At 44.1% G+C, this 263066-nt stretch overlaps 6 protein-coding genes and 1 long non-coding RNA gene across 12 annotated transcripts; 3 read left to right on the forward strand and 4 right to left on the reverse strand.

The window, feature by feature from the left end:
- Positions 1-1973: 1973 nt before the first annotated feature.
- On the reverse strand, positions 1974-13880 carry Gins1 (GINS complex subunit 1). The gene is made up of 7 exons (XM_048348680.1): positions 13673-13880; positions 11647-11711; positions 10965-11063; positions 10064-10154; positions 8191-8307; positions 3950-4024; positions 1974-2562 (listed from the first exon to the last, which is right to left on the reverse strand). The coding sequence occupies exons 1-7, from the start codon at positions 13745-13747 to the stop codon at positions 2494-2496; spliced, it is 591 nt and encodes a 196-aa protein (XP_048204637.1). The 5' UTR covers positions 13748-13880; the 3' UTR covers positions 1974-2493.
- A 4696-nt stretch (positions 13881-18576) lies between these two features.
- Positions 18577-100752, forward strand: Abhd12 (abhydrolase domain containing 12, lysophospholipase). Its single transcript, XM_048348683.1, has 13 exons — positions 18577-18921; positions 71521-71645; positions 80146-80251; positions 82578-82697; positions 86249-86279; positions 88621-88666; positions 91216-91345; positions 92349-92386; positions 92706-92785; positions 94207-94289; positions 97161-97239; positions 98221-98348; positions 100085-100752. Exons 1-13 carry the CDS (start codon positions 18728-18730, stop codon positions 100122-100124), a joined length of 1200 nt encoding a protein of 399 aa, XP_048204640.1. The 5' UTR covers positions 18577-18727; the 3' UTR covers positions 100125-100752.
- A 1381-nt stretch (positions 100753-102133) lies between these two features.
- Positions 102134-149158, reverse strand: Pygb (glycogen phosphorylase B). The gene is made up of 20 exons (XM_048348682.1): positions 148817-149158; positions 131955-132056; positions 127029-127107; positions 124403-124506; positions 123117-123248; positions 122599-122710; positions 122050-122132; positions 120844-120987; positions 120272-120364; positions 119052-119198; positions 117514-117677; positions 116903-117017; positions 115893-115994; positions 115074-115221; positions 113526-113584; positions 110210-110351; positions 107590-107797; positions 105977-106111; positions 104095-104161; positions 102134-103525 (listed from the first exon to the last, which is right to left on the reverse strand). The coding sequence occupies exons 1-20, from the start codon at positions 149057-149059 to the stop codon at positions 103373-103375; spliced, it is 2532 nt and encodes an 843-aa protein (XP_048204639.1). The 5' UTR covers positions 149060-149158; the 3' UTR covers positions 102134-103372.
- A 25214-nt stretch (positions 149159-174372) lies between these two features.
- On the reverse strand, positions 174373-195637 carry LOC125353181. The gene is made up of 3 exons (XR_007211285.1): positions 195612-195637; positions 194436-194438; positions 174373-174573 (listed from the first exon to the last, which is right to left on the reverse strand). It is a non-coding gene; the product is annotated as an uncharacterized LOC125353181 (long non-coding RNA).
- Entpd6 (ectonucleoside triphosphate diphosphohydrolase 6) lies at positions 175683-202568 on the reverse strand. 6 transcript variants are annotated; one of them, XM_048348684.1, is made up of 16 exons: positions 202421-202568; positions 199418-199505; positions 199084-199110; positions 192353-192680; positions 191264-191340; positions 189287-189430; positions 186248-186323; positions 185590-185625; positions 184652-184740; positions 183715-183794; positions 182899-182963; positions 180912-181013; positions 179247-179384; positions 177608-177664; positions 177105-177217; positions 175683-176878 (listed from the first exon to the last, which is right to left on the reverse strand). In XM_048348684.1, the coding sequence occupies exons 4-16, from the start codon at positions 192642-192644 to the stop codon at positions 176780-176782; spliced, it is 1368 nt and encodes a 455-aa protein (XP_048204641.1). In that variant the 5' UTR covers positions 192645-192680; positions 199084-199110; positions 199418-199505; positions 202421-202568; the 3' UTR covers positions 175683-176779. The 6 variants fall into 6 exon arrangements, with proteins under 6 accessions (XP_048204641.1, XP_048204642.1, XP_048204645.1 ...); XM_048348685.1 differs by lacking the exon at positions 199084-199110; XM_048348688.1 differs by lacking the exons at positions 199084-199110; positions 199418-199505.
- An 8896-nt stretch (positions 202569-211464) lies between these two features.
- On the forward strand, positions 211465-211895 carry LOC125352304 (cytochrome c oxidase subunit 8A, mitochondrial-like). Its single transcript, XM_048347404.1, has one exon. It carries the CDS (start codon positions 211470-211472, stop codon positions 211677-211679), a length of 210 nt encoding a protein of 69 aa, XP_048203361.1. The 5' UTR covers positions 211465-211469; the 3' UTR covers positions 211680-211895.
- A 29623-nt stretch (positions 211896-241518) lies between these two features.
- Vsx1 (visual system homeobox 1) lies at positions 241519-249492 on the forward strand. Its single transcript, XM_048348691.1, has 5 exons — positions 241519-241942; positions 244692-244770; positions 245336-245459; positions 247249-247429; positions 249203-249492. The coding sequence occupies exons 1-5, from the start codon at positions 241519-241521 to the stop codon at positions 249490-249492; spliced, it is 1098 nt and encodes a 365-aa protein (XP_048204648.1).
- Positions 249493-263066: the final 13574 nt, after the last annotated feature.

Below are 263066 nucleotides of genomic sequence, written 5' to 3' on the forward strand. Positions count from 1 at the left end.
GAATTGGACAAGAGAGTTCTAAAGCTTATAGTTGCACTAGACAAGTAAATGAAGGAATCAGGAAAACTCTGAGAGAAAAAGCAATGAATGGGGGATTAGGCCTACTTCAAGAACACTTCCAAAATGTCCTAATTTTCACTAGGCCTGACCTCTTTTTTTTTTTTTTGCCAGTCCTGGGGCTTGGACTCAGGGCTTGAGCACTGTCCCTGGCTTCTTTTTGCTCAAGGCTAGCGGCTAGCACTCTGCCACTTTAGCCACAGCGCCACTTCTGGCCATTTTCTGTATATGTGGTGCTGGGGAATCGAACCCAGGGCCTCATGAATATGAGGCAGGCACTCTAGCCACTAGGCCATATCCCCAGCCCTAGGCCTAACCTCTTAAAAATGCCTTTACCGGGGCTGGGAATATGGTCTAGTGGTAGAATGCCTGCCTTGCATACATGAAGCCCTGGGTTCAATTCCTCAGCACACAGAGTGGTGCTGTGGCTCAGTGGTAGAGTGCTGGCCTTGAGCAAAAAGAAGCCAGGGACAGTGCTCAGGCCCTGAGTTAAAGCCCAGGACTGGCAAAAAAAAAAGTGCCTTTAACAGTACTGCCTAGCTGAGTTGACTAAGCCTATTAACACTTGGGCTTTGGGGACATTCGAGACCCCAACTGTAACAATGGAGAAATTAGAAAATAGTTTGAGCTGAATGGAAATGAAATATATTAAAATTTGGAACAGAGTCAAACCATTATTTAGGGGAAAATTCATAACACAAATATTTAATACTAGAAATGTCTCAAATCCATGTCCACAAGCCTCTCCTATTACTAGTACTCATTACTCTGTGTGTGTGTGTGTACACCAGGGCTTGAACTGAAAGTGATGTTCACTCAGCTTTTTTGCTCACAGTTGGCAGTCTACCACTTGAGCCATGACTTGAGCCTGGCATTCTGCTGGTTAATTAGAGATGGAACCTTGCAGACTTCTCTGCTTGGACTGGCTTCAGATCTCAATCTGCCAGATCTAAGCCTCCTGAGTAGCTAGGATCAGCCTCTACCTTTAACAATTTGAAAAACAGCAAGTGAAGTACATAGAAATAGGCTCAGCAAGTGAAGTACATAGTAATAGGCTAAGGTCATGCCCAAGGGAGGGATGGGGAGAAAGAAGTTACATTGATTGACTGATCATTGTAATTACAAAAGGATAAGTAATGACACTTGCAGAAGAAACCAAGGTTATAATAGGGGTTGGCAACAATATACTGCAGCTTGAGTCCACCCAACCCTATATAGCATGGCCTTACACCTAGTCTGATTGGAACCACCACATTACCTACCTACCATCTACATTTGTTTTTGTGCTATAACAACAGCAGTGAGCAGCTATAACTGAGACTATGGGGCCTACCTACTCCAAAATAGAGAAAAAAATTGCTGTTGAAATAGAAAACAGAAAAAGAATTTTTTTAAAAAAAATATTGAAACCAAAGGCTGGTCTTTCATAAGGTTAATCTACAAACATCTAATTAGATATATAAGGATAATAGAGAAATAACTTATTATCAAAAATGAAAGTGATGGGGCTGGGGATATGGCTAGTGGCAAGAGAGCTTGCCTCGTATACATGAGGCCCTGGGTTCGATTCCCCAGCACCACATATACAGAAAATGGCCAGAAGTGGTGCTGTGGCTCAAGTGGCAGAGTGCTAGCCTTGAGCAAAAGGAAGCCAGGGACAGTGCTCAGGCCCTGAGTCCAAGGCCCAGGACTGGCCAAAAAAAAAAAAAAAAAAAAAAAAAAATGAAAGTGACATATCTACAGAGATGCAAGCCTACAGGAAAATGGTACAAAGTTCCTTCTTTCATCTCAATTTGTTCCCAGCCAAAGGATGAGACTGATGCTCACACACGTTTACAGGAAGCTACGAGCCAGACCATTTCCCACTGCTGAAAACAGACAAAATCCACTGCCCTTCCTTCATCTTTGCCCAGTAGCACATTACACATACAGAAATACTTAAAATCATCTTTCTCTAGAAACATGCATTTCAGAAACTTGGCCCCCTGGAACAGAGTGATCACAAGAAAATAAGCAAGATACAAGGATCTGACATCTGCTTGTACAGTGGGTGATTCCCATTATTTTAAAAAGAGATTCAAGCTTAAGTATGTTTATTTTTATTTAGAAAAGGTCAATGCCCCAGTAAAGGCAATGTTATGATTATAGATATTGCTTAAAAAATAGCAGGCAGAATGGTGTACCATACAGAAAAACAGAAGTCCGGAATTCCAAGTTAGCAAATTTTACTCCTTGCCAACTATTCCTGGCTTTTGTTATTACTTGCAGGGCTGTGGAACTCAGGACTTAGTGAATGCTGAAAACTTATCTAAATTTAATATCAAAGAAGTGGTGGAGAGAGGTGGAAGGTTGAAGTGCAGACATTTCTGTGAGTTGTGTTCAGCTTTACACCCGGACAGGGCCTGGAAGTTCCTCATGTGTGTTCAGCCTGGACAGTCAAGACAGGACGTGCTCCAGAACTCCTTGTCTGATCAACTGTTCACATTTCCACCGAGGCAAAAAGTGCTGAGGGCAGAAGGGGTAGTGGAGATAGTGAGACATGATTGAGATATTTTTAAGAATTATGGTTTGTCAAACTGACTAAAGGATGATATAACTCCTCTGAACAACTAATGAACTGTTTAACAAACTAAATAACAGGAACAGAGACATGTTTGGGGGGAAAGCTCATGAATGGAGGAAGGGTGAGCAAATGCCATCATTATATGCAATGTACTTTATGTAAAAATGGAACTACGTAACTTGATGGTAGGATGGGAGGGAGAAAATAGGGGAGAACAATGGGAAAGGATGACACTGATCAAGATGCATTGTACTCATAACCTGACTCATGGAATTGAAATCTCTTTGTACAACTGCTTAATAAAAAAAAATGAGTTTAATGCTGGGTGCCAGTGGCTCATGCCTGTAATCCTAGGTACTCAAGAGGCTGAGATCTGAGGATCGTGGTTCAAAGCCAGCCAGGGTAGCAAAGTCTCTGTGACTCTTATCTCCAATTAACCACCAGAAATCTGGAAGTGGCGCTGTGGCTCAAAGTGGTAGAGCACTAGCCTTGAGCTGAAGAGCTCAGGTACAGCAGACAGCTTTTTCTGAGTAGTTGATTGGTGATAAGAATCTCACAGACTTTCCTGCCTGGGTTGGCTTCCACTCATGATCCTCAGATCTCAGCTTCTTGAGTAGCTAGGATTATAGGCATGAGCCATGGGTGCCCTGCTTGCTGAGGAACTTTTTTTTTTTGCCAGTCCTGGGCCTTGGACTCAGGGCCTGAGCACTGTCCCTGGCTTCTTCCCACTCAAAGCTAGCACTCTGCCACTTGAGCCACAGCGCCGCTTCTGGCCGTTTTCTGTATATGTGGTGCTGGGGAATCGAACCTAGGGCCTCGTGTATCCGAGGCAGGCACTCTGTTGAGGAACTTTTTAAAGTATAAATTATAATTCAAAAACAAGAGCTAAATCCATCAGTTTAATAGTCTATAAAGCATTATCTATTACTTTACTGAACGAGTAATAATTTCCCTAGAAATGCTCAATATAAGCAGTATCCTACTTAATTAACCATTTTGTACTATATCAAACATTTGTTGCAAGTACTCATATTTAGAAAATGAACAGAAAAGGTTTTTTTGGGGGGGGGGCAGTCCTGGGGCTTGAACTTGGGCTTTCGCACTATCCCTAAGCTTCTTTTGCTCAAGGCTAGCCCAGTGCCACTTCCAGCTTTTTGCTTTTTTGTGCCTGAGGAATGGAACCTAGGGCTTCATGTGTGCTAGGCAAGCACTCTACCACTAAGCCACATTCTGATATACATCACAAGGTGGTACTTATTTGGCTACCGAGTCCAACATTTCCACATTCAGTGCTCTTATAAATTTAAAGTATCAGATAATAAGAAATACCTGGCTATTTTTTTTTAATAGGACTGAAGTGCCATCATCCACTTCGAATTCTCCATAGTCTTTTAGACACCGCACCTGAAAAGAAAAGCTGACACTTAACAAAATTTCTTTAAGTTACCATTTTTCTTTTAAAATTAGTGTATATTAATTGCTCAAGTGTTTCACTGGGATATTTCATACATGAATATATTGTACTTTGAGTTGACTAACCTCCTTTCTTTCACTGCTCTCCCCTCCAATTTTAGTTTTTAGTGGATTTCACTGTTATATTAATACACAGACACAATGAACTCCAATATTACCCACTATATTTTCTTTCCCTCTCCCCTGCTTAGTTCCTCCAAACAGTTCCTCATTTACATTCATTTTATATATGTGTTCGTGTATATAAAATATGAAGTCTAGGGCTGGGAATGTGGCTCAGTGGTAGAGTGCTTGCCTAGCATGCGTGAAGCCCTAGGTTCAATTCCTTAGCTTCACATAAACAGAAAAAGCTGGAAGTGGCGCTGTAGCTTAAGAGGTAGAGTGCTAGCCTTGAGCGAAAAGAAGCCAGGGACAGTGTTCAGTCCCAAACCCCTAAACTTGGAGCCAGTGGCTTGTGCCTGTAATCCTAGCTATTCAGAAGGCCAAGATCTGAGGATGGCAGTTCCAAGCCAATCTAGGGAGGAAAGGCCCTGAGCCTCTTATCTCTACCAAAAAGAAGCCTGAAGTGGAGCTGTGGCTCAAAGTGGTAGAGCAGAAAATTTGAGCAAAAAAATTCAGGTATAGCACCCAGGCTCTGAGTTCAAGTTCCAGGACGAGCACACACACACAAAATGAAGTCTAGATTGTATGAGAGAAAATATGTGACATTTATCTTTCTTAACCTTGTCTTATTTCATTTAACATAAGAATCTCTAGTTTCATCCATTTTTTAGCCAACAATATTTTGTTCTTCTTTATGAGTAGTACTGTTTTGTATACCACATAGTCTTTCTCATCTGCTGAAGGTGCAGCACCTAGGCTGATACATTTCTTTCTCTTTTTTTTTTTTTTTTTGAGACACAGGCTGCTTTTTGCTTAAGTAAGTTCTCCTGGGCTGAAGTTATTTTTCCACTCTACCTCCTGAGTAGTGGAGGCACCATGCCTGGACTAAGTTACTTAATATGTAATAACCAAAAAGGAACACAGGATTTCCTGAGTATCTACACATTAAAAGTGCTATAATTCCTAGATTCTAAGGTGATAGTCTGATATACAGCACCAGGAATCTATTTCCTTTCTTAGACAATAATTGCACTGGCAAATTCTGTGTATTTGGAATTCAATTCTATGGAAACTTCCAACTTCCAGGAAGGTTCACAGGGTAAACAGAGATTCATTTGGTCAGTTTGGACTTTTAGTAGTTGCAGTGACCAGTCCATCCCCTCCTTTTTCTTACCGTCCCTCTTTTTATTTTTTTTTTGGCCAGTCCTGGGGCTTGGACTCAGGGCCTGAGCACTGTCCCTGGCTTCTTTTTGCTCAAGGCTAGCACTCTGCCACTTGAGCCACAGCGCCACTTCTGGCCGTTTTCTGTATATGTGATGCTGGGGAATTGAAGCACTCTTGCCACTAGGCCATATGCCCAGCCACTTATTGGCCCTCTTATAAGTCAAACATTACAGGCTGAGATAGACAAAAGCAACTGCATATACAAAGGAAATAACCATGTATGCTGACAAAGGAACAGAGATAATATAAAGAAACAATGGCTGGAATTTCTCTAAATTTAATTAAAGACAATGAATATAAATACTGAAGGTCAAAAAATTCCAAGTGGGCTGGGAATATGGCCTAGTGGCAAGAGTGCTTGCCTCGGTATACATGAAGCCCTGGGTTCGATTCCCCAGCACCACATATATAAAAAAAGCCAGAAGTGGCGCTGTGGCTCAAGTGGCAGTATGCTAGCCTTGAGCAAAAAGAAGCCAAGGACAGTACTCAGGCCCTGAGTTCAAGCCCAGGACTGGCAAAAAACAAACAAACAAAAAAAATTCCAAGTAAAGCCAGGTGCCAGTGGCTCATGCCTATAATCTTAGCTACTTAGGAGGTTGAGATCAGCACGGGCAGGAAAGTTCCTGAGACTTCTTATCTCCAATTAACCACCAGAAAACTGGAAGTGGTGCTGTGGCTCAGTGGTAGAGGGTTAACCTTGAGCTGAAGAGCACAGGGACAGGGCCCAGGCCCAGAGTTCAAGCCCCATTACCGAGAAAAAAAAAAAATCCCAAGTAAGATTAACTCAAAAAAGAGCTAAAATGGTCAAACTTTGAAAAGACAAAGAGAGAAACTTGGAAGAAACTCCCTTTTTGTGTGTGTACTGGGCCTGGGGCTTGAACTCAGGGCCTGGGCACTGTCCTTGAGATTCTTTTTCTCAAGGCTAGTGCTCTACAACTTGAGCCACTGCACCACTTTCAGCTTTTTCTGCGTAAGCTGCGCACAGATGGCTCATGACTGACTGTAATCCTAGCTACTCAGGATGCTGAGATGTGAGATGGTGGTTTGAAGTCAGCCAGGGCAGGGAAGTCAGTGAGACTTATCTCCAATTAATCACACACAAAACAAACTGGAAGTAGAGCTATGGCTCAAGTAGTAGAGCACTAGCCTTGAGCAAAAGCTCAGGCCCTATATTCAGTTCCCAGGACTGTCACCAAAAAAAAAAAAAGATGTTGTGAGAGAGGTAAAAGCTAATAATAGTTTATTAACCACTAGACCTGTCCTCCAAGAAATGCTAGCTTGAGGCTAACTTAGGTTACATAGTAAGCAACAAAACAAAACAAAAAACCTCAATGACTCAGAAGAAATCACAAGAAAATTATATGTACCAAAGAATGAATTGAAAATATCAAAATTTGTGGGATATAGTAAAACATGTGCTAAGGAGAAAATGTGTAGGTTATAAGTACTGTTTTTTTTGTTTGTTTGTTTGTTTTGAGACAGGAGTCTAACTATGTAGTCCAGGCTAGCTTGGAACTCACTTTACAGCCCTGGCTGGCCTTGAACTTGAAATCCTCCTGCCTCAGCCTCTGGGAGTGCTGGGATTACAGGTGTGCCCACTATGCTTGGTTCAAGAACAAAAAATGTCTAAGTAACAATGTAACTTGAAATAATATTGAAACAAACAAAATAGAGAATATAGAGAAAATTGCAAGATCAGTTAAACTAACAGTTGGTTCTTTGAAATGGTCAATAAAATTTACAAAATTGACTAAGAAAAAAAGCAAATGGGGCACTGGTGGCTCATGCATATAATCCTAGCTACTCAGGAGGCTGAGATCAGAGGATCATAGTTCAAAGCCAATCCAGGCAGGAAAGTCCATGAAACTCTTTATCTCCAATTAACCACCAAAAGTTGGAACTAGAGCTGTGGTTCAAGTGGTAGAGCACTAGCCTTAAGTAGAAAAAGCTAAGGGACAGTGGTCAGGCCCCAAGTTCAAGCCCCAGTACTGGTGCACAGACAGACACACACACACACACACACACACACACACACACACACACACACACACACACACACACACACACACACACACACACACACACACACACACACACACACACACACACACACACACACACACACACACACACACACACACACACACACACACACACACACACACACACACACACACACACACACACACACACACACACACACACTGCATTTGACATGCATTTTAGCAACATAGTGCAATGTAAACCACCGGTTGTTTAGCTTTGTGACTGGAGGCTGACCGGAAGCTATCACTTGCTACCCCTGCCGTGTATCACAAGAATTATGTTACTAGCCAAGAAAAGATAAAAATCCAAATTTCAAGCTAGTCATGGTCACTCAGGCCTGAAATCCAAACTAGTAGGGAGGCAAAGATTGAGGGATTAAGGTATGCCGAGGCCAGCCTAGGGCAAAAAGAAGTTTGTGAGACTCTTATCTCAACAAATGGCTGGCATATACCTGTTAGTCCAGCTACAGGGGGAAGAACACTGGCTGGGCGCAGTACACATGACAAAGGCAAGCACAAGTAGGAGGATTGCAGACCAAGCTGTCTTGGGCATAAAGACCCTCGCCTGAAAATAACCAATGCATAAAGGGGCTATTGTTAAGAGTGCCTTGAGAGCCAGTGAGGCCCCAGGGATTGGACTGAGTTAGGACCAAATATAGATTCACATGTGCTCTTCATCTTTGATTAATGTTAATACAGTGTTCATATTAAAGAAGATATAGATACTTCAATATATAGGCTTTTCGGAGGTTTCATATCCTGTGTGATGTCCAAACCTTCATTTCCTCCTAGTGACCTCATGTAAGTGGCAAGGATCTTTTTATAATGGTTGAACCACTCCATCTGCAAAAAAGACAGTCATTTGACAAAGTTATAAGAAAGCTCGTATAATTGTATACCTATTCTTTCAAAACCAGCAACACATCTCAACAAGAATCATTATTGTGACCACTGTTTATATTACAAATATTGTTAATTGCTCTCTGTCATCCAAGCACTGTTTTGAGTACTTGGATGGATCATTCAACAAATGACAAAAGGCTTCTGCTCTCACAAAGCTTCTATTCCAGCATATGTCATCATAAACAAGGAGTATAGCCCACAAACAAGACTACAAAAAAAAAGACACTACTTCAGAATTATAAAATAGACGCTCTTTCTGAAAACGAAGATATTTTTGAGAAAACAACCCAGTGTCCATCAATTGATGAATGCACAGATATATATCTATACAATGGAACAGTGTTTGGCCACAGAGATAATGTTCTGATGTTTATGACAACATGGATAAACGTTGAAAATTTGTTAATTTTGAAAGGCAGGCTACATGTTGAAGGATTTTACTGTCATGAACAACCCATAATAGGCAAATGTATAAAGAAAGAGAAGATGAATGATTTCCAGGCATGCAAAAGGAGACATAATTGAAAAATTGACAAATAGTATGAGGCTTCTTTTTAGGGTACAGAAAATGTTCTGGAATAAGATGATGATAATGGAAACACAACTGTGTGAATATTCTGAAAGCCATTGCATTGTATACTTTAAAATGGAAAATCTTATGGAATATGAATTTTATATCAGCCCAGTAAATCTGACCTTTGTTTTTTTGTGGTACTGGAGATTATGTTAAGCATTCACTCTGCCACTGAGCTACTCCTTTAATCCCCAATTGTTGTTGTTTTAACTTGACAGAAATCAAAGACATACATATACAGATGTACCATGTTCGCAAATTACATGATTCAATATAATAATGTCAAATGACTTATAAATTCAATTCAATACCAATCAAAATCTTACCTTTAAAAAAATAGAACTTGATAGAGTCTAAAATTTGCATGAAAGTGTAAAGGGCTCAAAATAGTCTAAACTCTTGAAAAGAAGATCAAGATGGGAAAATCTTCTCAACAGATAATATATAGTAATGACAACAGTAGAACTGGTACAGACAGACAATTAGACTAATGGAAAAGAAGAAAAAGTACCTCCCATCTCAAATCCACCAATGAATGAATACTCAATTTATGACCAAGGTGGCATGACACCTGGGACAGGTGGAAAAAGAAGGACTGGCTCTCTCAATCCTAATATTGAAAGTGGAACTAGACCCCAAGTCTATGTCCTTAAATATTGGACTGGTCCTGGGTCTTGATGACTACAAAAATCAAGTTTCATTATCAATATGAATCTGTAATATTGATTAGAGTACATATATGCAAATGTAGACTTAATACATAGGTATGCATACATAATGCCAGTTTCTTTATCTCAGTGATAGATTACTGATAACATAATGGGACTCTATTTTATTAGTAAGAGAATTTTCCACATAGCATTAAGAACTATTCACAATCACATGCTTTCTAATCACAGTGCATACAAAATAATGCTACAAAGTGCTAAAGAACAGATGTTAGAAACAAAAATAAAAACACTAATTGAGGATAATGCTGGAAGTGGCACTGTGGCTCAAGTGGTAGAGCTGAGCTGAAGAGCTCAGGGACAGTTCAAGCCCCGTGACTGACAAAAAAATAAATAAATAAAAGAGAATAATGTTACTCTCAGCATTCCATAAACTTGAACGGTGCTAACTTACTTCTTCAGCAGACATGTGAAATCGTAAAGCATTTGGCAAGACGCTCCCATATTCCCACCTGAGAGCTCTAACCCGAAGCAACCGGTCATACCTAGGACATGAGAAGGGATGAAATAGCATAAGAATAAAAGGATGATGAGGAGAAACTCAAAACTCATAAACTAAATGGAATATATGGACTTTACTTGGCTAATAGAAACAAACCAACTCTTAAGGAGATATCTTTAGAACCATGGAGGAAGAGTGCTTAGGGATGGGATGATACCCAGAAAGCAGTCAGTTCTCCCATTGTTGAAAATACACGGTGGTTATGAAGGCCCAAAAGGTCCTTATTTCTTGGAGAAATAAGAAAAATATTAAAGGAACTAAAATAATCTATCATAAGTAAACAAAATACAAATAAGTAGATATGGCAAAACATTAAAAGACCTAAGGGGTTATGATAGCTCATATTCTTTTTCCTTTTATGAATGCTGTAGTTTTTTTGTTTTTGTTTTTGGGCCAGTCCTGGGGCTTGAACTCAGGACCTAGGCATTATCCCTAAGGATTTTTTTTTTTTTCTATTCAAGACTAGTGCTCTATCACTTAAACTACAGCTCCACTTCTGGCTTTTTGGTGGTTAATTGGAGCTAAAAGTCTCACTATCCAGGATGGCTTTGAACCATGATTCTTAGATTCTTAGATTTAGATTTCAGTCTCCTGAGTAGCTAGGATTATAGGCATGAGCTACTAGCACTCAGCTCATAAGAAAAATGTTAAAGGGAGAGAGAGAAAAAAATGGGATGCATATAAAGAGAGAGACAAATCTGCTACCCATCTGATACAGTTACCTGGGAAATCCAATGACATCAAAAACTATCCTGGGTTTCCTGCCATAACATGAAAAAGCTGAGAAACTTACAGATAGGCTAGAGTGCAGCGCCGATTTCTTAACAAAGAACAATGACGAAATTTGATGGTTGGTATCAAATCACCTCTTCCACCTGACTTTGTTTCATTTCTGGTAAAAGTATAAAAACAAATATGTATACTCCAGTGTAATGAAAAGTTCAAAGCTAACAACTATTGATTTATGTGCTTGTTTTTGTCCAATTATGATTAGCAGCAGTTAACTGAAGCAAGTGCAACTATCTCCACATCAGTGCTTTTTTAAGAAGTCAAAAGTGAAATAACAAGCCGGGCACTGGTGTCTGTAATCCTAGGTACTCAGGAGGCTGAGATCTGAGGATCATGGTTCAAAGCCAGCCCAAGCAAGAGTGTTCATGAGAATCTTAATTAACTACCAAAAAGCCAGAAGTAGAGCTGTGGCTCAAGTGGTAGAGTGCTAGCTTTGAGCACAAAAGTGTAAGAACAGCATCCAGGTATCCCCGCACGCACGCGTGCACACACACACACACACACATAGAGTGAAATAACTTGCCTAAAACCTTACCATCCATTACATTTGGCCCTAGTCTTTTCATTTGTATAGCCAGAGTATGATCAGGTTCATAATTTTTAAAAATCCACTGAAATGGATGCATGCATATCTGATTTCAACATCTTTTTTTAGGTTGTTTTGAAACATCAGTGTTAAAACTTACACATCAGACTGGTTTTGTTCATATAATGCTTTCATCTCCTCTAGAACTTGTCTGATTCCATCCTCCTAAAACACATAAATGGGGAACTAATATTGAGACACATTCACTTTTCCCTGTTAATTCCATGGTAATATTCTGTTATTTATCTTTGATTTATATACCTTGTTAAAAAAAAAAAAGCCATAGCTCTTTCACATTACTACAGTGAGGCTGGGGATATGGCCTAGTGGCAAAGAGTGCTTGCCTCATATACATGAAGCCCTGGGTTTAATTCCCCAGCACCACATACACAAAAGGCCAGGAGTGGTACTGTGGCTCAAGTGGCAGAGTGCTAGCCTTGAACAAAAAGAAGCCAGGGACATTGTTCAGGCCCTGAGTCCAAGCCCCAGGACTGGCAAAAAACAAAAACAAAAACAAAAACAAAACCACATTACTACAATGGCTATAGGTGTTGGTGAGGAATGTAAAATGTTACAGCCTGTGGAAAACAATTTAACAGTTCCTCACAAAGTTAAAACACAGAATTACCGTATGATATAGCAATTCCTCTCCTTGGTTTATATCTAATTCCACTACTAGGCATGTGTTTTGTGTGAAAATATAAGTTCACAAAAATTTGCATACATGTTCCTAGCAATATTCATATAACCCAAAAGGATTAGAAGGCGCTTGGGTCCCAGGGTTCAAACCCTTGGTTTGCTATGTCACCTTACCAAGACAATCTCTCCATGCCTCTACATATATGGCTGGAAAAATGGGAAAGTTGAAACCTCAAGGGTTTATTATGATGACAAAATATGAAGCAGGTCAATTGCATGTCACCCTGTGTGGAGTAATTGTAAGAAAAACAAGAATAATCTTATTTGTAAAGTGGGAGTCACAACCCTAGTAGATATTAACAGCAAACACCGATTTAACTTTTACACCATGTCAATTATTGTTCAGGCCCCCTCACATCTGTCACTTATTGCATCATGAGTTGAAGTATTAGCATTATCATTTCCATTTTTGCATATGAGACAATCAACCAGACCAAGGTCTGAAAGCCAGAATCCATGAACAGTTCCAGAAATTCTTCATTCCCTCCCTCTTGGCTCCACCCCCCTCCATGGTGGGGCAAAGGCTTCTTGCGGCTAACCATGGCTACACTACCAGCCCTGCAGGTCTGTTGTTTTTTTTTTTTTATAGGTTTCTGTTGTTGGTTTTTTTTTGGTGGGGATTTAACGCGGGGCCTGGACACTGTCCCTGAGTTTTTTCCCCTCAAGGCTAGCGCTTTACCACTTTGAACCACAGCTCCACTTCTGGTTTTCTGGTGGTTAATTGGAGTTAAGAGTCTCAGGGTCTTTCCTGACCAGGCTGGCTTTGAACTGTGATCCTCAGATCTCAGCCTCCTGAGTAGCCAGGATTGCAGGCGTGAGCCACAGGTGCCTGGCTTGCAGGTCTGCTTTTAATAACCTCACTTCGGGGCTGGGAATATGGCCTAGCGGTAGAGTGCTCTTCTCCTATACATGAAGCCCTGGGTTCGATTCCTCAGCACCACATATATATAGAAAAAGCTGGAAGTGGCGTTGTGGCTCAAGTGGCAGAGTGCTAGCCTTGAGCAAAAAGAAGCCAGAGACAGTGCCCAGGACTGGCAAAACAACAACAACAACAACAACAACAAAAACACCTCACTTCGGTGCATGGGGGCAGGGTAGAGGGGACAACCAATGCTAAATTGCTCTAAAGCAACGGGTAAGTTTAACAGTAACTGCAACCGAACAGTACACGGAAAAACTCTCAAGACTAAGATGAAGAAATTCACCAGTTTGTTGGGTAGCATAAACAGAAGTACATTATTTTGTTTTGTCGTACTTAAAACTTAACGTGAACCTCACTGGTGAACAGCAAAGAACCACAACGAAGTCTTGGAGGGCAGGGGAAGCCCCCAGCCCAAACCACAAACCAAACCAGGACTCGCCCCGCCCCCAGACAGGCCCCGCCCCCTCGAACCAGGCCCGCCCCTCCCAGTCACCCGCCTCCTCACGTTGAAAGCTGGCAGCTGTCCTTCCGGCGCGCGGTGCAGCTCCCGAACCAGCTCCATGGCTTTTTCGCCGAACATGGTGGACGCGCCTTTGTTTTCTCGTCTTATCAACCGCCAGGTTTCACGACAAACGGTCGTAGGCTCTGGGCAGCTGCCCCTCCTTATTGTTCGGCGTCCCACGCAGCTCCTACTCTTCACGTCTGCTTCTCACTTTGGCGCCAAACCTGATCAGCCAATTGCTGCGTGCTGCTGGGTCTCCGGGCCTACGGTGGCCGAGAAGGGACATTTTTCTACACTGATAAGGTGGGGTGGACTGTTTCCTTAGCAAAGGACCCGTGTCAGTGACGTTGGTCTGATCCCTAAGACAAGTGGAAAGATATTGGTTTTTCGTACTCTTAGGTAGCTAACCAGCCAACTCAGCACAGCAGGGACAAATGCATGTCCTCAGCATCCTTTTACTTTTCCAATTTGATTCATTTTCCTCAATTTACAAGGAGCACCTGAAGAGGAAAGGCTAGAAACCAGAAAGGGAGAGGAAACTCATTATTGAAGCTAGGTAACTTAGGGAAACTGAGGCCTGGTAAAGGCAACTCAGAAATAGAAGTGCTGGGGCTGGGAATGTGTTTTAGCAGTAGAGTGCTTGCCTAGCATTCATGAAGCCCTGGATTCGATTCCTCAGCACCACATAAACAGAAAAAGCCCTTGGTGGCGCTGTGGCTCAAACGGTAGAGTGCTAGCCTTGAGCAAAAAGAAGCCAGGGACAGTGCTCTGGCCCTGAGTCCAAGTCCCAGGACTGGCAAAAAATAAAAAGAAGTGCTGTCTTTGCTTCAGAGAGAGAAGGCAGGATGCATTCCTTCCTGAGGGATGCATTCCTTCTTGAGGGATGAATTCCTTATCCCAAGAATGAACCTTCTCTGACAGGATGTATGCCTTTCTGAGAAAAATTTCCCTAAGCTTAAGCCATCTCTTGTCCCAAAAGGTAGATAGCAGGGCGCCTCCTTGTCTCAAGGATAAAGATGGGTTTTGTTTGTTCTTTGTTTTTGCCAGCCTTGGGGCTTGAACTCAGGGTCTGGACACTGTCCCTGAGCTTCTTTTGCTCAAGGGTAGCATTGTTCACATGAGCCACAGCACCACTTCTGGCCTTTTCTGCTTATATGGTACTGGGGAATTGAACCCAGGGCTTCATATATATGAGGCAAGCACTCTTCCACTAAGCCACATTCCCAGCCCTAAAGATCTGTTTTATGGCAGGATGCATTCTTACCTCAAGACCAAGAAAATAACATCCAGTGGGATTAGAGCAAAGACAAAACACCTATCTTTACATAACTTTGAAGCCAGACCCTCTGATTTTAGCATAAAAATACCTCTCCCTATGAGAACACCCCCACTCTGTTAAGAGTGTGCCCCTACCCTTCTGTGCCTGTTTGTTTGCTTGCTTGTTTATTCAATAAAGGTCTGCCAAGTTTTCTTACCATCGTGATTCATCCAGAAATTCTTAGTCTGCAATTGAAGTCAAGGACCCTAAGTGAAGAATTCCTACATTTAAAGGGAAGCTTCACTACACCTCACCTCCATGCAGTGTCATTATGACATTATTTCTTGTTTTGCAGTGTGGGTATTTAGTTACTAAAGTGAAACCATGTTTATTGGGTACCTCCTGTGTATACTGAAACTGGAGTTTGGAGCCCCAGGCCCTAACTCCTGGGGTTTTACATGCCAGGTCCAGTCACTTACCCCAACATGCCAAATAAAGAGAAGAGTGATGGCAGGCTGAAAATGGAGGTTTATTAGGAAGTTCCAGCACGGCACAGAAAGAGGGCTTTAGTCCATCTTCCAGCTCAGATATTAGCTTCTGGTTATACAGAAAAGGAGTTAGAACCAGAGGTGAGAAGGTATGTACACATACACCTCATTAGAGATCCAAGCTGATTGGTTATTACCTCAGGTTTAGTTTTGACAGAGGTTCTGAAGAAGTTACTGCAGTCATCACTTTGCAGATCGGGGAGCAACCTGGTAAACATATGAATTGGTAAAAAAGCAATACTGGATTCATGGTGGTGAACTCTAGAAATGTGTGCTGCTCCTTTGCAAAAAGAGGTAAGAATTATCTGAAAAATGGGCATAATTTAGCTAAATATGTGTATACAGATACTGGAGCTTGAATTCAGGACCTTGTACTTTACCTTGGCTTGGCTTTTTGTGTAAGGTTGGCAGATTTGCCTGCTCAGGCTGGTTTTGAACCTTGATCTTCAGATCTCGGCTCCTGACTAGTTAGGGTTACAGGTGTGAGACTCTGGCACTCAGCTGCTAACTGTTCTTTTTTTTTAATTAAACACCAAATTCTACATGGACCCTGCTGCAGGATTGTGATCCAAAGATCAGCAATGACAACCTTCCTAAGCCAATTCCAGCTAGAAGGCAATGTTTCTTAAAGACCTTGATGATCACTTCCTTATTTATGAAATGGAGACAGGAATGAGCTTGTAAGGAGTTGTGATAATTCAGTCTATACTTCACCAAATTTTTATGAATTGCCTACTATAAGCCAACACAGAAAATAAAGCAGTAATATAAAGATCCTTTTTCCAAACCTACACTGCTGTGTGAGGGAACATCAGTACACAGATAAAGAAATATTTATGTCAGATGTATTGTTATAAGCACAAATACATAATAAACCAAGGAAGGTGCATGCAGTGTAGGTGAGAGGGCATAAGGGTTTTGCATTAAGGTGTTCGGAGAACATACAGTCTTTGAAGAAGTGTGAGTAACCCTGTGAGTGTGGGCCATAGGGTGGAAGAGAATTCCAGGCAGCAGGAACTAAAGTGCAAAGGTTATAAGGAGAGATGTCAGTGACACTGTGGGGATTAGTGAAGGGGCCAGAGCTGCGTTTGGTAAGATCCTGCACTTTTGATCCTGCTTTGTTTATTTATTGGTACTGAGGCTTGAACTCAGGGCTAACAATCTCACTTGCCTTGCCTGCTTTGCTCAAGGGTGGCAATCTACCACTTTAACATTACCTAATTCAGGCTTTTTTGCTAGTAGTTGGAGATAAGTTGGAGTTTCTGCCTGGGCTGGCTTCAAACCACAACCCTAAAATCTCAGCATCTTGAGTACCTAGGATTATAGCCATGAGCTACCACTGCCCAGCAGCTTTTAGTTTTATTTTGAGATAAGTAGGGAACACCAAGAAGTGGATTTAGACCTAGATATTTAAAAGAAAAAACTTACATGGCAACTAAATTAAATGGACAGGAAAATGTGAGGCAAAGGTAAAGACAGGAGACCTATGTGATTAAGGTAACCCAGATATAGCTAGGCACTGATGGCTCATACCTGTAATCCCAGCTACTCAAGAGGCTGAGATCTGAGGATCATGGTTCAAAACCAGCCCATGCAGGATAGGTTGTGAACCTCTCATTTCCAATTAACCATGGGGAAACTGGAAGTGGAGCTGTGGGTCAAAGTGGTAGAGCACTAGCCTTGAGTAAAAGAGCTCTGGGACAGTGCCCAGGCCCTAGAACTAACAAAAATAAAACAAAACCCAGATGAGAAATGATGACAGTGGATGTGGTATGTGGTTGGATCTTGGATAGATTTTGAAAGCTTGATGATACTGGTGCTTTAGCATAAGGAGAAATGTAGGATGTCTGTCTTGACCAGAAGAAGAAGGAAGACAGAGTTGGCATTTCCCAGGGGGAGGTTTATGAATAGAGTTGGGGTGGAAGAAGAGGTGGACGGACTGCTTTGAGCACAGTAGCTTAGGTATTTACCAGACATCACACATGAATAGATCTTTGGATAATGGAGTTTGGGGTACCATACCAGGAAGGGGTGTGACTGAGAGACATAAATGTGGGCCTCACCTATGGGGAAGTGTGTTTAAAGCCCTGATAACCAGGAGATAATAAACTTATGGGCAAGGTTTAGTGCAAGTGAGAAAGATATCCCTTATTTTTCTTATCCCCAATTCTTCCTTACTTGTTTACTCTATAAGCACACACACCCTCCGGGCAGCTGGGGATCTAACCTAGGGTGTATGCTGGCTCTACCTCTAAGCCACACTCCTAGCCTTTTAAAAATTAATTTTGAGACAAAGTTTTGCTAAGTTGCCTAGATTGCCTGGAAACCTGCAATCCTCCTGCCTTAACCTTCCTAGCAGCTGGGAATATATATATGGAGATAACCCCACAAATACACGTGTAGCCTGTGATACTTAATATCACCACAAAGCTAATATAAAGAGCCATTACATTTCTAAAGGCATTCCCAATGTGTGTATGTGTGTGTGTTCGCGCGCGCTGGTCCTGGGGCTCCCTAAGATTTTGCAGCTTTTTCGGGTGGTTAATTGGAGTACCAAGGACTTTCCTGCTAGGGCTGGCTTCGAACCATGATTACAGGCGTGGGCCCCTAGTGCCCAGCTTGCTTCTTTTACTTCTGTTCTTGTGAACCTCACGGAGAGTATTCCTGGGTTGCCCGCGTCGGGAGAGCCAGAGGTAGGGGAATGCGGTGGAAGGAGCCGCCTCAGCGCTGCGGCTCGGGCTCGCTGGTTGACCCCTTTCTGGCTGGTGTCCTCCGGGTATTCTCACCATTCGGAGCACTGAAATGGGATCCGAGTTCGTCTACTGGCGAAGCCCGGCACTTACACGAAGGTCCCCGAGGAACTCAGGAACCGACCCCAGAGCGACCCGCAGCAAAGCCCAGTTGTCGAGCTCAGCCCTAAGAACTCGCGGCTATGGCTTCGTCTGCCCCTCTCCAAGATGGCTGCTGGTCAGCGCAGAGGATGCCGGGCGCGCTCTCCCACGGGAGGTGATAGGGGGCGTGGTCAGGACCGGGCCCGCTGGAGCCCGGCGCTGATTGGCGGGCTGCAGCCAACCTGCCCCTTCCACCACCCCGGCGCTGGTCCGTAGCGAGCGCCCGGGCCTGGAGCTGGGATGTGTGGGCAGTGGGTTCCCGGCTCCCCGCGGCGACGGCTGTGAGCTGAGGCGAGGGCGGCGAGGGCCCAGCGCACGAGGCCACCGGGCGCCGTGGGTGGTCAGCTGTGTCGGCCGCGGGATGAGGAAGCGGACCGAGCCCGCCAGCTTGGAGCATGAACGCTGCGTTGCCTCGGGCTCACCCTCCTCCGGCTCGGCCGCCGCGGCGCTGGACGCCGACTGCCATCTGAAACAGAACCTGCGCCTGGCGGGCAAAGGGCCGGCTGAGCCGCCGTGCTGCGCCTCGGACGCGGGCATGAAGAGGACGCTGGGCAGGTGAGGCACGGCGGCGGCGGCAGCGGAGAGGGCGGTGTGGTTCCGCACCTGACCCGCACCCCCACCCCGTAGCGCTCCTGCTCAAGTGCGATGCCTGCGGGAGCGCCCCTCACTTGCTCCCAACCCCGGTGACCCCTTCGACCCCTCTCCAGACCTTTCCTCTTGCCCGACCTGCAGGTAGCTTTTCCCCTCATCCTCCCTCTTACGTTCCTTCACTCCCGTGGAGTTCACTTCGTCCCCACTCACCCATACAGCACTTCGAACTCAGACTTACATCCCCTGTCCTTTGCCCAGTGAGATGGTGGAGACCCCATTTATTGGCTCTGGGTACCGAAGCGACCTGGAAAGTCATGACCTAGCATGGGAGAGTCGCATAGTGGGGTTTAAGCACCCTCTACACCCCCATGCCCTCACCTAAAAGGCAGAAGGAAGGCTCTAGGGCCTGTGCCCGACCCTGAGAGCATTGGGGATCGCTTGGACCTATCTGCCTTGCTGTGACCCTTCAAACAGTGCACTGTAACCAGCGCCTTTCTCTCTGGAAGCTTTATGTATGGTACCCTGATCTCTCGCATCAGTAGTTCTCAGTTAACTGTTTTCAGAGTATCTTTAGCCTCTTAGGACTGCAGGACCTTTGCTTAAGGATTCAGTGACCTGCCATGTTCAAGGGAAAAGAAGGATGCATGGCATCCTCAGCTGCTAGAGGGGAAATCAGTCGTCGGCTGGGCAGGTGACTCCAGGCACTTGAAATCTGTATTGGAGCTGGTCATTGGGAATCATTGTAGAGTCCTGAATTCGGTTTTTTGTCTTTTTTTTTTTCCTTTTGCGTTCTTCCCTTTGGAAAGGAGAAGAATGTGGTTACATAAAGCTGATTTCAAAATTGAGATAGAAACATATTTCCTCTTTTCTGATTTCTTAATGATCTGGCTGTTTGTAGTACATATCAACACTCATGCAGTTTCAAAGCCTTGATGTTTCATGGTGTTTTTTGATTAGATTGGTTTGTAGTGTTCTCAGGTGTTAACTGTTACATTAATTTCTTTGGGGGTCTATTAGAATGCCCTTAATGGGCATTTGCCACTCAGTGTAAAAATGTTTACCCAAATAGGTCTGGAAGCAAATCAGAGCTTCAGCTTTAATATTTAAAAGATTGTGGAATCAGACTGCAGCTGCCTCTTAAGTCCATGGTTCTTGATTTTGCTGGAAGGACAAAGACAGTTTATAGGTAAGATTGACTAGTAACTGTCTTTTGTGAAACGGATCTGTTCTTTTAGGAAAGGTCTATCCATACTAAAAAGTCTTGATTAGCCTAGTACACTTTTGTTAAAATGTTTAGCACAGAACAGACCAACTGGAAATTTATTTGAAAACTTAAAATTGTTAGCACCATGTTTTAGAAAACAATGTTTTCCTAGTGCCTTCCTTGAAGGAGGCACTGTATTAAAAGGACCTGATTAATTTTTGGTTCTATGTCAGGACAGAAAGAGAAACATTCAAGTGATACCCACTCCCTTTGCTGTTAGAGAAATAAAAAACAAAATAGAGGGAAAGAAAGCCAAATAAATGTGTTACTCCTTGACTTCCTTTTCAGTTGCCTTTTCTCCACTTTCTGGTGCTTTCCTCAGACCTTCTCAGACCAGCCTGTCCTTGTTTACCTTTTCACTTACCTGACTTTGTAATTGGTATAATTGGGTGTATACTTGTGACTTGCTTTACCTGTGTTTCCTCTCTAACAAGAATGGAAACACCCGGAGAGCAAATCTGCTCTCCACCTGTGTCTCCTTCCAAGGCCTGCCACTTAGAGGGTGGCAGAAAATACTTGTTGAATGAATATCTGTAGAATAAATTTCTAAAAGCAGAATTTCTATGCCAGAGAGAGTGTTTATAACTTTAAAAGCTAAAGCCACATTGCCCTCTGAAGAAGTTGCACTGATTTGTACTCCCACAATTGAAGTAGTGGACTCCCCTCAGTAAAGTGTGCTGCCATACTTTAGTCTGATGAAAGAAAATGGTAAACATTTTGTAGCTTTACTTTGGATTACTTGTCAGGTGGTATTGTAAGCCTATTGTAGACTATTACAATTACTGTATTATGACCCTCTCCTGTGTTGAGTCCTCCTACACTTTTCTTTCCTTCCTTTCTTTCTCCATTCTTTCTTTCCTTCCCTTCCCTTCCCCTCCCTCCCTTCCTTCCTTCTCTACTTGTTGTTGGGCTTGAACTCAGGGCCTGGGAGCTGCCTATGAGCTTCCCCCCCCCCCCCTCAAGGCTACTGCTCTACCACTTGAGCCACTTCTGGCTCTTTGGTGGTTAATTGGAGATTGGAATCTCAGACTTTCCTGGTGGGGCTGGCTTGGAACTGTGACCTTCAGATCTTAGCCTCCTGTGTAGTTAGGAATATAGGTGTGAGTCACTGATACCTGGCTTCTAGTGTTTTGTAATTTAAAAAAAATGGTGGCTGGATGTTTTCAAGTGCAATTTTGACATCTGAGGCATGAACATATTAATATGTTGGGTAGTAGATTTTATATTGTTGAATCATTGTATTTTTGGGATGAACTCTGTTATATAGCCAGAGTCTATTAAATTTAGAAATTTTATATCATTGTGTGGAGAGGGTATTTGGTATTCATTAATCTTCTTCTGAATTTTTTTGTGTGTGTGTGTGTAAGCAGGTCTGGGGAATCAAGCAAATTGTTTTGTAGTGCTGGGCTGTCTTTATCAAGTTGTGATAGTGTTGACATTGCTTTATTAAAAGTTTGCTCTAGGGGCTGGGAATATGGCTTAGTGGTAGAGTGCTTGCCTTGTATACGTGAAGCCCTGGGTTCGATTCCTCAGTACCACATATATAGAAAAAGCCAGAAGTGGTGCTGTGACTCAAGTGGTAGAGTGCTAGCCTTGAGCAAAAAGAAGCCAGGGACAGTGCTCAGGCCCTGAGTTCCAGCCCCAGGACTGGCAAAAAAAAGGTTTCTCTAGCCAGGTTTAGTGGTACATGCTTATAGTCCCAGCTATTCAAGATACTAAGACAGGAGCATCACTTGAACCCAGAAGTTAAAGACCACCCTGGGCAAGATGGTGAGACTTCACCTCTTAGGAACAATAAAAAGGTTTTCTCTTTCATTGCATTTACAATGCTTTTTTTTTTTTTTTTTGTCAGTCATGGGCTTGAACTCTGGGCCTGAGCACTGTCCCTGAGCTCTTCAGCTCAAGGTTGTTAGCACTCTACCACTTGGGCCACAGCACCACTTCCGGTTTCCTGGTGGATAATTGGAGATAAAAGTCTCATAGATTTTCCCTGCCTGAGCTGCCTTTGAACCTCGATCCTCAGATCTCAGCCTCCTGAGTAGCTGGGATTATAGACGTGGCCACTGGTGCCGGGCTTTTGAAGTTTTGTTTTCCTTTAAAGTTTGGTAGAATTCCCCTGTAAAACTGCCTAAAGTGGGTGTTTTTTTCTTTAGAAGATAGCACTTTGCTAATGATTACAATTTTTTTCTGGGCTATCATTCTGCTTAGGATTTTTATATCTCTCTGCATCCAGTTTTGGTGGCTTAGATGTTCATAGAAAATCACTTAGTCTAGCACCCTTCTCTTTTATTTGGTACTATGTCCCTATTGTTCCTTTATTTAGGTTGCTTAGATTTTCCTTTCTTCTCCCTTTCATTTAGACTAACAGTATGTCTGAGATAGACACATGTACTGAAGTTTGTGTGTGTGTGTGTTCACATGTCCCCCTCCCTCCAAGAAAGTATTTATTGTCCTACGAGCTGGGGGATACTGAGGGCTGCTTAGGAGTGGAGAACAAATCCCATCTTTAGATGGTAGCAGCCACTTAGCTGGTGCAGATCTACCTATTAGCAATGGGGCCCCAGGTGTCTAGACCGTCCAGTCTTTCTAGAAGAGGATAGCTTGTTTTTCTTTTTGGCTTTGTGGTTGTTTTATTGTTCTTTGTTCTATTTGTATGCTTATCATCACCAGCTTATTTTTTAAAGAATATTGCAACATTTTATTAAGAGCATTGGCTTTGAATTAGTAGCTAGAGTAACAATTGCATGACACCAGAGTAGGTGTGTTGCATTTTACTTTTGATTTATTGACATGACTTAGCAATTTATTGGACAAAGGTCACACTTTTTGCTTTTTTATTAAGCACATTCCACAGTACAAAGCTATCATGAATAATATCTGTACAACTTAACAGTTTCAATAGCTGTTCAGAAACAAATTTATTTCAAACAGATAATTGGTAAACATAATTAATTACAAGTTAGAATTAGACTATTCCAGTGCTTTAAAACACTAATATAGCAGTAATTTACAGTTGCTTAATTATGGTTAGCAGAATGAAGTTGAGTATAGCTGGGAATTACTACCATCATCCTAGAAAGTTGGAAGTCCTTGGGCATCACCAGCTTTTTTTTTTTTCCAAGAAGTACTTAATTTACTTATAAAACTGATGTACAGAGAGGTTACAGTTTCATACGTTAGGCATTGGATACATTTCTTGTACTTGTACTGTTTGTTACCTTGTCCCTCATACCCCCCCTCCCCCTCCCCCTTCCCCCCCTGAAGTGTTCAGTTTGCTTATACCATACAGTTTTGCAAGTATTGCTTTTGTTGTTGTTTCTCTTAATTTATCCTTTGTCTCTCAATTTTGGTATTCCCTCTCAATTTCCTAATTCTAATACCAGTATACACGGTTTCCAATATACTCAGATAAGATTACAGAGATAGTGTTGATACAATCCAAGAAGGTGATACAAGAACATCATCAACAGTATAAACTACAGATACACATGGGATGTTGAAAGTAGTTACAACTGTGATATAACAATCATTTCCATAAAATGGAGTTCATTTCACTTAGCATCATCTTATGTGATCATAAGGGTATAGCTATTGGGCTCTTGTGATCCTCTGCTGTGGCTTGCCTAAACCTGTGCTAATTATTCCCAATAAGGGAGACCATAGAGTCCATGTTTCTTTGGGTCTGGCTCACTTCACTTAGTATAATTTTTTCCAAGTCCTTCCATTTCCTTACAAATTGGGCAATGTCATTCTTTCTGATAGAGGCATAAAATTCCATTGTGTATATGTACCACATTTTCCTGATCCATTCGTCTATGGAGGGGCATCTGGGTTGGTTCCAGATTCTCGCTATGACAAATTGCGCTGCAATGAACATTGTTGTGCTATCACCAGCTTTTAAACAGTGGTACAGTAGTTAATTTCAACTTTGGAGATTAAAAAAATTCCCATTTTTATATTTCTAGAGGGAGGGTTATATTTAAAGGTAAATACTAACTCACATCAATTTAGTACTTCCTAAGAATAGGATCTATATATGTTTGATGTGAGGAGATCCTGTGTGGGTAGATGAGGGAGTTTGTGGGCTTTTCACTTTCTGTTCCCTGGAATTTTTGGAGACTTGAATTTGAAAGCATACCTCATCCAAAGTGATTACTTTTGACCCTGAAAAGGCATCTATGAGATATACAAAATCTGTGTGTTTCAGTTAAGTGGTCTTTATCCTTCCACTCCGAACACTCAAACTAGGTCTGCTGGATGGACAGAGATCAGTGTGCCACGTGGGAAGTTTCATAGCTAGATCACCCTCCTGTGTCATCATTACGACCCTCATCCAAAGCGTTAAAGGTTTCATCATAACCTAGCAGGGGCTGAGGTTAAGGCAGATCTTCTTCAACTTTACCGTTTCCCTACAAACATCTCTGTGTGGTAAATCTTCACCCTTACTTTGAGAAGATGAAAGCTAGTTTTCAACCTGTTTTTATACTTTTTTCTTTTTTGCCAGCCATGGGGTTTGGACTCAGGGCCTGAGCACTGTCCCTGGCTTTTTTTTGCCCAAGGCTAGCACTCTGCCACTTGAGCCACAGTGCCACTTCTAGCTTTTTCTGTATATGTGGTGCTGATGAATTGAACCCAGGGCTTTATGCATGCTAGGCAAGCACTCTACTAGACCACATCCTCAGCACACCAACCTGTTTTTGTAGTTTAAGTCTGCTTTGTCTATTTTCTTTTCCCTATTCTAATCAGTCCGAGTTGGAACTGTGAAGCAGTCAGGCTTTGTGATGCCTTAACTGGACACCTGGGTACTACTGGGTATGCCTCTTCCCAACTTGGTGTACTTGTCATGGTCTTGCTTCAATAGGAGTACCTGGACTGAGTGCCTTGCCAGCATCTCCAGTTGTATTAGGGCTTTGTGTCCTGCATCTCGGCTTGGTTCAGTTACCACTCATCCTCCCTTCTCAAGGCAGTGTCTGCACTGGCCTGTAGGTCTGCACTATGGGAAATACCTTTGGCATAGTCACTGGAGGCTGCCTTGGAAAGAAGTATTGTTGATCACTTTACTGGATGTATGTTGATGAAAAAAGGGCCTTGTTCTAGATACCTGTTTCTCCTCTCAATAGAGCTCTTTTTCTTCTAAGATGAAGTCTGTAGGAGAAATGTTTACTGACCAGCAATAGGAAAAGCTGAGAGATTGAGTCCTTTCTCTTGCCCACCACAGAACTTTGGTTTTAGCAGGTTATGTTGCCAGGGGGCTCTCTCACAGTGTGGAGGTTGAGTCATTTATCTCATCTTTAGTTGAGGGCCAGTGTCTGCAGTATCAGGACAGAGGGACCAACCAACACAGCAGGCTGATGCTAGGACTAAGTTCCATATCAAAGAGATCCTGTCCTTGGAGCTTAGACCTCATTGTGGTATAATTCTGTGCTTTAGAGGAAGCTTGTCTAGTGAACTGGGTCTCAGGTGAGTATTTTCAGAATCTGGCTCAGGGTGAGTTTCTTTGCCTATAATGTGGAAATAAGCATGTCTTCCAGTGAGGTCCAGGTGTATGGACAGTTCTTGGTACCTGGTGAGCACGTGGCCAGTGGCATCTTCTATTGTGGTCTTCTCCACTGTTGTTATTATTGTTATAAGCTGAGGGACCCGAGAAAGTCATTAACTCATGTCAAGAAAGATTTACCTATTCCCTGTTCTACCTCCACATTATTATAGTCTGGCTTTTTGTAGTTGTGCATAGAGGGTTCAGCCTGATCACTCAGCATATTTGTTGATATTAGAACATTTTAAACATACTCGTAGGTCGTCAAACACTTAAAACCATTCATTCAGCACCATTTTAATACCTGTTATATAAGATAACAACTTGTGAGACAGTACTGTGTTTTGTTCGCACTTTCTCATGGACTTCACATTCTCCTGGGGGAGACAGGTAACAAATGAGGAGCAATATGACATGACAGGTGCTCAGGGTCCTAAGGAGAAATGTAGAGCTAGTAAGGCTGCAGCTGCAGATAGGTACCATGGTACAATATGTGGCTGGGTGGAAAGGAAGCTTTTCTGGCAAAAGGATTTTTGAATGGAAGCCAATGGTTGCTTTAAGGCACAGGGATGGCATTACAGGCTGTGTGTATTACCACATCACTCTAAGTCTGTGACAAGTACAGACTGGAGGTGGTAGATCACTTAAGGATTGTTACAAGGTAAGACATTATGGGTACTTGGCCAAGACAGGAGCTATGGAGATGAGAAGTGTAGACTTCTGAACACATCTTGAAGGAGGTGTCATCAGGATTTACTGATGGATCAAGTGGAGGAGTGAGTGTGAAAGACAAGAGTCAGATTAACAAGTTGTTTTTTTTTCCCCTTGGGCAACATAAAATATACAGTTGCCATATGGGAACTCTCTTAGTTGTTTTTCTGATATTCCATTGATACCACAGACTAAGAAAAATTTTTTAAATTTTTTAAAAATTTGACTCACAGCTTTGGAGCCTGAGAAGTTCAAGATCAAGGTACTGCATCTGGTCAGGGCCTGATGCTCCACCATAGAATGGCAGAGAGAGAGAGCATTTGAAAGAAGGGGGTAAAAGGAAAGAGAACAAGCCAATACTTGTGGGAGAAAATGTGCTTGTTAAACAAAGCTACTTCTGTGATATCTAACCCATTCCTTGTTATATTCCACTCATAGAATGCAGCCCTCAGGACCTCATCACCTTTTAAAGGTCCCACTTCCCACTACTATCCCAGTGGCCATTAAATTCTAACATGAACTGGGTGTGGTTGTACAAACTGTAGTCCCAGCCTCAAAAGGCTTGGGTAGGTGAGAGGGTGGTTGTACCCTAGGGACCTGCCTGAGTAACAAACAGAGATGGCATCTCTCAAAAAATTTTTGTTCAACCAAAAATTTTTTTTTGCCAGTCATGGGGCTTGAGCTCAGAGCCTGAGCACTGTCCTTGGCTTCTTTTTGCTCAAGGCTAGCACTCTACCAACTTGAACCACAGTGCCACTTCTGGCTTTTTCTGTTTATGTGGTACTGAGGAACTGAATCCATGGCTTCATGCATGTTAGACAAGCACTCTACCACTAGGCCACATTCCGAGCCCCAAAACAAAAAATTTGGAGTTCTGTCCATACTATTCCAGTAATCCCCAAAGTATTAATTCATTCCAGTATCAATTCAGACATCCATCTGAATCAGAAATGGGTGAGATTCATAGTAAAGTCTATCCTGATATGAATCCCTTGCTTCTGTGAACCTACTTAATCAAAGCAAGTAATCAGTTTCTAAAGTACAGTGGTGAAACAAGCATAGGACAGAGACTCCCTTCCCTAAAGAGAGAGGAGGAAGAAAGAAGTAACCTGTCCCAAGTAAATCCCAAACTCAAAAAGGAAAGTAGCATAGTCCTCAAGGTAGAGAATAATTTCCTGACTCCATGTCTCCCATCCAGGAGCAGGGCTTGTGTCTTCAAGGTTTCAGGTGGCCTGGAGTCTGTGGCTTTGTTGGGATCAGAAGCTCTCACAAGTTAGTCTCATGTCTCCAGATCTCCCAGGCTTGGAGTCTTGTGCCTACATGCATTGGTAGTTCCATGGTTCTGGGTACCTGTGAATCACCCCACTTCTGCAATTTGTTTAGCCATTGTCTTAGTGAGGACTCTGGTGTCTTTGCCCTTAAGTGTTTGGTTAGGCCAGTGGCTCATACCTGTAATCGTAGCTACTCAGGAGGCTGAGATCTGAGGATCACAGTTCCAAGCCAGCCTGGGCAGCACAGTCTGTAAGACTCTTATCTCCAATTAACCATCCAAAAGCTGGAAGTGGAGCTGTGGCTTAAGTGGTAGAGCACTAGCCTTGAGCACAAAAGCTCAGAAACAGTGCCTAGGCCCTGAGTTCAAGCCCCAGGACCAACATGCACACACGCACACCAAGCCCTTGCCAGGACCCTCAAACTTTTGAAATCTAGGTAGAGGATGTCATACCACCCTGTCCCACTCCCCTGCTTGTGTTCTGTGCTCCATAGAGCTCCAGGGCATGAACACAGTTGTGCTAGGATCTTTGCTACTTTCTATCCAGGATGGCCTTTACGTTGGTTTACAATACGTTGTTCCTCACTCGGGTGTGAGATCTCAGTGGCCTTTGCTGTCTATCTACCAAGATTCTGATCACAAGCACTTAAGTAAAATTGAGAATTTGATGACTCTCCTACAGCTCTTCTGTGAGAGCTTTCTTAATTCTCTACTCGTGGCAGTACTGGCTTTTCTTGTCTACTCTTCTAGCTCTTCTAGATTTTTTCAAATTCTCACCCATTACCCAGTTTTTTTTAATTTTTTTTTATTTTTTAAGTTTTTATTATAAAACTGATGTACATAGAGGTTACAGTTTCATACGTTAGGCATTGGATACATTTCTTGTACTCTTTCTTACCTTGTCCCTCATATCCCCCGTTTTATTGAGACAAGGTTCCATCTGGCCTTAAACTCCCTTTGTAGCTTAAACTAGCCTCAAATTTGTGACCTTCTCTCTTAGCCTCCTGAGTACTGGGGTAACATTATGCATTACTGTAATGGACTTGCCATTGCCCAGTTTTAAGCTCTTTCCATGGGTCTGGGGATATGGTCTAGTGGCAAGAGTGCTTGCCTTGTATATATGAAGCCCTGGGTTCAATTCCCCAGCACCACATATATAGAAAACGGCCAGAAGTGGTGCTGTGGCTTAAGTGGCAGAGTGCTAGCCTTGAGCAAAAGAAGCCAGGGACAGTGCTTAGGTCCTGAGGCCAAGCCCCAGGACTGGTTTAAAAAAAAAAAAAAAAAAAAAAAAAAAAAAGCTCTTTTCATGTCTTATAGCATTTGTTGTAGAAACAGCACCAGTTTTGGTAACAATTTTGTCTTAGCCTGTTTTTGTATCTCTAACATAAAACATCAAGACTGAGTAAGTTATAAACAATATAATCATATTTGGCTCATAGTTGTTTGCTCTTGGTGTTAGTCTTGGGATTTAAACTCAGTACCTGGTGCTGTCCTTGAGATTTTGTGCTCAGGGATAGAGTTCTATCACTTGAGCCACAGCTCCACCTTTGGCTTTTGTTTTTGGGTGGTCAGTGGAGTCTCATGGACTTGCCTACCCAACTAGCTTCAAACTGCAATCCTCAGATCTCAGCCTCCTGTGTAGCTAGGATATAGGCATGACCCAGCAGTGCTCAGCTGGCCCATAATTCTTGAGTCTTTGAATTCCCAGATTAAGAGTTTGTATCTGGTGAGAACCTTCCTGCTGTGTCATACTGTGGTGGAAAACATCACATGGTGAGAGAGCATTTCAAAGCAAGAGAACATGTGCCAGATAAGTTTATTTTATTTTTTTAACAAAGCTACTTCTTTGGTAACTAAGCCACTCCTACAGTGAGTTAAGGTGAAGGCACAGTGTTGGGGATATGGCTTTCTGGTAAAATACTTGCTTATAGTACTGAAGGCCCTAGGTTCAATCCCTACACTGCCCCTTCCCCCAAATAAAAGATGAAAATAGCCAAGGAATACAAGCAAATCCAAAAGTAATAAAAATTTTAGTGTTGTTTCCTAAAGCTTGAAAAGATGTGGTCCTAAACTTCTAGATAAAGAGAAGACAATTCAAGTTGGTCTCAATTAACAATCTTTTGGGGACCTCATGCTTGTTGGATGTTGCTCTTCTGCTGAGCCACCCCTCCAGCTCTTTTTTTGAACTTGTCATTTTTTTTTTTTTTTGGCCAGTCCAGGAGCTTGAACTCAGGGCCTAGGCACTGTCCCTGAGTCCCTGAGTTTCTTTTGCTCAAGGCTATCACTCTACCACTTGAGCCGCAGCCCCACTTCCAGCTTTTTCTGTTTATGTGGCACTAAGGAATCGAACTCAGGGCTTCATGCATGCTAGGCAAGCACTCTTACCACTAAGCCACATTCCTAGCCCCTATAACTTGTCAGTTTGAGGTAGGGTCTTGCTTTTTTCCTTGGCTTGTACTGGACCATCATTCTCCCTATTACAGCTGGGATGATAAACACAAGCCACCATATTCAGCTTCATGGAGTTTCATAACTTTTTTGCCTTTGTTGGCATGGAGCCATGATCCTCAGCCTCCCAAACTAGGATGACAGGTATGTGCTATCATACTCAAGTTACTGGTTGAAAAGGGGTTTCACAACTTTTGTGCGTGTTTGTGGCTTGAGCAATAATCCTCCCCCATTTCAGCCTCTCACGTAGCTAGAATTACAGGTATGAGCCACTATACTCAACCAATTTCAGTTAATTTGATGAGTAGATTCCATGTGGGTTTGGTTATATTGATTAAAGTACTTATAATGGGAAGGTAAAAATACCGAGAGTTGTAGCTTCAATTTTAATATATTAGTTAGGATCCCTAGAAGTAAGGTTTTGTGTGTGTGTGTGTGTGTGTGTATGTGTATATGTATATGTATGTATGTATGTGTATGTATGCATGCACATGTATATACATTCATGCATGCCAGTCCTGGGACTTAAACACAGGGTCTGGGAGCTGTCCTTGAGCTTTTTCTGTTTAAGGTTAGTACTATACCACTAGAGGCACAGCTCTACTTTGGGCTTTCTAGGTAGTTGTTTGGAGATAAGAGTCTTGCAGACTTTCCTGCCTGGACTGGTTTTAAACTGTGGTCCTCAGATCTCAGCCTCCCACTAGCTGTGATCATAGGCGTGAGCTACTGGTTCCTAGCATAGAAATAAGAATTGACTCCCATTGTTTTCTTCTCCTAACAATGTATATAACAGGGCCAGGTGCTGGTGGCTTACACCTGTAATCCTAGCCACTCTGGGCTGAGATTCAAGGATCATGCAGTTTAAAGCCAGCCTGGGCAGGAAAGTTTGTGTGACTCTTATCTTCAGTTAACCACTAGAAAACCAGAAGTGGAGCTGTGGCTCAAAGTGGTAGAGTCCTTGTGCAAAAGAGCTCAGAGACAGTGCCCAGGCCTCGAGTTCAAGCCCCATGAACTACCACTACCAACAACAACAACACAAAAAAAAACAGGGGAAAATGAGGTATGAAGTAACAGTATTTAAAAATAAATTGACTCATTACCTTAATTATGTAACTGTAATCCCCTGTTCATCACCTTATAGAGATTTAAAAATGTGTACAACAGATAGATCCTACCTTTTCATTCTTGACCTGTGCCATTCTTGGTCCTGGAATATCCTCATTGCTCCTGCCTGAAAGCAGCCATGTCAGTGCCAGAGGTTATTTTTTTCAGCAGTTACTATGATTTGTTAGATACTGAGGATTAAATATGCAGGCTGATAGTACCTTTGCCTAAGGGTTGGCTGTCACTTTTTATACATGGAAACCATCAGCTCTTGCACCTCAGTTTGTTTCCTTTTTTGTGCTAGCACTAGGGCTTGAACTGAGGGCCTCAAGCTCTCAGCTGTTTCTGCTCGTGGCTGGTGCTCTTATCATTTGAGCCATACCTCCACTTTCAGCTCTTTTAATGGGTAATCCCAGATGGAATCTCTTGGATTTGTTTGCCTTGACTGGTTTTGAACCTTGATTCTTACATCTCAGACTTCTTAGTAGCTAGGATTATAGGTTAGTGAGCTAATTGTGCCTAGCCATCCAAATGTTTGGGTGATGTTTGTGGCAGAAATAATACAGGGATGGCTAGAGATGATCAGTTTACTCACACAAAAGACTTTAAAAACAATTGAGGAAAGAACTTACTGTGTATCTCAGGTTGGCCTAGAATTTGTGGCCCTCCTATTTCAGCCTCCTGAGTGCTAGGATTATAGGACTGCACCATCATACTTGGCTTTATCCCTCCCCCCTCCCCATGCCCAGTCCTGGGGCTTGAACTCAGGGCCTGGGCACTATCCCTCCTAAGGTTCTTTTGCTCAAGGCTAGCACTCTACCACTTAAGCCACAGTGCCACTTCTGGCCTTTTCTGTTTATGTGGTAGTGAGGACTCAAACCCAGGGCTTCATGCATGCTAGGCAAACACTCTACCAATAAGATATATTCCCAGCCCTACCCTTTTTTAAAGTTTCCTCTTATTATTCTGATTTTTTATGTGCTGATTTATGTTTAGAGTGTCTCTTTGCCTCTCGCTTTATTGACAGATATGATAGAAAGCACATCACTGGCCAGCCAAGCAATCTAGAGATAGAAGAAACTATCACAGTTTGGGAACACAGGACACTTTGACAAAGCACATTATGGCAAGACTTAGGGGAAGGAAAAAAGAGTGCCATTGTACAACATTTGATATTTAGCTTAGAGTTCCAGAGAGAAGGGACTGTTACACTACTGCCGGCCAGCTGGGAGCCTGCCAGTGTAGCCCCAAGGCCTCAAGAGAAAGCTGGAGGAGATTCTGCAGAGCCCAGAGAGGGTCTCCAGGTGTGAGGTCATCTCCATGGTAAAATGCAGCCTCTGAGGGGCTGTCTCTCATGCTCTTCCTTTCTAACAGTTTAACTTTGTGTCTGATTCCAAAGTAATAAAGATTTCATAATAAACATTGAAGACTGAAGAAGATAAAGGGGGAAGAGAAACTCCCCTCGGGTAATTTTAGCAGTGTAGTGTATATTGAGAGTAGTGTTACATGTTCTTTTATTCATTTAACAAATAGACTCTCTTTATTTAGGCTTCTTGGAAAGCTAGAGGATATGAATAAAATGCTGTGCAAGAGTACTCCAATTCCCAGTCTTTGTGGAGTTTACAGTCTCTTAAAGGAAAAGCAGCCAAAAAGGTAGCATGTGAAAATATATAGTAAAATTTCAACAAGATGGTAAAGTGCTACAAAGAAAAATAAAGTTAGGAAATACGGTGATATAGAATGCCCTTGAAAATGAACTACACAAGAGTGGTAAAACTTTTTGTTTCTGTCAGCAAAATAAGGCCTCTTACAGTGGGACATCCAGTTATTCAACTCTGCCAACAAAATCCTCATGATTTTTGTTTTTGTCTTTGTGAACAAAGAGACATTTATGGATTGCTCTGGGTATTTAGGCCTTAAGTTTTCAATTCTGTAAAGTCCAGTTGCTCCCCTACCAGTGGTGTTGGAATATTATTTTTGAAGAATGTTTTTAAAGATTTCCACCTAAAAAGTTAAGAGCCAGACATTAGTGCCTCATGACTATAATCCTAGCTACTCAGGAGGCTGAAATCTGAGGATTGCAGTTTGAAGAAAGCCCAGGCAGGAAGTGTGTGAGACTCTTGTCTCCAAATAACCAGCACAAAGTCAGAAATAGGGCTGTGGCTCAAGTGGTAGAGCACTACTAGCTTTGAGCAAAAGAAATTCAGGGACAATGCCCAGACCCTGAGTTCAAACCCCAGAATTGGCACCAATATATATATGTACAATCTTCAAAATGTACAAAAATTGTTCCATATATATAAATATATATATATATATTTAAAGAAGAATTTAATCCAGATACTAGGTTTCAGTCTTGGCTTTATTATTTTCTACTTTCTGAGATAATATAATGTAAAAAGGCAAACATTTTTCTTCAACATCTGATGTTATAGTAATGGAGGATTTAATAAGAACCAGTTATGAACATTTACAAGGATACATTGAACTTCACTTGATGTGATGATAAACACATGTAAACCCAGAACTTGGGAGGAGAACTGAGAATTCTATCCAGTGTAGGCTACATAGAAAGACCCTGTCTCAAAAAGGAAGGGAGGGGGCTGGGAATATGGCCTAGTGGCAAGAGTGCTTGCCTCGTATACATGAAGCCCTGGGTTAAATTCCCCAGCACCACATTTGTAGAAAATGGCCAGAAGTGGCGCTGTGGCTCAAGTGCAGAGTGCTAGCCTTCAGCAGAAACAATCCAGGGACAGTGCTCAGGCCCTGAGTTCAAGCCCCAGGACTGGCAAAAAAAAAAAAAAGGGAGGGAAGGAAAAGACAGAAAACTACCTGTGGGCACCATGGAGAAACAGTGGACTGAATTTACCCTGCTATAATTGAAATACCAATATCAACAAAAGAAGACAAGGTGCATGAAGGCTGTGAAGAACCTTTAAATTGCCCTAGCTTACTGCTGTGAGCTTTCACTTTGTGGCACAGCAAGGGGAAACTGATGTGTGGAGCCTGCTGGGCTCCCTGAGCGGTCTGGAGGGACCAAGGTGGCTAGAGTTTATAGGATATAGTACCAGAGAGGAGAGAACAGGGCAGAGAGTATCCCAAGGGTATGCAGAATGTTGTCCTTGGTGTTCAGGAAAGCCCTGATCAAAAGTGTGTGTGAGGAAACTACCTGAGGCTTGGTGAATAATTGCCTCCCAAAAGATTAGAGGGAATAGTCCCAGTTCCCTGAATTAAGAGACTAGTTCCTAGGGCATGTGGTGAAGCATTCAGGAACATCTTGCTTCAGTAGTGGGAAAAACAGCCCTAGCCTGAGCACTTCTCCACACCCTAACTAGTCATAAAAGCAAGATCTAAAAGGATCATATTGTCTTCAAATTCCTTCTAATAAGGCTGAGTAATCCTAACAGGAACATAAAAATAAGCTAGGTGTCTGTGGCTTCTAGCTATTCTGGAGGCTGAGGTCTGAGAATCACATTTGAAGTCAGCCTGGGAGGGGAAGCTTCCTAGACTCTTATTTCCAATTAACCATCAAAAAGCAGGAATTAGGGGCTGGGGATATGGCCTAGTGGCAAGAGTGCTTGCCTCGTATACATGAGGCCCTGGGTTCAATTCCCCAGCACCACATATACAGAAAACGGCCAGAAGTGGCACTGTGGCTCAAGTGGCAGAGTGCTAGTCTTGAGCAAAAAGAAGCCAGGGACAGTGCTCAGGCCCTGAGTCCAAGCCCCAGGACTGGCCAAAAAAAAAAGCAGGAATTAAAGCTGTGGCTCAAGTGGTAAAGTGTCAGTTTAGAGCAAAAAAGCTAAGGGACATTGTCTAAGCTCTGACTTCAAGTCCTGGTGTACACGTGCATGTGAATGCATGCATACCGACACACACACACACACACACACACACACACACACACACACACACGAATATAAAATAATTTAGTACCTAAGCCAAGCTAATCAACCACTACCAGGCATATGAGTTATGAGTTTGTTCAGGCTACCATAACGAAGTGTGGCCACCCTATCTGGGTGACTCCTCTCTCTCTCCTCTCTCCTCTCTCTCCTCTCTCCTCTCTCTCTTTCTCTCTCTCTCTCTCTCTCTCTCTCTCTCTCTCTCTCTCTCTCTCTCTCTCTCTCTCTCTCTCTGTGTTAGTGTGAGTACTGAGGTTTGAACTCAGAGCTCCCTACTTACTAGCCAAGAGGTCTGCCAATTAAACCACCTCTCTTGTCCCAGGCTAAGAGACAAGTGACAGAAATGGATTTTCTCACAATTCTGGAGGTAGAAGCCTAAGATAAAGGGGCTCGCAGGGTTGGTTTCTCCTGAACTTGTCCTCTTGGGTTATAGATGACCATCTCCTCCCCATGCTTGTGTCTGCTGCTGCTTCTCTCTTCCCTCCATCTGTTTTTATTTGTTTGTTTCTTTGTTTGTTTTTGGCCAGTCCTGGGCCATGAACTCAGGGCCTGAGCACTGTCCCTGGCTTCTTTTTGCTCAAGGCTAGCACTCTACCACTTGAGTCACAGCGCCACTTCTGGCCGTTTTCTACATATGGGGTGCTGAGGAATCGAACCCAGGGCTTCATGCATATGAGGCAAGCACATTTGCCACTAGGCCATATTCCCAGCCCCCCCTCCATCTGTTTTTCCACATTTCATATACGGACAAGGGCCCATCCAACTGACCTCATTTTATATACCTTTTTAATAAAGACTACCTCCAAATACAGTCGATTGTCAAATTAAGAGGATTCTAGGGTATAATTTAACTCATAACTCCAATTATGCATAGAGGTAAGAAATAGGACCTGTAGAGAGGAATGTAATCAATTTGTTGAAAAAAACAACTCAGACAGTCGTCATAGAGATGAATTCCTGCACCCCATTGTTCTATTTGCATATATGAACAAGTCACTTGATAGTGTCAAGATTAGTTTCCATTCCTCTAAAATGGGAGTGTTATCTGTTCTACCTCTCTTACTGGGTTGTACTAAGATTTCAGCAAGATCATATCACTGTACAAGTGCAGGTTATATTGTGGTTTCTTTGCTGTTGACTCTCCCCACCTACTATTTCTGTAATTCAAAAGAAGTTCACAAGATTTCTGCTTTCTTTCTGTTAATTTTTGTCCTGTTTTTGTATATTTTTAAATTATTAAGTTATGTATTGTTGGCTGGGCATGGTGATACACACCTATAATCCCACATACTTGGGAGTTGGAAATAGAAAGAGGATCATTGGTCTAAGGCTAATCTGGATAGAAAGCCTGAGACCCGGGGCTGGGGATATGGCCTAGTGGCAAGAGTGCTTGCCTTGTAGAAAGCCTGAGACCCTATATGAAAGTCAAACTAAAAGGACTGGGAAACACCTTGAGTTTACTGTGAAATAAATAAATGTATTTTATGTATTTATAATCTATATATTAGTTTCTGGCATTTTTGTGTTGTATACCTGAGGTTTAAGAACTTAGTCTATTTAGCTTTTAGTGTTAGAGAACAGATGGCGCCTTCTAGAACTCATGATCCTTCTGCCTCAGCATTTTGTAGCCGGCTTATTTATATTGTTTTCAAGGTTCATTCCTGTTGTCAGAATGTCCTTCCTTTTTAAGTCTGAGTAATATTTCACTGTACATATATACTACATTTTGTTTACCTATTCATAAGGCAGTCTTATTTTTATTCAGGATAAGGAGCATAAAAATTGCCTTTTCTGTTTGTTTTTTGTGTTTTGTATTTTTGTGCTGGTCCTATGTGGACTCAGGGTCTGGATACTGTCTTTGAACTTTTTTGCTCAAGGCTAGAGTTCTTCCACTTGAGCCAAAGCCCCACTTCCAACTTTATGGGGATTAATTGAAGCGTATATAAGAGTTTCAATAGACTTTTCTGCCTGGGCTGGATTTGGACCGTGATCTTCAGATCTCAGCCTCCTGAGTAGGTAGGGTGAGCCACTGGTACCTGGCTGAAGTCTCCTTTATTAGAGGCTCCATCTCAATTCCTCTGGCCTGACTATTATAGGCCACAGCTCTTAATACCATTACCCCTGAGTTTTGAGGGATACACAGTCAAACCATAGCAACGGGTATTTCCATTCTTGGGTTTTCAGGTAGCACCAGTTTTCCACATTAGGTAGAATTGTAGTTCTTAACGTTTGCTACCCTCACGAACAAAGTACAATAAGAAGAAAGAACAGTAAGTCTTCAACCAGTCTATGTAGAATTTGAGGTGAGATGAAAATAGCAGCTCCTGCATTGCCAAACACTGTAGTCTCTGCACTGTCCATACTGGGCCAACAAAACCAGAAACCCAGACAGATGCAAAACTGTGTTGTCACATTGGACCCTTTTGTGGGGTGGGCCCAGAAGTTTATCTCTTGCCAATAACCAAAAACTTCTTCCACAAGCAGAAGGGAGAATACAAGGACCAAGAACCCTTGTCAGCTCTCTACCTGCTTTGGAATGTGAGCTCTGGAGCAAACTTTGTCCCAAAACCCTGTTCTCCTTAGACATGGAGCTGGACAGCAAGTGGGGCTACAGCTGTGAAAGAGAAGGGAGGGAGCCCCAGAGTACTAATTCTGAGGGGTGAGAGTACATTCTCACTTTCTGGAACTGTGCAAAGGACACTGGAGACAATGTATCATAAAGGTATCTTTATATAGTGGCTGAATCCTAAGCCAAAATAGCTGCCTTTCTATCAAGTTAAAGCATGGCAACACTAGTTGTCATTATCCAAAACATTATACTAGTTCATGAAATATACAACTCCTCCAGGGTGGTGGCTCACACCTGTAATCCTAGCTGCTAGGGAGGCTGAGACCTGAGGATCACAGTTCAAATCCAGCCTGGGCAGGAAAGTCTGTGAGACTCTTATCTCCAATTAACTACCAGAAAAATGGGAAGTGGCACTGTGTGTGGTTCAAGTGGTAGAGCACTAGCCTTGAGTTGAAGAGCTCAGGGACAGTGACCAGGCCCAGACAGAGTTCAAGCCCCATGACTGACAAAATAAACAAATAGAAACTTTTAAAAGAGAAATACAAAAATCCAAGAGTTATTTTTTTTGGGAGGAGGAGGGATGGCCAGGAAAGATAGCTTTGGAGGAACCACTCCTGAAAAGGAATGACTAGGCTTGAAATGGTTACTGGTTATAACCAGATGTTCTTAGGTTTTTTGTTTGTTTTGTTTTTGGCAGTACTAGAATTTGAAGTCAGGACCTTGTGCTTGCTAAGTAGGCCACTTTACCAATTGAATTCTGCCTTCCCCTTTCCCTCACCTTCCTTTCCGAGTTTGTTTTCTCTCTCCCTTCCCTCGCTGTTACTAAGGCTTAAACTTAGAACCTTGTACTCTTCCTTTGCTTTTTCTCCTCAAGGCTGGCACTCTCCCACTTAGGCTTTCTGCTGGTTAATTGGAGGTAAGAGTCTCAGGGACTTTCCTGCCTGGATTGGCTTTGAACCTTGATTGTTTAAGACATGAGCCACTAGCAAGTACCTGGCATATTTATGTTTCTACTTAGACCAGCCTGGATAGCCAACCTCTTATTCTCATTAATACCTCTCATGTAACTGGGATTATAGTCATTTGCCATTATGTCTACTTTATTGGTTGAGATGGTGTCTCATTAACTTTCACTTGGCTTTGCCTTTTAACTGTGTGATGCACATCTACCTCTTGATTAGCTGGAATTGCTGGTGCTCCACTAAATTCAGCTGTAGGAGTTATGGCATATCTCCCCATTCAAGCCTGCTGTTGATGCCAGGTTGAAACTAGGCTATAAAGGTCAATCAAAGTGAAATCTAATGTATAGCTGCCACTTAGAAACAGTAGCTTCATGCAGTTTAATACATACATTTCCCAATGGGATAGGAAGGAAGTTTAGTCTTGTCTTGGGAACCATTGTGGAGGAACCATGACTACCACTCACATGTTTCAGTCTGTGGTGTCTTGAGAGTAAGAAAGATGTTTGCTAAATGTTTAAAGTACCTATCTTCCTAATTAGCGGATCTCTTTGCTTCCTGAAGTCCCAGTGTCTCAGGGCAGGAGTGGGAAGAAGAGAGATAAAGGTAGAACAATTAAAAGGAAGTGAGAAGGAAAAGGGACGAGTCAGTAGAAGACAGCCCTGGGACGATTAGTGAAAATAAATTCTACCCAGTGCTGCTTTTTTTTTTTATGCTATTATTGGAGCTTGAAGTTAGAGCTTCTTGTTCAAGAACTGTACTCTTAACATTTGAGCCACACCTCTACTTCTGGCTTTTTGCAGGTTAATTGGAGATAAGAATCACTCAGGACAGGACAGAATTTGAGCCTTGATCCTTAGAGCTCAGTCTCCTAAGTAGTTAATACTGCAGGTAGGAGTCATTGGCATTTGACTCTTAAGTTCTTTGTATGTGTGACTATATTTATTTCTTTTTTTTTTTCTTGGTGCTGGTCCTGGGTACTATCCCTAAGTTATTTTAGCTCAAAGCTAGTGCTCTACCACTTGAGCCACAGCTCCAGTTTCAACTTCTTTGCTAATTAATTGGAGATGCGTCTTAGGACTTTCCTGCCCAGCTGTCTTCAAATTCCATTCCTCAGATCTCAGTCTCCTGAGAAGCTAGGATTACAGACATGAGCCACCAGCACCTAGATCTCCAAACCTACTTTTTTTGTGGTTATTTTAGAGCTAGAGTCCCATAGACTTTTCTATCTGGGCTGGCCTTGAACTGCAGTCCTCTGAATCTTAGCCTTTCGTGTAGCTACAAATACAGGTGTGAGAACCACCTGTGCCTCACACTGTTTGTGTTTTTGTTGTTGTTGTTATTGTTTTGTTTTGCCTTTGGTGGCCCAGACCTTGTTCTTCCTACTTACTACATCTCCTGAGCTGGGATTATAGCTATTATCTCCTTGCCCAGCTGAATTTGAACCACAATCCTTTTGCCTCTTGTAGCTAGGATTACAGGCATTCTTGCTTGGCACTTTTAATCTGATTGAAGCTATGATTGTGGCAGGCAAGAGGTTGGCATTAACTGCATGCAGTGGGAAGGCAAGGAAAGCTTCAAGGAAGCACTGGAGGTACATGAGAGATCTGATGATTTATAGGCATTGATGGCTTTAAGCAGTGAATGTATCCAGGGCCACTAGAATCAAGTTAATAAGTAGGAGTTTGTGCACACACTACGGGTTGGTCAGCTTTTGTGTTAGTATTACAAATACTTCAGATGATCAATGGATAGAGAAAAGGTTTATTTTGGCTCAGTTTTGGAGGTTCCTGTCTGATTGGTTGGCTCCATGGCATATCATGGTAGGTGAGGGTTGCATGCCAGAGTAGAACACAGTGGTTTTCAAGATCTTCAAGGGCATGACCCCAGTAACGTCCCATTAGACCCTTCCCCGTGGTGCCATGGACTGGGACTAAGCCTTCATACATGGATCTTCAGAGCATACTTATCCAAAGCATGGCAAGCCACATGTACTTTTTTTTTTTTTAACATGTATTTATTTTGTTTGTTTTAACATTTTTGTTGTTGTTAGTCGTGGGGCTTGAGCTGAGGGCCTGGCACTGTCTCTGAGCTCTTTAGCTCAAGGCTAGCGCTTTAGCACTTTGAGCCTCAGCTCCAATACTGGTTTTCCATGGTTAATTGGAGATCAGAGTCTCACAGACTTTCCTGCCTAGTCTGGCTTTGAACCATTATCCTCAGATCTCAGCCTCCTTAGGAGCTAGGATGACAGGCATGAGCCACTAGCACCCAGCTACATTTATTTCTTCAAGAAAATAAGGAACCTGGGAGCTTAGGCTTTCAGCCATGAAAAGTGTGGGAGGGCCACTTAAAACTAAAAATAATGCTTTGTTAGGAAAAAAATGTACAAAGAACTTTAATTTATCTGAACTTTTTTTCTGATGGAAAATATATTTCTTGATTTCAACAGAAAATATTAAAGGGGATTTGGAAAGATTGATATGAGAACATAAAATTAAGAATTCAGACAAAAATAAATTTAGGGAAATTTAAAGGAATAGCCTAATTTTTCTCTTTTAATCATTGAAAATAATGAAGAAAATACTTCGGAATTTTTTAGAGATTTTTACATTATGTACTGAGAAATAGTGCTGCTAGAAAAATTTCAGCTCAAGACTAGTGTTCTACCACTTGAGCCATGGTGCCACTTCTGTTTTTTTCTGGTGGTTAATTGGAGATTAGAGTCTCATAGACTTTCCTGCTGGGATCCTCAGATCTCAGTCTTCTGAGTAGCTAGGATTACAGGTGCCAGCCACCGGCACCCCACTCCTTTTCCTTTTTTGTAATAAAGTCTTAAGCCTTGTGTTAGAGATGATGACACCACAGAAGGTGGCACTGCTGCATGGCCAGATCTTAAGTGATGATGCTAGACATGTAGCAAGAGCAAGAACTAAATGATAACTCTTCATATTATTTAGATAGATGGCTCTTGTGACTACAACATAACCTGTTCATACCTACTCAGTCCCTGGTTTTTTTTTATGGGAGAGGATTCCAGGAAAATGTTAACAGCCGGAAGCATCAGAAATCTATTTTCCTATCTAGACAATATTTGCACTGGCAGAATCTGTCTGTATAACTTTGAACCCTGGAGTGTGTTAAAGGTTTGCAACATGGATTTATTTGATTAATTTTAGCCCATAACTCAGAAGCAGCTACCTGTTTCCTAATCTTGGTCCTTATCAGGTATCTGTTTTGACATTTCAGAAACACTCTATTTCAAGGAACACTACTTGCAAAAGGAAGGGTAGGCAAAAAGTACCCTCTCTGCCAAATATCAGGGCTGTGTGTTGTGAATACTGATTGCTTCTTCTAAACACAGAGCTGCAGAAAATATAGCAAGTCCCATCTACCCTCCCCCAGCTGAAATGATTTCCTTGGAAATTAAAGTGTTAAGAGCCCTTTGCCTTCATCTTTCACTTTTCTCCTCTTCCAAGCCAAAAATTTAAGACTACTACATTCAAAAGCAGCTGCATATATGGGGAAAATGAAAAAGTGACTATACTTGCCCAGTGAAGGTCTTGGGCTCAAAAAGGACTTCAATAGACCTTAGATTTTATACCTCAACATGATTCTTGGTGCAGGGAAATACTGCTGAAATAAAAATAAAAAATTGCTCCCCTCAACACACCCTGGAGGAAGAAGAGATCTAAATTTCAGAGTTACCACATTAATAGATTCAGTGTTCAGTTTTCAACAGCAACAAAAACCTACAAGGCACATAGAAAAAAGCCAGTAAAATAACAGCAAGTCCTTCCTTATCTGTAATTACTGTAAATGAAAATGGCTTAACTTGCTAATCAGGAGATTGAAAAGCTCAAATAAAATAATATATAAGTCCTGTGGGGGCTCACTGATAGCTCACACCTGTAATCCTAATTACATTGGAGGCTGAGAATGGGGGGATTGTGGTTAAAGTCCTGAGTTCAAACCCCAGACTGAAAAGCAAAACAACAAACCCTTTGATTCAGGCTACAGATGTGTTCAGCAATAGAGTGCTTGCTTAGCATGCACAAGGCCTTAGGTTTATAGTTCCAGTACAAAACAGAACAAAACACCAGCTGGGCACAGATCTGAGGAGGCAGAGATCTGAGGATTGTGGTTTGAAGCCAGACTGGGCAAGAAAGTTTGTGAGACTCTTACCTCTAATAAACTTACTCAGAAAAAGCCAGAAGTAGAGCTGTGACTCAAGTGGTATAGCATTAGCCTTGAGCACAAAGAAGCTTAGGGACAACGCCTACGACTGGCAAACAAACCTACAACATTTCCCAACTATATGTTGTCTACCAAAACAAAAACGTGCATTAGGTCCAGGCATAAACATTGAAAGTAAAAGGGATGTGATAAGACACTGTATGCAATTTGTAACCTGGAAAGAAAGGAAAGGTGGGTAGACTCATATAAGAGACAGTAGACTTTGAAATTAAAACAACAACAACAACAACAAACCAGAAAAACACAAAACTAAAAAAACTAAACTGTGGTAGAGGACATTATATATTAATAAGAAGGTAAAGAGCTAGAATATATAGCCACTACAAACATTTATTTACCTAGTGAGAGAGCATCAACTATATATGAAACAGACACTAACAGAAATGAAGGAAAAGACCCATAGCTGCAATAATTTGGATCCGTAACACCTCCCAAGGTTTTATGTGCTGACTGTCTAGTTCAGTCACTAGCCTGTGGCACTATTGGGAGGTGATGGAACACTTAGTAGGTGGGGCCTACTAGAAGAAAGTTAGCTAATTAGGGGCATGCCTTTGAGGAGGGCATTGGCTCCCTAGTTTCTTTCTGTGTGTCTCTTTCACTTCCTGGCTACCATGAGAGTAGCAACTCCACCACACACTTGCCATGGTGTGGTGTGCTGTGCTGACAAATGAACAAGAGATTGCAAAGCCTCTCTTTATGTTCATTTATCTCAGGTATTTGTCACAACAGGAGGCTAACATAATGGCTCTACAATAATGAATAAAATAACTAAAGACGAATAAAAGAGGAAACAACACCGTAAACTAATAAGATCTAGTAGATATATGCATAATAATCTACCCAACAACAGCAGCAGCTACAGATTCTTCTCAAGGGTTGACCTTATGATAGACCACAAATTAAGTGCCAATATGTTTAGGATGCATGCAAAGTATCTTCTCAGACCATCGTGAAATTAAATGAGAAATCCATAATAAATATAAAACTTGAAAGTCCTCCTCACCCCCCAGCAAAAAAAAACCCCCAAAACCCCAAAAACAAATCATAGAGACTGTGTGCTGGTGGTCTGTAATGCTCAGGAGGATGAGATCTGAGAATCACAATTTGAAGCCAGCCTGGGCAGGAAACACTGTGAGACTCTTATCTCTAATTAGCTACCAGAAAACTGGAAATAGTGCTGTGGCTCAAAATAGTAGTAGCTATTCTTGAGCAAAAAAAAAAAAAAACACCTCAGGGACAGCACGCAGGCCTTGAGTTCAAGCTCTACAACTACAAACAACAAAAATCATGGAAATTAATTAAAAAACTAAAACACTCTTAAAAAATGAAAGAAGAAATAAGGTTAAAAAATACCTAGAGAAATAAAAAGAAACATAGCACTACTTTCAATGCTAAGGGGAAATGTATAGTTATATATGTAGTTATGCATTAGTGAAACATTGTGTAGTTATATTAAAGTGGGAAAGATTTCAAATCAGAAACTTTACAACTTTAAGGATTTAGAAAAAAACTAAGAGGTATCAGGAAGAAACAATATAAATTAAAAATAAAACAGTAGAAAAGCTAAAGAAAAATCAATGCAATTTAAAGTTAGCTAATATGGATGATGAGGGGATCAAGCCACACTGCCTGCACTGTACAGGTTTCCAACCTACTATGTACTGCCTGAGATAAGCTGTGTGTGTGGGGTTGCGCCTTTGTGGCCTCTTTCTGACTCTCCGTATGTGTTGGGGAGGGGGTGGTACTGGGATTTGAACTCAGGACCTTATGCTATCTAGGTTGGCTATCTTCTGCAAAGCCACACTTTCAGCCCTGTTTTGCAGTGGTTATTTTTGAGATTGGGTCCTGATTTCCTGCCCTGGCACATACCTGGATTGACATCTGACCATTTATAGGACTCCCACAAAGGTAGGATTATAGATGTGTGCTACTGTGCCCAGATTTTGGTTGAGAAGGGGTCTTGTGACCTTTTTTTTTCTTTTTTCTTTTTTTTTTTTTGGCTGAACTGGGCTTTAACTTTGATTCTATCTCTCTGACTCAAGTAGCTACAATCATAGATGTAAGCCCTGGCATTTGTCCCTTCACTGTGTTTTGAAAATACAGAGAAGGGTATGTAGGTAGGTCCTGAGCCACAGTGCTTGTACAGAAGCAATTAGGAAGAGAGTTAAAATGAAGACACTGAAGAGACAATAACCTTAGAAGGCCTTTGTAAACATCACTGTTGCTAGAAGGAATGGACCAGAGCTGGTGAATGATAGCTAGAAGCAGCTCCTATCCTGGTCTGTATGGGGAACTAGAGCTGGACAGGCAGTGTGGGGAGGGAACAGCTATGTGGGTCACATGGGGACAGAGAGCTGTATTTCAGATGCTCTTAACCAGGGTTATGAGGGCCATTGGTATGACCAGATTTGTGTTAGCTGTGTAGCAGAGAATATTGGTTGGAGAAGATAATGTGGTTCCATTTTAGCAGATCTTTTCAAGAGGCCAGGGCATTGGTCTCCAAAGTGAGATACCTGAGACAATCTTATTGCTTATTGCCTGCCATCATTTGGGTCCAGGCTAGCAAGCCTTGAGCTTCTCACACATTTCCTCCATCTCGTGGATACAGGCTTTTCTGCCCATGTTTCTTTAGAGTGAGTTACTTGACTACCCTTGAACTTAGAGGAAGAGAGGGATTGCAGGAAGTGCCATCCTGCCATGAGACTGAAAAGAAACTGATAGCAGTTCAGGCTACTGCCTGGAAAGTCTCGTCTCCAGGAAAATTTCCAGGCATTTCTTTTGATGCTCAGGTCATTAGCAGGCAGGTAGGACAACCTTGACCTTGCTTGGAACATCATGTTTTCCTCCATTTGGCTTATACCCTTGGACTTCTAACAGAAAACATTTTGGCAGAACTTCTTAAGGAATGGACAGGTGCAAATGTCCTCAGACAGGATGGCAGGAGAACCTTGCTGCTTCTACCTGCTGCCTACCTTGTTAGTAAATGATTTGTACAGTTTCAAGCTACTGCTTTTAAGCACTAATGCAGTTAAAAAGCAATTATGATGTAAGATACCATAGCAAGAAAATTAAGAGCTCAATAGATGATTTGTTCTAGAAAAGAGACAAAAACTCTCCCTAGCCTCTAGCTAGGCTTTTTCTGTTCAGTTCAGTGTTTACTGGTGGCTTCTGTTAAGCTGATTTCAGCACCTACCTCATTCAGTAGACACAACAGTCCCTTAGGATAGGTAGATTCCGTTGTCCTTGTGAGTGGCCTCAGGAGACTTTTCACTGCCTGAGGGCCCCATCTTCCAGTTTCATACTGTACATTTAAGCTATTATTCCAAACTGTTGAGCAAAGAAAAATCAGTCACAATGTGACCATTGGAAAGTCAGCAGGCCTTGCTTTTCAGCTGCTTTTAGCTCAGCCAGGCCCCACGGGGCCTCCAGGGTCTCCCCAGTTTTTCATGGTCCTCCTCATCCGGGGGATGCTCCAGGAGGGGCCTGTGCAGGTGGATGAAACTTCTGGTCCTAATGCTGAGAAGGTGAGTCTTTTGGGCTTGCAGCAGGCAAGCAGGGCAGATGAGGTGCATCAGTTCAGAGCACACGTCCCAGGAAAGAGAAGACAGCGGAAGTGCAAAGGCAGCACTTGGAAAAGCCAGCATTGCCTTTCAGAATTAGATTAGAAACACAACAGTTAACTGGCTGTACTGATAGGGGATTTACAAGCATGAATTTTTATTGATTTATGGCAACTTAATAGGAGCCCGAGGGCCCCACATAAAGTGAAACCCACAGTCTAAGGTATAGAGCCAGGATCAATAGGAGTTACTATAGAGGCCTGACCCTCATGTCACTTTTCCCATTCCATTTTACAGATACTATTTGACAGAAAAGCATACTCTTTCTCCTTTTTTCAACTCCTGCTACAGAAACTGTCTTGATGAAAACAAGCCTACAACTCCCTAAAGATTCTGTTAGTACAGATGGCCCTTTAAGATCCTGTGATCTCTAAACTGGCTTTTCTCTCAGGAAAGGACTGAGTCCATCACTGCTTATTTTGCCCCTCTGTCAGAGCTCAAAATGGTTAAATGGCAGTCAGTTTCCTGATGTGTAAGTGACTGCTCCTATTTGATAACACGCAGTGAAACATTTTTGTAAAAAAAGTAAATACCCTTGAAATTTGCTCAAAGGAAATGTTATATTCCCTATCAGGAATATTTTAATGGTAATTATCCAACTGGAAGCTTTTCTGGCTTGTGTGGAGACACAGCATTTCTCCCTAAGCCCAGTGAGCTCAGTTTGTCACCCTTGAAATTGAGGATGTTTTAAAGAATTGTCATTTGTTTTCTGCCTGTTTCATCCCCTTTCTTCCATGTCCAGCCAGTGCTGGAGATGGACCCTAGAGCTTCACACATGCCGACCAATTCTCCCTTAATACCCAAGCCCCCAAAGTGGAATAAAAATGCTTCAGTGCTAGTGGTGAAGGACTGAAGGTTGCAGAGAAATAGGTTGCACTTCATGACACCAGCAAATTCTGTCCACAGAAAGTCAGAATATCAGCTGGCTTAACAGAGACAGTACCAAATTTGACTTAAGGACAGGATCTTTTAGTAGTAATTGTAGTGTTAGTACAACTTGTGGATTCTTTGAATGGAATGTCTCCCTTGTTGAGAGCAGTTTGGTTCCAGGCAGATTTGAGTTTCTATACTGCTGAAGGGAGGCCAAACAAGGACATCCAAAGATGGGGACACCAGACAAGGTTTTTTTTTCTTTTAAAATATAATTTTATTGTTATTAAGGTGTTGTACAGAGCAGTTACCATTTCATAACTTGGGTAATGAGTGCATTTCTTTTTTTGGGCAGTGTCACCCCTTCCTTCACTTTCCCTAAATTTCCCCATCTCATCCTTGCCCACCCATTGTATAGATCATTTTTCATGTAGTGTATACTGAATAGCATGATTGCATTTGTTGACTCTTCCTCCCTCCCTTTCTGCACCTCCCCTTTGCCTCTATAAAACAAAAAGAAAAAAAGCAAAAAACACCACTACCACCACCATCAACAAGAAGTTAATTTTTTTCTAACAATACAGTAAGCCTGTCTTGCCTGTAATTTTGGTGCATTACTATTTGACTTTCTGGATTTCTGCTGGTGTCACCTTATTTCCTAGTCAGTAGGATCCTGTATGTCTGTGTAAATACTCTGAACTGAGAGTGTCCTCATTCTGAAAGCAGGAAAGGTGGATAATGTTCTGTTCCTGCTCTACTGTGAAAACCTCAGCTTTCATCAGTGACACTGACACATGGCTTATGTACCACATTTTAGGCTAGAAGATGTGAGGCCTAGCAGTTGATACTGCAAAAACCAAGGAGACACAAACAAGGAGACACAAATGGGAAAGACACAGCTGAGGTCAGTTGAGTGGCCTCCTTGCCCCAGGCTCCCCTAGACCTTCCTGGCTTCTCTTCTGCTTCAGGGTTAGCGTGCATTCCTCCGTGTATTGTCACTGTAGGTAGGAACAGGCTTAAAGGACAGATTGTAGTTTCTGTTTACTGCTTCATGTGATTTCTTGCTACATTCACTTCTTTGAAGCCAGAAATTACTTTGGGGTGGGGGTGGGGGGTTGAACCCAGGATCTTGTGCTCTGGATCAGCTTTTTTTGCTCAAAGTTGGAGCTCTACCATGTGAGCCAAACCTTTATTTCTGGCTTTTTAGTGGGCAGTTGAAGATAAGAGTCTGTGGATTTATTTTTTTTTGGCCCTGGCTGGATGCCAGAAATTTCTACATTTTATTTGCTCATAAAAGGCTGGGAATGTGGCTTAGCGGTAGAATACTTGCCTAGTGGTAGAATACTTGCCTAGCATGCAGGAAGCCCTGAATTCAGTTCCTCAGCACCACATAAACAGAAAAAGCTGGAAGTGGTGTTGTGGCTCAAGAGGTCGAGTGTTAGCCTTAAGCAAAAAGAAGCCAGGGATAGTGCTCAGGCCCTGAGTCCCAAGCCCCAGGACAGTTAAAAAAAAAAAAAAGTACATTAACCTTTTTTTTGTGTGTGTGTATGTGTGTGTGTGTCTATGTTTGTGTTTTGTGTGTCTCTGTCCCTGATGATTAAACCCAGGGCCTGTATATGCTAGGTAGGAACTCTTCCACTGAGTTATATTCTAGGTCTTAACATATGGGCATCCCAATCCTTAAGAATTAAAGGGATTGTTTGACCACTCCAGGATGATTCCACTTAGTCTCTAACTCTTGCTATTCTTGGGTTTATACACAGACCAGTACAAAAAGGAAGTCTAGAATCCTTGGCACCATTATTGTCCTCCTCCAAACACCAGGAATGGGGTATCCTGACAGTGCAGGGTGTGGTGGGCAGTTACTCTTTGATTAAGCTTTAATTGAATGTAAAGCACATGTGATATTAACTTGTCTCAGGAGAGACTGTGGGTAGGTACTTAAGGTGAGGTAGACAGTGAGTCACAGGATTTGCAGAACACCACTGGCCAAGCAGGCTGTGTTTTCTAGTCCCAGACCATTATCTCAGTTTTGGCAAGATCTCAGTTACTGTCCATTAAGAGCTTCGGACTGTTTATTAGGGATGGAAACCATTCTCCAGCACAGCCTTGCATGTAGGGAGTATGAATGGGATGGGCCTTGATCTGGCTGTATTTTTCCTGCTGGAGCCTTTGTGTCTCTTGGATGAAGTACCAAATTACTATACCCTTAAGCACATCTTGAGAGAATTGCCTTTTGGAACACCTAGAAAGTATATTCTACCAACAGACATGTTTATTCTTTACGTTTTCCCTTTGGGTCCTTTTTTCTCATCTCCATGTACTTGTTCATACTTTGGGAGTTAAGGGTACATTAAACATAGTATCTGTTTGCCAAGGAAAAAAAATGAGGCTTTACCCTTCAGCTCTAGAATTTGGTAAAGAACTAAAAAAATAAGATTTCTGATTTTTTGGTAATCATTTTGGTATTTGAGAATATTAAAGACAAACTTAATTTCTCCTACTATATTCTTACAACAAAGTTTGTGACACTAAAATGGGTGGCTTACTTCAGATCCTTTTCAGATGCTATAAATCTTTAATATTTTATTACCAATGCCTGGAGATTCCTCCAAACAGGAAGAAAACAGTTTTTTTGATGAATACCAACTGGGTGTCCTTTAATTCAATTAAAAGTGCCATTCCCACAAGATAGTTCCTACTTTAAACCCACTTATAAGCCCAGGTCTTTCGGAACTGCTGACTGACTAGCTACAAATTGGGGTTCCTATAACCCCTGTTTAGATTCCATTAATCTACTAGTACCACTTCCAGAACTAAGGAAAAACAACTTACCAGTTTACTATAGAGAATTTTTGTGTGTGTGTGTGTGTGAAGCTAGGAATGGAATATAGGGCCTCATACTAGGCAAGCACTGGGAGCTAGACTCCCAGCCCTACTACAAGAGATACTTTAAGGATACAAACAGCCAGATCAAATACATAGGATGAGGTCTTCAAGGGCCCTGCATTCTGGAGCCTCCATGGAATTGGGATGCACCACGCTCCCCAATGTGTAGATGAGTTGGTATTTGCTTCCTATACACCTCTCCTGAATTCACCTGTCCAAAGCTCTCTAATCCCTGCCCTCTGAGTTTTATGGAAACTTGGTTGCATACGTATATTTAAAGCATGGATGCACATGTAGAAATGTGGTTGGACAGAAGACCATTGGTAATAGATGCCGAGGGACTCTGCAGGGCTGGTTGGCTCAGCAGCATCCCACCCAAAGTGGATTTTTAATGAAAGATGGGGGAAGATTATAGTTTCTAAGAGATTCTAGTTTCTTTGACCTGCCTTAGCATGGAAAAGGAGCAGGTGATAAGAAGGTAGTTGAATCGGGCTGGGAATGTGCTTGCCTCACATACATAAAGCACTGGGTTCAATTCCTCAGCACCATATACACAGAAAAAGCCAGAAATAGTGCTGTGGCTCAAGTGGTAGAATGCTAGCCTTGAGTAAAAAGAAGCCAGGGACAGTACTCAGGCCCTGGGTCCAAACTCCAAGACTGGCAAAAAATAAATAAATAATAATAATAATAAAAGAAATAAAAGAAAAAGAAAAAAAGAAGGTAGTTGAAGATCAGAGAACGATTTTGTCTTCTTAGGCCTAGAGTGCTTTTATACGACAACAGATTATCTTTTATCTTATTACTCCGAAGCTATTTAAAAGCTGCTTCAGGAATCATGACAAGTGCTAAATACTTTAATAACATAAGCATATTGGTGCAGGGGCTGGTGACTTATGCCTGTAACTCTGGCTACTCAGAAGGCTGAGATTTGAGGATCATGGTTCAAAGCCAGCCGAGGCAGGAAAATCAGTGAGACTCTTAACAGTTTTCTTAACAGAAAACTGGAAATGGAGCTGTGGCTCAAAGTGGTAGAGTGCTAGCCTTGAGCATAAAGCTCAGGGACAGTGTTCAAGCCCTGAGATCAAGCCCCATAGATACCACCACCACCAACAAAAAAAGATATGCATATTAATTATTGATATGGATGCTTTATAACCAATCCCTCCCCCCAAAAAAATCTCAAAGGAAGTTGCAAAATACTTTGAGATGAATGAAATTGAAGGTACCATGCTAAATTATGAGATACTACAGCACTTAGAGACACATTTATACAGTAAAATATATTTAAATTAAAAAAAAAACAAGCAAACAAATACTATGACTTCAACCAGATGCTGGTGGTTTATGCCTGTAATCTTAGCTGGTTGGAAATTGAGACTGGGTGAAGCAAAGTTTGAGGCCAGACCAGGTAGAACAAAAGTTGTGAGGCCCCCTTCTTAACTGATAGCTGGATTCCAGTATTGCAAGTTTGTTATCTTAGCTTATGACTGACTGACAAAAAGCCTAACTTTAAAATTTTTTTTTATTTAAAAAATTTTTTTTTTCTTATTTATTGTTAAAGTGATGTACAGAGAGGTTACAGTTTCATATGTTAGGCATTGGATACATTACTTGTACTGTTTGTTACTTCCTCCCTCATTCCCCCTCCTCCCAAGAAGCCTAACTGTGGTACAGATTGTGGCTTGAGAAATGAAACCCTATCTAAAAGATCACCAGCCCAAAGAAGGTTGGAGTTGTGGCTCTGTGGTACAACACTTCCCTGTGTTCAACTCCAGAACTACAACAAACAAAAACTTCAAAATCAAATCCTTGTTGCCATATGATACTGGGAAAAAAAAATTGTAAAGCAATCAGAACCAAGGAAGTAATAAAGTGCAGTGTAGAAATGAATGAAATAGAGATATAAAAAATCAAAATCAAAAGTTGTTGGTTTAAAAATTGAGAAACCTTTAGTTTGGCTGACCAAGAAAAAAAGAACATGTAAATTTATAAGATTAGAAGTGAAGCTGGAGAGAGTATTACCAGTTCTTTTATTTACTGAAAAAGGATGCCACTAAATTAGGTTATTCAGGTAAAATATATCTCAAGAAATACATAAGCACAAACTGGACTTAAGATTGAAACTCTGAAAAGAACCAAAAAAAGGAGATGAATTGTTATTTAATTTAGAATTACAAAGAACCCCACCATCCCCCCCCAAAAAAGGAAAAACCCAGATGACTTCCATGGTCAATTTGTTTTCACTTCCCTTTGTTTTCATGAACTCTTCAAAAAATAAAAGTGTGGGGGATGCTTCCTAACTAGTTTATAAAGTCAGTATTTTCCTAATAACAAAACCAAAGTTATCATGAGAAAACTACAGAGAAAAAAAAGCTATAGGTAGCACCTCATATGAAAATAGAAAAATCCTTAGCAAAGTACTGGAAAATCAAATCTAGCAATATATAAAAAGCACTTATACATTATAAATGAGATCCTAATAGATAAAGCCATCAAAGTTGCAGGATATAAAATCAATATACACAATAATATTTCTATTAATACTACAATCTAATAGTATTACAATGTACAATCCAAAAATGAGATAAGGAACAATTCCATTTCCCTAGCTTCAAAAAGTGAAAAAGCATATAAAATATTGAATATTTCCATAAAGGAAGAAATCATTATACCAAATCTCATTTCCTGATCGTAACTAAAGTGATGTAGTTTTATTCTTTATTTCTTGTTGCTATCAATTGTAGGATTTTTTTTCTTAAATTGTGATTTGGACCTTTTCTCAAAACCTATTTTAATTTGTAAATCTTGATGTGTAGAAAAGCTGTTTGGAATTTGTTTGGCAACAGGTCACGGTATTAATCATTGATTTTTTTTTAAAATTTTTATTGTCAAACTGATATACAGAGCAGTTTCATACGTTAGGCATTGGATACATTTCTTGTACTGTTTGTTACCTCCTCCCTCATTCCCCCCTCTCCCCTCGCCCTTTTCCCCCCCATGAGTTGTTCAGTAGATTTACACTAAACAATTTTGCAAGTATGGCTTTTGTAATCGTTTGTCTTTTTTACCCTGTGTCTCTAGATTTTGGTATTCCCTTTCAGTTTCCTAGTTCTAATACCTGTATACACGGTTTCCAATGTACTCAGATAAGATACAGAAATAGTGCAGGTACAACCACAGAAAGGGGATACAAGAGGATCATCAACAATAGAAGCTACGGTTTCACATCACATGTTGAAAGTAATTACAACAGTGATCTAACACTCATTTCCATAACATGGAGTTCATTTCACTTAGCATCATCTTTTGTGTTCATAAGGGTATAGCTATTGGGCTCTTGTGATCCTCTGCTGTGACTAGCCTAAACCTGTGCTAATTATTCCCTATGAGGGAGACCATAGCGTCCATGTTTCTTTGGGTCTGGCTCACTTCACTTAGTATAATTTTTTCCAAGTCTTTCCATTTCCTTACAAATGGGGCAATGTCATTCTTTCTGATAGAGGCATAAAATTCCATTGTGTATATGTACCATATTTTCCTGATCCATTCATCTACTGAGGGACATCTGGGTTGGTTCCAAATTCTAGCTATGACAAATTGTGCTGTGATGAACATTGTTGTGCTGGTGGCTTTAGTGTGTTCTTGTTTGTGGTCTTTTAGGTAGATGCCCAAAAGTGGGGCTGCTGGTTCATAGGGGAGCTCTATGCTTAGCCTTCTGAGGAACCTCCATACCGCTTTCCAGAGTGGCTGAAACAGTTTACATTCCAAACAACAATGAAGTAGGGTTTCCTTTTGACCACATCCCTTCCAACATTTGTCATTGTTAGTTTTCTTGATATAGGACATTCTTACTAGGGTGAGATGGAATCTCAATGTTGTTTTGATTTGCATTTCTTTTATGGCCAGTGATGTAGAGCACTTTTTTATATGTCTCTTGGCCATTCTCATTTCCTCATCAGAGAAGTTTCTTTTTAAATCTTAAGCCCACTTTTTGAGGGGGCTATTGGTTCTTTGTTTGTGGTTTTGTTTTGGAGAAATGTAATTTTTTTAGTTCTGCATATATTTTAGGTATGAGGCCCTTGTCTGTTGTATGGCCGGTAAAGATCTTTTCCCAATCTGTGGGCTTTCTGTTTATCTTGCGAGCTACGTCCTTTGCCCTGCAGAAGCTCTGCAGTTTGATGCAGTCCCATTTGTCCATCCTTTCTTTGATTTGTCGCATTTCTGGGTCTTTGTCAAGGAAGTTCCGTCCTGTGCCAAGGAGCCCAAGTGTTTCTTCTACTCCTTCCTTTAGTGTTTCAGGGTATCTGTTTTGATTTCGAGGTCTTTGATCCATTTGTAATTGATTTTGGTGCAGGGTGATATATAAGGATCTAGTTTTAGTTTGTTGCATGTGTTGAACCAGTTTTGCCAGCACCGTTTGTTAAAGAGGCTGTCTTCCATCCTATTTTTTTAGCTCCTTTATCAAAGATTAAGTAGGCATAGTTCTGTGGGTTCATTTCTGGGTCTTCAGTTCTGTTCCATTGGTCTTCAGGCCTGTTCCGGTGCCAATACCAAGCTGTTTTTATTACTATAGCTTTATAATACAGCTTCAAGTTGGGTATTGTAATTCCTCCAGCACTGTTCTTTCTGCTTAGGATTGTTTTTGCTATTCTGGGTCTTTTATTGTTCCATATAAATTTCTGGATTGCTTCCTCTATTTCATTAAAAAATGGTGTTGGCCAGCAATAGACAAACAGAAAAGGAAATTATGGAAACAATTCCATTTACAGTAGCCAAAAAAAGAATAAAGTACCTAGGGATCAACTTAACCAAGGACGTGACGGACCTATTCAATGAAAACTCCAAAAATCTAATAAGGGAAATCAAAGAAGACACAAGGAGATGGAAAGACCTCCCATGCTCATGGGTAGGCAGAATCAATATAGTGAAAATGGCCATATTGCCCAAATTGTTATACAAATTCAATGCAATACCTATCAAAATCCCAGCCACATTCTTCACTGAAATAGAGAAACCAATCCATAAATTCATATGGAACAGCAAAAAACCTAGAATAGCCAAAGCAATTCTAGGCAAAAAAAGCAATGCAGGAGGTATCACAATACCTGACTTCAAGATCTACTACAAGGCCATCATAACAAAAACAGCATGGTATTGGTATAAAAACAGATCGGAAGACCAATGGATTAGAACTGAAGACCCAGAAATAAAACCGCACTCTTACAGCCAACTGATATTCGACAAAGGAGCTAAAGATATACAATGGAATAAACATAGCCTCTTCAACTACTGGTGCTGGGAGAACTGGGCAGCCATATGCAGAAAACTCAAAGTAGACCCAAGCCTATCACCATGCACCAAGATCAACTCAAAATGGATCAAGGACCTCAACATCAGACCTGAATCCTTGAAACTACTGAAGGACAGAGTAGGAAAGACACTAGAACTTACAGGCACAGGAAGGAACTTCCTGAATAGAGTCCCAGGGGCACAACAAATAGGAGAAAGACTCGACAAATGGGACTACTACAAATTAAAAAGTTTCTGCACAGCTAAGGACATAGCCCCCAAAATAGAAAGACAGCCAACGATATGGGAAAGGATATTTACCAGCACAGCAACAGACAAAGGCCTGATATCGGTCATCTACAGAGAACTCAAAAAACTAAGCCACTCCAAGCCCAATAAACCTATTAGGAAATGGGCAAAAGAGCTAAAGAGAGACTTCACAAGAGAAGATATAAAAATGGCAAAGAAACATATGAGGAAATGCTTAACATCCCTGCTAGTAAAGGAAATGCAAATAAAAACAACCCTGAGATACCACCTCACCCCAGTTAGAATGGCCTATACTCTGAACTCAGGAAACAACAAATGCTGGAGGGGCTGTGGGGAAAGAGGAACCCTTCTCCATTGTTGGTGGGAGTGCAAATTAGTACAACCACTTTGGAGAACAGTATGGAGGTTTCTCAAAAAGCTCAATATAGACCTACCCTATGACCCAGCCATACCACTCCTAGGCATCTATCCTAAACAGCAAAATCCAAGATATCAAAAAGGCATTTGTACTACCATGTTTATCGCGGCACAATTCACAATAGCTAAAATATGGAAACAACCCAGATGCCCCTCCACAGACGAATGGATCAAAAAAATATGGTACTTATACACAATGGAATACTACATAGCGATTAGGAATGGTGAAATATTGTTATTTGCAGGGAAATGGTCGGAACTCGAACAAATAATGTTGATTGAGACAAGCCTAGAACACAGAAAACAAAGGGGCATGATCTCCCTGATATATGACTGTTAACAAAGGGAGACGGAGAGACAGTAGAGACCAAGTCTGTGAATACTGTATATGTTCTTGATACATTGTATATTGCATATATGTCAACCTGACCTAGACAAGGGATAGAAAAACAGGTTGTAAGATATCATAAGAAATGTACACACTGCCCTACTATGTAACTGCACCCTCTTTGCACAACACCTTGTAAAAAAATTTATGTCCAATTAATAAAAAAAAAATGGTGTTGGGATATTAATGGGTATTGCATTGAATTTGTAGATAGCCTTTGGCATTATTGCCATTTTGATTATATTAATCTTCCCAATCCAGGAGCATGGGAGGTTTTTCCATTTCCTTAGTTCTGCCTTAATTTCGTTTTTCATGTTTTTAAAGTTCTCATCATAGAGGTCTTTCACTTCTTTGGTTAAGGTTATTCCTAGGTATTTTATGTTTTTTGAGGCTATTGCAAAAGGAGTTGCTTTCCTGATTTCAGCCTCAGCGTTCGGGTCATTAGCATATAGAAATGCCATTGATTTTTGAGCGTTTATTTTATATCCTGCAACTTTGCCAAAGTTTTGGATCAGCTCTAGTAGCTTGGGAGTAGAGTCTATGGGGTTCTTTAGATATAGGATCATGTCATCTGAGAAGAGAGAAAGTTTCACTTCATCTTTTCCTATTTGGATCCCCTTTATATTTTCTTCTTGCCTAGTTGTTCTGGCTAGGAATTCTAGTACTATGTTGAAGAGAAGGGGAGAGAGCGGACATACCTGTCTTGCTTCTGATTTTAAAGGGAATGGCTTTAGTTTTTCACCATTTAGAATTATGCTTGCTGTTGGTTTGTCATAGACTGCCTTTATTATATTCAGGAGTGTTCCCTGGAATCCCAGTTTTTCCAGGGCTTTTAGCATAAATGGGTGCTGGATTTTATCGAATGCCTTTTCCGCATCCAGAGATATAACCATGTGGTTCTTACCTTGCTTGATGTGGTGGATTACATTAATTGACTTGCGTATATTGAACCAACTTTGCATCCCTGGGATGAATCCAGTTTGATCATGGTGTGTGATTTTTTTGATGACCTGTTGAAGTCGATTGGCCAGAATTTTGTTGAGAATTTTTGCATCTATGTTCATCAGGGGAAATCGGTTTATAGTTCTCTTTCCGTGATGAGACCTTGCCTGGTTTTGGGATGAGGGTTACACTGGCTTCATAGAATGTTTCTGGTAGCGAACTTCCTCTTTCAATTTTATTGAAGAGTTTGAGAAATATTGGTGTGAGTTCTGTTTTGAAGGCCTTGTAGAATTCTGCTGTGAATCCATCTGGACCTGGGCTTTTCTTGGATGGGAGATCACTTATTTTTGTTTCTATTTCAATGCTGGATATGGGTCTGTTCAGAAGGTTTCATTGATTTTTTTTAAAACACTTTCAGTTGAGTAGTGTGTGTGTGTGTGTACGTGTGCATGCACACATGCGCACACTGCATGCAAGTGCATGCTAGTACTAAGGCTGGGTACTGTCCCTAACTTTTTTTTTTTAATTTTTTGTTGGCTTCTGGGCTTGAACTCAGGGCCTGGGTGTTGTCCCTGAGCCTCTTTTGTGCTCAAGGCTAGTGCTTTACCACTTCAAGCCACGGCTCCACTTCCAGTTTTTGAGTGGTTAATCGGAGATAAGAATCTCACAGGGACTTTTCTGCCCAGGCTGGCTTTGAGCCACAATCCTCAGATCTCAGCCTCCCAAGTAGCTAAGATTACAGGTGTGAACCACTGACACCTGGCTGTCCCTGAAATTTTTTGTTCAATGCTAGTGCTCTACCACTTGAGCCATAGCTGCACTTCCAGCTTTTGGGTGGGTAACCAAAGATAAGAATCTCATTGAATTCCTGCCTGGGTTGGCTTTAACTTTGATCCTCAAATTTCCTCCTGAGTATAGCTAAAAGAGTATTTTTTTATTAATGGTTCTGAGGATCAAATCCAGAGCCTCATGTATGATAGGCAAGCACTCTACTACAGAGATGCAATTCTTTTGGTAGTTTTGTCTAATACCCTTTTTTTTTTTTTTTTCCGATGATAGTGGTTTTGTTGTACTCTGGTTAATTGGTACAGCTTTAAAGCTCTGCCAAATTAATCAAGGATTATACAAATGCATTGTGGTTAAGATACCATCAATTTTAGGTCCATTTTTCCCACAGCTATAATCATGAATGTAATGGCAATGAGATTCTTCTATATAACATTTTCATAACGTGTTTTGACATTGTTTTATCAGACCTTGTTGCTACTCACTTTACTCAAGTAATCTTTGCACAGAAGAAAGATAGCATGGCAAATAATTGATTGGGATGAAGATTCATGTGCAAACTGTAACTGAGCCATGCTAGCAAATTGAGGGACAAAAGTTAGAGGAAGCATCTAGGAAGCTAAGCACTGTAATCCACTGCTTCACATTCCAGATATAAAAACACAACAATGCACATGTGCAAACATGAGTGTAATTGAGTGAGACTGAATTTTTGACATAAGATATATATAATACATATACTCTAATACCTTTTTTAAGGATACCTTTTATTACATTTTTTCTAACAGTGAGTGACTTTTCATCATACATGCTTTTTTTTTGTTTTTTTTTTGTTTTTTTTTTGGCCAGTCCTGGGCCTTGGACTCAGGGCTTGAGCACCGTCCCAGGCTTCTTCCCGCTCAAGGCTAGCACTCTGCCACTTGAGCCACAGCGCCGCTTCTGGCCGTTTTCTGTATATGTGGTGCTGGGGAATCGAACCTAGGGCCTCGTGTATCCGAGGCAGGCACTCTTGCCACTAGGCCATATCCCCAGCCCCATCATACATGCTTTTTAAACAAAATTATCTTTATCAAAATTTCATTAGCTTAACAAAGAATAGTGTTCATTGAAAACAAAAATACCTCGTCTCTGATTATCTGATTTTTTTTTTCCTTATCCCAGTCCTGGGGCTTGAACTCTGGGCACTGTCCCTGAGCTCCTTTTGCTCAAGGCTACCACTCTACCACTTGAGCCACAGTGCCACTTCTGGCCTTTTCTGTGTATGTGGCACTGTGGAATTGAACCCCGGGCTTTATGCATGCCAGGCAAACACTCTACCACTAAGCCACATTCCCAGCTTATTTATTTGACTGTTGGAACCCTGATTTTCTGATATGCATGTACCTTTTTCTCTTGCATGTTGTTTGTTTTCTTTTTCCTTTTGGCACTACTTGGGTCCTTGGGTCCTTGCTTGCTAGGTTAGCACTCTCCCACTTGAATCATGACTCTAGCTTTTTGTTATTTTGCTGGTTATTTTCTCTTTTAAAAATGCTTTTTATTATCATGAGGTAGTTAAGGGGTCACCATTCAACAAGTCCGTTGATAGAACAATGCTTCTTCATAGATACTACCCCATCATTTCCCTCATTGCTGGTTATATCTCAGATAGGGTCTCTCAAACTTAATCTGCATTGGCTGGTATCTTGAGCTTGGCTCCTTCCACTCTCAGCCTCCCATCTGTATGCCTTCTGCTGCTGCTGCTTTTTTTTATGCCTGTCTTGGGGCTTGAATTCAGGGCCTGGGCACTGCCCTTGAACTTTTTAACCTCAATTCTAGTGCTCTACCACTTGAGCTAAAGCTTTACTGATGGTGGTTTTTTATGGTTAACTTGAGATCAGAGTCTCATGGACTTGGCCTGGATGGCTTTGAGCTGTAACCTTCAGATTTCAGCCTCCTGAGTAGCTCAGATAACAGGTGTGAGCTACCCCTGCCCAGCATCTGTATGTCTTTTAAAGAGCTTTCAAATTTGTTGGAGAACTTTATTCTTGACTATAGCAGTGATTGAAATGGAAAAGAAAATGAAGCTTTATTATGGGAATCTGTATTTAACATATAAACATTAAAATGTTCATATCAAGAGATGCCAAGATCTAGAAAATATGTCATATATAGAAAAAAAAAAATCTCCCAGAATGAAGGAGAAAGAAACATGCTCCAAAGTTCATTATGGTCCCAGGAAAAGAAGAGTGCCAAGGAGAACACTGCTGCAAACACTGAGCTGGCTGTAGTGGCTGTCAACGCTGCTTCCTTCACTATAAGACACTTGAAGAACTTAATCATTTTTTTTTTTTTTTTTTTTGGGCAGTCCTGGGCCTTGGACTCAGGGCCTGAGCACTGTCCCTGGCTTCTTTTTGCTCAAGGCTAGCACTCTGCCACTTGAGCCACAGCGCCACTTCTGGCCGTTTTTTATATATGTGGTGCTGGGGAATCGAACCCAGGTCTTCATGTATACAAGTCAAGCACTCTTGCCACTAGGCCATATTCCCAGCCTGAACTTAATCATTTATAAGACCACTTGATAAAAATATCAATATAAAACTTCTAGTACCTAGACTCAAGCTTTAAAAAGTTAATCATTTTCTCTTTCTGGGTCTGTGGATTTCATAGTGCAGTTACTTTGCTTCCCTCTAAAAGCACTAAACCAGCCTGGCACAACGATGTAGTCCCAGCTGCTTGAGAAGCTGAGGTGGGAGGAGCATATAAACCTAGGAGTTTGAAGCCAGTTTAGTTAATGTGGAAAGGCCATGTCAAAGTAAGATCACTAAACTGCCATTCTTGTGTTGTCCTCATTGCAACCACTATTCCTTACCATCTCCATCTGCCTTTTCCAGAATGTCATCTAATTGGAATCAGACAGTATGTAACCTTTTCATATTTATTTGTTCACTTAGCAATATGCCAGAGTTCTTCCATGTTTTCTCTTTGGATTGATAGTAAATTAATCTTTAGCACTAAATAATATTCCCATGTTTGGATGTACCCCAGTATACCATCATCCACCTACTGCAGGACATTTTAGTTGCTTCCCATGTTTTGACAAACCCTCAAGTTGCCGTAAACATCTGTGTGCTGATTTTTTTGTAAACATGAGTTTTCAGTTCATCTGGGCAAATACCAAAAAGCCCATTGGCTGGATTGTATGGGAAGAGTATGACTGAACTGTCTTCCAAAGTGGCCGCACCATTCTCCACTCCCACCCCATCTTCATTGGCATTTTGCATTAATTTATTTTTACTAGTACGTGGTCGTTGTACAGGCAGGAAGTACTATTTAATGCATCTTCATAATTGCACATGGGAATATTTAGTGCTATGGATTAATTAGCTCTCAAGCCATGTTTATTGAGGTATTCCTGCACATGAATACAGTGTGTCCCAATCACGCTAACCCCCTCTATCACTGTCCCTTACCCTCTTCCCCACTTTGTAAAACAATTTCCACAGGGTTCATATATGCACATAATTTACTTGGACCACATGAATCCTCATTTACCCTCCTTGTTAGTCCATTCCCTTTTGCTTGTACCCTCCCCATAACTAGAGTTTGTTTTGCTTCCCCACATTTTTTTTTTTTTTCCAGTCCTGGGGCTTGGACTCAGGGCCTGGGCACTGTCGCTGAGCTGCTTTTGCTCAAGGCTAGCACTCTACCACTTTGAGTCACGGTGCTACTTCTGGCTTTTTTTGTGTATATGGTACAGAGGAATCGAACCCACGGCTTCATGCATGCTAGGCAAGCACTCTTTTACTAAGCTACATTCCCAGCCTCTCCACATTGAAAAGAGGGGGGAGGGTACCTGGGTTTGAACTCAGAGCTTGTTGGACTTGTTTGCCAGCTCATCTGGCTCTGACATCTTAGCAATTTAGTTTGCACTTGTCTGGCCGTTTACAGTACCGAACGCCTTTTCCAGTGCTTGCTTATTTACCATCTAGGTACTTTTTAAAAATAAAAAGTCTGTTCATGTTCTTAGCACTTCATATTAATCAGCTGGCTTATTTTCTTACTGTCATGTTTTAAGTGTTTTTAAATATACATATGGTATGCTCTTACCGTGGTTTGAACTTGAACTTAGGGCCTCACCCTCTTACTTGGCTTTTCTGCTCAAATCTGGCTTTGTATTGCAATCCTTAAATCTTCACCTCTTGTAGCTAGGATTACAGGTGTGAGCCACTGGCTCCCAGCAAGAATTTTATATTTTGATAATTCTGTTACAGCTTGTATTTTTGTAAATATTTTCTCCTAGTTAGTGTAAGAATAGTCTTACTCTTTTAGTGTTGCTTTTCACTGAGTTGTTCACTGAGCTGGTTTGTAATTTTGTGTGTGTGTGTGTGTGTGTGTGTGTGTGTGCACGCCATACTTTTTATTTTGGATGGTTGTTAATTATTGACTGAATTTGTGTAATAGAAATAGGACTGTTTAGGTTGTCTGCTGCTGTGCTTGCATGATTTTGGCAGATTGAGTCAAGGAATTGGCCCACTTCATCTAGAATTATCACATCATGAGCAGAGTTGTTTGTAATATTTGTTTGCTATCCTTTAATGTCCACATGCTCTATAATGAAATCTTCTTTATTTCTGATATTAATTTCTGTCCTCTTTTTTTTCTCTTAGCATGACTAGAGGATTGTAAATTGTACTGGTCTTTTCAAAGAAAAAACTTGGGTTTCATTGACTTTTCATTGCTGAATTTCTCTTTTCAATCCCATAAATTTCTGCTCCAATTTTATTACATTTTTGTAGCTTTGAATTTAACTTATTTTTTCTAGATTCTTAAATAATTGTAAATTTCTCTATAACTACTGGTTTCATTGAATTCCACAGTAAGTTGTCTTTTCACTTTCATTCAAAGTAAGTCTCTTAAGACTCCTTCTTTGACCTGTGCATTATTTTTTAGTAGTTTGTTGGTTTTCCAAGTATTCTGGGATTTTTTCCCAGCTGTTTCTACTAGTTTAATTTTTAGTTTAATTGTATTGTGATCTGAAAACAGACATTGAGATTTCTGTCCTTTTAAATTTCATAAACTATTCTATGACCCAGAATATGCCTTATCTTGGTGGATAGCCTATGTATAGTGGAGAAGCATATGTGTTCTGTTATTGAATGACATAGTCTGGAGTTGGGTTGATGGTGTTGGGTTCAAACCTGCCTTCTGGATTGTTCATTTCTAATGGAAGAGTTTTGAAGTCTTTATATTAGTGGATTCTCCCATTTCTTCTTAAAGACTTAACAGTTTTTGCCTCACTTATTTTGAACTTCTGTAAATAGGGTATTTAGTGGTATGGGAGGTGTGGGGAGGGAGAGAAGCTTATCATGGTCCTATGATTGGGTCTGAGGTCTTCCTTACTGCATCTGTGGACTGTTGTGATCTTTATGTATGCTTTAGGAGCTCAGCCACCACACATGGGTCAGTCAGAATAGATATAACTGCCACAGATGTTCATTTTCTTTCCCCCTATCATTAAGCTCTGATAAAACCTAGTCCAGGGCAGCCTCAGGAAAAAATAGTTTCTCCTGAGGGTTGGTCTTGTTATGAAGACTAGAGTGCTTTGATTTAATTACAAATGGTTCCTCTGGCAGGAAAATAAGTAAAACTTTTCTTTCCAGTTAACTACCAGAAGCTGAAAGTGGAACTGTGGCTCAAGTGGTAAATTGTTAGCCTTGAGCAAAAATCTCAGGGACAGCAACCAGGCTTCTAGCTCCAGACCCATACAACAAAACAAAACACTGTGATGGTCTGGTGGAGCTCTTAGAGAAAAAAAAAACTATAAAAGCCTGATTCCCCTTGAATGATCCTCAGACCTGTCCAAACTGAGCACCTGGAAATTCATCTCAAACTGTTCTTCACCTTTTCTAAGTATTTGTTCTGGTGAATTCTAGCTCTGTATTTGCATGTTCTCTGTCTTGTTTTGGACACAGCAGTTGACCCTGTGACCTCAATCTCTGACAGATACAAGAGTTATTTGTTGTTGTTGTTGTTTTTTTTTCAGTTCACAAGAAAAACCTTGTGAGAGTGCAGTGACAATTTGTAGTTCCTTACTTACATTCTAGACTAGAACCCCAGAGGACTCTTGAGTGACATCTTGAATCTTTGTTTTGCATGATTGAATCAAATTAAAAGAATCTCAACTTTCTTTAGTCTTTAATTTACTTGGAAGGTTAGTTTCTAACCATATTCTATATTTTTAAAAATATTTTAAGGAACACCCTGAAATTGACTTGTTAGTCAGGTTGCCCTTTTTTCAAGACAGTGGGCTGACATCATATACTTCATACAAGATTTCATAAAATCTCCTGTGTACATCTCTTTGCTTTCCCCATAGGTCTCCTCTAGCTGACACCACCACATCATCTGGGGGTATTTGTGGCATCATTGTGAGAGGAAGGGACACACACACACACACTCACACTCACACTGTACTATAATATACTACACTGTGTTGGGTTTTAGCCTTTGAGTTGCTAGATACCAGAGAGGCAAAGGGCTTAAGGGCAGTGGCTGCATTTCAATCTGATTGTGTCTTTTTATCTGTGAGCCATGGAAACTGGCAGAATGTTGACCTACAGCTCCCTACCAGTCCTGCTGCTTACCTTCTTCCTTGTCAGACCTTTGACCTTCAGCAGACATTGATTGTCCCTGGCTAGCCAGGTGCAGAACACAGCTACCTCAGCCTCCACCAAGAAAGTTAAACAAGGGATCCACCTACATCGTGATCTACTCTTGGGGAGGCAGTAAGAAATGATAAATTATATAGATTGTCCTTAAATAATTGGTTAAAGAAGTCTTCTGTCAAGCAATGTCTGTAACCTCCCATTGCTGAGAAGAAAATCTCAGTAGTCTGTTGAGTGCCCGAGTGTCTTGCCTCTTGTGTGCCCCTCTCCAGAGAGGGGCTAGAATGAAGATGTGAGGGTAGGGATAAGATACAGAGGCCAGATTCAGTTGGCTGTAAGGAGCATCTGGCTTGCCTCAGATTAGGCCCAATTTGGCTTTCCCCATGCAGGATGCTGGAATACATATCTGGTGTAGCCTTAGGCAGGTTATTTGAGTCCTTGGGAATCAGTTTCCTCATTGGTGAAATGGAGCTAATATTTGCCTAGACAGATAGCAAAGTCCTTTCTTTCTAATGATGAGCTTTATTAATGAATACTTTTGTTTACTTTGCTTTTTTATAACTAATTTCTTTCTAATTTTATCTTATTTTTAAAAACACATTCATGTCCCAATGAATCCCTTTTCCCAGCCTCCCTCAATGATAGCATCTTACACAACTATAATATGAAATCAACTGAATGTGATGTCAATGACATCAATGAGATTCCAGAACTTATACAGATGTACCATTTTAAGCACACACACACACACACACACACGTGTGTGTGAGAGAGATGCTATGCTGTCAGATGTACAAGTCTGTGAAGATGTACACCGTACCATAACCACCACAGCTGCTGTAAATATCTGTGCACAAATTGCTGCTGGAAGTAAAGTTCTCATTTCTCTGAACTGAGTGCCCAAGAGTTCCTGAGGCCCATACAAGTCCATTCATTATATTTTATTTTTATTTCATGATCATTGACACTGGTTATCTGTCTGTGGTACTAAAAAGACAATCTTAAAAAAAGAACCCACAGTGAATAACAGTATAGGCTGTGGTAGATTATTTGGTCCTATAATTGACAGTGAAGTCTGGAGAGTTGTGGACTTCCGTGATTGCATCAGTTTCTGTAAAGGAAGGCATGTTCCCTCAGCTATATGGGCAGTGCTCATTACTACCAATCATCGGGAATGGTCATTCTTCCCAGCAAGGAGTGATTATGTAAACAGTGATGCTATCAGGGATTTCTGACAATAGTAAAAGAAAAATTGTCATAAGAGGCAAGTAATAAGAAGAAATGGAGGCTGGGTACTGATGGCTCATGCCTGCAGTCCTAGTTACTCAGGAGGCTGAGATCTAAGGATCATGGTTCAAAGCCAACCCAGGTATGAAAGTCTGTGAGATTCTTATATTCAGTTACCGCCAGAAAGCCATAAATGGCAAGTGATATACAGTAGTAGCCTTGAGTACAGAAACTCAGGGCAGTGCCCAGGCTCACAGTTTAAGCTCTAGGATAGGAAGAGGGGGAGGGGGAGGAGAAAGGGAAGGAAGAAGAGGAGTGGGAAGAGGAGGTTTTTTGCCCTCTAAACCTAGCTTATATTATAGTCACTTTGATTTTTTGATTTTTAGTTTCTTCTTGCCTTTAATTTAGTAATAAGAAATGGATGGTTTCTAACTTGTGTAAGCTATTTCTAAATATAAAGAAGTCAGGGCTGGATCTGTGGCTCAGTGTTTTATATAGCACTTGCTAAGCATTAATGAGGCCCTAGTGTTTCTGTCCTCAGCACCACAGAAAAATATAATTTTAAATAAACAAAAAAGCTGTTTTTGTTTTTTTTAAAAAGCTATTTATTTCCATCTGTGGAGGAAACATCCCTCTGAAATGCCACAGGAAAGAAAATACTAATTCTGTTCTATGAATAAAAGAATTTTTAGGTAAAATAATATGCCCAAGTAAAAATCTACCAATGTCCTGCCATCTTTCAGTTGGTGACCTGCATTCAGCTTAGTTATCATTTTTGTTTTGTTTTGGTCTGTCGTGGGGCTTGAACTCGGGACTTGGGCGCTGTCTCTAAACTCTTTTGCTTGATGATAGTGCTCTACCACACTGAGCCACAGTGCTATTCCGGTTTTCTGGTGGTTAATTGGAGAAAAGAATCTTACAGACTTCCCTGATGCAGCTTGCTTTGATCTCAGCCTTTTGAGTAGCTAGCATTACAGATGTGAGCCACTAAGCCCAGCCAGCTTAGTTATTTTGAGATTCATCCATGTGGCTTTACATTCTGAGGATGTCATTGGACTCATTAAGCCATCGAATGAGCATTAAGGTAATTTCAGTTTGAGGACACCAAGTGAAGCTGCTATGAGCATTTTTGAGCAAGTCTCTTGTGTGGACATTTTCTTCCTTTCTCACAAGGCATAAAAACTCAAACCATACCACCTTTGGTAAGCAAAGAATGAGTGAGCAGTTGTGGAACACAGGATAACACCAGATGGCCTGACAGAGGACCCAAGCACAAGTGTCAAGCATTTGTGGCAATGTACTTGACTACAAGCTATTGCCTTTTCTTTCTTTCTTTTTTTTAAACAACAACAACAAACTCTTTCAGTGGTTCTAGGGTTTGAACTCTGGGCTTTGCACTTCTTGGGTAGGTTCTCTTACTCTTGAGCCATACCTCCAGTCCTGATTTTTGCTAGGTATTTTAAAAGTACTATCTCACTCACTGCCTGGATGTGTGCTTGGGCATGATCTGCCTATGTTATAGGTTTCCAGTTATAGCTAGGATAATGTACATGTGCCACCAAGTCTAGCTCTTCATTGAGAAGGTGGGCGTCTCATGAATTTCCCCCACTCTGTGGTCCTTGAACCACAATCCTCCCAGTTTCAGCCTCCCAAGTAGGATTACCAGCAGAACCACTGGTACACCTGGCTGGCTATTTCTTTTAGAATGAAGTCTTGACTCCTTCCTTTCCTCTCCTGTCCTCTCCCATTATACCCAAACTTACTCTGAAGAAGGTGTTGTGGGTTTGGTGCTAGGACTCCCAGTGCATTCCATAAGCATTACTTTAATCCTTATAGGACTCTTGGAGGAGGCATAGCTGTTAACCATTGTTGCATCTGCTGTTGTTACTGCACTGCTGGGAACTGAACCTAGGGTATGCTAGGCAAGTAGTCTATCACTGAGCCTGAGGCATCATTATTATCCTCACCAAACATAGACAGAAACAATACTTGAGGTTAAGGGACTTGCCTAAGATTGCATGCTAGTAAGGGATGAGTTGAATATTGATCCAGACTGGCATTTTCAACTACAATGTTGCAAGGTCTTCTTCATTGCAATGGTAGATTATATGTGGAATTTAAGATGCCATTTTAAACTTGTCTCCCTTATCTAGTTCTTGTATTTCTAACTTGTTGTGTCATCCCTGTGGCCCTTCTCTAGTAACCCAGAGTAAGGTCAGCCTGGGCTATGTCCTCAAGCACAGGTGCTTCTCACATAGCCTGCCTTCTCTCCATCTGCTACCCTGCTTGTCTACCACCTACAGAGTTCTGGGTGCTCAACAGTGACAGTTGAATGGACTTTGTGAATGTGTGAATGAATTACATTATCAGATGTATTTGTCATAAGCCTTATGAAGGTACTTATGGCAAGCTTATTGACTGATCAACAACATTGGTTTTATTGAGATTTATTTATTTATATCTTGTAAAACTCCTACTTTTGGTGGGGACAGTAATGGGATTTGAACACAGGGCCTTGCATACTTTCTAGGCAGACATTCTACCATTTAATTGAGATCTGCTCAATTCCAACTGTACAATTTAATGAGTCTTGACATATATATATACATATATAATATATATAATTTACATATATGTATATATATAGTCATGTAACCACAGCCGCAATCAAGATTATTCCCATCATTCTAAAATTCCATTGTATCCTTCAGTTTCCTCCTCTACCTTAGTCCCTAATAATCAGTATTTTGATTTTCTTTCCTTTTCTTCTCCCACCCTTCCTTTCTTTCTTCCTTTTTTAAACTACATGCATTTTTGGTGCTGGTACTGAGGCTTAAACTCAGGACCTGGGTGCTGTCACTTTTTCCACCTCAAGGATGGCACTCCACTTGATCCACACCTTCGCTTCCAGTTTTTTCTTTTTACGGATTAATTGGAGATAAGAGTCTCACAGACGTTTCTGTCCAGGCTGGCTTTGAACTATAATCTCTAGATATTAACCTCCTGAGTAGCTAAGATTATAGGCATAAGCCACTGACAGCATGGTTCTGATTTTCTGTTTTTTGCCTCTTGTAGGTATTAGATCAGTTCAGACAATACAAAAATCTTTTTTTTTGCTGGTTCTGGGGCTTGAACTCAGGGCCGGGGTACTGTTCCTTAGACTCTTTGTGCTGAAGACTAGTGCTTTACCACTTGAGCCACAGCACAACTTCAGGCTTTTTCTGAGCAGTTTATTGGAGATATGCATCTTATGGACTTGGCTGCCCCAGACTGGCTTTGAACTGTGACCCTCAGATCTCAGCCTCCTGAGTAGCTAGTACAGGTGTTAGCCACTGGTTCCTGGCTAGTATATAAAAATCTTTTGTGTCTATGTTAATTAATGCTTTTGAAGCTCACCTCTATGGTTGCATATTTTAGCAGTTCAATGCATGTTTTAAATCCACCTTAAATTAATAAAAAAATTACATGGGGCTGGGAATATGGCCTAGTGTTAGAGTGCTTGCCTAGCATGCATGAGGCCCTGGGTTCAAGTCCTCAGCACCACATTTACAGAAATGGCACCTTGGCTCAAGTGGTAGAGTGCTAGCCTTGAGCAAAAAGAAGCCAGGGGCAGTGATAGGCTCTGAGTTCAAGCCCCAGGACTGGCAAAAAAAAAAATTCCAGGAACAATTAGCACCATTAAAATTTAGATGTGATGGTGAGAGCAGCAGTTCTCTGCATGTGCTCTGCACTTATGAGGTTCCCAAGACCCCACACAGGGCCTACATGATTAAAATGACTCCATACCACTGAGATGTAATTCTTCCTTTTCACTCTTGAAGTGTGAAGGAAGTTTTCCAGATGCTGTATGTCATGTATCAAAGCAGGTTGAATGCAGAGGCTGATAAGAAGGATCCATCTATCTTTTATTGAGCTGTGGGTGTATTATTAGTACTATATGAATTAATGGACGTGTGTGTGTGTGTGTGTGTGTGTGTGTGTGTGTGTGTGTTGCTGTTACTGTTACTGAGGATGGAATCCAGGGCCTTGTGCATGCTAGGCAAAAACTACCACTAAGCTACATCCTACAGCCCCTATAAACATTTTGAAATGTCGTATTTTCCATTGCTTATATAATAGGTAGTAATAACTATAAGCATTGTAAACAGATGTTCTTTAAGCTCCTCAGTTTTTTAGTGTAAATCCAAAGTGAGAATCCCTGGGTTTGAGAAGAGATTGAGGACCCATTGATAGTGTTGGAAGATCAGAAGGTCTTGAGACTCTGGAGGTAATGACCTGGCCTAAAAGACCTGGACAGAGATCCCACTGGATGAGTCCAAGGGGCTGGGCAGAAACACCAAAACAGGTATTGACAGACATAGTCTTGTTCTCAGCCCTCTGTAGTTTCCCAAGGACCTGGTTGGGCAGGTTCTTGGCTGCACAAGCTTCCTACGTGCAGCTAATCAGTAACTAACCACAGATCTGGTTGGCGGAAGGGTGACTGAAAGACTCAGAGAAGCCCCTGTTTGCTGAGATGAAGTGGCAGCGGCGGTTCAATGTCAGGTGGGGTGTTTTCTTTCTTTTTTTTTTGTCAGGGGAGAATCTACTAGGGTGTGAATTCAGGGACTTGAGCTTTCTAGGCTGATCCTCTGTAATTTGAATCAGTCTGCTTTTGCTTTAGTGTGTTTTGCTGGCATCAGACCACTCCTTCTAGACCACTTCTTCTATCTATAGCTTTTCCTTACGTATAGCTTCTCTCACCGCTGGGATTACACACATGTGACACCTCACCTGGCCAGGTAGAGTGCTTTTTGAGGATCTGTTCTGTCTGTTAGATTCTTACCCAAGGATGAATATAAGAAATCAACAGGATTATTTCTTTGGCTTTCGAAGATAGCTAGCTAGCTAGCTAGATCATTTTTACCTCAAAGGTCAAATTAAAAGACTACCTCATTTTGGGGGCGGGGGGAGCTTAGCAAAGGTTTATTTAGTAAAGCAGGACAAAGTAGGAAGACAGAAAAGGAAGAAAGAGAGGCACTTCCCCACACTTGGCCTGAGATAGAAGAAGAAGCTCCTCAATTGTTAAAACAAAAGCAGGAAGTAGGAAGCTACTTTTATGACTGGGCAATGTGCCTGTGGGAAAAGATGCCTGAGGCTCTTGTTTAGACACTGCCAGTGCTGTTAATAAACTGTTTTTTGACTTTTAGTTGTTTCTCTTGCAGGCGAAAGGGACTGTGGTTCCGATTGAGGAAGATACTTCTCTGTGTTTTGGGGTTCTACATTGCCATTCCATTTCTCGTCAAACTATGTCCTGGGATACAGGCCAAATTGATTTTCTTAAATTTTGGTAAGTGCCATGTTAATTTTTCTTAGAATTTATTCTTGTGATGTTTGATTTTAGCAGGTGTCTTTTTGAGATTAAAATTACATATAGTAAAATGTACAAACCTTGAATATACAGTGTGTGCACTATTAGGAAGTTCCCTGTGCCCCTTCCTAGGTGAGGAACATTGTGGTATGGCATTACCCTCCAGTGTTTCATCCATGTCCCTGATGATGGTCCTGCAGTGGGCTGTGGGAGGTCTTTTTTGAGCTAAGATGAATAAAAATGTTGACAATGTGAAAAGTTGTCCAAAGCCGACATTGGAGCTGTGTTGTAACTTGTGCAGTCTAGGAAGGTAATTAAGCTGATGGAAAACATGACCATTGGAAAGGTATCAAATCTTCAAAAAAGAAAAAAAGACTTGAAAAACAACCTTATGTGCTTTGATTTCTGTGTAACTTTGTGTTGTGTTGTTAACTTGGAATGCTATCAGGTTTTCATCTTTTGGTTTTTATTTCTTTTTGGAGAAATGAGATAAAGGATGTATTAAAGTTACATTATCAAGAGCTCCCAGATGTGTTTACTGGAAACTACCTTAAGATCATCATCCACACCCAAGATGGGGTGGAAGGTGGGGATGGGAGCCTGCATGAGACATTGCCGAAGTTTACCACATGAATGATGGTATTGGAATATACATGGACAGTGCCAATGGAAGGCAGACTCTGAGCTCCATGTGGGCATTTTGGTCACATGGGTTTATACAGTTTGGCATGTGTTTGGAGCTTGGGGCTCAGAAACTGAGCTTGATGCTGTGGAGGCAGCTGGTGAACCTGAGGGTGAATGGGCCTCAGGGAGCAGGCAGAGGTGAGGGGCTGGTTTGTGGTAGACTGTGTCCTGGCTGATGCAAAGCAGGGGTGGGGCCGAGCATGTCTCAAGACTCCTGCCTCTGTGGTAACTGAGTTCCAGGCTCTGTAGGGTCAAGGTTAATAGGTTAACAAGTTTTCCAGTATTCATTCGATAGTAGTCTGAGTCACAGAAACCTGGAAGATACTGGCCAAAGAAAATAGGAATAGTAAGGTGAACATTTAGTATCTTGTGAATATAATAAACCAGAGGTTTTTATGTAGGTGTGTAAAAATAGTAAAATAGGTTTGGCATATAATAAAGAGAAATTTGATTTTTCTCTTATTGAACCTGCAAGAATTTATGGTATCTGAGTTTTGCCATTTGCAAGAAGCAAAAGCTTAAGAAACCAACTACTAAAATCAAGGGAGAATTCCTGCCCCCAAATGTTAATGGATCTTAAATGTATTCTGTATAGTGTAGGAGGTTTTAGGGTTATGTGTAATCATGAAGCCACAAGGGCTACAGATTTACTGGAATTTACCCTCACACTCTTAACCTTACCCTCCCCCTTCCCTACCTCGGGCAGGAGTTTGCTGTCTGGGTATGTGAGCTTAATTGATGGCAGGGCTGAGTGTGATGTGATGTCTCCCAGAACCTGGCAGCTGTGGATTTCTAGGCAAAGACCTGAATTGATTTTCTTCAGGTCAATTATTCAGGCTACCTTAGGTTCAGCCCACAGCATTGTTGTGCTGGTACCCTAAGGACATGCTAAACTCTTCTGCCAGAAGAGTTTTGAGTTTCCATGCTCTAGCCCCAGAAGCACAGAAGAGGACCTGTATATACATCAGCAGATTCCAGGGAGATGTCATTCTTAAGGCTTTCCTTTCTGTATTGTTCCATGGTAGCAGTCCCCCTCCCTCCCCCAGGGCTGGGCTTGAACCCAGAGCCTCACATGTACTGGACAAGTGCTGTCTGAGCTCCATCCCTAGCCCTATGGCAGTTGTTTTAGTCATTGTTAGTCTGTGTCACTTTTAGATACCAATAGGATAAAGATAAGTTCTGGCTTCTTTTGAAAAGTTACTAAACAATCTACCACCCCCAGGTGGTTTTTCTTTTTTCTTTTTTTGGGGGTGGATGGGTCCTGGGGCTTGAACTCTGGGAGCAAGAATTAGACATTCTTTGCAGCCCCACCCCTGTGAGCACTGACCTGGGCCACACTCCAGCCATTCTCTCACTAGGGACTGCCTCTCTTGCAAGGAAAGACCCTAATCTCAAGGACCTTGCCTGCCTTCTCTAGGAAGCTGGGTCTGGGTTTTAAGGCCCTTACTATGGGTAGTTCTGTCCACTCCCCAGGGAGGAAGGCATCTGCTCTGAAAAGGGCTCAGAGTTGGTTGGTTTTCTACTCATAATATGATCGAAGTTTAAATGTTCCTACCTGTCCTCAGTGTTGTAGTTGGACAAGGGCATTATGCTTAGTAAAAGGATTTTAGGGCTGCCAAATGAAATTGTAACATTATAGCTGTCCATTTTGACACTGAATGGAGTACAACAAGCTTTGGGGCTCTAGTACATGGTTAATATAGTCTTAAATCCACAGCAAGTATGTCTGGAACCAAATTTATCAGTTAGATAAATTAGCTTTAGAAGCTTGGCCCCTATAGTTTAAGATATTAGACTACTTTATATTTTCTTTTTTTTTTTTTTTTTTTTTGGTCATGAGACTTGAACTCGGGGGCTGCCTGAGCACTGTCTCTGAGCTCTTTTTGCTCAAGTCTAGTGCTCTACCACTTTGAGCCACAGTGCCACTTTTGGTTGTCTAGTGGTTAGAGATAAGAGTCTCACAGACTTTCTTGCCCCAGCTGGCTTTGAACTGCAATCCTCAGAGCTCAGCTTCCTGAGTAGCTTGGATTATAGGCATGAGCCGCCAGTGCCCTGCTAAATATAGTTTCTTAAGCAAAAAATGTATCTGTTTTAAATAAAAAATTAGACCATGCTCAGTGACTTATGCCTGTAATCCTAGTTACTCAGGCCTTTGGACCGGGGTTCAAAGCCAGCCCAGACAGAAAAGACTGAGCCTCATATCTTCAATTAACTAGCAAAAAGCCAGGAATGAAGTTGTGGCTCAAGTGTTAGAATACCAGTCATGGGTGGTGGTGAGTGTAAGCTCTAGTGTACACACACACATACACACCACCAAACCACCACCACCACCACCCCCAGGTCACACATACTTCTAACTCACAGAAGTAACAAAATGAAAGTCATTTCAATGAACTCTGGTTAACCTTGTAGTTTCTCATAATATCTGTTCTTAGAAACATACATGCTTTTCAGTACTTGGTGTTCCCAAGACTGGTCCCATCCCACTCTGTCTTGGAATCTAGAGTATGTTCTTAGTGGTCACTTCCCTCTCTGATGTAGGTAAAAGGAAAGTCTTGGTTCTGAGGCAGGGGTTAGGGAGAACCGTGAACCTTTTATGGAATTAGATGAGATCTATAATTGCCAGATTAGATCTGCAATCACCAGCCTTCTTCCTTTCTGTGAACAGTCCACACTAAGCCTATTAGCTTTCTTTTCTCATCTCTCTGTTTCTGTGAAAGCCCCTATTGCCTGCATCAAGTAATGGGAATTTGATCAAATTCAGATCACACAAATGTCCATTACAACTCAGGGCTTCAGCCTCTGACTTGTGAAATATTTTCAGATCAGCTAAAATATCTGTGACAGAGTAACTTGTTTATCATTCGTGTTTATTTTACTTTTTTATACTGTGTACCTTGTACATGCAAGATCTTTTCTAAATTGTGCCTGTTAGTGTTTGTGGTTGCAGATGTATGGTGACATGGTCCAAGGTAGGTTTTAAGAAACTGGAAAAGCTAGAGGCCAGCAGCTAGTTGGGCTTTGCTGTCCCACAGTGTAGATTTTGCAGGTGGGATTCCCAGGCTATGCAGACAAACCCTGTTTGAGGTAACTCTGTGAGAGATGGCAATGAGAGCTGGCCCATGCCTATGGTGAATACTAAATGCATTGCTCAGAGGCCTGCTCCCGGTGCATTCTGTTGCTGCTCTAGTCTGAGTGAAGCAGGGGTCCAAGCAGAGGCCCAGATAGGCAACTCCAGATACCATCCTAGAGTCATGGGGGCGGGGGTCACAAAGAATGGTGGTTGTCTTGTGCTCAATTTGGGCTCGGAGGTTTGAGCTGCACTTTTGGTCTAAGCAGATCCTATGACCCTCCCTTGGCCAGTGCTACCTCATGCACACACTGTCCTAGCTCCCTTGTTTTGTGTCATTTCTTCTTATCTGGAAGTACTGGCCAGGTGGTTCCTATAGCCCCAGGTGCTGTGGCTAGATGACCATGATATTGACGGGGACTGCTGTCTCTGGGTCATCACACCAGTCATAGTGCCCCTAAGTAAGGGAGGTTGTGTGAAGTGGTGTTTTCTGGGCTAAAGAGCTGTCAGTGTACTTCCTTTCTCTTGGTTGACTCAAAGTCAGAATTAAAACAGAACTGGAAAATCACTTCCTAGAATGAAGCTGTCTTAGAGTACAATAGAGCTTCTGGGTTCCTAAATTACTTGGAAGTAGAAGCTCTGCGGATTAGCAGCTAATCCTAAATCACTTGACAGTGGCTAGAGAATCCTCTCAGGACTGCAGGCACTTTGCATTTCATCCCTGGGCTTCTCCAGACATAGAACTGAGCTGTGAATGAGGTTGAGCCCTTGCAATTAAAGTATCTCACACTCTGACCTGGTTCTCACTTTAGCAAGGATGAAAGCAGTTCTAGCTGCAGAGGTGGGCTGCAGAAGTAAGTCCTGATGCAGTGTTGATGATGAGCACCAGGTTTGCATATTTGGTGTTTTCGGCTTTCTGGTTCCAGGAGTATATAGTAAATTCCAGAATGAAGGCATGGGAGAGGTAGCCCATGAAATGGACATAATACTACTCAGGCCTGTGGGGTCCCACTGTTTACATTTAGGAAAACCTAAATAAACCCTCTAGCTTCTAGGCCTGCATTTTCCTGATGGACAAATGAGACAGGATGAAAAGGTCTGACATTGATCATCTGCTTTGCTACTGTAACCTTTGAATCAAGTTTTTTTCAGCCTTCCTGAAGACTTGCTTGCCCTTGGAGACAAGATTGTCCTTGGAATAAAACTTATTTAGTAGGTAAAGAATATATGGCTAGTATATAATGTATTTCTGACTGAGTTACTGCCTGGCTTATGGTTAATGAAATTTATCAGGAAACATTTGTATATTTTTATTTTGCACATGTAATCAATCACCAGACTCCATTTTATGTGTAACATTTTTCTTGCTTATGTGAAAATAGCAAAATTACAGATTTCTTTTATAGCTTTTTCTATCCCCTCTCTGAGAAAGGTTTTAGTAACCACTGAAATGATAGAGTATATGAAATACAAATATTAAATAGTAGATCTTTTCAAGTGAGCATGTCATAACTTAATATCCAAATGAGAGTTGACCTTCAGAGTAGTTCTCTTAGGACTACTACTTAACTCCTTTTATGCTAGAAGTGTGATGTTTTTAGAACTTGTGGAAATATCATGAGAATTGGATTGTGATTAGGCAAAGAATCCATCATGTTAACTGCACAAAAAATTTTAGAAGCTCATATGACATACTTTAATCACTATACCAAGTATAGTAACTTGGTTGATCCCTGAGAACTAAGCTAGTAGGGAAATTCAAAAGAATGTGTTACATACAGGTGGTGAATATGCAGAAAAAAAGGTGTTTTTTTTTCTTTCTTTCTTTCTTTTTTTTTTTTTTTAGCATTGATGGAATTACAGAATCAAAGAATGGTTTCCTAATGTCACTGTTTTGAAGTGGAAAATATCATTAGGGTCTATAAGTTTTTTTTAAACTACAGCTAAATTCCTCATAATTAAATGTAATTTTATAAAGGTATTTCTCTATGTTCTTCTACTTTTGTTCTTTTTTTCTTAAAAATGTTTAACTGTCTTGACTACTGTAAGTTTTGACAGAATAGAAAAGTGAGCCATTTGATTTTAAGACTGGAGATAGCTGTACAGACAAATTGGAACAAGATTTATGTGCTAATTATGCCAAGTTTGAAGGCTACATGTCACAAATAAAATTTTAGAATGGTAAAAAAAAAAAAAAAAGATTTCCCTTAGAGCTTGTCTCCTATCCTGTACTCTCTCAACACTGCATTAGCATAAACACCTACAATGCTGTAGCTTCTACCTCTGTCTCTTAGGCACCTGAAGCCCTTCAGGCTAGATGATTGCTATCCCTTAGTCCTCCTTATAAAGCAATAAAGGTTCACTTCTCCCTTTCCGTTTGAGGAATAATCTGTCTCCTCTTTGGTCCGTGCTGGCTCCTTTCCGCTTGCGAGCTGAAACCCCATTAAAGCCCACACACTCGGCTCAATCTTTCTATTATTTCTGTGCCAAAAATCCTATCTCATGACACCATTGTCAGGATACAATCTAAGTGCCTTTCTATGACTGTGTCCATTTCCTAACAAACTTATTCTCTCACAGTCCCAGAGTGTAGAAGATCAAGCTGTCAGCAGGCTGTGCTGTCTGATAAGCACTGGTATAGAGAGTTCTTCCTGCATCCTCTCATTATCTAGTGGTAGCCAGCAATCTGTGTTCCCCATTGACTTATGCATGCATGACTCTGTTTCTTCTCACACCTTTTCATGGGGCCCTTCTCATTTTCATAAGGTCACTGAACCTAAGTGATTAGAGTCCATTCTGTTGAACTCATTTAAGCTTGCCTCCCTTCATAAAGATCAGATTGCCAAGTAAGATTATGTTCTTAGGTGCTGGGGTAGGGATTTCAGCATATCTTTCCACATGGGGTAAGACAAATGCTCAAAGGAGTATGTGGGGAAGAAGCCTGTCTACTCAGAATTCTTGCAAGTCAGATGGTACACTTACTCAGTCCCAGTGGCATTTGGAGAAGTGAGAACTAGACATGCAGGGTGCCATGTGATCTGTGAGAATAGTCAGGAAAGTCCTTCTTCACCAGAAAAAAAAAACCAAACCATTGTCAGCAGCTGTTGTAGCTTCCTTTTAGAAAGCAGGGTCAGCTAGCAGTTAGGACCATCTTGCTCTTTTTCATTGCTCATTTTGTAAACTGAATAGTAAATCACCCCCCCTTTTGTTTTGCATTATGTGTTTTTTGGTTTTTGTTGTTGTTGTTGTTGTTGTTGTTTGTCATAGGGCTTGAGCTTGAGCTCAGGGCCTGAGCTTTGTCCCTGGCTTCTTTTTGCTCAAGGCTAGCACTCTACCACTTGAGCCACAGACCTACTTCCAGTTTTCTGGTGTTTAATTGGAGATAAGAGTCTCACAGACTTTTCCTGCCCAGGCTGACTTTGAACTGCCATCCTCAGTTCTTAGCCCCTGAGTAGCTAGGATTACAGGCATAGCCACCAGCACCCAGTGTGTGTGTGTGTGTGTGTGTGTGTGTGTGTGTGTGTGTGTGTGTGTGTGTGTGTGTGTTTCAAATTTTATTTTATTTTTTTGGCCAGTCCTGGGGCTTGGACTCAGGGCCTGAGCACTGTCCCTGGTTTCTTTTTGCTCAAGGCTAGCACTCTGCCACTTGAGCCACAGCGCCACTTCTGGGCGTTTTCTGTATATGTGGTGCTGGGGAATTGAACCCAGGGCCTCATGTATACGACGCAAGCACTCTTGCCACTAGGCCATATCCCCAGCCCCTCAATTTTTCATTTTAAAATTAAATTTGCCCTCAAGAATTGTGTTTACCACAAGCAGTGAAAATCTAGCAGTACATAAGTAGAAAGTTAAGTACTCCCCACATCTGGCAACTGTGTTTTTATATTTTCCCTGAGCCAAACATGGGTGTAGTGATGCAGTTGTTTGTATTTGCAAAGAGTGGGTTTGCATAGTGGTTACCTTACAATTTATTCCCTCGTTGACATAGTTGCTCCTCAGAGATAATAATCCCATTCGTTTCTATAGTTTGGGGCATCACATTGCCCAGCCATTGCCCTCACTGCAGATGCTTGGACCATAGGATCCTTTTTGCATTGTTGGGATGTCAGGGAGTCTGGACGAAGTTTGGGTTCATCCATCTCACTGGCCTCACACCTCATCTTCTACTGTCCTTTCTGGGCTAACAGTACTAAAAACCTTGAAACTCCTCTACTTTATTTACCTCCTACATTCTGCAGGGCTTGGTTTCTGTGGCTCCAGAAGACCCAAAACATCTTATATGTAATTTCCTTTCCTATTCCCCCTGCCACCCACCCTGGCCCCAGCCTTCCGTTGTCACCTAGCTGAGCTCTCCCACAGGACTGTCTGCCCTCTATCTCTGCTTTCCTTATGGCCAGCTCATCCTTAGGCCTGTCAGTAATTTTTTTCTTCTCTGCCTTGCATTTTCTCATACGTTGAACAACTTTTGTGGTTGTAGAAATTGCTCTCTCAGTGTGATAGTGCACGCTCAGCCTCACAGTCTTGTCTGCAGCCTCAGTCTGGCAGTATCCTACAGAAAACGTATTTGATGCTTGTTGAGCACTTTACCTCTGCTGTGGGGATATGTGGGGGTACCTGTCAATATGTATCTATGGGTGTGCAGGTGTACATGTGATTATGCACCTTTCTGTGCATATGTGAGTCTACCTCAACAAACTCTGATTCTATCTCTTTTGTTCCCTACAGTGAGGGTTCCCTATTTTATTGACTTGAAAAAACCACAGGATCAAGGTTTAAATCACACCTGCAATTACTACCTCCAGCCAGAGGAAGACGTGACTATTGGAGTCTGGTGAGTATGTGTGAAGAGGCTGCAGAGCTGAGGTACTGGCTCCTCTGGATTTGGGGAAGGACCCTCCTCAACCCAGGCTATGTCCTTGACATTGAACTAAGTGTTGCTTGCTCATTTTTATCTTCCCTCTTTCCTATGGCAAAAGGAAGATCTCAGCTAAATTTGATCCTAATGGTGCATGATGAACTGGTGCCAGACTCCATTCTGAGGTTTTTAAAACAGCAAAAGTCTTTGTAACTAGATTGTTTTTAGAGTCTATTTCCAAGGTAAATTAAAAAAAAAAAAAACAAGCTAGAAACAAAGAGAATGCAAGCAGAGATTTGAAAATGCAGATTAAATGTCCCCCCCCCTACCTGTAGCACTTCTTAGAAAGTGATGATAGTGGCATTTGCTGTCTCCTAAATATATACATATGTAATTTAACATAAATTTAAATTGGGTTAAGTCCTATGACTTCTGTGTGTCTCCTTAGAATGCATTTTCATGCTTTTTTTGCATAGGCAATAAGTTTTACTGAGCAGCTGGCCCCCAAGCCGCCTCTCTATGGCATTTCTTTTTTTCCCTCCCAGAAGCAGCTCTGAATCACTGTTCCTTTATCTGGCTGGGCTTCTTTTTCAGTAGCCATGAAGTCTCTTTCCGCTGTCTCAGAAACCCACTGTGTGTGTGAGAAGCTTGTAAATGGAATGCTGTGAGCAGATTCCAAAGGTGGATGAGAGGACATCCAAACGGTTCTAATGATTCTTGGTCAAGAACATGAAACAAGAAAGGAGATTTTTATTCTTAGTAGTTGATGTATGGAATAGAGTCTTTTGTTATGTTCAGATTTGGTTTAATCTAGCAGTTGCTGATCCATTTGTGCATGTGGGCTTTTTGTCTTCTCTCAGGAACTTGACCTATTTTTCCTAGAGCTGTTTAGTCCATCTGGGACTGTGTGTCTGTCCTATTGCAGGAAGGGTGCAAGTGTAGTAGTACTTAGGCTGAAAGCACAAAGCATCTACATAAGTTGTCAATTATCCCAAACTGTTGTTTTACTAACAATGCCAAGTGTCAAGGGAGTGACAGCCACACTATGTGTCAGCTGCTGCCCTGATTTGTACTCCTGTGCCATTCAATTGGGCCTTGGGAAGCAGCAAGTTTCATTCACAACTGCCTTCGCCATCTTGCCAGATGCCCCTGCCAGCTTCTCAAAGGAAGACTGCAAAGGCCTGAGTACAACATGAGGGCCTTTCTCATGATCAGTTCAGTTTCCCTTCCAGTGAGCCAGTGAGCTGAAGGAGAGACACCAGCATAAGGGCCTGCCTGACACTTGAGGGTAGGGAGCTCCTGGGCCTCTGACAGAAGCCCCAAAGGGCAGGCTGATTTCTGGAAGCCCCTTAGCAACTAGCATTTAAAAAATAGACCTGTTTTCCCTTTCTCTCTTTCCTTCCATTCCCTCTCTTCTTATGTCCCTTTCTCCTTTCCTTCCTTGCCTCAAACTCCTGGATAGAAGTAAAGTAATCTTGCCACCATGGCCTCTTGAGTACTTGGGACTGTAAAAGTTCCTGAGACATACGCATGCACCACTATACCTGCCAAAACCAGACCGTCTATCCAATAGCATAATTTATGATTGTATAAAAACGATCATTGTAGTGGCCAGAACACCCTAAATGTGATCCTCATGAATGTATTAGAAACAAAACGCTGAATGTTAAGATATGCGAAAACAAGGGGCTGGGAATATGGCCTAGTGGCAAGAGTGCTTGCCTTGTATACATGAAGCCCTGGGTTCGCTTCCCCAGTACCACATATATAGAAAATGGCCAAAAGTGGCGCTGTGGCTCAAGTGGCCAAGTGCTAGCCTTGAGCAAAAAGAAGCCAGGGACAGTGCTCAGGCCCTAAATCCAAGGCCCAGGACTGACCAAAAAAAAAAAAAAAAGAGAGAGAGAGATGTACTTGACTTACATATGAAACTATAACCCCTCTGTACTTCACTTTGACAATAAAGAAGAAAAAAATGTGTAGTGCTGAGAAAAAAGAATTACTAAAATTTTTTTTTAAAAGATATGAGAAAAGGAATTGGCTATTAAATTTTGTAAAGATTCATGGCACTAGTATCTGGAATGAATTTGAGTAAGAATTACAGAAGAACCATGATAATTCAGACCTTCCTAGTGATTAACAGTATACCATTAGGCTTGTCTAGGGACAGGACAATTTGCCACTCCCCTCCTCCTTCTTCCTGCAGATCTCTAGGACTAGAGCTCCCTCCATAGCATAGCTCCCAAATGCCATTGTGTATGTGTATTGAGGGACATCTGACTATCATCCCCTCTTCTGTCTCCAGGCACACCATTCCTGCTGTCTGGTGGAAGAATGCACAAGGGAAGGACCAGATGTGGTATGAGGATGCCTTGGCTTCCAGCCACCCCATCATTTTGTACCTGCACGGGAATGCAGGTACCAGGTAAGTCCACACAGGCTATGACTCCTCCCCACAGAATCTGGCTCTCTTGTTGGGCAAGAGTGTACTAGCCCAGACTATTTAGAGCAAATAGGCAATGCCACACAGTCAAGCTTACCTGCCCACTGCACTGCAGGATAACGTCCCAAGAACAAAGGAAAAGGCAGAGTTCTAACTGCACTGGGAGAAGGGAGATAAAGCTTACACAAGGCATCCCTGTGTGCCGGGCTTCGCTCTACCCCCCCCCCCATCTACGTGGGAGGGGGTCCTGGGCTTGTCTGCCTTTTCCATGTGGGATCCTTTCGTGCTCTCTCAGGTCCCCCTGGCCAGTAGGGATTAGTCGCGGAAGTGGGGACCCAAGGTAGCCTCAGTTTGCATGTGATTGCAAGACCCCATGCCCGCCAGCCCAAGGAAAGATACGGGCGCGTGGGAGTCCCGGAGAAAACCTCTGGGGCGTTCTGGTTTATTCAAATGAGGAGCCAATAGATATACCCCCAAAGGCGGGCACAGGAGAGGGGCCACTGGTTGGCCACAAGGGCTGTCCCTCAAGTGATGTCACGGGACTTCTTCTATGGGCGGAGACCACAGCCCCCCAAGGATTGGGTTTCTGCCCCCCCCCCCCCCCCGCCATTGCACACTTGCTCGCTCCCAGGGGTGGGGGCTTCTCTTCCTGTTAAAGGCGGAAGGAGAGGGGATGGGCTAAAGCCAGCTGTGCCCTCTTAAAGGCACAGCTGTCCCCAACACCTGTGTGCAGAAATCCAGCAGGTCTGGTGTGCAGAGTGCTCCTGGCCTTGCTGCCTTGGGGAACCCAGGGTTGAGCAGCTATGGGAAGCTGTGTTCAGACACCACACCTGGGGCTGCCTGGGTCAAGATGGAGGAAGCTGCTATTCTGCCAAAGGAACTGAACTCCTGTAGCCAGAGCACTGATTCCTTCTTCCTGCTGTTCTCTCACTGGGGGCTGGGGTTACAGGAATGCATCATGAAGCCCACCCATTTTTTTCTTTTGAGCCAATGTGTGTTGGTGTGTGGTTTAGGGAGCAGCGTTTCTCAGTGAGGACGATGTGGTCACTCAGAGGAGGAGTGGTGATGATACTTGGTAATGACCTCAGTGCACCCTCATGTTCCTGTGTACTTGCTGCTGGTTTTCCCCAAGTCTCTCACCCTGGGATGATTAGCAGGCAGGCCTGCCTTGCCTCTGAGATGCTCCAGGATGCCAGCTGGGGCAGCCATAGGAAGAGGCAATATGTTTCTGGAAAAGAGGCAGTAAGTGTTGAATAACAGCAAGAGAAGAAGCTGAAGGCTGAAAGGGTGGCCAGTGGAGAGACCTCTGTGGAGTATGCATGAACATGTGTGTCTTCTCAGGCTACCCACTGTGAACACTCTGCTCATAGCCATGACATGAGCAACCACAGAACGTCCTAACAAGCTGTGGATGAAATGCACATTGGCTGGGTAGTTCCTGTGACTTTATCCCAGCTGCTTCTCATGAGTGGGTTTAAGGGCTGCTTTAGATTGGCTTGAGCTGGAATTACTTTCTACCCAAAGACATCCATTCTATGATGTTCCTTGTGTATACCACAGTGTACTGTTTAGAGGGCTTCTGTGGAATGGAGGGTGAGGAAGGAGGTGCATTTTCTAAGTAAAGCATTGTTTGAAAACCCCAGAGTCACTGTTTTCTGTGACTGTTTCCTTAGGTCTCCTGTAAAGAACCAGAAGGGGCTGGCAGGGAGGCAGGCATGGGCCCCTCAGGGTCAGACTAGGGTATCTGTTGGGACAGAAACAGCAATGAGAACAGTGCATGGACCTTTCTGAAAGGAAAGCAGGCCTGAGTGAGTGTCTGCACAGCAGAGCCATACAGAGCATGGTAAAAAGAGCTAAGAAGCAGAGCCTGTGAGGCTACTCTCTGCCAAGAGGAGAGTCCTTGGCTACCGAGTTAAGCGTGCACTGTGCAGTTTGCTTGTCTTTGTGCAAGAGCAAGTGACTACAAACAGCTCTTGTAACATCTTTTTAAAAATGAGAAAACTGTGTATCTGTCTGTGAATAGGTTTAGATTTGCCAGTCACATGTAAAGACAAAGCCAGGAAGAAGATGGTAGCTTTCAAAGGTTTGTCATCCTCTCTCACACTCAGTGACTCCCTGTGTGTTTCATATCTCACCTGAATTCTGTCTAATTTTACCTGAACCCATCTTTTGGGGCCTTTACCCAATTGCTGAAACCCTTTTCTAAGCAGAGTGCCTAGAAGGGACCCTGGGCAGGCACTAGATCGATCATCACTCTGCAAGATCACAGCACCCAAGTATCCTCAAGGTTCAACCCCACTTTTACTTGATAGAAGGTAGAAAAGTTATCTGGCAAAGATAACTGAAAACATATTGCAGCATTTCCTTCTGGCCTTAAAACATACTCCTTTGTATTTTTATTTCTGTACAACATTGATTCCCCCCCCCCCTTCACCTCACACACTATACATGTGAAAAGTATGACGAGGAGCACCTTCTTCACACCCTGCTCCACCTGCCAACATACCTCCTGCCCCAGCTATAGGGTCTGTCCACAACAAAAGCTGGGCAACAACTGAACAAAGGTAGGATAAGGACCTAGTCAGGCCGTAGAGAAGTATAAACATGTGAAAAGTTGAGTTATATGCTAGGCATGCTCAACCTTAGAAATAAATGCCTAGCTAGGAGGTATACTCCCATAATTATAGCACTGAGGATACAGAAGCAGGATCTTAAGTTCAAGGCCAACCTGGGCTAAACTTGAACAGAAAGTCCTTGTTTTAAGAAAGGAAGAAAAGGAAGGGAAGGACTGAAGGAAGGATGGAAGGGGTGCTCTGATCAAGAAGCACTAGACAATTAGGTAGACATGTTTGTAACTCCCTTGTGTAGCCTTTTGAAGTTCAGGGGGACAATATAATTGCTTGATAAAGCCCTGGTCCCTCAGGGGCTGGGAGCTGGCCATTCCTGTTCACAGTGGTGAGAGGTGAGGTTCTCATAAGAGATTTGGCAGCCATGTCTGGTCGCAGTTGTACATACCTGTGTCCAAGAGTGTGCCTCACATGTTGGGCACTTGTCTGTTAAGGGACATGGGCACAGATCTGAGTTAGCAGGTTGGAAGTTGCTGAGATGATTCAGAGACTAGGAGAAGGAACTGCTCGAGAAAAGTAGCACGGTGCTTGTGCAAGGTGCTTGGATATAGCTTCTGTCCACACAGCTGGGCCTTGTGCCCTGAGGACTTTTGAGAGGGCTTCATGGCTGGATTGGGAGGGAGGAGACTACTGTGTTTCTTTGTTTGCAGGTATACATTTGCATTACTCATTGAAAAATGAAAGTATACCTAATAACTAAGAATTTATCTTTCAAGAGTGCTTAGCCTAGTACTTCTAGAGGCAAGCTGTGGCCACTTGGGGGGATGCAAAGAGGGAGTCATATATCTATCCTTGGCCCGTCCCTGACGTGGAGTTTGGGATTCCAGACTCTTAAGGATCAAACTTCATCCCATTCTGAGAAAGGGCACTAACACCCACTTCCTGTTTCCTTCCCCCATGCTACAGAGGAGGAGACCACCGAGTGGAGCTCTATAAGGTGAGTGTTTATGGCCCAGAAGAGCAGGACACCAAAGGCAGTCATGTTTGTTGGTGGTGGACATGCTAGAAGGTAGTACCTAGCTTGTTCTATTGTGATTCTTCCCCTTATGCTGCTTCTCAGATAGTCTCCAAAATCAGAATGCATACATTTTGTGAATCATATGCCAGTATTTGCAACTATGTGAAAGGCATTTGAATTTGTGTGTGTTTATGCGCCCACACATGCCAGTTCTAGGGCTTGAACTCAGTCTGGGTGTTGTCCCTGAGCTTTTCGCTCAAGGCTAACACTAGCACTTGAGCCACAGTGTCACTTCCAGCTTCTTGGTGGTTAATTGGAGATAAGAGCCTAATGGACTTTTTTGCCCAGGCTGGCTTCAAACCATAATCCTCAGATTTTAGTCTCCTAATTGGCTAAGATTACAAGCATGAGGCACCAGCACCTGTCTTGAATTTGTTCGTAATGATCTGTTCTCAGATATAAAATGAAAATAGAAAAGTATGTACTCAAATCCCTCCCTGAATAACTAATGCAAACTAAATAATAATAGTAATAATAGAAAATAAATTGTATACTCTAGGAGCTACACTTACTGCTAAGTTGCAGACTCAGTGGAATGTGGAGGTAGGATTTGAATCAGGTTCTAGACAGGCTTAGGAGAATACCTGAAGGTAAAGAGGCACAGCTTGGGAAAAAAAATACAACCCTTTATTTGTGTGTGTTTTTGTTCTTCATCAGAGGTCTTTAAGGCCTAGGAGCTTGACACATGCTTTTGGTGCCTGTCTCTCCCCATTTCAGAGAGTGTCTGCATCTGCTAACAGGGTAGAAAGGAACACACGCGCACGCGCGCACACACACACACACACGTTTATCTTGCTCTGTTGGAGAGTTTATTCCCCTGAATAAACTGACTCGGACCAAGACAGGAAAGGGTGAGGCCTGAGAGTTACCCGTTTCTTTGAGGTTTCTATTAATAGAAATGACTAGTTGGGTGCTGGTAGCTCATGCTTGTAATCCTAGCTACTCAGGAGGCTGAGATGTGAGCATTACAGTTCAAAGTCAGCCCGGGCAGGAAGTCTGTAAGACTTATCTTCAATTAATCACCAGAAAACTGGAAGTGACACTGTGTCTCAAAGTAGTAGAGTGCTAATCTTGAGTGTAAAAGCTCAGGGACAGCACCCAGGCCCAAGTCCCAGGACCAGCAAAGAGAGGGGTGGGGGTAGGTTGGACAGGAAGAGGGAGAAAGAGAGGAAGGGAGGAGAGAGAGAAAGAAAAAAATAGGTGGTTCATGCTTGTAGTCCTAGCTACTGAGGAGGCTGAGATCTTAGATCTGAGGGTTGCAGTTCAAGGCCAATCAGGGCCAATCTGTGAGACTCTTAACTCCAATTAACCACCAAAAAGCCACCCAGTCCCTGAGTTTAAGCCTAGGCCTGGCACCCAAGAAAAAAGACCTCCCCTCTTCAGGTCTGAGGCCATCAGCAGCTACGCTGTGTATGCAAGTCCTGCAGAGGTGAGAGCGGGGAGCAGACAGGAAGCACCAGGAATCCCAAAAGACGGGAGGGATAAGTGGCTGTGGGTGAAATCTCCCATATCGCCATGGGCACACCCCAGTCCCCAGTGAGGACGTGGAACACTGCTGGAGGAAAAGTCACTTAGACTGTAGGGATTAAAAAAATAATAATAGTGGGGCTGGGGATATGGCCTAGTGGCAAGAGAGCTTGCCTCGTATACATGAGGCCCTGGGTTCAATTCCCCAGTACCACATATACAGAAAACGGCCAGAAGTGGCGCTGTGGCTCAAGTGGCAGAGTGCTAGCCTTGAGCAAAAGGAAGCCAGGAACGGTGCTCAGGCCCTGAGTCCAAGGTCCAGGACTGGCAAAAAAAAAAGAAAAAGAAAAAGAAAAAAATAATAATAGGAAATAACAATGCAAGTCCAAAATCTGAGCCATTGCTAGGTTGTAGTAAGGGTCTTTGTATAGGGTCTCTGTGTTTTGATGTCTTTTGGGGGAGTTCTGGGGCTTGTCATCTTACTGGATGGTTCAAGCTCACTGGAAGCCAATGCCAAGGCTACCGTGAAGTATACATAGTGTCTTCCTGGGAACTGGGAATTGTAGGCACCAACAGGTCCCTCGCCTATTTAAACAGCAGAAGTGTCCTTTCATGTTGCTCAGTCAGGAGTTGGACTGCAGTCTTTATTAACTCTCTACTGTGAAGAGCGCACAGAGAACTCTGGATGGGCCAATCCATGCCAGTCCAACTCTCGATGGTTCAGCACCAATCAAGTTGTCAATCCAAGGCCCCTTGGATCTGTTGTCAGAGTTGTGTATTTTTTATTTCACAGGTGCTGAGTTCTCTCGGTTACCACGTGGTTACCTTTGACTATAGAGGTGAGGTTTCTTTTTAAGAGTGTGTCTAAACACATGTTTCTTCTGCTCACATCTGATAGGCTTGCTCTGAGAGCTTCAAGGCAAATCTGGCAGCTTGCTTTTGCTGTGCTGTGATCTGTGGTGACAGTGACGATGTCAAGGAGTGGGAAAAAGGCAGTAGGTCTTTTGTGATATGGGCCCTGGGTTCTGGGTTTCCTGACAAAGCCCATGACATGGACATACAGGAGTTTTTCCTAGTAGGGGAGGTACTGGTACCCAGGAACCCCAGCATATGGCCTCAGAGACATTTAAATGCAGAAAAATACCCTGTGTCCTTTGTATTGGATTTAAATTCTCCCCAAAGCTAGACATGAGACACATTGTAGGCTCAGCAGCAGAGGTAGTGTTGTTGAACTGTTAAAAATATAAAAAAGACCCATTGAGAGAAAAGATGGGCTATTCTGTCCCGTCAGCACGCCTTTCTTTTTGGAATGAATCAGGGCTTGCCACTGGGCAAATCAGGAATCCAGTTTGATAGTGTGCCCTGAACATTCCTCCTCAGTGGGCAGCAGAAGGAATTCGTATTAACAGTGAGCAACTGTTTCAAAGGAATACTCTTCCATGTTGCCCTCACCTGGAGAGTTCAAAGGGCTGAAGCTTACCTGGCTAACTTGTTTTGACCTTCTGGAGAAGGGATGTGGTATGGAGCTCTCATATGGATGGGGAGAGACAGGAAAGCAGCTGCCAGCTGCATGGAGTAGTTGCATTAGTTTACTTTGCTTCTGTAACAAATTGTTACTATAAACGTTTCTTTAAAAAAAAAAAAAAAAAAACCACTGATTTGTGGGCTGTATGGCCTAGTGGTAAAGTGCTTGCCTTGTATACATGAAGCCCTGGGTTCGATTCCTCAGCACCATAGTGCCAGAAGTGGCACTGTAGCTCAAGTGGTAGAATGCTAGCCTTGAGCAAAAAGCCAGGGACAGTGCTCAGGCCCTGAGTTCAAGCCCCAGGACTGGCAAAAACAGATGGAAAAAAAAAACTGATTTGTTATATTGCAGTTTTGAAAATCAGAAATCCAAAATCTTTAGCCATTGGGCTATAATCAAGGTGTTAGTGGAGGCTTCTGGGAGCCCTGGAGAGCACCCAGTGCCTTGCCTTTCGAGGTAATGAGGCCACCACACTCCCTGGCTCATAGCCTCTTCCACATTCAAACTCAGCCTGGGCCTTTTAAGTCTCAGGCTCTGCCCTTTGCCCCTAACTGATGTCCTTTCTCCCCTTCACTTATAAAGACCCTTGTGGTGACTAGGGGTCAGTCTGGATGATCCATGATTATCCTCACCTCAAGTTTAGTCCATTAGTGTGCTCTCCATTCCTCTGCCCCCTTAGTTTTCCTGGCCATGTTCACCAGCTCCAGGATTCAAATGTGGCCATCTTTACTCCCCCCACCCCCCACCCTTTGCCAGCCAGAGTGATGGGTCTTCCATTGGAGAAAGGTCAGAAAAACACTAAAATGAGATGAAATGTAGCCTACCCTCTCACCCCTTTCTGCATGCCAAAAAAGTTTTCTCTTCCTGCTGTTTCCTGGAGGTCTTAAGACAAAGAAAACAAGCCTCCTCCTTCCTCCCACTCACCCCTTCCCTATTTGTATATGGAGAAAAGACATTTCGTACCCTTCCAGTGGTGTGGGAGACCCTACTCTACCTCTGGTGTGTCCCTGTATTTCCATTCCTCCCCCCCCCTTCCCTCTCCTTTCTTCCCTCCTTTCCCTCCCTCTCTTCCTCACTCTTCCACATCTGCCTTTCTCCCACAGGGTGTTGCAAGCCTCCAGCCATCTCTGTGTCTCCTCTACTGCCCTCTGGGTTGGGAGCTGGCATTAGAACCAGTTTGCTTACACAGCAGAAGCAGCTCTTCTGAAGCTTTAGGAGTTTCAGGTCATTTGATGATGACTCACTGCTGAATTGCTAGAAAGACAATTGCACCCAACCTTTTCTGGAGACTACAGAGAAGAACTGGAGAAGATTAGACTTGCCTTGAGCCTTTAAATCCCCCGGCTTCCTTGTACTGTCCTGACTCCCCACCCCCTGCCCTGGCCTTTCTGTGGTCCCTGGGCAGGCTACCCTCATTGGCCCATTAGCACTCTCTCCTGGGCTGGCCCCACCAAGCCTCAGTGTTGGGAGGTCAAGAGGACAGAGGGAAAGCCTGGCCTTCAAGCTTGTGCCTGTGGGTGTCACTGGCAGGGCACACATCTGAGATTGTGGGATATTATTTTATTGACTCTGTTCTGTTAGTCATCAGCCAAATATGCAGTCCACCTACTTAGAGTAATTGGGAATCTCTGATTCGTTCAGTCAGCAGGGGGCAGGGTCCTCATCATCCTGATGGAGCTTTCTTCACCGCCAGGCCCTTCTGCCTACCTCTGCTAGTGTTAAGACATGTGGGTGCATCTCCCCTCCCTGACTGCCTACTGCCAACAGCATGGACGGGACTGCACATGCTCAGGCAGCCTCTGATGCTGCCACCCTGCTTTCCTGAACTGCCCTTCACTTCTGCCTCCTGCTGTTCCCTTGCAGGTTGGGGTGACTCAGTGGGAACACCTTCCGAGCGGGGCATGACATACGATGCACTCCACGTTTTTGACTGGATCAAAGCTAGAAGTGGTGACAACCCCGTGTATATTTGGGGCCATTCCCTGGGTACTGGGTAAGAGCTCCCCACAGGAGGTGGCCTTACTGGAAGTAGGTGTGAAATCTGAAGCTCCATCAGTCCCAGCTGTGCAGGTCCCCTGACCTGGGTGGGGGCAATTCCTCATCCCAACAAGTAACTTGACAGGGATAGTGGAGGTGCGGGGATCTTCAAAGTGTTCGTGTTCTGAGGTGTTCTTGTTCTAGAGTGTTTCCATTCTGGGGTGCACCTGTGCCCTGTGTCAGCTGTCTGTGGAATGTGTATACAAGTCATCAGCCCAGTTTAAGCTTGCAGCGTAGGTTGTAAGCAGCTTGCTGCTCTGGAGTGGGGAAGAGTTGTTTGTGGTTCATTTCCTGCATCTGCCAAAACAGGAAGTGTCTTAATGTTCCATTTGTTGGCAGCCTGGATGCTTCTGCTGATGCAAGGTCCAGAGTGTTTCTAAAAGGAACGCCAGACCCCAGCAGCTGCCCTTCTTCCCGTTGTCCTTCCCTTCAGGCACAGTGGCTGTGGCCTTCTTGTCTCTTGCTCCTCACTTGGATGGCACCCTGAAGGCTGGCATTCCTTGGCCGTCCTAGGCCAGGGCCACCTGCCCTCATAGGGAGAGAGAACAGTGTCCCGCAGGAGAGGCCCTGTGGAGGGAGGCCATCATCCCCATGGCGGTCTGTGCAGGACCTACTAGGTGTCAAACTGGGGTCACAAGAGGTCCCTGCACCTGGTGAGCAACAAACATTCTGCACCCAGAAGGGGTACAGGTATACTCTAGCTGACAGGGTGTCCAGGTGCCTTAGCTTTCTGTCTCAGTAGCGTCCTCGTTGACAGCTGGGGATGGACATACATACAGCATACCTCAGGGTCAGAAAGTGGCTATCATCGCCACATGGGCGATATGAGCTGATGGCTTGCCCTGTTAGCTTCATGGCTCTCACAACTTCTCCGGACATTTTCCAGGATCAGAACAGTCTAATCTAAAATGATTTTGGTCATAATTTACCTGAAAAAATATTTTTTTCCTTTCCCCCAGAGTGGCGACAAATCTGGTACGGCGTCTGTGTGAGCGAGGTAAGGGGAATGCTGCCCTGCAGGGCACTCCCATGATGGGTGACATGCCAGGCCCTGTGGCACGTTCTTGCTGAGCAGGCGCTGGTGGATGAATAGCACAGTGATGGCCTGAGCTGGCCATTAAGGGTGGGGATCTTGGGTATGCCCTGGGCTGACCCTAGCCTGCTCTCCCCACAGGATTCCCAGAAACCATCTGGGGCCCCATTGTGGGATGGACTGAAGAGTGGGAGGCCTGCAGGGGTAGGTTCTTGGGTGGAATAACCAAACCCTGGGCTTACTGTCCCATGTGAGTTTTGTTTTGTTTTTTTAATTGCTATAGAGACACCTCCAGATGCCCTTATATTGGAATCACCATTCACTAATATTCGAGAAGAAGCAAAGAGCCATCCATTTTCAGTGGCAAGTACATGACTTTATTTAAAATAATTGTTAAATACTATTAAAATATGAAATTAGGTGTAAGTAAACAATAATAATTTTAAAAGTATGCTGGGGGGGGGGTGCTGGGAATATGGCCTAGTGGTTAAAGTGCTCACCTCATATACATGAAGCCCTGGGTTCGATTCCTTAGCACCACATATATAAAAAATACCCGGAAGTGGCACTTTGGCTCAAGTGGTAGAGTGCTAGCCTTGAGCAAAAGAAGCCAGGGACAGTGCTCAGACCCTGAGTTCAAGCCCCCAGGACTGGCAAAAAGAAAGAAAAAAAGTATGCTGGGCACCGGTGGCTCATGCCTGTAATCCTAGCTACTCAGGAGACTGAGATCTAAGGATCGCAGTTCAAAGCCAGTCTGGGCTGGAAAGCCCATGAGACTTTTGCCTCTGATTAACTACCAAAAAAGCCAGAAGTAGAGCTGTGGATCAACTGGTAGATTACTAGCCTTGAGCAAAAAAGCTCAGGGACAGTGCCCAGGCCTTGAGTTCAAGCCTCACGGCCTACACGAAAAAAGAAAAAGTATAGGTATTCTAATGAATACAGATTTTATTAAAAATGAATCCTAGTTCCAGGAGTGACCTGCCCACAGAGCTTCCCAGCCAGATAGGAGGGCAGGCTCAGAGCTGGATTGTTTGGGGATCTTGGCTACACAGCCTTATTGCCTGCTTGGTACGGTGGTCTCACTGCCTGTTGTAGAGCTTATTCCTGGTCATTAGAGGAAATGCTGGTGGGTGACCCCTACTCTCTGGGTCCTGGACAGTGCTTGGGACCTGGGCCGTGGGGAGTCTGACTTCCTAGTCATGTATCAGGTTGAATCTCTGATTCCCACTGAGGATTGCAGGGTGGGTGGGTCCCCACCTCTCCTTTGCCAGGGTGTCTGAAACCTTGGACCTTCCTTTAAAGCTGTTCCTCTTCTCTAACTGCCTATTGTGGTCTGGGCCTCCATGTCAGCCTATCTGTTCTGATCTCAAGCGGCTCTGCTAACACCAGAGGATCTCTTTATTTTCTTAGCGGGGAGGAGGGGGAAGGATGCTGCTTTTCTCTGAAATCATTTGAGGAAACCAACTGTGGACCCCCATTTTCCTTACCCTGTGTCTGTATGAAGTCTGGTGTCTGAGCTGGGTTCTGGTGGCTGTTCTGGGGCACGAGAGCGCCATCTGCAGGGCAATCCTTGCCATAGCTTGCTTGTGGGACCTTGGGATATGTCTTCCCAGTTTCAAAGCCAGGAATAGGTTGGGAGGTGCCCCCTCAGTGCACATCATGATGCTTTACTCCCTTAGAAATGAGGTAAATAAGACTCTTGTAAATTCCTAAACTGCCTGAACTCTTGATATGTTAATTTTCTACATAGCTATTCATAAAAATGGCTTATGTCTTATCTTTAGATATATCGATATTTCCCTGGATTTGACTGGTTTTTTCTTGATCCCATTACAAGCAGTGGAATTAAATTTGCAAATGATGAAAAGTGAGTATTGCAGTGGGGTGAGTAATTTTTCAATTCAGAAAAGCACTAAGCAGCCCCAGGATGAGCCTGTGTAGGCACATGTGATAGGATTCAGAAGACTTGGGCTGTTCTGTAAGAGATCTACAATAGAAATAAATGAAGAATTTTAAAGACTACAGAATTAAGGCTGTGTGTGCGTGCACATGTGTGCCAGTCCTGTGACTTAAACTCAAGGCCTGGGCACTGTCCCTGAGCATTTTGCTCAAGGCTAGTGCTCTACCACTTGAGCCACAACTCTACTTCTGACTTTTTGGTGGATTATTGGAGTTGAATTTCATGGACATTCCTACCTAGGCTGGCTTTGAACCATGATCCTTAGATCTCAGCTCTTGAGTAGCTAGGGTTACAGGCATGAGCCACTCTTGTCCATACAATTGTGGTTGGTTTTTAAAAATCACCTAATTAAAGCTGAGCTCCTGTTATTTAAGCAGTAATTACTGTTACTTTTTTAAAAATTGACTTTGCTTTAAGCCATTCAATTTATGTATGTTGAGTTGTAAAAAGAGATATACAGAACTTATTATTGAAAATATTTTTATTAGGTAAACCAGAGATTAAACATTCTATTTAGTACTCTCTTTAAACCACTTTCACTTTTTAAACCACTTTCCATTGGTGTTGTCTTTGTGATTTTTTATTTTATGGATATAAATTTTTTCAAAAAGCCTTACCTAAATATTCAGATAATAACTAACAATGTGTATACTTTGAAGTGGAATGTTTAAAAATGGAGTATTTTTCCCTACTACCATGTGTTTTGATTCTACAAAAATGTAAGGAATTAAAATCTGAGCCAACAGTATAAGCACCCCCCTGCTTTATTAATGTAACTATTTTAGTATATAAGGAAAAATTACCTGAATAAATTGGATTCCCTCTTAACAGCAGTGAATATTGTTCTCCAGGAAGCCATCTTTGTTCAGTCCCAACCTCCCACCACCCTGTTGACTGTAAGTGGCTGCAGTACCACACCCATCCTCATATCCTTGGTAATCGGGCCCAGCCTCTGGCACAGACAGGACCTCCTGGAGCTCTGTGGGCAGTGTCGGCTGAGCACTTCCTGCTTCCCACATCAGAAATGCTCTTCCAGGAAGCAAGCGTGTGAAGTGTGCCACTAGCAGGAGCTTACACACCTGTGGCTGATAAGCCTTCCCCTAGTCCTGCTCCAGGTGCCAATGTGGGCCAGCACCACCCTCAGAGTACACAGCCCTGTTGGGGATCATGATAGAGACTCAGCCACGTACAAGCTCAGGCCCTGTCCAGTCTTAACACCCTCTGAGTTCGCTGGGATTACAGGCACGAGCCACTGGCACCCAGCTTAAAATAACACACATTCTTACCCATGTGTGGTTAGTTAAAAAAAAAAATCATCTGTGTAGCTTTCTGAAAGGTTCTGGAGCTACTGAAATTACTGTTTTAATTTATTTGTAAACATTGAGAGTGGCCTAAGTGGCCATAAATATCATAGGTACCAAAGAAATTAGGGTATTGGCACACTTTTTTAACCTTTATTTTAATTATTTTTTTTAAATTGACAAGGTCATGTACAGAGGGGGTACAGTTACATAATAAGGTAGTGAGTACATTTCTTGTCATATTTGTTATACCCTCCCTCATTTTTCTTACCCTTCCCTAGTTCAGGTAAGTATATATACAATATCCAGTGTACCAAAATCATATACAGTAACCACATGGTGTACGCTTGACACACTTTAAAAAATTTTTAAGTTTTATCGTAAAGGTACAGAAGGTTTACTTTTTTGTTTTTTAGTTGGTCATGGGGCTTGAACTTGGGACCTGGGCACTGTCTCTGAGCTCTTTTGCTCAGCTCTACCACTTTGAGCCACAGTGCCACTTCCAGTGCTCTGGTGGTTAGTTGGAGATTAGAGTCTGGCGGGGGTGGGGGGGGGAGGAGTCTTACAGACTTTCCTGCCTGGGCTGGCTTCAAATCATGAATCCCTTTCAGCCTCCTGAGTAGGATTATAGGCGTGAGCCACTGCTGTTTGCTGCTGTTTTTTAAAGCAGTGCTGGAGATGGAACCTAGAACACCAAGTATGCTAGGCCAGCACTCAGCCACTGTGCTCATCTTCATACTTTGGTTTTTGAGGCAGGGTCGTGAAATGTAATTCAGGCTGGCCTTGAGCTAAAACTCCTCATGCCTCAGCCTCCTGAATGTTGGGATTATAGGTGTGCAGCTCTGTGACCCTTTTTTTGTTGTTGTTGTGTGTGTGTGTGTGTGTGTTTTGTTTGTTTTTGCCAGTCCTGGGCTTGGACTCAGGGCCTGAGCACTGTCCCTGGTTTCTTTTTGCTCAAGGCTAGCACTCTGCCACTTGAGCCACAGCACCACTTCTGGCCATTTTCTATATATGTGGTGCTGGGGGATCGAACCCAGGGCTTCATGTATATGAGGCAAGCACTCTTGCCACTAGGCCATATATATTCCCAGCCCCTCTGTGGCTCTTTTTACCAACACATTCTTAGTAACATTCAGTCGCAATCAGATTTTTAGCCCACATATATTATCCAGTTTATAAGTACTGTTTTGTAACTTTTAAAGAATATATATCTACTGGCCAAAATAATTATTCTCAATTTTCAGAAAATATGCAGGGCCAAGATCTGGGGGAATGAATCTGGATTTGATTGATACCTGTGACATAGCTGGAATAGATGTAAAGAAAAGAATTAAAAAATTATCTTAGTGCTGAAGTGAAAAGAAGCCCATCAGATTGTGGGCTGTTAAGCAGGCAGGTGAAATGTACCCTGCCTGGGTGCGGGGCCCAAGGTGCCCGCCATCTCCAGGGCCCCCATCTAGCCCCCTCCTCCTCCCAGTGTGAAGCACATCTCCTGCCCCCTGCTCATCTTGCATGCTGAGGACGACCCCGTGGTGCCCTTCCAGCTCGGCAGGAAGGTGAGTGGCCTGGCCTGGGGGGGAGGGGGCCCTGCGTGCCTCACCATGGTGTGGCCTCGGAGACCTCTTCATCCTTCCTGTGGGACCTCTAGGCTGCCTGGGCTGGGGCTGGGTGCGAGGTCTGATACCGAGGTGGGACTGACAGCATGCACAGGAGGAATGAGGGAAAATGAGCAGATGGGTCCTTCTAATGTATATGTTACCAGAGCCCAGGCCAGTGTGGGGAGCTCTGCAGTTACGGACTGAGGATTAAGAGCCCCTCAGCTTAAGTGTAGGGTCCAGGGTGATAGAAGGTGATATGGAAACTTACTTGCCTTTGGGATTAAACTGATAAAACAAATGTGTCTTGCTGGGGCCGCAGCGTTTGCTTTTGCTGAGCTGAGTGTCCTTGGCTGACTTTGCTGTCAGGAAGCAGAGTGGGTTTGTGGAAAAGAGTAGAGAGTGCTGAGGCCCCGAGAGTCTCAGCATGGTGGGTCTCCTTGCTGCACAGGCCACTTTGCCCCAGGGCTCCACATGGCCAGGCTCCACATGGCCAGGCTCCATGTGGTGCACAGATAGTGAAGCCAGGTAAGAGGACATGGTGCTGCCCAGCAGGGTCAGCTCGGTCCCACAAACCTACAGCCACCCATGGAGAGCAGAGCGTGAGCCAGCTTGCTGATTGGCCCTGACTGGGGAGCCCATAGCAAAGCCTGATGCACACACTGCATTCCAGGGCTCTTCCTGGCCACTGCAGCGTCCTGTCATCAGGGAGCTGCTGTCCTGAAGAAGGGAGGTATGGGAGGAATGAGGACAGAGAAGGTCTAGTATGGCGGGCTCACTGAGGGGCCCCTGGCTGTGACCAGTGCAGCAAGCAGGGCCCACGGAGCTGGGTCTGTTCTTGGTGGGAAGCAGTCACTGAGTCTTAATTGAAGGGGAAACTTCAGGGGACTCTCCCTCAGACCTTAACCCTTCGGGTTCTGACCCATCTCTTCCTCTCTCCAGCTCTACCATATTGCTGCGCCTTCTCGAAGCTTCCGAGACTTTAAAGTTCAGTTTATCCCCTTCCACTCAGACCTTGGCTACAGACACAAGTACATCTACAAGAGCCCTGAGCTTCCGCGGATACTGAGGTGAGCCCTTCTCTTCTTCTCTGGGCAGCAGTGACTCAGAACAGGTATGCTTGAGCATTTCAGGGGCTCGGCATGGTCATGTGACGTCGTTTCACATGAGGAGTTTGAGACAGTTTGTCTCTGCCTGGACTGTTTCACGCTCAGGGTGGTTGGTCTCCTTACTCTGCGCAGTTCAAACACGCCAACACCGGTGCACACAGGGAACAGCTGGCCACTGTGTGCGTGCACTCCCCACTCACAGACTCCATGAGGATAGGGATACTCAGATGCCCCACCTTTGCAGAATGGCCCTCAAGCCCCCCACCCCCCCCCCTCGCTCCTGGGCTGCTGCCTCTGCACCGGAGGCTCTGGCCTTTGGCTTTTGAAGAACATTGGCCCTCAGCTGCTTCTTGAAGCAACACTGCTTTTCTTGCTGCCCACACCAGCCAGGATCTTGAGCAGAACACAGGGTACAGGTCAGAGAACCAAGGGCACCCACTGGGACCTGGGTGCCAAGCACCTAAGGGTAAGGATTTGGCAGTGGTGACAAGGGGCGGTATTTCACCAGTCCCTCTAATCTACTCCTATCCCCAGGCTTCTGTCCTGACCTGTCCTGACTCACTTCCCTCCTGGTCAGTTGACATAGGCCCCTGCGGCACTACCAGTGTGTGTTCCTGAGCAAATATAACCCCCCCTGTGCTTGGAGTAAAGGAGGCACCTGCCGAGGCTGTTGTGCAGCGCTAGGACAGTGGCATTGGGTTGCAGAGACTGCTATGGCAGGTCACAGTGCTGGTCATGTTTGCTATCTTGTGCATGCTGGTTTTGAGAAGCAGCTTAAGTGAATATCTTCCAGCAGGCATCCAGAATTGGTTGCTTGAGTTGTCACCCAGGGAATAGTGTAGCCCACGTGGAATCCTACTGCAGACTCGGGCTGCTTCAAGAGCTCTCAAGGCAAAGCTGCATTTCTTTAAACTGCAGGAGTGGGGAAACCTTTAAATGCCAAAGGCCTTTTGATACTTATAATATACTTAGCTGGTCATATAAAATTCACAGATCAGAAAAACAGCTGAGGGCAGCTGACAGAAGCGTAGACCCAGCTACTCCCCACTCCTGAGAAGGTTGACTTTTTCTTTTCATGCTGGTTCTGAGGCTTGAACTCAGGGCCTGGGTGCTATCCCTGAGCTTTTCTGCTCTACCACTCGAGCCACAGCTCTACTTCCAGCTTTTTTTTTTTTTTAAGTGGATTTTCCTGCCTGGGTTGGCTTCAAACCTCAGTCCTCAGGTCTCAGCCTCCTGAGTAGCTAGGTCAGGCATGGGCCACCCGGGCAAAGGTGGACATTCTTCGCCATTGGGGTGTGGGTTGCTGAGACAGGACATGCAGTTGAAACAATAGAGGTATGCTCTGGGATTGTCATTTCCCCCCATTATAAAAGATGTATGGCAGAAATTTTAGGCCTCGATATAAAGTTTATCTTTAGTTGTACAAAGGGGTTCAAATTCATTATGTCAGTTTGAGTACAATACATCTTGATCAGTATCACTGCTTTCATCGTTCTCCCCATCTCCAAACTCCTTCTCATTCCATGTTGGGATTTGACCCCTCTGGTGCCCCCTGGATCCTGCAGGGAGTCTGTCCTGTTCTCCTGGGGTTCCAGTCTGCGTCCTCGGGTGTCCTCTACCCCATTAGACATCACTTTTGCGGATAATGGTTTGGTCTGACTTGAGACTTAGCTCATGGTTGTCTTCCTCTGACCTAGGGAATTCCTGGGGAAGTTGGAACCTGAACGCCAGCATTGAGGCTGGCCTGTGAAGGGAGCATGAAGACTTGAAGACCTGCCCTCCTCCCCCTTTCCTCTGGTCAGCAGCCCGGCACCCTAGGGCTCCTGAGGTGCCCACAGGAGCCCAGAGTCCAGCACACTTGGAGAGAGGACTGAGATGCAGCAGGCAGGGATGGAAGTCCTGCACATCGGTGTTGCAATGTGGTACAGGTGGCTGGAGCCTGGATCTGTGGTGGGCCGGGCCCCTTCCTCCTCTGGCTTCCACTCCACCTGAGTTCTCGGTGGGAAGATTTTATGACAGCAGTGGCGTCACCTTGTTGATCCTATACTTCCTGAGCAGAGCACAGGAGCCTGGGAGGGAGCACGGGATCTCAGGACAACTCTGGGATTTCTGGCGACACCGCCAAGCATGTGGGAAGACTGTTCTTTCTGCCTTCCTGGCACATGCAGAATCTAGTGTACTGATTCCAACGTCCCTTTGGCCCATGTACCTGCTTGCCTTCCTCGGCTGTTTCTGCCTCTTCTGGGTGCCTGTTTACCCACTGGGAAGGTGCCCAGATCTGCACTCCTTCTTGTTCTGTCTACCTATCTGTCTAACCTGGCCGTAGACTGAGCATTTATTTAAGAATAAAATTGTGGTGGTGGTCTGTTTCGTAGTTTTTCTCTGTGAAGCAAGAGTTGGTGTTACCTCTTGATGTGATGCTTACCCAGGCACCCACCCACAACCCCAGTGCTAATTTTCTGCCCCTGTGTTTCCATATGCTAGGGCTCTTTCTGATTCAGGGCAGCATATTCAGGTCTTGCAGGTAGACTTTTGTCCATTTTCCACAGCTTAAGTGTACGTATTGCCCTAACTTGGGGAAACCATGAAGTCTGGAACACCCTGTACCCCCCTGAGCCTCCATGTGTTATTCTGGTCTGTGCCAGTTCCTATATGTGGTCTAGTCAGGCTGGGACCCTCCTGCTGTCACATACCATGGCTTCCAGCATATAAATGAGGTGGCATTCCCCAGTTCTACCCAAGCCAGCCTTGTTCTTTTGTCCTCTTCTCTTTCTGTCCTGCAGACTACCTCAGATCCTTTGGTGGGAGTGAGGCAATGAAGCCAAATGCAGAGATTTAACATACAAGCCGTTAGTGCTGTTCACAAGTGTCTTAACAGGCTGACTCAAGACAAATTACAAGAAGGGAGCTCAGAGCTGGCAATGCTCTTCTGTTGTCTACCAGATAATTTGGGGCAAGCTCCCTACCCAGTGGGGTCTCAGAGCCTTTGGCTGCAAGATGAGTGTGGTCAGAACTAGGCCTTGAGGATGTATGTAGGGAAGTTGTGGAAACATGCTCTGAAGGTAAGCACTATGCTGTCAACTGTGTGAATGAATGTGTCCCAGGAGCCTTAGGATATGGGGATCAGATGCCCTGTGCCCTTTCTTGGGGTGGGGGGAATATAGCATCAAGCTGTGTGGCTTATAAGCAGGAGGTCTATGCCGCCCCCCCCCCCCCCCCCGCTCAATACACATACCATCCTGCAGTACTTTTTGCAGGGCTGAGGGGGTAGTGCTGGTGCTGTGCTACTGAGCTACATCCCGGGCCCTCCCTCTTGATTTTTGGACTCTAGATGTATATACAGTTCAGCAGGAACAATTTGGTCCTGAGCCCCCCAAAATAAAAAATAAAAATGGTGGTGGTGGTGGTGGCAGAGGTAGTAAGTAGAAAGAGGTGCAGTTCACACTAGAAATGCAGTGCTTTCTCTGTCCCCAGAGGAAAATATTCGCGTGTGGCTGGACTTGACTTTTGAGAGTGGGATTCCAGGCATGATGGCTCCAAGTCCCACATTCCGTGGAGATGAGAGCGAAGCTTCTGTCTGCAATTCCAGGATGATGGGCCATAACTCAGCCCAGGCCTTGCTTACAGAGGGAAATATGAGGTCCATCCGTGAGGCCAACTCCAGACTATGGGCCCCTTCCTCCTGTACCCATAGAAAGAAACCTCAGAGCTGAAAAGGCAGCAAGTAAAACAGACACCACATCAGCTGACCACGGACATAAAAGTTTAATCAGTTTCTCATGAGGCAGTAATAGCAAGTGGCAGGGTGGCAGTCACACACAGTGGCTTCAGGGAGTACAGCCTCATGCACAAGACCACGCCACAGGGCAGATGGCCAGCCCCAGACCTTGTCCCCACCCCAAAGAATCCCACAGTGGTTCTGGTGAACTGTCTTGGGCAGAACTACCTGGCAGACACTGCAGGCCTGGGGTGAGGGAAGAGCCTCATCCCACAGACAGGCCAGCCTGCAAGGTGGTGTAGAAGCCTATAGAAGGATAGATCCATATGATTTCTCCAATTCTCTCTATGGTGACAGGCAGCACTGAGGCCGTTTCTACCCTGACTGGTACCCCAGAGAGGGAAAGGGGTAGCTGAGATGGGCTCAGGCTTGCCTTCACTAGGCTGCTCTATGAGCAGAAATGGCTCCTTGGGCTCAGTGGCCCAAATCTCCACACAAGGCTGTTGCATTGATGGAACTTCTGGACACAGACAGGAGGTTTCTGGAGGGCTCAGATCCACACTAGGGCAGGACAGGCAGTAATCTTGCCAGGAACACCTCCACATACAAAATTGACTATGGAAGTACAAGTTAGACTTGCTAAAACAAGAGAAGATTTCAGCTACTTTTTTCCTTTGAAAAAGCAGAATCAAACTAACCCTTTATCAGCCAGCTCTGTCATACTAAGGCCTCTGAGTGTGGGACCCGGGTGCTTCCCTAATGGTCCCAAGCACCTACATGTCTCCTGGGTGGCTACAAAGGGCTGGGCCCACCTGGGTCCTTGACCCGGTCACCAGGAGCAGAATCCCAGACAGGACAGAAGACAGGCAGCTGCGGGGATGAAGCCTGAAGGGTCCAACTCTCCCAACAGGGCCAGGAGGCAGAGCTGGGGCAAGGAGGCCCTATGGCTAGTGGTCCACATGCTACCAAACACAGATCCCCAGGTGTCACCATGACCACCTGACCAGACCTGGGAATCCAGGTGCTCAAAACTAAAGACCTAAGCTCATGGCAAGATGCGTACGATTTCATGGAGTGGTGGCTGGCTCTATCCCCGTTCACATCTGGGGCGGTCCAAGACCACAGATGCTGTAAGCTCCATTATTTCCTTTGTAGGAAACAAGGAGGACAGCATTGAAGAAAAGTGGGGCCCACCAGCAGCTGGCAGGGTGTTTGGAAACTGAAGTGCAGTCAACCAGATGCCTACTGGTCCTGCTACATGGGGTGCCTAGTCCTTGGGGAGGTTGGGGGGTGGGATCTGCAGGTCAGAGGGCTCCACGCCCCAGATGTCACGGGCATACTCCGTGATGGTCCTGTCACTAGAGAACTTGCCCGAGCAGGCAATGTTCCTGATGACCTTCTTGGTCCACTCGGTGGGGTTCTGCAGGGGGAAAGAGGCTGATTAATCTGTGGCACCTTTGGCAAGGCTGAGGTCTCCCAGGAGAGCCTAAGTTCCCACAACTTGAGGAATGTTCCCACACGAGCTCTGGGCCCCCAGGGGAAGCCTGACAGGAAAAGAGGAATTGTAGTCAGAGGATCAGAAATGCCACACTAGATTTAAGGAGGAAGAAGACAAGGAGGAAGGTCCCTTGTCTCAGGTAGATTCAATGCCCTCAAAGTGGCCCCCTTTGACCCAGAGCTTCCACAGCTCCTCCAGATCTTCCAGCTGCCCCCGGGCTGCAGCTAGCACTGGAAAAGGCCTTCCTGATGGGGTCAGTCTAGAGGTCAGCCGAGGCTTCTCCCCAGGGTCCTGATGGGTGACTCAGTTTCTAGGCCTCCCATTTCCTCCAAACAGGAAATGATAGCAGCTGACCTAGAAGCAGGTGTGACCCTCTGGTGACAAAAACCCAACCCTTCAGGCCTCAGCCAAGGGCTTGTTTCCAGTATGAGAAGTGAAGAATCTGACCCAGTCAGTCCCACTCTGCTACTCTCTGGGCCCATGAGCCTTACCCGGTACAACTGGTCCACCCGGGCCTGGCACTCCATGTAGGCTTCATAGTCTGCAAACACCTTGAACCTGAAGCAGTGACGGGAGGCTGAGTGAGGGCAGCAAGCAGCAGGCCCCAAGAAGTGCTACCTGGACAGCCTGTGTTGTCAGAGGCCAGTCCCTCAGCAGGGTCAGGAATTACCTCGCCTGGCCCTCACATCACCCTAGCTCTGTTGGAGACCAAGGTGAAGGAGCCCACTCTGTGGGCACCAGGCCGTGCCAGATCCATTTGTCCACAGGGCTTTTCTGTGAGTAACATTGTACTGGGAATGCTGTTTTAGGAAGAAACCTTATTTTGGCACACTATTCTTTTAAGGGACTAGCATTTACAGTGCAGCTAGCATGGGTGGTTGGAGCTGTACACACCCACAGTCTGCAGACTGTGATGAGCCCATTTCACCTTCCCTGGCCAAGGGGCTCTTGCTGAGAGATGTCAATTCCCAAGTCTGAGAACTGATGACATAGAGAAAAGTGCAGATTTATGAATTACTGAAATGTATTTCATTTACTATTGAGTCAGAAGCACAAAAGAAAATTTGCTTGTGTGTGTGTGTGGATGCACACATGCTAGTACTGGGGCTTGAACTCAGCCTGGGTGCTCAAGGCTGGCATTGTACCACACAAGCCATAAGCTCCACTTATGGCTTTTTGGTGGTTAATTGCCAAAAAGACAGACTTTCCTGCCTGGGCTGGTTTTAAACCATAATCCTTAGATCTCAGCCTTCTGAGCAGCTAGCTTTACAAGCATGAGCCACCAGCACTCAGCTCTAAAATTACTATTTAAAAAGTTCCTCCTCATGTATAGATGTTATGTGACAATTGGAAATTTTATGTTGTTCATTCTCTTTGAACTTTTACTTGGGTTCTACACTCTGCAAGGAATTTTTATCCTAATGTAACAGATTCTTATGCCTGATTTTTATCGATCACCCTGAAATACTTCTTATCATTTAGAAAATACGTCAGGACAAAAATGCTCGTCGTGGATCATGAGCCTCAGCAGGAGGGCGTTCAGCCTTAGCACAGATATAAACAAGGGTCATGTTCTGGCCAAAAAGCAAGAACAAAACTAGACCAAAGGCAACTGAAAACTGAAGAGATTGTCAGCCTTGACTAGATTCAACTTTCACCAGTAGGAAAGGATAAAGAGCTGCTATGAGATGTGGGCTCTGCTGGCTTGTTAGGTAACTGCAAATCAACTTTAACCATGTGTTAACTGCACTGTAATTAAATACCAACTATGTCATAATTTTATTTTATTTTTTGCCAGTTGTAGGCTAGAACTCTAGCTAGGCCTGGGCTCCATCTCTGGGCTCCTTTTGCTCAACGTTAGCATTCCACCACGAGCCACAGAGCCATTTCCCACTTTTTCTTTGATTAACTGGAGCTAAGTGTCTCACAACTTTCTTGCTCTGCTGTCTTCAAACCATGATCCTCAGATCTCAGCCTCCTGAGTAGCTAGGATTCCAGGCGTGAGCCACCAGTGCCTGGTGAGTTAGTACATTTTAACTGCAGTTGCACAGCTCTCCCTGCTGGCTTCCTGACGGTGTTGCCTGTGCTCCCTGGGCGCCCTCTGCTGGCTTCCATCCAACTCGGGGACAAGTCTTCCAGCTTCCTGTTCCCAGTCATCCATGAACTCTCACCGAGATGCTCCCAGAGTCTACTGTAAAGTCTTGCACTTTGGGCTGTCTAGTCAGCCATGAGTACTCTCATGCTTAGATAAGGACTTATAAAAGCCCAAGTTGCATACTCCAAACAATACAATTCTCAGCCCACCAGAAGAAGCCAATTGTCCCAATGGTGGCTGCTGAGAGGAGAAGCAAGCAAGAGAGGGGTGTGCCTCACCTGTCGTGGTACATTAGCATGTTGACCACGTCCTTGAAGCAGTCTGGATCCTTAGGAGAAAAGAAGCCGCTGCCGATCTGGTCCACAGCCTGTCTCAGCTCAGGCAGGCACTCATAGAACTCTCTGGCATTGTACCTATGGGGAGATTTGGTGCCCTTAGTGCCTGGTGCCCCAAGGCTGGCAGCCTTGGAGGACAAGTAACAAATTGTGGACAATCCCCAGCTGTGTTTGGGGGTCCACGGCATCAGCTATCAACTATTGGCTACCAGCCCTTTGATAAAGTGCTGGATTAAGTGTTGACATACTGTAAACCTCTGGTTTAAAGCAACACCATTACTAAGAGCTGTGTAATTACGTGTATGACTCATGTTGTATTTCTATGAATGAGGCCGAGCGGCTCACAAACTTGCCTTGCTGTAAAATCCTAGACCAAGCTTTAAAAACACAGAAGCTACCTGACAAGATCACCTTTGCTTGACCCAAGAATGAAGGAAAACCAAACAGGGTAAGCCACAGCCAGCCATGGTCATCAGCAGGCCTGGGTTGGGGAGCAGGCTTGAAGATCCCAGGATCCGGGAAAGGCAGGAAAACCAGGGTAGAAGCCTTGCACTACAGGCGAGCGAGTTCTCTGAGTGACAAGGACCCAGCCGACTTTAGAGGTACAATCAAGGGTGAGCCCACGCTACTGCTGTCTTTAAAGTCTTGCTGACTTCCCAAGACCTTTGAAGGCCTTCTACTATGCTGCCTTTTCCTTTCAATCTTCCATCAGAATGAGGGCAGAACTTCCCAAGTATGGAAAGGTCAAGGAACAAGGGAAAACTAGAATTTTTTTGGTTTTTGCCTGTCCTGGGCCTTGAACTCAGGGGCTGAGCACTGTCCTTGGCTTCTTTTTGCTCAAGGCTAGCACTCTACCACTTGAGCCACGGTGCCATTTCTGGCCTTTTCTGTATATGTGGTGCTGAGAACTCGAACCCAGGGCTTCATGCATGCTAGGCAAGCACTCTACCACTAAGCCACAATCCCAGCTTAAGGCTAGAAATTTTAGACAAGAGGAGATGGGGGAGCCAGGATGGGGTCCTAGGGCAGGAAGGGGGAATTACTAGACTGATGAACTTAAGAATACAACATAGACTTTCACAGATAGTAGCATACTGTGCTATGGCTTCTAACAACAGGGAACTGAGAAAGAAGGTTGAAAGCTCTCTGTACAACTGTACACATAACAATATTTCAAAATAAAAAAACAAATGACAAGTTAGACCAGGGAACATCAACAACTGGGCCCTAAGTCAACTGTGTGCTCCTGGTAATGGAGGTGTTTGCTGTGTTCCTCTAGAAGAGACCCTTCCCAAGTAGACCCTTCCCAATAAGACCTGCCCTTCACTGCAAAGGGAGCCCGAGGTCCAGACCCAATGGACCGTCATAGAGACAAGTGCAGAAGCAGCCAAGCTCCGACCCCAGCAGCCTTGAGCCCTTGAAAGGACCTCAGTGAGCATGCAGCCCTTGAAAGGCCATTCAGCCCTGTCCAGCCTTGGCCCCTGCTCCATGCTGCTCTCCACAGCTCCCTCCCCAGAGCTGCCACATGCTCCAGCAGCATAAATGGGGACTCTCACCCTTTCTGGTCCAGAGCTTCAACATCCTCCACCCTCATGCCAAAGATGAAGAGGTTTTCGACCCCAGCCTCCTCAGCCATCTCCACATTGGCCCCATCCATGGTGCCAATGGTGAGCGCCCCGTTGAGCATGAACTTCATGTTGCCAGTGCCTGAGGCCTCGGTGCCCGCGGTGGAGATCTGTTGTGATAGGTCAGCAGCTGGGATCACTGCAGAGGGTGGAGAAAGGTCAGTGCTAGGCCCTGCTGTCTCCTGTATCCAGCCAATACCACACTCCCTTCCTCCAGCTCAGGGACAGCCTGCCCCCAAGACTGGTGACCCTAGCGCCACTGAGCTTGCACTGCAGGACAAGCCAGCCCTGGAGGACCCGGGGCCAGGGAGCTGGCTTCTTCCTGGCCCCAATGTGGTGGGGGAGCAAGGGGGTCCTCTTCTTGACCAATATAGTCTGAGGCAGTGGGCCCAAGACAGAGACTATGGAGGACAAGGCCCAAGTGGCATAGGATTTTTGTTATAGAACTTTTAGGGACCAGGCCAATCTAAGTCAAGTGGGAGTCTCAGTCCTGCTTGCTGAAAGTGTGGTTCCTTCATCTCTATGACACTGATATCTTACTCAATGATCTGATCATGCAAAAGGAACCTGGCTTCCTGCAGTCCAGAGGCTGTGAACAGCTGAGATTCCTGTGCTCATGCACACAGAAGTTATTGGGTATGTACAGAATGGAGCATGTGCTCAAAATGTGGCAGACAGATGCAGCAGGCCCTTGGAAAGGGACATGTTCTTACACGCCCTGGCTGGACACCTTAGTCTCAATGTCCCAAGCTGAGACAAGGCTCAGGTATATCTAGCCCACCAGGTCCTGTGGTCCACCTGTGTATTCCCAGGACAAGTCCAAGGAGTCAGAAAGAAAGCAATAGGCCAGGTCTGAGGCACGGGCCTCAGACACCAGACAGGTGCCCCATGGCCAGTTCTGAAGATGGAGCAGGAGGAGTGCAGGAGTCAGCTGATCTCAATATGAGAGAGAGGAGGGGTTCAGGAAAGAACCCCTGAAGAGGAAGAAGACACGAGTGAGAAGTTCCAGGAAGGTCTAGCAACATGCCAAATTTCCAGGCTAACACCTAGATAGGACTCAAAACTTCTTACTCCTTTTTAAGTACTCTACCACTTTACGCTATGACTTTTTTTTTTTGGTATTGTTTTTTTGTTTTTGAGAAGGTCTTGATTCCTTTGCCTGGTCTGGCCTTAGACATGTGGTCCTCCTGCCCCCACCTCTCACAGAGCTGGGACTACAGGTATGCATCACCATGCCTGGCTCAAGCCCAGTCACTTGAGCCTTCTAGGAGACCTTTGTGCACCAGGCAGTTCATAGAGTTGATTATGCTTTGAGCTCACAACAAACCAGCGTATGTCAGCCTGCAGTCTTTAATAGGATGGTCTGGAAAGCAGCACAGGGCACAAAGATGTCTGACTGGCATCAGCAGCAGGAAGAAAATGGGGACATCCCTGGCTCAGTTTTTCCTCCAAAGGGGGGTGGGTTGGAAAAATAATTTCCAGGGCTGGGGATATGGCATAGTGGCAAGAGTGCTCGCCTCGTATACATGAAGCCCTGGGTTCGATTCCCCAGCACCACATATACAGAAAATGGCCAGAAGTGGCACTGTGGCTCAAGTGGCAGAGTGCTAGCCTTGAGCAAAAGGAAGCCAGGGACAGTGCTCAGCCCCTGAGTCCAAGGCCCAGGACTGGCCAAAAAAATAATAATAATAAAAAAAATTTCCTGCCAAGAAATGCCCAGCCAGGTCAGAGTAAATGTAGTCATATTGGGACAGGGATGCTGTCCCCCCAGGACCAGCCTGAGACTGAAGTCTCCACATTGGGCTCGGAGCTGTCCTTGGGACTTGAGCACATGCTAGGTGCAGGTGGCTTATGCCTGCACTCCTAGGTAGGTATTCAGAAGGCTGAGAGCCAGAGGATTGAGGGGCTTGAACTCAGGGGCTATTCCTGAGATTTTTTGTTCAAGGGAACACAATGCCATTTGAGCCATAGCTCCACTTCTGTCTTAAATCTCCATCCCCAGATCTTAGCCTCCTGAGAAGCTAAGATTACAGGCATGAGACACCAGCAGCCAGCCAAAGGACTGAGTTTTGAAGGCAGCACAGGCAGAAAAGTCTCTACATCTCCATCTCCAAAATAAACCAGCAAAAAGCTGGAGTTGTGGCTCAACTGATAGGGCTCCACCAGAGCAAGCAAAAAAGTCCCAAGTTCAAATGCTAGTACCAGCAATGGGGGGAAGATAGACAAAGAAACAGAAGCAAACAGGTGGTAGTGAGCAGGGAGGGGAGGCAGTGGGGAGAAGCTACTAGCAAGATGCACATCCTTCTAGCAAGAGGGACCCAAGAGCAGCAGGCACAGCAGAGAGGCAGGAGAGCAGAAGGTGGGAGGACACGGACTACGGCAGATTTGAGGAGGTCCAGAAAACAAGGGGACTGCAAGCTTCAGTCATTCTGCCTGTAATACACAAAGGCTGTCCCTGAGCAAGTGCCCCCTGAAGCTAACAAGTGGAGAATGATCCTGGCCAGCACACCCACCCACTGGCCCCAGGCAGGAGCCTCCCACCCAGGGCTACCTTTCTCAGCCAAGGACACTCGGTAGTTCTCCAGGAAGATCACTTTGAGCTTGTCACCCACAATGGGATCGTGATTGACAACATCACCGATGGATGTGACCAACTTGATAATCATCTTAGCCATGTGGTAACCGGGAGCAGCCTAGAAAGGAAGGTGAGGGTTAAAGATCAAATGCCTTATTTATTCAGGGTTTTCCATACAGGTACCAGGACAGCTGGCAGTGCTGATGGTCTCCAAGGGGGGGAACCATTAGCCTTACACCATGTTGTGGCCCTGCTAGTTTGGGAAAGAAGACCTGGTTCTACCTGGAGGCATCTACCAAGCCCTCCTCAGGAGGTTACCTCACTTGTGACATTTGTCAACCTCAAATTTCATTTTCTGATTCCAACCAGCATTTCAGAAATTGCAAGTTGAAAGAAACAAGGAATTCTAGAACTATTAACTTACAGGAAATAACGAAAACTAAGCAACATACTGACCATACCGGAGGGATACATTCAGAAAATACCAGCCTAGAGATAATGACCCAATTTCTGGAACAAATGTATTGGTTTAAAAAAAAAAAAGTGTGTGTGGAAGGGGAGACATGAGTCAGGTGCTGGTGGCTCATGACTATAATCGTAGCTAGTTGGGAGGCTGAGATAGGATGGTGGTTTGAGGTTAGCCCAGACATATACTCCAGACCCCTTCTCAAGCAGTAGCTGAGCTTGGTGTCATACCGGTTTAGCTCAGCCACATGGTGTGCTGAGATTGAGAAGGTCACGGTTCCAAACCAGGTGTGTAGAAAAGTTCAAGAGACTTTGTTTTGGTGGAAGAAGCAGGGAATGGTGGCACAGGGCCGTTATCCCAGCTACAACAGAAAGCATAAAACAGGCAGACTGTAGTCCAGGAACGGCTTATGCAAGAGGAAAGACCTTATCCTGTCTCAAAATAACCATCCAAGGAGGGCTAGAGGCATTTATCATTGATAAAGCACTTGGATAGCATGTGTAAGACCCCAAGTTCAAACCCAAGTCCCCACCAAAAAAGGGAGGGCGGACATGAAAGGAAAAATCAATTAAGAAATCATGATGCTCTAGCTGAGCATTGGTGGCTGAGACCTGAGAATCGAGGTTTGACACCAACAGGAGCAGGAAAATACTTGAGACACTTATCTCCAATAAACTACTCAGAAAAGGCTGAAGTGGTGCTGTGGTTCAAGGGTTTTAGCCTTGAGCAAAAGCTCAGGAATAGAGTCCAGGAGCCTCAGGACTGGCAAAAGAAAGAAAAGAAATCAAGATCTATATCCACTAATCTCAATGCAAGGGCCATATTGGGGTCTTGATTAAAACATTTAAAAATATTTGTGGGGCTGGGCACTGGTGGCTCATGCCTGTAATCCTAGCTACTCAGGAGGCTGACATCTGAGGATCATGGTTCGAAGCCAGCCTGGAAAGCAAAGTCCATGAGAGACTATAAATAAAAGCTGAAGTGGAGCTGTGGCTCAAGTGGTAGAGCTCTAGCCGCCTTGAGCACAAAAGCTCAGAGGCAGCACTCCCGAACAGGCACCAAAACAATTATTTGTGAGGTTGGGGATATTGCCATGGCAAAGCACTTATCTGGCATGCACGAAGCCCCTGCCTAACACTGACCAAAAAACAATCTAAAACCTTTAGTGGTGGTTCACACTTGAGTTTCAACTACTCCAGAAGCCTAGGCAGAAGGATCATCTGAGCCCAGGTGTTCAAGGCCAGACTGAGAAATATAGAATGACACTGTCTATCTTGAGTAAAAATACATTTGTAGCTTGACTGAGACAAGCTGGCACAGTTCTGTGAATGGATGGTATTTTCTGGTGTTCAGTGTGACGGGTGTACTAGTATGTGGTGATTATAAAAAGAGCCTAGTAACTATTGTGGTTTTGGTGTGAGCACTTATGAAGAAGGGTGAACTATTCAAGAGTCTTCAGGGCAGTTTGGCGTCGGCTCTGAAGACTCAGCAGCAGTGAGTTTATGGATAGTCTAGACTTCTTTTCTCCAGGTTTTGTTTTTTATAATAACATTTTAAAACTTTCAGTTGTACTTAGATTTGAACTCAGGGCTTTGTACTTACTAAGCAGGCTCTCTACTATTTGGACCATGTCTCTTGCCCTTTGTGCCTGGACCATGATCCTATTTTCATCTTCCATGCACCTGGGATGACAGCTGTACACCACTACACTCAACTTACACTTGAGAGTGGGGGGAGGTCATGGACTTCTTGCTTGGGCTGGCCTCAAACATTCTCCCCATCTCCACCTCCTGTGTAGCTAGGATAATGGGCACTAGCCACCACTGTATATGTTATATACTGAAATACCAATGAACAAAGACAGGATGTCCAAAAATTATTTTAAAAATACCAAGTGATACCAGGTGCCAGTGGCTCACTCCTGTAATCCTAGCTACTCTGGAGATTGAGATCCGAGGACTGCAATTCGAAGCCAGCCCACACAGGAAAGTCCGTGAGACTCTATCAACAACTAACCACCAAAAAGCTGGAAATGGAGCTGTGGTTCAAAGTAACACATTTCTACTCTTGAACAAAAAAGATCAGGGATAATGCCCAGGACCTGAGTTCAAGACCCAGAACTGGCATTAAAAAAAAAACCCAACAACTAGGTGATAGGGTGGGAAGAGACAAAACAAGGTGAGATGAGGGTGCATGGGCCTGAGGAGCCACGTCCCCTGTGGCTACCTTTACAAGTGATGAAATCCAAGGTTAGGACAGCTCTGAGGGGCAGGGATAAATACCTGTGTCCACCTCACACACACCAGCCTTGTTACCTGCTGAGAGTGCCATTTGCACTCATGTGACCTGCCCCATGTTCCAGGACCACCCTTTCTATCAAAGCCGGCAACTCAAGTAGCCCATGTTCCCCAACAATGCCCCGGCCACTGGCCAAGTATAATGAAGCAATGATACCATTCTAGTGTCATGCTAAGTAACCTGAACTGAAATACTGAAGTGGCCTCGTGTGGTAGATAAATGAGCCACAGCCACCCAGTGTCCTGATCACAGAGCATGAAATCCTGGGAGTAAGCTGGGAAGGGTGTGCACCCTCTGAGGGCCTCCAATATGCCCACTGGGGAAGCCCCCACTCCTGTGGGCTGGGCAGCCAGGACCCAATCCCATTCCCTTGTGTTCAGCCAACTCTGTCAAGGGCTTTCCTCATCTACAAGCACCCCAAAAGCTAGGTGCCCTGGCACTGTGTGTGTGCTGGCACCTGCCTTCTCAGTAGGGGGCATGTGTGAATCTTGGGCCCAGGATCAAAAACAAGCGAAGATGTTACCTCACCTTTCCCCCTATCATAACGGTCCTGGGCACAAAGGCCTTGGTTGGGTCCTTCTTTATTCCTGCAGGACAAAGGGAAGAGGTTCAAGTGGGACAGTGGGAAAGCAGACCATCCCTACCCAGTATTCCATAGTGACCCAGCAACCCAGAGTGTGGATAGGTAGGTTTGGCAAGGCATGTGTTACAGCGTGAGAGCCATAGGCTGGTGGCTGCAGCAGGCGTCCCGAACACTGCTTAAGTACATAAGAACTTGGTACGTAAGTTCTCCTTGGGTAGTCTTCCCACTTGAAGAAAGTCAGCCAGGACCACCACCATTGAACCGCACAGTGTCCTGAGCACAGAAGCCTGTCATGGAAGGTTCAGGAAAAGCTGCACCTGCATTTCTAGGAAAGCCCAACCTGGAAGCCTGTCTGGCTCTGGTACCAACATTCAAGGCTGGGGAGAACATGAGAACTTAAGGGTTTTTGGTGTGTGTTTTAGCTTACACAAGTTATACAGTGGACGATTTCACTGTTACCATTCCTCACGAGAACTCGTGTTTTTAAAACATGCTATAAACATGTTTTGATGACATGGAGACAAGAAGTCACCTCAGAAAAGGGGCATCATCAGCCTTTGAAGAGGTGAAAGGTGAGATCCCAAACTGCCCGAGTCATGGGGTATGCTAGGGTTTGGAAATGTCCTCCTAAAGCCTATAGGCTAAAGGCTTAGTTGCCAGCATGGAGGGTGGAGCCCAGTGGAAGCAGTTAGGTCACTGGGGGGCCTGGGCCTATTGGGGCTCTGGTCTCTTCCCCTCTCTACTTCTTGGCTGCCATGGGGTGGTCAGGCCTCATCTTTCACATGCTCCCACCATAATAAACTGTGCTCTAACAGGGACAAGGAACCCATGTTGAAACCTTGAACCAAAGGGAACCTTTCTTCCTAAGCTGACTGTCACAATGGAAAGCTGACTATTGCAGGCCGACATGCTGGTATAATACCCATGTGTTGCCATGCCTGCTTTACTGTTTTTTGTTTTTTTTTAAAGAGGATATCAAAAGAGCTGGTGTAGAATTTGGTATGTACGCCAGGCTGGCCTCAAACTCACAGCCTGCTAACTTAGCCTCCTAGTGCTGGAATTATAGATGTACAACACCATGCCTAGCTTTATTATTACTATTTTTCTGGTACTGGAGTTTGGAACACAGGGCTTCGTGCTTGTTTGCTCAGATGATTGGCTTTTTGCTGGTCATTTCTGAGAAAGAACCTGGCATACTTTTCTGCCCAGGCTGGCATATAAGCCAGGAGTACAGGCATGAGCCACAGGCACCTAGCTACTATCCTAATTTTCATATGTATAAGTTAAATGCCTCAAATAAGCATAGTCTTTTCAAATGAGGTAAAACTTTTAGCAATATTAAGTTTAAAGTAGAAACCTCCCCTGAGGCCCTGACCTCCAAGGTCCCATAACCCCTTGGGCTTTAGCTTGTGTGCTTATTAACCACCTGGGCACACAGAAAAGCATGGCATGTCTGAAAATAAAGCAGGTAGCTCCCCAGGACCCACACTCACGGTTGTACAGGGTGATGATATGCAGGCAGTTGAGCAGCTGCCGCTTGTATTCATGGATCCGCTTCACATGCACATCGAACATGGATGAGGGGTTGATCTTCACCTTATACTCCTGCTCCAGGTGGGTGGAGAACTTCAGCTTGTTTTCCTGGGGAGAAGGAAGGAAAAGTTCATACAAAGTGCCCCTGTAAGCTCTCCGGCATCCCAGTAACTCTGGCTTTCCATTCTGCCTGGGAACCCCAATGGGAGCAGAGGAAGAGCAGAGAACAAGGGTGACACTGAAAATGGACATGTTGGGCCAAGAGTGGCAAAAAAAAAAAAAAAAAGTCTGAATGGAAACTGGTGCAAAACAGGAGAGCAGAAAGGGAGGGGCTGTAGAGTGTGACATGGAGACAGTGTGAGGCTTGGGTACAAGGAAAGCTTTCGGAGACTCAAAGAGAGTTGTGTTTGGTGCTTCTGAGACCACGACAGGCATTCGAGATGGGAACTCATGGTACCTCATCCACACTGAGGCTGTCACCCTGGGTGAGAGGGACCTGCCCTAATCTAGTGATAGAACTAGATTCCCATGACAGGTAGCTTCCGGAGACTTCTCTACACACCTCCTGCTAACTGAGCAGGATAAGGCTGGGAATGGCTGGGGTCTGCTACCATCTGCCCACTGATGACCAGAGGTCAGCAGGGTCCTCATCTGGAAAGAGTGGATCCCTAACTCCCTGACCCCTGGTGAGGGGCTTTTCCAAGACCTTTGGGGGTGCTGAGTGGGCCTGCATAGGCTGGAGTGGATTGAGGGAAGACTGAAGCGCTGTGTAGGCATACCTGCTTGACCTTCGCCACATCCCTGATGAATGCCTCATCACTGACCAGCGGCAGAAGCTTCTTCAGTTGGCTCAGATCGGTCAAGAAGTCCTCCCCAATTCTCTGCAAACATGAAATGGACATGCACCTGTTCAAGCCCTAGCTTCCTTCCATCTGTTGTCTCATGCCTCTGCTTCCTCAAAGACCCACACCATCTCCTCTCAGGACCCTCACTGGCATGGCCATATGGCACGGGGACAGCCCTGCCCTGGCCTCAACGACTCCACCGGGAATGTCCAAGTCCAACACCTCAGTCATCTCCAGTGAACTCATAAACCTTCCTCAGTCTTCGACTCCCATGATCCTTGACTGAGACACCCCATCACAGGCTGACACCTGGAACCAGCAGAAATGAGGGGGTGTCTTATAAAGCAGCGGTTTCTAACTACTTATCAGAGGCTCCAGTGCTGACCAGGCCTCTCTAACCTCTCTTCATTTGTCTTCTAGAACCTTAGGAGGTCCTTGATCTGCTCTATACCAAATCTGCTCAGTGTTGCTCCTGGGGGAAGCCCTCCCTGATCTGAGCCTCTGTTGGGCAACCTCCCCACAGCAGCCTCAAGATGCTGTTGTTCTTTTAAGAGTCCTTGGGTGCCACACCCATAGCTACCTGTGCAGGCTGACTAGTGCAGTGCCTGTAGGCACATGAGGAAAGAAGCTGCAATGTCTTGGGCCTCCCACCTCTCCTAGCATAGCTTGCCTTCAGCAGGAGGCCCACAGGCTGCCTCTCAGCAGCACCTCGGTGCCATCCAAAGCCTAAGCAAGTTTCTGAACCTGTGCACGAGGCAGAAGGGGGGCAGTGGGTGTTTGCCCAGGAGCCTCGCCTGAGCCTTTCCAGGGCCAGACTGCCCTGGAAGCAACCACCACTCAGTGAAGGGCTTGATGATGTTGCAGATGACAGCTATGGCCTGTAACTGTGATCAGGACTTCCTGTGTCCCCTCCTGTTCCAACACAAAGCCAGGCCGAGACTCACCTCCACAATGATGTCTGCCAACCCAGGGTTACACAGCAACAGCCACCGCCGAGGTGTGATACCATTTGTCTTATTCTGGAACTTCTCTGGTTCCAGCTCATAAAAATCCTTAAAGCTACAAACAGATAAGAGGAAGCTGTCACAAATATGTACAAGAGAATGTAAGGGGCTTCTCAGGGGACCCTATCACCTGGCCATCACCATGAGGTCTTGGTGCTCATGTGGTGAAAGAAGGGAAGGAAAGCATTCCTGGATCCTATCAAGCCCCTGACCACCACCTGGCCCCCTGCACACCTGGCCCCAGATGGGGTGCTGGTGGAACGTGGCTGTCAGCAGACAGAGCATTAACTCAGCTTCTGACTGCACTGCCCAGCAGGCAGGAAGCAGATGAGGAATGGCTGGTGGCAGCAGGGAAAGCCACCTTTCCCAGCACCACCATCTTGTCACAGGTGAGCCTGGGGAGAAGGACAGGGTGGTTGCCTTCATTCCTTTGAGTGGCACAGGGACTATGTCATGTATCTTGGTCATGGTGTGTGTAGCAGACAGTTCTAGAGCCAAGCATGGGTATTGAAAAGATGCCCCACCCAGCTCTAGGGAAGCCCCTCACTCACACAGACTGCTTCACGATCTCTGAGTGGATCCTGGCCACGCCATTCACAGCGTGGGACCCAATCACACACAGGTGTGCCATGTTGATTCGCTTGCAGTCCCCTTCCTCGATCACGGACATCCTCCTCAGGCGGTCTACGTCCCCCGGAAACAGGGCAGCTACATGCTGCGGCCAAGGACACAACACGGGTAGAGGCTCAACACCTCATAGCAAACCAGGCGATAGCCATGTCTGCATGAAGCCCAAGGGCTGCCACACACAGACCTGAACCTAGACACTCATGGGGGCCCACATATTGGAAGGATGATCACTCCCACAAGCCTCACCCTGCGGGAGGTCCTGGGTCTGGAATGGGACCTACAGAGCTGCACTAAGGACAGACACTGGCCGGGTAGGGATGTGCCATTCATTTTACAAGGCGGAGCTGGTACAGTGCCCATAAAGCTAATCAGCACTGAACTACATTCCTACCAATAGGACAGCTGCTTTCTCATCCAAAGGTGAGAAAGGACATGGCAGGTCAGATACCAGAGCTCATGCTGTAATCCTAGCTATCTGAGAGACTGAGGCTGGTAATACTGTGATTCAAGATCAACCCAGGCCAATTTCTTGACAGCTGGACAGGTGGCATGCACCTGTTGTCCTAGTAGCATAGGTATATGTCTGGGCAGGAAGCAAGAGCATATATTGAAAATAACTAGCTGGATGTACATATGATTATATAAGATGAGGCTAAGCAGAATGAACTCCAAGAGATGGAAACAGGAGGATTTTATCATTGTCCTTAGGTTTTATGTACTAGGTGAATTTCCTGTGGTGTACCCCAGGAGATGATTTTTGTACACTGGATATTGTGTATATACTTATCTGAACTAGGGAAGGGAAAAAATGAGGGAGGGTGTAACAAACATGATAAGAAATGTACTCACTACCTTATTATGTAACTGTACCCCCTCTGTACATCACCTTGTCAATAAAATTTAAAAAAAAGAAAACGAGCTGGAAGAATGGCTCAGCAATAAGAACATCTGCCTGGTGAGTGTGAGGCCCTGAGTTCAAACCTCAATACTACCAGGTCTGTGACATAACTCACTAGCAGTCCTTGCCTAGTGTGTGTGTGAAGCCTTGGGTTCATCCACAGCACCACACACACGACACAATTACCCCTAAACCCCTGTTCCCTGCTTCTATCCATTGTCCTCTCTGCAGACAGCACAAGGACAGGTGGGACTGTTGAATCTTATGGGGTTGTCAGGATACAATATGCCAGGAAGAGACACTATGAGCTACCTAAAGCCTGCTTGGAAACTGAGCCTTTAAAAGACCTCAATCAGTCAATCCCGCAACACTGTGTGGAAGTCAGGCAGCGGGCAGCCAGGTATCCCTCCCGGGTCCCCAGGGAGTAAGCATCTCCTCTCCCAGGCTAAGGGGGAAGTAGGCTTCCACCCAGGCCAGTGCTTACATCCAGGTGCCAAGGGCGGATGGTGACAGTGTAGATGATGTCCCCACCCTGCCCCACCACCGGCCGGCAATGCTCACGTCCAGGTGCCGCTGGTTGATGGCATAGATGATGTCCAGATGCCTTGGCAACAGCTTCTCAAACATGGACACAGGCCAGCGCTCCAAGGCCTCAGGCAACACGGTGTGGTTGGTGTATGCACAGGTCTTCTTGGTGATTTCCCAGGCCTAGATAAAGACACCAGTATGGCAGTTTTGTTTAGAAAGATACTTCAGCAGGCAGTGGCACTATCTCTGCTCTCCAGGAACAGGCTCCCTCTCAAAGTCTATAATTCCATTGCTGACGTGACACGCCTACATTTTACATCTTTGCCATGTGTGAACAAACACATAAATGGCCTACTCTCTGAGAGTCACCTTTTCAACTCTCCTTTCAGCAAACTGACAGAATGCTGAGCAGTTTCTATGTATTTCTTCTAAGTTGACCTGTCACCCGCAGTATGGAGGCCACCAGTTATCATGTGGCCTTGTCCTTCACTGGCCAGGACTACGCATGGCCTCACAGGGAGTACACACAGCCCAAGGCCAGAGAGGGGCTCTGCTGTCTAGGAATGGAGTAAAAAGATTACTTCATTTTTTATGTTAATATAGCTAAAACTCAATTAAGAAAGTCCCACTGTATCACAGAATCTAGGACCAAAGAAACTGGGCTAGGAGAGCAAGTCATATTAGAATGTGATACTAGAATGGCATCCTACTTATGCCTTTTATGCATTTCTTTTTTTTTTTTTTTTTTTTTTTTTGGGCCAGTCCTGGGCCTTGGACTCAGGGCCTGAGCACTGTCCCTGGCTTCTTCCCGCTCAAGGCTAGCACTCTGCCACTTGAGCCACAGCGCCGCTTCTGGCCGTTTTCTGTATATGTGGTGCTGGGGAATCGAACCTAGGGCCTCATGTATCCGAGACAGGCACTCTTGCCACTAGGCTATATCCCCAGCCCTTTTATGCATTTCTTAACACTCCTAGAGTCTTTTCACTACACTTTAAGAAAATAAAGCACATACAAGAATCCATAAAAATTGTCGAATCTTTCCTCATTTCCTGTCTCCAGCACCCTTGTCCCACTGTGTTGCCATTCCACACAGTGCCCACTTCCTGGATCCAGACTCCCTTCTTTCCTCAGCCCTGCTGAGCCTGGGAGGTGCCACTTCCCAGGACCAGCTCACCCAATCATTACCATAGCCAGCACAGGCTGGACGTCTGCACAGAATGTCATCACCCTGAGACCTGGTCTCTTACACTCACCTTGTCCCAGTCTACCTTCTCCACATCCACCAGGATCCGCATGAGCTCAGGAATGGAGAGGGCAGGGTGAGTGTCATTCAGCTGGATGGCTACCTGCAGTTCACACAAAGGGTGCTGTTCAGTTGCCTCATCTCTCATGAGCATCCAGTGATTGGTGTGAAGGATCTGCCAAGCAGCTCCAGCCCCAAGGAGCTTCAGAATCCAGAGGGCCCGAGTAAATCCAGGAGGACGCCACTGGCTCTGTAGCCAGCTCTGCAGGAGGTGGCAGGGGCTGCAGGACCCATGTCTTCCCACACAGGGCTTTTGCCCACTAAACTATACTTAGGATGACTGCCAAATGCCAGGCTTTGCCAGAGGAACTCTTTAGTGTGTCTTCCCGCCTTGATTCTTAACAAACCTAGTGCTGCCCAGCCCCTGGGAGAGGGCCCTGGGTTCAGTACTGACCCAGCATGATGAGACCCTGCAGAATGGGGCACACTGCCAGCTTGCTCCAGCCCCTCCCAGGATATGAGGAAGAAACCTCAGGAGCTTAAAAACTTTGTCCCAGAATTCCCTCTCCATCAATCACTCACCTTGTCGGGAAACGTCTCAAAACAGGTTCTCACTGGGTCCCGGCAGCCAAACCTGGATGACTTAAAGCGGCGAATGATGTCCTGGAGGGTAGCGGCCACCACAAAGTACTCCTGCTTCAGGCGGAGTTCCTTCCCCTCGAAAAACTGCCAACACAAGGTTCTGTGGTACCTTCGACTCACCAGCACTGCTCAGCCTCAGCCAGGTACCAGTTCAAGCTAGAAAATTCCAGACTGGGAGGAATCTTGTGTATCCCAATTGCCCCTACCGGTCAAGGTCCATTCTGATCCCCACAGGAGGCCCCAGTCAGACACCTCACTCAAAAACAGGTGACCAAGCCAAGTCTGCCTGACACCAGGCCTATGTGTGCACCTTCAGAACACAGGGAAGGAAGGGTAGCCAGCACAGGGCGCCACTTGTGTGGCAAACGACAGGACAAACATAATAGGGGGACAAAACCCACAAGGAGCGCCTGCTAGGCAGAAACCAGTATCCAGCAGCTCTGGAATACACTGTTTGTCTGAGGGAAGGGGGAACAAACAATATTCATTTTGTTACACGTCTTTGTTAGCCTGTGCATAGATTATATTTGTAAAAATAAAGAGTTCATTCTTAAAAATATATGCTTCACCAAGTTAGGTAATTTCAATTACTTTTGTGTGTGTGTGTGTTGGGAATTAAACCCAGGACCTCATATATGCTAAACACACCTTCTACCAAGGGGTTATGTCCTCTCAAGAACTCTTATCTGACAATAATGACAACAACAAGCTGCCAGATACTAACTCCAGAGACTTGGGCATGGCCACCACCTGGCACATGATGGGCACGTGCAAAGAATCTCTGAAGCCTCTCCAGGCAATTCCAGGGACAAATGGGTCATCCAGTCCTTGGGGAGCCAGGTCATTCACTAGAGGTACATTCACAGACCAGCCCATGGTCTGATGGGCTCTGTACAGTGACACTGCCCACCCTGAATCAGGTAGCATCCGCCCAGACCCAACTAAGGTTCATGTGAACTCACAGGACTTCAAGGAAAATCAACCCTCCTATTCCCAAGAGCTAGTGTGCAGTGTAGAGGAGAGGGCCACCAGCAGCCACACATGCACAGCCAGTGCGAGGTCAGCTCAGGTCAGACCTGACCTCCTCCTCACAGTCTAACTGGAAAGAGGCCTGGCCAGTGTGGGTCATACGAAGTAGTTACTCACATTGTCATTGGGATATAGGACCCTGGATATGTTCTCAGCCAAGTTCCTGTCCAGGACGGCCTCAATGTAGCCCCCCACGTTGACTAAGGAAAGACAAAATCTGGGTCAGTACATACCACCTCTTGGGGCCTTAACTTAAGCATGAGCGTCACAGCTGCTCAGCTGTGGTGTGTCTTCAGGAAGGCTGACAAAGCATGACCTGGGCAGGGAATCCCCAGAGCCACTGTCCTGCTCCATCTCACCCCCATAAAAGGGGTGCTCAACTGGTCCCATAGTGCCCTACACCTCACATATATCCCCAGCCCCTTCTCTTGTGAGATGTGGTTCAATTTACTATGATGCTGGCTGCTGAGCCCTCTGTGTTCACTCTGTTTGTGCTCCCAGGGGAGCTTTGAGGAGTTCAGGTACACCCAGGCACATGCTTTACAGAGAACTGAGAGGTCATTCTGGCATTTCCAGCAAATAATTCAAAGAGGGGGAAGAGAGTGGTGAGCACACAGCATCAGGGCTAAGCCATCCACACAGAAACAGGAAGAGGGTGCAACATACAATCCTGCAGCTTGAAGTCATTGGGCGCCTTGGCAGACCAGAGCCTCATGGTGTTGACAGTGTTGTTCTTATAGCCGGGTACTGGGGTGTCGTAAGGCATGGCAAGCACCACCTGACCATAGGGAAGAAACACTCAGGGTTGAAGCCACAGAGACCCTGTCCCCTTTGTAGCTGCCAAGCCCCCTACTAGGAAGGCTCCGACTTTTCTATAAGCCCATCCAGTACATCTATGCACCCTGGGGCTCCAGCATGGGGCCAGGAGGCAGGATCTGAACACTGGTCCAGAACATTGGCCCAGGCCTGGCTCAGATACCCAAAGCTCTGACAGCTACTGAGAGCCATGAGCCAAACATGGACGGCATCAGAAGGTGAAGCTTCACAGAGGTGTTGGGGAGCTTTTCTCACACACCCAAGGGGAAAAGGGCCTTTATCACCATCAAGACAAGTGTGTTTCTGGGTCCTGCTAGTAAGCAACAGAGTCAGCAGGGTGGCCCTATGCTCTGCCATAGCCTCGGTACCTGTGTGTCCAGCCACTTCACACCATCTGGGGTATGCTCCACTCTCCCATAGAAGTGCACTGGAAGCATGTACTCGGGCCGGGCTTTCTCCCAGGGGTTACCGTAGCGCAGCCAGTCATCAGCCTCTTCAACCTACAGGGGGAACAGCAAGGATATCCATTACCACACCTTTTGTTCCTAAGCTCAGACCTGCTTTATCTGTGACTTTTAGGGCCCACATTTTTTGGGGGGGGAGTGGGGAGCCAGTTGTGGGGCATTAACTCAGGGCCTGGGTACTGTTCTGTTTTTCTGGTGGCTAAATGAAGAGTCTCATGGACTTTTCTGCCTGGACTGGTTTTGAACTATGATGGTCAGATCTCAGCTTCCTGAGTAAGTTAGGTTACAGGCATGAGCCACTAACACCCAGATTGATTTTCTTCCTTATTTTCTTTCTCCCCTCCCTCCCTCCCTCCCTCCCTCCCTCCCTCCCTCCCTCCCTCCCTCCCTCCCTCCCTCCCTCCCTTCCTCCCTTCCTTTTTTTGAGAGAGGGTCTCACTTAAGTTGCCTAGAATGGCCCTGAATTCATGATCCTCCCATCTCAGCCTCCTTAATAGCTGAGATTACAGGTATGTACCACTATACCTGACCCTAGACAGTATTAAATAAACTATTCTCCACTCAACTGGAAGTGGTCTGACTTCTATTTTGAAGTGTCCTTGGCCTAGCTGAGTTTAGTGAGAATGCAGGTTGAGATCAGGCCCTTCTCACTGACATGGTCCTGACCACCTCACTTGTTACAGTTTGATACTCGAACTGATGTTCACTTTCCCCAAGGGCCTATGACCTCATAAGACACAGTCCCCCCACTCCTGTCAGGATTGAAGGTAGAAAGTAGGAAAGAAAGCTACAATAACTGCTTTTCTAATTACTCCAAGTCAAGTATCCCTGAAGATGAATCCCAAAGTAACCACCCTCTATCCACGTCCAGGTAACCCTGGAAGCACACTTGCAACTCATAGCATCCTACTTCTGGTTGCAGGGATTTCTGTAAGGCTGTCGACTCCTGTGTCCTACCTGCCCTACCTGACTCCCTGTCACCGTGTCCACAAGAGCCTACACAGGAACCAACTTGGCCAGTGCCAAACAGAGCTGGAAACACCCGGCACAGCTGGCTGCCTTCCTGCTGCACTTTGCAGAGAACCATATGCAGGTGTTCAGGGAGTATACAGCAGAGAAAGCCTAACTGAAAGAATGCCTGCTTGTGTGAGGAGAGCTAGAAACCAGTGAACTAGGCCAATGTCACCCACCTGCCAGCCGTTGACAATCTTCTGGTTAAAAATCCCAAATTCATAGCGGATCCCATAGCCATATGCTGCCAGCCCCAGGGTGGCCATTGAATCAAGGAAACAGGCTGAAAAATCCAATCACAGACCACAGGCTATCAGCAGAGACAGAGGGTGCTGGAAACCAAGGCCCCTTGGGAGGTAACAGAGTCAGTAGTGACCACAACCAACTGAGGTTCATGAAGGGGAACACTCTCACCTTGAAAGCCTGGGGCTGTGCCAAGAAAATACCAATGCACAGATATAGGAGGAAATAGGAGGAAAAGATAGTCCCACGGAGATCATGATAAGGCCAGGTATCTCTTTATTGGCCAAGACTGGTTCTTCCCTGCAAGCTCTCAGACACATGCACTGAGGCATGAGGCCTTCCCACCTTTCCACATGGAGTCCTTTCTACATGTTAAGAAAACAGGTCTGGAAATTAACTAGAGACATGTAATTCATGGCCAAGAACATTCAAATACCCAAGGTCCAAAGTGCCACCAGGGTCCACTGAATTCGGCCCTTGCTCCAATCAAAACTTGATAGAGAAACAAAACAAACACAATGTTTTACATAAAGATTCAGCTGGAATTGGGTACAGTGGCTTACACTGAAATCCTAGCTACTTAGGAGGTAGAGATTAAAAGGATCTCAGTTCAAGCCCAAGCAAAAAGTTTGGGAGACCCCATGAAAAGCTTGGCATGGTGTGTATGCCTAACATGCCAGCTCTTGCAAAATCCCAAGTAGGAAGATGGTAGTCCAAGACCTGCCTGGGCATAAACGCAAGATCTTATTCAAAAACTAATGAAAGGAAAATACTGAAGGTGTGGTTCAAGTAGCTGAGGAACTAACTAAAAAGTACAAGGCCTAGAGTTCAAACTCCAGTCCTGCAAAACAAAGAAACAAACAAAAACCAAACTCAGAAAGGTATCTTACTAAATTTCTGGATTAAAAAAAGCACTGAGCATGTTACTCACTGCTACAGCAATTGCCTAAGCATAGGCAAAGCCCTGGGTTCAATCCTTAGCACTGGAAGGAAAGGAGGGAAAGAAAAAGGAAAGGACAGAAGAAAGGACCCCCACATGGAACACCAGAAAATAAACATTCAGTTCATCAAGCATGCAGATCCCCAGTGTTTAGGTGCTCTGCTGAGGAGACAGGTGAGAAAGATCAACAAATGAAAGACTCACGCTCTTATAAGGAGACTCAGAATTGTAGAGGGAAACAGACAACATCAAGCCATGATAGGCTTGATGCTGTGTGGGTCTGCTATGATAAGAGGGGGACTAGCAGACAGCAGGTCATGTGCAGCAGGCCACAGAACACTCTGGAAGTGTGTGTATGGAGGGGGACACTGCTAGTTCAGGACATATTGAAGGAAAGTGGCAAGATAAAGTGCCTGGAAAAGTAGCAGGAAAGGCATCATTCCACTGTGGGCAGATCGCCAAGGTCAGAGGGTGGACCAGCCTCAGGATCAGAGCCGGGGTTTACCAGCCATCCCCGAGCTGTCCCACGGCTTTTAAGAAACACAGAGACCCCAGAAGAGACCAAGGCTGTAATTTCCTCTGCCCATAAAGGAAAGTTCTGTATTTGCTGAGGAAGGATAAAGTAAGAAGTTCATGATGCACAATTCAATGTCACAGTGCTGGGTGCAGCACAGCAGGGAGCTGCGCAGTGCTCTGCCAGCTTGGACATGGTCTCTGGGAGAGAAGGCAGCAATGGCAGGATGTGCCTTGTTTATGTGCACTGCATGTGAGGATGGTGTGGAGGACTCATGTCACAGGGTAGGGTAGGAGGGGCCAAGTTTTTCTTTATATAGATTCATGTGCTGTTTTATTCAAGAAGAGTATGCTGTATTTCAATGTTTTGAAGAATTTAAGGTAAAAGTTGAAAACCCTATAAGTATCTTTTTTTTTTTTTGGTCAATCGTGGGGCTTCAACTTGAACTCAGAGCCACTTCCCCTACAGGTATTTTTTTAGGATGGACCTCACTCAGTTATGGCAATTGGCAAAAGGGGCTGGGAATCAAAGTGGCTAGAACCAGCACACCTCCCTCACCCCTCTACATATAGGGCCATAAACTCACCCGCTGTCCCCACTCCCATGTTCTTTATGTTGCTCCATCTTCTAGGGAAGGCTGGCAGAAATCATTAAAACAGAAAACCCAATTGGGGATGCTCTCAAGTGCAGGGGCTAGAGGGAGCACATGAGATGCCTGAAAGGCACAGCTGCTGGGCCAGCACCAGGGCCTACTGCAGGGCAGTGAGCTGCAGCACTCACTACACACATCATGCATCTAGCCCTCTGTCCTGCTCCCTGATACAGGCTTTTGGACCCTGCAAGGTGGTCAGTGCACTCGGCACTTTCTTGGCACCAGCTGGCCTGACCCTGTTACGTGTAGACTATATGATAATTAGGAAAAGTCCTAGTATGAAAGAGAATGATCATCTCCCACTTTTGGAAAAGATTTTGAAGGGAGAACAGACTTGCACATGCACTCTGAGGGGGGCCAGTTTGCCAGACAGTCGGTGTCAGGGACATCTTGTTCTTTGTCTGGCCATGTAATCCCCCATCAAGACAAAAGGCTGGAAAGGCAAGAGTGGGTTACCTGCCAGGCGCCCCAGGCCCCCATTCCCCAGGCCGGCATCCTCTTCTATTTCCTCTAGCTCCTCCATGTCCAGCCCCAACTGTGAACAAAGCAGGCAGCATTTCAGTATTACTTCATACTTCCCTCAAACACCACGTCAAATGATGTTTAAGTCTTTTGAGCTTATATCAAAAACAAGTATCTTTTCTTTTAGAATTAAAAACCCAATATTAAATTTAATATTATACAAGGCATATATTTGATTGAGATACAGTGTTAACACGTGTGGAGATACAAAAATGAACCTACTCATTACTGTATAACTAATATGAGCCAATTTTTTAAAAAGGATAAAATTTTGCCCAAGTGGGCAACCCTTTTAACATTATAACCCCAAAGGAAACCTTTCTTATCTACTTTCTGTCTCTATGAATTGTCCACTGCAGATATCTAAACACAAACACAAGGTTACTAGGTAACCTTGAATGGCCAGCTCTCAAGTACCTAACAATGTCAGGATTCATCTATGTAAGCATGTACCAGCACTTCATTGCTTTTATGGGGAGGTTTCTGGGATTGAACCCAAAGCCTTGTGTATGTCAAGTAAGCTCTCTGTCACTAAGCTATATCCTCAGCCCTGCTGTGCCTTTTTTTAGGGCTACAGTGAATTCTGTTTATCCATTTATCAACTGATGAACATATGATTTCCACTTTGGGTTATTATGAATAACTTATGCCGCTATGAAATTCATGTACATTTTATGTCTCTTAGGCATATACCTTGGAGTGGAATTGCTAGGTTAAATAGTAATTTTATGCTTAACTTGTTAAGTAATTGCCAGATTATGTTCCAAAATGACTGCAACCATTGTCTTCTAATCACACCACCAGCAGTATATGAAGGCTCCACTTTAGTATCTTAACCAACACTTGTCCCCTATCTTTCAGTCCTTATGCCATTCTAGTGGTCATGAAGTGGCATGGTTTTGATTTGCATTCCTTTGGTACTAACGATAAAGAGCTCTTGTTTGACCATTTTTATCTTAGGAAAAATGTCCATTTAAGACCTCCACCCATTTTTAAACTGTACTGTCTTTTCATTTTTGAGCTAAAAGAGTTCTTTATATATTTTAGATACACAAACCATTATCAGATTGTTTGCTTATTCTTAACACATTGTCACACTATGTTACCTTGTCTGGTCTCTGAATCCCAGGCTCAAGCAACCCTACCTTCCAGCTTCCCAAGTAGGTGGGACAACAGGAATAGCTACCACATCCAGTTCAGATTTATGATTTATAAAATGTTCTCCCATTTTGTATGGTGCCTATCCCTTCCCTTTCCTCCTCCTCTTTACGTGCTACAGATTAAACCCAGCTCTACTTTCTTCATATTTGAATAACACAAGTTTTAAGCCCAATGTGTCGGCTTTTATTTTATTTATGCTTTTGACATCAAGCCTAAGAAACCACTGCCTCTTCCCTACATATTCTTCTAAAGGTTTCAAGGTTTGGCTCTTTTGTTTAGCCTGATGCCTTTCAATCTAATCTGTATGTGATATGAGGTAGATGAATACCAAATATTCAGTATTACTTGCTGAAATGATTATTCTCTATTGAATTGTTTTGGCCTTAAACAACAAAAACTGGCCACCTGTGACATCAAAGACCAAGACAACATGAAAAAACAAGCAGACTTCATAAAGAGTTTTAAATGTTATGAACCAAAGGACACTATCAATGGAGTAAAAAAGTAACTAATAGGATAGAAAAAAAATTTGCTAACCACATATTTGACAAGCTATAAATGTCCAGAATGAATAGAAAACTCTTAAAATTCAACACCAAGTAACAACCTGGCCAGTTGCATGTGGCTCAAATCTATAATTCTAGCTACTCAGGAGGGCTGAGCTCTAAGAATCATAGTTCAAAGCCAGGTAAAGCAGGAAAGTCTAGGGACTCTTAGTTCTAGTTAACCATTACAAAAGCCAAAAGTGGAGTTGTGGCTTAAGTGGTAAGAGTGCTAGCTTTGATTGTTTTGTTTTGGTTTTTTGCCAGTCCTGGGGCTTGAACTCAGGACCTGAGCACTGTCCCTGGCTTCTTTTTGCCCAAGGCTAGCACTCTACCACATGAACCACAGCACCACTTGTGGCTTTTTCTACATATGTGGTGCTGAGGAATTGAACCCAGGGCTACATGTATATGAGGCGAGCACTTTACCATTAGGCCACATTCCCAGCCTTAGAGTGCTAGCTTTGAGCACAAAAGCTCATGACAGTTCCCACGCCCCGAATTCATGTCCCAGGATGGACACAAACAAATACAACAACAACAAAGAAATCCTTATTTTAAAATGGACAATATACTTGAACTGATTTTTCTTCAAAGATACACAAATGGACAATAAACATTAATATATGCTCAACATCACTAATAATTAGGGGAACAGCAAAGAAAACCACACTGAGAGCAGGGTAGTAGTGGTTCATTCCTGTAATCCTGGCTACTCAGGAAGCTGATGCCTTGTGGTTCAAGACGGGCTTATGCAGAGAAGTTTGGGAGACTCTATCTCCAACTAATAAATAAAAAGCCAGGTTGCAAGTACGGCTCAAGTAGTAGTGATCTAGCCGTAAGCAAACAAAATGAAAGTACATGGCCCTGAGTTCAAACTCTAGTACTAGCAAAAGACAAAACAAAACACACTGAGGCTAGGTACCAGTAGCTCATGCCTGTTATCCCAGCTACTCAAGAGGCTGAGATCTGAGGGACTGTAGTTCAAAGCCAGCCTGAACAGGAAAGCCCATGAGGCTCTGATCTCCAACTAACAAGCAAAAAGCCCAAAGTGGAGCTGTAGCTCAAATGGTAAGAGTACCAGCCTTGAGTGAAAAAGCTAAAGGACAGTGGCCAAACTGAGTTCAAGCCCTAGTGCCAGCAAAACCACCGCAAACAAAAAACCTAACACAATGGGTCTTGGGATGTAGCTCAACCATATACCGCTTGCCTAGCATGTATAAGGCACTACGTTTATCTATCCAGTACTAACGGGGGAAAAAAGCCTCACAAGAGATACCACTTACACTTACTTGAATGTCTACCATCAAAAGAGAAATTTTGGCTGAGTGCTGGTGACTCATACCTAGAATCCTAGCTACTTAGAAGGATGAGATTTGAGGACTATGGTTCAAAGTCAGCTTAGGCTGGACAGTCTGTGAGACTCATCTCTAACTACAAAAGGCTGAGAGTGAAGCTGTAGTTCAAATGGTAGAGCAGTAGTCTTGAGCACAAAAGCTCAGAGACAACCCAGGTCCAGAGGACCAACAAAAGAAAAAAAGGGGGGAGGAAGGAAGGGAGAGAGGGAAGGCAGGGTAGGAGAGAAGGCAGGTAGACAGAGAAGGCAGGCAGGCAGGCAGGATAGACTGCAAAATTGTATAGCCACAGTGAAAATGGCACAAAAATCACACAATCTAGTCATCCACCTCTCAAAGTATTAAGAGCAAGGTATTGGAGAGGTGTTTGTACACCACATGCACAATAGTATTACTCACAGTAATCAAAAGATGAACAAATACACAAAAATACTACATATCATGGAAATTCAGTCTAAAAAAGCAATAAAATACTGCCACAAGCTACAACACATATGAACACATCTTTTATGCTGTGTGAAATAAGCCAATCACAAAAGGACATACATTCTGTGATTTTTGGTAGTCGTACTGGGGCTTGAACTTGGCCTTGTGCTTTTGGCTTTTTTCCCCTCATAGCTTGTCCTCTATCGCTTCAGCCATCTCTACTTCCAGCTTTGTTTTTTTCTGGTTAATTAGATGTAAGAGTCTCATAGATATAGTTTCAGTTTGGGAAAATGAAGACTTTCTGGAGACTATGAGCTACAATGAACCTTTCAAGTTGATTTCTTTTCCTCAGGTATTTTATCACAACAATGTCACAACTGACTAACAAAGCCATGGAGGAAGAGATGGGGGTCATTGGCAAGGCTAAATCACCTCATATCCATGGCTGTACTTATGTCCCAACAAAACTCCCAAGCTCCTCAAACCCAGTAAGAACCCAGGCAGGAGTGGGGTGCAAGAAGGAAGACCCCTCTCGGAAGGCCTTGCCACATTCATGTCAATGAGGAGGCAGCTGCAAACTTCTTCAGTTGAGATCAATGTGGAAAACAGAGAGGAGACATTTGTATGACTCTGCCAGAGGACAGAAATCATCTATGCAGAGTCAAAGCACAAAGGAAACCTATAGGAAAGGAGACATTTATTCTCATGAGAGGAGGGCACTTGCTTAATCAGAAAGTACAGCGAGCTCAGGATGCTTCCCTGGGATTGGAAAAGAAAATCAGAAGTGAATTACCAGTTAAAAAAAACAAACAGGGGCTGGGGATATGGCCTAGTGACAAGAGCGCTTGCCTCATATACATGAGGCCCTGGGTTCAATTCCCCAGCACCACATATATAGAAAATGGCCAGAGGTGGCGCTGTGGCTCAAGTGGCAGAGTGCTAGCCTTGAGAAAAAGAAGCCAGGGACAGTGCTCAAGCCCTGAGTCCAAGCCCCAGGACTGGCCAAAAAAAAAACAAAAAAAAAACACAGAAATGATCAGTACGAGCAACTGTAACCATGTTTTAAACCTGGAGTAAGGGGTGCAATGGCTTCTAGAAACTGCTAGATCTTAGCATTAGGATTCATCCTGTCCTTGCTCTCCTCATATTATCCTCCTTCAAATTCTTACTCCTGGAAGAAGGGGAGTATGGACCACCAACCTATTTTCCTGCCAAAGGGGAGAACATACATACAAAAGCACATATCCCTCTTCCCCCAAGCAGCAAATCTTGACAGAAGTGCTGACATCTGAGAGAAACTGTATTAACACCTAAATGTACCACAAAAGAACACCCAGAAGCCTGGCCAGGAGGATCCCCCCACCCCACCCCAGTACCTGATAAATGGCTTCATCACAAGCATTTTGCAGGCCCAGGTTCACCATTGTGTTCTGCAGCGTTCGGCCCATGTAGAATTCCAGGGACAGGTAATAAATACGCTGTGGAAGGAAGGGAAGACTTTCAGATTTCCCACACCAGGAAGGCTGGGTGGTGAGCAAATTCACAAGGCACCCAGGTAAGATTTTTCCCCTTCCATCAACCCACACGGATCCTGCACTTGTGAGGGCAGCCCACCTGGGCCCTTCAAATTCATAGCACTTTCCTATGACCAAGTCCCCACTGGAAATACACTAGATTTCCCTGATGTGTAGGGCAACAACAACAACAACAACAACAAGGGAGTGCACAGGTCCTCCCTCATCCCCTGGCAATACTGAAATTTCAACTCAGGGCCTTGTGCTTTCTATGCAGGCACACTACTACTCGCATCATGCCCTCAGCCCTTTTTAAAAGTTATTTTTCAATAGTCTCCCATTTTTTCCCAGGCAGGCCTGGACCGCAGTCTTCCTACTGATGTATGCCTTCCACAAAGCTGTGATGACAGGTGCATATCACCAACTGACCAAGATGGAGTCTCACTGGGCTTTTTCTTCACCTAGACTAGCCTTACATTTTGATCCTCCTAATGTAAGACTCCAGTGTGGCTAATATTGCAGGCATGTGCCACCCAGCCTGAGCACAACTTTGAAACACATGTGAAGTACTAATTCAATAAACATCAGTGCAGAGGGGAGGGGGACAGGAGGGAAAAGTGGGAGAAAATGAAGGAGGTGACACTGTTCAAAAGGAAATGTACTCCCTACCTGACTTATGTAACTGTAACCCCTCTGTACATCACTTGTACAGTATTTTTTAAAATAGGTGTAGTCAGCAGATGCTGGTGGCTAAATAGAGGCGCCATTTCCTCTAGGCACAGGTTTGATATTTGCCTGCAGTTGAGTGGACTAGCTTTGTGCAGGGGCAGATGCCAAATGAGGTGCCAAGTGAGGTGCTCTATAACTGCTGCCACACAGACTGCTCCTGGGCTGAGCCAAGAGCTCCAATTGCAGCTCAGACCTGTGCTCAGACTTGCTGAGAAGCCTGAGGCAAGCTCCCAGTGTCTCCCTCCCAGCACAGGGGCAGCTTTCAGTAGAGTTCCCTTATCTACCTGACTGATCACCCAGAAGAGAAAAACAATTGTTTCCTGTCTGCTTCCCAAAATTCTGCCAACCAGAAAACACTGAACTAATAAGTGAGGAGCAAAGACTGAAGTCTGTCTACAGTCCAGACCAGATTTTGGTTACACTCCATTGTTCTCTGCTTCAGTCCCATCAGTGGGTGCAGAGAATCACAAACACCGCCTGTTCTGGGAGCCAAGGACAACCTTGTGAATTCCAAAGTACATTCTCTTAACGAATGCCCCTAAAAACTGGACTGCCCACTCAATTCCTTTCAAGGCATTTGCTATTCCTCTAGAAACTGCCTTCTGCCCTAGGAAAAGAGTATTTATTTAGTTCTAACTATCTGTGGCTCAGTTTCTACTTCTCCCTGTTGTGGCATCAAAGGCAAGGCCTACGGGGGTGGAAAAAACCTCCTTTACAGAAGAACTCTAATTGACAAACAAATGAGCAGAACAACAACAACAACAAAAAACAAAACACATAAAAAAACACTCTTCAATCCCACAGTAACAACCAAGGGAAGTGGGAGCCAAGGATGAACACTGAAGCCAGTGGGTACAGCAACAAGAGTAACAGCCCCTGTATAGCCTCCCTGTATCCCTAAATCTGTCCTGATCTCTTCAGTGACTGTAAAAATAGCCAAACATTCACTCCTTGATACCTAGCTGAATTGCCCACATTAGAGGGTGGGCCAGACTCTGCCTATCCCCACAGTGGCAGCCTGGAAAGTGAGCTATGGTAACATCACAGTGGAAAAGCCAACCATGTTGATCAGGTACTGGGATGAGATGTGGGAAGAACTCTGGGGTCTGTCCTACCCTAACTCCACAGGAATAATGAGAACATTTGACAAATATAAAGGATGTGCTATAAAATACCTAACCAGTACTCATCAACTCTATCAAGATCATAAAGGACAAGAAGGAATCAACAAAGCATCACAGTTTATGCCATGCTTACTTAGGCTTTTAGAATAAGTGATTTCAGTAAAGAAGTAGAATACAAGATTAATTCAATATTAATACCAATAGTCACATAATGAATACACAATAAACAATGATTCAGGTTTAATTATATTAATGAAATTATCATTAATATGAAATACCTTAGATTGAGTGAGATAGACCAAATTCAAAAAACAAGATATTGGTCCAGTGCTAGTGGCTCATACCTATAATTCTAGCTATGGAGGACAGAGACTGGATGGAAAAAGTTCAAAGCCAGTCAGCCAGCCAGCCAAATCCAAGAGACATTTATCTCCAATTAATCATTAAAAAGCCAGAAGTGGAAGTATGGTTCAAGTGGTAGAATGCCAGCCTTGAGCAAAAAACAAGTAAGAACCTGAGTTAAAGTCCCAGTGCCAATACACACACACACACACACACACACACACAAGATAAGGTATGTTTTCCTTCATTTGTGGAAACTAGACTTAGAAGCTAGAACTAAATATTCATGAGCATACATGTTTTACAAACACACACAAAATACTCATATGTAGGTGTGTGCTATGTGGGCAAACAGAAATGAGTCTAAGGAGAAGGCAAATAAATAATTTTGAGATTCGCTGCAACTATATATGAAAACTGAATGAAGAACTTCAATGAAAGCTGTTAATTCTAGGGGACTGGGAGGAGGGGAAAGAGAAACAGGGTACTAGTAAGGGGGAATTGGGTTTACTAGGGTGAAAGAGGATGGATACTGTTGAAATCATTTGTCAGCAAATATGAAAACTGAACAATGAAACTTCTTAAAGTAGAATTAAGAAGAGGGGCAGGGTAAAGGGAAAGTGATGAGGATTGGCTGGAATACACTGCATATATGCATGAAATGTCACAATGAAATCCCTCCTTGAATATCTTGTATGCTAATTTTTAATCTGAAAAAATTGTATTCACAAAATTATTATTCATAATTATGTTAATATAACACATATTGTATGTTTTCATTTCAATTTTTGTTTTTTTTTTTTCCTCAGACCAGATCTATGCTGCTTTGAAATTCCAGGACTGTGCCTCAACCTTTCAAAGTCTTTCAGAACACAAGCACACACCACCATGCTCAAGTTATTATGGGTTATTTTTGATTTTTGGAATTACTGTGGTTTGAACTCAGGGCCTCATGTTTGCTAGCAGGTAGTGCTCTACACTTGGGTCATTGTCCCTTTGCACCAAATCATAGCAACATGTAAGGGCCCAAAAAATTTATAAGTACATACTTACCCAAAAAGACAAAAAAAAATGACAGGATTACAAAAGAAATTCAGTCTTTGTTTTCCTTTCTGGATCATTTGAATGTTTGTCTTCTAAAATTCTACCCAAATTCCAATGTCCTTGAAATTACAAAATCCTATTACAGTAATTAGCATGTCCTCACAGAGCCTGTAAGTGCACCTGCTGTTGTAATGGCTCACACAGTCCATTGCTCCTCACTGACTTCACTCACCCTACACTGTATTTACACTACACTTGACCCAACTTATTATTTTATGAGGTTTACATAGTGAAAAGGAAGCATGAATATTGTCCAGGCAGGTTTGCTAACAAATAGAAAAATATACTAAGACAAGTAGAACTCAGCTGCTTAAGACAATACTGCCAATTAAATGTTTACACACAGTAATTTTCTTTTTTCTATGTATTAGTACTTCACTTATCCAGGGGGATCAATTCCAAAACCCCCAAGGATATCTGAAATTGCAGATAGTACCAAGTCCTACACAGGCTGAACATCGCTCACCTGAAAACTTTTTTTTATTTTTATTTTTATTTTTTTTATTTATTTTTTTTTTTTTTTGCCAGTCCTAGGGCTTGGACTCAGGACCTAAGCACTGTCCCTGGCTTCTTTTTGCTCAAGGCTAGCACTCTACCACTTGAGCCACAGCACCACTTCCGGCCTTTTCTGTTTATGTGGTGCAGAGGAATCAAACTCAGGGCTTCATGCATGCAAGGCAAGCACTCTACCACTAAGCCATACTCCCAGCCCACATGAAAACTTCTGGAATGATGAAGTACACAAATATTCCAAACTCTCAAATTTGAAATCACTTCTGGCCCCATGCATTTCAGATAGGAATACTCAGCTAGAATATATTTAGTTATTTTTCCTACATATATACACCAGTGGTAATATTTTAATTTATAAATTCAACACAGTAATGGATAAACAGCAATACTTAGAAAGGAGGATAATACTATTTGAAAATAATACATAACAATATGCTACAATGAAAGTTTGCGGACTTCAAAAAAAGCTTACTGTCCTGTAGACCTCAGCAACCTCAATGTGTAACTTTTTTCTTTTCTAAAATCAAGAACTTTTTACCTTTTCACTTAAAAGAAGCACTTTATAGCTCTGACATATCAGATATCCAGCATTACTACTTTTGTGCTTTGGGGCCATAGTTATGTAAAAGAAAACTTCCTTGAATACAAGCACTGCAATACTGCAGGAGACAGTATGACAAGTGAAAGGAGCACATGACTAATGGTGCACCTGGTATGCACCTGCTGAGCACAGAAATGACTCTTGACTCAAGCAAAATTGGATTTGTGCAAGATGGTATCACAGTACTGTGAATAACATACAATCTAAAACATATGGATTTACATAAAATATCTGGAATTTCTCACTGAACTGACCATGACCATGGGTAGTGGAAACTGGGGCAAGTGAAAGCCCAGGAGAGGGGAATTTCTAACATATGAGACCTGTTTATTTACCCATTTATCTTGGAATTCTTCCCAAGAAGTTTTTTGAACAGTTAACCACTCAGAAATATGGTCAAATGTTTTGATTTTGCCTTTTCCTAAAAGTGTGTATTTAAAAGCTGTAACAGCTTAATCTTTCAAAATGTCCACTTCCACCCCTCACCCCCTTCCTGGGCTTGAATTCAAGGTCTAGGTACTATCCCTGAGCTTCTTTTGCTCAAGGCTAGCACTCTATCACTTGAGCCACAGCACTACTTGCAGCTTTTTCTGAATAGTTTATTGGAGATAGGAATCTTATAGACTTTCCTGCAGGGGCTGCCTTTGAAGTGCAATCCTCAGATCTCAGCCTCCTGAGTAGCTAGGATTACAGGCGTGCACCACCAGCGCCCAGCTCAAAATGTCTAACTTTTATCTAGCACTAGGAAAAGTAAAGTCTAACAGTTGATTTCCAAGAGTATGATTACCAGTACTTATAAGGACTAGTCACTAAGGCATAAAAAGTTGGGCTTAAGGCTCAAAACATTCAGTTCTTTTTCATTTTCCTAAATTTAATACCACGCAACCTCCTAAGCAGTGCTGTATGTGTAAGCAGAGCAGCAGTGTTGTCCCCAGGGTCTGCTGAATAGTATCTGTCTATCAAAGGATGCTGAATGCTATCCATCCATTGAAGACATAGAGCAAGCAACAGGCCAAGCACTGCTACAGGTTCTGCTCAGCTTTGAGCACTGGACTTCAGGACTACAAGATGTTATGTTGTTTGGGGTTTTCTATATCTTGCTATAAAAAGTTCCATATTTCATCAGTTGTTGGACTTTGTTATTTCTAGTATCCTAAAGACAGTTTAGACTAGAAACTGAAAGAGGCATGCCTGAGGGGTTACCCAACAAAATACAGACTTGAGGTTTTGGGTTTTGTTTTGTTTTGTTTTTTGCCAGTCCTAGGGCTTGAACGCAGTCCTGGGTTTTGTCCCTGTGCTTCTCTGTGCTCAAGGCTAGCACTCTACCACTTGAGCCACAATGCCCCTTCCAGCCTTTTCTGTTTATGTGGTATTGAGGAATCGAACCCAGGGCTTTATGCATGCTAGGTGAGCACTCTACCACTAAGCCATATTCCCAGCCTGACTTGACTTTGACAGGCAGTAGCCTATCTGCCTGTAGTAGTCTGCCTGCCCTGGCCACCTGGGGAACCAGGGCAACTGGCTCACTCTCAGTGGATATCGCAGCCACCCCAGGATTTACAGGGAGCCAGGGTTGGCCTCATTTGGTGTTGGCTCCCCTCTTCATGCTGGCATTTCAAGGAGAGTGATAGAGCCTAATAAATTAGTATGATAGTAGTCTTGGAAAATAGCATGTGCGGGCACAGGCCTTGTCCAAGAACAGCCAGGACTAGCTCTGGTGGTCTACGAAGTCCCAGGTGCTGGCTAGCTTCTCTGCACAATCTCAACCTCACCAGCTCTTCCTGGCCAACCACCACCAGGGTTTCTTGCTCAGGAATCACTGGTTAGTGAATTACTTCATCTGCTTCAACTTGGGTATGACAACAGGACCCCACGGCAAGGGGCCATTGGCCTTTCTTTTTTTTTCCAAAATTTTATTATCAAACTGATGTACAGAGAGGTTACAGTTTCATACGTTAGGCATTGGATACATTTCTTGTACTGTTTGTTACCTTGTCCCTCATACCCCCCTCCCCCCTCCCCCTTACCCTTTCCCCCCCTGAGGTGTTCAGTTCACTTACACCAAACAGTTTTGCAAGTATTGCTTTTGTAGTTGTTTGTCTTTTTTTACCCTGTGTCTCTCAATTTTGGTATTCCCTTTCAATTTCCTAGTTCCAATACCAGTATACACGGTTTCCAATATACTCAGATAAGATTACAGAGATAGTGTAGGTACAACCACAGGAAGGTGATACAAGAACATCATCAATAATAGAAGCTACAGATACACATGGGACGTTGAAAGTAGTTACAACTGTGATATAACAATTGTCTCCATAACATGGAGTTCATTTCACTTAGCATCATCTTAGGTGTTCATAAGGGTATAGCTATTGGGCCTTGTGATGCTCTGCTATGACTTGCCTAAACCTGTACTAATTATTCCCAATAAGGGAGACCATAGAGTCCATGTTTCTTTGGGTCTGGCTCACTTCACTTAGTATAATTTTTTCCAAGTCCTTCAATTTCTTACAAATGGGACAATGTCATTCTTTCTGATAGAGGCATAAAATTCCATTGTGTATATGTACCACATTTTCCTGATCCATTCGTCTACTGAGGGGCATCTGGGTTGGTTCCAGATTCTCGCTATGACAAATTGTGCTGCGATGAACATTGTTGTGCTGGTGGCATTACTGTGATTTTGTTTGTGGTCTTTTGGATAGATACCCAACAGTGGGGCTGCTGGGTCATAGGGGAGTTCTATATTTAGCCTTCTGAGGAATCTCCATACTGCTTGCCAGAGTGGCTGAACCAGATTACATTCCTACCAACAATGAAGTAGGGTTCCCTTTTGGCCACATCCCCTCCAACAATTGTTAATGTTACTTTTCTTGGCCTTTCTTGTGAGGTCCCTTCCTCCAACAGTGTGTTTAGCAGCCTAAGCACTGGGGACATGGTTCCAGTGGTAAAGCATATAATTCTCTCATTTTTAAACCCCAGAGCTGGAGGAAGTGGAGCTATAATTAAACAGCCTAGAGATTGCTTACCCCTTCCCCCACCCTAAATCTTGGGCTTGAACCCAGGGCCTAGCACATTCTAGGCAAGTACTCTTAACACTAAGCTACCCCTATCGCTTGTTTTTATTTTTTAAATTAGGTTTTATTATATGCAAAGCTTATACTGGGGAAATGACAGAAAATAAAGGAGGCTCTCTGGGACAAACAGGTGAAAAACAATACAAACAGTACAAACTCTTTTTCCAAAGACATCTTAGGAGTCAAAGGGCCCTTCAGAAGTGGAGTTTAACACCAATACCTAGAGCCTTATGTTGCTCTTTACATAATGAAACTGAGGGTTTAGGGACTCAACTGCTGTCTCCTGAAAAGGTTTTTCATGGAAGTTTCTGTTTAACAGACCTGTCTGAATACTTTGGTGGAAAAGAAAAGATTTCCAATCCTTAGGACAAAGCCTTGGTCACTGCTTTCACTAAGATGATGAAGTCTTCAGGCAGGCCTGCTTTGAGGTGAGCTCTCTTGTCTATTTGGTTCTGTCCATCTAAAACAATAGCTAAGTGGGCAAAGGATGATTCTCATGCCACCAATGGCTCCTATGGCACAGACACAAAGACTACTGACTCAATTCAGCTTCGAGGTCAAGGAGCATGGCATACCACCAACAGACCCTGGGAAGGCTCCTTGCCCCTCAGATACTTGCCCCTCCTTCCTATGAGCTGAACATGATCTCAGACATTGCCCTGAGCAAACTAAGGCCCAGTGAGAGAATAAACACTGGGCAGGAGACTATGGGCAGAGACACTACCCAACAAGGCTTGTCCTGGCCTTCCCTGACCAGTCCTGGTCTCCACCATGCAGCATCCCAGAGTGGCTTGGAATAGCTCTATAAAACCAGTACTGTGTTTGCTATATAGGATGCGAAGATTACATACTTCAGCCTGTGAATTCATACAAAAACATGTTGTAAGTGTTAGAGACACTTGACCTCCCATGAGAAACTCGATACTTGTTCTCAACAGACTGTCAATCTTCTTTCCACGGAGGCTCCAGCAATTAGCACTGGAACATAGGACTATGTGCCTAGTCTACTTTAGAAATGTGAAACACAGTATAATGGAACTTCATCACTTACAAGGACCTTAGAAGTCATTTAGTTCTGCAAGAGACAGATTTGGAATCTATGACGTGACACTCATAATCCACTGTAAGGCATTCCATGTGGTTGAGCTCATAAATGTCACATGTTAATACAAGATTCTTCTCTCTTACAGATTTGGCAAGAGCCAAATCAACTAGAAATATATGATCTGGACCATGTTAAATTATATAACTGATTCTGGTCAGTTTGTGTGTGTACGTTGGTATTGGGCATGAACTCAGGGCCTGGGTGCTTTTCTTAAGTATTTTTGCTCAAGGCTGATAGCTCTACCACTTGAGATACTGCTCCACTTCCAACTTTTTGGTGGTTAATTGGCAATAAGACTCTCAATAGGCTTTTCTGCTTGAGCTGGCTTCAAACCTCAGTTCTCAGCTTCATGTGTAGCTAGGATTACAGGTGTGAGCTACTTACTAGTCATTATTTTTTTAAACAGAATTATGTTCCTTTACTTTTTTTTTTTTTTTACTGTATTTGAAGGCTGAGAAAGACCACTCAGCTATAACTATACTCAGTATCACCCCTGCTCAATAGCATCTTGTTAAAGACACTATTGGCCAACTGCCTTTCTACATTTCTGGGCTATTTCTTTACCTCACTGTACCCTAAGAACTCCACACTGCAGAAAGCAGGGGAAAGCCAGATCTTATCGCCTGTTATTCAGATGCCTCCCATCTTAAGAACATTTTGGGCCATTTTGTCTTTCTTTTTAAGATGGGGTCTTGATACATTGCACAGCCAGGTGTGAAACTCCTGGGCTCAGTAGTGATTCTCCCACCTCATTGCCTTCCACTCTCACTGGCCTGGCACTCTACCACTTGAACCATACCTCCACTTCTAGGTTTTTGCTGATCAACTGGAGGCAAAAGTCTACCATATGTTCAGACTTTGAACCATTAACCCTCAAATCTCCTCTTCCTCAGCATCTAGGACTAGAGTCACCAGTGCCTGACAGCTTACTCATTTTTTTTTTTTTTGGCCAGTCCTGGGCCTTGGACTCAGGGCCTGAGCACTGTCCCTGGCTTCTTCCCGCTCAAGGCTAGCACTCTGCCACTTGAGCCACAGCGCCGCTTCTGGCCGTTTTCTGTATATGTGGTGCTGGGGAATCAAACCTAGGGCCTCGTGTATCCGAGGCAGGCACTCTTGCCACTAGGCTATATCCCCAGCCCAGCTTACTCTTTTTTTTTTTTTTTTTTTTGGCCAGTCCTGGGCCTTGGACTCAGGGCCTGAGCACTGTCCCTGGCTTCTTCCCGCTCAAGGCTAGCACTCTGCCACTTGAGCCACAGCACCACTTCCGGCCTTTTCTGTTTATGTGGTGCTGGGGAATCGAACCTAGGGCCTCGTGTATCCGAGGCAGGCACTCTTGCCACTAGGCTATATCCCCAGCCCCCAGCTTACTCTTTTTAACGAGAAAAAATTAAGTATAATTTGAAAGACAGAACGTTCTTTTAAGTTTCTTACTCCTTCCTTCCTTTCTTCCTTCCTCCCTTCCTTTTGTTTGGTTGTTGGTCATAGTGCTTGAACTCAGGGCCTGAGCACTGTCCCTGAGCTATTTCACTCAAGGCTAGCACTCCACTACTTTGAGCCATAGTGCCATTTCCAGTTTTCTCACAGACTTTCTTCCCTAAGCTGGCTTCAAACCACAATACACAGATCTCAGCCTTCTGAGCAGCTAGGATTACAGGCATGAGCCACCAGAGCTGGCACTTGTATCTTTAGTAATTGTGACATTACATTTTATGTTGTTAATACACAAATCTTGTTTGTTGTGAGTTTGTGTTTGTTTGGTAAAACTGGGAAGTGAACTGGAGCACTTGAACCACATTCCTGGTCCTATTTGTTTTTCCTCCAAGGCAGACAGCTAGTAAAGCTTTGCAGAACGAGTAGATGGCAGCACCATGTCAGGTTGAATACCCGAAGTTTAAACTCCCAACATTACATACTGGTTGTCTAAGATCCCAATTTGCAGGACACACACAAGCGTTTATAGGGGTAAAAGGATATCATGGCTGCAAAGTGTTCAAATGGTTCAGAGGAAAAATATATTTATACCTAGAGCAACAGACAAGATAATCTAACAATTATGTTAAAACATTCACCATTTGGAAAGTCTTGGGGATGAGTAATGAAGAATTGTCTTTTTTTGCAACCTTTAAAAGTCTGTAATCATATAAAACAAAATCTGCAAAAAGTCATGTGATTCAGTTACTGTGTACATGGCTGTATCTGTTGTATGTTTTGGTGACTGTGTAGGGCTCCTTTAAGGAGGCAGCTATACCTGGAACCTATAAAACCAAACCAGGAAAAGGTCAGTTTCCTTAGAGGCCAACTGTGGCCTGTGGGGCCTGTATCACCCCAAGTATGGTCATCTGACCTCAGCTGTTTCCAAGAGCTGTATTCAACTCTACAGTGCATTTAAAAATATCTGCATACAAGACAATTGAAAAATTATGAAAGATATCATGCTTAGCAAGCACAAGGCCTTAAAGGTTTTATCTCCAGTGCCAAAACAAAAAGTCATTTAAAAATATGATACGTGTTAGACATGATTTTCCACTGGACAGAGAGATGAGAGCTATTAATTGAATGAAGAAACCAGCTCATGGGTTGCTTAGGCACAAGTTCAGCCTTTAGTGTGGGGCAGTTCAGACCACCAGAGTCACAGTCCCAAGGTGGCTGGTTGGTAGAATTTTTTTATGAGGCCTTTAACCAATGGGAGGCTGTGATATTGTAAGAGAAGAGAATGAAGACAGGCGCATGCGCATGCGAGCTCTCTCTCTCTCTCTCTCTCTCTCTCTCTCTCTCTCTCTCTCTCTCTCTCTCTCTTAGTCTTCTTGGTCAGAGCTCCTAAAACCCCTGTCATTTTTTTCCTGAGTAATAAGAACAGGAAAAGTGAAAGGAGTGTTGCTAGGTGTGGTACACACCTGTGATTCCAGCAGGGACTGGAGTTAGCAGGGACTGCCCGCCTCACCTAGGCCAGCCAGGGTTACATGGCAAGAAGACTCTGTCTTAAAAAAAAAAAAAAAAGAATTAAAAGAGGAGTGTCTTGTTATTCTACTACACTTGACTTGATACAAAGAAGTGCCAGATACCAGTGGCTCACATCTGTAATCCTAGCTACTCAGGAGGCTAGGATCTGAAGATTGAGGTTCGAAGCCAGCAGGAACAGACAAATCCAAGACTCTCTTATCTCCAGGAGTATATCTAGGCATGGTTCAAGTGGCAGTGCTCCATCTGTGATTGAAAAGGCCAAGTGAGAGCTTGAGACCCTCAGTTCAAGCTTCAGTATACACACACATAGAACTGGGTATGTTACAATAGATGATGCTTGCCAGGGTAACTGGTCAGGTGATTTGATTAAGGGAATGAATCCTGGATTGGGATCACCTGACACCCTCCCAGAAGGGGAGAATCATATTAATCATCAACAGCTAAAGATCAAATCAATCTTGTTTAAGACTGGAGCTGAAGGCCAAATCAATCACTCATGGCCAATGGTTTAATCTTTGCAAAGAGACGAACCCTCTATATTATCCCAACGGAAGGTGTCCCAGAGGATAGCTTCCAGGTTAATGACCATGTCAAGGGACACCTTCAGAGCAAGGAAGCTCTAAACCCTGCTTCAGCCCCTGCCTTGTGCCTTTCTATGCTGTTCCTAAGTTGTACACTTCATAACAGTCTAATAAATATAAGGCACTTCTCTAAGTTTTGTGAGCAGTCCTAGATAATTGAAAAACTCCAGAATGGAGGCTCTAGTTTGTGACTGGCATCTAAGTGGAACCAGTTTTGTGGTGTCTAATGCTAACTCCATGTGGACAGTCAAGAAAACTGAATTGTAGTACAGCCAGTCAGTGGCAACCAATTTTCAATTTAAAAAATCATATACATATACCCTCAAAACATCTCCACAGAAACATCCAGAATGATGGGCAGTAATCTGCTGTCAGGGAAGCCTACTCACAGGACTCAAGGTCAACATCAACCCTACAAGGGGAAATATATCACATTAAGAAGGAATTTTAAAAAGCTTCAAGAAGCTGGTCCTACTACTGACTGGATAAAAGAAAATCTCAAGAGCTGATCCTGGAACAGCTGTGGCTATAAAATACTGTTCTAGATTATCTTCCTTTAGCTCCTGGGCCCATCTAGGCTGTAAAACTAGTCATATTCATTGTGATTATCTTATTAGAAATATCTAAGACACCAAGTGCTTTGAGCCCTGTGGTAGAGCTGCTTTTCCTTAATCTATTACTACTCAGGCTGAGTTTATAGATCCAAGTTATAACTGACCAACAAATCCACTGCAAAGGTATGGCGGATCAGTGGCCACTTCGTATGAGATCAGGTTTACAAAGACCTCAGGAAGAAAGTGAGCACCTATGCATTCCAGAGGTGCCAGTGGGATCTGACTACTCCCATAAATGGGCACCATCTGCCATTTGCTTTGGTAGCCATGGCTGCATTGTGTATCCTGACCTTGCATATACTACTCTTCCTGTCTCATCCCAGCTTTCTCTGTGAGGCCTTTAGTGCTCCAAACCTTTTGTTACACTACCTTGCTAAGCAAGATGTAACAAATTGTTTACAGATAAAGATAGAAAGTCAACTTAAACTGGAAACATTTTATGAGCAACACAAAAATGTAACAGGTCAGAGGATCAGAAATCTCAAACAGATGTAGCTTAACTCCTTTCATTTTAAATATTGAGAAAAAAAATCTGTGGGTTGGGAGGGGTGAATGAGAATGCTGAAAGAGGTATCATTGATAAACATGCATTTTATTCATAAATTGCTTTATTGTGTGACACAAAAAGAAATAAGAAAAAAATCTGAGGCAAAGAAATATACCCAACTAGGTATGATGTTACATACCTGTAATTCCAGCACTTGGAAAGTAGAAGGAGGATGGTTGAATGTTCAAAGCCAGCCTGGGATACACAGTGAGTTCCAGGCTAACATGAGCTACAAAAGGAGAACTTGTTAAAAAAAAAAAAAAGAAGTCCACTCAAATCCACAGTGGCAGCAAATAAGTGGTAAAATCAAGACTAAAAGGAGCTTGAGGTTAAAGGTGTAAATCAGTGGTAAAGCACATACCATGTACATGCAAGGTCCCAGGTTCAATCACCAGCACCAGAAAAAAAGAATTGTAAAAGGAGTTTGCCTCCTAGCTCTTTCACCTCTGAGCTGTGTGGAGTTCCAGGGACTACCATTTCAGACCAGACTTCAGACCAGTCTACAAGTGCTGCCTCTTACCAAGTATAGACTTGTTTTTTCCCCTCCCCTTCCAGTCCCAGGGTTTGAACTCAGGGCCTGAGCGCTGTCCCTGACCTGTTTTGCTCAAGGTCAGCACTCTACCACTTGAGCAACAGCTTCACTTTGGGCTTTTTTTGGTGTTTCACTGGAAATAAGAGTCTCCTGGACTTTCCTGACTAGGCTAGCTTTGAATCACTATTCTCAAATCCTCAGATCTGGCTCAGAGCTCTCATTTTTTAGCCAAAATTTTGACTTGTTGATTTGCCAGCTGAGTTGCTTAAAAAAAAATTTCTGAAAGGTGGTGCAAATCTCTGCAATCTAAAATTGAGGCAGGACTGTAAGTTCATGGTCAGCCTTGGTTACATAGCAATCTTGCCTCCAAAACAATACAAAAATCTTCCTCTATGCTCTGAAGTTTACTTCTGCCGTTACTAAAAACAAGAACTAAAGGAGTTATGAAACAATAGGTTCAAATCAGTATGAGTTTATGTGATTGAAAACCAGTGTTACTATCAGTATAGAGTGTCCTCCTACTAAGTACAAGGTCCTGAGTTCAAACACCAGTACTGCCTGAAAAAAATATGGAGAACACAAAATAGTTAGAGCATTTACGTTATTACTAAGGGGTGAGATGAACTTTTCCTACATGCTTATTTATTTTCTTGTTTCCCCTCCAGTAATCATAATTTTTAAAGATAAAAATAATAGGGCTGGGGATATAGCCTAGTGGCAAGAGTGCCTGCCTCGGATACACGAGGCCCTAGGTTCGATTCCCCAGCACCACATATGCAGAAAACGGCCAGAAGCGGCGCTGTGGCTCAAGTGGCAGAGTGCTAGCCTTGAGCGGGAAGAAGCCAGGGACAGTGCTCAGGCCCTGAGTCCAAGGCCCAGGACTGGCCAAAAAAAAAAAAAAAAAAAAAAAAGATAAAAATAATAAAAAGCCTTGTTTGATCAAATGTAACACTGCAGTGGTACAGTCTGAAATGTTCTGCTACAAGTCCCTGGGGCTGAGTCTCAGGCTAGTGGGAGGGAGGGCTGTACAGGTTTTTTGGGGGAGCCTATTACCCTAATAAGCTTTGCAGGCTAGTTTTAGGCCCCTTGCTAAGCAAACATAGAAATTCTAGATTTCCACCAACAGCCACAGCAATAGACAATCAAGACAGACCTCTTACTGAGGATAGGGAAACCTGTTCTGATAGAGGAGCTGATTCTGCCTGTGAAGGTCACTTCCTTAATCCCTGGCCCATCACTACAGGAGCTCTAAGATGTCCTCTGGCTCCTGGGCAATGACCTTGAATGTGCAAGCAAAGCTCTGTACTTGTCATCCGATGCTTAGACAATTCAAATGAATCTGTTTATCAGAGCTCGTCCATTAGCAGAGAATTCTGGGGAGGTCACTGCTGCTTGGCCTTTTTCCCTGGCAGTCATCCTAAACTGTTGTTTTAATAACCTGTTTTAGCCGTTTGGAGCCACTTCTCCCTAAGCTGTCTTGCATACTGAATATGAAGAAGCCTAATTGATATGCTAAAAAATCTGTCCCTGTTACTGTCTTTATTTTAGGGAAGAAAAAAACAACAAAGAAAGCCCCAAGAAGTTTGGAAAGGCAATCAATCTTACTCTTGGCAAGTACCAAACATACCTTAATGCCCTACAAAAATACCATAAAATACCATCAACAAAGCAACTCCCCTGTGCATACCTGCAAGAGGGTCTTTTTCCTCTCCAGTTTCGACTCTACCTTAATCTAAGAGAGACACATTCTCTATGGTCAAGAGCAAAACAAACGACAACAGGAGGCTATCCAAGACTATTATACACCCAACAAACTAAAAACAAGACTGACTTGGTTTTTAAATGAAAAAGTCACATGTTTATGAACAGAAACCACAACACCATGCATCATAGGAAGATACACGTGTGATATTTAAGGCCTGAGAAAGAGCTGGAAAGATACATTATTTTAACATGGTTTGAAAATAATGAGGAGTATCAGAAACTGTCTTCAATGCACTTTGCAGTTTTCTATTGCAAACAAAATTTGCAAACTATAAAAAGTTAACAATTACTACAGCAACTTTAACCCAAGAAAAGTTCTCAGTGACAGTGTAAGAACCTCAAAAACAACAACAGGCAGTTCCATCTCTGAGCTTTGGACCTCTCTCACTTTAAGCAAGCATCACAAAGATTTTCTTCTCATCAGGCTTGCCAAGAACAAAACAAAACCAAACCCCATAATTCCCTGCAGACTGCCGATCTCACCAACTTTCAACTCAAAACTAAGAGGCCTAGTTCCACACCCCCTCTTCCCCACTTGCTGCCTAGGAAAAACAGAAAGGTGGGGAGGGAGGAAGAAAGCATCAACAGCGCGGCCATCCCCACCGCGAACGCACAGCTAAAAACTTGCGAGTACGTTCCACGGGGACCACAGCCTCGGGATTTGCGGTGAAGGCAGACCCTCCCCACGGCAGGCGCGAGCTCCTAGCGGAAAGGTCCCGCGGACTTGCCACGGTTGTGCCACGGACTCCGGGGAGGCGCCGGCAGGGCATGAAGCGGGACAGGGGACCTGGCCGGCTGATCCCCCGGGGAAATGCGGTGGAGGAGGTGAGGTGCCCGCCCAACGCTAATCTCCGAGGGACGAGGAGGGCGGTGGGTATGCGGGAACGGGAGAGGGAGAAGCAGCGCGGGGGGGGGGGAGTGTACTCTGGTCAGCCCAGCGCCCCAGCCCGCGCGCAGACGTGTGTGTCTCTCCGGGAGGCCGCATCGCCATGCGCCGCTTCACCGAGTGAAGGCCGAGGCTCGCGAGGGCGGGGAGCCGGCGCTGCCCTGTGGAGGGGCGGGGCGGCGGCGCGGCGGGATGCCCTCCCCGGGCGACGCGGCCGCCGGCCCGGGAAGCGCGGCCGCCTCACCTTGGGGTCGCGCTCGTAGTAGTGCTGCTGCGTGCGGATCCAGCGGCCCACCAGGTGGTCGCGCACCGTGTGCGCCAGCGCGAAGAAGTAGTCGCGGGGTGTGGCCACGTTGCGGTCCTTGACCAGCGTGAAGTGCAGGTGCCGGTTGAAAGTCTTCCGCACCTCGGCCACGTCGCCCAGCCCCGCGAGGCCGCGCACACTGATCTGCCTCCGTCTCTCCATGTCCGTTAGCGGCTTCGCCATCAAGCTGGCCGAGGTGGAAGACTACCAGCGTGGACGAAGAAACCAGAGGGGAGCCGCCTTCACCACGGATGCTGCGGTGTCTCTGGCGCCCGAGACTGCGGTGTCTGCCGGCTGGTCCCGGCCGCGCCTGCGTACTGCGCAGAGGGCGGGGCCACGCGGCGGGGGAGAGCCCGTGATCGCTGGGGTGGAGGTGGGGACAAGGGTGTGGGCGGGGCTTCCAGCTGCCTAGAAGGCGGTGCCCCCAGGATGGGCTTTAACCCTGGACTAGAGCAAGATGAGGACTAAATGGGAATCTGAAATGACTCCTCCCCCTCTCCCTCCCTCCCTTCCCCGCCCCGCCTTCACTCACATTTATCTTGATGGGACAAAAGTGGGAAGCCACTCCAGGCTGCTCCTGAGGTAGTCTAGGAGAGGAGCCCTACTTACTGTCCAGGGACTTCCTGGAGTTTCTAGAGGCCTTCACCCAGCACAAGGTCACCGGATGTCCCTAAGCACGCCCTGGGTGAGAGGTGTGACAGAATCCTGGTGAACATTAGCCTCCACCGCCTGGTGGACCCAGTACCTTGAGTTGAGGTGGGGGATGAACTCTAAAAATACTACTTAGGAAAATGAAATCTGCCTGCCGGTCCGGACCTGGGTGACAGACTTGGGGATAACCAGCAGCAAGTAGACAGGAGCATGAGGGTGCACTAAGGCCATTACCAAGTATCATCACCACCCCTCGTCTGAGTGACCACAGCGTCCTCATTGAGAAATGCTGCTTCCTAAACCACACACCAGTACACACTGGTTCAAAAGAAATGGGTGGGTTTCGTGATGCATTCCTGTAACCCCAGCACACAGTGACAGTAGAGTAGGAAGGAATCAGCCGTCTGACCCCAGCAGCTCAGTCCCTTTGATAGATGGCAGTCTCCTCCACCTCCACCCCAGCAGCTTCAGGTGTGGTGGCTGAACATTGCTTCCTCTGTAGACCACACCTGCTGGATCTCTGCACACAGGGCTGCATCCGGTGAGTTTCTTCTCAGCTCCACCCTCTCCCATTGCAGTCAGAACTCTGTTCTTTCCTTTGTTCTTGGGATGTTCCCCTCTCAGTGCAATGGACTGATAAACCTACAAACACTACAAAACTACAAGCAAACAACAAAAACCAGTCCAAAATGTAGTCATTTTCCTGGTGTGGTATTTCCAAAATTACCTCACCTAGATTCTAACCCAGCTGCAGACACGAAGTCTGCCTTCTACCCTTGCTTGCTTCACTCTGTAATTCACTCCTATTTCACTATATAGCCTAATGTACCACATATCTCAGGGATTCTGGAGCCAGCCAGTCACTGACTTCAGGGATGGGGGTCTGGCTTGGCTGGAGGCTAGGGATGCTGAAGCAATCTGAGTATGACTGAGAATTTTTGGAGCGGTCATAAAAATGATTGTTGCCTGTGAATACACATACTCTTCTGGGAAATAGATTACAAAGAGAGCTTCAAAAGGAAAAAAAGGGGGAGGGATGAGCTCAGTGATGCACTCCTGTAACCCCAGCACCCATATGAGACAGGATAAATGAGGAGAAAAGGAAATTATATTATTTTCAACAAGTGCTAAAAGTTTGAGATACCACATAAAAGGTGTTTTTGTTGGGCCCTGTGAATGAACTAGAAGTCCCCCAACTTTCTATCTGTGCCTTTTGATGGGAGCTAATCTATGCTATAGTCACGTTGCAATCACCTTGGACTCCCAAATTCACCGGTAAGCATTTTCTGATGGAAGGCAAACTACCCCTCAAAAGGCAATGCCTTTATATCATCTTAAAGGAAGCAGCCAAAACCACAGGAGGCCTCTGGCCAGGCAACTTCTTCCGTTTCTGTCCCAGAACATCCCAGAGACAGACTGGACACTATGTCAACCAGGCCATAAGTGTGACTTGGGACTGTCTTAACTATACATACCTTTCTCATATGCTATTCACGTTTAACCTGAAGCCAATGTCTGTACCTTTGAAGACAGCTGACGATTATTGAAATGCTGCTTTTGCATGACTGTCATATAATAAATCTCCTTTCTCTGCCCTTCATCATGTCTGTTTATTTGGCATATGGGGACAAGTGGCTAAACCTAACTTGGGATTCCTGGACTTTGGGCCTGGGGTCTTAAAAGCCTGGTTTAAAGAGCACCAGACTCAAAAACTAAAACCAGAAAGTAAACTGATAGGCAGTTAAGCTTCCTTCCCAAGAGTCGTACTTGTACATGTTAGGTTACAGGATCTTTTACATGAATAGTTTATTTTTTGAGCTATATTCTAGTACTGGGGCTTGAACTCTGGGCCTCAAACTCTCACTGGGCTTTTTCCATCCGCAGCTGGCACGCTTCCACTTGAGCCTTGCCTTGCAGGGGTATCCCACCCTATCACTGCATCTCTCTTTCCGGGGTCTGAATTTCCCGGCCTGCTAGGAAGTCCAGTTTGCATTTCAAACAAGGATTATTAGGAACAGAAACTCAATTCTTAGAATTTTTAATAGTCTTTATATATGCCAAATAAATAACTTCTTAGTAATTCCTTTGAGGAGCCTGATTTCTGAAATCTACATAACAGGCAAAAAAGAAAGAAGCAAACTATTGTGGTGAAAGGATTTCATCTTCATGACACTGATGAGTATCTGGTTATCTTAGGAAGCATGGAAGAAATGGACTAAATTAACCTCACCCTGCTTAAACCAGAAGGGCATCAGTCTACCAGAGCCAGAAATGCTGGAAAAAAATTTTAAACACCCTAACCAATCTATATAGAAATTTTGCAGGCAACCCAGAGCGAGATGTGACAGTCTATCCAGAGATGCCACTGCAGCCTTGCCTAGATTTCTCCATCGCATGGCATGAAACTTGCCAAATTGGGATGAGGGACGCAGCCACTGCCGGGACTGAGGATTCCACACTGCTTTAACCCTTTGCCCTTGGTTGTCATTTATCTGTGTTCTCTTTCACTTGCCAGTGGGATTAAATGGCGTGATTCAAGTTGATGGCATATAAATCTCATGTTCTCTAAGCGTTATAGCAAAACCTTAACAAGCAGTTTTTGGTCAGTTCTCAACGAGTTACAAATGGATTATCTCTGTTGTTTTTTCCTTGTTGCTCAATTGGAGATAAAAAAAGGGCATGTATGACTAAGACTCCTTGGATAGTTCAAAGCCAGCCCGGGCAAAAGGAAAAAAATCTCTCAAAAATCCCACCTCCCAGTTAAACAGCAAAAAGCCAGATTGAGAGCTCAACCACAGAGAACGAGCAGAAGGCTGAAGCAGCATCGTGACTCAAGTGGTAGAGCACTAGCTTTGAACAAAAGTGCTCAGGGACAGTGCTCAGGCCCCGAGTTCAAATACGGATGGGAAAATGCAATTCCAGCCACAAACGTTGAAATTCCTGGGACTTAGCCAGTCCAGGAGACGGAAAGGTGGAGTGGAGTGAGAGGAGAATGGTGCCATATTATCCTAAAGGGAGCTGCCTTGTTTCACCCTTTCAAAATGGATCAGAGCCGGGAAATCGAGAGAGATAATTCCTGTCCATTTTCTTCTTTTCGGCCAGTTGTATATAGGTGTATATATATATATATATATATATATATATATATATTTTTTTTTTTTTTTTTGCCTCTGACTGGCTATGCCAAACCAGTTTTCTATCATTAAACACTCCTTTCAGTCATTTCTCCTTACCTGTTCACTTTACAATTGGGTTTATGCTCCAAAAGGAACCGTTCCTGGCTTATGCCCAGGGTGTGTTCTATGCCATTCATGCCAACCAGCTCTGAGAACTTGTCAATACTTTGCCTGACCTTTTCAAAAGTGTCTTTTGACAGAATAGCATCTCTTGCTGAGATCACCAATTGGGAATTTGCCGTTCATAGCCGTCACCCTAACACAGACCTGAACCCTGGAGGCACCAGCCTTGGAAACTTCTGGGTATGCCCAAAATACAGGAGGGGCTAGAGAAAACCATAGCGCTCTCTGGCCCCAGTGACCATTCTCATGGTAATGATGGGAACTTTTGCCAGCCACACTGGATGGTGCCAGGCTGACCAGGGGCCCTTGATTTACGTCGCCCCCCTTGACAGCAGGAAGTAGCTACAGAAGAAGAGACCTTCACCCGTACTCCCTGCCTGGTGGCCGCCAGTGTCATAATTTAAAAAAAAAAAGGGGGGGGGGATTCCCTAGGATTAATTAAGGATAGTTATGCTTATGTTAATTATTAGGAAATTTTAAATCATCCCGAATCAGTGTGGGATGGAGTACTGTATATGTGTTTTTCCAGATTGGAAAATTAAACCCAGAGCACCCGCTCTGGAGAAATGTTTTCTTGTTCTCTCCAGGAAAAGGAGGACCATGTTGGACTTCTGGTCTCCCATGGAAATATGGAAAGTAGGACTGCATACAGTAGGAGGCAACCAAGCTTCCTTTCCTTGTTTGCTTTCTAGATTCCTTCTTGAGGGTCTCATGGCTCAATGTTTTGCCGTGGCAATACTGCCTACAGCGTCACACAAAGAAACTAAAGGAATTTTGCACCATGCTTCTTCCTTTCCTCTCCCCCTGCTGCTAGACTTGGGGAGTCTCGGGGGAAAGAAAATAGGAGCTGAGGGTATTGACACTCAACCCCAATGTTTTATGATAGAAATGTTTAAAAAAGTAAACGCAAAGGTTTAGCACCTTGGCTTCAATGTTTATATAAAAGAATGTTACTAATCACTTATGTTTGAGTTATCAGCTACTGTGAACTGCCAGGAATGCCAGTTTCAGCTTCTACCTCACCACCAAAAGAGGGCTGATGTTTGCACCTTCCTGCACTTGGCAGAAACCAGCTGAGGATTCCAACTTCTGGACAAAGCCAGATGGATGGACCCTTACCTACCCCTCACCCCAGTTTTGTGGAAGGGGCCCTACAGATCTTATGTCAGCATTTGCCCTATGCCCACACATGCCATGTGTTTACAGCATCCCCTGCTCATTGAAAAAACAAAAGGGGGGAGATGTTGGGGATTCAGTTTCGGCCATGAAGGGGGAAGGGCACAGAGCTCCCAAGACGCTGCCCTTCCCCGCCAGCTCTGGGGTAGTGTGGGAGGAAGTCCCTCCCACCTTCTGGTCTCAACCGGAAAAGAAAGCCTCCACCCCTGGGAGGCGAACACGTGTGTGCCACCATGATGGGTTGTCCCACCCACAAAGGAAGTTTCGTGTTATCACTTGATGGACATGGTCCTTAGCCTATGACTGGCCCTTTGGCCAGCCCCCTTTCTTTCCCGCCATTGCCTCTATATAAGGGCCTTTCCCTATTAAAGTTTTTGAGACGCATCCCACCATAGCAGCATGTCCCTGATGCCTTCCTTTTTGCCCCTGCTCTTGGTAACATGTGAGGGGACTGGGGGGAGGGGAGGCTTCAGCAACCTTTCCTCAACTTAGCGCAAGTCCATGAGAGTACGCCTTTGGCCTTCTGCCGGCGGAAGGCAAGGCCGAGTGCTCTTTCATAGATTTTGGGGTTCACCATTCTCCCGGGGAGATCGGGGAGAAAGGGATTGTTCAGATCCCGACATATGCCAAATAAATAACTTCTTAGTAATTCCTTTGAGGAGCCTGATTTCTGAAATCTACATAACAGGCAAAAAAGAAAGAAGCAAACTATTGTGGTGAAAGGATTTCATCTTCATGACACTGATGAGTATCTGGTTATCTTAGGAAGCATGGAAGAAATGGACTAAATTAACCTCACAGTGTTAATTATATGAATGGAGCATCTCATAATCTCAAAAGGCCAAATGCCTTATAAAACCTATGACAGAACCCAAGAATGAGCTTGTCCTCCTGCTTATTAGTTAATGTCTTAACCTGGAATAGCATCGTCCCAACTTTAATTACATGGGACTTAAACTTTCTTTTTTCTTTTTTCTTTTTTTTGCCAGTCCTGGAACTTGAACTTAGTGCCTGGGCACTGTTCTTGAGCTTTTTTTGCTCAAGGCTAGTGCTCTACCACTTGAACCACAGTACCATTTCTGGCCTTTTCTGTTTTTATGGTACTGAGGAACCAAACACAGGGCTTCATGAATGTTAGGCAAGCACTCTTACCACTAAGCCACATTCCTAGTCCCTACATGGGACTTTTGTAGGACATAAAAAAAAATGTGGATTGGAAACCTGTCATTTCCTCTCTGTTCCCTCTAGCTGCTGGATGTGTCTATGAACTGCTGCCCACATGCACTCATCAGCTCCATCCTGGTATGAGTGGACTGGGGCATGGGTCTATAACTTTTACAGCATGGTGCCTTGGACCTGGGAGGGCCAGTGTCCTCTAAATGAAAGTTGCTCGTGATGCTTTTAACAGGTTTGTGTACATGTGTTTCTAATTGTAATTAGGAGAGCTTGATGGTGTGTCCATAATGCTGTCAATCATAATAATTATTCTAAAATGCCATATGTAATGGAAATAATACTGTCAGCTGCCAAAACAATTTTTCCAAAACGTTATAACTAGAGCTATTGTAAGCTTCGGTTATCTACAGTTTGTATCCTTCTGTAAGACACATATAATCAAGTCCATGGTAAATATCTCTAGCAAGTACTTATTTTCAACTATTATAGTCTACTGAAGAGACTGTCCAGTATAGGTAGGTCACTGAAGAGTGCCAGAATGTTCAGTCCAAAATATGCTTCTTTAGCATCTAGAGGGCTCTGAACTAAGACCCAGCACATACAGGATAAGCTCTAAAAACAGGGCAGATATTTTCCGTTTGTAAAGAATATTTAGAATTATAAAGGAAATGTCCACAACATGTCTCCCTCCCCATATAAAGGACTCTTACAAACTTTTGTCATTGGAGAAGGCGCAATAATCTACTTCCTAAACTGTACACATGTAATAAATGTGTTTTTCTCTTCTTGGCCTGTCATTGGTACCTAATTCACAGGGTCCCTCTCTACCTGGGAGACAAAGAACCAGCAGAAAGCTGGCTACAACATTTCTTGCAAAAGTGGTAAAACCAGGAGCTACAAGCAAAACAGCTAGGCCACCAACCATCAAGACAGTGATAAATTTGATACCAGAGTTCACCCTGAGCTTGATTATAGCTCATTTCTTTAAAAAAATACTGTATATTAATTGTGCAGTCAGGTTAATTGTGACATAAACAAGTATGTAATTCACTTTGATCATATTCACTCCATTACTCTCATCTTCCCACTCTCCTTCCTCTTTCCAAATAGTTCCCTTTCATACTTCCATGTCTCTTTAAAAAATCGATTTTCTCCATATAGGCAAAAGCATATAATATTTGTCTTTTTGGAGGCTGACTTAATTTGCCTATCATGATGATCTTCAGTTGCATCTTTTCTCCAGAAAATGACAGGCTTCCCTTCATTATGGCTAAACAGTACTCCATTGTGGACTATACCTCACTATAATGTATTAGAATACTAAAATCTGCACCTAACAGTATATTTTCAACTATGTACAAGTGGCTACATGCACACTGAAAGTTGGCTCCATTTACTGAAAAAACATCATTTTTAAAAGCCTTCCACACAAAATGAAATGTACATTTCTGTTTGAGGCTACATCATCTATGAAGTATCTATTTCTTTTCTGTAATAATCTTTTACTTTTCTTTTGCTTCACAACTAGTCCATGTCTGATTTTTTTACCTTGCTGAGAATCAAACCTAGGACCTGTGCATACTAACACTCTACCACTGAACTACCCCTCTCCCAAAACCATCCCCTCAGCCTCATATAGTTCCAGACCAACCATTTCTCAAATATTTCACATATATCCATGTAAAGCTGTGTAGCATCTGACATAAAGATTAAGGTGATGAGACAAACAAAAATATAATGCTACAGGTAAAGCCTTCTCATCCAATTCCAGTCAGTTACCAAGCGAAGAGTCAGCAAAAGTGGCTTTCAAGTCCTTGAAGAGTAACCTAGGCAACTGTTATCATAACCCCACTCAGCAGAGGTGTTCTCCATAGCAAAAGCAGCAGGAGACTAACAGTTTATTTCCCAGTATATATGTGACCCCCCAAAATCAGTTATTTTAACTCAACCAAGAGTAAATAAAGTTAGAAGGTTTATTTAGGTAACACTGGGGCAACTGTCAAACAGCTTTGAATCCTTTAAATTGTACCCATTAACATCACTGAGGGTGTCCCTAACTTCAGTCTTGACCCATGGATGTTGCACCCACCATGGTCTCTTTAGCTTCTACATCAACAAAACTCCCTATAGATTGGTTCAAGTACTTGAGAAATTGGCAGTATTCACAAAAGCTAAACAAATACTTCCTGTGAGCTCACTATTCTGCTCCAAATAAAATAATCCACATTTCGGTGGATAGAAGCATTCATCTCTGAGGAGGAGAGGCAGGCATAACACAGCTGACCCAGGACCCTCCCAGCTAGGAGTCAAGGACAGGAGAGGTTTCCCCTTCGAAGATGCAACTACACATGGTATCTAGTCAGGCGATCACTCCCCCTGGAGCAGGGCAAGTTTCTTTGTGATAGTGCCAGCAAAAATAAATGCTCAAGGATCTCTGGCTGGGCACTACTGGGCCTACAGTAGTGCCTCCATTTTCAACTTTGGAATTACTGAATTAGAAAAAAATAAAAGCCTACCTATAGGAAAGATACTAAGAAAGTGATGGAAATTTTTACTATTTTTGCTACCTACTGCTATATCTGGGAAGATGTAAAAACTTTATTGAGTATCTTCCCCATGGTTGATGAGCACCAACTTGTGATGAACAAGGAAAAGATGAGGCTGGACAGAGTGCTCCTGCCATCAGAAGGACATTTTAACAGGTCGAGGGCGCTCATGGCATGCATCTTTCACAACTTAAAATGCTAGGGAGGAACAGAAATAGAAACCAAGTCCTTTATGAAGAAGCCCCAAAGGAATTGGGTTCTTGAGTAAAAAAGGTGGCAAGAACTGACCCATTAGGGGAAAAAAATTGCAAACAGAAAATTTTGCAAACAGAAAAAATATTGGAGGAAAAAAAATGCCCAAAATGAAGAAAGAAACCAGAGAACAAACAGCTTTCAGAGATGACCACTAAGAGTGGAGATGAAGCCCAGAGTTCTAACCCACACTGACTGGTCCCATCAAAATGGCCCCATAGGATTGTATTTGACCCAAAATATAACTGACAGCAGGGTAATGATTGACTTTCTGATGGATACTAGAACACATTATTTGGTTGTGAGTTGTAGAGTGACACTGTTGAGTAACACCACGTTTGCTGTGGTAAGCTAACAGGAGAGACTCTACTATGACTTATGCTCCAGCCTCTGGAATGCAAATTGGGGGAACAAAGTCAGAGCCATAGTTTTGTATACATGCTGATCATCCCCTGCTTTTCTTGGCATGAGATTTGCTGTGCAAATTTCATGCTCAAATAACCTTTTTATCTGGAAAGCACACTTGGCTGTATTCACCTTCTGTACATGCCCTGTCTTCATTCACTACTTGGAGGCAAAGAGATAGAGCTGGGTCCCATACCTGCTGAAGTCTACAAAAAAGTAAGTAAAGCTGTGTGGGCTGATGGAATCCCTGGAGTAGCCTTTATGATGGTGCTTGTTAAAGTGCTATTAAAAGAAGGCATAACTTGCCCTAAAAAGGAACAATACCATTTAAGGGATGAAGCCTAAAAAGAATGCAGCCAATTCTAAGCAGGGTTTTGGGACACAGACTTTTGCAGCCCTTCTTGTCTCCCTGCAATAACAATGTAAAAGCTCCATATTCAAGAGTACAGCCTACAAAAGATTTGAACATCACAGTAGATTGTTTAGGACATTTACCTACTTGTGCCAAACTTATACAACCCTTTGTAACTTCTTTGTCAGAGGACTATGGATGTTTTTTCTGTGTTTAAAGATAATTTTAGAGATGAATTTAAAGATGTTTTCATTTTCATCCCTTTAGGAGAATTTTATTTTTAGTGTTGGTACTGGGGCTTGTACTCAGGGCCCAAGTGCTGTACTTTGGCCTTTTCACTCAAGGTTTGTGCTCTACCAATTGAGCCACAGTTCAACTTCTGGCTTTTTGGTGGTTATTTGGAGATAAAAGTCTCACAGACTTTCCTACATGGGCTGGCTTTGAACTGTGATTTTCAGATCTCAGTCCCTTGAGTGGTTATAGGTGCGAGCCACTGACATCTGGCCAAGAGAAAAATCTTAATGTTTCCATTTGGATGGCAAGATCTAAATGCTTGGGTGACTTCACAATATTGTTGAACAGTCTTGCCACAGGATTTAAGAACCAACCTACCACCAGGCACTGGTGGCTCATGCCTGTAATCCTTGTTGAATGACCTTGTGTCCATCCCTAATACTGAACACTGCCTTGTCAACACTGAAGTAGTGCTGAAACATCTCACCTCACATGGTCACAAAGCAACATCTAAGGAGGCCCATATTTGCAAGCTACAGGATACCAATCTAGGTTCTCAGATAAATCAGAGAATCTGTAGTTTCATATCATACTTGAGACAGGTCATTTAATTTGCATGCCTTGAGGAGCAAGAGACAAATGTGCAGATGCAGGGAGTGGTAGTTAATGCAGTATTTGTATTCCAACTTTTCTCCTAATAGCAAACCCTCTGAGGCCCTTAAAGGAACTGACTTTGAGCCATTAGTTTAAACAGGGGAAAGCCAAGATCTTTGAAAATTTAAAACAATACCTCATGATGGCCCGGGCCAGCATCTGAGTCACATGAAAGAGTTTAAATTTTATGTACCAAAAAAGCAAAACTTGGCCCTCAGATTCCTTCTACAGATGCCAGGAGGATGTCCCAAAACAACTTGACAACACAGCACCAGCTTGACAACCCGTTTATAGGCTGTTGTTACATGTGACCTACTCTGAGGGGATGTAAAGTTCACAGTGGGGCAGTGAATGCACCTTATTGTGGTTTATGTGCCTCATTTGGTTTTGATTCTGCTAGAACAAAGCAGGGGGTTACTGGATGAATTCTGGTAAAATAGGAAGATATCAAGCCATACTATTAGATAATGTGAATGTTGGATTAAAAAATGTATTTACCTTAAGCCATATGACCCTGATCCCAGCTCAGGGGGATGAATCCTTGCATCAAAATGGTTTAGAGGTTCTGAGACTATTACAGCAGATTGAGATTACCTGAGCAGCCCATTTTGAAATAAGACTGGCATTTGTTCACTGACAGGAGTACCTTTATAGACAGTGGCCAACAATGGGTTGGATATTCAGGAGATAACAGAAGTAGCAATACTGCTCCCAGGGCCTACAGCTCAAAAGGCTGAACTGATCACTATAACTAGAATACTACATCTCTCAAAGGACCAACAATGTTAACATGTATACTGACTCAAAATATACATTTATGATGTTGCAGATGGTCAAAGGATGTTTTTGTTTGCTTTCTTTCTTTCCCTCCCTCCCTCCTTTTCTCTTTCTTTTTCTCTTTCTCTCTCTCTCCCTCTCTCTCTCTCTCTCTCTCTCTCTCTCTCTTTCCTTCTTTCTTTCTTTCTTTCTTTCTTCACTAGTCCAAGGGCTTGAACTCTGGGCCTGGATGCTGTCCCTGAGCTGCTTTTTATGCTCAAGGTGAGCACTCTACCACTCGAGCCAGTGCCACTTCTGGTCTTTTCTGAGTAGTTTGTTGGGGATAAGAGTCTCATAGACTTTTCTGCCCAGCTGCTTTCAAACTGCAATCCTCTGATCTCAGCTTTCTGAATAGCTAGGATTACAGGCATGAGCCACTGGCACCTGGCTTAGGAAAGGGTTTTTTTTTTTTTGCCAGTCCTGGAGCTTGGACTCAGGGCCTGAGCACTGTCCCTGGCTTCTTTTTGCTCAAGGCTAGCACTCTGCCACTTGAGCCACAGCACCACTTCTGGCTGTTTTCTGTATATGTGGTGCTGGGGAATTGAACCCAGGGTCTGATGTATACAAGGCAAGCACTCTTGCCACTAGGCCATATCCCCAGCCCCAGGAAAGGGGTTTTAATGGCAAGAAACAAAAGCATCAAATATGCATGAGAAGTCCTGGCCCTAATATAAAGTGTGGACATCCCAAAGTAAGTGGCAATCATGCATTGCTCAGGCCACCAGAAGTTAGATACATGAATTACTCAAAGAAACAAGTCTATAAGTGGCTGGGAATGTGGCTTGATGGTAAAGTGCTTGGCTAGCATGCATGAAGCCCTGGGTTTGATTCCTTAGCACCACATACACAGAAAAAGCTGGAAGTGGCACTATGGCTCAAGTGGTAGAGTGCTAGTCTTGAGCAAAAGAAGCTCATGGACAGTGCCTAGGCCCTAAGTTCAAGCCCCAGGACTGGCAATAGTAAATAAGCAAACCAACCAAACAACAACAACAAAAAAAAATAGGATAAATCAGACCATAAGGCAGGCCACCAAGTACAAGCTGCTTTTTGGTGGGGGTCTCTAATGTCACACTTGGACTTAGATAAAAATGAGCCTCAATATTCCAAGAAAAAGTGAACTATGGAATGGATTTTCAATTAGTGCGATGGCACTTTAAAATGGAACAACATTCATGGTCTTACACTTTTGTCCAAGACTCTAGTCTAGCCATTAGTAAAATATCTCAAGGAAGGCAAATACTACAGTTATGGTGCTTTGGTAGAATTCATCCAACCTTATTTTCAGGAGCCCCAGTTGCAACAGTTGATACCACAGGTTGTGTAAAACTGTCCCTTACATGCTTGAAATCACCCTAAGACAGCAAGAAAATCTCGGCAGCAGGGTGCCAGTAGCTCACTTATAACTCGGAAGGTTGAAATCTGAGGATTATAGTTCAAAGCCATCCTGGGCAGGAAAGTCCATGAGAGTTTTATCTCCAACCAACCACCAGAAATAGAGCTGTGTCTCAAGTGGTACAGTGCTGGCACTGAGCTAAAGGACAGGGTCCGGGATCTCAGTTCAAGCCCAAGTGCCCGCACAAAAATGAAACAAAACAAACAAATCTCTGCAATAGGGAATATAACAAATAAGAAAATAACCCCCTTGAGAACTGGTGAAGCATATTTTACTCATTGCCAAAGACTGCTGCAAACCTTAAATATCTATTAGTGGTAGATGATGCGTTTCTTGGGTAGGTAGAGGTCTAGTCTGCCTTTGTCCATTAGGGTGACAGAGATTTTGCTTTTTAAAAGAGATCATTTCAAGATTCCTACTTTCAGTGCAGAGTGACAACAGCCCTTCCTTTATGGCCGAAGTTACCCAACAAATGAAATCTTGGGCATTATATGCAAACTACATACAAGTCCAGTAGATCTCAGTCTATTTGAAAAAATGGAAAACATGAGTCACACACTAAAAATTACTGTAGGAAAACCATGTCAAAAAATGACTTAAAAGTGGGATTAGGTATTCCCAATTGCTCTCCTCTGAACATGGGTGGCTCCTAGAAGTAGGCTTAAATTGAATCCCTATGAAATATATGGGAGACTAAAACAGTATGTATAAAAGTCAAATTTTAAGTTTGCTTCTTTCAGATCACTGCTGTAGCTGGAAATACCCCTCCATACATTTAGAACAGAAGATTGAGTGCTTCTGAAAACTTAGAAGGAACAGGCAGGCCCTGAACAGCAAAAGAAGGAAAATGTTAAAAGGGCTTCCTGATGTGCTCTTGACAACTCACACTTCTTTGAAGCTAGCTGGCTTCAGGCCATCTATACATCCCATTGAAGTGAAGTCTACACTAATTAGGACCCCAGTGTGAGAACCAAACACTAGGAGACCTAAGACTTCTAATTCAGGAAAGAGACATAACAAATGTCTGTATGAGTCTAAATTGCTTTTGTATTCCCTCTGTAGGATAGAAGGATAACTTCCTGGTCTCAAACAATGGCTTCTTCAACTCCTTGCAGAAATTGTGTTGGGTAATCAAATGGCTCTGGACTCTATGATGGCTGAGCAAAGGAGCCTATGTGCTATTGTTAGTAGTCTTGCTGTGCCAATATCAATACTTCCTCTCAGGTAGAGATCCGGCAAGCAGCTACTTGGTTACAACTGATAAGGGAGCATCACACATCCATTTTGGAAAGCCTGGAGACTGAATTGACAGATTCTTTTCAGATTGGTTTGTTTTCCAAGCTGCCTAATGGTGCCAAATCCATCAGGTGTCATCTATTTAAGTGGAACCATTGTGTTTATTATGGGATCAATAGACCTACTTTTCCACTTAGCTGCATGCCTTACCTGGGAAAATCACTTTGGAGCTCATAAGACCCACTCAGATGTCTACATAGACATGTGCATACCTTCTTCCATCAAAAGAATTCCCTAACATCTGATTTTGGCAGAAAGCAGCCAGATGATGAAAACAACTCCTTTTCCATAGAAATGGAAGAGTAAAAATTGGGGAAAATGTAAGCAAAACAGACACTTTAAGTATACTTACAATTGTATACTTTCAATCCAATAACTAATCCCTTTTATTTACCACTATGTTTTCAGTTGTGCACATTTAAAAAGATTTTTTTCTTCTTCCCTTTCTCCTATTTCCCTCAACCTCATTCTCTTTTGCGAAGTAACTCAAGAATGTCTTTGAAGACCCAGGCAAGGTTACCATACCCCTCTCTGTATTTTACTGGCCACAGGATAAAGGAACAGGCGAGAGCCACCAGTGCCTGGCAACCCCACTTGTTTTGATAGCTTCTGAAGCTAAACATGCGCTTCCATATGACTCACCCATCTACTTGTAGGTGTTCATCCAAGAGAAATAAAAATGCATGTCTACAGAAAGACGTGTACAAGAACAGTCATATAAATTATGCATTAAAGCCCCAAACTGAAATAGCTCAAGTGACTATTAACAAGAAAATGTAGAAATGGAGCATACAGAAACCATCTACTTATATTCCACAATAAAAGGAACACAGTACACACATCAGCATGGGTGAATCTCTCAAACATTTGGATAAGCCAGACATGAAGAGTACATACTGTATGATTCCATTCATGCGATGTCCTATAATTGACAACAGAAATGTGTCATAAAGGGGCTGGGGTGTAGCTCACTAGTAGAGTAGGTGATTAGAAGCTGTTCAGCTACCGCGTGTTTACTCACCAACCCAAGTCAATTGATACACGAGTCAAGTGTCAGGATGAAAATCCAACGAAGACTGCTGGGTCCATGGGTGGAGAGATTACCTAAGAACTTTCTAGGGTGGTAGAAATGCCCTATATGTCAGCAGTTATAAGCTACACAGATACAAGAAAATAAATAGTACACTTAAGATCTGTGCATTTTACTATATGAAAATGATATCTTAATTAAAAAAAGAAAACAAGCAAAAGTTGACTGGGTCAGCAGAAGGGCCAGAAACCAGTTCTATGAAACAGACAGTCACAGCCACTTGTGACCCCTCAGCAACAGCACAAGATTCCTCCAAGATCATTTTGTCACAGCAATGCCAGCTGTGGCTGAGCTAAACTTAAAGATTTGTCCAAGGGGGAAGTAAGGGAAATAGGCCAAAAGCCTATTTGCTTTGCTTGTTTAGCCAGGGCTGGCCTGGCTCACCTACTGAGAAAACAGATGACTATAGACTACAAAAGAAGTACCAGGTGAAGTGAGCAGGGAGGTTCCCCATTGTCACAAGGGATTTAAGTCATCCTTCATTCTTCTAGGAAGCCTTTTTATCAGTTAAAATAAAGATAAGGACCATACTGTAGGACCCTGGGGTTCACCAGTGAGTGAGCAGACCTGATCCTTCTCTCAGGGCCTAAAGGGAGATCAGGACAAGGTCAAAAAACTCCACAGGATGAGCAAAAAATAAACAAATAAATAAATCTATGTGTTCTCAAGGGTGCATGAAAAGATAGATACATGTGGACAGGATTGTCTAAAAAGACTGGAAGGGAAACCTGATGATTTCAGACATATTCTCTTGTAGGACTTGTGAAAGCTAGGAAAGCCACTCTACCACTCCCTGAGCCACACCTTCTGACTCAAGTCTTCATCTTTCAAACTGCTTTACTGATATGTAACTTATGTCATAAAATACCAGTTTATGCTGGGCACCAATGGCTCATGCCTGTAATCCTAGCTACTCAGGAGGCTGAGATCTGAGGATCATGGTTCAAAGCCAGCCTGGACAGGAAAGTCCAATGAATAACCAGAAAAACAGAATTAGAGCTGTGGCTCAAAGTGGTATAGTGCTAGCTTTGAGTGAAAAAAGCTCAGGGACAGCACCTAGGTCCCGAGTTCAAGACCTATGATGGATTAAAAACAAAAGAAGCTACCAGTGTAAAGTATACAATTCACAGATTTTTATTATATTTACAAAGCTGTGTAACCATCATGTGTAGAATATCCAACAGCTCCTCAAATCCTGAATCTGCACCAATCAGCAGTTGCTCTCAACTCTTTCCCCAAACAAACTCTAAGCAACTACCAACCCCTTTTCTGTTTCTATGCACTTTACGCATATGGAATCATACAGTACTTTGGATTTCGTTTTTGTTTTGGCAATGCTGGGGATCAAACCTAAGTCCTTACATATGTGCTAGGAAAGTAACCTACACTGAGCTCTCTGCTCAGCCCCAGAATTGCATTCTACTTTAAGTTTGAATAATATTTCAAAGTATGAAGTCATTTAAAAAAAAAACCCTCTAATGATCTGGGGGTGTAATTCAGTGGTGGAATGCTTGCCTAGTAAGTATGAGGCCTTGGGTCCCATGCCAGCACCACAAGTACTACAAAACATCCTGGAAAAAAGTTCATTGAAATCTCCTAATCCGCAGAAAGCTAAAAACCCTGGTTTATATTCTCACCTCGTTTTCTTTTTTGCTTTAAAACAAGTCCATGCAGGCCTCTAGCTCAGGCATTCTGACTTGCAAAACAATTTTGGTCCTTGGCTGTTCTTCCTGAAGGCTAGAGGAGCCACATAGCTGTATTTGGGGAGTGCTTTCAGCCCTGAAGAATTTTTATTAGTTTTCCCACCATGTTGGCTCTGTGCCATAGACACTCATTGCTCTGGGGCTGGGGTATAGCTTGGTGGTAAAGTGCTTGCCTAACACGCATTGCTGGGCCACTCTACTGACCTTTAAAGAGGTTTCTGGAGATAGGACACTTTATAGGGGAATGTCTGCTTCTGAACTATGTAAATCATGTGGCTAACACTAGGATTCACAAGGCTATACTTAAGCTCTTAAATGGAAACATTTATCAACTTAATCAATAATATGAGAAAAGTATCAGGCTGTTGAAATGCTAGAGCAATTAGGCCTATTATTTATATTTATATTATTTATATTATATTATTTATATTATAATGGCTATTATTTCTCTTGATGGCATAACAATTTTTCTGAGCATTGTGGAACACATGACTATAATTGATTCTTCAGGGACAAACCTGTGAAAAGGGGGCCTAAAGCTCCAATGAGCAAAATTCTTCTGGGGACAATACCACAATGATGAGGTGAGGAGGCACACTGGTCAGGGCTAGAAACCTCCAGTCTGAGTCTGAGTGGCAACTCTTCATTTCCTCCCTCACTAGCCTAGACAGTCCTTTTGAGCGCATTCAGGTGCAGTCAGCTGACTGCAGGATAGAAAACTGCCTGTCTGATTCATGGTGGAAGGAGGACACAGTGCAGTCAACACCATGCCTGGCACCCAGTGAGCACTCAGTAAATATAAGCTGCTGATACATTAATGTTACTCACATTGGAGGGTGCTAGATATAGGTAAAGAAAAGATCATCTAACATCTAGGAACCTCTGGAGAAATCCTCAAGAGGATGAGGATAACTCCAGGAGAACAGTGCCAACCACAGCAGCGACCATTCCCATCTGGGGAGAGATAAAGAAGCCTTCTCAGAAAGTTGAGAGATACTTAAAGGACGATGGACAGGAAATTAATGCAGTATCTTTGTTAGTAATGATGATGGTGCTTATTCCTGCTAGTACCTCTTACACAGTGCAACCCTCTGCTTGGGGGATTCCAATGCTGGGTAAACCATTGTACTTAAAATTGTACCGTGAGAGAGCTAAAGCGGGGAGGGGAGGTACGAGTTGTGCGGAGAGGAGCTGCAGGTGCAGCGGCCTGGCTCCTCTCATGGTGCAGTGAAACAACAGCAACAACAACAAAAACAACGACGACGACGACAACATCAACAACAACAGCCACAGCACCCCAGTGGCGCTTCCCGGGAACCGGATGCGCATCCTCACACGGGGTCAGGTTCCTCCTGTAAGGTCTCGCCTTTCCCCAAAGCCAAGTCCCGAACTTAGCCTTCATTCAAATCAGAGTGCACACTCCCGCCTAGGCACATTCGGCTTTGACATAAAAAGTGGAGACATTAAATATTCTACTTGTAAGAGAGACATCACAGGAAGAAATGACACCATGAAGAAAAGTTTAAAAAGAACTCGAGAGGGAATCACAAAAGAAACCAGGATAAACAAGTGATTCTCTACTTGGAAACTGCCATTCTTTATGAGCTGAGTGGATTGCTCTGAGCAAGGTTGTTCTCAAGCTGTGTGTATGAAAGCAAAATCATGCAGTTCATACCAGAAAAGAAAATCAAAGAAAATCAAGCCTTATTCAAATTAAGCACCCATATCTCAAGATTTGCCAAGATCCTTCATTCAGCCTTCTGGCTTCCTTGTTCTCAGTCTATGCATTCAGCCTTCTGGCTTCCTGTGCTCAGTCTATGGGTGCCATGATTGTGAAACACAACACAGCCTTTTAGGTAAGTTCTTAGGGGGCCGCCCCATGGCTTCTCTCCTCTAATCTTTCTCCGGCCCCTTTTCCTGACTCTAGAACCTCTGTGAAGCTCCTGCAGAACTGCGACACTATGTCACGAAATCTTCAAGTTCTGACATTACTAGGGAGAGCTCCAGCCCTGTAGACCTTTTAAGCCCCGTGTTGTGTGGACAGCTTTCATCCTCTAAGCCTTATTTTTTGCTAGAGCCGCGAAACAGTGGGAATGGTGTGGTGCGACAGACAGAACACTACCCACTCTCGCAGATGAAAAAGATGTGTTGCACATGTTTCCAATCCTAGGTGTTGTAATGGCAGATGGTTCATCTTAAATAGTGTGGCTCTTTGCAGTGTTCAAATGAGAGTAAGTGGAGGATTCCAAGTCTAACGAGGTGATCTGATGACCAAAACAGTAGCCAGTGGAAAAGAGAGAGACTAATGCTGGCCTTCTGATTTCTGCAGCCCAGATTATTACAAAAACACGAAAGTGGAGCTGGGGCTCCGTTGGTAGAGCACCAGCTTTCATCCATGCTTCACCCCTGGCAGGAGCAGCCATCACGCCAACTGAACACAACATAAAGAACCAAAGAGTGTTGAATAAGGAAATCCCACAAATTCCTCAGAAGATTCACACAGAGAGGAGCAATACAAGAAAGTGTGTGCATCCTCACCACCGTCTCTCCATTCAGGCTGATGCTGGAATAATCCCGTGTAAAGATGTCCAATTGTTCCTCACTAGTAAAATCACTTGGCATTGCTGGGGCATATTTCAGCGTTTATCTCAAATTCTATGCATTCGTAGCTGAATCAATATTGAGACATTCTCAATACATTGATATTTTATGTTGACATCGACAGACTTACAATTTTCTTATATTTTTAATTTGGATGTCTCATTTTACCACTTAGTTTAAATACTGAAGAAGGGGTCTTTGTCTGTGCCAGGACCAGGACTTAAACTCGGGACTGGGTGCTGTCCTGTAGCTTTGTCACACAAGGATGATGCTCTCACACTTGAACTGTAGTCCTACTTCTGGAATTTTGCTGATTAATTAATTATAGAGAAGAGTCATATGGACTATCATCTGAGCAAAAGTGTGAGACCTCCATATACCAAATAAGCATGGCTGGAGAAGTTACTCATGTAGGAAAGCTGTGTATAAAGCACAAAACCTGAGTTCAAAGCTCACTAATGCCAAGAAACAACAAAGAGACAATTTATTAGAACAATAAATGAATGAATCTTCATATCTACATACACACAAAAACATACTTTCCAAATTTCTGGTACCATTTCTACTTAAAGACTGTCAAATTTCTACTTGAGAACATTAAGTTGGAAATGTTTACAGGAGAAACTAGGGGAAATAGTCTTTTGAAAATAATTATTAAAGTGGTGGAATTTTATAAAATTCTGTTATGTGAAGTTTCAAGTCAACTTACAAATCGATACCACTATTATGTGTTGAGATATATACAATACAAAATAGCAACAAGAATAATTGTGCTCAAATTTTGCCAAATTACCATAATATCTGCTCATCAAGAGTCAGTGTCAGAACATGTTAATTTCCTTAGAATTCAAGAGGTATTTAAATTTTAGAAAGGGAAAATTTTATGAGAAGGCATTTGGATTATTTAAGTATGAATACATGTATTTGTTAAGTAAAAAAATTGTACTGTGATATGTAACAATTCAGAAACAGTAAAGTGATGTAAATAATTAATCTTACTATACTAACCTTATACAAGTATTGCTAATATTGTTCAGTATTAATATCATTGTTCAATGTGAAACTTTTCTGGGTGGTTTTTTTTTTTTTGCCAGTCCTGGGGCTTGAACTCAGGGCCTGAGCACTGTCCCTGGCTTCTTTTTGCTCAAGGCCAGCACTCTGCCAACTTGAACCACAGCACCACTTCTGGCCTTTTCTATGTATGTGGTGCTGAGGAATCGAACCTAGGGCTTCATGTTTATTAGGCAACCACTCTTGCCACTAGGCCATATCCCCAGTCCCTGTGAAACTTTTCTGAAACTGGCCCTTTACCCTGTACTATGTAGTTGCAATTGCCCACACCTGTAACCCCCCCTGGGAGAGCTATATCCTGTTTTGTCACCAGATGGCCAGATGGTTTCCCATCATGGTCAAGACTCCCTGACCTGTTTGAAACTGGTTTCTGGACATTCCTAGAAAGTAATGAAAGGTTTCTGGATATTTCTCAAAAGTAATGAACTGCTTCCTGGATACTTCTTGAAATTAAAAAGCCACTACAATTAGGCAAAAAGGAAAATTCCTGTGGTTTTTGGGTTTAAAAGCGGCCTTCTGAGATGGCTCTGGGCTGCATCTTGAGATCCTGACCTCGAGTGAAGTCCTAGCGTGCCAGTCCTTGCTCATTCAATAAAATTCTTTCCATCCCCGATTGTCATGAGTAGTCTCATTGATCGTCAATTTCTGGACCCCATAACAACAGGACCTTTCCATTGGTATAAAAATGGGAGTTGAAATATTTAGTCAGAGAAAGCTTGAGGAGCACTGAATAAATGTATTTTATCAGTCTAAGAGAGATAATATCCAATTTGAGGCTTATGGCCTCCCCTGAGGATAAAGGAAACTAAAATTGTTCCAAAATACAGAAAGGCTACCCATAAGACAGTGTTCTTACATGAAAAAATATCACTGTACATTTGGCCCCTGAGTCAAAATTTATCAATTCTTCAAACTTAAGTTTTCAATTGGCCATTAATACCATGGATAAAACTTCCTTCGGTATCAAGGAAGGACCTTCTGTACAAGATATCCTATCACAGAATTTGGTTGGACTGGCTGTTAGTTTCAAAGGGTACAGAAATATATCCAAGGATAAAATTAGTCAGAAGGGCGATCTCAGAGAATGAATTAACTTTGGACCTTAAATTTATAGTCCATCACAAGTGCTTATGCTTCAACTGTGTAGATGACCTTAGTAACTAACTGCTCCTCTGTAACAAGATTCAATTTGTCTAAAGGAAAAAGACTTGGCATTGGGGACGGTGTTTCTTTTGTGGAGGAAAGGCATATGGTGCTCTAAAGAAAAATTACTTAGGACTCTGTTATGTTGGGAGAATGGTGCCTCTTTCAGTTAGTAATTTGACTCATCAAAATAAGGGATGTATGCAATGTGATTGCCCTCAAAATTATGACAACCTTGTGCTATTAAATACTGCTGTGATGTAAATAATCTGTTACTATACTAACTTTACACAACAGTATTGCTAATATTGTTCAGTATTAATGTCATTGTTCAATGTAAAACTTTTCTGGAACTGGCCCTTTGCTCTATATAGTGTGTAGTTTCAATTGCCTATACCTGTTTCATTCTGTATTGCCCATACCTGTAACTCCCCCCAAGGAGAGCTATATCCTGTTTTATCACCTGATGGTCTGATGGGTCCGGTTATGATCAAGATGCCCTGAATTGTTTGTAACCAGTTTAAAGTAATGAACTGGTTCCTGAACACTTCTCAAAATTAACAAGCCACTATAATCAGGCAAAAGGGAAAATTCCTATGGTTTCTGGGTTTAAAAGCAGCCTTCTGAGATGGCTCCAGACTGTATCTTAAGATCCCGACCTCAAGTGCAGTCCTGGAGGGACAGTATTTTCTCACTCAATAAAATTCTTTCCATTCCTGATTGTCATCTGAGTGGTCTCATTGATCGTCAATTTCTGGACCCCATAACAGCTGCAGATTTTATTCGGCCCATCCCTGGACTTGTAGTAGGTGTCCAGAAAGAACTCAGCAGGCTGGCTTGTATTTTCAACAAAGTGACAAATATCACAGCTATCATTTTGGAAGAAATAAATCAGGAAAGGAAGGAGTCAAGAACAGGAATTTGACAAAATTGAGCTGCCATAGATTATTTACTGTTAAAAAATCACGTAGGGTATAAACAGTTTGAAGGATTGTGTTTAATATTACTGATAATTCTCAAAAGATTAAAAACCAGCTCAAAAAGGAATTGAGCAAGTTTAATAAAACAGGGGGAATTGTGGGAATCTCTGGAAGCTGAACTGTGAGATCTGATAGGGAAAGAGAACTGGAATGCTATTCTTTAACAAGACTCTCAGGGGGTTGCCCTGGAAAGAGCAAACAATCCTGGCTGTACAGAGTGTCACATTTCTACCTGAAGTGTTGGGGTGGTCAGACCCCATGCTGTTTGGGAGCCTGGGGTAGACAAAAGCTTTATGCAAATTGTAAGTTGTTCATTGCTTAACTCCACTTCCTAAGGAAGTCATTTATCACTTGTATACAAAATGAGGTCACATGTTGGTGTTTATAACTTCAGATACAGATACCTTCCTTTCCGAAGTACTTCCCTGTACTAAACTCAATAAATATACTTGTTAATGGGACCTTGGGCAACTGAAGCTGGCAGAACAGTCAGATCACCCGGTACCCCCAAATCATCATTCCCTGGCGGTCTCCTGTCACTGTATTGCCCCCAGTTGCAGCAGACTGCAACAATTAGCTGCCTGTCTGATTCATGGCTGAAGGAGGACACAATGCAGTCAACACTGTGCCCAGCACACAGTGAGCATTCAGTAAATATAAGCTGCTGAATGTTATTCAAATTGGAAGGTGCTGGACACAGATGGCTCACACTTGCAATCCTAGCTACTCAGGAGGCTAAGATCTAAGAATCACAGTCCAAAGCTAACACAGGCAGGAAAATCCATGAGACTTATCTTTAATTAACCAGCAAAAGTTTAGAAGTGAAGTTGTGGCTCAAGTGGTAGAGTGCTAAAAAAGTTAAGACATAGTGCTTAAGTCTTGAGTTCAAGCCCCAGAACTGGCAAACACCCAAACATATAAATAAGTAGGATACATGCTTATCTGCACTATGGCTTAAATGTCCATGTATTGGAAACTTAATTATCAGGGCACCATTGTTGGGAGGTGGGGTCTTATGAGGTAATTAGATCTCCTCATGAATGAACTAAGGTCATTACTATGTGAGGGTTTTTTTTTTTTTTTTCCAGTCCTGGGGCTTGAACTCAGGGCCTGAGCACTGTCCCTGGCTTCTTTTTGCTCAAGGCTAGCACTCTGCCACTTGAGCCACAGTGCCACTTCTGTTTTTTTTCTATATATGTGGGGCTGAGGAATCGAACCCAGGGCTTTATGTATAGAGGCAAGCACTCTACCATTAGGCCATATTCCCAGCCCCCAGGAAGTTTTTTTTTTTTTTTTGAGTGGGCTGCAATAAATGTGAGCTGGGCCTTCTGTTGCTTCCCCTTTTCTGCCTTCACTGTGAGATGCTACTGCACAAAGGCCCTCACCAGATGCCATGCCATGCTCTTGAACTTCCCAGCCTCTAGAATTGTGAGCCAAATTGATTTCTATTCAGCATAAATTACCCAGCTTCAGATACTCTTATAACAGCAAAAAAAACAGGTTGTACCTGTCCATGATCTTTAAGGTGATTTCGTGAATCTAAGCATGTTATACCATCTTCCAGTAAAGAAAGTGAAAGCTCCTAGTACTTGTCTTCTGCAGATTCCCTTCTCCAGCATCCCTGAATGCTGCCAGGGGAAGGGACTCCCATCAAGGAAGAATTTACTTTGTTCTAGGAAATGTTTCACTGTTAGTTTGAAACCTGAAAAGAGTATCCCTGTAAGTTCCATCAGCGTATCAGAGTTCTTGCCTCTGGAGAGACACAAAGCCATTGATGTGGCAGCCATTCCAAAAATGCTTGCCACAGGCAGAGCTTCTCTTTTCAGGACAATCAGCTCTGACATTTCAAACATTCTTCATATAACCTCCAAATAAGTCACATGAATACAAATCCTATCAGCCAATATGCAATATGCAATTTCTCTCCAAGTTACTACCTTGCAACACAGCTGGCATTTTCTAAAATTTCCTTTCTAGAATTGCCTCATTCTAGTTATCCCTGACTTCATCCCCAAAATGGTATTCCACAGTGTAAACATCCCCCTGGATATGGCTCTAAAAATCAAAATCCATCCTGAAACAGCAGTACCTTGTACCTGAGGGTGTTCAAAAGCACAAATTTGGAGTTTCTGAAAACCATTAAAAAAAATCCATTTGGAGCTGGGTATGGTGGTGTATGACAGTAATGCTAGCACTCTAGAGGTCAAGTTAGGAGGGCTGGGAGTTTGAGGCCAGCCTAGGTGACATATATAGAGAATTGTAGGCTAGTCTAGGGTACATGGCAAGACCTTGTCTAAAAACAATACAAAACAAAATCCTAAACCATTTGATTAACTTGTTTTGCAGTACTAGAAACTGAACACAGGAGTTTGTTATGCTAGGTAAGCATTCAATTACTCAGCTACACTATCCCAGCTCAGTTTAACTTCGAAAACTACCTCAGTGAGGAAACCTTTATAATTACAAGAGAAAACCTAGAAATCACAAAATCAAATACATTTCAAAATAGCAATATACTCTGAATTAAAACATCATAAAGTTAAAAATAGAGATAAAACTGAATATATTTTATCACGTGGGCTAATTTCCTTCATAAATAAAGATCTCCTAAAATCAACAAAAAATGGCCACCATCTTACAGCTATTGCGCTGTACAGACAGGAATTAGATCTATGTATATTAAAACTACTGGACACCAATTTTTCATCTGCTAGATGACAAAGATCGAGCTGTTGGGTCACAATCATGAGGGTGCAGGAAGACATGAACTAGTGGGACTTCAGGAATCTGATAACATCGAGATAATCCACATACAAAGATGTGGGGCTGCAAACAACCTGATGCTATGATGTCTTGTCACTTACTTACACATGGAAATGCTGCCAGCGTCTGCAGATCAGGTGACCTGGGCTGTGATCAGTATGTTTTGCACGTGTGTAGGGGGAGGAGAAGAGGGCACAGACCCTGTATCTGCAGCTATTTTTAAAGAACAAGAGCTTACTTTGTTATCACAAAAGACGCTCAGAACGAAATGACTTGCATAGTTCATTGGGCTCAGAAATATTCCATGACTTATTTGGTGCTCTTTTGGGAAACTTCCAATTGTTTATGCTTTTTCAGAAGTGAGATCACTAACTGGATTGAATCAATTTTCACTTTGCTTATGGAGTTCTTTACATATTTAGGCCACCAGAGATTATGGAAGTAAAGGGGCAGGCAGGGACCTTGCCAGGATAAGTCTGGTGCAGCGTGGAGAGTGGGCTGCTTTCTGATGTTGCTTTTTGTTTTTGGTTTTTAATGCCTTCCTCAGCACTCACTTCTTGGTCCCAAGTGTGAATTTCATTTGGTGGAACATCTTTTCTCATTTTTCTTTCCCAGCTGTATCATGTGTTAGTCTCCAAACCTTTTCCCCAAGGTTTAACTTTGGAGAAATCACTGGCTCATTTTATTCATGCCCTGGATATTATTCATTTACTTCTCCCTGCTCAAGTTGGGGTCACACTGACTGCCTTGCACATGGCAGTAGACTTCTTTTTTCTGAGAGGCCCAGGGGCCAGATATTATCATCTGATCAGTCAGGTCCTCAGACAGGTGTGGGGGCTGGGAGCAGTTGGAGTATGGGTTCACCCACAGTTCTCACTCTGGCATACTGTCTTCTTAGGACTGCACTATAGTAAAGCCAGACCCTTGTTCAACAGGATGACATGGGGACTTGCCACTCACAAGAGGGGGTGACAGATCCAGAACCTTACCTGGCCACACTGTGGGTCATTGTCCCAGGTGTGAAGCTTTTCTCTCAACAAACTTCTGCAGGAGGAGGATCTGGTGAAGTCCCATGGCAGCCTAGGCACTGCTGAGAGCTATTGCCACTGGTTGTCATTCTTTTGGCAGGTTTTTAAATGCTAGTAAACAGGGATCTCTTGGCTGGGGGATGAATACCAGCCATGAATCCAGAGGAAGTAGAGGAGTGAAACCCTTGTAAACCTTTATTATTTGGATTGGAACACAATAGGTTCAGCTTATTCCATGTATTGTACATTCACTGAAGGACGATGAGGGACTCAGGCACCAGGTCCTAAGCCACTTCTGAGCTTCACACACAGCTCCAGCCCAGGGGGGTGCTTGGGGCCTTCCAGCCCCTGCCCCTGGGCCAGATGAGGAGGATGGGCTGTGGCCCGAGACAGCACAAGAGCCACAAAAAAAGTGTGGTTCTGGGATTACGTCTTTGACCTGCCCTGCTAGTCTGCAAATGGCTCACAGTAGCAATACATTCACTGGGACACAGAACTGTGTCCAGAAAAGGGGCTCAGACATAGTTTTATACAGAAGTGCTTGACACCCCCAGGGCAGGCAGCAAGGCCATGAGTGTTCTTACACTGATTACACTCAGCCCTGTTCACACCTGGAGACTCTGCAGTCAGAAACACCTTCCCAGAGAGCTCTGGAAGAGGAGGCTTCTCTGTTCTCTTCCTACTAGCGCTCCCCACACTACCTATGGGTTAGTGGGGAGCAGACCTCTGTATGACTTTACTGTCCACACTAAGATGAATATGCTCAAGTCTGTTGTCCTGGAGATTGCACTTTTCCTTCATGGCTCCCCCAGAGCAGCCAGGCCAGCAAGGGGGAGGTGGAGGTCTGGTCCTGGGGAGGGAACAGCAGGGGCAGGGAGACAAGATCCACATCACAAGGATGCACGAAAAAGCAGCCACAACCCTGCAGACAGAGAGGATGGGGACAGGGGCTGCAGGCCCACCTCAAGGTGCGCCCTTGGCCCTGTCTGGCTCATTGCCTACTTGGAGGCAAGGCAGAGAGAATACCTGGGGCCTCCCAGCCCCTGCCTTTGGGCCAGATGAGGCACAGCAGGGCTACAGTGCATGGGCCAGGCAGCAAGGGTTAGGGGTCCCACCAGGTCTCAGGTAAATCTGTAAGAGGTGCTGCCGCAGGCTGAGAAAGGAGAGTCAGCCAGCATCGTATCTCCTCTAGGATGGAATCACGTCCAGGATGGAGGGGTCCACGGAGATGTGAGCCCAGGAACGCTGGCTGGGGAGAAATTGGGGCTCGGCTGCTAGGAGGATAGACTCTTCTGTCTGTTTAGGGAGTCGATGTAGTGAAAAATGGCCCCCAGAGCCCAGCTGGTCTCCACATTGTCAATTTTCCGAGTCAGCTTGAAAAGACAAAGAAAGAGGTACAGGAGATCATCACACCCACCTGAGATGTGAAAGGCCCCGTGGCATCTGCAGATAAAGGTGGCCTTGTCAGGAAGCTAGAAGGTGCTTTGGGCTGAGTTTTGGAAGCCAGGAATGGGGTAGGGAATGAAACCCCCAAATGGGGTCTGTAGTCCCCTATACCCAACCCCATAGACTCGAGGCATCCAAGAGGCAAGTCCTTACCTTCAGTACTTTGTCCCTGGGGAAACCTAGCTCCTGTAGCAGTGAGCTTATATAGGTGAGGTCCATGCATGCAAAGGGGCTGCTCTGTGGCTGGGTCTCCAGGGTCCGACACACTGGGGGAGAGATGGCTAGTTCTAGATTAATTTCCTCCATGCAGGGAGGGTGGGGTGCAGACCATGGCTCTGCCTACTCCCATCACCCACCCATCTCATGGCTGATTTATTGCCAAGACTGAAACCCCAACTTGGGAAGGTGACAAGCCTAGTGTACCCAGAAGCAGGCTGCAAGCCTGTTCCTCCACTGGGTCTGGATCCCAGTGCACTGTAGGCTGCACACTCACACACGTCTGAGCACCCATCCATTTAACAGAATAGGAACCAAATCCAGGAATTCCAGGGCCAGTGCCTGTCACAGCAACTGTGGGATGTCTATCCCCCAAATGTGATGGTTTCTATTCCTCTACCCTCTCAGTATGTCACCCTAGCCATCAAGGCACCACTCACCATATTTGGCTGCTATGTCAAAGTCTCCAACTACAAGGCTGCCTCCCTTCTCTGCATCTGTGGGAGGAAATACGACACAGTCTGCAGGAGCATCCCAGAGTATGTGAGGCTGCTGAGGCCTGAGGCTGGCACCCAGGGCCCAGACCAGGAGATCCACAGCATGGGGATGTAGTCATGGCTTTTCTTGTAGGACCTCTCCCCTGGCTCCAAGCAGCTATACACACACTTGGTGATTGTGGATTGTTTTTGTTTTATAGTGCTGGGATCAAATCCAAGCCTCATACATGCTAAGCAAGAACTCTATCACAGTCATACTCAAGCCCCTGATTGTGGTATTAAGTGTTTCCAAGGGACACACACAACAGGAAGCCTTAGAGGATCATCTCACCCCAACCTTGCACCAGGACCTCTGGACCCCCACATTGAACAAACACTTAAAGCGAGGAAAAGTTGAAGAGCAGAGAGAAAAGAAATGTTTCCTAGAAGTCCTGGACCCTCTGGAGAAAAAAGAAAAAAAAGACTTCTATAAAAGAGAAAATGAGGAATGAGTGGCTGGTTTTTAGAAGAGTTGGTCAGAGCCTTCTTGGGGCTCTATAGAGGGAGCAGTTCCTGACTTTGGGTATTTGCTACTGTCACCATTAAAGACACTCTGAGTTCTCAACACAAATTGTTCTTTCAGAGCAAACAAAACAAAACAAAATGAAACAAAAAACCCCCAAACTACAGTGAGCAGTCTCAATGGCTCTTCTGAATAGCCCTGCACCTCCTGAGTTAACCACGGGTAAGAACACAGCTTCCTGGTGAGAACAGTGATGGTGAGGGGATATAACCACATGGCTATCCTATACTGGAACTGCCATGTAAGCTAATTACCCCAAGCTGCTCTGTTGGCAAAGCCTCAAGGACAACCATGGCACAGACAACCAAGGTGAGGGGTCCCACAGAGCCAGCCCAAAGGTGGGTCCCCAGCAGACTTCCGTGGTGGGCCTTGGCAGGGCAATGTCCACAGCCCCGGTATGGTCAGGAAAGCACTGATAGGTGTCCTCACTATATATAGCTCAGAGGCCTAGGCCAAGGTGTCATCCGCACTCATCCCCTCCGGGGGACAGAACAGTTAGTACAGACACTGTGTACCCCTCAAGTCACAGGGAGCTGGAAAAGTGACATCATCTGCTTCTTCTGGCAGGCTTTTAGCTAATGTACTAACTAGCATTATTATTCTCACCCCAACAATTTTCTGACTTTCTCTATTTCATTAAGAAAATTTGTGTCTCCAGACACTGATGTAACTGCAACTTCCATGTGGCCACCCCATGCGGCCTCAGCAAGGCTCAGCAAACTCCAACAGCTTGCTCTGTCTTCTCTTCTCTCTGAGTGGAGAGGATGAGCCAGAGAGAGACCATGGCTGTGAGCCAGAGCTGCAGGAGTCAGGCTAGAACCTGCTGCGGGGCTGAAGAGTGGAACAATATGAGTTAGGACAGGGAAACTGTTCACTTAGCTAAATGTCTCAAGGAGCTAAAAGGTACAAAATGAGGCTTAGCAGTTTGTTTGGATGATAGCCTCTTCATGGGTTCTATGGCTGTTTCTATACCTCAAGGTGACAATTCATTGCCAATAGCCCAGGAAGGCCCAGCCTTACCTATGAGGCCCACACTGGCGGCAAGGTCATAATAGTAAGAGAAAGCATAGAAGTCCACACGCTCCACCTCTTGGGTCCTGTGCACTTTATTTTGAAGGATCTCTGACACTCTGCGGGCACATAGCTCGTGGAGGCTTGCTGCAGGAAAAGCACAGAGTCAGCAACGTGGTCAGTGAGAGAGTCACTTGGTCCATCCAGTCCCCCATGACTTAAGACCCTGACCTGGATGGCAGAGTGGAGGGCAGAGTGAGGTAGGACACAAACCCTCAGACCCAACCCCAAGTTGGGGAATTGCTTGTGGCACATAACACCTACATTCTTTAGGATCCAGGGCACTGCCAGGTCCAAAGGCCCAGAGCACCCTGGGGCCAGAGAGTGCCCAGCCCCTAGCTCTGAGGGGGAAGCCATGGCTCACTGACACCAGGAAGTCTCCCACTGGACCTTGTGTTGCTGTCCTCACCCAATCCTTTGCTGCTGCTCCCTGTATTTAACCTTTCCAGCCCACATTGAGCTTCACCTCCCTTCCAGGTCAACAGCGGGCCTACACCCTCTCTATGTCACAGACTAGGAAACAGGCCTGTGGGTACCTCACACAAGCTCACAAAGCTAGATGAAGGACAATGGCAAAACAAAAACCCAAAGTCAGTGGTCTCTAGAGATCAACTTCTGTGGGTGTCCACTGGGCAACCTCAATGACCCATACCTCACTGTGGCTTCAACTTACCTTCCTATCCTCAACATTCCCCATGGTATAGAGGCATGCTTTGCCCTTCAGAACTCATTTCCTCACACCACCCTTCATCAGAAAGGTCCTACTACCTCATCCATTAAACACACACTGTGCCCTAAGGTCTTTGTATGTGCTGCTTCTTTGGCTTGGAGATCTGCTGTCTTAGAAGGGGACAACTTGTTGGCCTTTCACATTTTGTCTCAAAGTCTGTCTATCCTGATAAACACTGCAGTCTCCTCTTGGCACTCATCTCTGCCTATTTTATTTTTCTTCAAAGCACTAGTTCCTATATTTCTACTGCCTGGCTCTTCCCACTGGACCCAGCTGTACTGGGCCCTGGTCTGTGCCCTGTCCCTGTGGCAAGGCCTGGCCCTTAGTATGTGCACAGGGGTCAACTAAACCAGACAGACCGGCACAGTTACCAAGGGCAGACACACCTTATGCAAGTGGGAACCTGCCAGGGAGCAGTATTTCAATATTTGTCTTAAAAGAAACCCAAGGGTCTGGAGTAACCAAGACCATGAGAACACTAGGTCCCAGTCCTAGGGTGGCAGGCACTACATGGCCTGAACAGGCAAGAAGCAGTAGCCTCCATGTCTCTATGCACAAAAGTGGCCAGGCACAGGGTTTCTGGGCCAAGAGCCCAGATAAAAGCATTCCTCGTCAGTGCCTAAGGTCTGTTTCATTGTGGGCATGACAGGGAGTTGGGGGCCATCTGGAGAGAAGGGCTTGGTGACAGACAAAGAAAACTTGTACAGAGAGACTCTGGGAGGGAGGCAGCAAGTCTTGACTCTGATAGTGACTTGTACTGCCAAGCCCCAGCAGGGTTCATGCTGCCTGCATTTGCAGGGCCAGAGATATTTGGAAAAGGCACAGGGAGCAGCAGGCTGCCATCAGCCCTCATAGGCCCCTGCAGAACAACACAATCACCATACCTGCCTGCTGTCCTGAAATTCTGTATGTGACTTCAGCATGCTCCCACTCTCCTTTGAACCCAGGAGGCAAACAAGGGCTGACCAACTCTTTCCCCTCTTTTGCTGAAATAGAGATAAAGATGAGAGAAAGAGGAAAAACGCTGCATACTGCTGTTAGATGGGATTTGAGGAGCTGGGAAAGAAGTTGAGGCAGAGAATGCTATCGGCTCTAATAAGAGTAAGGGAGCTGCCAGGGGACCTGCCTCCTGGGTACAGCACAGATCCATTATGCAGTGGCCCCAGTGACTGCTGGAAACACAACTACACAATCCCCATAGCTCCTATCTCCATACATGAGGGCCACAACAACTTTACAGGAGGCTGTCATAACCCATCTCTACAGATGATAGGTAGATTGGTGGCAAGGCCAGGCACAAATACATCCAGACACCACCATGCCCATTTACCCTGTAGCACAAATGACAGGCCCACAACTAGCAAAGGAAGCTGGTGAAAGGAAGCTGGTGGTTGATGTCCAAGGTGATGTCTACACTGTCACCCTGCAAACCCTGGTTCTCCCAGGAGAGGGCCTTGTTCCCTTCTCTGGATTCTGGCTGGGTAGTAGAAAGTCATGGGAACTGACTCTCTCCTCAGAGGGCAATCTTTGCAATCCTCCTTCCTTGGAGCACTGGCTGCCATGTAAGCAGCCCATGCTACTTTTCTGGGGGTGAGACCATGTGGAGAGTACTGTGCACAGTTCCAGCATTAGTCACCCCTCCCATAGACACAGGAGATCTGAGACCCTAGTAAAGTTACTGCCCAGGCAAACACCGCTGAATCCTAAGATCTGATAATAAAATAACTGCCCTTGCTTTTCATTTTTGTAGCTTTTTGGTGCTGGTGAGAGAATGCAGGGACTCCTGCATGTTAGAGAAGTGTTGTGTCACTAGGTCCCACCCTAGCCGTTTACCACTGTGTCCTGGGGTGGCAGAGTTAGGCACTGCAGAGGCAAGTCCTTTCTGATACTGCATTGAGTGGAGAAGAAGATGGAAGAGTCTACGCTGAGACTTTATATTAATGATCCAGGTGCAAAGGATGCCTGACTTCCAATTAGCCATATAATATCTATTCCTGGCTCTGTATGGAGGGCTGCAGGAGTTTTTGAGATGGAAACATATATTTGGTTCACAATAAAGGAGAAAGAACTATGAAGATACACATAGAATTTGAAAGATTGTGAAAATTCTACTTGAACAACCAAGCCTTTGAAGGGTGATGGGCAACTAGAGCAGGCAACACACATGGGTCTATGTGGAGAATATGGAGGGCACATGTCTGGACTCCATCAGGAAAGACATGCCAACACCAGCCTCATTTTAAGGCTCCTGAGATGAGCTGCAGTGATCTTCTGAAAGTACAGATTTGACATCCAGGGAATGAGGTTACTTGGGAGGAAGGGAGGTAAATGGGAAGATGGAGGTCACTGGTGGCATGTCCTTGAGGGGACAGTAGGAAATCTGACCCCTTCCTATCTTTATTTCCATTCTAGATGCCATGAGATGAGCAATTTCCTCTGCCACATGGTCTCAACATGACATTCTGCTTTACTATAGGCCAAAAGGGGACACAACCAACTGACATGGACTGAAACTCTGAAACCATGAACTTTTCCTTCTTATAAGTTGTTTACCTCAGGTATCTGGCACAGTGATAGAAGGCTAAAACACAAGTTTACTCCAATGTAGGTGACAACTGTACCAGGTTATTTGGTTCCCTTAGATTGTGCTGCAGAAATAACTTCACTTGTGTCTTTTTTTTTTTTTAAAGACAGTGCAATGGTAAAACACATCTTCCCAATAGGGTGCCCCTGACAAAATGTAGGGCCTATCCCTTCCAGACCAGCAATAGTCCCACACCTTGGCTGAGGGAACAAGCAGAGGGGTGGGAGAGGTGCTTTCCATTCCCACTGAGGGTGAGGACACAACCTTGAGCAGTGCTTTCCACTCACCAGGCTTCCCCTCCACGCCGCCCAAGATCGCCAGCCGCGCTGACATCAGTCCTAGCCCCAGGTAGCTGTGAAGGTAACACCGGAAAGTTTGGTGCACACATGGACCTGCCTGGTCCAATCATGAATGGAAAAGGCAGAATTTGGGAGCAAAACAGTTATGAGCTATCTTTCTTCTTTTAGAAGCTTCTCACAACATTTAGTAATTCAACACATGAGGGCTTATTGAGCTCACTGGAGAGCTGTGGAAATTGCAGTGAATGAGACAGTAAATAAAGTACAAGAATCAACTGCAGGTACTACATGGTTCACAAAGTTCCTGCACAGTCCCTGGGTTCCTCTAAGATTTTGTGAGCCTCCTCCTAGGGAGAACAGAGTGAGCACAAAAGAAGAATGTAATTTTACTATAAATAATTTTTTTTTGCCAATCCTGGGGCTTGAACTCAGGGCCTAGGCACTAGCCCTGAGCTTCTTTTGCTCAAGGCTAGCACTCTACCACTTGAGCCACAGCACCACTTCCAGCTTTTTCTGTTTATATGGAACCCAGGGCTTCATGCATGCTAGGCAAGCACTCTATCACTAAGCCACATTCCCAGACCTATAAATATTTTTTTTAAAGGAGGGATGGAGGAACAGGGAGGAGAGGATCTAGAAGAGAAAGGCTGCCATGAACTCACAGCACAAAGCTTCTAAGACTGATGATTATGTTGGGATCTGGTCTTCCTGAGAGGCAGGAGTGGGAAGCACACCATGAGCAGTGAAAGGCCAGTGGAGCTGCCAGCATGGATGGTTAGCCTTCCTTACCCCTGCAAAACCCACCTGTAGGAATAGAGCTTGTAGGTCCTGTTAAACATCTGCAGCGCTGTCAGGTGGCCTGATGGGGAGGTCTGAAGGGTGCTCTGGAAGGAACATGAGGGTTACTATGTTTCCTGTGGTTCTTTCCAAAAGACTGTTCCCTCCTCCCTCAAGTCATTTGGTCAAACGGGGACATTTATATGGAGTTAACTGAGCTTTTCATGAAATCTACTGCTGTGACACAATAGGGAACAAATAATGAAAAAATCATCCAGAATGTTTCCCCTTTTGAATAGTTATTTCTATTTATTCTTTAACAGTACTGAGGATATTGAACTCAGGGCCTCATGTATGCTCAGCAAGTGCTCTATCATTGATGCACATTCTTAGACCTTTATATTTCATGACAGGCATTCAAGTTGCCTAGGCTGACCTTGAACTTGAAATTCTCCTGCCTCAGGTTCTGAAGCACTGGGATTATAGCTTCCTTTTACCCACTGTGACTAATAGGGACTAAACAGACAAATAGTATATCCATTAAGTTTCCATTGAGAACAGAACAATAATAAGAGAGTGGGTGGGTAAAGAAAGCTATTTAAGATAGCAGATGGTCTTAACTACAAGTCTTTTTGTGTCTATTAGAACTATTGTATTGAGAAGGGTTGACTAGAGACTTCATAAGAATATGAAGATCTTTGTACCTTCCCTAGAACTCCACAGGGGATAGGAAACACCTATTTCATATTTTCTGATCCAGAGGTTTTTGTTATCCCATTACAGAATGAACTTCCATTTTGTTTTTATTTTCTAGTCAGAAGCTTTATCTGTGAGAGGTTCAGGTAGAGTGTGCCTTCTGTCAGCCACGGGGCCTGCCCTGAGCAGCTGTAGCTCTCTAGTGAAGATGATGTAGTGCATACAAGAAAGCCCCTGTCCTGCTCCCCGAGGCAGGCAGGCTGATTACCTCGACCCGTGGAAGGAAGGTGATCTGAGTGGATCCTCCGCCCAAATCCAGCATGCCCACACTGCTCCTTCCTGGAGTTTTCAAACTGCCTAGATCACAGCGAGTAAAGACACAGCACTGTCGTATTAGGAAGCTGCCAAGAATAGTAGGGAGATCATGGGAGGTCAAAAGCCAGGCCCTTTAGTGGAAAGTAAAACAAGATAGGGAAGTAACTGAAACTATCTTAAAAAAAAATAACCAACTGTCTAAAGGTATGCTATGCTTTAAAGGGCAAGATCAGTGGCTCTACTGGCTGTCTGATGTGAATAATGACAGGGCAGGATTATACTGACTGCCAGAGAGTTCCTGCAGTTGCTGGGAAGGCAGGCCTCACCATGCAGGAGACAGAGAATTCTTCGACATGCTGACACTGGCCACAGGACCCCCTACTTTGGTTCTGTCTCTGCTCTGCTTTCCAGCGGTATCTAAGGTGGAGATTCCTGACCTCTTAAAGGGTGAATCCTGTCAGGAAACCTTCACCTATACACCAGACAACTGCCTTGGGAATAATCTATGACAATATCTCCTTGCTGTATGTTTCAACAACAGACATTTCTAGTAAGATATGATTAGCATTCACATCACACTGTATATTTGGAGGCCACACTGGTCTCTTTCATTGCCTTTCTCACAAACTAATGAGAGGGCAGGACCCCTGGGGGATGCTTGGCAGGTGTTAGGCAGATGCTGGCAATGCTAGGAGAAAGGCACTCCATGTACATATATACCTGTAAACTAGATGAATATCCAGCTACCCAACATCCACAGCCTACCTCTGCACCAGCAGCACTGAAAGCCAGGGGTTATGGAAACGAGGGCCCTGTGCTCCAGAAAGCCCTGTCAGGCCTCTTTCCCGGGGACTGTGAACAACTAGCCTTTCCCATCAAATGGACACGCACCTGTTAGGAAATTGACGGTGATCCAGGCCGAGACACCTACAATAGAGAAGTACAGGCAGCATTTCAGTCAGTGGCAACTGTTAATATAACACCCAGAACCATTACTAGTTCCAGATTCCAGGGGCCCTACAAGCGGAACCCAAACTCTTGGCCTTCAGACTACTCAAAGAAGAGCACTGTGCATAAATAAATACAGGGACATCTGGCAGATTATTCAAGAAGATTCCACATTAAAACCTAGAATGCTCTGCCAAATGCCATGTTTCCCTCTGGTGCTTCACCAGCAGCTTCCTCAGGAAATGAGCCCAGTGTTTCCTCCACCCCCAAACAAATTCACTCTTAAGGCAGGAGCCCCATGAGGAACCTTTAGTGTCTATTGTAGAATAAGAATTGCAACTGCAATGTCCTAAACATGGCAGCAACTGGAATTCTGCATGTTTTTAGAGACTTCATTTGTGCTAGGTTTAGAGTTGGTCAAAGTTAAGAATATACCTCTCCAAACTAGCCCCCCAATACTCTTCTTGGATACTTAAATTACAACATCAATTATTCTTCACCCTTGTAGTTGACTAAAGAGAGAGCTCCCAGGCCCAGAATTCCCAACAGCATTGTATCACTGTGAAATAGCAGTGTCCAGTTGCACTGTTGCTCACTCTACCTTCGTCTGTTCCGTTCATGATGGAGACACAGTCATCTCCTACCAGGAAAGGTGATGCTTTAAACACCTCTTTCACCTGGATGTAAAAAGAGACATTTTTTTTTCTTGGGCTTGGCCACGTGGCTACTGTATATGTTCTTGATACATTGTATATTGTATATATGTCTACCTGACCTAGAGAAGGGAAAGAAAAACAGGGCGTAAGATATCACAAGAAATGTACACACTGCCCTACTATGTAACTGTACCCTTTTTGCACAACACCTTGTCAAAAAAAATTGTGTTCAGTTAATAAATAAATTAAATTTTTTTAAAAAAGAGACATTTTTTAGTGGAGTATTGTGGTGTACACTTGTAACCCCAGCATGCAGAAGACAGAGGCAGAGGCAGGAGATCTCAAGTCTGAGGCTAGCATGAACTATGCATCAGTTTCCAAACAAACAACTCCCCCCCCCCACCCCAACAACAGCAACAAAAACAAAACCAAGAAGAGAGTAAGGTCTGGGGTTTCTAGGTGCATCATGTGTCCAGCAGGCAGTAGCAGAACACTGAAGGCTCTGCTGTGTTCTAAGGCAATGCTTGCATTTTGCTCTAAGCTTCTTCAACTTTCTGTGAGGGTTTCCTCAGCTAATCTCCTCTGGGCTGGCTGAAGTACATGTTACCCTTGAGACCCTGTCTTAGGTTGTTCTGTGCTGGAAAATCTCTGGAGGAAAGGATGGTTAGGCTGGTTTAGCCTGCCTAGCTTTGGGAAATGACCTCAAGTGAAAAGCCCTACAAGGGGAACTCAAACTTGAGGATCATTTGTGTAGCCTGGTGGACACTACTCAGGGACACATCTGGGCAGAGGGAAAGTGGAGACCGTGAACAATTGGGCATGTCCCTCTGTCTGTTTTCCAGTAAGTTTCAGGACACAGAAGTTTTGGTGTATCTGTCCACAAAAACCTTCCTCATATCCTACGATTCTAATCTGAAGGACCACCATCTCACAGCTAAATATTTTAAGAACAGTAGAGAGGTAGGGAGACCCTGTGCTTACAGCTCTTTCCTAACCTCAGTGGGTAGGAAGACTTATTCCTAGCCCTAGTGCAGAGTGTTGAGTAGCTGGGGAAACATAAGCCCTGAGAAGCTTAAGAGTAGGGAGGAGGCTAAAGGACCCCTTGAGCATCACATCTGAGCATCAGACCAACAGCAGGACTTAGGTGCCAATCAGAGTAAGCAAAGCAAATTGGGCTGAGGTGTTAGGTACTGAATTCCCACGGCCTACATCAAATTCCTCGGTGATGATTGGCATCAATGGCTCATACCTGTAGTCCTAGCTACTCAGGAGGCTGAGATCTGAGGATCACAGTTAGAAGAAAGCCGATGCAACAAAGCCCATGAGACTCTTATCTCCAATTAGCCACCCAAAAAAGCTAGAGGTGGAGCTGTAACTCAAGTGGTACAGTGCTAGCCTTGAGCCAAAAAGCTCAGAAACAGCACCGAGGCCCTGAGTTCAAATCTCAGAACTAGCACCAAAAAAAAAAAAATCTAGGTGGCAAGTCAGGATTCAATAAAGTTACCTACACACCCATGTTCACTGAATCACTATTCACTATATCCAAGTTATAGATTCAGTCCAGATGCCCTACAACCAACGAATGGATTATGAAAATGTGATATAACCAGGCATTGGTGGCTCATGCCTGTAATTACTTAGGAGGCTGAGGATCAGAGAATCAGAGAATTACAGTAGGAAGCTAGCCTGGGCAGTAAAGTCCATGAGATTCTTATCTCCAATTAACTATAAAAAGCCAGAAGTGGAGCTGTAGCTCAAGTGGTAGAGCCTTGTGCACAAAAGCTCTCAGGGACAATGCCCCAGGCCCTGAGTTCAAGCCCCAGGACCAGTAAACACGTAAACACAAACACATACACACACAATGGAATTTTATTCACCTATTAGGAAGAATAATATTCTGTCATAGGTAGGGAAATGGCTAGACCTGGGAAAAATCATATTGAATGAAGTAAGCCAGGCCCAGGGAGACAGAGGAGGCATATATGGATATTATTTCTATACTTTGATTTCTCTTATACGTGGACATTAAACCCAAAATATAAACATATATGAGAACATATTCATTGAACTCAATGGAGCTTTCACTGAGAGTAGGTTAGGCAAATATCATCCTCTAAATATTAAAATGGTTCAGGTTAACTTTGGTGAACTCTTACACGAACACTTAGTTCGAGGAGCTAAGAAAGCTAGACTATCAGTGGTTACCCTTTTCATAAGAACAGTTCTGAAACTTTTTTTTTTGGGGGGGGGAGCAGTCGTGGGGCTCGTAACTCAGGGCCTGAGCACTGTCCTTGGCTTCTTTCTGCTCAAGGCTGGCACTCTACCGCTTGAGCCACAGCGCCACTTCTGGCTTTTTCTATATATGTGGTACTGAAGAATCGAACCCAGGGCTTTATGTATGCGAGGCAAGCACTCTCACTAGGCCATATTCCCAGCCCTCTAAAACGCTTTAAACACAGCCATTCTGCTGATTTAGAAACCAGTAAATATCAGCTTCTAAATCCCAAACAAGGGGCTGGTCTCCCAGCCATTACACAGCAGTTGGGAGATTTAAGGCTGTTTTCTAGAATGAATCTATGTGCTATGCTTTTGAAGGAAATCCCCCCACCTAGGCACTTTTGTAATATATATATATATATATATATATATATTCATATATATGTATATGTGTGTATCCTCTTTTTCACTTCAAATAGGTGTAAAAGGGGTTTTAGTTTAACATGTCTACATATGTGTACAAATGCATCTTGATCCCAGTCACTCCTATCATTCTCCTCCCCATTTATTCCAACCCTACTTAGCTCCTCAAGATTCCTAGTTCCATTTTCACATATATGCATTGACTATTATGGTTGTATTCACCCATCATTCCTCTTCCCATTTGTCCACCTCCCTCCTCCTAGCCCCCATGGCCCTCCCCCTGGCAGAAGTAGTGTTTTTAGCTACCATTAGCCACTCTCAGAGGAGGATATGGCCAAGTTCACCTTTTGTAGTAACTTCTGAGCCTTTTCTCCTGGTAACAGGCGCAAACCAGCTGTGGCCTTGAGGACCAAAGGGGTGGCCTTCCAGTAGTCAAATGGGATGTCTTGCTTAGCAACATCCAGCAGCTCCTGGATCCCCTGTGTGCTCTGTGGATATAGTAAAAACAAAGCTCACCAAGTCACAGTTACCTTGGCCCTTTTGGATTTATTGCGAGCATAGTATTTTCCTAATTTTCAGTCAGCAGGAGACAGGGATTCAAATGGTACTGCCAGCATGTGGAGACACAGGGATCAGAAGAACATGGAGAAAGGACCTTAATGTGGATTGTAGCAGAATAAGGGCAGATCAGAAGTTATGAAGCTACCTTTCTGTACATCAGTTTGATAATAAAAATTTGAAAAAAATAAAATAAAATAACAACAAAAAAAGAAGTTATGAAGTTGAGCCTGCCCTTTACAGTAATTTCTGAGCCTTCTGAGGAATAGCAATGTCTATCCTGTCATTATCCTTTACTGGGCAACCTTCTGATTTCAAAAATCTTCAGTCCATTCTAAAGATATCTAGTTTAATTAGGTTTACTCTACACCTACTTTTTTTTTCTGGTAGTAGGGTGTGAACTCAGGACCTTGCTCTTGCCAGGCAGGCACTCTACCACTTGAGCCATTCTTCCAACCCTTATGGCTACTCTTCTATTTTTTGCCCATCCTAGGGCTTGAACTTAGGGCCTCTTGCTCTTGCTTAGCTTATTGCTCATGGCTGGTGTTCTAACATTTGAGCCATTCCTCCAATCTGGCATTTTTGCCAGTTAATTGGTGATAGAGCCTAGGGGACTTTTCTACCTGGGCTGGTTTCAAATGAGATCCTTAAAGCTCAGCTTCTTAAGTAGCTAGGATTACAGGAGTGAGTCATGGGCCACTTTTGTACCACTGATTTCTTTCTTTTTTAATACTCAAGCTAGAGAAAAGCAAAACTTTCATAACATTGCCTAAAGCCAGGACACTTCTGTGGGCAGTAAGTATGGACTGACTCATGACTTAATGTTGGACCTGGGCTAAGGATGTGGCTTAGAGGTATAGCTCACTTGCTTAGAATGTGAGTGGCCCTTTGGGGCTTATAAGAAGCACAATTTTTTAAATCAACAGGAGACAGTGACTCAAATGGTACTGGCACGTATATGGACACAGGAACCAGGAGAGAACATAGAAAGGCCCCTAGAACCCTTAGGGAATTCAGAGCTCTATAAGCAGCCAATGTTGATGGCACCTTGGGAGAAAAACAGGTGCCCTGTATTAGTGCAGTGGTAAGTATTACAAGCTGCAGAAGAAGTAAATACACCACAAATGTATCAAATCATTGACAGTTTAATGAAATCTCTTTTGTATTTATTTGGTTTTGTGGACACACACACATACAGTAAAACCAATGCTGGGTCTCTGGAAGCAAGGCAAATACTCTACCACCGAACTACACCTCCAGGGCTAGCACAGCAGTTTGAGACTTTAAATTTTGTCTCAGTAAATGTTTACTATCTTCAATAAAAAGAATGACGATCAAAAATTAAAACTAAAGATGTATTATATGGATGAGAGTGTAGCCAAATGGTAGGGCATTTACTTTCTCAAGAGGCCTTGAGTTAAATCCCTAATGCCAAAAAAGTAGTATAGAAAACTCATGATAGTATAAAACTTTTAATTAAACTTCTAAACAATGCTTTTTGTACATTTGCAGAATCTGGGCTTCTGAACTGCACCAGGACTTCAGGACTCTGTGCTGGGCTGGCAAGCTAGCAGGCATGTCTGGGATGCCTGAAGCATACCTGCACACTCAACCCCCCCCCCCCCCCCCGCCGTCCTGAGGGGCATGGCGGGGCCCAGGGAACACTAGAAAAGATTCCTTCTCTTGAGATGGCCCCCTGAAGTCAAAGGAAAAGAGCTGATATTTACAAATTACACCATCAGAGGACACAAAAGTGTGCTTACCTTTTCAACGTCATCAGCATAAGCAGAAAGACCGGGCTTCAGTGCTTTGAAGGTTTCATGGGTCAAGGTGGGAGTTTCTAAGGGGAAAATATTTTTTAAGGCACAACTGTAATATATACATGAGGTATGAATATACACAGTGGAGATAAGCTAGACATTTTAAGGGCAGATGTCTGACTACATAGATTAATCCCAGGGCAACTGGTGCCCTTAGCATGTTTCTCTCAAAATTCTGACTCTTTTAGTTCAGCTAATTAAGCCAAGTATGATACCTAATGTTTGGGCCAGATTTTGATTTATCTAAAAAATCAACTTTGGGCTGGGTGTGGTGACCTCTGGCTCTGATCTCTAGTCTCTCTCTCTCTCTCTCTCTCTCTCTCTCTCTCTCTCTCTCTCTCTCCCTCCCTCCCTCCCTCCCTCCTTCCCTCCCTTTTTCTCTCTCTCACACACACCAAATCATTGTTATCATAAATACAAAAGAAAAAAACCCCAGTTTTATTAAACTTCCAAAGAGTTGCATCCATTTAAGGTTTTAAATTTTAAAAGGTAATTCTAGCTGATTCATACAGTATGAATAATTCCAAATTGCAAATATATTGCCAGGATCTGGTGGCTCATTCCTATAATCCTAGCTACTCTGGAGGTTAAGATCTGAGGATCATGGTTTGAAGCTGCCCAGGCAGGAAAGTCCATGAGACTCTTATCTCCAATTAACCATCAAGAAGCCAGAAGCAGAGGGTGGCTTAAGTGGAAGAGCACTAGCCTTGAGCAAAAAAGCTCAAAGACTGTGCCCTGAGTTCAAGCCCCAAGACTGATTTTTTAAAAAAAATCAAAATTACTTGCTTGTTTCTGGGGTGACTATATTATAGGACTCCACAGATTTGGAATTTTTCTTGAGCCATGCCTCCCAAACCTGCAATTTTTTCTTATTAAAAAAAATTTGTTAGGAAAACACTCTAATAACAAGATGAGCCTAAGCCAGCCCACACAGGTTTTTGAAGTGAAGAGATCCTAAGACCCCTGCATGAGAGAGGGAAAAGACAGACCCAATGTCTGGGACCAAAGAAGCTCATGGTCAGGCCACAGTACCTCCAGGTGGCCGGGCAAACTGGAAGACATGTATGCGGGTGCCAGTGCTTCCAGCATCAAACATGATCCCGTAGAAGACCTCGTGATTCTGTGCAGCTGAAATGGAGGAGCTGTGGGCCTGCTGGCCCCACCGTGCCCCTGAGGCTGCCGCCGCAATGGTGAAAAAGGCTTGGGCAGCAGAGGCCCTGTGCCACCTGATGTAGGCGACATAGATGAACAGGCCCACACACAGTCCCAGTGGATATGCCACCTTCGTCACCCGCAGAGTCCCATGGTTTGATATTTTTCTCATTTCTTAGTCTGTCAAGGACTGCGCTGCAGCTGCTGGCTAAAAGGGAAGAGAGACAGGGAAAGCACATTATCAGGCTGCAAGGCTTCAGTGTGTATTAGAAGTGTCCAGGTCCAGAGGAACTGGTCCAGGAACCAGGAACTGGTCTGCATTTCCCCGAGGGAGTCAGAGGTTTCCTTTGATCCTCAGGATGATTCTGGAAGGTCTAGCTCACTAGAACTGAGGGTTATAGACACTGTATAAGCTGTGCAAGGTCCCATGCCCTGCAGCACAAGACTGGTATGGCCTCTGTAGGGGCTTCTCCATGACTTTGGGACACACTGCTGCCGGTATCAAGAGTCCCATGTAAACAGAATCTAAACATTCAACCCAGGGAGCAAAATAAATTTTATTTGATAAGTGAATGTGGTGGTATACTTTGGTAATCCCACAAATGGGTGTGTATATAGGGACAGGAGGATCACTAGTTCAAGGGCAGCCTAGACTACAGTGAGACCCTGTCTGAAAAAGAGGTTAATCTGGCACCATTAATCTTGATTTAGTATACTCTGAAATGAAAAGATTATTACCAGCTCCTGGTCTTCCATGGAAGGCGAGGTGAGAGGCCTGATTCTCAGAACTGTCCTACTCTTGATGAATGTCTACAGTCTGTCTATTCTGCTCTCTGTCAATAGTGAGGAGTGGAGCTTCCAATCCGAGGAGTATGAGGTTTAGAGGTGTAGTCTGGGAGCAGGACATGTGCCCCCTATAAGCAGCATGTGCAGTGGGTGAGCTAGCTCCTGGGTAAGGTGGGGGGCAGCTGGTCTTCTCACCTGCAAGGTAGGACAGCTCATGGAAAAGCTGCCTCCCAGTGCTGTGGGGATTCAGTATGCTCAACACGCACAGACTGAATGCAGAGGCACAGAGGAGGCATAGGAGAATTGTGGCTGTGCTGCTTGGGGAGAGTGGCAGTGCAGGGAAGCAAGCTGAAGCCAGATGATTTCCAACTCAGAGGCAGGGGCAGGGAGCAGAAATAGAATGGACGAGCTCTTAGAAGAGAGGGTTGAGCAGGCCTTCCTTAGGCCACCCTCCCTGTGGTCACACATGGATGTCCACAGGACCCTAGAGCTCAGGTCACACAACCACTGCTTCTGTATGCCCCTAGCTGAGCTGGGGAAGGAGACAGTACAAATCAACCCTTCTCAGCGTCTGCCACATGCAGGCTGTAGAAAGGCACTCCTGAAGGACAAGCAGGACTCCTCCCCAGCTCCCAGCTCCTCCCTTACAAGCCCCTCAAAGGCACAGATGCAGCTTGTCTTATACTAGTGCCATCTAGCATGATGCACAAACTCTTATCTGCAATGGAGAAGGATGCTTCTTCATCTCCCATGTTACCACCAGGCATGCACAAAAGTTCCTGTTTAGAATTCTTTTTTTTCTTTTGAACTTGAACTCTATGTATTTGACATAGTGGTGAAATACACATAACATAAAATTTACCATTTTAACAATTTTATAATACAGTTCTGTGGCCTTAAATATTTTTTACACTGTTCAACTCTTTCAGTCTGCCGAATCTTTTCATGGAGATACAACATTGCAAGATGGTGGAGTAGGAAGCACGAGGCTTCCATGGAAATGTTAAGAACAAGCAAAGACTGGCTAAAAATGTTATAGGAGCTTCCCCCAAAAGATTAAAGATCTTTAGATCCAAAGACTGTCCAGTGAAGGAAAAGCCAATGCAGATGGTTATGTAGTGTTTTACAATTTTGTCTGCTCTTCCACAGTGTGGTGCTGTCTGGCAGAAGCAGCAACCCTCTTTCCAGTCTCTTCCCTAGAGAGAGCAAAACAGTTTTTTAGTCTTCTTCCTGCCCCGCCCCGCCCCCTCCCCCTCCCCACCACCCCTGGCCCCAGACTGTCTTGGGCTGCTTAATGGACAGGCTCTGTTTTGCTTGACTTGGAGCTAAGAGCTCAGACAGAAAAATGGCAGAGGGCTGTGGTGGCACTGGTAGACTACAGATCAGCACATACTGATGGCAAGAATTACAGGTGAGGAAACACAAAAGAATAGCTAAGGCCCAAAGAAGAATTGGAAGGAGAATCCTTGGCAAAGTAAAAGGCATTTAAAAGCTGTTGTGGTTGTGAGGATTATACACAGGTCCAGGGAAGATGCATGGTAGAAGAACCTGAGACACAACTTTCACTTGGCTGATCTCAAGGCTCAGACACTCCTGAGAATCAGTGAAGATTGTATTGATTCATCTGCCAACAATTGGAGAAGTGGCTTTTTTTTGGGGTGGGGGCGGGGAGGTTATGGGCCTTGAACTCAGGGCCTGGATCTGGATCTGTCCCTGAGATTTTGTGCTCAAGGCTAGAGCTCTACCACTTTGAGCCACAGCTCTACTTCCAGTTTTCTAGTGGTTAATTGGAGATAAGAGTCTCATGGACTTTTCCTGGCTGGCTTCAAACTGCAATCCTCAGATCTCAGCCTCCTGAGTAGCTAGGATTATAGGCGTAAGCCACCAGTACCCTGTTGTGGCTATTTTCTTTAACTGCCTAATTTTTAATTAAAAAAGAATCACAAAGCCTATAAAGAAACAGAAACATAATACTTATCAAAAGGTAGAAGAATGGCAGAATATATCCCTGAAGATACACAAGTTTAGAACAAGCATTTAGGCATGTTGAAGAGTTAAAAGAAAAGTCAAAGAATTGAAAGAAATTATGAATATACATATTTCTATTTCATACGTGTGTGTGTGTGTGTGTGTGTATAACTGGTGGCTCACTCTCATAATCTTAGCTACTCAGGAGGCTGAGATCTGATGATTGAGGTTTGAAGCCAGCTAGGACAGGAAAAGTCCACGGGACTCATATCTCCAATTAACCACAAAATGACAGAAATGGAGTTGTAGCTCAAGTGCCATCCTTGAGCAAAAAGAAGGGCCCAAAGGGCTGAGTTCAAGCCCCAGTACCAGCAAACACACACACACACACACACACACACACACACGCATTCACACATGCACATGAGCAATATTAATTACACACACACACGAGAAACAGTTATATCAACAAAGAGAAATTGTAAGAAGGAATAAAATATAAATTGTAGAGCTGAAAATAAAGTGAAAAAGTGAAATGAAAACTTGACTAGAAGGATTAGATAGCATATTTGAATAGGTAGAACCATCAGCAAATCTGAACACAGAACATCTGAAGTTACTGAAAAAAGAATGAGATAAATAGAGCCTAAGGGACTTCTGAGATGTCACTGACCAATATACACTTAAGCAGAGTTCAAGAGGAAGAAAGAGAACAGGGCATGAGATTATTTGAAGAAAAAGTAGCTGATATTTCCCAAGTTTGAGAAAATACATGAAATACCATCTAAAAAACTCAGCGAACTCTATACATAAGCCCAGAGATCCACAACTGGAGAGCCGAAAGACAAGGGCAACATTCTGAAAGCAGTTAGAGAAAAGCGACTCATTATATACAAAGAATCAAGATCATCAGCCAATTTCTCAGCAGAAACTTTGGAGTCTGGAAGGCAGTTGAATCATATATTCAAATTATTGGAAGAAAATCTTGTCAGGCTGGCAGCACTTGGGAGAGTGAGGCAGGAGAACTGAGATTTCTAAGCCAATTTGGGACACATAGGATACCCTGGCTCAAACCAAAGTCAAAGCCAAAGCCAGAAAGAAACAACAACAAGAAGACAATGATAACATAAAATCCTCCTGTCAGCAGACAGTTCTATATTTAGCAGACCTGTCCTTCAAAAATCAGAGAAAGCCAGCACACACAACAAGAGGAGGGGCTGGGAATGTGGCTTAGTGGTAGAGTGCTTGCCTAACATGCATGAAGCCCAAGGTTCAATTCTTCAGCACCACATAAACAGAAAAAATCCAGAAGTGGTGCTGTGGCTCAAGAGGTAGAGTACTAGCCTTGAGCAAAAAGAAGCCAGGGACAGTGCTCAGGCCCTGGGTCCAAACCCCAGGAATGGCAAAACAAAAAACCCCAAAAACATCCAATCAAATGAACAAAAAAAAAAAAAAAAAAAAACCAAAGATGAACTAGTAGAACTAAAAAGCTTCTGCAGAAAAGGAAAACGATCAAGAAAATAAAAGAGCAACTTCTGAAATTGAAGAAAAATATTTGTAAACCACATCAAACTTGATAACAAATCATCAGAATATATTAAAGAATTCCTAAAACTCAGCCACAAAAAGTAATCTGAATTTTTTTTGAAGAGTGAACATATTTCTCAAAATTGACAGATGGTCAACAACATGAAAAAAGTTGAATACAGCTGATAATTAGAGAAATACAAATTTGCAATTAGACACTACCACCTTATATCTATTATTATAGACACTACAAACAACAACAACAACAAAAAATCCATAAAATAACAAGTATTGGTGAGGATGTGGAGAAACTGCTGGTGGAAATGTAAAATGGTATAGCTGCTACAAAAAACAGTATGAAGTTTCCTCCAAAAATAAAAAAACAGAATTACTATGCAACCCAGCAATACCACTTGAGTATATACCCAAAAGAAATGAAATCAGGATCACAAAGATACATTTGCGTACCCCCTCACAAAAGCCAAAAGGTTAAAGCAAACCAAATGTCAGCTGATAAATGATACATCTAGATATAGTTATAGATATATATATAGATATAGATATTAAAAGGAATATGATTCAGCCTTGAAAAGGAAGGAGGCTGAGACTATAGCTCAATAGTATAGTCAAGCTTAGTAAGCATAAGTTCTGAGTTAAATCTTCAACACCATAAAATATTAAATAGACTAGATAGACAGACAGACAGATAGGAAATTTTGATGTTGTAATATGAATAAACTTTGAAGACATTCTACTAAGTGAAATAAGCCAGCCACAAAAGCCAAGTAAGTAATGTACTACTCCACTCATACAGTTCCCTTCCTTGGACTCCATGGTACACCACAAATTCATAGACATACAGTGGAATAATGGGCTAGTGGATGTGGGGAGAAGAGAATGGGGAGCTACTGGATATAGAATTTCAGTTTGGAGAGATGGATGGATGATGGTGGTGATGTTTGCATGCAATGTGTAAGTATTCCATTCCACAGAATGGTACCAGTAAAAATGGCTTAGATGATAAATTTTATGTAGTGTACAGGTATTAGTTGGATATAAAATGTCCAGAAAGGCTCATGTGTTGAAGGCCCTCAGAGTGGTGGTGCTATCAAGAGATGATTGGATCATAAGGGTGCTAAGCCCACTGATGTATGAAGCCATTGATAAATTCACAGCTGAATGGAATATTAGAAAGTGGGGCTTAGTTGGAGGAAGTAGGTCACTAGGGGCATGCCTTTGAACAGCATATCTATGTCCCTGGCTCCCTTCCCCCATCTTCCTTCTTGTGCTGCTGTTGCCTCCCTGTCCTCTCCCCTTCTGTCCCCTCCCCTCCTTCAGGTTGGGGAAGATGCTGAGGACTGGGCCTGTCCATTGAACCAAACTTACTCTTAAACATCTCATCACTCTTCTTTCTACTCTTCATCTCGCTCTCTCTCTTTTCAGCGCTATTGAGGATTGAACTCAGAGTCTCAAGATGCTAGGCAAGTATTCTACTACTTGAGCTATATCCCCAGTCCTTGCTTTTAGTTTATTTTTTCCGTACTTTCTGCCTCAGCTAGCCTTGGACCTACATCTTTGTGAAGCTGGGATTATAGGAATGTGACACACATCCAGCTTTTATAATGCCTTACCCTTAAAAAGATGGCAGGGCATGCCTTACTGTAATTCTTCCTGCCTTAAATGTTATGTTTTGTTGTTGTTGTTTTAAAGTATAATGCTTTTTTGGTTCTTTCTCCATACCCTTCCAATTCTTCCAGGATATTTACTGAAGCTCTGCCTCTACAGGCCCCTTCTTTGGGCTCCATGGTGCTCCACACACTTCTGCTTCACTGATAAATTTTACATGGGGTTGTTCATGTGAGGCTATCTCCTCCTCAGTCAGATACTGCCTCTTTGGGAGCCAAGATTAGTTCACCTATCCCACAATGTCCAACACCCAACATGAGGCCAGAGGTTAGCAGCTTTTAGCAACCCTTGCCACCAAGGGAGGTCATCTGATGAGTAAGCTATTTATTGAGGCAGAACAGGCAATAAGAGGAAGATGGAAGCATCAATGGACAAGTGCAGGCTACAGGGAATGAGCTGTTTGGCAGGAAGCACATTAACCAGCAGGTTATTCAGAAATGGGACTGTTCCTTGTGGGAAATGACAGGGGTGAGGCAGGCACCTGGGGGATTATCTTCCTGTGGGAGCTGGGTGAGATCCAGAGGTAATCCCACCCAGAGCGGTCAGTTCTTGTCCTATAACTGCTTCTCCTGTAGGCTTCCCTTTGTTAGGTTACTATGATCCAAACCATAATATCTGTTTATTATCATTAAATATTGACTTACTTGTATTTATAAAGTTCTGACGTGGTTCTGAATAGAAAAGGACACAAAAGCAGCATTAATGTCATGTAATTGTGAAGGTGTTTTATTAAACTTTCTTTATGGAATCAACTTTTACAAAGCCCTATTTCATTCTAAAAACCCTGTTCGACATGGTCTGATTAACAAACAGTCCATCAAGTTTGGGCCAGTAGTGGCTATTTATTAAATTTACCTTCCCACTTAAAAAAAATCTTTATGTATCATCTCCTATGTCCAGGGATCCACACAGTCTGCAACATTGCCCTCATTTTCTAAGCACCACACAGAAGCCCCAAGTGTCTGTAGATGGACTTGCCTGAGATTGTATAGCTGGTAGGTGATGGATCACCGATGAGTGTCCTGGACTTGTCTCCAAGATGAAGTGCTTTATTACCTCACTTCCCCTATAAACACAAGACTCTACTTTAGACAACCAAATAACATGCACATGAATTTACAGTATCTACAATCATTAACATTACTACTCAACAACAAATTTGGGATGATAATGAACAGAGTCCAAATAGAGAAAGCACAGAACCAGGAATGGTCAGGCCCACAGGCCACTTTCATGGGTTAAGGGGTTTGTCCAAATCTAAGATACCTACAGAAGGGGCAAATCACATATCCAGTGGGATATTCTGCTTAGAATCACCTGAGAAGCTCACTGAGGAAGCAAAGCAACATAATCTTAATCTGTTCTTTACCAAGCAAAGAGGGAGGCTGAAAGGAAAGGTGAGCCAGATGGAGAATAGGAAGAGGCTAGACAGGAAGCAGTGTACATTGAGGAAAACAGAGGTCTGGCTCCAGCCAGGGGCTACTTTTTGTCAGGAAGGCAGGAGCCAGAGGAGAATGTGAGTGTGGCAGTAAGAGCCTGCCCCATCCCCGGACTAGCTTTGTAGGAGCTGAAGATGGCAGGATGGCTCTATGAAATACATGCTCCATGTGATTTGGCCTGGTAGCTGCCTAATCTGTTACCCAGTTTGTTCCAGGCGTTCATGAAAGTATGAGAAAGAACTATGATTTCCAGTGACTCCCACATATGCTGAAAACGTGCCCAGAAAGAAAGCACTTGGGAGATGAGATGGGAGGACTAGCGTGGGGGCAAGCCAGGATGAAAATTAGTGAGATACTATCTCAAAATAACAAGTTGGCTGTGGTGTTTTACACCTGTAATCCCAACTAGGTGGGAGCCAGAGGTAGGAAGACTGGAGTTCAAGATGGGGATTGATGTGGGCATAAGATCCTATCTGAAGAAAAGACTAAAACGGAAGTGCTAGCAGTGTGGCTCATGTGAAGCATAAGACTCTAAGATCAAACCTTAGTACTGACAAGAAAGAAGAAAAGAAAGAACGAACTCGTGTACATTAGCAAACCATCACTCATTCTCCTGGTAGGTGTAAAAAGACTTCTGGGGCGGGGGGAGGGACAACAAAACAGTACTACCAACAACACTAACAGCACTCCCTAAAAAACAAAAAAACACCAAAAACCATACATGCATTGTGTGGTTTCACAGGATTTGGTGGGAGGGAAGGCACTTCTAAGCCCTCCTTACACAAACACCTGTGCACCTCTCAGGTTGTACACATGAGGTTCCAGAGGCAGATGACCTTTAGCCAACAGACTGAAAAGTATATACACATTATTTCCTTCACACTCCCTCTCTGAACAATCACTGAGCGATAAAAGTGATTGACATCTCCTCCCCACTTCCTTCTTTGCTTCAGACATGGACTGAAGTGTGGACTCTTTAGGGATTAAGTTTGCATACTTTCAAGAAAACAGCCTGGCCCATTCCACTCCCTTCTTTTTAAGAAGTCACAAAACACAGATGTTCCTGTTGCAAGGACCCATAATTGTTAATTATCTCAGACTTAATTTTATGACGTCAGACCTAACTGATAACATCAGAACGCTGGTACAGCAGGTGTAGCAAGAAGTATCCTCCCCCACCATACATTTCCCTAGCATTTCAACCTCTGCTAAACAGCCCATGCCTTGTATGAGGCACATGTTATTTTTGCTTTGCTTGATGAATAAATATCTGTTTCTTGCCTACCTGTGTGTCCTTACCTAATTCTTATTCCGTATTTGGGGACAAGAATCTAAAGGGTTGAATTTTGAGGAGTCCCTTTCTTCCTAGGAACCTCATCTACTAGTGACGATGTAAACATTTCAGTTTTTGGATTTGCACATCTATGCTTTTCAGATATTTCCAGGACAAATACATTGTCACAGAATGTTAATACCAACAGTTTAGAAACTCCCTCCAGACAACACTATTCTTTCCCGTTGCAATTCCTGGTTCTGTGCACTGGTCCAAGGTGGAGTCCTTATCATCACATCCACCAGCCACCTCTCCCCTGTGGAACCTCCTTCTAAGACATCTGACATAATCCCACCAGTGGCTATTGTCCCTGTATCTTGCTATGATGTAGGATGTGTGTCTGGGTACAGATAATCCTAGAATGGCCCAGCCACTTCCAGGCGATTGGTTCCTGTGGATACACACCCAGGATAGGGGGCTGTGCCCATCATGTCCTACCCAGCAATCTAGGACTTCCTCCTATCCCTGTAAACCATCCTATGGTCTCCACGTGCACTTAAAATAAAAACCACTCTCCCTTCTCTGTCCCATAATCCCTCCACACTCTTCTGGTTGTTAAGCGATTTCTCCAGAACCAATCCATGATGGCATCCAGCTCGATCCACCTTAGGGTCCCTCCCTTCCTTAGCCTGAAACCCGGTGGTCATCGGTCAGCTCATGAGGAACCTTCTGGACCCCTCAGATAAGCTCTTTTTCTGGTCACTCCTATCCCATCGAAGTGTACCACCCTCCCCATCGTGGACAGCAGGTTGTGCGGGTTGGCGGAGCTTTTTCACAGGATTGTGAGATACAGAAGGGGAGGGGCCAGGCCTAGCCTGATTTCGAGCTGGGGGGGGGGGGCGGGTCAGCAAATGCCATCGCAATGAATGGAAGCGGCAGGCCTGGAGGCTCCTCGGGGACACAAAGCCCCCCCCCCCCGCCTTCTGTCCTGCCCGGTTCTCCCCACACAGAACCAGAACCCCCGTCCGCGGATTCCACGCGTGCAGGGAGGCCTAATAAAGACCAGGACCCAAGAGCAGCGGGAGAGGGGGCTGCGGGTGCAGATGACCCAGACAGCCCTCTTCAGGAGGGACCGCGAGGTGCCGGGCGGGAACGAGGGCCTGCACCCCGGGGGACCCCGGCTCTCCTCTGGGGTCCCAGCCTTCACAGCGCACCGCGCTCGCGCGTGAGGAGGCTCCCAGGCCGGCAGACCCCTCCGGTCCCGCTTACCCAGCGCAGTTCCCTCTGCTTCACCCGGGGGAACAGGTGCTGTCTCCTCGACAGCGGGCGGCCCGGCCACTCGGGGCGCTTCCAGACTCCCCGGTCCCGTCCCGCGTCACCGCAGCCTTAACCCCGCGGGCCACGACCCCGAGGATCCCACGACTTTAGCCCCGCCCACGCCCACGTTGCGTCACCGGATGGGCGGGGCGTCAGGCCCGAGTACGCATGCGTAACAGGGCGAGGCGGCGCTGGCCCCGCCCCCGCACCAGAGCTGCTTGGCCTGCAGTTGCGGCTGGCGGCTTTTCCGCTTACCACGGTCTTCTTTCCTCTGAGTGAGGCTGACAGAAAATAGGATCTTGCCATCGGACGTTGCCTGAGGCCCCTCCCTGGCTAGAATTTCCCCACTGTCACCCTCTTCAGACCATTCACTCTAAAATGATCTCCCCTAGGTCCTCTCAGTTCCGTCCCCCCTTTTTTTGGACGGGAGGCGGGGGGGGGGGGGGGGACGGGGGGGGAGGGCGGGGGGGGGGGAAGAGTCAGTCATGGGGCTCGAACTCAGGGCCTAGGCGCTGTCCCTGAGCTTTTTCGCTCAAGGCTAGCGCTCTAGCGTCCACAGCTCCATTTCCGGTTTCCTAGTGGTTTATTGGCAATAAGAGTCTCATGGACTTTCCTCCCTGGGGCTGGCTTTGAACCACGATCCTCACCTCTCAGCCCGAGTAGCTAGGATTACAGGCGTGACAGCCATCGGCGCCTGGTTGTCATTCTTTTATGTAGTTTTTTCATAGCACCCCCCCACCCCCCAGCACCCACCATTATTTATTGTTGACTTGTTTAATGGTGTCTGGCACAGGGGGCCCATGTTTCCCAACCCACCTCCGACTTCAGCTTCTGTTGGAGACTTCCTAATAGGTGCTGCCACCTCAAAGCATCTTGCTGCTGCCTTCTTTACAGCATACCTTAGGTCTTCATCTGGGAGCTCTAAGAGCAGCCACAGCCTGGAAGTTCAAGGAAGTTTTATTTCCTCAGGGGTAACTGTAATGAAAGGCTCCAGGTTTTCTTTAAGCAATCCAGTCTCCTTGTCTTATTTATTTGTAGTATTCATCTATAACTGTAATAATGTGAGGAAAGTGCCATCTTGTGATAAGACGGATCTGGCCACAACAGCCAAGGCTCTGCTATCCCTGTAGAAACAGAATCTCCTCCTGTCAGTGTGTTTGCCCAGCATTTTAAGTCTTCCTAGAATTATAGAAAACCCCAGGTGGGCTGCTGTCCAAGGCCTTCATCTGTGGCGCAAGCAGATGGCAGGTACAGTTGAGACATCTGCCTTGGGCAGATTTCCTAGGCCTTGGGGATTGGTAGGCAATGAGTTTCTGTTTCTGTTGTCCCTTGATGCTTGTCTGTAAGTAGTAGCTTCACAGCAACCCTTAACTTAGATAGATGCCCAGACTTCCTTTCTCAAAGGTGCAATCCTGAGGCCTCAGTAAGATTGCCCACAGCACAATACCCACTTCTAGGAATCACCTCCCAAATAAACTACCTGCATCTAAGCTCTTGTCTCAGTCTGCTTTTGGGAAAATATTTTACATTTTGTTCTTCTTGAAGATAATTTATTTTCAGAAGGGGGGAGGCTAGAAGGAGTAATATGGAGAAAGAGGGAAAATTAAGGATATACTACTGAGACAAAGACTATAGTGAAAAACTAGATTGAGATCTGATAGGGCCTTTCTGAAGAGTTTTGAAACTGTAGCTAAACTCTCTTAGGGCAGGAAAGTATGTGTTCTTCATTCTTATTTCATACATTAGGAAGCATTCAACAAGTATTTAAGTACATGAATGAGTGAAGAAAAGATGTCCCCCTTCCTCAGCCTACCCACAAAATTTAATTAGCAGATTCTTTCCTTTCAACCATTTATTATTCTTTTTAAATTAGTAATTCATGAAATGCCTGAAAATTTAAAAGATAGTCTGGAGCAGTTGGCTAACGCTGGTGACCCTAACTACTCAGGAGGCTGAGATCTGAAGATTGCTTGAAACCAGGCTGGGCAAGAAAGTCTATGAGATTCTTATTTCCAATTAACCACAAAAAAACCCTGCAAGTGGAGATGTGGATCAAGTGGTAGAACACCAGCCCTGAGTGAAAAAAGATAAGGGACCGTGCTCAGGGCCTGAGTTCAAGCTCTAGTATTAGCATGCACATGTGCATTCGCACACCCACACTCACAACTACACACACACTACCCAAATACCCAATAACATACCATGATAGTTTTCCCAGCCATCAGTTCTTTTCCTAGAGGCCATCCATGATTGTTAACAATCTATTTCTGTTTCCCAGATGTGTTTATGTATAACACTAGTATATGTGCACATAGATTCTAATGTATTTTTCTTTTTAAAAAAACTATTGAAAAGGTGATGAACAGAGGGATTACAGTTACATAAGTATGGTAACTAGTACATTTCTTTTTAAACACTGGTACCCCATCCCTCCTTTTCTCCTGCTTACCCCTCCCTACTCTTCTCCCCCTAAGTTGTAAAGTTCATATTCAACATAGTGTCAAGTGAGTATAAATGTTGCATTGGTTCGTCCTTTGTCCTGCAGTTTCTGTGGTTCCCTTTCCCTTCCATGGGGATAAACTCACATACTAGACAAAGGATATAAAAAAGTAAAACAGAAAAAAACAAGAAATAACTACATACAGGACATAATAAGGACCTTTGTTTCCAATTCTTGGAGTTCATGTTGATGTGCTTCATTATATATGGTCCTAGGCACATAGCAATTGGGCTATATAATGTGTTTTCCACCACAATGAAACAGCTCAGCTTCTATTTTCTTATCAGAATTCATCTCTGAGCTGGTGTTTGGTGTCATTTCCTGAACAGGCACAAGGTGGCAGAATACAACCACAGAAAGGTGGTGAGGGTTCATGAAAAGGGAGTTTACAACAGGTTTCTCAAAAACATATGCATATGACTATTTTAATGGGAACTTCAGCTAACTTAACATCTATGATAAAATCAAGCTGTGAGGTCTGACATGGAAGTTGCGTTGTAACGCAGGCTGACCTTGAACTTGCCATTCTCCTCCTATTTTCTGAGTGCTGGGATCACAGGCATGTGCTAATGTACCAGCATGTCTTGCTTCTGTCTGTGATGGCTGCATAATGCGCTCTTGTGTGGACGTGATAGACATACATTTCAATCTTGTGCAGTTAGAAATGACCCTACAGCTGAGTCCTACTGGCTCACACCTGTAATCCTAGCTACTCAGAAGGCTGAGATCGAAGGATTGGGATTTGAAGCCAGCCTGGGCAGTAGTCTGCAAGACTCTTATTTCTAACAAACCACTCAGAACAGGCCAGAAGTAGCTCTGTGGCTCAAGTTGTAGAGTGTTAGCCTTGAGCAAAAGAAGCTCAGGGATAGTGCACAGGCCCTAAGTTCAAGCCCCAGGACAAGCAAGAAGAAAAAAAAATCCTACAATAAATACCCTTGAACACATACCATGTGTTTGTTAAAACACTTATCTTAAACAGGGTCTTTTTGTTCTTGTTTCCTGTCATCTTTGTCTTTTTTTAAAAAACACATTCCTTTACCTACTTTGAAGTCTTTGTCATTCCAGTCTTACTTATCATACACAGGACCCATTCTTGCTGTTACCGGAAGGTATATCTCAACTTCTCCCTCTAACTGGACATTTTCTAGAATGGCCTGGCCTGGCTCTCATATCTCTTTCATTCCCACATGTGGCACAATCACTAACAGATACAGATCCAATTCAGAGTCTGTTGCATAAACACATTTGATTGCTAGTATATTAAGCCTTATAAGTTTTATAAACATGGAATATTCTCAGGGAGCAAGCATGTGATCCTAAACAATCCGGTGACAAAACTATAAATAATAATAAACCTGTGGGCAGACTATAACTGCTTGCAACTCTAATAGCTGCAATTAGTGTTGTTAAGCTCTACGTAACACACTCTTAGAAAGCCATACTACAGCCATCAAGATCAGAAATATAGCCAAGTATGGTGGCAAACACCTGTTGTCCCAGCTATTAGGGAGGCTGAGACAGGAAGATTGTTTGAATCCAGGAGTTCAGGGAAAGCTAGGACAACACAGTGAGATTTCGTCTCAACAACAAAAAATAAGAAAGGAAAGATGAGCTGCATATCAGTGTCTCACACTTGTAATCCTAGCTACTCAGGAGGCTGAGATCTGTAGATTGCAATTCAAAGCTATTCCAGGAAGAAAAGCCCATGAAACTCTTAACAGTGGACACTTTCCAGAAGTGGAGGTGTGGTTCAAGTGGTAGAGTGCCAGCCTTGACCAACAAAGCTAAAGGACAGCACCTAGGCCCTGAGTTCAAACGCAAAGATGTGGTCTGGTCAGGAGAGTTGTTTAACATGTTATGAAGCAGTTTAAAATTTTTTAATTCTGATAACACCACACTTTGTACAAACAAGGACTTTTATACAAACTTTGGAGAAGTCTCCAAAGTCTGAATTTGTTGAGGCCGATAGACAGACAGGACCTTTGTATCCCATAAGGTCTGACAGTGACATCCATTATAAATGGGCTCCCCATTTTGTTTTACAGAAGAAAAGCAATAACATAGTTCAGCCTGTACACACAGAACACCCAACTGGCCTCTTTGCTCTCTCCAGCTTCTTGCTATGCCTGGAAATAACAAAGCGATAACATTTACTAAGCAGGAGGCGACAGGTCCTCCCCCATCTTTTTCTATTCATGGCTTCAAATTAATAATTAGTCGTTTGAGAAATGAGCCAATCTGTCCCCTCCTGGAGGGGAAAAATCATGAGCCAAGCCAATTAGCATCTTGGTTCTGACTGCCTGGGGAATTTAATTTGGTCTCACGGCCCATTTAAGGTCTCCAAACCTTGTTGTGTCCTGAAGAGGAAAGTCATGATTGTTAACTGGGGGGAAGCCCCTGGGGACCCATATGCTGAAGATGCTCGGGCTGGCTTGGCTGGCCCACATAGCCCAGGCCCCTCGGCCTTTGTCAGGCCCACATGCCTGCTCTATTCTTCTCTTAGGACTTAGCAGCTGGCTCCTGGCAGCACAGGCTTTAGCCACCCGCAGAGGGAGTGGCCACTACTCCCAAATAGCTGCACACTTGAGCAGGTCTTTTGTCTGCTTACAAGACATTTCAACTGCCCATTACCAGTTGGACTTTTCACAAAGGAGGATGGGCTGAATGTGCAGCATATTGCTGAGGGGTGGAGAGTCAGCAAATGGGCAGTTTATAGGTTGTACCTTCCCTAGAACATGTGCGGGGAGTGGAGGATCTGCTGGGGAGGACCACAGGGCTGAAGGAGGGCAAAGGGAGCAGAGATGAAATCAGACAATTTAATGAAGGGCATTTTAAGAATCATGGAATCAAGATATTGGAGCTCCAGCAAGGCACTTGAGGAATAGTTTAAATTCTTTTCTCACTCAGGAACCTCCCAAATCCAATAGGGAATTTTCTTTTAAAGAAATTCTCAAGCCTCCTGTATGAAACAACTGTTGCTGGGAGAAAAGAAATAATTTGATTTTTAAATTCTGCTTCTGCTTTCTCAAATGATCAGGAATGGCTAGTTTTCCATCTATATGCTTCAGAGATTTGAGAAATGGTTGCTAATGATGACAAGGACAATCACATTGATGAGAGAACATTTATCTTGAGTCATCTGTCCAGATCTACCTCATTATACTCTTCTCATCACAAGTATGGTGATTATTATCATTGCCCATGTTACAGAAATGAGGAAAATGAGCTGAAGGTTACATAATAATCCCACTGACACGAGGATCTAAGCCCAGCCTGGTCTCATCCCCAGGCCTATGCTGCTTGCCTTCCTCCTTTGCCCTCTGCCAGCCTTTCTCTGAAGACCTTGGTTTCTCACTACTGCTCTCCTGTTCCAGGCAGGGCCTTTGCATCTCCCTAGACATCAGGGATAGTGCTTACCCTGTGGGAGGACTGAGCAGAGTTGCTGATGACTATAGACTTAGCTTTAGTGCACTGACATTCACAGTACCTAATATGGGCCTGGCACACCTGGGCATATCCAAGGCATACCCAGGGCACACTGGCTATAGCCAATAGGAGCTGAGGAGATTTCCCCTGGAAAGCCAGCATAATACAGTTAAGGATGATGGTACAGAGCCATTGTGAGAGCCAAACTACGGTAGTAGAGGGAACTGCTACCATGAAATTTGGTCCATCACAATCCCAGCAGAGCTTCCTGAGGACCTGCTGTGACAGGCTTCTGTCCTCACCTCTTGTCTTTGGCCCTAACCCTGATCCTTACCATTTTCTTCTTCCCTGTGTTGACATTAGAGGCCTTCCTTCTTGTTGGTATGCTTCCCCAGAAATATTACCCCCTTGGGCATTCTGCTTGCCCTCATAGGGGTTCCACTTGGTCCTTGGGCAGAGAATACCTCCCAGCAGAGACTCACAGGTATTCTATTTAGGATGCACACAGTTTGGGATGACATCTTCTCAGCAGTGATAAGCAAGACCCATGTAGTAGATGTGTCTCCAACACCATTCACTTTCTTTTTTTTTTTAATTTTATTTTTTTGCCAGTCCTGGGCCTTGGACTCAGGGCCTGAGCACTGTCCCTGGCTTCTTTTTGCTCAAGGCTAGCACTCTGCCACTTGAGCCACAGTGGCACTTCTGGCTGTTTTCTATATATGTGGTGCTTGGGAATCGAACCCAGGGCTTCATGTATATGAGGCAAGCACTCTTGCCACTAGGCCATATTCCTAGCCCACCATTCACTTTTTTTTTTTTTTTTTTTTTTTTGGCCAGTCCTGGGGCTTGGACTCAGGGCCTGAGCACTGTCCCTGGCTTCTTTTTTTTGCTCAAGGCTAGCACTCTGCCACTTGAGCCACAGCGCCACTTCTGGCCGTTTTCTGTATATGTGGTGCTGGGGAATTGAACCCAGGGCCTCATGTATACGAGGCAAGCACTCTTGCCACTAGGCCATATCCCCAGCCCACCATTCACTTTCTTGATTCTACTCTGCAGCAATCAGAGACTTTGTCCAAGGGCAATCTGATCTGGCATAGCTTCTGCCTTCCTACCTGGCACTCCCTGGCCATGCAATATGTGGTGCTGGGTTTGGGGCAGTGATACACTAGGACCAGTGTATAAATGCTCCTCCTCATCCCTGGGAACAGTTCTTAAACACATTCCCAAAGGTCTCTCCAAGGGCCTCAGGCAGACAGAGTGACCAACTCAATGTTGGACCAAGCATAGGCCTCCCTGCCTCTCTAGTCCTTATTCTTGTTCCCTGGGATTCCTCCCCACACAGCAGCATTTCTCTGGCCTGGGTTAGACTCTGCTTTGTGGGGCCCAGCTGCCATAATAGTGGTTGTACTAAGCTACTTACCCTAAGGCTGGATTGGAAGATACAGGGTGCCGTGAGGCAGTGTAAGACATTGCTTGGTGGGCCATGGAGGTACTAAGTGACTTAAAGTCAAAACTGGGTGGTGGAGTGAGCAAAGACTAATGAGATGTCTACACACTTCAATTGTGCCAACACTTCCAGGAGCAGACAGAGAGCAAGGGAAGGTCAAGGATGTCTGTGAGAAAGCACAGCTTCCCAAGGTACAAAGTACAGATCAGTGTCACCATTTATGAGTCTCATCATCCTGAAGTTGTTGGAAGTTGTTCCTTGAGGGCCTTGTGGGGCTGCTCCAGGGAGGCCTCTAATGTCAACACAGGAGCAGAGCTCTGGAAATTCACCAGGAGGGCCTTGCAATGCTCTAATAACTGTTAAACTGCTTGATAAAAGACAGTAGCAGGAAGTGGCGCTGTGGCTCAAGTGGTAGAATGCTAGCATTGAGTGAAGAGCTCAGGAACAGTGAGTGTCCAGGCCCAGAGTTCAAGTCCCACAACCACCACCACCACCAACAACAAAAGGCTGTAGCTGCCAAGAACATGTTGCTTTTCCTGTGCTATTGCAAAATGTATGCTAGTTTAACTTTATATTTTGAGATAATTTTATATATACTAATGAGTTACAAAGATAGCATGGACTTCCAAAGTACCCTGTACTCATCTTCTCTTATTTTAGCACTGTTAAACATCCATCACAGCTAACAGTGCATGCTGGCACAATGCTGCTTGCTGAGCTATGGATTGTATTTGGATTTCACAAGTTTTCCCATTGCTGTCTCTTTTCTGTTTTGGAATCTCATTTTCTGTTTTAGAATCTCATTTTGGACTCCCTGTTGGGTTTAATCATCCTAACTCCTTAGCTTCTAATTGTTACTCGGTTCCCTGTTTTGTTTTTTTTTTTAAATGAATTTAAGCCTTAAAACCATTTGTTTATTAATTGTATTAGTCAGCTTTCCACTGCTATGACAAGATATCTGAGGAGAATCAACTTAAAGAGAGAAAAGATTTATTTTGGCTTGGCTCTGTTGTTTTTGGGGCCTATGGCAAGAAACATCATAATCAAGAACACTTGATAGAGGAGAAGCAGCACATGGGGAGATAGAAAGCAAAGAGAGAGGAGAAAGGGCAAGGCTCCAATATCCCCTTAAAGGTACATTCCAGTGGGCTCATCTCCCCACAGTGCCAACAGCTAGGGACCTAGCCTTTAATACATGAGGTTTTAGGGCATATTATGATCCAAACCATAATATTAGATTTTTTTTTTTTTGCCAGTCCTGGGCCTTGGACTCAGGGCCTGAGCACTATCCCTGGTTTCTTCCAGGCCGTTTTCTGTATATGTGGTGCTGGGGAATTGAACCTAGGGCCTCGTGTATCCGAGGCAGGCACTCTTGCCACTAGGCTATATCCCCAGCCCCAATATTAGATTTTTTTAAACAACTAAGATGGGGTTTGGTGCCAGTGGCTCATGCTTGTAATCCTAGCTCCTCAGGAGGCTGAGATCTGAGGGTTGCAGTTTGAAGCCAGCCAGGCAGAAAAGTGTGTGAGACTTATCTCCAATGAACTACAAGAAAACCAGATGTGATGTAGCCATTTTGCCTTCTGACCTTAGGTCGGTGCGCTCACGGTCTCTGGTCTCCTGCGGTCATGTCTGTCCTGATGCCGCTGCTGCTGAGAGGCCTCATGGGTTCGGCTTGGAGGCTGGTGGTGCCCCGTGCCCAGGTCCACTCCAGGCCACCGTGGGAGCAGCTCGGGAGCTTGGATGTTGCCATTACACTCACTTCCTGCTTCGTGTGTTTCTTCCTGCCTGCGGGCTGGGTCCTGTCACATCTAGAAAGTAACAAGAAGCAGGAGTAAAGGGGGCTATATTCCTGGAACCTGTGACTAAACTACCCTCGCCGGCCCATCCTGATCATGGCTCCTGCATTTCTGGCTGGCCTTCCTTGGATCACCTCTTCTGCAATCATGACTTCCACCATGGCCTTGTGGTGACAGCTGGAATCATGTATATTGATTGGCTCTGCTCTGTGGGGGCGCCATGGTAACAGTAAAGTCTACTTAAATCTCCAAAAACTCAAAAGAAAAGAAAAGAAAACCAGATGTAACACTGCAGCTCAAAGTGGTAGAATACTAACCTTGTGCAAAAGAGCTCAGGGATAGGGCTGGGAATATGGCCTAGTGGTAGAGTGCTTGCCTCACAAGCTCTAGGTTCAATTTCTCTGTACCACATATATAGAAAAAGCCAGAAGGGGCACTGTGGCTCAAGTAGTAGAGTGCTAACCCTGGGCAAAAAGAAGCCAGGAACAGTGCTCAGGCCCTGATTTCAAGCCCCAGGACTGGGGAAAAAAAAAAAAAGTTCAGGGATAGTGCCCAGGCCCTGAGTTCAAGCCCCACAACTGACCCCTTCACCACCACCCCCCCCCCAAAACAAAAGAACAAAACTAAGCTGGGCTGGGTATGGTGACTCATATGTGTAATCCTAGCTACTCATGAGGCTAAGATCTGAAGATCCAGATTAAAGCCAGCCTAGGAAAGAAAACTGTGAAAACCAATGTAACTGTGATACTCACAAGACATTATGTTGGAAATGAACTTTACAATTTGATGGGGGGGGGGGGGACAGTGGGAGAAAGTGGGAGAAAATGAGGGAGGGGCTAACACTATTTGACAAGAAATGTACTCACCACCTTAGTTATGTAACTGTAACTCCTCTGTACATCAACTTTACAATTAAATCAAATTAAATTAAATTAAAAAAAGCAAAGTCTGTGAGACTCTTATCTCTAAATAACCAGCAAGATCCTAAAGTAGAGTGGTGATTTAAGTGGTACAGTGGAGTGACAACCTTGCACAAAAAGCAAGTGAGGGTAAAGGCCCCAAGTTCAAATCCCAATGCTGGCATAAAACAAACGAATTTTAAAAAAACCCAACAAGCTGGTTGGAAATCATGTTGGTTGTTTTGTGTCGTTCTGGTACCCACAGGCAAGGATGCTTGAAGTTGCCTTGGTGTTCTTAAATATTCAAGATTTTCCCCCTGTGGCTTTGAAGACAAAGAAAACTGCTTACCACTGCCTGGGCAGGCTTCACCTGCAGGCCACAAAGTGTTTACTGTGACTTTAAGAAATTGCTTAATAGGAAAGAAATCTTCCTAAAAGCATTTTCTGATCATTGTTAAGGAATTAAATCCCCTTTCCTAGCTTAGAGATAAATAAAGTCCTGATTACTAGAACAAAATACCTTGAGAACTTTGCATTTATTCTCCTGATAATATAATCCTCATGCCAATGAATTGACCATGTGACATTTGCACTCCTGTTATGCCACGTGCTCATGTTAGGGAATAAAATCACAATCTGATTTGATTCTTCCCCCTCAGGGATGGGTGAGAAGAATCCAAGCAACTTAATGTGGCCAACATAATCATCAGACACAAAATAAGCTGTTTATCCAATTTAACACATACTTACAATTACATCACACTTTTGGAATAACTGTAATTGTTTCTTGATTTGTTTTTTTGCTTTCTGATTATGAAAATATCTGTGATTGTGTGGAAAATACAGAAAATAAGACAATACCAGTCACCCATAAGTCTTTGCTACACAAATGAGCCCTATTAGTACATTTGGTGCATTGTATTTTAATACTTTTCAGTGCATAAATTTACAACTCAATATCACTTGAATAAATATATGTAGGTACAATATTGTCTATCACTTTGTGTTACTTCCTGTCATCTAAATGTCCATTAAAACATTTCAAAATCTAGAAGGATATCTACTAAGTTGTAAGTGGGAACTTCAGGGTGGTAGGAATATTATTATTCTTTTATATTTTCTAATTTAGGTGATCAGAGAATACTTTTATGAAGATTCCCTTCCTTTTGAATGATATCTTAAGGTTTCAGTAAACACTGAGTGGTTTGCTCTTGCCAGGTGAAGCCTGACCAGGTCTTTGCAGGGCAGTTTCTTTTGCTTTTAAAACCACAGGAAAGGAGGCTGCAGGACCCATGGAGGAAAAATAACTCCACAGAGGAAGGCATTGATGGAGGATCAGTCAACGTTATTGATGATGTTTTATTGAGGTTCCTTGGTCCCAATTGCTTTAGGGAGAGTTTGACATCCCAAGCAAATGCCTCTTGGGGTTAGAACTCCTGCCCTGTGGCCACCAGAATGTTCCTTATAGTTTCTGAAATTTAGGTCTTAAATTATAATCAGACCAGGCATGGTGGTACATGCCTGTAATCCCAGCTACTTGGGAGGCAGAGGGAGGAGGATCATAGCTCATGGTCAGCTCAAGCAAAAAGAAAGCAAAAACACACACATAGAAGAGTCTATCTGAAAGAACAAACTAAAAGCAAAAAGGACTGGAGGTGTGGCTCAAGTGATAGAGTACTTGTCTACCAGGTGCAGGACCTCAAATTCAGCGCAAGTAATCATCCTGCTCAGGCTCTTGGGTAGCTTGGACAACCGGCATGATTGATCTGAACTTTCTAGGGAACACCTACCATCTCCTTGCATCCAGTTTCCTATGAAGATGATCCAAGATGGTAGAATAAGGAAGCAGAGCTCAGAGGCTGGGCATGGGGAGGGCTCTCTAGACCCTGTCCCAGCAATGGCACTGCTAAGTCTCCATAGATTACTACATGCAGTGGTCCATAGAAAGATTGGCCTGAAAAGTATTAAGCCCTCAAAAATGGGGCAAATTCTTAATCTGTGGAGGTTAAATCTAATTGTGTGGGTTTTTTTTGTTTGTTTGTTTTTGGGGAGGGGTTGTGAAGTGGCTGATCGTAGGATTTGAACTCAGGGCCTGGGCTCTGGCCTCGAGCTTTTTTGCTAAGTGTAACACTCTTATCACCTGACCAGGGCTCTACTTCTGGCTTTTTGCTGGTTAGATGGAGACTCACAGACTTTTCTGCCTGGGCTGGCTTCAAACCATGATCCACAGATCTCAGCTTCCAGAAGTAGCTAGGATTACAGGCATGAGCTACCAGCACCTGGCTTTCTAATTGTGTTTTGAAGTCCATGATTGTTATGTGTAGTAAGATAGTTTTGAAGCCCAGACCATTTCCATCTGGCTGTGATTTCTGCACATTTTCTTTCCAGATAGTATTAAGTCACCATTATTTGCTGGATTCTGATGCTATCATATTTACTTCTTTTTTTTTTTTCTTGGCCAGTCCTGGGCCTTGGACTCAGGGCCTGAGCACCGCCCCTGGCTTCCTTTTGCTCAAGGCTAGCACTCTGCCATTTGAGCCACAGCGCCATTTCTGGCCATTTTCTGTATATGTGGTGCTGGGGAATTGAACTCAGGGCCTCATGTATACGAGGCGAGCACTCTTGCCACTAGGCCATATCCCTAGCCCATATTTACTTCTTGACTGTCCTTTTGGGCATCAACTTTATTCTCTAGTTTCTTCCTCTAAGTGTCTCCCTTCTCTGAAACTATTATCCATATGGGTTGAAGGCCTATAATTATAGGAGGTGAGAGAGAAAAGGAGGAACCAAAAGCCATGACACAATTAACTACTAAATATCGCTAATGCCTGCAGAAACTTTTCACACAACTTTTCTTCTCTGGTCTATATTTTTAACTTTGCAAGATGGAAGTTTTACTCTTCCATTCCATAATATCCATCAATCATTTGTTATGCTTGGACACAGAACATTTAAATGACAGCATTATTTAAAGAGCACATTTCTCTGATAAAATATTGGTATTCGCAGGGACATGGTCAGAGCTTGAACAAATAATGTTGAGCAAGACAAGCCTAGAACACAGAGAACAAAGGGGCATGGTGTCCTTGATATAGGACTGTTGGAGTGGGTGGGGAACAGTAGAGACCAGGTCTGCAAAACAACAAACTTCTTTTCAAATGGTATTTCCACATATTTGGGTCAGCAACTTTACATTATGTATCTAAAACCAAACAACTACTAAACAAACATAAAAAGGTCTAGGAGAGACCTATTATTAGTGGATCTTAATAGCTCAACAGCTATGTACACATGATTATATAAGATGAGGATAAGCAAAAACAACTCCAAGAGAAGGACACAGGAGGACTCTATTGTTGTCGTTACGTTTAATGTTTTAGGTGAATTTCCTTTGGCGTACCCTATGTGGTTACTGTATATGATTTTGGTACACTGGATATTGTATATATGCCTACATGAACGAGGGAAGGGAAAGAAAATGAGGGTTTAACAGATATGACAAAAAATGTACTCACTACCTTATTATGTAACTGTACCCCCTTTGCACAACACCTTGTTAACAAAATTTAATTTAAAAAATAAATAAATAGCACATTTCTCAAGTGCACAAAGTGACACATGCCTATAATCTCATCATGGAAGCAGAGGCATGAGGATTTAGAGTACAGGGACAGCCTGAAATACATACTGGGGTATTACCTTAGAAAAGTGCAGTGGGCCAGGTACTGGTGGCTCATGCCTGTGATCCTAGCTACTCAGGAGGCTGAGATCTGAGGATTGTGGTTCAAATCCAGCTTCAACAAGAAAGTCCCTGACACTCTTATCTCCAATGAACCACCAGAAAAATGTGGCACTGTAGCTCAAAGTGGGAGAACACTAGCTTGTAGCAAAGGAGCTCAGGGACAGCACCCAGGCCTTGAGTTCAAGTCCCATGACTGGAAAAAAAAGAAAAGAAAAGGGCAGCAGGTAGCATATTTGTCATCTCCTTATTGCAGAAAAGAAAATTGAAGTTCAGAGAGGTTGAATAACTTGTTCAGGGGCACACAGCTTATTTAGAGAACTTAGTCTTCAGTTGTCATGGTCACAATATTACACCAATTGGCCTTGCACAAACTATTCATTCTATGCCCTAAACATTTGACCAGAGGTATCTCAAATTGCCAGGGGTTTCCTAGGGCTGTAGGGAGCATCCTCCAAAAAAGGACTCTTGGCCAAGGCTGGAGCTGTGCCTAGGTGTTGGCCAGGTAGAAAGAGAAGGGTGCTTCCAGTGACATAGTGCTCAAGACAGAAGAGGGACTCTTGCTGCTTTGGGGTTTGACCCCAAAGTAAGAGTAGCAGGAAATGGACCAATAGGGAAGCTGAGAAGTTTGAGTTTTATCCATAGAGGATAGGGAGCCATGGGCAGGTTTAGAGGGGAGAACAGCAGAGTTGCCTGATCTTGAGATGGTCCTTGGCTGCCGGGCTAGATTTACCTCCCCCGGTGCAGGGATGCTAAGCTTACTCCCTTATCAGTGCTCCCCTTTTCACCCTCTCCCCTGGGCACCCGACTAGCAGGCGGCCAAGGTGGAGTGAAGGGACACAGGGCAAGCCTAAAGTGCATGTGGCCGAACGAGATCCCCTTTTCCTCCCTCCTTACCCACCAAGGAAGCCAGGTGCAGACGGATCTCGGAGACGCTTCGGAGAGCAATCCAGTTTAATCGGGAGGGGCTCACAGTAATATAGTAGTGATGACAAGGATTGAGCATGAGCTGGCAATAGGCTGGCGAGCTTGTCCATCCAAGAGCAGCTCCCAAGGACCTCCCTCATGGGCTAACGTCACTTCCCATAGTACCGCCCTCTGGACAAAGCCCTCGAAAGGAGAGCACACGTGCTCCCTGGTGCAAGATGGGGGATGGTCTCAAAGCTACCCCTTCTGGTTCTGGACCCAGAAGGAGATAGGTGTGGCTCACTTCCACACTGCCCCAGGGCTGGGGGAAGGGCGGTCTTGGGAGCGCTCTCCTCGCCCTTCCCCCCTTAAGGCCAAAATGAATCCCCAACACTTGGCAATGTGTAAGGATGGGAAGAACACAGAGGGGCTGTGAGTCATCTTGTAGGATTCAAACAGAGCACTGAGATGGAGAGGTTGTGGTCTTGAGAGTAGAGGAGAGGGAGACTCAGTGACCAGCAGGAACAGGGATGTAGGGAGGAGCCCAGACTCAGATTGGTACTCTGCATTCCTGATATTAATGGGGAGATGGAATCCAGAAGATACAGAGGGTAGGTATGCCTAAGCCAAGCAGGCATCTGGCTTCAAGTTGGGAATGAGGACAGCAATCTGGTCTATCAGTGTGGATTCAGGTGGCACTGACAGGTACGTTGCTTGCAGCTCAACCTTTGGGAAGACAACTTTTGGAAATGGGTGATCAAATGAAGGTCTACCAAGTGAGAAGAAAAATGGGACAATCTGTCTGTGACATTATCAGGTCTCATTTCCACCACACAATGCTCAGAGCACTATCCAAGATTGAGGAGGAGGAGAGCAAAGCAGAGCAGGTGTCTGTTAAGGAAGGAAAATGTGGCCAGGGAAGGGCAGAGACGGGGTGGTGGTGGTGGTGGTGATGTCTTCTTTTTCTACATGCTGAGAGCAGGGAGGGGAGTGCGAAGAGGAGGCTCCACATTGGCCCTTGACTGCCTTTCTTACATCACACTGTCACAACACCCAAGGAGGCCTCACTTATGAGGCAGGCTCAGATGGTGATCTGTGGTCGGCCTCCAGGCTATTTCCTTGCCCATAGTCTTCCAAGAGTGAGGCCCACACAGAGGAGCTCTGGCTAAGAGAGTTCTGTTGTTGTTCTAAGTCCTATGTAGACAATTCTGTTTGCTCTTTTGTGATACAAAGGCTGGAGAAACTGGCCATGAGGAGACATGGCTCCTTTGCCAAGCAGGAAAGGAAGAGAAGCTGGAAGGAAGGACGAGTGTTGGTGTTAAAGATCCTCTGAGTTCCAGCCCTCCAGCAAAGCCTCCCCTCCCATGGCTAGTGTTTCAAGGAGAGCTGCTAATGGGCACAGGTAGTCAAGGCTTTTCTGGGTTTTTTGGAATCATTATAAAATTTCTTTGGAAGCTATGCCCCTGAGCAATTGAACAATGATCAATTTATCCTAGCCCAGAAGATGTATAAAAGTCTACTGCTTCCTTTGTTCAAGCAGCAGTCTCTTCACCCCTGGTCAGCACTAGTTTTCTTTGGCTCAAGCCAGCCACCTCAACCTGAAGTCCCAACAAAGAACCCTTGAGTGTTCTGTTCATAATATGTGATTGGATCTCATTTTATTGTTTACATGCTATAAGACCACACTATCTGGTATTATGAGGAACAGGCCTTTGTAAAGGTCTTGGACTGTGCTAGCAACTTGACCTCAGACTATCAGTTCCCAGAACTGTAAGCAATAGTTCTCTGATTTATAAGTTACTCAGGCTAAGGAATTTTGTTATAGCAGCAAGAATAGACTAAGACAAGCTCTAAACCTTCAAGCGGATGGCCAGATTCCCTAGAATCCATTATTCCCATTACAGGTGTGCCTCCCTTGTTATGGAGGGGTCAGACCTTACTCTTGCCACTGCACCTGGACCCCTTTAGGTGCTCACGAAGCTGCTTTCCCTAGAATGGCTGTTCCCACTTCACTGTGTCTTCTGACTGCCAGGTGGGGGTGGCTGAGGTATGGATGAGGTAGAGTACAAAGGCCCTATCTTCCCAATTTTGTGTCTCAGAACATTCCTAGACAAGCCTCACACACACAAATGAATCCCTGACTTGTCTCTTGGACTGTGGACCTTAGATCAGGATATCCATTCTGAGCCATCCTGGTTTCTCTCTTTCTCTCTCTAGGGGCTTCCCTTCCCTCTTCCTCCCTTCCTCCCTCCCTCCCTCCCTCCCTTCCTTCCTTCCTTCCTTCCTTCCTTCCTTCCTTCCTTCCTTCCTTCCTTCCTTCCTTCCTTTCTTTCTTTCTTTCTTTTCTTTCTTTCTTTCTTTCTTTCTTTCTTTCTTTCTTTCTTTCTTTCTTTCTTTCTGTCTCTCTCTCTTTCTTCTTTCTTTCCTTCTTTCTTTCTTTCTTTCTTTCTTTCTCTCTCTCTCTCTCTTTCTTTCTTTCTTTCTTCTTCTTTCTTTCTTTCTTTCTTTCTTTCTTTCTTTCTTTCCCTTCTTCCATCTTTCCCTCCCTCCCTCCTGCCCTCCTCCCTCTCTTTGTTTCTTCTCCCTCCTCCTCTTCGTCATTCTCCTCCTCATCCTCGTCCTCCTCGATCTCGTCCTCGTCCTCCTCCTTTCTTTCTTTCATCACTGAAGCCCAAGAACCCCAGGACGTGATAGTATAGACACAGGTTCAGTAGAGTCTGCATCTGCGAAGCACCAGAAGCAACATTTCTAGCTTCCTATGTGTACATCCTGACAGGTAGTTTGGTTTTGGTCAATGTGATTGGTGGCTGGGTAGGGGAATGCAAACCGAATGTAAAGGTGGATAATAGAGTAGAGGCAACTGGCAGTGGCTCCTCTTTCCAGCCTTGAGACTGGAGCACAACAGCTGGAGGTCATCCCAGGAAATTCCAGTAGAGGAGTGAAGTTGTTTAGAAGGGGAGAAGCCCAAGCCAGTGCATCACCCTGCAGCAACGCTGCCAGCAACTTGGTTCAATCCGTCAGCCATGCCAGAGATCTGGGACCACGCTCTTCTTTTTTGCCAGTCCTGGGCCTTGGACTCAGGGCCTGAGTACTGTCCCTGGCTTCTTTTTGCTCAAGGCTAGCACTCTGCCACTTAAGCCACAGCACCACTCCTGGCCATTTTCTGTATATGTGGCGCTGGGGAATTGAACCCAGGGCTTTATGTATTCAAGGCAAGCACCCTTGCCACTAGGCCATATCCCCAGCCCAGAGACCATGCTCTTGAGGAAACCCCAACTGAGGAGATCCCACCTGGGGGCCAGGAAGCTGGAGCAACCATTCAACAGCTGACAAAAATCCTGCTGTAGTTGTCTGTAGGAAGAGCCTTCTTCATGAACAGGTGCATGGACTATCAGGGCAGGATGAGATGGTCCATGCATGGTGAGTTTTCTTGGTATTATGATGAGTGTTCTACCTGCTACAGCTTACCATAGCTCTATGAAATATACACTAAAATCATTCTCACTTATTAGTTGTTAATTAATTAATTTAGTGCTGGTATTGGGGCTTGAACTGAGGGCCTTAGTATATTTTCCCTTAGCTTTTGTGCTCAGGGTTGGTGCTCTATTACTTGAGTCATACCTCAATTCTGGCTTTTTCCTGGTTAATTGAGATAAGAATCTAATGGACTTTTCTGCCTGGGCTAACTTTGAATCTTAATTCTCAGCTCACAGCTAAAATCGTAGCCATGAGCCATACCATCACCTGGCCCACTTTTACCTTAAAATTTTTTTGGATTCATTTATTATCGAAGTGATATACAGAGGGGATACAGTTTCAGTTTCCTAGGTAAGGCAGTGAGTACATTTCTTATCAAACTTGTTACCTCCTCCCTCATTTTTCTCCCACCTTCCCTCCTCCCCAATTCCCTCCCCCCCTTGAGTTGTACAGTTGGTTTACAGCATATAGTTGTTGTTTTTCTTTTACAGCATATAGTTTTCTAAGTATTGCTGTTGCATTGGTTTACCTTTTATCCTTTGCCTCTCCATTTTGATGTTGCCCTTCCCTTCCCTAGTTCAGATAAACATATATATAATACTCAGAGTACCAAAATCAGATACAGTGACATCAGGGGTAAAACCATGGGGAAGAAAGACAAAAGAAAATGACATAATTTCACATGGTATGTTGAACATAACAACAACAATAAACCATTTATTTCCATAACCTGGAGTTCATTTTGCTTAGCATCATCTTATGTGTTCAAATGCACATAACTATTGAACTATTGGGATCTTCTTAAGAGGAAGACTAGGAAATTGTCTGAGGAAGCAATGTCCGTTGCTCATAGATGCTCTGCTACCATGTGGCAGGGTAGGACTTAAGTCTCAAGTTAGTCAATCTCAGAGCACTTGGCCTTATACTCTTGCTGCTTGATATGTCAGTCAGAGCCTCCCAAGGTGTCATGAAGGTGAGTGAAGACACTTGCCTTGTACACACAGTCCTGCAATGGCTCTGCTCCAAGAGAAGCATTCCACTCCTCTGGAGCCTGAGCATCTCAGTGGGAGGGACAGCACCCCCCTGCCTGATGTCAGGAACCCTTCCTCACCTCACTCCACAAATAAGTTGTGATGGGGCTGGGAATATGGCCTAGTGGCAAGAGAGCTTGCCTCATATACATGAGGCCCTGGGTTCGATTCCCCAGCACCACATATACAGAAAATGGCCAGAAGTGGCGCTGTGGCTCAAGTGGCAGAGTGCTAGCCTTGAGCAAAAGGAAGCCAGGCACAGTGCTCAGGCCCTGAGTCCAAGGCCCAGGACTGGCAAAAAAAAAACAAAAAAAAACAAATAAGTTGTGAATTGCAGCTTGGGGGTCGCAGAAGAGGCAGATAGCTGAGCTTCAAGTTCACACGTATATCAGAGTACAATGAAATTCCTATCTAGGAACTTGCTGCCTTATCCATGAAAGGGTTAAACACTTTCTATAGATGGCTTTGCTTGTTCTAGAGAATTAATGGATGATAAGCTAAAAGTTCATTCATAAGAGTATTAAAGGATAATTATGATGGAGTAAGTGCAGAGGGCCCAAAGGCATTATGATGAATAGACTTACAACACAGAGCTGGGGGAAATAGGCTAAAATGTATTTAATAATGCAGTACATAACATTTCCTCCACAAATTCCACTATATAAGAAAATCCATTTCTCTCTCTATCCTCTTTCTCTTCCGTCCATCCTTTCTTCCCTTCCTCTCTCTTCTTTTTTCTCCCCTCCCCATCCCTTCCTCCTTCTTTCTCCCTCTCTCCTCTCTCTCCTCCTCTCCTCTCCCTTTCTTTTTCTCTCTCTCTCTTTCCTCTCTCTCCTTCTCTCCCTCCATCTTCTTATCTCTGCTTTTTTTCTATTTTAATTAAAAGTAGAGCAATTTAGTTTCTGGATAGATCATCTGTGAACTTATAAACTGATCCCAGGAACTTAGAGTTCGAGGCAGAGCCAAATAGGTGAGCTTTAAATAGCAACAGAATAAAAAAAGATTTTGCAGAAAATCTGCTTCAATCAGATTATATGGAAAGTGGGTGACGCTGATTACAGTCCTACTAAAGACAGTATTTGTTCTAAAACAATAGGATTAATTCTTTTTTTTTTTTTAACACATACCCTCTGGGGAGAAAAATCAGTAATTAATGGGAAATAAGCTTCAGATATCTATATAGCACTGGCATAGTACTAGGCACTGTAAGTCATCTATAGATAATTTAAAGTAAGGGAAGTGTATAGTTTATATGCAAATACCCTGGGCTTTGTGTAGGGGACCCATGTGAGCATCAGTGGATGCTGAAGGATGACAGCATTTAGATTTAGAAGTCCACAGAAGTGGAGCTTCCTGAGTTGAAGGAGCAAGTCACAGTAGTCTTGTCTGGTATGGCAGGGGGTGATGTTATTCTTTTTTTTTTTTTTGGCCAGTCCTGGGCCTTGGACTCAGGGCCTGAGCACTGTCCCTGGCTTCTTTTTGCTCAAGGCTAGCACTCTGCCACTTGAGCCACAGCGCCGCTTCTGGCCGTTTTCTGTATATGTGGTGCTGGGGAATCGAACCCAGGGCCTCATGTATACGAGACAAGCTCTCTTGCCACTAGGCCATATCCCTAGCCCGGTGACTTTATTCTTGTTTTCCGCTGCCAAGTTTTATTTGTTGTATAATTGACACACATGTACATATACACACATTTGTAAATATCGTACATCTGCAATTTTATTTACTCAGGAGGCTAAGATCTGAGGATCACTGTTTGAAGACAGCCTGGGCAGACAAATCCAATGGTTATCTTCCATTAACCACCAAGGAGCCAGAAATGGGTGTGTGGCTCAAGTAGTAGAGTGCCAGCTTTGAGTGAAAAAGCTAAGCAAAAGTGAAAGACCTTGAGTGGAAGCCTCAGTACTGGTACACACAAAGACAGTTTATGAAACATAAACAAGAGCAATAAATATCAAATGTGTAGGTAGATATACTGTATTTTATGTATATTATATAATTATATGTATATACATAGTATTATATAATAAAATATATGTTTATATAAACATACATAAGTGTTTTGCAATATTTGTAACTGTGGTCAGCACTGTAAATAGATCTCTAGAGCTAGTACCTAGTTTGCAATACGGAGTGAAAGTTCAGTTGAATTAATACAACTTGCTTAACTGAAATGTTGTCCCTTTCCCCAATATTTCCCTGTTTTCCCCTCCCTCGGACAATCACCATTCTACTGTGCTCCTGTTCTAGTTTGTGAATTCTATTTTGAATTACATGTATGAGTAAGATCCTACAGTGTCTGTCTTTTTACATCTGGCTTGTTTCACAATGCCCTCCATGGGTTCTCCAGGTTTGTCCATGTTACAAATGATAGATTTTCTTTTTTTAAAGAATGAATTATATTCTATTACATATACAACTGTCAAATAGCACTTAACTATAGCAATGTGCCCTGAGATTTTCACATTGTTATGAGTCCGTAATTGTGCAAAGATCAGAGAGTGTACTTATACAAACAAAGGTGGTTACCATGTTATGTGGGGCCATCATCGCATATGCTGACTGTTGTTGGCTGAAATATGTTGTGCATAACTCTGTGTGTGTGTGTGTGTGTGTGTGTGCGCGCGCGCGCCATATTCTTTTTCCACTCACCTATCAGTGGACACTTTAGTGGTTTCTATATGGCTACTGTGAAGAAGACTGCATACATTCTTAGAAATGGGACTATTGGATCAGGAGGCAGTTTTATGAGGTGATTTTATTTTCATATAGCTGCATTATTTGTGGTTGCCATTGAAATCACACTAATATATATTTTTTGCAGGTACTGGGGCTTGAACTCAGTGTCTGGTTACTGGCCCTTAGCTTTTTCATTCAAGGCTGTTTCTCTGCCACTTGAACCACAGCTCCATTCCTGGATTTTTGACGATAAAAGTCTCATGGACTTTTCCACCTGAGCTGGTTTCTAACTGTGAATCTCAGATCTCACTCTCCTGAGTAGCTAGGATTTAAGAGTGAACCACCAGTGCCTAGCAACGTCATATAAATTTAATACTCTATCTTGAGTTTATATCACCTTAACTTCACACATATGATTTCTACTTAACAACTCTATTCCTTCCCTTTTCAATTGTTGTTACAAAATTATGTCTTTCATTGGAAATTCCAAATTAACAATTCTTTTAGATGTATCATTCTCTTAAATTATGCAGGCAACAGAATGTGGTGGTACAAACCAAAGTACACATACCACAATAATACTAGCTTTCAGAGTTATAATTTAATAGTCTTCTACATAGAGCAAAGCTCATGCTTGACTTTTTCTTTCAAGGCTGGTGCTCAACCACCTAAGACACACCTCCACTTCTATTTACTGGTTAACTTGAGGCAAAATTCTCACAGGTTTGTCTTCTTCAGCTGGTCTTGAACCTCAATCCTTAGATCTCAGCCTCCTGAGCAGCTAGAAAGGTGTGAGCCACCAGCAGCTGGCTTAGTGTGGCTTTTCAAATTTATGTAATGGAGTTTGTTGAGCTTCTTGGATATGTATAATCATGTATCTAATCAAATTAAGTGGTTTTTTTTCAGCCAGGATTTCTTCAAATAGTTATTCTTCCTCATCTCCTATTCTAATTTTCCTCCTTTGACCCCCACAGTGTGCACTGAATATGCTTGGGTCACTATTTGTCTATATGGGGCTTAACTAAGCATGGCTATGCTACTATGTCCAGCTTCTTTCCACTGAGATGATGTCTTGCAACTTGGGCTAGTCTGTAACTATGATCTTTCCAATTTCAGCTTCCCACGTAGCTGAGATGACAAGAACATTTCATTGGACCCAGCTATTGGTTGATAAAGGGGTCTGGTGAATATGCTTGGACTGGACTTGAACCACAGTCCTACTGATTTCAGCCTTCCCAATTTGCTAGGATTACAAGTGTGAGCAACAACACTTGGCTTAGTTTTTCTTTAAAAAGCCTTTCTAAGCTCACACTATAATTCTAGCTACTCAGGAGGCTGAGATCTGAGGATCACAGTTCAAAGTCTGCCCAAGTAGGAAAGTCTGTGAGACTCCTATCTCCAATTAACCATCAAAAAATTCAGAAGTGCTGCTATGCTCAAATGGTTAAGTACTAGCCTTCAGCAAAAAAAGCAAGAATAGGAATTGGTGGCTTATGCCTGTAATTCCAGCTACTCAGGAGGCTGAGATCTAAAGATCACAGATTGAAGCCAGCCTGGGCAAGAAGGTCAATGAGGCTCTTATCTCCAATTAACTCCCAGAAAACCAGAAATGGAGCTGTGGCTCAAAGTGGTAGAGTACTAGCCTTGATCAAAAAGGCTCAGGGACAGTGCCCAGACCCTGAGTTCAAGCCCCACAACTGAATAAACAAAGTTAAGCAAGAGTGTGAAACCCCTAAGCTCAGCTTCCAGAAGGCTGGAGTCAAGTGGTCCCAGGGAGAAAGATGCTTTCTGACATCCACCAACTCCCCCACAGATATTTCCCTTTCAGCCCCAGGGCCCATCCTGTCTCCCCAGGTAAATGGGGTTCTTGGCCCTCCTTGGTCTATATGGCACATCCAGCTATGTCACCTTATTCCTTTCACAGGCCTTTGGCCTTTCCTGCTTTTCTCCAGTGCCTAACAACCATTATTGGCTTTCTTAGAATTTCTGTTGACCTTTGTACACTGATTTTGTTGCTTTTCTCTTCTCTCATTTTCTTTCTTTTTTGTGGATTTATGCATTTTCCCTTTTTCTTTCATTTGGTAAGATTTGGGGAGAAATGGGAATTAAAACTGTGATTCAGTTGGCCACACTTAACCAGTTTACTCCATAATTCTTGCTTTAACAGTCCATCACAACCACCATAACCAATCAAGGGCATTTATTACTTATCTCTGTTGCTCTTTTTGTTTGCTTGTTTATTTTTTTGCTATCATAGCAAATGCCTCAATAAACTTACATTTAAATATCTTCTCATTTCTGTTAAATCCTTTTTGGGAGATCAATTTCTTGCCTGGGGAATCTTCCTTGCCTGTCACTGTCCTCTTTTTAGGCTGTATCCATGGTGAATTTTATCCTCACTTGACAGCATTTGCCCTTAAGTATCTTCTAGGATGGACCAATGGTGTGGCAAAGCAGGGCTGCCGTTGGTTGAGGAATCACTTCTGAAGAAGGCCCACAATTTGTAGGGAATGTGGGGTTGGAGCCCAGCAGCAATGCTGTGGCTGCAGAGAGAAAGGAACAGGTTGTATGGACAGGAGGGGCCTCTGCAGTGGCATTTAATCACTGGACATTAACAGGAGACATCTGTCACTACCACTCAGTGAGGAGAACAGGCTTGTAGCCCTGGCATGACAATATGTTCTGGGCCTCCTAATCACTTGAAAAATACCATTTTTTGCAGAAGGTTCTTCTAGCATTTGAATGCAAATCCTTCTATTTTATTACAGAAATCCTAGGCAAATCCTGCAGTGAAGAGGACTTTCTATTAACATGAAGCTGGTTAAGTGAAAATAAAACAAGAGATAACCTAAGCCAGATTCTAAATAATCACACATTGGCCCCATGAACACAGGAAGACAGCCAGGCAGATGAATAACAGCCTTGGAACTCTGAGCAACAATCCTTTGAAGGGCATGACAATGATCACACTCCTGGTCCCCAGCCTTCTCCTACCTGCTCTCCCTGTCTCTTGCTTTTTCTTTTCCTCTCAAGAAGAGACTTCAATTACAGACTTGCCCTTCTTTCAGCACTTGGTGTATCTGAGAATGACACATTCCTAAGCTCATTCTCCTCACTTAGGAGAACATTGTCAGCTAGGGGGCTGTGAGGATATTCTAAATGCATTTCCTGGGCATAACTCAGTGCATAACTCAGTGGTAGAATGAATATGTGATTCATATTCATATGGCCCTAGGGTTAACTGCAACCCCAAGAACTGCAACCTCAAGAACTGCGTGCAAACACACATATGTGCGTGTGCACACACATTGTAAATGCACATCCCTTTTGTTTTCCCATAGTTTCTCCTTGATTTACATGTCATAAACAAAGCACCTTTTGTCCTAGTAATAGCAATGACTTAAAAGTGCCATTGGCTCACACTTGTAATTCTAGCTACTCAGGAGGCTGAATTCTGAGATCCTGGTTTGAAACCATCCCAGCCAAGAAAGTCCACAAGACTCTTATTTCCAATAAATTACTCAGAAAAAGCTGGAAGTGGTGCTGTGGCTCAAGTGATAGAGCACTAGCTTTGAGCAAAAGAAGCTCAGGGTTTAGTGCCCTGAGTTCAAGCCCCAGGACTGGCAACAATAACAAAACCTCACCAACTTGTTTTGGGACTCAGGGCCTCACACACGCTAGACAAGGCTCCTACTTTTTTTTTTTTTTTTGCCAGTCCTGGGCCTTGGACTCAGGGCCTGAGCACTGTCCCTGGCTTCTTCCCGCTCAAGGCTAGCACTCTGCCACTTGAGCCACAGCGCCACTTCTGGCCGTTTTCTGTATATGTGGTGCTGGGGAATCGAACCTAGGGCCTCGTGTATCCGAGGCAGGCACTCTTGCCACTAGGCCATATCCCCAGCCCCAAGGCTCCTACTTTTGAGTAATACAAATTCTTTTTTCTGGGCTGGGGATATGGCCTAGTGGCAAGAGTGCCTGCCTCATATACATGAGGCCCTGGGTTCGATTCCCCAGCACCACATATACAGAAAATGGCCAGAAGTGGCGCTGTGGCTCAAGTGGCAGAGTGCTAGCCTTGAGCAAAAAGAAGCCAGGGACAGTGCTCAGGCCCTGAGTCCAAGCCCCAGGCCTGGCAAAAAAAAAAAAAAAAAAAAGAAAAGAAAGAACATGAAAATTCTAAAATGCCACACAAATTCTTTTTTCTTTGTGTTGGTCCTGGGGCTTGAACACAGTGCCTGGGCACTGTCCCTGAGCTTTTGTGCTCATGCTATTGCTCTACCACTTGAGCCACAGTTCCACTTCCAGCTGTGTGTGTGTGTGTGTGTGTGTGTGTGTGTGTGTGTGTGTGTGTGTGTGTTTGGTGGCTAATTGGAGCTGAGTGTCTAATAGAATTTCCTGCCCAGGCTGACTTTTAATACAATCCTGAGATTTTAGCCTCATGAGTAGCTCAGATCACAGGCGTGAGCCACAGGTACCTGGCTCTTTTTTTTTTTTTTTAAGGCAACTTCTTTGAGGTATGATTGAAAAGCAATAAAACTTTAAGATGTACAGTTCTGGAGTTGAAGTAAGGTAGCTGCCAATCTTGGGGTTTTATCATCCGAACCCATGGTTCAAGTGGTTAGTGCAAGCAGAGCGTGAGGCAAGGGTCTGGTACCTGGTTTACTGTGGACCTGGGAGTGAACAAAGCTGGCTGTTGTGGAGGAAAGAATGAAACAAAGATGTGTGTGGTGGGTGGGCACACATTCCACCACAAGGAGGAAGGGCACAACAAAAGACTCCTTCAATCAAGCAGTTGAAGAGGACTGAGACATTCTGGAGTCAGCTAGGTCTGCCTGCCTTGGGTAGTTCTCTAGGGAAAGAGGCCCATGAGCTTGTGGTTGTGAGGAGAATGGTGGCACCAGCCAGGAAAAGACATCTCAGCAGTATTTATCCTATAACCAACATTCTAAGAGTTAGAATATTTAACATTCTCAGTGTTAGAATATTCAACATTCACACATGACATCCTAGGAAATGCCAGCAAAGTAGGTAGCAAGCCAAGTCTACCTTCCCAGGTTCTTACCAGTGAGAATGAGCTTGCTGAGGACACAGCAGGGGTCTCTGCCCATTTTGGCATCAAGGCAAAGGATGTAGGGGAAAAGTCTTTTTTTTTTTTTTTCTAGTTTGAGCTCAGAGATTTCCACTTGCTTGATTTTCTTGCTCACAGCTGGTGCTCTACCACTTGACCTATGCCTCCATCCTGGCTTTTTGATGGTTATTTTGGAGTTTTGAAGACTTTTCTTACTGGGCTGGTTGAGAACTATGATCCTCCAGATCTCAACCTTTTGAGTAGTTGGGATTACAGTGAATAAGCCACTAGCACTGACTTTACCTTTACTTCAAACTGAGCAGCATTATGCCTGCACATGAGGCAAATACAAATATATATGCGTAAATATCTCCATATATCTATACACTTTTCTTTTCTTTTTGGTGTTGGGTGGAACTCAAGGCCTTGTGCATGCTAAGCACTCACTTTATTGATACATCCTCAACTCCTACTTTACATATATTTTAAACAGTGATTTAAACTTGCAGAAGAAATATTTTCAGTGACCTTTTTGAAAAAAGATCCTGGAGTTGGGTGCTTATGCCTCACATCTGCAATCCAGGCTACTCAAGAGGCTGAAATCTGAGGATCTCGGTTTAAAACCAGCCTGGGCAGACAAATCTGAAAGATTCTTATCTCTAGTTAACTAGCAAAATGCCAGAAGTGGAGGTATGGCTCAAGTGGTAAGAGTTCTGGCCTTGAGTGGAAAAAGCTAAACAAGAGCATAAAAGGCCCTAAGTTCAAGCTTCAGTACTGGCACCAAAAATAAAAAATAAAATCAAGGAAAGGAAGAGAAAGGAAAGGAAAGGGAAGGGATACTGGAAATCTATACATAACAGTTGAAATTAAAAAACTTTATGGGTCCCAAGGATGTAGCAAGGTGATACTTGTGCTTGGCATAGGTGAGGTCCTGGATTCAATTCCTGGCAACAAACAAGAAACAAAATTTGGATGACAACGGTCCATAAGCAACAGGGTGTGTGTGGTGGAATGCACACTTAGCAATGGTAAACGCGGTGCTATGAGCCCAGATTAAAGGGTGCTCACATTATAATGGGACCCACATCATGTACGTGTGCAGGATAAGCATCTCCCTAAACCATAATCTAGGAAGCAATTCCCTGAATTTGAGGAAACCGGCTTCATTTAGTAGGATTAATTCCCCCTCAGATGCAGAGAGTCTGTGCTAAATCTGTTAGATACATAACTAGAAAATCAGTTCCTACGTATATTTGCATGTAGGTATACTTCTCTCTCCATCTGTCATGCACTTTATTTCCCGGGTATTTAAAGTGACATGTAAAATGGATATAGATTGAATGCATTAGGTTTTGCTCAGAGCTGCCAGGAACATTTCTAAAGTGTATATTCTCCAATTGAACCTAATTTTAGTTTTGTAGTTTTGTTTCTTAAAGTACCTCGAACAGGTCTTAGATATGGCAATAAACAAGGTGCCTCAAAATGAAAGAAAAATAGGTACAACTGTCTGTCATTTGATAGGTCCAAGTAAAGCCTTTTGGGTTGTAGTTTTTCAAACATGAACAGGCACAGGCTATGAAAACTTACTAAGAAATAACTTTGAAGTCATGTATTTTCTTATTCTTTGTTCTAACCAATTGAAGGAGCATTTGATGATTAGACTGACAGCTAAGATGTGATCAATCAGAAGTGGGGGTACCTGTTAGGGATGTTATGTTTTAGAGGGAAGTGTGAAAGAGGGAGTGAAATTGATTGGAATAAAAATGTGTGTAAAAGTATGGAGATATAACAGTGGGATCTCTCCCTTCCACACTCATATAACTGGTACAAGCCAATAAAAACATTTAAAAACGAGGGGGGGGGTTGGGGCAGGTGATCAGGAAAGGACTCAAGGATTTGAATGATGTTCTCATAAAGAAACTGTTTCCCAAGTTAGGCCTATAAGCTAGGCTGGAAGACACTTATTGGAGTTAATTGTAGACTCTTACCACCAATTAACCAGTAAAAATCCAGAAGTGGAGGCATGGCTTAAGTGATAGAATGCCAGCTGTAAGTGAAAAAGCCAAGTCTGAGACCCTGTGTTCAAGCCCCAGTAACCACACACACACACACACACACACACACACACACACACACACACACACACACAGCTTCCTATCCCATCAATTTCTTTATGTGAGCAGGATAACTCTGTTCTGATCATTAAAAAGATGAAAAGTAAGTGGGGCTGGGGATATAGCCTAGTGGCAAGAGGGCCTGCCTCGGATACACGAGGCCCTAGGTTCGATTCCCCAGCACCACATATACAGAAAACGGCCAGAAGCGGCGCTGTGGCTCAAGTGGCAGAGTGCTAGCCTTGAGCAGGAAGAAGCCAGAGATGGTGCTCAGGCCCTGAGTCCAAGGCCCAGGACTGGCAAAAAAAAAAAAAAAAAAAAAAAAAGAAAAGTAAAATTAAATAGAGACTGCCAATTGGTAGGCTAGCAATCATTACTATTTACCCATGCACACATACGCTAATCCAAAAAAGTTCTATTTCAAAGACCCACTTGTTCAATAAGACAGATTTATTAATTTAAGTTAATGTGCCTTGTAGTATATTGCTTAACTTCACACTAATAGCTATTGGTATATTTCTGAGGCTTGAACGCAAAGCCTTGTGTGGGTGCCCCATCACTTGAGCCACAGCTTCAGCCCTTTACTGCTTTAACCATTTTTCAAATAGTTTTCTGTTTCTGTAGTCTGCCCTCAGACCAGGATCTTCCTATTATGCCTCCCTTGTAGCTGGGATTATAGGCAGGAGCTATTGTACTTGGCCATCTGATGACATTTTGGAACATATAGAATTACATAGTTACAGAAAAAAAATTAGAGCCCAAACAGTACATTTTTTCTTCCTGTTCCTTGTTCTAGGACAACTCCAGGCTATTCTTGCTGGTTTTTCTAAGATGTGAAGATCACTTGTCTTGTGATGTGGATGCAGCCCCATTTTCCTTGCTTTCTCTTGTTCACCCCTTGGCCCTTGCAGCAACCGCTCTCTTTAAAATTTTTTTTTAATTTTAATCTTTTTTTTTTTTACTGTCAAGATGATGTACAGAGGGGTTACAGTCATATACTTAAGATAGTGAATACATTTATTGTCATACTTGTTACCCCCTTGCTTTCGTCATTTTTTTTTAACCTTCCCAATGATGGACATCGTCATTCTAGTCTACAATGCTATTAACTCTGAATATTAGCAATAAGACAATTCCTTCTAGGTCAGGTGATATGTACATTTCTTTCTTTTTGTTTAGTGTGCAACCTCTCTTTCCAAGATTCCCATCTACTGTGGTCCAGCAATTTTCCCCAAAGCTTCTTTTGAGGCTCCTTACATCCCCTTTTGGAAATATGTTCCTTCCTTCTGGATGATTTGATAGAACTATTGACCAATATCCCAACAAAGCAACTCATCCCAACCTGCCTGTATGAGAGGAAAGCCCTGACAGAGATCATGAACCCAGACCTGCTCTGCATGGCCTACCTCTAGGCCCCACTTTTGGAACAGCCCTAGAACCTCTCCTGAAGGCAAAGCTCTTACTCTTCCATTCTTCCTGGAGTTCCCTTTCATATTACCATTGCCATAGTTGATTTTTGTGGCTGACTGCTGTGGAGTAGTAACCCAATCTACCTCCTTCCTTTGACAAGGACAGTTTCCTTGCTTCCTTTAGCAGATAGGAGGCAGAAAAGAGAGGAAGAGTAGGCACAATTTTCTCTGTACCTGTCGTGGAATGTTTTCCTCATTCCAGAGGCAGTGGGGTGTGTGTGGCAGGGTGTGCCCTATGAAGGAAGAATCAAAGTTACTCAAAAATGGGAATCAGAATAGAAAGAGTCCAAACCAGGTACTCACACCTGTGATCCTAGCTCCTCAGAAGGCTGAGATCTGAGGATCACTGTTCAAAGGTGGCCTTAGGCAGGAATCGACACGAAACACTTACCTCCAACTAAATACCAAAAGGCCAAAAGCAGGATTGTAGCTCAAAGTAGTAGAGCACTAGCCTTGAGCAAAAAAAAGCTCAGGGACAGTGCTCATGCCCTGAGTTCAAGCCTCATGACTGACAAAAAAACCCCGCTAATTAATTAATTAAATAAAACATAAATAGAAGAGCCCAGATATTCGTTTCTGCAGGTACAGCCATATCTGGTCCTTTCCTGTAGTCATATTTGGTGTTCTTTTACATAAGCCTGTTTGCTCCCTTGCACCTATACTGGTTCAAGTTGATGTTGAGAATTTTATCTTAAGGAGATTTTATTTCCATTTTTGTTGTTGTTTGTGTGGGATTTAAACTCAGGCTTCCTAGGCATGTGCTACCACTGGAGTCATGCCCTTTTGATCTTCATCCTCCTCCTTGCTGGTTAATTGGAGATGGAGTCTCAGAGACTTTTCTGTCCAGGATTTCAACTTTGAACCTCCAGGTCACTAACTTCAGGCTGTCCGTTAGTTGTTGCCTCCCAGGCTTGGTCATGACCTTCTGGTTGGCAAGACCCAAATCCTCTCCCCTTCTCCTTTAGCTCACATCTAAGCAATGTACCTGGTTTGGTTACAGTGTCTCTCCTTTCTCCTGGGATTTGTTTGATTTTTCAAATGGGACTTAGTAGGAGGGGTGGCCATGAGCTCTGTTTGTAGGATTAAGGTGAGAGAGGGACGGAGGAAGACAAGGGGAGGGGAGAGGAAAGTGAAGATAGTCAACTATAAGGAGAAGAAAGGAAAACACTTTCTTTGGAGTCAGAGTATTGCTTGGATTCCTAGTCAGGAGTTGCTATTATCTTAGGAGCTAGCTACACAGAAAATATTAGCCACAGATTTCTGCCTCCAGCCCATAACACCAATCCATCTGCAGCAATTAGACAACACAGATTAAGATCTTTATAGGCTCTAAGCACTCAAAAGTGAAGAAAATAAGTAAAACCAATACTGAGCCTGGCACCCGCAGTGCACATCTCTAATTCTAGCTACTCAGGAGGCTAAGATCTGGGAATTGAAGTTTGAATCTAGCTGAGGCAGAAAATTTCCCCAAACTCTTATCTTCAATTAACTAGCACAAAGCTAGAAGTGGAGGTGTGGCTCAAGTGGTAGAGCATCAGCCTTGATTAAAAAAAAAAAAAGCCAAGTGAGAGCATGAAGCCCGAGTTCAAGTCCCAGGACTGGCACAAAAACAATACTAAAGGGGGGCTGGGGATATGGCCTAGTGGCAAGAGTGCCTGCCTCATATACATGAGGCCCTGGGTTCGATTCCCCAGCACCACATATACAGAAAATGGCCAGAAGTGGCGCTGTGGCTCAAGTGGCAGAGTGCTAGCCTTGAGCAAAAAGAAGCCAGGGACAGTGCTCAGGCCCAGAGTCCAAGCCCCAGGACTGGCCAAAAAACAAACAAACAAACAATACTAAAGGCAATACTGAGCCATAACTGAAAGGATAAGTCCCAGCCATCCCAGGAGACCATGCGGAGATAGTCACGGACAGGAGAAGAAGGCTTATAAGGAGGTTTATTAGTGGGGCCATATCTCCCACGGGAGAGGAAGCAACACGGCTTCTGTACCTTATCCAGGTGGCAGCTTCTCTCTGGGGCTAAAGGGGAGGTAGGTAGGCCTTTTTTTTTTTTTTTTTTTTTTGCCAGTCCTGGGGCTTGGACTCAGGGCCTGAGCACTGTCCCTGGCTTCTTTTTGCTCAAGGCTAGCACTCTACCTCTTGAGCCACAGCACCACTTCTGGCCTTTTCTGTTTATGTGGTGCTGAGGAATCAAACCCAGGGCTTCGTGCATGCTAAGCAAGCACTCTACAGCTAGGCCACATTCCCAGCCCGAGGTAGGTAGGTCTTAAGAATGAGTATGAGTGGCCCATTAGGTATGGGTGGATCTGGGGGCTAATGGGAGGAGCTGAGGACCTGAGGCAGGGGAAATGCTAACAATAATCAAGGATAAGGAACTTTCCAACATTGTCTTCTTCCCAACACACCTTTGCTACGTCAAGTCAAATGACTTCTCCATTTACTGCTGGTGTGGTTACAGTACAGCACCTCAGTTTTCTCATCCACAAAATGGGATCATAATACACCCTCCTTTAGTAAGATTATATCGCAAGTGTTAATGAATTGGGGTCTGTGAAGTATGGAGCACAGACTGAGTGCTCCACTAACTGTGGCTATTCATTTTATTATATATAATAAAATTATAAAACCCAATCAGGAGATGAGGCAAAAGAATCTAGGCTAAGACAAGTGGCATAGAAAATATCAGTGCCAGAAGAGTTCAAAAGAGGTTTTTCCTGCTGGGGCATGAAGTAGAAACAAGACTGTAGATGAGAAGCCTGTGAGCCTCAGTATCAGGGACTCTCTGCTCATCCTCTCACCCGGTAAATGTGTGGTACTCTTAAAACATGTGCTCTGCCTTGTAAAAGCAGAGTATATGTCCTGTCTTTGGATGTAGATGGGTTTAAGGGTGCTTAGACTAGCTAACAAGGCTGGTTTATCAGTGGTCACAGTGCCCAGGGTCTACACTGTTAGGGCCCACATATGTATTTTAATTTCTCTTCAAATCTGAGGGAAAGATTGGTACAATAACAAACAAAGTCACTACTTCAAGCTGAAGTATGTTTGCCTTTATACCAAGGTAGTCATAAAATATAGTTTAATAAAATGGTTGATCATCTACCTAGAAAGCCTGAGGCTTCAAGTTTAAAAAATCAATTTAAGAAATTAACTTAGTTTTTGGTTCATCTAGGGCTCTACCATTGAGTCATGCCTCCAATCTTTTTTTTTTTTTGTCTTTTCTTTTTTGGTACTGGGGATCGAACCCAGGATGTTGCACTTGCTAGGCAAGCGCTTTGCCACTAAGCTACATCCCAGCCCCATGCCTCCAATCTTAAGCTAAATGTTTTTATGGAAGTCTGCTGCTGGAAGTCCATGCCTGTAATCCTAGCTACTCAGGAGGCTGAGATCTGGGAATTGTGGTTTGAAGCCTGCTCAGGCGGGAAATTATGTGAAACTCTTATTCAATTAAACAGCAAAATCTAGGAATAGTAGAGCTGTGGATCAAGTGGTTGAGTACCAGCCTTGAGCAGAAAAAGTTAAGGAACACCACCTAGACCCTAAGTTCAAGCCCCAGTACTGGAACATAAATATATGGAACATATTTATATGGAACATATCTATATGGAACATATATATATGTACAGGACATATATATATGGAATACACACATGTACATATATATGGAACACACATATACACACAAATATACATCTTTGATATATCTTTGCATTGCCAAAGAGCAAACTTGGATAAAGAATCATCTACAGCCTGTTTATTTTTTATTTTTTTATTTTTTATTTTTGGCCAGTCCTGGGGCTTGGACTCAGGGCCTGAGCACTGTCCCTGGCTTCTTTTTGCTCAAGGCTAGCACTCTGCCACTTGAGCCACAGCGCCACTTCTGGCCATTTTCTGTATATGTGGTGCTGGGGAATCGAACCCAGGGTCTCATGTATATGAGGCAGGCACTCTTGCCACTAGGCCATATCCCCAGCCCCTGTTTATTTTTTTTTGAAGGTGTTAAGCCTGTAGGGTACTCCAAAACTTGTGTGTACACTGAATAGTTACAAACTGACTAAAAAAGAGGTTGGCCTTGACCAAAGGATGGCAGTGGACATAGAAGGAGAAGATTTTTGCTTTGAGAGAATTTGAAGAGGGGTACAGAGTAGCCAGGGCCCAGAGTCAGGGTTCGCATTCCTATTGGTTGGGTTCAAATAGTAGCTCTGAATGACCTTGGACAATTTAGGTAATTATTTGACTACTCTAAATCTCTATTTCCTCACCTGAAAAACATCAACAATAATATTATCTATCAATAGGGTTGTGGTCAAAATGAGCCTAGTGGGAATCATGGGAAGTCCGGGACTAAGCTCTTCTGGTCTTCTGAGAAGGGAATTAAGGAAGTCTGGGGAGATGCAGGCTGGAAGGGGACATACTGACTCAGTTCTAGGTGGGCAGTATTTCAGTGCTTCTAGGAGACACTTGGGCATATAGGCAAGGGGCCATTGGAGATGAGGCTTTAGGAGCATGTCCCAGGTTGGAGACAGGTTTGAAAGCTGTTGGTAGGGAGATAATTATACCATGAGATTCCAGGTGAGGAAGAGATGTCTAGGTGGACTCTTAACCAATGAATTCTAGATGTCTCTCTGGAGGCGACTTCTGGAAACACCTATGAGGAAGCAAGAGGTGAAGAAAAACTGTCTGAAGCTGGGGTCCCTAGATTGGAGACAGTGTCTGGGTACATGAGATTTATTGAAAGTGGGGGGAGATTCTCAGGACTAAGTGAAGCCTGCAGTGGAAGAGAAGGAGGTGAGCAAGAAGGTGACTAGCCTGATCTATACAGGGAATGGGCTTGGGAGCAGACATGACTGTAGCAGTCCTTTAAACAAGAGGAGAGCTCTCACATCATGCCTGCTCTCACTAGACCACACATACTGTGTGTGCTGGATTAAGGGGTTTTTACCAAAAGAGTGGAGCTCTCCCAAAGAGGGCTTGGGTAAGGTGTTAGCAGCCAACATGCTTAGCAGGTGGGGGCTTTTATCAAAAGAGTGGAGTTCTCCCAAAGAGGGCTTGGGTAAGGTATTAGCAGCCAACATGCTTAGCAGGTAGGGGGAGGTGTGCCAATGTAGGTAATGTATCTGATGGGTGGAAGGAAGAGGTATGAAAGCAATCAGTAAGTAACTAGGGAATAGTCCTGTTAGGACTTTAGAAAGACAGAATAGAATGCATTCCAGATGTTTGAAGAGTGTACTTATAATCCAACTCCTCTCAGTCTTTGCTTAGAGCTTTTCAAAATTTACTATGCTTGTAGAAAACTCAGAGCTAGTGGAACCCCCAGGGAAAGATGGGCATCAGTGGAAGTTGGGGGACTGTGTGTGTGTGTGTGTGTGTGCGTGCACGCATGTACAGTGTAGTTGTTGAAAGGGCCAAGCATCACCTCCTACATCGACCTTTGAGGAAAGACACAAAAGCACCTGAGAAGAGCAAACAATGAAGGTTGGAGGAAACCAGAAGACCCAGTCAGATTGAGTCTGATTCCTTTAGGCAGCCACTTTGGCCAGCTCAGGCTCTGCGGTGGCTGAAAAGAGGGGTGACTGTGGATCACCCACAACAGCACAAAATTTCTAAGCCTGGTGTGTGTGGGGAAGGAAAGGATGGGGGGAGAGGGGGTCCAGAAAGCTCCCAGTCCAGGCAAATTGAAGGAGCTCGGGAAGTGGAAAGCACTTTCATGGCTGGCTGTTTTGAAACCCTCACTGAAAATAAGGAGCCAAGAAACCAGTTTTACTGATTAGTTAAATCCCGGATTATCCCGGTTGATGAAGACAGATCCAGACTCTTTCACAGATTCAGAGGTGGCCGGGGGCAGGCAAATTTGCATAAGGCTGGAGAAGGCCAGTGCCCTGCGCCCAGTTGTGCCCAGTTGTGCCCAGTGTGATTGTGAGTGGGCTGGGGGAGGGGGCAGTCTCACTTTTTCTTAACCAAGTCCCCTAAACGACTGGAATCGGTTCCTTTCTCTACCTTGGCAGACGCTGAGCTAAGCCCCTTGCCTCTCTGGCTGCTGCGGCTCCATCCCTGGGCTGGGGGGGGGGGGGCACTACCTGAGTCCTCGGATCATCGCTTCCAGCTGCTAGAGTCGGGGATGCAGATTAGAGCGAGAGGCGCTGCTTGGGGAGGCGTTTCTCAATGGAGACAAGGCAGAGAAAGTGTTCTTTGATGCCCGCCCCCCCCACCCCCGTTCCCACAGCCCTGGGCTTGAATAAGGAACGCGCCTCAGGATCCAGCTCTCCGGAGCCAGGATCCTCGCAGGTCTCTTTCCTGTCAAGGGGGTGGTAGGAGGAATTAGGGGTGTCCATGTCCAGAAACTGCAGGGCCCATTCTCCCCCTTAGAGCCCTGCCTATTCTCAGTCTCTGAGACTCTCAGTCCCCCAACCCGGGCTCTTGCTCTCCATCTCTTGTGTCACTCGTGTGTGGTGAACTCAATTAATAGACGTCACCTTTTCGCTTCTGCAAAATGGGTTTGGTAAAATCTTTTCCAAGGGTCTGCGAACAAGTCTGCTCCTGGCACGGGACTGAAGACACCCTTATAACAGTGGCTGAGGTCAGGCTCTCTCTTACTCTGGGCCTTTTGGTCCCTTTGGGTCCCTGGCCATCTACTTGGGGTCTGTGAACTCGGTGACTTCCTGACCCCCAGTGTTTTCACTGGACCAGGTGTCTCTGGTTGAGCCACCTTAGAGTAAACAATCCCGCCTTGCCTAACCTGGTTGCAGATTACAAAATGTGTGAAATCTCTATTAACTGCAAAGCCAAATTCGGATTTTAAAAGGCCAAGGTTGTCAGGCAAAGAGCCCTAGTCGTTGGCAGGGTGGTTTATTGCTGACGCCTTCCCCTAAATCCAGAGGTAAATTTGGGGGCAAAATTCCTGGCAGAGTTTTAAAAAAAAACCACAACAAAAAGCAACGCTGGCGTCAGCAGTGGGCCGCCCTCCTCCCCAGCCCAGAGCGAGTCAAAGGACAATTATCCCAAAGGAAAGTTATTGTTTTGCTAATCCCGCGAACAGCTTGCCAGGGGAGATTTGGGTCTTCCTTTAATAATGGAAAGTTAATGCGCAGCCTCTTGTAATTATCTTTATCGGAAGCCCCTTGTTTAATCTTCACGTTTAGCCGTAGCCTGGCCAGAGAGCAGAGGGAGCCGGACCCACTTTGCCGGAAGCCACGCGGTACTGGCGTGTCTGTGAGAGTTACCCCTCCACGCCGGGGGGCCTGGAACTGTCAGACCCTCGGGGAGTGGGAAGGACCCGTAGAAAGGGGTTCAATGTCCCTAAAGCCTTCCATGTCCTATTATTAGAAAGGGTGAGCTCGGGGCTCTACGCGATGAGGCCTGAGAGGGTCCAAGGCTGAACTAGGAGCCTGGTTTCCTCAATTTTAACGAATGTAGAATTTTCACATAAAAGCACACTGTCTTGGAATAAACATAAAACCGGACAATTTGCTTGTTTCTGTGAAGACCCATATGTTTCTGTAGGTGGATCCTATTTTATCACTACCACCCCATTAGGCACATTGGATTAAGATAATGGCACCTATTTATTCTAAAACAATGTTAATTGTTTTTCTGACATTTCCTTGGAACACAAGTGTTTTTGTTAAACCTGGTACCCTGCTGTGGAGTTTGTGAGCCCCAACTCTCCAGCCTGGAGAGGCCTGGAGGAAGATTTGACTGGAAGCACAGTGCTCATGAATTAACAAGCGTTTCCATTCTTTTCAGCTAGGAGATTTTTGGGGAAAGTCATTCCCCTGGTGCCCATTCCGGTAGTGGGGGTCGTTTTGGTGGTAGTGCCAGGAGGAATGCGCCTCTTGGTCATTTTATTCTGTTGTTTCCTACAGGTGTGTGTGTTGGGGGGGGGGGCGATTGCTCTGCTAGACTGGTAGGCTGGAGCTCTACCACTTGAGACATACCTCCAGGTCTGCTTTTCACTGGTTAATTTTGAAAATGGAGTCTCCACAACTTTACTTTTCTGCCCTGGCTGACTTCCAACTGCTCTTCTCTGGATTTTAGCTAGAATTACAGGCATGAGCCACTGTGCCCAGTGACTCCTGTCTTAAAATTCTTTTTATTATGATTAAGGCGACATACAGAGTGTTTACAGTTACTTAAGAGTAAGGAGCACGTTTCTTTTTGGACCGTGTCACCCGAGTTCTCTGTCTTCAGGCATATTGGGGGGTTCAGGGTCCTGGAGTGGAGGTTCTGGCTGACAGCAGAGTTGTTGCTGGCCGGCCCTCTCTCAAGAATGGGGGTGGGGTGGGCTAGGGGACAGCTGGAGGGAGGACAAGGAGAACTGCAGCTGGGAGGGCGGTAACCGAAGGAGGAGGGGAGGGACGGGTGGCGTCCTCATCTCTCAGATCCACGCGCCTGCCCCACGCTGATTGGAACCCTCCAGGCCTCCGATGCCCAGGGGGCATATAAAGCATCTTCGGAGCTAAGCCCTCCTCTGGAATGGTGATCAGAGGGGATTAGAGAATCATGACGGGACGGGACGCTGTTTGTGATGGGCGCGTCAGGAGCAGGGCCCTGGTGCCGGGCAGTCCCTCCACGAGTTCGCGCCCTCGAGGATTTGCCATCACAGACCTGTTAGGCTTGGAGGCAGACCTGCCCGCTCCCGCCGGTCCCGGGCCGGGATCCAGCTGTGAGAGCCCAGAGACCTCACCGGGCCCGGGGTCTGGGCTCGGTGGCTCCTGCTTGGCGCGCGGCGCTCTCCCCTTGGGCCTGGGCCTCTTCTGCGGCTTCAGCGCGCAGCCACCCTCTGCTGCCCGGGCGTCCTGCCTGCTTCTAGCCGATGTGCCGTTTCTGCCAACCGGAGGACCAGAACCTGCTGCCCCGCAGGTCCCCGGCCGGCCGCCGCCTGCGCTCGGTCTCCAGAAGCGCAGCGAGAGCTTCTCCACGTCTGGTAATCAGGCCCGCGCTTCCCGCCCCTGTCCTTGGTCCTGGTGGTTTGGAACCATACAAGGGGCCATCGCCCCCCTTCACCCCACATTTCCAGGAAGTCGGGACCCCAGAAGGATACCCAGTTGAGAGAGGCATATTTATTTGCGCGGCTCTGCCACGTTCCTTGCTGTACCCGCAATCTCGCCTGTCCTTCGAGATCCGATTCTCACAGGACTGCGAGACTATCACCATCAGCTCGGTAAACGACCTGGTGATGAGAGCTAGGGTGAGGTGGGGGAGGAGAGGCGCCCTAGCAACCACCGCCCCACGACCTTTCTCTCCCAGCCCTTAGCGCCGGTCTGGGCCACGGGGAGCCACTGGGATCTCCAGATTGGGAACCTGTCGGGTTCACCAACCAGCAGGGAACCTGATGGCCAGAGAGCTGTCGAAGGTTGGCTAAAATGACCGAAGGATTACCGGTGCTTGAGGAGGATGGAGCCGTGAGGGAGTCCCGGGTGTCCAACCCTAGCATACTGGAAAGAAAGTAGTACGGAAAGATGTTGAAGTGGATTAAGCACACAGAGAAGGTGTCATTAAATTCCAAGAGGCACCAGGGCAAATTGAGAGGTGGGAGATGTGGGGAAAGAAAAAGGAGAATTACACAAGAAAACATAGATGTAGTGAAACTATAGGGTAGAACCTGGTAGAGCACCCAGGCAGCCAAGGCAAAAAGAGTATAATATTTGTGATAGTACAAGGAAACAGATATGCTTGTACGAGGCTCAAGTGGTACAGTGCTTGCCTAGCACTGTCCTAAAGTTAGTGTTCAGTACTGCCAAAAAATTAACATTAATCAATATAAAATAAAAAAGCATGCCAGATCACCAGGATAGATGAGCACTAAATAAATATAGGCAAAATAAGAATAAAGCCCTAAAATGATTTTATTTCCTGAGCCTCCCTGAAAGACAAAATATGTTGTGTCACTAAAAATTCAAAGGCCACCTTCATAGAATGGGTTATTTCTTCCATGGAAATAGATCACATGAAAGATAAAATGCAATGAATCCTCTCCTGTAAGTGTATTTCACAAAGATCTAGACTATGTCCAACAGAAATAGAATAAGGTGATTGAAGATGAGTTTGATGAAAACTTCTGTCACTTTAAAAGGAAAAAGAATTGAGGCTCATACCTGTAATTCTAGCTACTCAGGAGGCTGAGATCTGAGAACCAGTCTGAAGCTACCCCAGGCAGACAAATCCTCAAGATGCCACCTCCAATTAACAAGAAAATAAAACAAACAAGAAATCTGGAAGTAGAGTTATAGCTCACATGGTAAAATGCCACTGTGTAATATTCATTTAAACATTATTTTTGGTGGTGTGGGGATGGAACCCAGAGCCTTGGGAATGCTAGGCAAAGTTCTACAAGGATTATTTCCATGTAATCAGTATAAAACTATTTTTCTTTGAGGAGTGCCAAAATTTCTAAATCCACTGAATATTTTATATTTATGGAAGGTCTCAGTTTGAATAGCCTCATTCCATGCATTCAATAACCTCATGTGTCTAATGGCTACTGGGTTGGACACTTCATCATAGAATGTTTATACCTCAGGCACACAATTCTCTGGTGAACTGATTGATGTAGGAGAAAAACTAGCATTACTTCACAGTGTTTGCTTTGATTTCTCTGGTTTTAAATATTTTGAGGCAATTGTGTTTTTGAACCATTATGAATCTGATTATAGTTTGTCATTCTAACCTTTCTATTTGGGTCTTTTGATACATGGTTATAAAAGGGCCAGCCACGGAGAGAGAGAGAGAGAGAGAGAGAGAGAGAGAGAGAGAGAGAGAGAGAGAGAGAGAGAGAGAGAGAATGTGTGTGTATGCAGGTACTGGGACTTGAACTTTGCCTAGGCACTGTCCATTAGCTTCTTTTTTTCTTTTCTTTCTTTCTTTCTTTTTTTTTTTTTTTCTCAAAGCTGATGCTCTACCATTTGACTCATGCCTCTACTTCTGGCTCTTTGCTGGTTAATTGGAGATAAGAGTTTCAATGGAGTTTCCTGTGGAGGCTGGTTTTGAACTGCAATCTTCATACCTCAGTCTCTTGAGTAGCTAGGATGACAGGCATGAGCAGCCAACATCTGAATTAGAAGGGGGGGGGTTTTCTTAAATTTTCCAGTCTATCTATACACAGTTTCAGCATACTTGGCAAGAATAAGTTTCCTGGGCCCACCTCTAGAGAGTGTGGAATGGAACACCATAGCAGGGGAGTTCTGACAAAGACTGGGGTGTCACAAGCCTCCATCTCTGCCTTTGAGAAGTGTTGATGTGGATGTTAAGATGAGGTGGAGGGCAGAGGCAAGTAGACAAATCTATTCGTGGGGTGTAGAAAAAGGGCAAAAACTGGCCACATAGCTTTGACTTCACACAACCTGGGATTTGAATCCTAACATCACTATTTACTCCCTGTGTGATTTTTGGACAATTTATTTAAACTCTTTTCCTGGAGTGTTTTCTCACCTATAAAAGAGGGGTAATAATTATAATAGCAGCTACCTTGGGATTGTTTGCAGAATAATTGAGATATGGCATAACAATGTTAAACACAGTACAGTGCCTAGAATCTGAGGCAGCTAAAAAATCTAGCTCTTACTGCTAAATGCATCCCTAACAGGCTGGTATCTTCAACCTTCACATTGAAATCCAGGAAATAAAGTTTTAGAAATGTGCCCATCTTTACAGTTCTCTTTTCCTTGTACTAACAGATGAGGACAGTCTTTCTGAAGACAGGAGTGATCTGAAAGTTTCCCCTACCCTAGGCAAGAGGAAGAAGCGGAGGCACAGGTACAGAAGGGGCTGGGCTGTGCTCTTTGATCTTGTTCCTCCCACATTATCCTCCTGTCTATGGAGCCAGTATCTGAGTACATTATGGCCCTGGGTTTTGGCACAGGCCCAGTGACTTCCTAGTTGGCAGTGAGAAGGCCACAGAAGCTATTTGTAAAGAAAATGTTGCAATTCCCAGGAGGCTGCAAAACCATCTTTGTGTACCACTTTACTGACATAAGGTTGTGGTTCTGTAAAATGGGTCTTGTCAGAATGAGTTGATGGAATTCATTAAGAGCTAAAGGCTGAGGATGTAGCTTAGTATGTACAAAGTCCTGAGTTCATTCTCTTGCACCCACTCATGAACATGCACACGTGCATGTTAACGCAGAGTTAACACTCTGTCATCTTTGAACCAAACTTCTGATCTATACAGAGACTTTAGATTTTGTGGTTTTCAGAAGTGGGGTGTGCAGTAGTCAGGATAGCTTTGGGGATAAGGCCGGCAGGAGAAGGAGGTAATGGTCCTTAGGCTTGGCTGGTACTGTGGGTGCATGCCCACACTAGCATTTCTGGCTCCCTGCAGGACAGTTTTCACAGCTCACCAGCTGGAAGAGTTGGAGAAGGCATTCAGTGAAGCCCACTACCCTGACGTGTATGCCCGGGAAATGCTGGCTATGAAAACTGAGCTCCCCGAAGATCGAATACAGGTGTCTGTCTGGGGTCCCCTTCCTCTTTCCCAAAGACTTTGAACCACATGTCATTCCTACACACATTGAGCCAACCCAAGAAAAGACTTCTAAATAATCCAATATATCCCTTTAGCTTAAAAGGGGGAGGCTCACTTGGCTAAAGACACCATAGGGGTCACTCTGCTCTTTATACTCTTTTTTTTAAAATTTAAGTTATTTATTAATTGAACACAAATTTTTTTGACAAGGTGTTGTGCAAAAAGGGTACAGTTACATAGTAGGGCAGTGTGTACATTTCTTGTGATATCTTACGCCCTGTTTTTCTTTCCCTTCTCTAGGTCAGGTAGACATATATACAATATACAATGTATCAAGAACATATACAGTAGCCACATGGCCAGGCCTCTTTATATTCTTAAACCTTTTGCTTATTAATTTATTATTATTATTTGTGGGACTTGAATTCAAGGCCTGGCTACTGTTCCTTAGCATTTTTTTTTCCCTCAAGACTGGTGTTCCACCACTTAGCCACAGCTCTACTTCTGGCTTTTTGGTGTTAGGTTGATGATAAGAGTCTCATGGTCTTTCTAGGCTGGCTTCAAACTGCCATCCTTAGATCTCAGCCTCCTGAGTAGCTAGGATTACAGGTGTGAGCCACTGGCACCTGGTGAAAACATTTATTATTAAGCATTCTAAAATTTTATACAATATGTGTGCTACAACTAAACTTTTCACAAAACTTTATCAATGTAAAACATTCTATCTCTGTACCTAAAATCCTCAAAGAAAGCATCATACAGCCTAAAACAATCTTTCCACACCTCCTGTTCTTCAATTCCTATGTCTTTCTAGCCCTGAAAATTCATGTGTACATGATATGTATGAGTGCACATATGTATGGTCACACACAGAGAGAATTTTGTGCCTTTCCCTCCTTCAATTTGCCACTAACTCATTCTTCTTATAATAGCCAATGCCTATTCAATAATGTTCCTTCCATCCTCCCTTCCTTCCTTTTCTTTCTTTCTTTCTTTCTTCCTTCCTTCCTTCCTTCCTTTCTTTCTTTCTTTTCGTTTTTCTTTCTTTCTTTCTCTCTCTCTTTCTTTCTTTCTTTCTCTTTCTTTCCTTTTTTTCTTTTCTTTCTTTCTTTCTTTCGTTCTTTCTTTTTTTCTGTGCCAGTCCTGGGATTTGAACTCAGAGCTGGAGCACTGTCCCTAAACTTTTTTTTTCCCCTCAAGGATAGTGCTGTACTACCTGATGCACAGTTCCACTTCCAAATTTTTGGTAGTTAATTGGAGATAAGAATCTCAGAGAATTTCTTGCCAGGGCTCGCTTTGTACCATGAGTCTCAGATTTCAGCCTCCTGAGTAGCTAGGATTAAAGGCATGAACCACCCATGCTCTGCTCTCAATAGTATTCTTTTATTAAACTAATATTCTTCATGAAAATACCAGCAGTTCAACAACTTAGGACTCCATGAGGCTATTACCCCAGGAGACTCTTTCCAAACAATGAGAACAATCAGTCAGTGGGGTCTTGGGCTTCTTTACTCAATGTAGTGAAAATAATGTGGTCCTATATTTTCTTTCCTGACTCACTGAGAAACTTCAGTGAGCTATCTCATGACCCCATGCTGAATCCCTGTAGCTTTGCCTAGAGCTTATCTCCCCTCTGTAAAGTCCTGGGTGCACTTCCTTTCTGTGGGGTGGATACTTGGCCCTTATTAGTAGCCTCCTGGGACTAATCATCTCCTCCACGTACCCCTCTTCACCGAGTCTCTTCTCATGTGTCCTCTGTCTCCTTCTAGGTCTGGTTTCAAAACCGGAGGGCCAAGTGGCGGAAGCGAGAGAAGCGCTGGGGCGGCAGCAGCGTGATGGCTGAGTACGGGCTCTACGGGGCTATGGTGCGCCACTGCATCCCGCTGCCTGACTCTGTGCTTAATTCCACCGAGGGCGGTCTGCGTGGCTCCTGTGCGCCCTGGCTCCTAGGTAAGCTGAGCCCCCTGGGGTGGAGGATGGGATCAGATGAGCTTGGGCAATCATTTGCAAAACAAATACATACAAATATACGTATGTGTGTGTGTGTGTGTGTGTGTGTGTGTGTGTGTGTGTGTGTGTGTACTCAGATTGAGGTTTTGAATTCCACAGTCTAATTTCTTTCTTTCTTTCTTTCTTTCTTTCTTTCTTTCTTTCTTTCTTTCTTTCTTTCTTTCTTTCTTTCTTTCTTTCTTTCTTTCTTTCTTTCTTTCTTTCTTTCTTTCTTTTTTTTGCCAGCCCTGGGGCTTGAACTCAGAGCCTCAGCACTGTCCCTGGCTTCTTTTTGCTCAAGGCTAGCACTCTACCACTGAGCCACAGCTCCACTTCCGTCCTTTTCTGTTTAATGTGGTGCTGAGGAATTGAACCCAGGGCTTCATGCATGTACTCTACCACTAAGCCACATTCCCAGCTCCACAGTTTAATTTCTATTTAATTACAAGGTTCACCGTGCCCAGATGACTTGTATTTCATTGAAAGTTTGGAATTGATGGATAGATAAGATCCATTAGGATATTAGTGTTAGTAAACATATCTTGAAATTTTGGAGTACATTGATATTCTTGGATTGTGTTTAATGTTTCCCAAGTGTGGGATGCTATTAGAAAATTAGAAACCATATAATTTAGGACACAGATAATAAGAAACAAGACAATACTAAACCATGAAAACTTATCACTATCATCTACTTTTGAGTGGAGAGAACAGTCCCAGGTTCTGGTTCTGCCATTAAAAACCTGCTCTGAAACTTCTCTTTCTCTCTCTCTCTTTCTGTCTCTGTCTCTGTCTGTGTGTCTGTGTCTGTCTGTCTGTCTGTCTGTCTGTCTCTCTTTCTCTCTCTCTCTCCCTTTTCCCCCTCTCTCATGGGGCTTGAACTCAGGGCTTGGGCACTGCCCCTGAGCTCTTTTTGCTCAAGACTAGCACTCTACCACTTTGAGCCACAGTGCCACTTCCAGTGTTCTGGTGGTTAAGTGGTGATAGGATTCTCACACACTTTCCTATGAAGGCTGGCTTTGTGCTCAGGTCTCAGCTTCCTGAGTAGCTAGGATTACAGGTGTGAGACATCAGCGCCCCGCCTCTGAAGTTTTTCTCTTCTTTAGATTTTCCCTGCTAAAATAGTCTCTAAGCTGTCCAGCTTTGGGGCTGGGCATTGTCAGGAAGCCTATCCTTCTTGCTCAGTTAGACCAGCTGGTCAGGATCACATTTTAGAGGAATGAGTAGTCAGAGAAGCAGCTGGAGCCCTTGGTTAGATGGATCCTGGTGGTATTTTAGGTCGAGAAGGCATTGGCTGCTTTGTTCAGCAAGTGATGTTTGAACACCAACTTTTCAGGTACTGTGCTGAGAGCCAGAGACACCAATGGTTAATACAGGCTTGATTTTGCCCTAAAGACTGAAGAGACTAGAGGGAACTTGGACTAGAAGCCAAGCTCAGGCCTCTGAAATTATATAAGCATGTGGGAAGGGAAACAAGTTGGCATCCATAGGCTGCCAAGAAAGCGGGCTCAATGTTCCACAAACAAAGGCCACACAGATCCAAACAAAAGGTACCACCTGGCAGACACAGATTTTCAACTCCTAATGGGTAAGGGGTCACCTATCTGACGTTCCTGTAGGCCCAAGAGGCAGACTCTGACAAGGATAAATCCAAGGGGAGTTAAAGGACCATCACAGGGAATTTTCATTTTAATTTATTTTTATGTTTTTCCTTCTCTTTTAATTTTTTGCAAGGTATGCATAAAAAATCCACAGGAATGATAAGAAAACCAGGAAGTGGAGATAAGCTGGCAGGACTCTGGGGCTCTGACCACCTAAAAGAAGGTTCTAGTGAGAGCCAGGCTGGATCTCAGAAAGGCTCAGACCAAGGGAACCCTGAGAATGGCTTGGAAGAGGTGGCCATTGATCTCTCCAGTTCTGCTCGGCAGGAGACCAAGAACGTACACCCAGGGGCTGGTGCTCAAGGATGTCCTCACTCCACTGGGCTGGAGGGGTGTCAGTCTGAGAAGGTGGGAGCCTTATGAGACACCCCCCCCACACCCACAAAGGTTGCAAATGCGCATATTTCTCACTGGTGGTTTTCAAAAGACAAAAGTGGTCCAAGACAAATGTTTTCAGTTCCATTTTCATCCTATATTGTCTGGATAAAGCATGGGTCCACTTGTTTTAACAGGATGAATGAATGATTTAGGGAAATTCCATTTCATTCCAGAATGGAAACCATTCCTTAAAGGCACTTGAATCATTAATTCGGTGTGAAAAAAATTTTTTTTTGTAGAACTTGAGCAGGAAGGATCTGAAGTTAAAAGCTACCACTGGACACTGTGTGAAATATACAGAAGACAGGCCTGACAGCCTCACTCTAGATTACAGTGTACAAGCCAAGCACCCATAATCCTAGATACTAGGGAGGCTAATGATTGAGATTTGAAGCCAGTGTGGGCAGAAAAATCCATGAGAATTTTATTCCACAATTAACCAGCAAAAAGCTGGACATGGAGGTATGGTTGAAGTGGTAGAATGCCAGCCATTAGTAAAAAAGCCAAGCCCTAGTACTGGAACAAAATACATACCTGCATGCATGCATGCATACATACATACATACATAAATATATACATACATCATTGTTGTTGCTGCTTTTTTTGAGATAGGATCTTGCTGTAAGGCCTAGGCTGGCCTCAAATTTTTGGTCTTCCTGCCTCAGCCTCCTAAGTACTAGGATTACAGGTGTGCACTACCAGCAGAAAATATATAACTCTTTTTAATTTCCAGAAAAATCAGATGTCTTTACAGTGAAAACTCCATACAGACATATGAATGAATTATATAGTACCTTTTCTTTGAACTTCACCTTAGACATTTCAATTTTAGTATTAGGCAATGATTTGTGTTCTCAGTGTCTTTTGATAGACTATGCATACTGGAGCTCATAAATAGCAGAGAAAGCTATACTCTCAATCCTCTTTTGAAGTAGCCTTGTTGGCAGTTCATCTGGACAACGTTTGAAGGGCAAGGCAGGGCAGGGTAGGCTTCTTGATCTTTTTGGAATTTATGTTTGAAAGCACTTTAGTGACTTGGATTTGATGAATGTTTCCTTTCCTGTATTTCTTTAGCTATTTATTTATTATTTAAAAATAAACATTGTGTGGTGTTTTTGCTTTGCAAGGCCCTCCTTTCTAATCTGTGTGCACATCTACACTGCTGCCCATCCTCCTCACACTCCTCTTTAGTCTGGAACACCTAAAGCACTTTATCCTTCACACTGCAGCACTTACCATGTGTCTTCCTTCCTTCTTTCTTTCCTTCATTCTTTCTTTCTTTCTTTCTTTCTTTCTTTCTTTCTTTCTTTCTTTCCCTCCTTCCTTCCTTCCTTCCTTCCTTCCTTCCTTCCTTCCTTCCTTCCTTCCTTCTTCCTTTCTTTCTTTCTTTCTTTCTTTCTTTCTTTCTTTCTTTCTTTCTTTCTTTCTTTCTTTCTTTCCTTCTTTTCTTTCTTCCTGTATTTATTTATTTTTGTGCTGGTACTTGAATTCAGGACCCTGTACTCTTGCTTGGCCTTTTTGCTCAAGGCTAGTGTGCTGCCACTTAAGCCAGCCATGTTTCCAGTTCTTCTTTGATGGTTAATTGGACCAAAGTCTCAATGGGGCAAGCTTTGAATCCAAATCCTTAGATTACAAATAGATGTTGAAAAGAATTCTATAAAGTGAATGTCAATTTCATTTAAACTTACTTTAAGAAGGGAAAATACTAAGAATTTCCTAACATGAGTGGTCTTATTTCAAAGCAGCAGTTTAATATTTTATCATGTGTATACACAAGCACATACATATGTGTCATGTAGATATACAAGAGTAGTCTTCAGCATGGCTTTACCACCTGTGCTACAACTCCAGCCCTTTGTCATTCTTTTACTGAGATAGGATTTAACACACACACACACACACACACACACACACACACACACACACACACACACACGAAAAGGAAGAAAGGAAGGAAAGAAGGAAGGAAGAAGAAAAGTGTGTACATTAAAAAAAGAAGCTGGGCAATAGGTGGCTGAGGCAAGAGTTGAAGGCAAAATTTTTGTGTCTCAAACAGAAAAACAAGCCAGGTGCCCGTGGCTCATGTTTGTAATCCTAGCTACTAAGGAGGCTAAGATCTGAGGATCAAGGTTCAAAGACAGCCAGGGCTGAAAAGTCCCTGTGAGACTCTTATCTCCAATTAGCCACCAGAAAATCAGAAGTGGTTGAGCGCTAGCCTAGAACAAAATAGCTCAGGAACAGTGCCCAGGCCCTGAGTTCAACTTTAACGACTAACAACAACAACAACAAAAGTTTTCAGATAAAGGGTCTATACTTCTACTATATATTCTACCATTACTTCCTAGTTCTCACAGGGCCTTCTTGGATAAAGGAGCCCAGCAGAGATTTCACACACGGTTCCCCTGGATCTTTACTCAAATTGTCCTGCAGGTTACACTGGACTCTGACCACAGGCTGATGGCAGGGTTATCCTTTCCAGCATTCCAGAATAGCATGCCAGCAAAAATGTGCTGCCAATGTATGAAAAGAAGATTAAAAAATTAAAATTTCACAAAGGCCAATTTGGAAAGATGCCTACAGAGAAGTAGCAGGCACTTTTGGCTTCTGGCAGCAACAGGAGGTAGCAAGCAGCCTGAGAGGAACATTCATTAATGAAGAGGATATTTCTGGAAATAGAAGAATAGGTATTGTAACCAATACTTTCTCCTTAGGGCTAGAAGTACACATTCAATGAGCTGAAACTCCAATGGTCCTCCAAGGTCTACAGATTATTTATGATCTCTTGGAATTGTCTCAGTGGCAGAGAAAAGTGGGTAGAAAAGTCTGTTAAATTCTTATCTCTCCAATTACCCACCCAAAAGTTAAAAGTGGAGCTTTGGAAAGAGAAAGTAGCTGCACAGAAATGGATTGAGCTGGCTTAGTGATGGTGGAATTTTTAGAAAACTCAAAGCCAAGAAGAGCTAAAACACCCCTGAAGAACAAGCTGGTGGCTCATATGTAGAATTCTAGCTATTTAAGAGGCTGAGATCTGCAGATCTCAGTTCAAAGCCAGCTAGGACAGACACATCCATGAGACTCTTATCTCCAGTTAACTAGAAAACTCAGGAAGCAGAGCTGTGGATCAAATGATAGAATGCCAGCCTGAGATGAGAAAGCTAATCAAGTCCCAGTAATGACATAGCTTGTTTCAGATCAATACTTTAATAAAGCTGAAATAATTTAGTATTGTCTTGGGGAAAACAAATAGATCAATGCATTAAAATAAAGGGTGGAGCCACTCGTGCCTGTCCTGTAATCCTAGCTACTCAGGAGGTTGAGACCTGACAATTGCAGTTTGAAGCTAGTATAGGCAGAAAAAACCATGAGACTTCAATTAATCACCTAAAAACTGGAAGTGGAGCTGTGGCTCCAAGTGATAGAGCACATGCCTTGAGCAAAAAAAGCTCAGGGACAGTGCCTAAGCCCTGAGTTCAAGACCCCCTACCCCCCCCCCCCCCCAACCAAAAAAGTGGGACATACACTTGGGAATCTATACAGCTGCTTTTCCATCCCTTCCCATCGTAAACGGCCTGTTAGCGCCACCTCTTGGCAGGTATAGTTAACATACATTCACATGGACACTCATCTAAATTTACAGTTTACATTAGAATTTCTGTGCTTTTCTACCCAGAGCCTTCTAACTCACCCTAAATCATCAACTTTAGTCATTTTCTCTGTCAGTTCTGTTAACCTAGGCTTTGAAATAACTTTGTTCACATAAATGTCCTGTTATTTACTCTTCTAATCTTTACAGAATTAGTTCCCTCTCACATGGGTATTTTAAGACTTTATCTTTCACACCCTTCCACTAAAGACCACCTACAGTACTTCTTTCTTTAGAATAACTGAACTTTTAGTTGAAACTGGTAACTGGTGACTCACACCTAAAATGTTTTTATTATTATTATTTTTTGGTTGTTGTTGTTGGTTGAACTCAGGGCCTGGGTACTGTCCCTGAGCCTCTTAGTGCTCAAGGCTAGCACTCTACCACTTGGGCCACAGTGCTACTACTGGGTTTTTGAGTAGTTAGTTGGAGATAAGAGTCTCACAAGCACTTTTTTGCTCGATCTGGCTTTGAACCATGATCCTCATATCTCAGCCTCCTGAGTAGCTAGGGTTACAGTTGTGAGCCACCAGCACCTGGCCTAAGATCTTAGACTCTTTTCATCCTAGCCACTCAGGCTGAGATCTGAGGATCAGCCCAGAAAGACAAATCCATGAGACCATTAACTGATTAACTTAGTAAAAAGTCAAAAGTAGACATGTAGCTCAAGTGACTGAGTGCTACCCTTGAGCAAAAAGAAAAAAAAAAGCCAAACAAGAGCTGTCTAGCTGTCTGCCTTTGTTAAAATCCATTCCTTGAGTTCAGAAGATCACTGAAGAGAAGAAAGCTTCCCAGGAATAAGCTTTGCTGTTAAGAAAATGCTCCTAAGATGGGCACTGATGGCACATGCCTGTAATCCTAGCTACACAGGAGACTGAGATCTGAGGATCACATTCAAAGCCAGCCTGGGCAGGAAAGTCTGTGAGACTCTTTTTTTTTTGGCCAGTCCTGGGCCTTAACGGCCAGGAATACTGCCCCTGGCTTCTTTTTGCTCAATGGATAGCACTCTGCCACTTGAGCCACAGTGCCACTTCTGGCCGTTTTCTATATATGTGGTGCTAGGGAATCGAACTCAGGGCATCGTGTATACGAGGCAAGCATTCTTGTCACTAGGCCATATTCCCAGCCCTGTGAGACTCTTATCTTCAATTAACCACCAGAAAACTGGAAGTGACACTGTGGCTCAAAGTGGTAGAGTGCTAGCCTTGAACAAAAAGAGACCAGGGACAGTACCCAGGTCCTGAGTTCAAGCCCCATGACCGACAGAGAAAAAAGAGAGAAAAGAAGAGAAGAGAAAAGAAAAGAAAATATTCCTGAATTTCTTTGACTGGGGCATGAACGTTGTATTCTACTAGTTAGCTTGTCCTGGAGAAGATTCTAAACATAGAATTTCCCAGATGAGACAGAAAGTGGCTTTGATGTTAAGGGTAGAATTCTACCACGAGGTCAAGTTTTACAATTTCTTAACCTCAGTTCTCTAAGGAATTTGGGTGATATTAGCTCCTGTTCAATACATACACACCCTCTTGGGTCCAAAGCTGGTGTGTTGGTGTTACAAACCACCTGGCTGGAGTCCTTCAGTTTAACTGGATTAAAGTCCTGAGTATGTGAAGAGAAGCATCTCAATTAAGTTCTGGGCCTTTGGCAGGTTTTAGTAGTCAGCAGTACTGGCAGATGGTTTCGCTTGAGAGTAGGTGATACCCTCAAAGGCAATGACATGGATTTTCACCCCAGGATCCATCAAGACCTTTGGCCATGGGAGCTACTGCACCTTGGTGAGGTTGGAGGCCAGGGCAATCAATAACTTGAGCAGAGGTGTGTACTATTTGCATTGAGTTGTGCCAGAGTGTTTGAGATAGCCTGAGGCTGGAAGTATGTTGTAGCTCTTGCACCCCATTGATGTCAGTTTCAGTCTTGCTGCCTTTGCGTCCACAGCTGTGGCCCTTATTGGTGGTGGAGGCAAGCCTTGCTCTTGTTGCCATGGGCAACTCTGCTCATCTGCTGGCGTTCCCACTGTGGAAGGCCATCGGGACTCTCCATGGTGTTCTTGCCAATGGTTCTGCTACCGTGGGAACGGATTTTCCTTCCATGGCTTCTGCTCTTGCTGCCCTGCTGAGGACACAACTCCTACTGGCTCCACTGGAGAGAAGTTTGGACCTAATGTTAACATACCAGGGGCAGCACAGGAGAGGGGCTTGCTCCACTGCATATACACACAAAGTGAGGCAAGCAGTCTGCATATATAGCCAGAAGGAACGAGTGATGAAGGTGTCAGCACCAATCACAAGTGACAGCTCGTGCAATGGAGGGTTTGTGTTTGTACATGGCACAGTCCCTGTTACCAGCCTTCTGCCCGGGAAAGGAAATGCTCCCCTCTCTGGCCTGAATGGGAATGGTTACTGTGGTGACCAAAGTTTAGAGTCAGGACAATGCCTTCTGGAACAAGAGTCATGCTTTGGATATAAAGTGGCCAGGGCTGGCAGGAGGGGCAGCACAGCTGCTTGGCTGGCTGGCAAGCCTTCCCCCCAGGCAACTGGGGCCCTGGGGAAGGCTAGAGCAACTGTGGATTAGGGAGTTAAGTTTCTCCAGCCTCTAATATGTCAGCATATTGAAAGGGAAAAATAAATGTTCAGAAAGGTACTTGCAACAAAGGCTTATTAGTAACAATGTTTTAACAGTGCTCCAACAATGCTGAGTTTCCTCCAGTCTTCCAGGGAAAGAGATTCCCTAACTACTTTTTTTATTTTTTTTATTTTTGGCCAGTCCTGGGCCTTGGACTCAGGGCCTGAGCACCATCCCTGGCTTCTTTCCGCTCAAGGCTAGCACTCTGCCACCTGAGCTACAGCGCCCCTTCGGGCCGTTTTCCATATATGTGGTGCTGGGGAATCGAACTGAGAGCTTCATGTATAGGAGGCAAGCACTCTTGCCACTAGGCCATATTCCCAGCCCTTCCCTAACTACTTGTTTCACTGGGGCCAAGTTTAATCTCCTGCTGGATCCCACTGGAACTGGCCTTAGAGAAAGCATCATCTGGCTTAGGCAATGAGTATGTGCTTTCTGACTAAGCCTGGCATGTTATCTGTCTTCAAGTTGTGCTCATATTATAGTATTATAAATCTTCATATGGGGGCTGAGAACTGGTGGCTCACATCTGTAATCCTAGCTACTGAAGAGGCCTGAGTCCTATGGAGAAGCCTGAGGCCTGGAGGCCTGAGGAGAGTTGAGGCCTGCAGGAAGGAGGAATAGAAAGAAGCTTGCTCCTTTGGAGGTTTGGAGGTTGAGGCTGTTGGAGGTTTGGAAGTCAGGGCTGGTCTGGGTTCTGGGTAATTAGCCCAGGAAAAAGTAAAAAATGGCCAGTATTTGGAAGTAGTGGGCTATTGTGGTTCTGGGTTTTGGACTGTAAATAAAACCCCTTTCCATCTTTAGCTGTGCCTCCATGGATTTTTCTCACTCTTAGGTTACTACAGTCAGATCAACAAAATGGGCTGTTACAGTTCCTGCACTCCACAAGATCACAATGGGGGGAGGGGGGGAAAGCAGATACCAGTTTAGGTAGCTGGAATGCAAAGCAAAAGGAAAACAAAAGTTCTTCAACGGAGCATGGAGGTGGTGGGCAGGGCAGTAGATTCACAAGGTAACCACTCCTTCTGGTTTCCATTGAGCTCTGGGGTAACCACAGGGGCGGAGCATCTGCTTAAACTTCCTCAGGGTCCCAGGTCTTGTCAGCTGCGCTGATTTGAAGTTTTTTAAAAAGTGATTTAAAAGCGCTCAGCTGGGCTGGGGATATAGCCTAGTGGCAAGAGTGCCTGCCTCGGATACACGAGGCCCTAGGTTCGATTCCCCAGCACCACATATACAGAAAACGGCCACAAGCGGCGCTGTGGCTCAAGTGGCAGAGTGCTAGCCTTGAGCGGAAAGAAGCCAGGGACAGTGCTCAGGCCCTGAGTCCAAGCCCCAGGACTGGCAAAAAAAAAAAAAAAAAAAAAAAAAAAAAGCGCTCAGCTCAGCTCCAGCTCCAGCTCCAGCTCCTGCTCACCAGGACCACTGTCTAACCACTTATGACTGCTCCTTTATGCCATGCCCCCTCCTGAGGGTACAATCCATGTTATCACCAGCTGGGGCCACTTCCTGCCCGCTGGTTATTACATGCAGGAGAGGCCCCACAGATGGTCCTGAGTGTCTTTGGAAAGATGTGTGCCTGACTGAGGGAGGGGAAGGAATGAAGAGAACAGGAGGAAATGCAGAAAGGAGGAGATGAAGGAAGAACCATGAAGCAGAAACTCTCCTAGGGATCCCTTATCAAACCAAGTTTCATTCTTTCTCTCTCTTCCTTCCTTTCTTTTCTTTTGTCTTTTTTTTTTTTTTGGCCCGTCCTGGGGCTTGGACTCAGGGCCTGAGCACTGTCCCTGGCTTCTTTTTGCTCAAGGTAAGCACTCTGCCACTTGAGCCACAGCGCCACTTCTGGCCGTTTTCTATATATGTGGTGCTGGGGAATCGAACTCAGGGCTTCATGTATGCGAGGCAAGCACTCTTGCCACTAGGCCATATTCCCAGCTCCCCTCTTCCTACTTTTTATGTGGTGCTGAGAAATCGAACCCAAGGCATCATGCATGCAAGGCAAGCACTCTGCTATTATGCCATATTCCCAGCCCTTTCTTTGCTTCCTTGCTTCCTTGCTTCCTTGCTTCCTTCCTTCTTTCCTTCCTTCCTTCCTTCCTTCCTCTTTCTTTCTTTCTTTCTTTCTTCCTTCCTCTCTCTCCTTCTTCCTTCCTTCCTTTCCTTCCTCCCTTCCTCCCTTCCTCCCTTCCTCCCTCCCTCCCTTCCTTCCTCTTTCTTTCTTTTTTCTTTCTTTCTTCTGTCCTTCCTTTCTTCCTTCCTTTCCTTCCTTTCTTTCTTCCTCCTTCCCTTCTTTCCTTTCTCTCTCCCTCCCTCCCTCTTTCCCTCCCTCCCTCCTTTCCTTCCTTCCTTCCTTCCTTCCTTCCTTCCTTCCTTCCTTCCTTCTTTCCTTCCTTCCTTCCTTCCTGTCTGTCTTTCTGCTTGCTTGCTATCTTGCTTTTTGCCAGTACTGAGGTTTGAACTCAGGACTTGGCCTCTGTCCCTTAGCTCTTTTGCTCAAGGTTGGTGCTCTACCACTCGAGCCACAGTTCTGCTTCCAGCTTTTTTTGTGTGGCTAATTGGAGATAAGAGTCTCACTTTCTTGCCTGAGCTGCCTTCAAACAGTGATGCTCAGATCTCAGCCTCCTAGTAGCTAGGATTATAGGCATGAGCCACTGGTTTCTGGCTCCAAGATTACTTCTTATGTTAAATATTACAGTAGTCCATTGGTGGGATTCAGTTCCAATACTGACGAGACCAACAATCAAAATGGAGTCATTCATACTGAATGACCAACCCAAAACTCGGCTGTTTTTCTGACCAGTAGAGAAAGCAGGATTAGCAAGGGAACAGCCATATTTCCCTATCAGGCCAGTTTCAGTGAGCCTGGTGATGAAGTTCTTTATGCCCTCAGCTTTACCCCATGGGAACCTAAAGACTCATGTGTTAATCAGAATCCACTTTCCAATTGTTCTGTGTCCTATCCTTACCTTACAAGGACAGTTCTTGCTCACTTTGGCCCTTCGCTGTCTGTAAAGCTACATCCCTCTGTTAGGCACACCAGAACACCTAGTCTATTTTATAGGATCATGTTGTCTGGTTTTGGAAGTGAACATGAAGATAATTGGGACCTTTAAATTGTAATTGTGGCTGAGAACTGGTGGCTCATATAATCCTAGCTACTCAGGAGACAGAGATCTGAGGATTGCAGTTTGAAGCCAACCTGTTCAGGAAAATCTGTGAGACTCCTATCTCTAGCCAGCAAAAGCTGAAAACGGAGCTGTGGCTCAAAGGGTAGAGCTATCACCTTGAGTGAAAAACCTACAAGACAGTACCTAGGTTCTGAGTTCAAATCCTATTACTTACACACAAGTAAATAAATAGTATTTGTGCCCTTTGATACTTAGGAGCATCTGAATGTTCCATCTCTCCAAGTAACAAGAATGGTAGAACCAGGAAGACAGAAGGCAAAGTGGTATCCGTTGGCTGCATTGCTAAGCTGTTCAAAAAGACTGGGAGCTATGGTTCAGCTAGCTGCTTGGTTTGGGGAGGGTGTGTGTATCTTTGAGTTTGCTTGTCCACTGGTAAAGTGACAAGAGCATCCACCTCCCAATGTTGTAAGGGTCCAGAAACCCCTCTGACAGAAACATTGGTGCAGATATAGAAGACAAGCTCTGTGTTTCCATGGAATTCCCCCCTCCCCTAGCCTGTCTTCTTGCAGTCTGGGTTTCATAGTTTCCAGACTGGGGCCTGCCAAAATCAAGGCCAGGGCTTTGTAGGGAAATGCAGCCAGTGCTGTCCAGAATAGATGGTAGCATTCTCAGAACTGTGTGCCTCAGAGAAGCAGCTGTGTGGACACAGGGCCAGGCAGAGCTCACCCTTCCTCTAGTTCTTGGATCAATGCTGCCAAGGAAAGGGATCATGTCAACCTTAACCTGGGGCTATGACACTTGGAAGGAAGGCCCCATGTAGCCTCTTGGGTAAGCTGAGCAGCAGCAAGTGATTCTTCATTGTCTGGTTGGTTTGTAATGTGTTATGTGCACACTTTCATTTCTTAGCCAAATAGAGTTAGGGGCTAGAGGCTCAGGGGCAGATCATGAGCTTAGAATGAGAGAAAGAAAGAAAGAAGGAAAGAAAGGGGAAGGAAGGAAGAAAGAGGAGAGAAAGAAAGAGAAAGAGGGAAAGAAGGAAGGAAAGAAAGAGAGAAAGAGAAGAGAGGGAAGGAAGAGGAGAGAAAGGAAAGAAGGCAAAGGATTCAGTCTTTTAGCAACATAAAAGCATAGAAATTTAGAAAACAAAAACAACAGAGGAGCTATCACCCAGAACACCCTCATTGTATCAGAATTTTCTGCTGTCTCTCTCTCTCTTTCTCTCTCAATATGAGTACAAGCTGGGTACTGGTGACTCACCCCTGTAATCCTAGCTACTCAGGAGGCTGAGATATGAGGATCATGGTTAGAAGCCAGCCCAGGCAGAAAAGTCTGTGAGATTTTTATCTCAGAAAAAACTCTTATCTCAAAAAAACAGAAAAGAAAAAAGAAACCTACTTAGAAAAAGCCCTAAGTAGTGCTGTGGCTCAAGAGGTAGAGTGCTAGCCTTGAGCTCAAAGAGGCTCAGGGACAGTGTCCAGGCCTTGAGTTCAAGCCTCAGGACTGGCAATAAACAAACAAACATACATACTACATGTCAGGATGGCTCTAGGTGCTAGCAACACAGTCACAGCATAGCAGCTAGCTTCTTCTCTCATAGAGTCCCCTCCTGCTAGGCACAGAAAAAATTATACAAGGAGCTAATATATACATATATATTTGCAAAGGAAAAAAAATGGAGGGTACCTATAGTCCTGTGCCTGCCTGCTAGGCAAGTGTTCTACCACTGAGCGACATCCTCAGCCCTTGACTTTTGTTTTAAAGGAGTTACATGGATTGCCTACTAGATTGTAGGAGGAAAAAGTTGGAGCAACTAGAAGCCTCCTGAATAATCTAAAGAGGAGATGGATGTTGACTAAATGGGGGAGGGGCTAGTGCTGGGGTATTCTGAAAGTCGCCCCTGGATTTGCTAATTGGTTGCATTTGACTTGTGAGATAAGGAATCTAGGTTGAACAGGGTATATGCCTGAAGAGGACAATACATTTTTTACCCTCTGACCTGGAAGATCACTGTTTGAAGAAGGATTCCCAGGATATAATGTGGTTGAGATGTTAATTATACAATTGAATCTGGGACTGATACTTTGGAGGAAAGATCCTGGCCACTAGTACCATTCCGAGAGCTGGAGAACAAGGAGAAAGCTGGCTGCTGTTTCCTGGGAGGAGGGAAAAGAGGATGGCTAGGGATGAAGTTTTGGGCCATCTCAAGATATTGAGGGCAAGGAGATTAAAAAAAAAAAAAAAAGACCAGTATAGACCAGTGTTGAGACAGAGAGGTCTGTGACAGGAGAACCATGCGTGTGTGTGTGTGTGTGTGTGTGTGTGTGTGTGTGTGTGTGTGTGTGTGTGTATGTGCATGAGTGCATGCATCTTGAACTAAGAGCCTGGGTGCTGTCCCTGAGCTCTTTTTTGTTCAAGGCTAGCTCTCTGCCACTTCAGTCACAGCTCCACTTCTGGCTTTTTGGTGGTTAATTGGAGATGGAAGTCTCATGAACTTTACTGCTTGGGCTGGCTTTGAATAGCAATTCTCAGATCTCAGCCTCCAGAGTAGCTAGAATTGTAGGTGTGAGCCACAGGTGCCCCACACCATGCATTAAAATAGTTTTATCAGCTATTTTATCAGCTGTTTTGTTTCTATGATTGAGGGAAAAAACATTCCAACGTGACTTAAGATAGGAATTTATTACTTCTCACAAGTCTGAGGATTGATGGGGAAGCTCTTTTGTACCATGAGTGAAACTCCTATGCTTGGGGCTAGAACATCCCAAAGGAACTTGCTTGATTAGCAATGGGAATTTATTGATTTAGATGTAGGTGCTTGGGACTAGCCTTTCCCTTCAACCCTGCCCTCTTAGTAAATCTTTATTAGGGTCATTTCTTAATTTGCTCCACTAGGGGGCTTAGGATTGACATGTGATAGTAGGATATAGCTTTGTTTTTGTTTTTGTAAAGGTTTATAGGTTCTGGCCCTAGCCAAGCTTTTGTTTTGTTTGTTTGGGCTTTGCTTGTTCAAATGGGGCCTTGCTCTGCTGTCTAAGCTGTTTTCAAATTTGTGGGTCCCAGGGGTCCTCCCATCTCAGCCACCCCAGTAGTTAAGACTACAAGTGTGCATAGTTTAGATAATGTGTGTGTGTGTGTGTGTGTGTGTGTGTGTGTGTGTGTTTGCTGGTACTGGAGTGTAAACTCAGGGTCTTGTCCACTCGGCTTTTTCTGCTCAAGGTCGGTACTATACTACTTGAGACATACTTCCCCTTCTGGCTCTCTGCTGATTAATTGGAGATTTTTTTTTTTTTTTCAGATTTGTCTGCCAGGGCTGGCTTTGAACCTCCATCCTCCAGTTTCAGCCTCCTGAGTAGTTAGGGTTACAGGTGTGAGCCACGAAGTGCCCCTCTGCTTAGACAATTTTTAAGCTAGGTGGAAAATGCAGTTTAAGTGCCAAGCACATGTTGTGCTAGCCATTGTCACTGCAGCAGAGTTGTCAGTCCTGTGGCAGGAAGCAGCATTCTGCACACGGGGACTGGTGGCTGACCCCACAGCTGGGGCTGCCTCTGAAGGGCAGGCTCCTTTTCTCCTGCTGTTGTCACAGCTAACAGGAAGGAACCTTTGCCAGCTTGAAGAACCCAACAAACCAGTTTCCCAGAATCCTCCATCTTCTTGGGGTTATCTTCATTATTATATGTTTACTTCTTGGGTGTGGAAATATTAAAAAAGCAAAACAAAACCGTAGAAACAGTTTTCCTTTTCTTTCTTTCTTTTTAAAACACTTCACAGCTCCTCAACAATGCACAATGTCCTATATATTCTTCACCCTAGTCTTATGAGAGGGAGAGGGATTGCTCTAGTTTCACAGAAAAGAAAAAAAAAAAAGAGCCAGGAAGTTTAGGAACTTACCCAAAGGTCACTGGGAGCAGAAATGTCAGATTTGAACCCGGGCCACAGACACTGGAGCAATCCAAGAATAATCCCCACGGCCTCAAATCAACCAAGGTCACAAAAACCTTTGCACTTTTGAGTTAAACTTTTTCCCCTGGGCAAGAGAGACCAAGGTGGGGAGGTGGGTGACAGAAACTTCAGGTTCTGCTCAGGCCTCCATAATTCCTGGTTTGAAGGCCTCCCCTGCCAGTTTCTTCCGGGGGCGGCACCTCTGTATGCTGTGGGTAGGGTACAGGCC

Source organism: Perognathus longimembris, chromosome 6 (genome assembly GCF_023159225.1).
Source record: "Perognathus longimembris pacificus isolate PPM17 chromosome 6, ASM2315922v1, whole genome shotgun sequence".
In the NCBI taxonomy this organism is placed as follows: Eukaryota; Metazoa; Chordata; class Mammalia; order Rodentia; family Heteromyidae; genus Perognathus; species Perognathus longimembris.

What these genes read in the sequence shown, in the direction of transcription:
- Gins1 (XM_048348680.1), bottom strand. Translation starts at nt 13,747, where the DNA reads ATGTTCGGCGAAAAAGCCATGGAGCTGGTTCGGGAGCTGCACCGCGCG. An exon ending in GAACAAAACCAGTCTGATGT is followed by an intron (nt 11,064 to 11,646) that starts GTAAGTTTTAAC and finishes TACTTTTACCAG; the next exon opens with AAATGAAACAAAGTCAGGTG. An exon ending in CGCTGCACTCTAGCCTATCT is followed by an intron (nt 10,155 to 10,964) that starts GTAAGTTTCTCA and finishes CTCATGTCCTAG; the next exon opens with GTATGACCGGTTGCTTCGGG.
- Abhd12 (XM_048348683.1), top strand. Translation starts at nt 18,728, where the DNA reads ATGAGGAAGCGGACCGAGCCCGCCAGCTTGGAGCATGAACGCTGCGTT. An exon ending in CACGGGAATGCAGGTACCAG is followed by an intron (nt 82,698 to 86,248) that starts GTAAGTCCACAC and finishes CCCATGCTACAG; the next exon opens with AGGAGGAGACCACCGAGTGG. An exon ending in ACCGAGTGGAGCTCTATAAG is followed by an intron (nt 86,280 to 88,620) that starts GTGAGTGTTTAT and finishes TTTATTTCACAG; the next exon opens with GTGCTGAGTTCTCTCGGTTA.
- Pygb (XM_048348682.1), bottom strand. Translation starts at nt 149,059, where the DNA reads ATGGCGAAGCCGCTAACGGACATGGAGAGACGGAGGCAGATCAGTGTG. An exon ending in ACTACGAGCGCGACCCCAAG is followed by an intron (nt 132,057 to 148,816) that starts GTGAGGCGGCCG and finishes TTCCTTCCACAG; the next exon opens with CGTATTTATTACCTGTCCCT. An exon ending in ATGCTAATGTACCACGACAG is followed by an intron (nt 104,162 to 105,976) that starts GTGAGGCACACC and finishes TCACTGCTTCAG; the next exon opens with GTTCAAGGTGTTTGCAGACT.
- Entpd6 (XM_048348688.1), bottom strand. Translation starts at nt 192,644, where the DNA reads ATGAGAAAAATATCAAACCATGGGACTCTGCGGGTGACGAAGGTGGCA. An exon ending in CTCAGAAGTTACTACAAAAG is followed by an intron (nt 186,324 to 189,286) that starts GTGAACTTGGCC and finishes TTTTACATCCAG; the next exon opens with GTGAAAGAGGTGTTTAAAGC. An exon ending in CGCCAGTGTGGGCCTCATAG is followed by an intron (nt 177,665 to 179,246) that starts GTAAGGCTGGGC and finishes TTCCTCCCACAG; the next exon opens with ATGCAGAGAAGGGAGGCAGC.
- LOC125352304 (XM_048347404.1), top strand. Translation starts at nt 211,470, where the DNA reads ATGTCTGTCCTGATGCCGCTGCTGCTGAGAGGCCTCATGGGTTCGGCT.
- Vsx1 (XM_048348691.1), top strand. Translation starts at nt 241,519, where the DNA reads ATGACGGGACGGGACGCTGTTTGTGATGGGCGCGTCAGGAGCAGGGCC. An exon ending in AGGAAGAAGCGGAGGCACAG is followed by an intron (nt 244,771 to 245,335) that starts GTACAGAAGGGG and finishes GGCTCCCTGCAG; the next exon opens with GACAGTTTTCACAGCTCACC. An exon ending in TCCCCGAAGATCGAATACAG is followed by an intron (nt 245,460 to 247,248) that starts GTGTCTGTCTGG and finishes GTCTCCTTCTAG; the next exon opens with GTCTGGTTTCAAAACCGGAG.